Source organism: Xenopus tropicalis, chromosome 2 (assembly GCF_000004195.4).
Source record: "Xenopus tropicalis strain Nigerian chromosome 2, UCB_Xtro_10.0, whole genome shotgun sequence".
Taxonomy (NCBI): domain Eukaryota; kingdom Metazoa; phylum Chordata; class Amphibia; order Anura; family Pipidae; genus Xenopus; species Xenopus tropicalis.
The window spans coordinates 151,531,922-151,820,279 of NC_030678.2; the positions used below are offsets into that span (position 1 = coordinate 151,531,922).

Here is a 288,358-nt window from a genome sequence, read left to right on the forward strand (position 1 = left end):
AAAGTATGCATAGTCAAACTCCAGTATTTAGGCTTACGTATTATTATATATGCATCAGTTCAACTTATTGGATATCTAATGGAACAATAACATCACCCTAAAAACAGTTCCTTGAATGTTGCACATCTGGAGATGGCACAGTCGATGTGAATGTTTCATTCAGTTAATATATTTAGCTATATGTTTACATGCACGCAATGTAGGAGCGTTTGCCAAGCTGAAGAGGATAGTTTGGCTTTTTGGACATCAGACATCCAAAATATTTGTGTGTAGAAAAGTGATTTGGGTTTAGAGTATACTGGTATGTCTTATATAGATACATACACAGTTGAAAGAAGTGACCCAGCTAGAAAGCAGAATGCTTACATGGTCAGAGGATTTAGGAAGGGTGGGTTAAATTATAATACATTGTATAAGGAAAGCTATACCCCCAGAATACCAACAGACAGTTTTATATTAGAGCTGTAATGTAGAATTATCTGTATTCATTTCTAATCAGCCTTATATCATGTCATTTATATTATATTTTATATATACAGTATATTGTGAGTGGGTCAGGGAATCAGAAGAAAAGAAGATGGGGGGCTACTGGGGCATCTTTGGGGGCACAGATCTTCCCTGCTAAAGGGCTGTGGGTGCCTTGGGCTGGTACAGAAGCACAAAACATAATGTACAGCATTTCTGGCCTGCTTCTTTAGTTATGTATATATAGTAGTATTTTTATTTATAAAGTGCCACAAGGTTACGCAGCGCTGTACAATCTTACAACATACAAAATTACACACAGGGAGGACAAGTGTTATAATAAATACAATAAATAAGTATAAATAAACAGGGAGTAAGTGACATGTGGTATGAGACACAGTAGGAGGGAGGTTCCTGCCCTGTAGAGCTTTTTAGTTCACCTTTAAGGTGAAGAGGGATCCTCTTCTCCCATTTAAATTACCTGTTTTTGCAAAAAGACTGCATTATAAGTTTATTTTTCTGAATTACCAAAGAGTGGATCACAAGTTAATTGATCCTCTCCTATTTAAATTCTTCTCCATTGGGGAGCCACTCAGAGCTGGCATATTACAGAGAGTAGTATCCTCAAGCCTAGTTCCATGTTTTGACAGCTGCAATGCCAGAACCCACCTGCAATAATGTTGTTTCCCTGCCATTGATATGACACCTCATTGTGAGTACCGTGTATCTGCCAGCTCCCAAGCAACTGGAAATACAAAAGCAGCATTAGAATTAGCACAGGGCTGGCAGCTTTGGGGTTAATTCCCTAGGTCCATGGCTCTTCTAATCAGATGTCTCCTGCATACTGGGCCCAGACTGAGGCAGGTCCACACTGGGATTTAAAATAAGCCCTGGCATTTCAAGTATACAAAGGCTCAAACAGCCCCCACAGGCCCAATAAATATTGATAGGAGAGAGGACATCCTCCCCAAGAGTCTTGGGATAGGGTGCCAGCATCTTTTATTTATGTATTTATTTGTTTATTTATTTGGTTCATTGTTGTTTATTTATTTAGAAAAACAGCTCTTTTATGTAAACAAAAAATATCATATATACTGAACACATTTAACTGTAAACGTCTTCTTATATAATGACAATAAACATTTGAAATGAATTAGGGAATAGGAGAGGAAGGGTAGGGAGGGTAAGAACATTTCGGGATTCGAACTTGTACTTTGATGAATCAGCCCCTTAGTGTAAAAACTAAGAAAAACACCAATACAAAACTTTGCCAGTTAAAAGCTGTCGGTGGGAGCTGTCTGAGGCAAATTGTAACAATCATTATTTTATTTGTGGTCTTTGTAGGGTTTTTTTCTTTATAAGTGCATGAAAATTCTTATAAAAATAAGGATTTTGAGATTTTGTATTCTTATTATGATTTTTTTTCCACAGGTTTTCTTGTTCATGCTTTTTAAATAAATTACTTGGCATTAGTGGTTTTAGTGAAAATGAGTTTTTTTGTGGTTTCCAAATCCACTAAAACCACTAAAATCAGTATGTTGATAAAGGTGACTATTCTTTTGACGCCCGCGACTAATTTTTTGCCGCCGTGACTATTTATTTTGCCGCCGCAACTATTCTTTGATGCCCGCGACTATTCTTTTGACGAGTGACTATTCTTTTGGCGCGTAACTATTTATTTTGATGCCGCAACTATTCTTTTGACACCCGCAACTATTTATTTTGACGCTGGACAATTCTTTTGCCGCCCGCAACAAATTTTTCTGCAGCACATTTTTTAATCCGTTTTGTGAAACAATCCACCAATGGAGAAACATTTCACCCATCACTAGCTCTAAAATCCCATTTTGATAAATCTGCCCATAGTGGATATCTCCATAGTATTGTGTAGGATGTAACTAAGCATGGAATGAGCAGGAAACATGACTTACACAGTAGTATCATTAAATTATGAATGGGGCACAGCCAACCAATTACAATCACAATCTGGGAAGTGTGTAACCATGGGCATTTATATTATTTGTGGAAATGATACAGGATTCATCCTATGAGGAAAACCACCAATTGTATTTTCTATTTTATTTCAGAGATGCTGATTAACTTTCCAAAAATCTTGATTATATTACAAATACTGTTTTACAATTGTTTTGTGTTGAAACAAACCTTGCAAACCAAATTCTAACAAACATATTAAAAAAAAAACTTATAAAGAAAATTGGCATAAAACATATAAAGCAAAGAGCTGTTTCAATGTCACTAATTTATGTCATCTGTTACCACTTGTCATTCCAGTCCGCTGTAATCATGGAAATTAATAATGGATCACGAGAAAAACAAAACGCCATTAAAGCAATTAATTTAGCCTTACTATAAAGCCTACAAGTAATGTTCTCAAATATAAAAGTACTATCGTAATTAATTCTTACATGGCAGGCAATTAAATAAAAACTGAACGTCAGTTTCTAATGGCAGTAAATCCAAATTATGGGAAATGAGTAAGAGATTGTTTGTTTCAGATTTGTTATTTTCACTAAATTGTAGAGGACAAAAGTAAATGCTACACTGCCGTGCAGAATTAGGTTATTCAGTTGAGTATGACATTGGATATGTCAGCTTTCTTACTGGCAATGGAGAAACTTTCCCCTTTTCTTTTTGCTTACTTCACAGCAATTTAATAGAAATGTATTTTAAACACACACAACTTTAGCTCACAGGGAGATTAATTGAAACCAGGACCAAAAAAGAAAAAACTAAAATAGGAAAAAACCCACATTCACAGAGAATGTTGAAGAAAGAGCAAGAGAGTTAGGGGGAAGGGTTTAGAGTCTTTATTAAATACCCCATGCTCATTAAACCTAATTCTGTGTGCAAATAACGTGCATGCCCATAATGCATTGCTGTTTAGAGTCCCTTTCTTAGTAGTGAAGACATTTGTAATGAATTTGTAGCAGTTGAGATGCCACTTACTTAAATCTATTGACACATTCAGGAAGCTGTACGCTAAGGGGCCTATCTATCAAAGCATGATCTGTAGTGATGAGCGAATCTGTTCCGTTTCGCTTCGCCGAAAAATTCGCGAATCTTTCAAAAGATCCGCGAAACGGCGAAAAATTCGCAAAACGGCGAAAATGTTGTGCGACAAAAAAATTTGTCGCCCGCGGCTATTATTTTGTTGCGCGGCTATTGTTTCGTCGCCGGCAGCTATTGTTTTGTCGCGCGGCTATTGTTTCGTCGCCTGCGGCTCTTATTTTGTCGCGCGGCTATTGTTTCGTCGCCCGCGGCTATTGTTTCGTCGCACGCTATTGTTTTGTCGCCCGCGACTATTCTTTTTTGACACCGGCGACAATTTTTGGACGTGCAGCGAATTTTTCCGCGGCAAAATTTTTCATCCGTTTCGCAAAACAATCCTCCAATGGCGAAACGCGGAAATTCGCCGCGAATCCATGCCTGGCGAAACTTTTCACCCATCACTAATGATCTGTTCTGAATACAAAAAAATCATATTTTTTCTACGTTTTCGCACCTTGCGTATTTTAGGCTGATTTTTTCGCAAATTTGCGCAACTTTTTTGTACTGTGCGTCAAAAATAACGCGACAAAATCATATTGTCGCCGGATTACGAAAGTTTCGGATTCATTCAAGCTTCGGTATATGAATCGGTCTGTATTTAATATATATTATAAAAATATTCTCTTAAAGGAGAACTAAACCACCACTTTTTAACCCTAAGGAACCCTACACAGGTCTCAGGGCCACTTTCCCAATCTTATAAACCTGACTCTCGAAACAGCCCCTCATTACCCTCTGTACCTGTGTGCCAGACGCAGAGCTGGGCAGCGAGGCTGAAACCCATGTGAGGCAGCGAGGCATCTGAGGCTCTAAGGCAGGGTATGATCAGGTCAGATTCCTGTGTGCATCATTCTGTTCAGCTATCATAAGAGATATCATGGAGATGGGATGTGATTCGGTTTGCAGCACAAAGCAGAATCATTTACAAATCATTTATTGATAGTATGCTAATTATATTGAGTTAAACCCCACAGACTGTTCTTCCACTTCAGCTTATTCTTCCGCTTCTTATTCTTAGCGCCCCCCATTTTCTAAACGCTACTTCTCCTACAGTTTTAGGGGTACAGCACCCAAACTCCCCACACTTCTTCGTCCTATAGCGGAGCAGGTTGCTTGTGCTTTTCTAAGCGATCCCGCCCCCCGTCTGTTTGCGGCGCCGCTCCGAACCCCCCAATTTTCCCATTGACTTTGACAGGGAAGATTTTCAAAATGCTTACAGCTTTGAAGCTGCACCCCTCAAACTTGGATAACATAATCATGGGGTCACCCCAAATAAAACAGTGACATTTGCTGAATGACCTCAAAGTGGGAGGGGCCAACAACAGCCAATCAAATTTTACCCATTGACTTTTATGGGGAAACTGCTGCCAATCTTACAGCTTTGAGGCGACACTCCCCAAACTCGAATCACACAGTCATGGGGTCAGCCTGAATGAAAATATGATGATTGTTGGATGCCCAAAAGTGGGCGGAACAGCCAATCAGATTTTACCTATTGACTTGGTGGAAATCCAACCTGCTGCCAATCTAACAGTAATAACACCGGGGTCCCCAAACATTGCAGGGTTAGGCACCAGGTAACTGCAGTTCAAGGTTAGAAAAAGTGGGTGGAGCCATCAACAGCCAATCAGATTTTACGTATTGACTTTACATGGGGAAATTCAGCCTGCTGCCATTCTCACAGTATTAACCCCAGGGACCCCAAACTTTTCACAGTTGGTCACTAGGGGACTGCAATTTTAGTTTTAAAAAAAGTGGGCGGAGCCACCAACAGCCAATCAGATTTCACCTATTCAATTTTATTGGTTTGATGCCAGGGTTCCCTAAAACTTTGCACAGTCAGTGGGTGACTACGTACTCAAGGTTAGAAGAAGTGGGCACACTTCATGCCTGATGAAGGGGTACGCCCCCGAAACGTTGCTTTCTGAATAAACACGCAGGGGCTTTGCCCCGCTTGCACTTTACTTTAGTTGTGCCGGCTGATTCAATTTTTTGTTACACTCACCAACTACCAAACACAATTTACCTATTGACTTTTATTGGTTTAAATTTAAACTGCTGCCGTTCTTTAACTTTGTGGACTTTCAAACAAAGCAACCCCAAAAACCTCTAAAAGCATAAATTAAATTAAGTTTGCTACAATTTGCCTAGACAGCTCCCATTGACTTCTACATGACTTCTACACCTTTTAGAGGCAATGTTTTGTATTATTGTTTTTTTTATGTTTTTTAAGCTTAATAAATCATGAAAAATGTTGTATTTTTATATGAACCACAAATCATAAAAAAAATAATTCAATTGTTAGTAAATGCCCCCCTAAAATTATGGAGATTCAAATTACAGAAAGACTGTGGATAAAAGTACCCATATCTGTACAGAATTTTTAACAGATTATATTAAGAAAGCTTCTAATTTCCATGAAATTAAGGTGATACAGGTATGGGATCCCTTATCCGGAAACCCGATATCCAGAAAGCTCCAAATTACGGAAGGCCTGTTCCCATACACCCCATTTTAATCAAATAATTCAGATTTAAAAAATTGATTTCCTTTTTCTCCATAAAAATAAAACAGTGCTTTATATTTGATCCCAACTAAGATATAATTAATCCTTACTGGATGTAAAATAATCCTATTGGGTTTAATTAATGTTTTATTGATTTCTTAGTAGACTTAAGGTATGAAGATCCAAATTACAGAAAGACTCCTTATACGGAATACCCTTGGTCCCGAGCATTCTGGATAACAGGTCTTATACCTGTATATGATTATACTATTTCAGTACATGAATTATTTTTGACTATAACTTTATGAGAAAGTATTATTTCCAAGCTATATTCATTTAATTCTTAAATTCCACAATATAATAATTCTGGATGTATTGTTTTTCAGTTATCCAAAGTAAGGTTTCACTGACCATTGCCACTGACTCTAGAGCAATTCTGCACCCCACTACTCTAGCACTGACCCCTTAAAAATGCCATATGTGTGCATATATATCCCTAACTCTTTAAGAAATTGTGCTGTGCCTTAATATGAAACAGTCTTCAATTTAAAACAGGAAGGGGGATGTGTAATTGAATCTAGAGTAGACTGGTTTATGACAATCACAATAGTGTACAACAGAACAAGGGAAATTTAGAAATGGCTACAAGAATGTTTTATGAGCTTGACCTTGGCAGAAATAACAGACTTTCCAAATGCATTTAAATGAGTTCAATATATAAAGGAAAGCAGATGAAATGATCATTCACTCGGGGGTCTTTGTAAGAGAGAAAGGACATTTGTAGGAGACAAGTTCCTCTGTCTTTATGTAGCAATAGACATCATCTGTGATAAAACAATGGGACACAGCAGATGAATGAATATTACGTGTCATATAATCCATTTTGTTTGATGCCAAAGTTTAATTAATTCCATAGCAGAACAAAGCGCGGCTCTGTACATAACCGCTCTGCAGATGACTATATGGCTTAATTGCCATTTGCAAATTGTATAGACTTGCTTGACTTTTATACTTTGTAAACTTTTCCATCTGAAAGATTGGGATTTCCGGGTATTTATAAAAACCATAATGCCAATGCAGTAAAATGGAACCAAAATGTCCCTTTAACAACAATGAAATGAAGATATTTTCTTTATAACAATATGCTTAAATGTATTGTCATGATTTCTACGGTATACTTTTTATTTCTAAATGACACTGTTTACATAGCAAATAATTGACTCTGCCATTTACAGTTTTATTCTTAAACCAACAAATGTATTTGTTTTAGCTGTAATATTGGTGTGTAGGTGCATCTCAGTGCATTGTGCCTGAGTCTGAGCTTTCAGAAGGAGCCAGCGCTACACATTAGAACTGCTTTCAGCTAACCTATTGTTTCTCCTACTCCCATGTAACTGGAGGAGTCCCAAGCCGGACTTGGATTTCTTAGTATTGAGTGCTATTCTGATACCTACTGGGATCTGCTATCTTGCTCCCTTCCCATTGTTCTGCTGAGCGGCTGATGGGGGTGGGGGATAATGTGACTTTACTGTTTCCTACTTGAACCAACCTGTGCCTGGAAATTGAAGAGACACTTGTTAACCCCTTTTGATACAGTGTTTTGGACTATTTGTTTGCCTGTACTCAAGATTTCTCCTTGGTCCTGACTACAACCCTAACAGGAGCCAAGTAGGCACTGACGGGAAAGCCATTTCCGTTAAGCTCCATTTCAATTAAATAATTTAAAAAATTTAAATTGAGATTCTGTAGTAATAAAACAGTTCCTTGTACTTTTCTGAACTAAGATAAAATGAATCCTTATTGGAGGTAAAATACTCCTATTGGGTTTATTAAATATTTAAATGATTTTTATTAGCAGACTTGGAGATCCAAATTACAGAAAGACCCCTTGTCCAGTAAAGTCCCGAGCATATTGGATAACAGGTCTTATCCCTGTATAACTAACTGAAGATTTAGGTAGGAGAGTATGGTATAGGAGTGGGTGAAACTATGTTTAAATTCTAATAACCATTGCATGATATGAAGTAATATGAAGAGGGATGTTCTGTGTGTGATATGTATTCATTCAATGAATTGTCTTCCTTAGTTATTTGCACTTTTTACAGAGTGTGCATAGGATGTTAGTAGGACTGAAACCTATTTTGTTTATCAAACCTGCAAATCATATACAACTACAGACCAAGGTCTATACTGAAATATAATGCTTATTTGTTCAAGGACCCTCTGCCAGTTATCAGTTTATTCTGTTAATATCATTAGAACATTTCTGTCCAGTTGGATATTGCATGTTATTCCCAGCTGAACAAACATTTGCATTCTCTTTTTGCTTTATATTTGCTTTATATTTGAAACGAAGCACCCTTCAGGGGTTAATTCAAGTCATGTTTCACTTTTCTTGCACCTGTTTTGCAGATAAACTAAATCTCAATGTTGATAATTAGCTCCTCTTGAATCAAAGCAATGATCTGGCTTATTGAATTTTAGTTGCATAAGCCATGCTGGTCTACTGTAGTTTAATATAGTGCCTTTGTATTGTCAGTTCTAACTGAAGATCTCATATGTTGCTCATTAGATCTGATGTTTACAGCCAATATATTAATTCATTCTGGATCTGATTTTGTTGAGTTGTGTTTGTTGTACAGTATACTACAGCTGATATTCTTAATTGCAACATGGATAATATATTTCCATATATATGGGAACGTATAATATCAGGAGGGCTGGTGGCCTTGCAGCACTAGGGTCTTTAGTTTATCATGAACATGGGACTTCTCTGAATGAAGTCTGGCCCTAGTGTGTGTTACAATATGTGTTCATACAAGTATAGGACCTATTATCTGGAAAGCTTAGAACCTAAACTTTTCTGAATAAGGGATCTTCTCATAATTAGGGTCACCAAGTCTGCTAAAAAATATTTAAAGCTGGAGGAAAGGTACAATCACTGGGGTGATGTTAGCCCCCCCCCCCCAGTGATTGTAATTACTTACCGCAGATACCCCAGGTGTTCCTGTTAGCAAAAAACTGGCCCGGCCAGGGTACTTTAATCACGTGATTCTCTTCCTTCTTTCTTCACAATCCCAAGGCTGACGCATACAAAGTAGAGTGAAAAAGTTTGGCTTTTCACTCTACCGATCTAGGCAAATTAATAAAACGGAAATCTTCCAGTGTGGAGAATGAAAATTACCATAATGTAATTAGTAAAAGTAGTAAAATGTCACTGAAATCCAATTATTCTAATAATGTTTGAACAATGTTGACACAATATCAGTAGGAATGTCATTGATGAGGCTTCTCTAGCAGGAAACAACATTTCCTATTCCTGTTCTTTTTCATTTAAATGTTTATGGAAAATATAGCCTCCTCTTTAATATGAGCTTAATTAGTTGGGACATGTAGAAATGTAGAACTTCCAGAAACATATATACAGTAAATATAAATATATTTTTTCTACTCAAACATATCTGGTTCCACAGATTAAAAGGAAACCATAATAACTCATCCTCAAGCGAAGTTGAGGGCGAGGACTTCCAAGGTAATTTTCTCAGAGATATTACCTGTGCCACGAGCAACATTAAGAAGGCAGCGGGAGCTCAGGGAGATTAATGCGTGGCTGAGAGATTGGTGCAGGGAGGAGGGCTTTGGGTTTCTCCAGAACTGGGCTGATTTCTCAATCGGCTACAGGCTCTTTGCCAGGGATGGGCTGCACCTCAATGATGATGGGGCAGCTGCTTTGGGGGAAAAGATGGCTAGAGGGTTGGAGGAGATTTTAAACTAGGAGTGGGGGGGGAGGGTGCAGCGGGAAATTCTGTGGTAGACAGGATAGATGAGGTAGTGGGCATAGTAAGGAAAATTGGGGGAGGAGACTTGCTTCGGGATACTGATAATGGCAGGGAGGCCCATAAGTTGTTTACACGTCATTCTCACGCCGGAACCAGTATTAAATGTATGTTTACCAATGCAAGGAGTCTGACTGGTAAAATGGGAGAGCTGGAGGTACTGGCGTTGGAGCGAAAATATGATGTGATTGGTGTTGCTGAAACTTGGTTGAATGAGTCTCATGACTGGGCTGTTAATATTGGGGGGTATACATTGTTTCGGAGGGACAGGGGCAATAGGAAAGGAGGAGGAGTGTGTCTGTTCATTAAGCACGACTTAAAAGCAAATATTAAGGAGGAAGTGATGGGGGTAACAGAGGGAGCTGAATCCTTATGGGTTGAGCTTCTCACAGATAGTAAAGAATCTACCAAGCTAATTGTAGGGGTATGCTATAGACCCCCTAATGTAAGCGAAGAGGAGGAGGCCCAGCTCCTGTTGCAAATAGAAAAGGCTGCTAGTTTGGGGCAAGTGATAATAATGGGGGATTTTAATTACCCTGATATTGACTGGGGCAATAGTACTGCCAGGACAGTAAATGGGAACAAGTTTATAAACTTGCTGCACGACAACTTTATGTCACAGGTTGTTGAGGAGCCAACCAGGAACAATGCTATACTAGATCTAGTGATCTCTAATGACCCAGAATGTATAGCAAATGTGCAAGTGGTTGAACCCCTGGGTAATAGTGACCATAATGTTATTTCATTTGATGTTTGGTGCAGGAAACAAATTTACACGGGGGCAACAAAGACACTGAATTTTAGGAAGGCAAATTTTAGCTCCTTAAGGGCAGCGCTTCAGGGCATAGATTGGGGCATTATGTTTTCTGATAAAAATACAGAGCAGAAATGGTTGTCATTTAAAATGATATTAAATCATTACTGTTCTCAATTCATTCCATTAATAAGAAAAAGTAGAAGTGTTAAGAATCACCCTATGTGGCTTAACTCTGAGGTAAAGAAGTTAATAGGGAAAAAAAGGAAAGCTTTTAAGAAATATAAGTCAGAGGGGACAGTAGCTGCGTTTAATGATTATAAACACTATAACAAGTGTTGTAAAACAGCAATCCGGAAGGCAAAGATAGAAAATGAGGAGCGCATCGCGGCCGAGGCCAAGACTAACCCCAAAAAGTTTTTTAAGTATATTAATAGTAAAAAGATGCAGGTTGAGGGTGTGGCCCCATTGAGTTATAATAACAATATGGTTACAGCGGATACAGAAAAGGCAGATGTGCTTAACCAGTTCTTTTCTTCTGTGTATACAGTAGAGGAGCCAGTGGGCCAAGTCTCACCCAATAGCTTCACTGTTGCCTCAGCTCCAACTACACAGTGGTTGGCACAGGATATGGTGCTTAAAGGGTTACACACGATAAATGTAAACAAGGCACCTGGGCCAGATGGAATACACCCTCGGGTACTGAGAGAGCTAGGGGCAGAATTGCAGTGGCCCTTGTTTCTGATATTCTCAGACTCTCTTTCATCAGGTATGGTACCTAGTGATTGGAAGAAGGCGAATGTCACTCCCATATTTAAAAAGGGAATAAGATCTCAGCCTGGCAATTATAGGCCTGTAAGTTTGACATCCGTGGTGGGCAAGTTATTTGAAGGCTTGTTAAGGGATCACATTCAAAATTATGTAGTGGAGAATGGCATTATGAGCAGTAATCAGCATGGCTTTATGAAGGACAGGTCATGTCAGACCAATTTAATTGCTTTTTATGATGAGGTAAGTAAGAAGCTGGACAGTGGGGATGCAGTAGATATAATCTATTTGGATTTTGCCAAAGCATTTGATACCGTTCCCCACAAACGACTGCTTTCTAAGCTAAGGTCTATTGGTCTTAGTGAAGTCGTTTGCACATGGATAGAAAACTGGCTACAGGATCGGGTACAGAGGGTGGTTGTTAATGGCACATTCTCTACTTGGAGTAAGGTTCTCAGTGGGGTCCCTCAGGGTTCTGTACTGGGTCCACTTTTGTTTAATTTGTTCATAAATGACTTAGGGGAGGGTATTATGAGTAATGTATCAGTGTTTGCAGATGACACAAAACTCTGCAGACCAGTCAATTCTATCCAGGATGTGACATCCCTGCAGCAGGATCTTGACCAACTGGCAATCTGGGCAGCTAAGTGGCAGATGAGATTTAATGTGGATAAATGTAAGGTCATGCACCTGGGATGTAAAAATATGCAAGCCCCGTATAACCTTAATGGGACTGCACTAGGCAAATCCATAATGGAGAAGGATCTTGGAGTCCTTGTAGATAATAAACTTGGCTGTAGCAAGCAATGCCAGGCAGCAGCTGCAAGGGCAAACAAGGTTCTGAGCTGTATTAAAAGGGGTATAGATTCACGGGAGGAGGGGGTTATTCTTCCCCTTTACAGAGCACTGGTAAGGCCCCATCTAGAATATGCTGTTCAGTTTTGGTCTCCAGTGCTCAAACGGGACATTATTGAGCTAGAGAGGGTCCAGAGAAGGGCAACTAAGCTGGTAAAGGGTATGGAAAGTCTCGGTTATGAAGAAAGACTGGCCAAGTTGGGTCTGTTTACACTGGAGAAGAGGCGCTTAAGAGGTGACATGATAACTATGTATAAATATATAAGGGGATCATATAATAACCTCTCTAATGTTTTATTTACCAGTAGGTCCTTCCAACGGACACGAGGGCACCCACTCCGTTTAGAAGAAGGGAGGTTCCATTTAAATATTCGGAAAGGATTTTTTACAGTGAGAGCTGTGAAGTTGTGGATTTCCCTCCCCGAATCAGTCGTACTGGCTGATACATTATATAGCTTTAAGAAGGGGCTGGATGGATTCTTAGCAAGTGAGGGAATACACGGTTATGGGAGATAGCTCTTAGTACAAGTTGATACAGGGACTGGTCCGATTGCCATCTTGGAGTCAGGAAGGAATTTTTTCCCCTCTGAGGCAAATTAGAGAGGCTTCAGATGGGGTTTTTTGCCTTCCTCTGGATCAACTTGTAGTTAGGCAGGTTAGGTATAGGCATTATGGTTGAACTTGATGGACGTATGTCTTTTTTCAACCCAACTTACTATGTTACTATGTTACTATGTTACAATGTAATGCAACACCTTGTACCATTGTACCTCACCCTCTATGGAAAACAGAGAGACTTCAAGTCCCAAATAGCATCACTTTATGATAGAACAAAATAACAAGCACCTGTGTTTAGAGAGAGGCTATTGTGGGTTCTATTCAATCTGTAGAATCAGATGGGTTTGTGTAGAAAAAAATGTGTTTATTTCTGTAAGTTTAGACAGAGTATATGCACCTTTTATAGATAACCCAACTGAATGAGTTCATGTCAAATAAAGGCATATTTCCCCTTTCATATTTATAAATACGACTTTTAGATTTATTAAAGGAGAAGGAAAGGTAAAACCTAAGTAGAGCCCTCTTTCAAAAGAAACTCAGGATTCTTGTCTCCTTTTTTGTAAACATGTTCTTGGGTATCTGACTTTCTCTCTCAGAAAAATCCTTCATTCCTGGGGTCAGAGCCTGCAGCAGCTCTCTCCTCTCTCCTGCTCCCCCCTCCCACAAGAATGCTAAGAACTCCCTTCCCTCTCCCTTAGGAATGTGTGATCTGAGCGACAGGCTAGAGCTGTGGCAAGAAGCTACTTAAAATGGCAGCTGTAATCTTAAGCAAACAGAGAAAGCTTCTAGGGCTGTTACTCAGGTATGATAAAGCTTTCTGCAGAATAAATATAGCGTTCTAGGTGGCACTAATGTGGCAAATCTATTGGCAGTAAAATGCCAAAATGACTTTTCTTCTCCTTTAATTATTTAAAAAATATTTTGGCTTTTATTTGTGAATACTGAACATTTATATATGCAATTGTATTCAGTTCAGGAAGCCAAGCTTAAGTTGTGTTAGGAGGACTCTCTTGGCCTCTGAATCTTGCACTGAATCAACACATCCTCTTACATTTAAAAGAATCTTCTTGATTTTTAAGTATCAAAGACCCAGTTTTGATCATCTATTAATTTTGTGATATCAATAGGGTTGCCACCTCTGTCGGCTTTTGTCACTGGGCAGGGGGTGGGCAGTGATATCATGGGGGGTGTGGAAGAGGCGGGCTATAATTTCATGGCTATGGGAAGAGGCGGGTCCATTACATCACTGGGTGGGGCTATTACGTGGCGTTCGGCGATTGACCTAATTTGGAAAAGCAGGCAGGAGGTTTTGACCTGGACAGCTCTTCCGAACTGGGCTGTCTGGGTCAAAACCGACGGTGGTGAAAACTGAAGGTGGCCTAGATATCAGTATGTCATAATGAGCACAAACATAAGATGCATGCGTATACAATATAAAACCTTCCTTTATAAAGTAGCATTTGGTTGTTATACTCCCATAAGTAAGGAGGATGCAAAACAAATTTGTTCAGCAGAGCATGACAGCTGGCCTCCAACTGCAGCCATTCAAAAGATTCATCAGTAGCCAATGAACACTGCACATAATTACCATCTTCTACTTATCCAAACATTTATTAACAAAAATATGCATTTTACGTATGTTTCATTCTCACACAGATGTTATTTCACGCAAACACATATTTTACCACACAAAGAGAGTAATATGTGCTATTTATTATTAAATGTTAAATATTATGTAGCAAACAATTACTGTGAATGATTTCATGTTATGGTGCAGCTTCCTAAACTTTAAAGAAATAATAATTACAAAAAGCGCTGGGAAGCTTAATTATCAAAATTCAAATTTGTGCATTTTAGAGCTTTTTTTTTATTAATTAAAATAAACTGGAAATGTTACCAAACTTGAATGTTCAAATCGCTTATTTGTTAAAAATTGAACTTGATGAAATAAAACTGTGAAAAAAACTTGAATGAATCGAATTTGATTTTACCCATCATTTCTAATCGGACTACAAACTCTTAAAAACATCTATGGGCTGATTTATCAGTTTCTGAGTTCGTGAATTTGAATTTGGTTTCCTAAATTGAACAATCTTGCCTATCAAATGCTCCCTCTTTTTATTAATAAGGAAAGCACATTCGAATAAAAACTCAAATACCAAAAAGTTTTCGAGTTTACAAACTCGAAAAATTTGAGTTTGAAAATATGGCTTGACTTTGCCTAAGGAAACTCCCATTAACTTCTGTAGCAACTCGCAAGCTTTTATATGGCAAAGTTTTACATTCGAGTTTTTTGCACTTCAAATTATGGTTCAACAACTCGAATGTCTGATATTTATGAAGTGTTTTAAGGTTAATAATCCGTGAGTGCATATGATATGAGTTACAAAGCTTTTCTGCTATTGTCAAATGATTTTGCTTGAGTGACTGATATGATCGATGTGTAGTTGCAATATTTGTTTTTGAAATAGATCATCCTTTATTACAGTAACATCTACTTATAACTATAGAGAATGGCATTATTTTCAGGACCATACTGAGCTTCTTTTATCTTTTTATAAGCAAAACTTTTTTCAGTGTCCTTTTTATTTTTTTAAATATTGTGTGGAATGTTTCATTATTAATTATATATACAGATATAGGATCTATTATCTTCAAACTCTTCCCCAAAAGCTCCAATACATCGAGTTAAATAATCAATTCTTCACGTTGAGTTATTTTTTTCTTTTATCCCAACTAAGATATAATTAATCCTTATGGGAGGCAAAACAATCCTATTGGGTTTATTTACTGTTTAAATAATTTTATTAGCAGACTTAAGGAAGGAGATCTGAATTATGGAAAGACCCCTTATCTGGAAAACCCCAGATCCCGAGCATTCTGGATAATGGGCCTAATACTTGTACAGGTATGCAGAATGCTTGGGACCTGGGGCCTTTCAGTATTCATGGAAAAAGTATGGTCACCATACATTAAATAAACTTAGTAGGATTAATTATATCTTAGTTGGGATCAAGTACAAGGCACTGTTTTATTATTACAGAGAAAAAGGGAATCATTTAACCATTAAATAAACCCAATAGGGCTGTTCTGCCCCCAATAAGGGGTAATTATATCTTAGTTGGGATCAAGTACAGGTACTGTTTTATTATTACAGAGAAAAGGGAATCATTTAACCATTAAATAAACCCAATAGGGCTGTTCTGCCCCAATAAGGGGTAATTATATCTTAGTTGGGATCAAGTACAGGTACTGTTTTATTATTACAGAGAAAAGGGAATCATTTAACCATTAAATAAACCCAATAGGGCTGTTCTGCCCCAATAAGGGGTAATTATATCTTAGTTGGGATCAAGTACAGGTACTGTTTTATTATTACAGAGAAAAGGGAATCATTTAACCATTAAATAAACCCAATAGGGCTGTTCTGCCCCCAATAAGGGGTAATTATATCTTAGGTGGGATCAAGTACAGGTACTGTTTTATTATTACAGAGAAAAAGGAAATCAAGTTTAAAAATGTGATTTATTTGATTAAAACGGAGTCTATGGGAGATGGGCTTCCTGTAGTTTAGAGCATTTTGAAAAACAAGTTTCCAAATAACGTATACCTGTATAAGAAACAAAAAGTGGTAATGTAGCTAGCATAGCTATATTCTGATGGCAGAACATTAAACAAATCCTCTAGGTTTGTTTAATGTTTAAATGGTTTTTAGTAACCTTTAGACATGGTTCTCTACATTGGGAAAGACCCTTTATGATGACCCAAAGCATTAAGTGTAATAGATCCCTTACCTTTTATGCATATACAATATTCAGCGCTCTCTACAATCAGTTGGATATGCTAGTGTCATTATGTGCATGTACACAAGTGCTTATTAACAATGAAGCCCTAATTAGAAACTGGGCATTTAACAATTGAATGAATCGGGCTCTCATGTCAGGCATTAAGGTAGATCAGTAATAATACATTTACATATTGATGCCTGCAAAAGTCCAAACGTGAGGTATGAAATAAAGTGAACACTGGGGAAATTAGAAAATATAAAGTTTTATAAGTATCCTAAAATAGTATAGAAAGCATAGCAGATGCTAAATTGCTCATTCATGCCAAGTTTCTATTGCCAGTAATTTCATCATGGATTGATTCAAACACAGAGGTGTATGATAAAAATAACCTCATGCATAGATGAAGTGGGAAAAAATTGCATCAGGTTCAATCACTCCAGAACACTATACAAACTGATCTACTGGAGAGCAAAGAGAAACTCCAAGCAGACCAGCTGCCAGTTCCTTGTTGGATGGAATAGTAACCTTTCTAGTTTTAGGATGCTTGGGATGAATATCATATGGCAATTAAATAAATAAATAAATATATATATATATATATATATATAATAGAAAGAGTGCCGCACACATAGAGACTTGATACAAAAGAAAAAGTGGTTTTATTGAAAAAATTCCAACGTTTCGAGCACAATCTGTGCTCTTCCTCAGGGACAAATCCTTGGGTTTGTCCCTGAGGAAGAGCACAGATTGTGCTCGAAACGTTGGAATTTTTTCAATAAAACCACTTTTTCTTTTGTATCAAGTCCCTATGTGTGTGGCACTCTTTCTATTATATTTTTGTTTTTTGACCTGCACCAAGGGCATTTGGACTTTTATAGGGTGTGCTCCTCCCTGTATACTATATATATATATATATATATATATATATATTTGAGTGGATTCTCATTATTCCCATGTTCCATATAATGTCTAGATACGGGCAGTTTCACATTGCCCTTCCTTATAGTTGAGCAATGCTGGGAGATACATGTCTTGATCTGCAGACAGACCAGGATGTATAACACAAACTTTGTCAAGCAAGTATGGTACCCCCTAATATAGTACTCTCTCCCAGTTTTCAGATGCGTGAAAGATCTACCTTTCACCTTTCATCACAAAACCATACCTTGTTGTGTCTTCATATCTGATGATATCAATTGGGATCCCAAGGTGCAGTCCCTTCTATATGAGACCGTTGGACTGTTGGGAATGACTGAAATTCGTTGATATTCAAATAGACCCTCAGATAGGCAATGTTTCGGCCCTCGTTGGGACCTTTATCAAGGATAAATTACTGGTGGCAATCTAACGTTATACCTTTGCTCTCTCTCCAAAAGGTGCCAAAGGTGACATCCGAAACGTTGGATACGCTGTGTTGGATATGAATAAAGAGTCATTTTTCACAAAAACTGGAGTGCAGGTCCCTTACGTTCTGATACTTGGAACTGTTAAAAAGTGAAACATACAATTTATACCATGTGACAATTATGTAAGAAAAATTCGATGGCGTCAAAAAAAAATGATGCGTCAAAAAAATGTTGCACACAACAATTTTTTTTTTACACACATGATTTTTTTTGACGCGCATTATTTTTATTTTTGACACTAGCGAATTTTCTCCACGGCAAATTGTCAATATACTTTCAGCATCATTTTCCATCCCGGCATGTCTGAAATAACAAAAAAAGCTAAAAACTATTATCATAAATAACAAGTTAAAGAGAATAAGAATTTATGGCCCCGGGGCCACAAAGTCCATCTTGTAGATCCAGTATATTTCTCTGGATTTGTATAACCTGCTCTAGTGGTATACATTCAATTGAAGCTTGAGTGTCTCCTTTCTTTAAATAATGTTGAGCAGTAGGAAATTCTAATGCCTCTTTAATCTCAGATTTATGTGGTGTCATTCTATCTCTAAATGTTAAATTTTTCCAATATAATTTAATCCACATTCACAATGCATAAGGTATATTGCTCTCTCTGTAGCACAGGTTAGATCCTGTTTGAGGTATAGTATCTCCAAGAATCCCCAAGGTTTTTACAATTAATGCAGCCTAAACATCAGGTTTGGGGGTTATCCATGTCTGTTTGGTTTTGTCGTATTTACTTATAAGATGTGTTGGACTTATGATGCCACCCAGGGTTCTGCCCCTACCATATCTGAAGCAAGAAGACTCTTTAACCAGTTGCCCAATTTTTGGCCCTGTTGAACGCATATTCCTATTGGATTTGATGACTTGATGTACTGCTTTAGACTTGTGATTGTAAATGCTGACAAAATAAATATTTAGTTAACATTTTCTCTTGTGTCTTTATCTATCAACCGTTGCCACCCCTTTCTTAGCTTCTTCAATTAACTAAATAACTACATTTTCAGGATAACCTTTAGGCAAATACATTTCTCTAAAGGAAGTTAATTCTCTCTCTAATATCTGTATCCTTAGTTATTCTAAAAATGCACAGGGTTTGCAAATTATGTAAGTAGTTAACTAAATATCCAGGATGGTGGCTGTTATAATTCAATGCAAGGTTTTTATCCGTCACATCCAGAAAGCGTAAAGTAAATTTAATTGGCTCTGGTTGATTATTCAGCCTTTCTAATAATGTATTGTCTCATACCACAAAAAATGTATTATTGATGTACTGATATCAATGTATAATAAGTGCCATATGTTTTAAATTCCTTATCCTTAAAAATGAACTCCTTTTCTAAAAAATACATAATTGCATTGGCATATATGTGGGTGCAATGTTACTGCCCATCGCCAATCTTTTAAGCTGGAGAAAAAAATCTTTCTCAGGTTTAAAATAATTTTTGTGCAGCAAAAAATGTAAGAGCAATAAGAAGTAATCCACTGCTGGACTTTTATATAATGGATTATCTGTATTAAGCTCTTTTAGTGCAGCCTGTCTGTGTCTGTGTGGGGTATACTGGTATAAAGGTTGGTGACATCTAAGAAACAAACAAAAAGTCATGGTCATCAATCTCCTTATTCATCTTCTCCACCATTGCTAGCAATCCCATAGTGTCTTTAAGGTAGTGCACAAAAGGCAAATAAAAAGTGCTGTGCAATAGGTTGCAATAAAGATCCAACAGCTAAGATGCCACCAACAACCACCCTGGGGTAGCATTTGGATCTTTATGGATCTTTGGGAGTGTATAAAACACAGGTTTAATAGAAATTCCACCAGCTTGTTTGTCATTCATCCACATGTAATTCTTACCTATATGAGTTATATCATATAGTTCCTGTTTATAAGTGGAGGTGGAAACCTTGTTAAGTTTTTTATAGCATGCCTTATCCATAAGTTATAAGATCAATAATCTGGTTCTTAACATTTGTCACCTGGTATAAAGCATTATATATATTGAATAAAGTACCCCCTTTTGTAAAGTATAAGAGTGGAACTCATGGAACTCCGAGGTAACTTATATATAATAATATTCTCATATTTTTTAACAGGGAGTACTTTATTTATTATATTTTGTTTTTTGTATTATCATGCAATTAATTTATAGTCTTAATATATATCTAGTTGCAGACTAGTTCCTTACAAACAAGTTACCCACATAAATGAACAGTGATGCTGTATAATATTATATAATAGATGCCAAAACATTATTCAGCAGTGGCACCAACTCCCAGGAACAATGGAGAACTGGAACTCGTAGCCTTTCTGAGAATAAGAACAATTCATAGATTATTGATGGTGGCACTAGGGAACTAGGGAAAATAATAAATGATTCTGTTTTGTATAAATCCATCTCAGAAGTCATGTTTGCTGGAGAAAGGTTTTCTCCTTTGTGATTCTCCAGGCCAGCTGGTTTCCTGCCAACTGACCTTTAAAAACAGAAAGAAACATGAGTGGAGAACATACAGGAACCAAAATAAAATATTTGTGCAAAAGAAGGAAGAACATTTCTCATATTCTATGGAGAAAATCTGAAATGTGGTTATTTGCCAGACTATTTATGAAATGTTTCATATAATTCACTTATTATGCATATAATTAATATAATGTTGCAGCTGGAAAATATTAGAAGGGGATACAGTAAATTTACTTTCCATTCCTGTGTTATGGACTCTTATGTCTCCAGAGGCCTTTGCTTTAGTGTGGCAATGACTTTTCTTCATGTGTTGCTTTTTATATTATTATATAGCTTAATAACTGCCACTTTCTACCTTGGTAACTTTCTGGGAACCCTAGGCAAGCAATGGAGTCAGAATAAAATGTAGGTTTTTACCCTGTGAACCGGTATGTCATTGTAGCCCTATGCAGATTTCAGATACAGTTATTAAAGACAATCTGTCATCCAAAATGTGCATGCCAGTGTGACCTCTTAATTGAAGACAATCCTAGCCAAGATATCCAAAGCTTGTAGGAACAGGCTACTCAGGTAGAGCCTTTATAACTGAGCATCACTTCTGCCAGCTGAACTGAAGCACCTCTTAGCAGTTATTAGAAATAATGGCACAAGTAGTCAAGTTGCCTGAGAAAGTCAATGACCATTCCCTGAGAAATTCACTGAGAAAAAACATTGGGAGCTGACGACTTCTCAAAGTCATTGAGAGAGAGCCAAAACCTTTACTTTATGACAATTCATAATGATATGGGCAGGGATACAATAGTGGCGACAAGTTTGAAAGGCCAAGTGACCATTAAAGGCAGTCCAGTCTCACAATCACTGCATTAGTCTTTGGCTAGTCACAAGAACATGGATCTCTGGAAAGGGAACAAAGAAAGCTGAAGCCCATTGGACTATCATACACTATGTTATAGCTTTAATGGTGATAAAATGCTGTTCATTGCCACACCAAGTGACTGATGGCCACAAGGAGTAGCACTGTACATCAGCAGCAAGCCCAAATAGGAATTAATCAGCCCTATGAAATTCACATGTTAAAGGCCCTATAGTCCTCTAACAAGCCTTGAAGTTTTTTTACAGTAGACAACTCTACTGTATGCTCTGAGCTGGGATCAGCATTGACTCACGGGGTCCATCTGTGTTTGGCTTCCCATATCTAAACTTTTGGTAAGTGACAGATACACTGTCAACTAGTATTATCAACTCTGGCCTCCTCTTTCTGCTATCTTATGTCAACTCCAGACACCTTTCCTATGAAGGTAAAGACTGCCTGGCATTATATGGTTAACTATATTTTCTAAGATGCTGGAAGGAAGAGGCAGTATAAGAACTTAAGCCTATAAGGATGAAGACACACGGAGCTACTAGTAGCAGCAACTTGTCACTGCTAAAAAAATACATGATGCTGATCATTACTGATAATTATCTCTAGACAATCCTTAGTACTGTCTATGGCAGGGTATTTTCTGGGGTTTAGTAGCCATGGCAGGTAGCTTCATGTGTCTTCACCCTTGTGGCTTCATGCTGTACATACTGCCAGCTAATTTAAAGCCAAATGCAGTTTTCTAATCATTCTTCTGAAATTGTCCTAAAAAAAAAAAAAAACTAAAGTCATTTAGACGTTAAAGTGTTGACTATAGGGGACAACAATCTTTTTTTTTTGTAAATTTGAATATAGAAAATACGTTTCAGATTCGGTTCAGTATTCGGTCAAATCCTTGGCAGAGGATTCTATATTCCACTGGATGCAAAAACTCTGCACCCTTTCCTAAAACACTGACCAGCAATTACATTAATATCTATTAAAAACATATGTGTTTTATACAAACTGGAACTATCAGCAGTGTTGCCTGGCCTTGCCTAGGCAGTAGTCTCTAAACAAAGCAGCCTAGTCTCAATCTCTCTGCCAAGGTCTGATTCTGGGCGTAAGAAACCAAGGTAGTAGTAGATGTAGTTTATCTCAAGGGAAGTAAAAAGAATGCTGAGGACTGAGATAATTTCTTGTTATTTTCCAAGAATTTTAGCACATATTTTTCTTTACTGTGAGTTTTTATTCCATGTTTCACCTAGTGCACAATCTGGAATATTTACGCCATGGCTTAGTTTACAATATATAAATCAATAAAACTATAAATATATATTACAGGTATGGGATCCCTTATCCGGAAACCCGTTATCCAGAAAGCCTGTCTCCCATAGACTCCATTTTAATCAAATAATTCAGATTTTTAAAACTGATTTCCTTTTTCTCTGTAATAATAAAACTGTACCTTGTAATTGATCCCAACTAAGATATTGGGTTTAATTAATGTTTTATTGATATTTTAGTAGACTCAAGGTATGGAGATTCAAATTACAGAAAGACCCTTTATCTGGAACACCCTTGGTCCCGAACATTATGGATAACAGGTCCTATACCTGTGTACATATAATTTGTACATAATATTTATCTTATACACCGTGGGCTCCATATGCTACTTACATTCATAGTCTGATTATTGTCAGACCTGCAACAAATCTATCTCAGGTTCAAGATGATTATTTAAAAAATATTTTCATGTTCAGCATGATTCTAATAAAATAACTATTATATAACCTGCAGTTGCTTAGTCTAGCTACAAGCCATTAGCAGATGTTACAAGCACAACTATTTCACTCTTTTTCAATATGTTTTTAACTCTCCCAATAGATTGTTGTCTGTGTGTACATGTATAACTAAAGCACATTCTATACAGTAAAACCTAAGAAACACTACGTTGACATGTTGTCACAGATTACAGTGTGGCTCCCAAGTATATCAAAATATGCTGTCAACAAAAGTGTCCAAGTAAATGTATATATGACAAACAGTTGGTAAATATTGCATAAATATTTATCAGCTTTATAAATATTGAACAGCAACTGCATATTTAATTGTAACAGTTTATTTATAATAGGGGAAATCACTGTTGCACAGACTTGTGTAAACTGTAAGGATATGCATTAACTTCAGAAGGTTGCCAACAAAAAACACTGCGGGATTGCTTGCCATGGTGGCCGCCTTCTTCATAGTGTTGGGCAAACAAGTGAAAGCAGGCAACCTTAGCCGCCACCTTCCTAGGACCCTTGCCCAAGGTGTTCACAACTCACCATTTGCATTTTTAAATGGTGAGTTGCAACCCAAAAATTAACTTACCGTAATATACAAAGAGTAGAAATAGATAGTTGAGGTCACTGACACAATGACTAGGGATGTAGCGAACCTCAAAAAAAAAGTTCGCGAACGCGTTCGCGAACTTACGCCAAAAAGCGCGAATATTCGCGAACTTTGCGAACCCCATAGACTTCAATGGGAAGGCGAACTTTAAAACCTAGAAAAGCCATTTCTGGCCAGAAAAATGATTTTAAAGTTGTTTAAAGGGTGCCATGGCCTGGACAGTGGCATGCAGGAGGGGGATCAAGGGCAAAAATTTCTCTGAAAAATACTTTGTTGACACAGCGTTGCGTAAAAACGGCAGACCTAGCGGAAATACGCAGCGTTTTTTGCTATTTCGCACTATTAGCACCATGGAAACGGGATTTGCTTACACCAGTACTAGGCTGAAAAACGCCATGTGTGGTTGTGCGGCGTTTTTAGGCTGAGAAAAAATGCAGAGAAAAAACGCAGCGGAAAAAAAACCACGGCGAACCCAAATTGCGAACATACGCGGAAAGTTCGCGAACTTCCGAACTTGTGAACACCCGATGTTCGCGCGAATTAGTTCGCCGGCGAACAGTTCGCTGCATCTCTAACAATGACCTTCAAAGAGAGCTGTCAAACTAAAAGCCTATTAGCAGAAACCAATAAAGATAGAAAATGAATGTAAACTGCAAAAGGTCTCAGAGGACCACACATACACCAATTACAGTTGACTGTGGATCCTGTCAAATGCCAGAGGGGCTGCTGTAAGATGCCATAGCATTATTTATTGGGCTCCTGTGGGGCCAGGGCCTATTTTGAATTCCCAGTCCAGATCTGATGACTAGATCCAAAATAGTACTACTTATGACTGGGTCGGTCTTCAACAGCCTGAGACATGGAATTGTCAAGGATGAGTTTATTTTTGCCCAAATACAGTTTTGCATGAAACTGACAGTTTAACCAGCATCTAAATTATTTGTTGCGAGTGTCAAAAAAGTTGCTTTTTGCTAAGAGAAGGAAGTCACAGAAGATCATGTAGACAGAATAGAAGGAAAGAAATGGGGTGTTTCATTTCACTGAGAAGTCAGTGCAGCGTTTCTGTGAGTGCTTATGGCTGTATTTACATAGACCTTTCTGATAAAGATTACTTAGTTTTTACCTTTACTTCTCATTTAAAGATACGGGTTCTTTTCTCATAAAGCAATTGAGTACGACTCTTTTTTTCTCATGTATTCTGCAGTACCCAAACCATTTGTAGCACTTGGGTTTCACTCCGACCCCTCCTGAAAATCCCAATCTCCTCGATCTGATCATGATGCTCTTTGGCTGCTATGGTATGGCCCTGTGACACAAATATGCATATTTAGTCTAATACATATATGTCAATGATATATGCCCAAGCAGGCTTCTGTCTTGTCAGATCCCGCTCAAGTCTTTTGTCCTAATGGGTCCTTGCGCACTGAGGAATTGGTCCCCTGGAAATATAAACAATTGTCAGATCTTCTGCTCATCTATTCCCCAATGGTCTAGAAAGCAAATACACCACCTTAGGCACAGGGCTTTGTGGCCTGAATTTACTGGATTTCTGTTGAATTGCTGAAAATACAGCCAGTAGTATAACTAGATGTTACTGGGCCCCACAGCAAACTTTGGTAAGTTGACCTAGTCTACCAAGAAATTGCTCACTATTAGGGCCTTACTGGGCCCTCTGCACTCCTGGGCCCCCCTGCAACTGAAAGGTCTGCTTCCTCTGAATACAGCTAAAGATTTTCTGCCAAAGATTCAGTTTTATTGTAGAAACTGTATCTCGCTCCATCCCACACAGGAGCAAGTGGTGCCTGAATTTTGATTACCAGGGAAATGACACTGGAGATTGAAATGCTAAAACAGCTTGAAACAATCTGTAATTTCTTGCTAATTTATATGTTGCTGAATTCCTTGCATGTTTACAGCCTCACTACTGCTTCTGACCCTACTGTCTTCTTCTGCTCTCACTACTGACCTTGAAGTAAAAGGTTACACTTTCCCTATCGAGTGACCCTGTGGGATAAGAAGGAAATGTTTTTGATAAAGGTGAAATGCATTTGATAAGGGGATGTGCTTCTAACCCACTGAGCTACTTTTTGACTTGTATATACAATCAAGCAACAAAGCAAGGCAATAACAACAAAACAGACTAACTTCAGCTCATGCCAGATTACATTACATTTTACATTAACATTTATTTATAAAGCGCCAACATATTCCGCAGCGCTGTACAATAAGTGGGTTACATACATTGGACATACAGAGTAACATATAAAGCAATCAGTAACCGATACAAGAGGTGAAGAGGGCCCTGCCCAAAAGAGCTTACAATCTACAAGGAGAAAGGGTTGAGACACAAGGTGTGGGAATGGGCATGACCAGAGTTGTGAGAGGTGTGGCACAGGGTATTGCTAAACTAGATTATGGTAAGCTTCTCTAAATAAATGTGTTTTTAGAGATCTCTTGAAGGCAGAGAGATTGGGAGAAAGTCTGACAGTTTGTGGGAGTGAATTCCAGAGAAGGGGGGCAGCCCTTGCAAAGTCTTGAATGCGAGCGTGTGAGGAGGGAATGAGAGAGGAGTTGAGGAGCAGGTCAGTAGGGAGTGTAACAAGTGGGTTGGATGGTACCTAGAGATGAGTTCAGAGATGTAGGGTGGGGCAGAGTTATGGACTGCTTTAAATGTGAGGGTCAATAGCTTGAATTTTATCCTGGATGGTAGGGGAAGCCAGTGCAGAGATTGGCAGAGTGGCACGGCAGAGGAGGAGCGGTTGGAGAGGTGTATGAGCCTGGCAGCAGTATTCATTATGGACTGGAGAGGGGACAGTCTTTGGAGGGGAAGGCCAATTAATAGTGAGTTACAGTAGTCCAGGCGAGATATTATAAGAGAGTGAATAAGAATTTTGGCAGCATCTTGGGTGATAAATGATCGGATTTTGGAGATATTTCTTAGGTGAAAGTGACATGATTTGATAAGTGATTGGATATGAGGGGTGAAGGACAGGGCAGAATCAAGGATAACCCCAAGGCACCGGGCCTGGGAAGATGGGGTGATGGTAGAATTGTTAACTGTTATAGATACCTCGGGAACAATGTGGGCGTTGGATGGGGGAAAGAGAACCAGTTCAGTTTTAGAGAGGTTTAATTTGAGGTAACGTTGGGACATCCAAGTGGAGATAGCGGACAGGCAGGAAGAGACGCGAGTTAGAAGCTCTGGGTTGAGATCAGGAGAGGAAAGATAGATCAGATCAGATGGTTCAACCCTACCAGAATCACAAATTGATGGAAGGTTAAACTGAGTATAAGAAACCATTACCATTGCTTTCCAATAAAATGTTCTACACAGTTCTGAATTCACACATTTTGACCACACTCCTTAAACCTCTAGGTATATTTACCAGGTTAGGAGCTATTTCTACAGACTATCCTGTCTTCCCTGTTAAGGCCAATCATTTGTATACAGTAAAAGATCAGCCAGTCAATGGTCCCTCCTTTCTTTTCATTTGACATGTAGCCTGTCACAGCCTGACCTGCCTGCCTTTGAAATTAGTGTTTTCTATTTTGGGCAAAATCCACTTGGCATCATTGGATATAGGCAGTTGGCATCAATGTCAATGGCAGGCAGCATGGCAGCAGGTGTTTCTCCTGCAGCATAAATACATTAGAAGGGAAAATGCTATGTGTGCCATTAGCTTTAAAGGGCTTTAAAGTGGAAGTATATATTAAAATGAACTTGCTAGGACAGGAGCACCATCATCTCACTAATACATAGCAATGGGCTATAAATACAGAGATGAAACAATTTAATTGAACTTCTATTTGATTTAGAGCCACAAATATTAGACTTAACAAAGCTATTTCATGTAAGTTAAGCTTCATTAATGTATAGCCAGGCAAGAGTCAGTAGCGCTATTAGAACTTGTATTGCAAGAACAAACTTTGTTTCAACATGTGTAACCATAAACATCAAAGACAATGATAAAAAACAAAGCATTGGATCAAAGAAAAGCATTGAGCTGTTTAGGACATTCAAAGCAGTTTTCAGATTTCACTTGTACACAGCATGATCTATAATAGCATGTTGCCATTATATAGCTTCAGGTGAGCGCTTAGACCAGGTCAACAAACCTGGTCTTATTATGCAACTCAGGGCTCCTCAGCCAACAGCTTCAAAAGAGTAAGACTGATGCCACACGTGGCGTTTTTACGCTGCGTATTTTCTAATTCTCTCAGCAGCTGAAAAACGCACAATATCATCATCCATAGAAATAACTTGAAAAGACTCGAAGGAAACCACACAATGCGTAAATACGCTAGAAAACGCCTTACCACGGATTTTTCAAGCGTTGGCCGAAATACGCCGTTATTTGCACAGCAAGCTATTCCTATGTATACACAAAGGCAGCTGCCAGACCTAGCTGAAATACGCTGCGTTTTTTACTATTTCACACTATTAGCTCCATGGAAACGGGATTTGCTACGTCACCAGTACTAGGCTGAAAAACGCCATAGTCAGGGGCTGTGTGGCTTGTGCAGCGTTTTTAGGCTGAGAAAATAAGCAGCATAAAAACACCACATGTGGCATCAGCCTTAGAGGAAAAGAAATGCGACTCATTCAGTTTTCCATCTATACTCTCTTAAGATGTCTTTCAAAATTAGTTTTCTTACAAAATGCTGAGATGGGGAAGCTATAAAAGGATAAAGGAGCCACCTTTTCTGTTACTACCAATACCTATGTCTATGAAGATTCTCATTCATCCAGGTCATGATATACAGTATCTAGTAGAATTAAATCTAAAACAACTGGACTTTTCTGAGTTTTTCTTGAAGAATCTTTGTACCATTGTGATTGGATCATACCTTCTTACACCTGTCAGTTTCAGCTAACACCTAACTGAACAAGTTCAATGGAACCATTGTGATTGGATGTCTGTGACTGTACTACCATCAAGAGTTTAAATACCGGGGAATTCCCTACCAGTCATTTGAACTGAAGAAGCCACTCGGATGAGTGGTGAAACGTTTTCAAGAAAAACTCAGAAAAGTCCAGTTGTTTTAGATTTAATTCTACTAGATACCAATACGTATTGGAATTCTGTGTTAAAGGCAACCTTTGGAATTATTACTACGCGTTTTCCTTTTAAATTTGTGTCTGTAATTCTATTTCTTTTGCTTTAAGACAAAATAGAGGAAAAAAACATTCCACATCTGCTTCAAATTGCCATCAGTCCGTTACTTACACTGGAATCGAAACAGCTTACAGAGGCAGGCAGTTAGAAACATCAGAATATATTACATGGCTTGTGTAATTCCCTGCTCAGATTCCCCAAAAGAACAAGTAATTTTCCCCCTTTTTTAGGCTACCACTAATCTATTGGAAATCTAATATGACCTAAGAATCAACTTTGTAAGTTGTAATAGCTATGTAAACTTGTACATTCTTATACATTTGCATGGGGTTTGTTTGTAATGGCACAGATCCAGCTAAATCAAAAGGTCCAAATTGTTACATACAAAATGAAGACTGTTAAAGATTTTAGAACATTCCAAGTATTACTAAGGATGGCCACATACAGCCAGGAGAAATGGTGGAGCCGTCTGTCTATAACAGCAGGGGGTATTACTATATCATTTTAGTGTATTTAATTTATACAGCATTAAAATATAAAAACTTAGTCACTACTACAGCTGTAAATAATGCACAATTCTGAAAGCCCTTTAACACCTGTACAAATCAGCCTTTACATATAGATTTGTAGATTGTAAGCTCTTTTGGGCAGGGCACTCTTCACCTCTTGTATCGGTTATTGATTGCTTTATATGTTACTCCAATGTATGTAACCCACTTATTGTACAGCGCTGCGGGATATGTTGGCGCTTTATAAATAAATGTTAATAATAATAATAATCCGATACGTGAATTTATTACGATTTCCAAAAAAATCCTAATTTTTCTTGAAAAATTTAGTTTGATAAATGTAGTAAAGGTATGAAATCGATTATGCGGAAACCCATTATACAGACAGGCCATCTCCTACAGACGCCATTTTAATCAAATAATTAACATTTTAAAAAATGATTTCCTTTTTCTCTGTGATGACAAAACAGCAGATTAATCCTTACTGAAGACAAAACAACCCTATTGGGTCTATTGAGTGTTTAAATGATTTTTTAGTAGACAAAGCATGAGGATCCAAATGACAGAAAGACCATTTATCCTGGATACCCCGGGTCCTGAGCATTCTAGATAACAGGTCTCATACCTGTAGAATGTTTTTTGGGCATTTTTTAAATTTGTTAATCAGTTGTCAGTTGTGTAAAATGGACCAAGATTTGTGGTGATTTAATTCAGGGGTTGGGGTTAAACCTAGACTATTGTCTTCACAATTGTAGAGAATTTTCAAGTATGTGTTCCAGTCAAACAAACAATTATGTGCCCATTAATTTAAATGGATCTCGGCAGGTTGAAGTTCCCAAATTGTTTTGGAATTGTTTTCCATGTCTTTGTCTGTTCATGGTTTTTCAATTTGGATCTTTTGATTAATGACTGACATTCATGGAAATGAGTTTATTCATGGTTCTATGAGCAGGTGAAGAAGCCAGGATGATGCCTGAACACATAGGGGCACATCAAAGTACGAGTTTGAATCCCAAAATGGGAAAAAGTTGGATTAGATATGATAATTTCAGAATAGTCACGATAATATCGTATTGGTGATCAGAAAGTCACAAAATTTTTATATCGAACGATCGTAAACGGCAGGAAAACCTTTCTGACTTTGATCCTTTGATCCTTCTGTGCATGATTTTGGAAGCCTCCCATAGGAATCAATGGCACTCTGCAGCTCCAACCCGTCCCAAGGAAAGTCTCCCATAGGGCTCAATGGCACTCTGCAGCTCCAACCCGGCCCAAGGAAAGTCTCCCATAGGGCTCAATGGCACTCTGCAGCTCCAACCCGGCCCAAGGAAAGTCTCCCATAGGGCTCAATGGCACTCTGCAGCTCCAACCTGGCCCAAGGAAAGTCTCCCATAGGGCTCAATGGCACTCTGCAGCTCCAACCTGGCCCAAGGAAAGTCTCCCATAGGACTCAATGGCACTCTGCAGCTCCAACCTGGCCCAAGGAAAGTCTCCCATAGGACTCAATGGCACTCTGCAGCTCCAACCTGGCCCAAGGAAAGTCTCCCATAGGGCTCAATGGCACTCTGCAGCTCCAACCTGGCCCAAGGATAGTCTCCCATAGGGCTCAATGGCACTCTGCAGCTCCAACCCGGCCCAAGGAAAGTCTCCCATAGGGCTCAATGGCACTCTGCAGCTCCAACCCGGCCCAAGGAAAGCCTCCCAGAGGGCTCAATGGCACTCTGCAGCTCCAACCTGGCCCAAGGAAAGTCTCCCATAGGGCTCAATGGCACTCTGCAGCTCCAACCCGGCCCAAGGAAAGTCTCCCATAGGGCTCAATGGCACTCTGTAGCTCCAACCTGGCCCAAGGAAAGTCTCCCATAGGGCTCAATGGCACTCTGCAGCTCCAACCTGGCCCAAGGAAAGTCTCCCATAGGGCTTAATGGCACTCTGCAGCTCCAACCAGGCCCAAGGAAAGCCTCCCAGAGGGCTCAATGGCACTCTGCATCTCCAACCTGGCCCAAGGAAAGTCACGATACCGAAGCTTGAATGAATCTGAAACTTTTGTACTCGACACGACAATACGATTTTGTCACACAGATTTCGTCGCAAAGTACGAAAAAGTCGCACAAATGTACGAAAAAATCGTGCAAAGCGCGAAAAAGTCCCAGAAAATACACACAGTATGAACCAATATGAATTTTTTGTATTCGGACTCAATCGTACTTTGATAAAAGTGCCCCATAGAGATTTGAGTTTTGTTGCTAAACAAATATACTACTTTTGTATTTTCTATGAATATATATTATCATTTTTCCTACAGACACAGGGATGTTTCTTTAAACCCTGGGCTCTGCAATATACCTACTTATATTTATTCTTTGTCAGGAGCTGTGGGAAATCAAACCCTGGACTTTGTGCTAAACTGCAGGTGCACTTACTTGCTGAGCCACAGGAGGCTCTTTGAGCTACATGGCGTCAGTTGCCCTTTTGTGCATCCAGCGTCTCTGCCTGTTTCCCTTCAGTCTCCACCCATCTTGTTAATCGCATGTGTTGCTGCTTTAGTAATTAGCAGCCTTTATCAACCTGCTCCTGGCAACTCCCGGTGCTTGATCATTGTTGCTACTGGGCCTAATCTTGCCATTCTGATTCTGACATCTGTGATGCTTGACTCCTGATTCCTGCATTCCTTGCCTCATCACAGGCTTGTATATTAACTCTTGTTTTTGTTTTCATTAAATATCTTTGCTTTACCTCACTTGGCTGTCCAGCCCTTAAAGGGAGTTCTGGGGGTTACTTTGTACATAGGCTCCTACCTGCTGGTCCTTCACCAGAGGCCAGTCCTGACAGTATGATTGAGCCATAGGGCAAAGAGCCTGCTAGTAACCCCTCAGTGTCACATGAACAAAATGAACTACAACTCTCTACTTAGTGGCTCTCTTCTGAAGGGGAAGAAGGGCTGCTACTGTTTCCATTGTCAAGCAAGCCCCTGATTATATGAAAAGTTGGGTCATCATTTTGTTTCTCTTGGGGAGGGGATTTATGGGCAGTCTCTCCTGACATTTTTCCTTCCACTGCAGTTAATAAACCAGTTACGAACTTTCAACTTACTCCTCCAGTGAGAAGATATTCTAAACTTGTGCGGCCCCAAAGCACCTTCCAGCTCGCTGTTCCATCAGCTATTCAGAATGATGAAGAGGAATTCTGTTGGGAGGATGAGAGTGACTGTATAGATGAGATTTCTGATGATGAGGGGGAAGATATGGATTCTGAGGATGAAATACCCACAGTATATGCTACCAAGTTCAAGGGTCGGTCAATCACCCAGTTGCCAACTGTATCTCTGCCTGCCATTCTTGGTTCTTTGCCAGCTTTCCCATGGATTGGGCCTCTACCAGCAGTCCAACTCTGAACCTTCATCCGCTCCTGTGCCAGACTCCGCTCCTGTGCTGGCTCCCTGAAAGCTGCTGCTGTCTCTTCCTGTGCTGGCTCCCCGAAAGCTGCCGCTGCCTCCTTTATCCGCCGGTGCTAAAGGGAGTTCTGGGGGTTACTTTGCACATAGGCTCCTACCTGCTGGTCCTTCACCAGAGGCCAGTCCTGACATTCTTGTCCTTCTGTCTAGATGCTCAAAGCCTTTCATTCCTGTTATTTCTAACCTTATTCAGATTCTACTCTTCCTGCCTTCCGTTTTCTTGTGCCCTTCTAAATGTCCGCTTTAAACTAACACATCCAGATTCATTCACAATCTGTTTTGCACTAACCGAAACCTGTCTTTCGCACAATAATACCACCATTAAGGCTAGACTCTCTCTCATGATGGTATCTTTCTCTCACACCCCCCAGACCACTATTCCCCTATTCCTCCAGCACTTTCATTTAACTCTTTTCAGGTGTATGCCCTTTAGAGATACTGACACCTGAAATGAAACCTGTTTTTTAAATCTATAATTACAGCTCCCATATTGATAAACCCTCACAACCCTGGCCGTCTTATTTTCTGCACCTAACCTCCTCCTTTGAACTCCAACAGTGGACAAACACTCATAAGGATGGCCACTTTCTGGTCTTTACTAAAACTGTTCCTTTCAGATTTTAACAGCGTCCCCTTCCCCCTGCCTGACCATCATTTGGTTACATTTTCTGTCTCACACTCACCTTTCCAACCTGCTCCTTTCCCCACTGTACTAATTCAGAATATATGTGACATAGACCTCCTGGCTTAGATTACTCTTTCAGGCCCAGTCTTCCTTTAAGGAGATGTCTGATCCTAATACACTGGTAAGGGAGTACAACCACATACTAGCCTCCACCACTGACTCATTTGCACCCCTTCAGCCAAGCATACTCTGCTCAAAACCCACGCCCCTGGCTGAATACATAAACCAGATTCTTATGCTCCTGGGCAAGGTCTGTGGAACGAATCTGGAGGAAATCCTGTACACCTGTATCCATTACAGTATAAATTCCTACTGTTATGCCTCAACTCTGCCTGTCAAAGACTAAAAAGGAGTACTACAATACCCTTATAAACAATAACAAATACAACCCACTATGCCTGTTTTTTTATATTCAATATCCTTCTACATCCCTCATCAAAAAAATAACACAACCTTATGCACTCTCCCTTGGACTTTGCTGATTTCTTCAAACACAGAGTCCATCTGCAATCAGATTTCCATCTCTTCTAACACTAACCAGCTCCTCCTTTCTGCCATCCTGTAACTGCCTCTGAATTCTCCTGGCTTCTCGTCAGCTCCGCTCACAACTAGCTCTCTTGGCCCTATGCCTCTTCTCTGCTTAAACACTGTGCTGCTGAGCTTACTCCAACTCTTCAATTTTTCTCTGGCCTCTGGAATTTTTCTCTCTCCATTCAAATAGGCCTGTTTTACGCCTATTCCTAAAAAAGCTATGCTGGACCCATCCTGTGTCTCTAATTACGGTCCTGTCTTCTACTGTAAGCTCTACGGTGCCCAGACCTCTATCCTCTTGTCTCTTTGATCCTTAACTTATTGCAACTGTACCTTGTATTTATTATCATACTTTGTATCTATTGTAGTAACCCCGTTTGTTGTATTAAATGTTTCTACAGTACAGCGCTGCATACATATGTAGTGCTTTATAAATAAAGATATGCATACATATATACAGTGGTGTGAAAAACTATTTGCCCCCTTCCTGATTTCTTATTCTTTTGCATGTTTGTCACACTTAAATGTTTCTGCTCATCAAAAACCATTAACTATTAGTCAAAGATAACATAATTGAACACAAAATGCAGTTTTTAAATGAAGGTTTACGTTATTAAGGGAGAAAAAAAACTCCAAATCTACATGGCCCTGTGTGAAAAAGTGATTGCCCCCCTTGTAAAAAATAACTTAACTGTGGTTTATCAATTTCAATTTTCAATTTCAATCAAGAAATCACTTAAATAGGAGCTACCTGACACAGAGAAGTAGACCAAAAGCACCTCAAAAGCTAGACATCATGCCAAGATCCAAAGAAATTCAGGAACAAATGAGAACAAAAGTAATTGAGATCTATCAGTCTGGTAAAGGTTATAAAGCCATTTCTAAAGCTTTGGGACTCCAGCGAACCACAGTGAGAGCCATTATCCACAAATGGCAAAAACATGGAACAGTGGTGAACCTTCCCAGGAGTGGCCGGCCGACCAAAATTACCCCAAGAGCGCAGAGACAACTCATCCGAGAGGCCACAAAAGACCCCAGGACAACATCTAAAGAACTGCAGGCCTCACTTGCCTCAATTAAGGTCAGTGTTCACGACTCCACCATAAGAAAGAGACTGGGCAAAAACGGCCTGCATGGCAGATTTCCAAGGCGCAAACCACTTTTAAGCAAAAAGAACATTATGGCTCGTCTCAATTTTGCTAAAAAAACATCTCAATGATTGCCAAGACTTTTGGGAAAATACCTTGTGGACCGATGAGACAAAAGTTGAACTTTTTGGAAGGTGCGTGTCCCGTTACATCTGGCGTAAAAGTAACACAGCATTTCAGAAAAAGAACATCATACCAACAGTAAAATATGGTGGCGGTAGTGTGATGGTCTGGGGTTGTTTTGCTGCTTCAGGACCTGGAAGGCTTGCTGTGATAGATGGAACCATGAATTCTACTGTCTACCAAAAAATCCTGAAGGAGAATGTCCGGCCATCTGTTCGTCAACTCAAGCTGAAGCGATCTTGGGTGCTGCAGCAGGACAATGACCCAAAACACACCAGCAAATCCACCTCTGAATGGCTGAAGAAAAACAAAATGAAAACTTTGGAGTGGCCTAGTCAAAGTCCTGACCTGAATCCTATTGAGATGTTGTGGCATGACCTTAAAAAGGCGGTTCATGCTAGAAAACCCTCAAATAAAGCTGAATTACAACAATTCTGCAAAGATGAGTGGGCCAAAATTCCTCCAGAGCGCTGTAAAAGACTCGTTGCAAGTTATCGCAAACGCTTGATTGCAGTTATTGCTGCTAAGGGTGGCCCAACCAGTTATTAGGTTCAGGGGGCAATTACTTTTTCACACAGGGCCATGTAGGTTTGGATTTTTTTTCTCCCTAAATAATAAAAACCCTCATTTAAAAACTGCATTTTGTGTTTACTTGTGTTATCTTTGACTAATAGTTAAATGTATTTGATGATCAGAAACATTTTGTGTGACAAACATGCAAAAGAATAAGAAATCAGGAAGGGGGCAAATAGTTTTTCACACCACTGTATACCTAGACCTAAAGTATTGTACTACTGCTTATTACTAAACAGTTATCCTCCAGTTTCCCAGTTATTGTTTAATTCCCATGCCATGGTGTACAAGCTTAGCTTAATCCACAATCCAGCTGCTGTTTATCCTCTATCCAGGAGGTAGGTTAACATTCCACTTTTTACTTACGCTAGTACATATGTTAAACGGCATAGTTCCTGAATGATTTCAAAACAGTTTATGTTATGGCAGAAAGTAAAAAAAACTAAAATTTAAAGTGACAAATGACTGCACAGCTGCAAGAAACCTGTATACAGTATTTTTAGTCAATATAATTTTAATTTTGATATTCTCTTTAACTGAGATGTATGATTTGTATATGCCATTTACCTATTCAACATCTCTGCACTGGAATATGATGCCTGTATACCACTGCTTCATGCTTTTCATTTATGGTGATAGATCTCATTATTTATGCTCATTATCCCACCCCCATATGTCCCCAATAATCAGCTGTTGGTTCAGACTTCTGTAGCTGTTGTTCCCCTTCAAATCTGGAAAAGGATAAAAGCATTTGGAGAAATGTTGAAAATACACCTCCAGATACTTCCCTCCAAGGTTCCCCACATTTTAGCTGCCACATTCATCCAAATTAGGATAATAGTTCCCTTCTAATTGCATATCAACAATTACAATTTTATACTTTTATAAACTAAGTTTATAATCAAACTTTTTTTTTTTACAGTGTTTTAATATGGTTTAATATTTTCTCTAACTTAAGAGAGCAAAGAATATATATTTTTATACTATTTATCTGTTATGGAAATGAACCCAATTATATCATACACTTTTCAGCGTAAAGTTTGCTTCTGAAATGGCATAGTGCTTAATGTAAGGCCAATGTTCGGTGATTACACACTTTTCCCAAGATTATATGATCTAAAATGAGAAGGCAAACAATAGGCAATTTAAACTGCAAAATCTACTAACTACATTATGATCACATAAAATTCTCAGATAAGGAATTACTAATAAAGCAAGGCATCAGAACATGTGCATTGATCAAGCCCCATTTATGGGTGTTTGTATAATAGTAGATATTGATATACTAAAATGACAATCAAAGAACATAATTAGAAGGGGGCTCCATACCTTTAGGGTGACAAGAGCCTTGATGATGCTAGGAAGAGCAGGGGGAGTAGAAGGGGTTAATAGGCGCAGGTTAGGACTGGTAGGAGGGGGGAACGTCATCCAGGAGATGGGATCAGGAAAGGGAGAGTTGGTAACAGAAAAGAAAGATGAATAGGTGTTCCCAGTTACCTGTTGGAAGCCAAGAGCATTGACCCACCCCTCTACCCTTGAGTACAACCAGTGGTGGAATGCGTGGGGGGGTTGTGTATGCTTACGGAGGAATGATTGCTAGTGGGTGGGGGCCAAACCCCACTTTTGGCAAAAGGTTGGTAGTTGGCAAGCATTCCAATGGGCGTAACATATTTGTTTAATGTTATTGGCAAAATGTTGATTCTTTTAACTTACTGTATGTATCTATTTCCATATTTTCTATTAATAAAAGTTGTGGCCTGTTATCCCATTCTGGACATCATCATTGTCTCTGGGGTGGGGTGGTAGGTTATTCTAGTTGTGTTTACGAATTACCTAAGGAACTTTATCCAAATTCTTTTCTGCACCAGTTTGTGCTCTAATGCAAAGTACATTCTCTGGCCCTACAGTTCATCTGAAAGACCTTTACATGCAACAAGCCTGGGAAGTCAGGTAATGGCAGTGTGTCCAAATTTGTTTATTGTCTTTTGTGGGGATTTCAGGGGGGTTGGGTTAAAATCATTTCCATATGTTCGTTTGCACAAAACAATAACAAAATGCAAAACTGTAGAGATTTTTTTTAACGTTTCCCTTTCATCTTCTAGAGTTTAAATAGACAGCCGTGCTGACCTCATTAAACCCTATAGTTCTGTAAATCGTTTTTCACAAGCTTTTTCTTGGACTCGCTTTTCTTTTTTAAATTATATCCAAGAATTTTAAATGATATCCAACAAAAATAGACAGATTAGACCAACCCCGAAAGAGATCAAAAAGTAAAATCATATGTAAAAAGAGAAGATATCAAATACAGACTTTTTGACATCTGATTGTGATCAGATCAGATCCAGTTTTCAGTCAAATAAAATCTAACTCAGCTTTAAAATGCTGGAGTCATTTAATAGGCTACAAAACAGGAGCAAAGAGTCGTGTTTGTGCACTTTGTGCCCAGTTTCATGGGATGCACCCCAAAAAGGAACTCTTTGTGCACAGTCTGTGACTGGTGTAAAGTTAAATGAGCCTATGAGTTAATGAATTATGCCAAAGTAAGATCTTGCTGTTTTCTATCCATTAAAATGAAAAATAAATAAATACACAGCAATGTTAAAATCATAGCAAGTGGACAAAACCCAGTTGAGAAATGCCTTCAACGACCAATGCAGTCCTCGCCAGTTACCATTTCATTCAATGGCAACTACCTGAAAATACGCACTTTGGGGGACAGATTTATGGTTGCTGAAGCCTTCGAGCAATCGTTGTATTGAAGAAAAGCTTTCCCAGCTTTTAGGTGCCAAAGTTTTTCTTCATTACAAAAGCCCATTCAGGGAAATTTACACCATTCTGCTGAAACCCAGTGTGAGTTAGCAAACCCATGCAGGCTTTTCTTTATAATTGCTCAAACCCAAAGGCTCCAGCAATCATAAATCAGGCCCAGTTTGTGAAGTTTCATGCCAAAATTTGGCAAATGCACACAGGGATATTCAGATGCCAGTAAAGTAAATAGCCGGTGACAAGGACAGTATCAGGAAGTCACCAGTGGTTTTTGCATTAGTGGAGGAACCACTTTCTGGGACATTAACCTTAATGTCTTACAAAATATTCTCTTGGGTCATTTACAAAAGCAGTCATAAGTGTAGTTGCACAAAATTGTACGCTAATGTTGTTCTTATTGACACCATTCATTAAAGGAACTTGTATCAAAGTGCCTATGCAATGATGCTGGGGACCCTAAAGCTACAATGACGCCCAGGGTTTCCAAAAGGGTTTGCGAAGCAAAAGACCTTTTGATGCATTGGGCACAACTTCTTCTGTAGCTTCAATTACAATGCAATCCTGAGAAAAAAAAATTGCATATGAAAATTTGCATTTTTAATTATGAGAATAAGGGACCAAACTGGATTAACTGTGAAGCCAACTTTGTCACCTTTGACATAATATTGAGCAAGGTTTTAATTTGGTTAATTAGTAAGCATTTGGCCCAATCTAAATGTTAGTAGAAAGGGTTGGAATCCTGTCTAATCCTGAATCGAATGTTGGGTTCATTGTATCTCTATTTTCTGGGTTGACATTGCCTTTGAACTGTTTGCAGCAGACCCAACATAATAGAATATATATAATACATATCTAATAAGTTGGTATGGGTTAAAAAAATAACAGATTAAAATTTCTCCAGCTTGTGAACTTCACCCTCCTATCTAGAATATGCAATATATAATTTATACTGGGTCACAGCTGATACAGAGGCCATACTGTAAAGGAGAAAAACAAGGGTACATTTTACTCCTACATAGTAACTCATAGCAACCAATGTTGCTTTTATTACTTATAACTACAGCTGATCAATCAGAGCTAATTTCAGATTGGTTTGCTGCACAGATTGAACATAATTCTGCTGATCCCCATAGTATCATTTGTGTATTTTACCACTACAAAGGCTCTGATGGCTAAATTGTATTGGAAAATATTATGTACAAAAGGTTTTTTTTTTGATACCCTATATCATGCTCCTTGGATCCAAATTTTAATCACGAAAAACCAAACCAGCTAATAAACACTATTATTCCCAAAAGTATCTAGACACCTTCCTGTTCAACATGAAGCTGGTTCTCTCTTTGCTGCTTGGGCAGTCTCAGCTCCTCTGGGAAGACTTTCCACTAAATACTGGAACATTTTTGGAGGAATTTGCTTTCAGTTAACCACAAGCATTAATGGCGTTGGGCACTGATGTAAGGAGTAATTGCTCACAGTTGGTGTACCAATTCATCCATAGGCGTTTAGTTGGGTTGAGGTCAGGGCTCTGCGTAGGCCAATTAAATTCTTCGACTCCTATCTTAGCAAACCCATACTTTACCATCCTTGCTTTGTGCGCGGGGGCATTATTGTGCTGAAACAGGAACTGGCCTTCCCTAAACCGTAGCCTAACAGCATGAAGCTCTAAAGTGCAAAAAATGTAATTGTATGTTATAAGCTTAAGATTTGCATTCACTGGGACCATGCCCCTAACCATGAGAAACCACTCCAAACCATTACTCCTCCTCAACCCCCCAACTTTACCGTTGGCATTACGTGTTCAGAAACATAATAATTCTCCTGGCATTTGCCAGAAGGTGAAATACAATTTATAACCCCAGAGGACACATTTTGCCTGTTGCAGCGACCTTGACCCCACTCACTCCAACCATTATTTGCATTGTGCATGGGGATGTTAGAGTTGGCTTTATCCATACTTCCTAGCAATAGCTCTTGTTTTGATATTTTTTTAAGGATATTGTTGAACTTGGATATAAGTGTTCAAGATGAGAACATGATACTTTTGGTTAAAATGATTCTTTTTGGCCATATAGTTGTACCCTTTTTAACTGAATGCACAGTCTGCTTAAAAAACTGAGAATGATGTCATATACATGCATATTATAGAAACATATACATACATATTATAGAAACTTTAACACAATCCAAATTTCTAGTTGTTTTGCATACAATCTAACTGGTTAAATTGTGAATTATAACCAGTGCAGTGATGCAAAATTAAAATTAGTATTGTAACTGCAAAGCAGGCATTTCCTACACATTCTAATATAGATCCAGTCCTTTTTATTTTCCCAGCAAGAGTTAATGAATGAAAATTCTTGTATAAATGAGACCATCGTTTCTTCCTGACCCAACCAATGACTCACATTATACACACATGTTTATTTCTTGTTAAAAAAGTTGCAGATTATTCTAGCACGAAAACAAATAAACTTTCTCCATCTGACTCTGGCCCTAAGGTATTGCAGATTTGAGCTGTTTGTGTGTGCTGTAAACAGTGTCTCAAATTGCAGTTTCATTCTATTATATTTTACTAAAGGTATGGGACCTGTTATCCAGAATGCTTAGGACCTGGGGCTTTCCAGATCTTTACATAACTTGGATTACTTGAAATCATTTTAAAGGAGAAGGAAAGGCATTTTGCCATTTTTTGCCAATAGATTTGTCACAATAGTGAAAGCTAGAATGGTATATTTATTCTGCAGAACACTTTAGCATACCTACGTAAACAGCCTTAGAAGCTCCCTCTGTTTGTTTAAGGCTGCTATCTTGCCATTTTGGCTTGGTCTCAGTAGCTTCCATGCTGCAGTTCTGACTGCTAGTAGCTCAGATAACACAGCACAGTTGGGAGGGGGAGAGAGGTGAGATAGGAGGGGGAGAGAGCAGAAGGGAGGGGGAGAGAGGAGAGAAGAGCAAACTGAGCAGACTTGTGCCATGACCTGAATGATTTTTCTGACATGTGTAATGATTAATTGTATCTTAGTGGGACCTGTTATCCTGAATGCTTATGACCTGGGGTTTTCTGGATAAAGTATCTTTCTGTAATTTGGATCGCCTACCAAAAATCATTTAAATATTAAATAAACCCAACTGGATTGTTTTGCCTCCAACAAAGATTAATTATATCTTAGTTGGGATCAAGTACAAGGTACTTTTTATTATTACAGAGAAAAAGGAAATCCTTTTTTACATTTGAATTATTTGATTAATATGGAGTCTATGGGAGATTGTCTTCCAGGAAATCGGAGCTAAGGGTTTATCTGATTGATTTAAAAATATCAATGTAAAAAGTCTCTTGACAAATATTGTTTGTTTACTCATACCAGTACAAAAGTATTGTAGAAATGATACCTATATTGGCTAACAATAAAAATACAGTACATTGCAAGCTTTCGGAGCGCTAAGGCCCCTTCGACAGGCAAAGCAGTGTCTTAGTTTCTGATTTGCTTGTAGATATCCAACCCCTATACTGGACAAGACAAAAGAAGAGCAGAGAAAGACACAAAGAGAAATGAAAGCAGGAAGGAGAGAAGAAGAAAATAGGAAAAAGGGGACAAAGAAAAAAGTGGTAAAGAGAACAGCAACTGGGTAGAAGAGGAGACAAAAGGTAAAAGAAGAAAAGTTAAGGTAAGATGTAATGATAAGGGAACGGATCTGATACTTCAGACTGACATTGGGTTAATAAAAAAAATGGGAAATGTAATAAAAGTTGTAAAAGGAAAAGTATTGCATAAGCAAGAACAAAATTCCCATTTTGCAATGGAATATTCCTCATCAGACAATTATTACATAACGTTTTATTTGTGCATAGCTCATTTATAAGGCCTGTCTGATGGTTACGAACTCTTAAATTCTTAAGCATTTATTGGCTGATGGGGGTCAATAAATACTTTCCAGGTTCAGAAAAGCTATATTAAATGTATGCAACAGAAAAAATACTTCTCGTGATGGACACATTGCAAATATCAACTTCCCAGAATTTTAGTGCCCAGCAGAATAGCTTTCCAGTTTTATCTTACTGACTAACCCTTGTACAACCTGAAGTTTTAGATTGGACTCATGTGAGAATGAAAGAACTATCATTATTTGCAAGTTGTCGATGACAAACACAATTTGAGCAACATCATTGTGAAATACCAAGTTGAGAAATGGCCCCTTCACATTCCAAGAAAACAATAACATTCTTATGAAACAAAGGCAAGCTGAATGGTAAGAAGCCAAATACAATGCTCCCCACCTACTACATAGGGATATTACTAATGTTTAATAAACAAGCAAGTTTGTGCCAGGATAGAAGCATTGTTGCAATTTACAAAATATTCAGAATTTCATAGAAAATTAAATTCACAAGGGAAATAAAATGAAGCATCACTAATTTAGTAATAAGTATTTAAGAAAGGAAAACATAATTTTTACAAGAAAATAGACTTGTAAACTAAAAGCTGGGCTTGGCAGTGTTCTATTACAATATTCTTTCAGTTTTTAAACAGCCAATAATAAGCAGTGTTGTGTAGAAATGTTTCACATACACACTAGAACATAAGTAGGGGGTACATACATATACTGTATATATATATATATATATATATATATATATATATATATCTTTATATATCCAAAAAAGACCAGCAACACCGAGTTATATCCCAAAAACAATCAATTGTGTATTAAATTATGTTTTCCTTTCTTAAATACTTATTACTAAATTAGTGATGCTTCATTTTATTTCCCTTATATATATATATATCTTTTATTTTCCATCATCACTTTAATGCTCACTGATGCTTAACGGGTGCCCCTGATTAAACAAGCCTCTGAAACACAATACATTCCATTTATAGTCCCATTTCATCTTTAATGGTTAAACACCAGCTTATTTATATAAACCATAATAGTCCTTCTCATTCAAATAAACAATTTTTAACAGTACATGGGTATATGTACAAGCATAAGAAAAAATGTTTGTGTCACAGATCTTGTAATAGTTCAAGAGAATTAACCCAAATAAGATATATTTTCCATATTGATAATAAGATATAAAAGAAAATCTGAAATAAGAAATGTAGCCTCAGCTTAGCGTCCCACTCTCCAAAATACAATTCAGAACAGTAACAGGCAGTATGGCTGATATAATTTTGACAATCTTATCACCCTGTTTTTTTCCCTTTGAATGCTTATTATGTTACCCCTAGAGCTGAATAGATATTGCATTTATTGTACACAGTGACAATATTTTGTTATTGCTTCCTTCCTGTGATTTACCATCACCAGACTGCTAATAATTCAGTTTAGACATCTTCTTGTTCCATTGTTAAAAACAACACAGTGCCTTGGTCTTTTGCAAAGAAACTCGCCATTCTTGAAAGGGAAATGTAGATCAGTGGTGCCTGTTATGGGAGGAGAACATGATTCATTTGTTGTTTTCTCAAAAGCAGGAATAATACCTCAAAGGTAGCTGACGAATAAGAAACATAGATTAGATAGATAGATACATAGATACATAGAGAGAACATAGACACATACTTCCTAATTAGATGAAAATAAGACATCCATCTAGCTCAAACTTTTGCCTACTTTCTAGATGAGCTGGGGGAAGACACAAAAGAACTCCATAAACTGTTTCTAGTTTGCTCATTGGGAAAAAGATTGCTTCCTGATTCCAAAAAAAAGACAGTTGGATCAATGCATTGGAGACAATGGGCATTTCTTGCTTGCACCAAATTTATTGGCCTCAATGGGTGTTTTTTTCTTTTTTTCAGCAAAACAAAAGGGTGAAATTCTAGCATAGACTTGCAAACGTGTGCCATTTGCAAAAACACAAATTCCATAGCAAAACATGCATAAGGCATCAAAATGTGTTCATTCCTATCAGTTCTTACTTGCTTTCTTAAAACAATCTAATGTATCTGTTAGTAAAACTGTTTCAGGGAGGGAACTTCACAGCTCTCCATTTAAAAATAGAAGGAAAGTTATGTGCCATCACTATAGGCATTCCCAATGCTTCTCTCCCTAAATGTCATTTGCTTTGAGAGCAAACAAAGTGGCCAATGCAGAGCTGGACACAGTTTTGTGAATGGCCAATTTCCTGGTAAAATTTATTTTGCATCTTGCTGTTATTTAGTCGCCACTAAGAATACATTTGAGAAAGTTTTGGAAATTTCAACAGAATGAGACATTTAACAAAATGATAGATAATTTCCTAGACTTAAACACTAAAGGAGAACTAAATAGTGACTAAGTAGGCTGGAAATGTTGTCCATCATGTTTTGAGTTTCAGTCGCAGACCAATGGAACCACAGCCCTTTAGCAGGGAAGATCTGTGCCCCCAAAGATGCCCCAGTAGCCCCCCATCTTCTTTTCTGCTGATTCCCTGCACATACTCTGTGCTGCTGTCACTTACCTGAGCTTAGGGACCCACTCACAATATACCGTATATATGGTATTTCTATACATATTCATTTTTAGAGTTTAGTTCTCCTTTAATATATTATGACTTGAAAGAAAAGTGACAATTCATGTTGATACAAGAAGGAGCTGTATTGCTGCAAAAAGAGAAGCCAGGCATCTATGCCTCCAAGTCTTTCACACAGAGAGGAATTAATGCCAAGTCAAAATAAAAGGTGCATGTCATTGTATTGGGATGTGAGTATTCCCATAAGGATATGTACCATTGACAAGAACCACAAGCTTTTGGAAACAAGAGTCTGTCATCTGCCAGAGAAAGGCTGCCAAAGATGATGTGACCTGTGCAAAAAATGCTATTGTCCTGAGAGCCAGGGAACAATTTCCTTTGCAGATACTCATTGAAGCAAAGAGCTGTAACATAATATGGTGCACACTCCGGGGCAGGCATATCAAGGTAAGAAAACACGACCCCACACTACGGGGCAGATTTATTATTAGTCAAAATTCATGTTCAGGCATATCAATGTAAGAAAGCATGAATGTGATTGTAATGTCAGTTCCATTTTTTATTTTTATTTTTGCATCGAAATAAAAAAAAGCAATCCCAAAAAATCCCAATGGAGGAGAAAACTGATGCAAAGAAACATGATTGAGATTATTTTTACAATCAAGTTTTTTTTTTATATTGATATGTCAAAGCCAAATGTCTACATGAAGGGGCATATTTATTATTCTGTGTAAAAAACGGCGAGAAAATTCACCACACTTCGCCAGGCTTTGCTGTGTAAAAACAGCATAAAATGGGCGTAATTTTTTACGCGTGTTTTCTTCCACCGGAACTTTACTCCGTTTTTTCGGCGAATTCGTTTTACGCAACATAATAAATACGCCCGAAGTGTCACTGTAAAGGAATACAGGAAAGAAATTCAAATGCTTGGGAGGGGTTTTCCATTAAAGGGCTCTTTGCATAATTTGGATCAACATACTTTGTCTGCTAAAAAAACATTTAAACATTAAATAAGTACAAGGTACTGTTTTATTACTACAGTTAAAAAAATGTAATTAATTAAAATTTAGTCTATGGGAGGTGCCATTCCCATAATTTGGGACTGACTATATAACAGGTTTTTCGGATAAGGGATCCCATACCTGTAAAACTATGTACATGGTAAATTGAAACTTATTGGTACACGGTGGTTTCTAACTGATGTAACTTGGAAGCAACCTACAGCACATAATTAGTACTCCAAATAGCAGTGAACAAGACACCTCGGGGGATAATGATATTTTGTTTCCTGTATCACATTCAAGTCCCCAATGTTTATATGATTACGTCTTGCATTATACATTTCTATTTAGTGAAAGACTGAAAAGCTTATAATAAATGTATAGTTAGATAAACAGACAGACAGACAGACAGATAGTAGTAAGGCCTAGGTGGTCCTTACCAGGGTTGAAATCAGGACCGAGAAGTAAGCAGAGTTCAGGCAAGCAGACTAGTCCAATACACAGTATTTGAAGAGTAAAGAGTCTTTCAGTTAAGTTCTAGGCACTGGTTGGACAGGCAGCAATCAGAGAAGTCAAAATCAGGCAGGAGGGTCAGGGACCAGAAGATCAACCAATATAATCAATTTAGAATGCACCCAGGTACTTTTAAGAAAAGCCCTATAATTGGGCTTTAAACTCATGTCCTTGGCATCCTTTTATTTTGAATTTTGCACCAAACTGTGGCACGATGATGTCATGTGCAGATGTGATGCTATCATTACAACATCACTGCGTCCCATGTGGCAACCATGGGTGCCACCATCTTGGATGTGGCATAAAAGAGAGAGCCAAGAGGTGCTCCTACCAGATAGATGATAGATAGAGTAGATTGATGATAAAATGATGATAAAGAAGCAATACAAAGTATATTCTGTGTCTTGAAATTCTATCAGGTATGGATGGCAGATGTGGTAGAGGACAGTACAATTCTGATATAAGCAACAACCCTATAATGTGCAGAGTATGCCCTACAGATAACAAATGGGTATTTAAAAAACATTGATCTTTGACATTACCATCCCAACCTAAATACATTTTTATGTAATAATTTGATGTTAATATGCACAACCATGCAAAGCTCCCAAACATCAGATCGGAGTTCAGAAACTATTGCTTGGAGGGATTAAAGTGACCAATGTTATGTAATATGGGTAATGATCTCAGAGCCTAAAGCTTCCACTGGGAGAGAACACAACGGTCATTAGAGCATCCTGAAGCTCTACTGTTCACTGAGAATCTATGGAGAATGCAGCTCCCTTAGAACAAAAGACCAAGCATATTGCAAGTAATGTTATATCAAACCTCCAATGAAAAGGACTGAAGGGATTATTTTCCTAGGAACTACTGGTAAAATTCATCCAAATGAACATATTGCTAAAGCCTTTCTTTGTATGAACTGTGTCCCACACTGATCCTGCCAAACATGTGTGAGCAATGTCAAACATATATTTGAAGTCATAGCAACTTCTCCCATTATTGGAACAGCAATGTTAATGACTCAACCGAGTGTATTCTCCAAAGCAACTGTGATAAAACAAAAGCCTATGGTATTTGAGCTTGAGTCGCAATAACTCAGTCTGCACATTTTTGTTGTTTTCTGTGGTATGTACTCTTTCCAAGTGCTTTGTTGTACATCAAATACTATCTGATGCCACAGGCTTTCCAAATTATCAAACCTACCTCAATAATTCCAAGAGGTCTGGAAACCATCTCTCCAACATGGAGTGTTTTATCAAGACCTCAAACTGGGTGATTTCTTGCAACATTTTCCATGACACAAGAAATAGATTTTAGTAGACCTTCATTCATTCTAACACTAGAAAGATGTGATGGTTCCAAAAGATTATTTGTTCTGAATGCTTTTTTGGAATATTGCAATTCTTTTAGTTCCTTAAGGAGAAACAACCATGACCTAATCCTCTATGATCTTGGTCAAATAATATAGATAGCGATTCATAAAAAACAGATGGCTTCCTTTTTCTGGGGAAGGCTGTCCCTTGAGTTATATGCTGCCAGGCATGTTAAGATTATTCAGATTATTACTTTCACAAGTAGGGCTCATTAAACTTAAAGGGGAACTATTGTGAAATTGAAAATTGATTTATTAATGTTTGAGTCTCAAGCATTCGGTTCCTAAAACCACGCGTGGTTTCTGCATCCAAATACCTCAGCTTGCTACCAAATAAATAAGATTCCCAGTAAGCTTAGGAATTAACGCATGGTTTTACTGAATGCTCCAGCCTGGAGACTCAAGCATTAATAAATCAGCCCCTTAATATAAACTTTACCTTGTGGAAATAATACATGTTCTAAAGATAATAAATTAAAAATTCTGTACTGTTTCTATTAAGCAAGTTACAATTCCCTATCCCCATCTCAGCAGGCTGTCTCTCTACATGCAGCTTTGTGTTGGAGTCAGTTATTATAAAAGGCAGTTTGTTCTGATACATTAACTTTTAAATTTAGCTCCAACTCCTGCATGAAGAAAGAATGCTGAGAGGGGGATACTGAAGAATAGTGTTATTATTTTGAGTATATTTAGAATGTTTCTTATTTCTATATTCATTACTTCATTTATGCATCCACATTTTTATTGGCTCTAGGAATGTTTGTGTGAAAAAGCAGCGTTAATGGCAAAATTTGTGCAAATGTCAATCCCCATTATTTAGCCGTGTGGATCTGTGTAGATACATTTTGATATTGGCTAAATTGTTGCCATTCCCTTACCGTTGTAGTGTTACTCTTAATTTTAATGACAATAATGCTTAATGTGAGTCCCAAACAAACCTTGTTTCAGTTCTAAACCCAGCAGGAAAAATATGCCCAATATTATGTGAAAAATTGCACATCTGATCATTGTAAATAGAATTGCATGAACATGAATATCTTGGTTGGGCCCACTTTGTGAACGTTTAATATTAATTTTACTAAATGATATCTGTATTATACAGCTCTGTGGCAAACATAAAAGATCAAATGGGATGTACAGTGGGGCCCCCTGGGAATTTCCATGGTTTCCTGGCAGGCCAGTCCTACCATGGAGTTAGCATAAGGTCAATAGGACATGGCTGAATATGACAGCTTTTGGTTTATAAGCTACAAGCTGGACATTTTAGGTACTGACTTGGAGACAATACAATATAGGTATTGGACCCCTTATCCGGAAACCCGTTATCCAGAAAGCTCCGAATTACGGAAAGCCCGTCTCCCATAGACTCCATTTTAATCAAATAATTCAGAATTTTAAAACTGATTTCCTTTTTCTAAGTAGAAATAAAACAGTACCTTGTAATTGATCCCAACTAAGATATAAATAATCCTTATTGGATGCAAAACAATCCTATTGGGTTAAATTAATGTTTTATTGATTTTTTAGTAGACTTAAGGTATTGAGATCCAAATTACGGAAAGACCCCTTATCCGGAATACCCTTGGTCCCGAGCATTCTGGATAATGGGTCCTATACCTGTACTAGTATCAGTGTAATTAGTCTTTACATCCACCAGGATAACCATGGATTAGGCATAGGTTTAAGGCATCAAGAGAGGTTATTTACAGTATTTGTGTACCTTGGAGTCAACTTATTGTGCAGAGTTCCAGAATGCAGCCCTGTGTTTTTCATTATCAAAATGGAAATTCTGGTGCTTTTTTTATTACAACATTAGAAATGCAAAATGCAGAGAATATTTATATAAAACAGTATAAATTCCATACATTCTTTGTCCATTCAGGCAGTTGTGCACCAAATGTGTTAACCACTCAAAAACAATTCTTTCGGTCATAACACTTGTACATAGTTTTGATAATAGCCATAAAATTGGGTAAGTGCTACCAGGAAACCATGGGTATGAGAAAAGAAAGAGTTACATATGGTAGTTACACTGGGAATTAAACAAACTGCGGTTACATGCAAACAATGCACAGTAAATACAGCAGAACCTTCATTTTATGATTCTGCAATTAATTTCCCAGATATAATGCTGTTTTACACCCTAAAAACAATCAAGATTTAACTGTACATAAATTACAGTACCCACAGAGAGATACATGCTCCTGATTATTTTATAAAAAAAAAACAGTAACCCAGGGACATAAAAAGCCAAAGCCCAAATTCCTAAACCTAGGAAACTAATTCCGATGTACGTAAATGCTCCTTTGTAGTTATTGTTCAGTTATCTGATCTATACATGCATGTGGTACTAATAAAAACTATCAGCAGTAAGTCTTGCCTTACTGCCTTACTGTAAGATGTTCTGGTTTTTATTGGGGGGCAATCGCATTCCTCATCACGCTAGAGGAAGATATAACAGAGGATACTGGTATTTCAGTACCAACTGGAACCACACATTAGACTTTTGTTGCATCAGATGCAAAACACATTTATGGAGCTAAATCAGCTATGAATTGCCAAACACAAAAACAAAAGGTTCTTCCATAATTTAAGATCTTACCAGGGTCAGAACTAGTAGGGCACAATGGTGGGGGTGCTAGGCACATAACGCTTCTGTTAGAATTTTACTATACGTTATGCTTATACCAGCGTTTTTCAACCACTGTTCCGCGGCACACTAGTGTGCCGCGAGATGCTGACTGGTGTGCCGTAGGCAGGGCCGCAATTTTTACTTTCAAAGGGGGCTACAGTTTTTCTTAGTAGCTCGGGCCCCCTTTAATAAAATCCGGGCCCTGTCATTGGTTGCGCCCCGTGTGTACGGGTGACGTCAGTACGCACGGGGCGCAACGTTATAAAAGGGCCTGTGTGCGGTCGCGTGTAGGCAGAAGTGAAGAGGCGGCGCGCCTGAGGGATACGAAGATGCTGCTGAAGCCACCGGAGAAGCCGCCGAAGAGCAGAAGTAAAATGCTGCTGGGCACCAATGTATTAGGGGGGGCCACGTGGCACACTGACTTATGGGGGCACTGCTGCTGGGCACCAATGTACTAGGGGGGCTGGCTCTTGGCACCAATGTACTGGGGGCCACTGCTGCTGGGCACCAATGTACTAGGGGGGCACTGCTCTTGGCACCAATGTACTAGGGGGGCACTGCTGCTGGGCACCAATGTACTAGGGGGGCACTGCTCTTGGCACCAATGTACTAGGGGGGCACTGCTGCTGGGCACCAATGTACTAGGGGGGCACTGCTCTTGGCACCAATGTACTAGGGGGGCACTGCTGCTGGGCACAGAGTTAAATTTTTTAACATTTTCTAATGGTGGTGTGCCTTGGCCCAAAAAAGGTTGAAAAACACTGGCTTATACCTAGGTTGCTACACTTTCCTTTACTTCTATTTGAAGGATCACAAAAGGCTTAAACTTGGGGGGAATGCTCAGACCTGGACTGGTAATATACGAATTCTGGCAAAGCCAGAGGGGCTGCTGTAAGATGCCAAAGACAGTCACTATTTATTGGGCTGGTGGGGGCTGCCAATCTTTATGCACCCCCCAGTAGTGATAAGCGAATCTGTCCCCCTTCACTATAAAATTTGTGAAAAGGCAAGAGGATTCGCAAAACGTCTGTGTCTTTTTTGTCACCCGTGGTTTTTTTTGACGCGCCCTTGTTCGCCGCGACTATGCCCAATTTTGGTGAAGCATGGGCTCAGATGGAAGACATATGACAAATTGTTTTGCGAAACTGCCGTGAAAATTCACAGTGGAAAAATATTTCATTGCGCGTCAAATTGTGTGTGGTCGTGTCAAATTTGGGTGGTCACGCCCAATTTGACACAACCCCACACAATTAGATGCGAAACAAAATTATTTCCCACTGCGAATTTTCATAGAAGTTCTGCAAAACAATTTGCCAATGGGAAATGCGGAAATTCTACTTATTTAGGGGTTTCTAACAAATGACTGAAAAAGTTGTCTTGTTAAACAACCCTACCTGCAATCAAAATTTTTACATTTCAAAACATTTTTTCTGATTTCTCTCTGTTATAGGGGAGCAGATACCCCTTATAGAGTTGCTACTGTATATAGCTGAATGTTACTACATGTTCTTGACTATATGTTTAATATACTTTTCTTTTAATGTTCTATTGCCTTTACTGTGTGGAATGACACACCACGGGAAGAGCAATGCTTTAGTCATTTATCGTGTCCTTTCAATTACCCTTTTTTTTGTAGCACGAGCCAAGAAGAGATCAACACTTTAAAGGAAACAAATATTTTTTGCTTTCCAAAAAGACATGTTAATGCAATTATGGGAAGATATTCTGTCATATGTCTTCCATCTGAGCCCATGCTTCACTATCCCACATATTAGCCATTTCAGAATCCAGCCTGTTCCTAAGCATTGCTGCCAACGTATTAAATCAAACACTGCAAACAAACAAAAGTGTCACTGACATAAGCATCACAATAAAAGAAAATTCCAAAACAGTTTATATATTTGCCTATAAATCTGCAAGGAAAAAGGACCAAGGCACCCCTGCCCATATGTGTTGATCCACGTGTCCTTTGTCAACCCACAGGAACAGATGCAAAGCAGATACAGGATATGATCCAGTGTCTTATTCAGAAGCGTTGGTCCCTGGCTGGACCTGTATCAGAACAGCCAGATGCCTTTTATTCTGGATACTGCAAGCACTGATTTGAAAATTAATTAACATTAGAATTAATAGTACAATAGAATTAATAAATCAGCAGGCAGCATTTAATAATCACCTGTTTACAAGAAGGCATGTTATTGGTTGCTATAGGTTATTATACCTGATGGAAACTTTGTGACTTTTATTATAGTACCCCAATTCCAGAATAAGGTATTGTGTTGTAACTCATTACAGTGTGTTGCTGTTGAGCATTCAATAATTCTCAATTTTTTCAATTCTGTTTTTTTTACGCCAAAATATGATTTTATCATGGAAAAAACATGATTTATTCTGCAACAAAACTGCAACAAATCCGAATGCTAAAATATGGCATCGAAAATCTGTCAAGATCACGTAGAAGTCAATGGCAGATTTCCCTTTTACAACTGGAAGATCTTTTTTGGCTTCCTTGTTTTAGAAGTGTTCAGGTATTTTTGATGCTGGCTTTTTTATCACAGTTCTGAAAAGTTGCGGCTTTTGTGCGATGCGACCATATTAAAAAGTTGGTTTCCGTGGGTTTTTTTTCTCGTCTTTTTTCATTACTGCTTTTTCAATTTGAATCTTTTGATAAATGACTGATATTCATGGAGTTGGTCGTGGTTTAGAAAACGATAGAACCGTGAAAATGTTAATAAATGTCCCTCTGTGGGTTGTATCTGTCTAAAAGTCGAGCACGGCTCTGGAAACAGTATAGGGTATAACAGTTGTTAGCTCCTGTTAGTATATAAATCAGGATTGTCCAACATGTGGTTTTCTAGTTAATGTTAAACTTTAATTTCCAGCACCCAGCTGGTTTCCAATTCCTAGTGTGAGCTACCACAAAAAGGTTGATTTTATTTGGCTGTTTTTTTAACTGCAGTTTTGAGAATGCAATTTAAAAAAAAAATTTAAACAATGGCACTCTGGTACGACGAAACCAAAAATGCTTATTCAGAACAGAGTCCAGTAGAATATTGGACGGGCACTAAAAGTGGTGTCATTGGGTGGGGTTATGACATCAGAGAGTAGGGCCACAATGCAAAGGGGAAGAGGTGCATCATCAAATATGGAATTGAAAAAGGAGTAGGAAAATTTGTAAGCTAGAAAGGAGCAGGCTGGGGGCAGATTGGAGGTGGGCTTGGGTCCAATTGACAAGTTACTACAAATTTACTGGCAAGTGCCTCGGGCTTGGCTGGTATTTACGAGCTAGGCCAGTAAAGTACACACCAGGTGGCAACCCTAACAGTAATCTACTTGACAGAATTCTACAACAATCAACTGATGAAACCCATAGGGCAATCAACGTACACAACAGTAGGTAACATAAATATACAAACTTACAGGTCAGTCTTCTGTAACCATTGGTTCCCTGGCTCCACAGGAGTTTTTCCCCTCCCTCAGCAACTCCTTCACACTCTAAAAGGAAAGATCAGATTGGTTGCTATGGGCAACATCACTGCTGATGTTGGCTTACACACTAATAAATATCCCCTTTTGAAGTCTCTTTTATTCTTCTCATAGGCTGGGTCTCATAGAGCATTTTGGGAGATATGTAACTTACTGCTAGTGTTTTACCAGACACTGTGCCACAAAGTGTATAAATTCACAAGTTGCAGTGAAAGTAGGTTTCCCCCATAAGGAGGCAACAAAGTATGGGTACAATTTAACTGTGTTTACAGGAGACTCATTCTTTTCATCTGTGAATTAATATACAGGGGTGGAAGCTTGTTCTGCAGGAATTGTGCCTTAGCCCAATGTAGCAAAATTTCAGACTTAAAATCTAATTTATTTTCCTTTTCAGACAATATTTACTTCACACCCTTTGCCACATTTTTGTGAATTAGTTAGCTAGCTAGCTGAATAGTATAACCCATGACATAAAGGATTACGGAACCTTATCTCTTTAGTTTGTACAAATGACATATGGAAATGACAAAGATGGCAGCTACTGAGAGAGCAGAAATTTAACATTAGTGCAATGATTAGCATAAGAATTTTAATGCTGTCTGATGGTCTGGAAAACTTCACATTCTTTGTAATGGATTTTTATTCTAATTAATTTAATTTATTTGAGAAGAACAGATGTTCGACAGCTGCTCAACAATGAGTGGTGGGAGGTGCCACTTGTAAATGCTTTGGCCATAGCCTCTGCACTCTTTGCACGCCCTTGATGAACCTCAGCTTTGCAACATAATATTAGTTAAGCCTACTCAAAGTTTGGGTCCTTGAAATGAAGAGCAAATGCTTGTTATTATGTCTTTATAGAGTGAGCCGTTATCTGGAACCCTGTTATCCAGAAAGCTCTGAATTATAGAAAGGCCATCTCCATAGACTCCATTTTAATCAAATAATGTCCAATTTTCAAATGATTTACTTTTTGTCTGTAATAATAAAACAGTACCTGTACTTGATCCCAACTAAGATATAATTACCCCTTATTGGGGCAGAACAGCCCTATTGGGTTTATTTAATGGTTAAATGATTCCCTTTTCTCTGTAATAATAAAACAGTACCTGTACTTGATCCCAACTAAGATATAATTACCCCTTATTGGGGCAGAACAGCCCTATTGGGTTTATTTAATGGTTAAATGATTCCCTTTTCTCTGTAATAATAAAACAGTACCTGTACTTGATCCCAACTAAGATATAATTACCCCTTATTGGGGGCAGAACAGCCCTATTGGGTTTATTTAATGTTTAAATAATTTTTTAGTAGAATTAAGGTATGGAGATCCAAATTATGGAAAGATCCCAGAAAACCCCAGGTCCCCAGGTCTCATACCTCTATTATCCTTTATTAATAGTGTATAGTGTGAGGAAGACTCTTAAATCTGTAAAAAGCAATAATAGGTGAATTTCCACTAATTGACAGACCATACAAAGATGTTCTCACTATTACTAATTACTAATAGTAGTACAAGTAGGATTTGTTATCCAGAAACCTGTTATCCTAAAGCTTACAATTGGACATTTATTGCACTTACATAGATAAATAGTGAGATGCGCATATACAAAGTCAGTCTATGGCTAGTTCTGTCGATTGAAAGGACAGTTACAACTGGCGTGTTCCTATTAGTCACACCTGATGCATTTCTCTAAAGCAGGGGTGTCAAACTCAGTCACATAAGGGGGCCGAAATCTAAAACACAGGCTAAGTCATGGGCTGAATTTTTTATTAAGATGCTTAGTAGTAGAAGGATAAATCCTTAACCTGAAACACCATATCATACGCCATCCTTGTGCATTAATCAAGTTCTGAAAATAACAACAAGCACAAAGTAAGCTGAACAGTTAAATTACAAACTGTGGGAGCCGTGGGACAGGAAGCCACGGACAGCATTGAAATTTGGAGGAGGGGCGGCATGACCCAGGCCTAGCCCTTGCAGAAGCCCAATAGGTTGGTTTAAGTAAAAGGGAAGGGCAATATACAGGGGGTGGAGTAGATGGCCATTTTAGTGCGAGGAAAGGTTGCCTGGCCACCATTTTATGGAGAAGTAAGCAGCCAGAAGTTCCCCTCCCGCCCTTCCTAGAAGGGGGTGTTCTTCAAGGTTTGGTTTGTTATTTTTTTAGCCATCACACGTGTGGCCAAGGAGGGTTGGGGTACATGAGTTCATAGTTAATGGGATGGACAGGCAAAGCAAGAAGGTCACCTTGTGTTGTGAAGGATTTTTGTCACAGCAGTGGCGGGCCCTTGTCAGTCTGCCGGGAAAATATTTGGCCTGCTAAGAGAGGCTTATCTTGGTGGGATGGTTTAACCCCTAAGGTGGGTGACCATTATTGGGGATGCAGTGCAGGGGGAAGTTACTCAATAGGTGATGGCGGGCGCTCCAGGTAAGGTGGAGGCTCTTTGATAATTATGGTTTGGCAGCGTATCCTCAGGGCCAGGATGCTTTACGGCTGGAGGATATTGCTTCAGGCAAGGAAGGGCAGACTGACAGGGGCTCATGTGATTTGGATGTTATACATGTTTACAAGATTTCAAGATTTACCATGTTTTCATATTACTGTTAAAATGTTTGTAATGAGAATTTGGATTTGTGTACCTTATTGTCATGTTATGGAATGTATTGCTGAAACTAATAAAGCTGTGGCCATTATCATTCCAAGATGATAGTGTCAAGCATTTTATTGGATAGAGAGGTTAGTGTAAGAATGCAGTGGGTCAAGGACACACCCACCGGGTGCAAACATTCGGCAATGAGTTGTGGGAGGGGCCGCTTTAGCCTGTTTTATGTGGCCTGTGGTGAATGTGCCTGACCGTGCAGCGCCAATCACCTGACTCCGCTGCTCCAGTCCCAGTGGCACTGTAACTGACCATGCAATTGGCTAACTGTGCCCCTCCAGTCCCAGTGGTGCTCCAAGCGGGCGCTTTTGTTCTGCCCTGCAGGCTGCGTATTAAGTCATTCCTTGATTGGTGCTGCACGGTCAGGTATTGTCACCACAGACCACATAAAACAGCCAGACGGGCTTTGTGTTTGACTTGTGCTCTAAAGACATCTTCTTCAAAGGTGGGTTCCATGTTCTCCCTGCTTTCTTCCTTTTGCAAGATCTTCAGTTAGAAATCATAATCCATTTAATAATACATAATACATTGCATATATTAATTAAAGTAAATGGATTGACTTTTGTTTTTTGTTTTTTGTGGTGTGTAGAGGAAGGATATTTCACCCATCAAATACTATTCTGACACCCCTTTGAGGTTTTTATACTGCAATGTTTTAACAAAATCAAACTAAATTTTTGTTTTCTGTGTTTCCTTTGCAGCCTCAGGTGCAGATCATTTGTTCTATAATTGGTTTTTCGACCCAGCTGAGATGCTTGGCAGAGATGGGCAGAAAAATTCCGAGGGCATTCTTCCTTTTGTTTGTTATTGTGAAGTTTAATCAAACTACCTACAGATTCCTATAAAGCTATACATTTCCTCTGAGGTTTCTGTTGAGTTCTTATGTGAAAATTACAACATGATTTTTTCTCATACAACACAATATAGCCCTAAATTTGATGGGAAATGTTTATCTTATAGTTTATCATATGAAACACCATTGAAATCTATTGGACATGAATTAGATGTGTCTCATCAAATTAAATCTGACAGAATGTATCGGAAATCAGCACTCCTCTATCCAAGACTCCAATCCCCACAATGCCTTTTAACACATTTCTGTTATTCTACTTCTTTTCAGGTCAGTTCATTTAAGAGGAGGAATGTAAGAGTCAAAGAGAAACTAGAAGAAAGCTGTCATTAAGCAACATCCCTTTTAATTGGGTTTCTGCTTTTTCTATAAAAACAAAACAAAACAGGTAGCCTTACTCTTATTCAAAAGCAGTTAATTTTCTGGGTTATTCCGACCTCATGCTCAATAAATCAGCTTTTTAGCCCTCCAAAATATAATGTCCCATTGCTTTTTTCCCACCTTAATATAACAATGCTCAAATGAATTCATATTAGAAAAGCTGATTCATCTAATTATCCTTTCATGCATCGCAAGCTCATCATTTATTTCTGCCATATTCCCAAATACATATTAACATGTGCATATAATTCCAACGATCAAAAATAAATTCTTTGCTCCCTCTTAGCTTTGTAATTATGCTCCAGTTCATTTACTACCCATCTGTTCAAAATTACTTGTACACAAAATACATCACATAGCAACTATTTCTGCATACTAACAACCGAATTTTACTGACAAAGCTTTCATCAGGGTCACAGATATTTTCACTGGCTTTCATCAGTGTTACAAATAGAAACTGTATCTTCTATGATCATTATACTTCAATGATTTGAGGATTCATGTGACATAGTAATTCAGCCCAACCGTCAACTCAGACTCCGCTGATAAGCAATATCCTCTGAAGTTGAACACACAGGATCAAAAACATAAATATAATAATCATAAGCCCCAGAATATAGGCCTAGAAGGTCTCATAAATAATTGGCAAGCATACTGATTTAAACTCCCATAACCTGGTCACCTATGGTCTGACAAGACTTTAGTAGGGGTTCTACTCTATAAGAGTCATGTGAACTGAAATACTATAACCATGAAATGAATAGGAGACCACCTGTATTGTGTATGTGTACATTAATCCATCTGCTTTGAATGAGAATCGTGTTTAGACTGAAACAGATATTTTTGGTCAAAGTTCAAAGCAATATGCATGGTGTAAATCTACTACTGCCCACAGCTAAGGAGACTCCACATACCTACAGAAAATGGTGGTTGCATAATGTTTTTAGGTGTTTTAGGTGCTATAAAAATATCACTTGAAACAGCTTATATGTTACAAATTGCTTTATCTAAATAAACCATTTTCATTTAGTAGTAAGTGCCACTGGGTAATTCTAAATAAAATTAGTCATTTCAAGTGCTAAGGGCCACCTAGGATCATATAATACACAGTGCACACAAACAAGCCAAGGCACACATACATGTTAGGCCCCATCAGCCAATTAATGCACAGAGTTCTGCCTTTTACTCCTACACTACTTCCTGTTACAGTTAGAGCTGCATTATTTCCTGTCAGCTGATCTCTGAGGGAGCACACAGCCCATCACTAAATGGCGGCTCAAGGGAAAAGATGTAAAGGGCAATATTTACTGATATATATATTCCAGTTTGGTAAGATTCTTTATTAGGCTAATTAATATGATATAAACTGTCTGTTGGTTAAGTAATCATTCTACAGTTTTCCTTTAACAGTAGATATTGGTAACCATTTATAAATATATAAGGGGACCATATAAAATAAACTCTTCTTTTAACACAAGGTCATCCATGGCAATAAGAAGAAATGGGATTCCATCTTAATATTTGAAAATGTTTTCTCACAGCGAGTGCTGTAAAGCTGTGAAATTGTCTCCCAAAAGTGGTTGTACAGGTATGTAATCCTATTATGGGATCCATTATCTGGAAAGCTGGTATCCAGGAAGCTCCGAATTACGGGAAGGCCATCTCCCATAGGCTCCATTTGAGCAAATAATTCTAATTTTAAAAGTGATTTCCTTTTTCTCTGTAGTAATAAAACAGTACTTTGTACTTGATCCCAACTAAATGATGTTTGTACACTTAAGGTAAGGATATCCAAATTACAGAAAGATCCCTTATCTGGAAACCCCCAGATTCCGAGCATTTTGAATAACAGGTCTCAAACCTGTACTGGCTGATACATTAGATAGCTTCAAGAAGGGGTTGGATGGTGTTGGGTTCACAGTGGAGTTGTGCAGGACTCAATGGTAATGCTTAAACAACTTTATATATATATATATATATACAGGCATTTGCAAGTAGGAAGTGTATCTAACCATAGACAACATGCAGAAAGTCTGTATGTGCAAGAATGTATGTACTCACTTTTTTAACACATAACTAAAAATAAGCTTTATCATGTGAAATGTATTATGTCACGGCTGTTGTCATGTAACAGAGTTCATTAGGAATCTCAGATGCGAAGTAACCCATAATTAGCAATTCAAGCTCCAAATACAACCTCAGACAAATCACTGGGTCTGCTTCAGAACAGGTCTTTTTTTTTTAATGCCAGACCCAGTTTAAGGCATTCTGTATTAATCAGTATTTTCCCATATAAAAGTTATGATAATGACTATTTCTTGATTATAGTTTTGTTATTATAATCTTCCCTGCGTGGATGAATTCTTCCAGGAAGATTTGACACATTCTCTGAGTCATTTCTGAGTCATCAGACTGGGCAAGCAAAGTGATTTTCAGAATGAGACTTTGCGATATAAGTGAGGTCATCCCACCAAAAAAAAAGGTTCTGCGTGAAGGAGTAAGGCGCCTGCTTGCTTTATAAGAAGTAATAAATTTTACACACTTAACATTTCGAAGCACAATTCACTTTAGGAAAATATTTTAGAACTTGTGTTGCTTTAAAAGATAAGAGGAGTAATAAATAACTCAAAGTGACAGAACTCAGCACTTAGGGTTTGTTGCTAAGCCATGACCTACTGCTTGTTAGTCCTTCACAGAGGAAGAAGGATGGTTGAGTCTGGCGAAAAAATTCTTGGGCCAATCTCACCTACAACTATGCCAGCAACCTTATATTACATGCTCTGCAGGGCAAGTATCCATTGTGCCATAATAAGTAAGGGCTTGCAAGTAATTCATGCTGGGTTCTTTATTAGCACCAAGGTTAGCTTTCATATTTACAGTGAAGTTGGGTTCTAGTCCTGTAACTGTTCTGCACATCAAATGCCCATATCCAAAGCTAGGGGATATTAGTGCATTGACATGTAAAGGCAGAAGAGTTAATACAAAGTAGATATACACCCATTAACAGTATTTACTGATCAATGGTATCTACTTTAGACAGGCAAGGCTACAGGCAACAGGTTTGGACAATAGATGAAAAACCAGAGAGAGAGAGAAAACTGAAGGCAATGAGCTAAAGGCAGGGATAATGTATGAATGCATGATGGTACTATATTTTATTATAATGGAATAACATAAATAACAGGGCTCTTTTTTCTATCATTTAGCATTTCATTCTAATTCATTCATTTGAGCTACAATAGTAAACATGGTATATAGTTATGTTTCACTCTTGGAAAGAGCACTTTTACCCAACATTATGATTTTTGTGGTGTTGTTTTATTACTATAATACACTGTTTACATTGCAAATAATTTACTCTGCCATTTAAAATGTTATTCTTGGACCAATTTTTAGCTGTAATATTGGTGTGTAGACAGCCATCTCAGGTAAATATGCCACATTCTGAGCTTTCAAAAAGAGCCAGGGCTTCACAATGCAACTGCTTTCAGATAAGCTATTGTTTCTCCTATGTAACTGCAGGAGTCATGGCCAGACTTGGGTGTTTCACTATTGAGTGCTATTCTCATATCTACCACCAGCTGGAGCATGTAAGCAGGATTCTGCTGGATAAGTGCTATTAACTGATGCATTTTGTTAAAAAACATGTTTTCTATGACATTCATGCCTAGTCTAGCTAATCATATAATATATAAGAAGCCATGCCATAGAGCTTTGAATGCAGGAGGCTATCAACCTGTGACTCAAAAAATCCTTTGCTTTATGTATAGACTCTATAAATTAAGCAGTCTTATGAAAACCAATGATACTTGTTACAATGTAATGTTAAACCCAAAGCCACCTACATTATACAGCACAAGTTGCAGTTTTATTGCAATCTCCAAAGGGTCCAGGAAGAAGTTTGCATTCAACTGTTTTGTATAAGAATTTGGAGGTTGAAATGCATATTGTAATAGAAATAACACCACCTGAAAATTGCTTCCTTCCTTACATCATACCCTGTCACACAGCTGCTTGTTTTCCTTGGCCTGGTCTAGAACACAGTAATCCAGAGAGATTTCAATGCAAAGGGCAGTTTTATTCCTGATGTGAACACAATAATGTTTATATAAACAGACCATTATGACTCAGCTGTTTGTCATTTTTGTCAAGGGACGACTTCCTGTAAAGTGCATACCCCTATCATTTTGTTCACATGAATCATATGGAAATGACCCAGAGGAGAGAAGAGTAGACATTTGACCCTTCCTGGAAGCATGATGTTTTTGGGAATGTTTATAGTGAACAAGCAACTGTTGGACCCAGTTGAAGGCATACACTTTGGCATACTAATGCAGAATTTTAGTATTCTCCAATTTCCTAACTGCCAACTGTCAATTGCATTCCAAAGGAAGTAAACCAAAGTATGACTAATTGCTTTTTATAAGAGTAGAGTTTGTACACAAGTAATTTCTAGGCAAATATCTTGCTTGATAGACATATGTCATCTGTAAAGGTGGCCATACATAATAAGGTTATTGTAAGATTAGCTCATTTGGCACCCCCCAATGACTTCAATCAATTACCTTTTACCCCAGGTTGGTGCTCCTGTGAGAAGAAAACCGCACCAGCCTAGGGTAGCTGCAAGCGAGTGTCTCTTCTTCCTCCTTCTGTCTTTGCGCGCTTACGCATGCAGATCCAGATATGTGGCGAGGCCCAGGCCTAGGGCAGCACAGATTTAGGGGTGGCAAGCCGCAATGAAACTTTGCTCACATAGGGAGCACTGGGGACCAGATGAGCAGAAACTTCCTTGCATCCTCTTCCCACTGTTCCATATGTGAGCTAAGTGTGCATAGCCAAATGTTCACATTACACCGAAGGGGATAAGAGAAGTCAGAGCAAGGACAGCATCAATCACCCAATGCGATCCCATACAGAGGCAAATAAGCGGTCAAATTGTTCTGAAGGACCCAAATTGTCATCTTAAATCTGCCTGTAAATGGCCAACTTAAAGGAGAATGCAAGTCAGAATTTAAAAAGCATACTGCCCAATAGTCCTCCTATTGTTTAGTAAAAACGCCACACTTTTGGCTCACCTAATCAAATATTTACTCAGTCACACTTACTTCACATTTTCTAGAACAGGCAGCCATCTCTAAAAAGGTATTCTCCCTTCCTTTCCCTCCTTGCTTCATACTGCACATGTGTTTCATTCCCTCCCCCCCTCCCCTCTGCCAGATCCGCTTCTGATTGGCTGGTGGGCATGTGTAGCTCAGAACAGCAGACAGGATCAAGTTACACACATGCTCAGAGAATAGGAAGGCTGCCGCTGGCACCTACAGGAAGGGGAGAGAGATTTCAGTGATGCCACTGGAGTATTCACACTGCTGTAGCTGCCAGCACCATATCTCAGAGAAGCAAGCAGGGATCTGGGAATGTAGATATGCAGTAAGTACTTAACTAGACATCAGCTGTGGATGCCGGTAGCTGACTCATTTCCGAGTAGCTGAGTCAGCAAAAAATATCAACCTGTGTATAGCCAGCTTTATACTTTATACCCAACAGTTAGTTTGGCTGGTGTATCCCTTTAAAAAAAATGTCACAGTGATTTCTGGTTTAGTTTCTCCTGTTAATTAATGTGTGCTTTTAGGGCAAAATAAGGGATATATAGCTCCAATAAGCACCAGGGTTGGAACTAGGGGTAAGCAGAAGAGACACCTGCCTAGGGCCCAATGATGGGGGGCACTAAGCACATACCTTTTCTGCCTGCCTATAGCCTGTGCTCCATTGCCCCCCCTTTCTAATTGGCAGGTACCCACCCCACCCCCGCAACATCACTGCGCATGTGCCCATGTCCACACATACATGCGGGGAGGGTGCAGGGGCGCAGTGCTTGGCCTGTTTGCCTAGGGTGCCCAGTCAGCTTGACCTGCCTCTGATAAGCATAATTTATTTTAGATGGTGGAGTCTTTCTTGGCTTGACAGGCAATAAATGGTTTGTTTTTCACAGGTCATGGTGCTTAGAATATTGTTACAACCATTTGCCCATTGTTGAAATACTGAACATTTAGATTTACATATGGAGATAATGAGGGTGATATAATAAAAGGCACTAAGTTTGCCCAGGAGCAGTAACCTATAGCAACCAATCAACAGTGAGCATTTACTGGTCACCTGTTTAAAACAAACATCTTATTGGTTGATATGGGTTACTGCTGCTGCCTTTTATTAAATATGGGGGAATGTCTTTGCTTCTCCACACTGACTGGTGCGTCCAGATCACAATAAAAATAATAACAGCAGACATGTATATGTCAAACTTCTTCTGTTTTAAATCTGAACTTTGAAGACTTTGTTCACTTACAGTCATAATCCATTATTTTATGTCACACAGTACATCTAGAAGCTCATTTTATTGTAACAATATGTGACAATTCTTACATCTAAACCCTTTTTATGTTTAGGTTGCATAGCTGTGGTTTGAGCCTTTCATGTTTGTTGCTTATGCGCTGCATACAGTATAAATGACATATCGCTGTTTTCATTTACTTCACATATGATAATGTTGGTATTTCAGATCAAAATGTTTCCCGGCAGTAATATTTACTACTGATCATTAAAGGATGGGCCTCATCTGTCATTCTGTTATCATCAAAACGAGGCCTGCTTTTGAATGCTAACATGATTGGAAGTTGAATTAGAAAACGTTTAACAAATATGATCTGTTTTACTGTTGTGCAATGTGCAAGCCGCCTGCAATGATATAACTTCAGTATAAACTGGAAACAGGTGTACTTTGCCTTAGAAGCCATAGGATTCATTTCTAATCAGCATTCACTTTGCACCTTCAATTATTGCAGAGCAATATAAATGCATCCAGTTCCTCTATGTGCTTGTGGGATGTGACCAGGTATAGCAGTTTTGGCAAAAGAGCATAGCAGGCTGCATTTATCTGCACTTTCAACTCTCTACCTTCCCTTCTTCATTTTAGTGGAAATTTATTATAAGTTAAGTGCAAAAACAGGCAATATCGGCCATGTTGCACCCTGCCCTTGACGCTAAACAAATTGCCACAGATCTCTGCACTCCAAAGCAGAGACCAGCGTCCGCCCTCTAGAATACAGCACTGTCCCAAATCCAGGTTGGAGAAAGCATGTAGGAGTCCCATTTCTTGTTCCCCTAACTGCGTGTCATTTAGATGTGCATGTTAGGGAGTGCTTGCTGCACAGCCTGTAGCTGAACCCTAACCTCCATATGTTATAAAAGTAGTTCTTGATTTACAATGGAATGAATGAGACTGCAAGTCTAGGCAAGTCTAGGCCCATGAATGCTACCTGTTGACTGGTTTCTATGGGTTACTGCACCTTGGCCTTTTATTACATAACTCCCTGCCTATGGAAGGCAATACAGACAGGGCTATCCTCCTCCAGCAGCCATTGTGCTCTATACCTTGTGCTCTTTTTGATCCAGTGTAAAATACACATTCGCTCACCACATTATGGCACTTGCATCTTATCTCACTCCCAATTAATAATAAATGTTAACATGGACTTCTCAAATCTAAGGTCATGCTTTAAATAGTTCTTGATTTACAATGGAGTGAATGAGACTGCAAGTCCAGGCCCATTGGCAAAAAGAGATCCTTCAGATCTTGAGCCTGGAAGATCCAGGTACCTGGAGCACAGACCTGCATCAAATCTATTATGAAACCCACTTATTGTACAGCGCTGCGGAATATGTTGGTGCTTTATAAATAAATGTTAATAATAATAATAATAATAATAAATATTATTGTGTATATAAACATGTAATTTAACCCAAAAATTGATTTTGTGCTAATTTAATGAAATCAATGCTAGGCAAAATGTGTTTATACAAAGTACATAGTCAAAATGTGTTTTATATTTTTTATTATTTAGTCCATTTATATATTCTATAAATAATTTTAATAAATTAATTCCATTTATAATACCATGTTTTATATTATATTTATAATACTGCAGAGAGCACACAGTATTTCTGTGTGTACAGATTGTACAGTCCCTGAGAGATAATAGCGGATAGGTCTAATAGCGGCTTCTATAACCTTCTGTATAGTGCAGCAAATATCTCCTTTGAAACCTGTGTGTGTCTGTCAGTTTATAAATAGATGGGTTTGCTCCGGTGTGAGGTCAGGAGAGTAGCATATACTTAAAATAAAAGAAGTGTTTAATCAATAGAACAGTTAGCCTGGAGTTAGTCTAAGTTCCAAGCCTTTATGGCATCCCTCCAGAGACAGCTACAAAGACGACCTCTCACACATGGGGGACACTGGAACCTGAATTATTAGGAACACTTAATAATCTTCAGTTTAACCTTCTAACCTCTCCTCTGCTTTACCTTGCTGGATTGCTGCATAGTCTATGCACCTAAGGAAAATATTGACATTAATAAGAATATATATTACAATAAGGATATGAAGATTTTAAAAATAATAATCTTGTTGTGCCCTTCTTTCTACTAGTGAGCGGTTTCACATTCCCCCTCTTTTGTTGCTCCTCTATTTTTTATTTTCATTACCCTCCGATCACTGCTTCTTGCATAATAACCACCTTTGCTTTTTTCTAATAACGTAACCAATGATATCAAGACAAATGCCTTACAGTGATACAGAACAAACTAATCTTACAATTTAGAAAACATTAATGCCCAGAGGAAAAAGCACAAGAAGGCCAATGATCATGTGAATTATTATAGAGTAAAAAAAGTATAGTTTTGGTGAATTCTGTCCCTGTGGAATGTGCTATTTTGTAACATTCCTAAATATTTATTTAAAGCATAAGTAAACCTTTTTGTTTTAAATCTCTAAAATTACTCCAAACAGCCCCCAGAAAAACATACCTTTTTCCCTGCATCCAGATTTATTTTGTTTCTGTATTACAAGCAGCTGAACTGCATCTCTTTTACTAACTTCCTTGTCTAAAATGTAGCCCAGTCCCCTTTTGTCCCCGTGGAGCTTTGTGCTACACAAGGAACTATGTATGTATATCTTTATTTATAGAGCGCTGTACAGTAGAAGTCAGTGAAAGAGCAGCAGTTCATCTGCTTGTAATAGAAGAATAAAATAAATCTGAATGTAGGGAGAAAGGTATGTTATTCTGGGGTTCTGGGTGTTGTTTATAGTAATTTTAAGGGATTTTAAAATAAAATGCTTACTTATCCTTTAAGTGCTGAAGGCTTTGCAGCTGTTTTCACCAGTTTTGAGAGAACAGTCTGCTTCTGTACTATTAGCTTTGTCATCTCTGGTAGCAACATGCTTCAATGCAGTAACTCAAATTGAATTAGACTTGCCATGGGCAACTCCCAGCTTGGCTCAGTAGGAAGTGATGAGTTCAAACCAAATTTGCTTCTCTGGTCGCTTTTGGAACTACCAGTGCAACGTCTGTTTTTAGCAAGTGGGCAAATATACTAAATAATAAGTTGGCAGAAAAATAATCATGACTTTCACACAACATATGTATTAAATATGCATCAGGACTGCAGGTTTTTCAATAATCAGTATTCTTATCAGCCCAAGAAAAGGCCTACTATGTTTCTACTATAAACTGGATTTGGGGGTAGAGTACGAACACTTAAATGAGTGTATATCAATGGAACAGTAATCAGCAATGTTGGCTGAAGCAGGAATCAATGCAAACTTTATAATAGAGTGTTGGAAAAAAATCCCATTCACTTAATCATGACCAGTATGTATGTATGTATAACTTTATTTATAAAGCGCTACCTTTGTACGCAGCGCTGTACAGTAGAATACATTAATACAAACAGGGGTATTAAAATAGATAAATACAAAGTATTACAATAAGCACAAATAAATAAAAGATACAATTGTAATAAGATAAGAGTCAAAGACACAAGAGGATGGAGGTCCCTGCCCCGTAGAGCTTACAATCTATATGGGAGGGTAACTTACAGACACAAATAGGAAAATGCAGTATAAGTGCTGTAGGTCACAGTGGGTGACCTTACAGTATAATTGCCAGTTCCCAGATCAGGTGCTGGGTGAGTGCTCCAAAAGGTAGTCTTTAAGTTTAGTTTTAAAAAGACTGAGGGAGGATTTTCTCCGGAGGAAATCAGGGAGGGCATTCCAAATGTAAGGGGCAGCAAGGCAGAAAGGTTTAAGGCGGGAAACAGCAGTTGTAGTGGGGGGTGCAACCAAACGATTGCTCTGCGAGGAACAAAGGAGTCGGCCAGGAACGTACAGAGACACAAGGGAAGAGATGTAGTGAGGAACAGAGGAATGGAGGGCTTTGAAGGTTAAGAGAAGGAGTTTGTAAAATATTCTTTCTTTAATAGGAAGACCAGTATCTCAATTTGAGTCTCCTGTAACCCCACTCCAGATACAAGATCACCAAATAAAAATGAAGCTTACAAGTGGGACCCATGTAGGCCCAGCAGTCTAGACCCAATTCCCACCTGCCTCTTCCTGCTGCCCTCCCCCAGTTGCAGCTAAGTAAAAGGTACACACAGGAGGGGAAGGGGCTGTTGGTGGGTGAGCAGGCAGTCGGGGGCCCCTGGAGTAGCAGCCCTCGTGGGCCTCGCACACCCTAGTCCAGCCCTGAATGTTGCCTAGGAACAAGACCTATGCATGCCCTTATTGCATGCTTCCTGATGTTGGCAGCTTTCAAATAAAGACTCCAGGCTTGGCTATGGGCCAGATATAATATAAAATAAAACAATCTGGGGTGTGTTGAAATGGCAAGAAATACACAGAGAGTAGGCACTCTAATAATAAAGATTTTCTTTTTAAAATGTGGAAGATATAAAAACCACAACCTTATTCAAAGAATTTGCAAAGTCAGGGAAGACCAAATGTATAGGTGTTTAAGTGAAACTGCTATACACATGAAAAAAGATTTATTTATATAGCTAGTGTGTATTCTTTAAGTCCCTGTTTTTATATGGTCATTATCTTTGCTTAAAAGCACAAATATAATTGTCAAATAAATCTAATGTCAGGAGCTTCAAAAGGCACTTAAGTGACTTATATTAGTGCAGGAAAAAAGAGAGACTTTTGTAGCTTTATGAAATTGTTGCTAAAGGCAGGTGAAGTACAATCTCTTGCTAAAGTCACCGCTGTCCTGTATAGACTTGTCTTTCATGTGAAGGGAAAATATTTTAGGTTAAAGATACAGTAATTATACAATACTGCTCAATAGCCTGAGGTACAAATAATTGTTGAGTGTTATTTATGTGGTATTCTTTTTAATATATACAAACCAACCCCAGCGGCAGCATCAATCCATATACAAGCAGATTTACATATCATACATACATATTAAATGGAAAATATACTGCTTTTCCCAGGTAAACTGTTTTACTTTCTTTTTCTTAATATGTTTGGGTACTGGCAGGTAAATGTAGGTACAGGTAAAATTGACTTTTCTGCCTCTCCTCCCACCTTCACCTTGCCCTTTAGAAGTCTTCCCTTATAGCTTTATGATGATGTCCATTATTAGTAGGTTTGAAAGAAAAAACTAAATATTATCTATATAGTTGTGCACTATATACCACACTTTCTCACACACAGATTGTAAGGAGAGATGTCTTGCTTGGTTTACTGTGCATTATTTTGAAGGCACTATAAATCCTTCTCTCTCAATCCTCAATGCCCCCAGCCCATATCTCTGCATCTCTGTATCTCCACTTACCTCCTACACCCCTGCTCAACATGGCCAGCCCTCACTCCCATGCCCTTGGAACATGTGTGCTGATAGTTTTACTTCCCTGGCTTATGGCAACTCCATAAAGCACTGCTGGCTCCTTACTGCCCAAACAATGATGGTTTCTCCTTTGAGCAGTATACATGTCCCTTCAGCCGTGTGTCTGCTTGGTAACATTTCATTCCTGTTATAAGTATGACCCTACAGCAAACTGTTTGTATGTCAGCAGTATATCTACCTCTCCAGTCAGTGGCATAACAATAAAGTAAGCAGACCCTGCAGTTGCAGTAAATCTGTGCTCAGCACTAGCTCTCTTGTAGGAAAGCGGGCAGGAGTGGGGATTTGAATGCAAACTGGTCTGGGGGATGCTTTAGGGTAGGCACAGGTAGGGAGAGAGGTGGGAAGGGGGCCAGATAGGTGTGCTACTCTACGCCGGGCACTTCAGAGTATTTTTTGCATGGGGGACCTGCGCATAGTCAATATGCCACTGTGTCCCTCTGTGTCTGTGCTTTCATGTCTTCCCCCTTAAAATGAACAGAAATGACTAATAGATAAACAAAGAGCTAAATAAGTAAGTGATGACTTGAGCTTAATGGATGTGTAACAGTATATTTTAATGGAAGTGCTTGCGGTTCCAAATATTATCAGCCAAACCAAATAAGTCTTGCATGTGATTCTCAATCTTAGGAGTGGGCCCTTGTGTAATATTGCATAATATCCCAGAGCTAATCTTCTCAGTTAATTCAATTAAATGGGTGTCCCTCTTATTGGCAGGGATATCACATCAATCTTTTGGGGAGAGGCACAGATGATGCAATGCAATTGTTCAGTGTATACATATAAATAGATTCTTAGGAAGTGCTTGCCTATCAGGGTTCAATGACCAATCTGCAAACAGCGGACAAATGTTGGACACCGGCCCTCAAAGTGGAACTTATGCGAGATAGCATCTACCTGTAAGTCCCTATCCTGAGGATGGTACTACCAGAACTTTAATCCTTCTACTTTCCTTGTAGGAGCATCAGGCTGCTAAATACCCTGAAACTTACTCTCACTCCCAGAGCGAGCTATAAATGAGCATATCTTTACAACTAACTTTCCTTACTAGGCCTTCCTCCGCCTAGGTCTCCAATCTTCTCCTGCACTGGTGGAATCCAAAAAGAATCAACTTCTCCCTCTTATTCTATAAAACAATAACTCCTGCTGGTCGGTTATGGGGCTGCCAGGGCCTAGCTTTACACAGGATCAGAAAACTGTTTTCCCTTCTAACTGTGATTTAGGACCCAACTCTATAACCTTTTAGGGGACTGCATGCAAACATGAAGGGTAACTATTTTACCCCTACAGATGTATAGGATTGTTTTTAATTTAGAATACATTAGTCTTCTACATTATTTTTGGAATACCAACAACCGAGACTGGTGTGAGCTAACATAATTGTGTTGGGCAAATGTGGAAGAAAACCCTGATCTGTTGCCTCATTCTTCCTCATTAACAAGCGATTGTCCCAACTACAGAAACGTGTGTACAAACGAATTCTTGCACAATTTTGTTTGACATAGCAGTGTATAGATAGGTCAGTATGAGTTTATGTGTGTGTGTGTTTAGATAGGTCAGTATGGGTCTGTATGTGAGTGGATAGATAGGTCAGTATGGGTCTGTATGTGAGTGTATAGATAGGTCAGTATGGGTCTGTATGTGAGTGTATAGATAGGTCAGTATGGGTCTGTATGTGAGTGGATAGATAGGTCAGTATGGGTCTGTATGTGAGTGTATAGATAGGTCAGTATGGGTCTGTATGTGAGTGGATAGATAGGTCAGTATGGGTCTGTATGTGAGTGTATAGATAGGTCAGTATGGGTCTGTATGTGAGTGTATAGATAGGTCAGTATGGGTCTGTATGTGAGTGTATAGATAGGTCAGTGTGGGTCTGTATGTGAGTGTATAGATAGGTCAGTATGGGTCTGTATGTGAGTGGATAGATAGGTCAGTGTGGGTCTGTATGTGAGTGGAGAGATAGGTCAGTATGGGTCTGTATGTGAGTGGATAGATAGGTCAGTATGGGTCTGTATGTGAGTGGATAGATAGGTCAGTATGGGTCTGTATGTGAGTGGATAGATAGGTCAGTATGGGTCTGTATGTGAGTGGATAGATAGGTCAGTATGGGTCTGTATGTGAGTGGATAGATAGGTCAGTATGGGTCTGTATGTGAGTGTATAGATAGGTCAGTATGGGTCTGTATGTGAGTGTATAGATAGGTCAGTGTGGGTCTGTATGTGAGTGTATAGATAGGTCAGTATGGGTCTGTATGTGAGTGGATAGATAGGTCAGTGTGGGTCTGTATGTGAGTGGAGAGATAGGTCAGTATGGGTCTGTATGTGAGTGGATAGATAGGTCAGTATGGGTCTGTATGTGAGTGGATAGATAGGTCAGTATGGGTCTGTATGTGAGTGGATAGATAGGTCAGTATGGGTCTGTATGTGAGTGGATAGATAGGTCAGTATGGGTCTGTATGTGAGTGGATAGATAGGTCAGTATGGGTCTGTATGTGAGTGTATAGATAGGTCAGTATGGGTCTGTATGTGAGTGGATAGATAGGCCAGTATGGGTCTGTATGTGAGTGTATAGATAGGTCAGTATGGGTCTGTATGTGAGTGGATAGATAGGCCAGTATGGGTCTGTATGTGAGTGTATAGATAGGTCAGTATGGGTCTGTATGTGAGTGTATAGATAGGTCAGTATGGGTCTGTTTGTGAGTGTATAGATAGGTCAGTATGGGTCTGTATGTGAGTGGATAGATAGGTCAGTATGGGTCTGTATGTGAGTGGATAGATAGGTCAGTATGGGTCTGTATGTGAGTGGATAGATAGGTCAGTATGGGTCTGTATGTGAGTGGATAGATAGGTCAGTATGGGTTCATGTATGTGAGTGGATAGATGGGTCAGTATGGGTCTGTATGTGAGTGGATAGATAGGTCAGTATGGGTTTATGTATGTGAGTGGATAAATGGGTCAATATGGGTCTGTATGTGAGTGGATTGATAGGTCAGTGTGGGTCTGTATGTGAGTGGATAGATAGGTCAGTATGGGTCTGTATGTGAGTGGATAGATGGGTCTGTATGTGAGTGGATAGATAGGTCAGTATGGGTTCATGTATGTGAGTGGATAGATGGGTCAGTATGGGTCTGTATGTGAGTGGATAGATAGGTCAGTATGGGTTTATGTATGTGAGTGGATAGATAGGTCAGTATGGGTCTGTATGTGAGTGGATAGATAGGCCAGTATGGGTCTGTATGTGAGTGGATAGATAGGTCAGTATGGGTCTGTATGTGAGTGGATAGATAGGTCAGTGTGGGTCTGTATGTGAGTGGATAGATGGGTCAGTATGGGTCTGTATGTGAGTGGATAGATAGGTCAGTGTGGGTCTGTATGTGAGTGGATAGATAGGTCAGTATGGGTCTGTATGTGAGTGTATAGATAGGTCAGTAAGGTTTTGTGTGTGCTGGTTCATTTGGAAGAGTTGAACTTGGCGGACTTTGGTCTTTTTTTCATCCCAACTTAACTATGTAATTATATTTAGATATAGACATACAAAATTAGAAAGAATATGCCGCACACTCAGGTCTTAGATGCAAAAAACAAAAATTTTTTATTTGGATCAAGGACTGACGTTTCGGCCACACAAGCAGCCTTTCTCAAAGTGCACTTTGAGAAAGGCTGCTTGTGTGGCCGAAACGTCAGTCCTTGATCCAAATAAAAAATTTTTTGTTTTTTGCATCTAAGACCTGAGTGTGCGGCATATTCTTTCTAATTTTGTATGCTCACTTTATACTGCACCCAGGCAAATTATTACTTCATTATACGTGAGTGCCTGTTTTCACCTGTTCCTAGATATAGACATAGATATATCCAGTAGATATTGTATTAACATATGCCTATATCTACCTATATCTATATGTAAGCTTATAGTAAATTAGCTTCTCAGTTTACCACAAACCACAACCTATTTCACCCGGGATGAGAATTGTTCTCTCAGGTGTGAGCCCTCACTTGATATTGAGGCCAGGTAGTTATGTGTTGTAACTCTCAAGAAATGGGCGCCAGTGGTTCTTAACGTTGAGCAATGAACTGTTTATTTAAACAGCCACTTAGGAGTAATTACAAGTACAATAAAGGTAGGTAGTAGCATCTCATTGAACAGGCAGTACTCACAACAAAGGGTCACAATGACTCTCTGCCAACAGGGCACAATGGGTTACCCCAAGTTTTCATGTTATATGCTTCCAGTGGAACCTGGGCGATCAACTCTGTAGCCCTAGGTCTGTACACTGATAACCCTACTCTGGGCCATATTATACCCGGGATAATAATCCCTCTACAATTCCTTGTCGGAGCCACTAGCTATCCCTGCTTGTCTATCACACCTAGTGCGATCTATTACAGGAGCTGCCTAATCTGTCTGGGCCTACCTACACCCAGGTTCCACAATATCTCCCCACCTGCATGTTTAGATGGAGAGCTTCAACAAAATGGCCTCCAGCCTCATGGCTACTCAGCCTTTTATACCATACCACAGTGCCACTTTATGGCCAAGCAGTGGAACTGTAAAGGTTATGCTATGACCCAGGAAAAGGGACTTAATTCCCATTACATTAAAGGAACAGTAACACCAAAAAAATGTATAAAAAGTGTAAAAGTAATTACAATATAATGTACTGTTGCCCTGCATTGCTACAACTGGTGTGTTTGCCTCAGAAAGACTACTATAGTTTATATAAGTAAGCTGCTGTGTAGCCATGGGGGCAGCCATTCAAAGGAGAAAAAGCACAGATTACTTAGCAGATAACAGATAAACCCCCCCATTATATGGGACTTATCTACTAGTTATCTGCTATGTAACCTGTGCCTTTTCTCCTTTTTTCCAGCTTGAATGGCTGCCCCCATGGCCACACAGCAGCTTATTTATATAGTAGCTTTTATGTAGCAAAAACACCAGTTTTTTTTGCAGAGCAACAGCACATTATATTTTAATTACTTTAAAACACTTTAATTTTTTGATGTTACTGTTCCTTTAAGGATGCTTAGCAATTTTGCTAGTAATGCCTTCGGAACTATGACAAAAGGGGCGGGAAAATGGGCAGGCTGGGCAGGGAAAAGGCGAATGGGGCCAGGGAATGGACAGACTGGGTGGGGAAATAGGTGCGACAGAGGTGGGCCTGTGACTATAAAGGCTGATCTGCAGCGAAAAAGGTGGGGAAAGGGAGTGATTTATAGAGTATCCATGAAACAAATGTAGGTCGTTATTTAAATCTAGGGGCATTATTCTAGTAATACTACCCACCTCAATAGTGGGGGTAGCTTCAGGGTTGCCACAGCAGCCTATATCAACAGACGCAGTGTACTTGTGCCTAAGGAATCATCATTTTTAGCTGCAATTATGTCAGGAGCATCTCCCCCTCATGGCAGCAATTACTCTGGGATTGTGGAATCATCAGGCATTTGTATTGAGGGTTCAGTAAATAGAATATATGAATGCCAGTTGAGTAACTTTGGATAGGGATTCTATCTAAAGGATGTTATAGGAGAAAGCAATTCCTATTTATTTGTACAGAAGATCCCATGATTCTGTTGCCAAATGGCATATGGTTTAATCCAGAAGCTAGTGACTAACCAGGCTTCAATTCTGACAGCCCTTTATCATACAGATATAGAAGCAACGGCAGATACACATTGTTTTATTCCCAAGAGCTTACTCCTATCTAACAATAACTAACTATGGATAGATCTAAAAACTGCATTTAACTTACAGCGCACATTAGAAAGCTACTTTGAAAATAATAAATTCTTGTAGTATTTAAACTTCATATACACATTGGCCTAAAACGCAGTTTCTCATTTAAGCGGATCAGGGCCTTTGGTAGAAGTACAAAATGATTAATTGTAGTCAGTACCTCTAGTGTGGAAGCAATTGGAGCACTGCAGAAAGGTCACTTTTAATTTTTTTTTTTCTAAAGTGAGAGTTCTTACCTCCAGCCCTGGGCAGCATAATGTAATAACTCATGGAAGCAGATTACAATGCTTTACTACACTGAGGCAAATTTGATTGCTCAGATCCATCCCGAAACTCTTATGTTCGCAGATTCATATTGATTCCTGCTTAATACATTAAATGTATTAAACATTAAACACTAATATAAACTAAACTTCCCACATCCAAAATTATTCTAAAGCTGTTATGAGTTTTAAGGGAGCTGCACTATAATAAAAACACGTTTTACAAGATAAACAAATTAAACAATGACAATAAGTATAATTATAGAACCTGGGGTTTTTCCTTCTTTGCCTACTAAAAAAAGTAATGTAAATATTAAATAATCCCAATAAGGTTGTTTTACCTCCAATAAGGATTAACTATATCTTTGCTTGGATCAAGTACAAGGCACTGGTTTATTATTATACAGAAAAAGAAAATCATTTTTAAATATATGAATTGATGGGAGATAGCCTTCCCATAATTCAGAACTTTATGGATAATGGGTTTCAGGGTAACAGATCCCATGCCTGTATTTAAATCTCTACAGGCTGGCACTCTACTTCTATAAAGAATTGCCCTGGCACCATGTAGTTGGTGGCAGGGTGGCTGCCATCTTCCTCTTTATTCCCAGCAATCCTCAGGTGCTGGCCAAGTTTACTGCATTTGCCGGCCCAAATTTTTACCCAGGTGTAGATTTGGGGCCTGCATATGTGCCAATTCTGACCCAGGGCAGAGGTTTGCTTGGAACGAAGAGGGCTTCCCATCCTGCCATAAACTACCCAGAGATGGTGTAATTTATAAAGAAGTAGAGGGATAGCCTTTAGTATGGGGTAAATTGCCACCTCCCAGTGACTTTACCCTTTAGGATTGCCACCTTTGCCTGTAGTTAAAATTGGGCAAAGATTGGGCAAAGGGGCGTACATTTTGAGGCGTGTTATGACATCATGGGTTGGGTTATGGTGATGCTCTGGCGTGATTGGCTGGATTTCTGCCCAGTTTTCAGATTGTTAAAGAAACTGTAGAGAATTTTGAACATGGCAGCCCCCTGAATATCTGTACTTGCCAGTTCGAAATAAGACAGATGGCAACCCTATTACCTTTCCTTGTCAGGAATTTCAGTACACAGTTGGAATGAGCTCCTTGTCCCAGGAAGCTTACAGTCTATTAGGAGACAGAAACGAAATTGGCATGGGAACAAGAACAAAATAAGGGGTGCGCTGCTGCAGAAAAAAAACTAGCAAAATGCTTCACATCTGTTCTTTATATATGTTCTTTTTACAATTATATATGCACATTTGCCTGTGATTCAGAATGGATTGCTTGTTTAGAAACAGGGTGCCTTCAGGTTAAAGTAACATCACACAGACATTCAGCATTTCCAGCATTACTTCCATTTCTTGTTCTTGCCACAAGCTTTCTATTTACTGTAGATAGTTTCAGGGTCTCAAGCAACTCATGTGCACCCTGGCTATGCCAGCCATATATTCCTCTATATTTACAAGCATTAAGGCTAAGTTTGCCCTTTCACAAGGCCTCCTTTGTACTCAGCCCTATTTTCAGCATCCAAACTTCAGTGCAGGATCCCCCTGGATCCCCCAACCTTTGCATCCACTCATCCTTCCAGCCAAAACCATATGAAAGCACCGCAGAGGAAACCCTTTGCCACGGACTCATGCAGCCTCTCCCTTAGATAGTTCAGAGTTTTCCAAAATGCAATCAGATCTGACTTGAAATCAGCTTTTTTGCAAGTGCTTACAACAAGGAATCTATGATGAGAAACACCTCCGTCTCAGAGAAACAAAATGACACATTTCATAAATAAGCAATCTCAGAAAAAACAAAAACAAAGATGCCTGTTACCTTTTTGATCAGAACTTTGATGTCAGGAACTACATTTCCTTAGCCAACATCTGCGTAACATCTGAATACTGACATGGAGCTTAGGTCTAGTTTTCCTGAACAGCATGTCTGACACCTACAGGTTGGCGATGGAACTGGGAACTGACAATTCTATTTCTGACTTTGCCCAACACCGATACAGTAAATTATGGGCTTTATCTCTCTAAAACTGGACAATTTCACATACAGCATTGATAATTAGAAGTTCACACTGTGTGGTTGTGCAGAAACTAGCCTTAATCCTGCCTAGGTGTCTAGTAAATTGTCTTATTACATCCTAAGTCTAGGATACCTTATAAAAGTATTAAAACATTTTTTGCCAGAAATGCAGTGTTTTTTCCAGAATTCCAGCAGATATGTCTCAATAAATGCAATTATGCATGTGCGTTTGGCAAAATCTGACACACGTTGTAGAGTGGTGATTATGTCTTTACTGGCTTGCAGAGTTTTTAAAATGCCATTAGCATGTGATTCTTGGTAGCCCCTTGGCTCCCTGTGTCAATATCCTCATTTGCACACAATTCATGGGTGGAGCAGTGTGTTAAACGCTAGAATCGGTTAACATGTGCTTACACAGTGAAAATAGCTTCTTGCAGCCCCAGGTGCGCGCTGTACCCACTGCCCGGGCAGATAAATTCAAGAATGAAGAAAACAGCAGCACTCCGGTTGTTTTGAAAAATGTGAATCTTTACTAAGTGCCAGTAAACGCTAGTTACTGAATTGCAGGGTAGGCAGAAGAGGTACGTGCTAGGGTGTAACAGTGAGGGCGCTAGGCATGTAACTTTTCTATTTGCCTAACCTACCAACCCTTCTGAAATTCCTCATCATCCCAGCCCCAACCCACTCATCCCTTCTCTTTCTTCTCCCCTAACCTGCCCAACTTTTTGTGTAGTGCAGGGTAGCAGGGAGGGGGGAGGAGCAGAGGTGGGGTAGGTGGAAGGAGTGAGTGGGAGGGGTATTGGGCAGTACAACCTGCCTTGGCCGCAGTCAGCCCAAGGCCCGGCATTTTTGAATTGTGTCTATAAGCACAATATTGGCATCTATTGCTCTAATTAGGTGTAAGTTGGCTAATGCTTTAATCAGTCTCAAAAAAATCTGTCAAACATTTATTGGCTGCTGTGGGCCAATGCTCTAATACAAAACTGAACTCAGGTTTGGAATTATGTTTGGAAATACCAACCCTAGCAACCGTTTGGATTATTCCCCCCCCCCCACTACCCGCAGACTATGCCGAGTGGAACCTACAGATCCAAATTCCTCCTCTGCTCAGCACCATCTCAGAGGGTACAGGTTTACCTATAATAGGGAACAATAGAGACTGGAAACCCAATGGTATAGGGTCAAGTAAGGGTCTTATACGCAGTTTAAGCATATTTTTGGAATAGAGATCATGCTCTATAGGGACACAGTGGGGGTCATTCATTTCTAATTATACTAGAGCCTGAAAGTACTTAATCCACTCCGGGAGTAGAGGTGCTACCTATGCACATTTTATTTATCATCCAGTCTCATACATTTAGCCTGACAAAGTTGCATTGTGTTCTTACATTACCATACCACTGCACACATCCCAGAAGCCAAGAGTCTGCCATAAGGTATACATTGCACAATAACAAAAGGGGATATTTACAAGCTAATTCTGTTTTTTAGATTTCTCCGTGCTTTGAGCATTCTGTATTTCCATGCCTGTCATCAACACTATTTATTTTCCCTCTGAATGCAGCAACAGTTGAGTTTGTTATTATAACTTGATTACACTGAAATAAAATACCCTATAGAGAGGAAATAAAAATGTGATTACAGCTTGTTTTCCTTGCTCGGCCCCACTATCTGCTCTGATTAGAAAGAGTCAGGATCCAGCTAATCTCTTTAGAATACCAGAAAACAGGCTGTCACTTGCAATACATGCAATGTCCCTGTAAATGGATTTATACTGAGGAGGACAAGAAAGCATGATTAAATCTAGGTGACTTACATACACAGACAAATGTCCTGGAATTCGAGCTCCCTGCATTATTGCTATAATACACCTCTACTACTGTTATTGCATATTAAATGCCCGCTACCCACTAGGGGTTATATTTCTTTGACATAACTGGGGAGTCTTTCTGCAATTATTCCAGTGAAAACTGAGAATCCAGGTTGCCACCCAACACTTTTCACTAGCAACTGTTCTGCAACATGTAATAAGTAGGGATGCACCGAATCCAGGATTCAGTTCGGGATTTAGTCAAGATTCGACCTTTCTCCACTACTGCCTATATTTCCTAATGATATGTTGCTGTTTGATGTCTATGTCTATACTACACCCTTTTGCAAATGGTAAAGGGCCAGAACAATGTTTCTCAAACTTAATTCAATAAGTAGGCTTTTGGCAGAGAGCTCAGAAAACTTAACAAGCAAGCTAAACAGGTCTCTTGGGGGACAAAACTGTAATAACAAATAAAATAAGTGTAGGGACCCATAGGGTTAAATGGCCCCTATGGCTTTAAATTCCTACAGGTTCAGTTCCCTTAGTTGCTGGGCAGAAGGGAATGTATCTAAGTAAGTTCATTAACATATGTGTGCTATTGTTTAGAAAGTATAGTGACCACATCCTGCCTCACTTTGGTATAGTGCTGGGAGAGGAGTGGCACCTTCCTGTTTGCTTCCACCTGAGGAACAGGGTGTGTGTGTGCTGTGAGCCCAGGGCATGGGCCTAGGCCCAGTGAAGTCGGGGAACAGGGCCCCATGAATGAGGCCTTAAATAGTGGCAGGTGTAGCTCCCTGTATAGTACCACTCTAGGGGTGTAACGCAGTTAGGGTTGAGCTAGAAAGAGCAGTTCTGAGCTCCTACATAGGATTGGTAGTTTTGGAGGTATCTTCCCCAGGCCATATTGCCTGTAGTGTAGGGATCCAAGTGAATAGGGAAACAGGATAGAGAATTCCCTGACGGATCCACTACGGGCTGTCACAGAGGTGAAGTGAGATTCCTGCCAGTCTGTATGTGTTGCCTGTACCACTGGCCTCTGAAGCTGTATTGTGAGTAACCCTGTGGATGTTCAATAAACACTTATTATTTTGTTATTTGCAAGAACCTCTGGTGCCCTCTGTTTTCATTTTTCTGCATAGCAGCAAGAAAGGTGTAGTTGCACAACACCATCACCTTCCTCTTCCACTTAGCGAAGGCCCATTCTGGGTAAGTGAGTACAGTGTAACCCATGTTCTACTGGTACTATTGAGCTGAAATAGAGGTTACACAAGACCAACAAACTTTAATTAACCTGCCAAATTTTGTAAAAATGGGAGTGGTTGCAAAAAAGGGGGCGTGGAAAAATTTCTTTATGTCCCTCTTTACACTTTTCAAATGTTGGGAGGTATGATATCATCATCATGTTATCCAACTGTAATAAAAGGCATAACACCATGAAGTGAATTGCATTGGGAATCTAGTTATCTACCTAGCAAGAACCAAACATGGAGTGGCTTCAATATCCCTGTTTAGCTCAAAAGATAACACAAACCATACATATTCCAATAGGCAAAAAGTATGTTCAGCACAAGCCCTATTCATTACACCAGTGATCCCCAACCAGTGGTTCGTGAGCAGCACGTTGCTCACCAACCCCTTGGATGTTGCTCCCAGGGGCCTCAAAGCCGGTGTTTATTTTTGAATTCCTGGCTTGGAGGCAAGTTTTGGTTGCATAAAACCCAGTGTAAATGCCAAAGAAAGCCTTCTATAGGCTGCCAGTCCACATAGGGCCTACCAAATAGCCTATTATAGCTCTTATTTGCACCCCCAGAACCTTTTTTCATGCTAGTGTTGCTCTCCAAATCCTTTTCCATTTGAATGTGGCTCACGGGTATAAAAGGTTGGGGATCCCTGCATTACACCCATGTTGAATAAGTATGTATACTGCCCCTTTTAAACATAGTCATCCAGAAAAAAAGGCTATTAAAGCTATTAAACCCTGTGGTGATATTGGTCTAATGCCAATAAACAAGCAGGAAAACCACTGAATGCAAAGGATTCCCTTGATGTACTGTATATGCGTATTTAAGACCATTGATTTGTTCTACTTATGTTGCTACATAAACAGACTTCCCACTTATCAATGGACACTTCTGCAGAGCCTGTTATTAGAACATCAAAGCAGTGCTCTGTACTATCTTATGGGCAGGAAAAGAAGCACTGATAGAATTCTATAATTCTGCTCCCCACTGAGTGATAGGCAGCTGTTATCAAGCCAAGCGCCGTACTGTACTCTCACAGATATTTATGATACACAGCAGATCCCCACCTGCAAAGCAGCACTTCAAATTAAATCTCTTACTGAAAATTCTTTAGCAAGGAATGTTTTAGATCTTCATTTCAAATAAATGTGTAACAGGATTTAAGCTCTTTACAGTTAAGTGTGTGAACGATGTACTAAATGCAGTATTATGCTCCATGATATCAACAGTGCTGAGTTGTGCCAACCCCTGCAGTATTACAATTATTGCATACTCTGGCTTTACTTGTTACTTCTTTGTAAATGTACTTCATTATTTCAGATTTTAACATGGGCAGTTGGGGTGCCCCCAGTAGTCTAGAAAAGAAGGGCTGGAATTAAAATATGCATATCTATGATTACTTATACTCTTAAAGTCAGTGCCATTGTGTTTTTACCTCGCTGGCGGTGGGAGTTGTGGAAACAATATTATAATGTACTATGAAACACTATAGCCGTGCTGCAAATATAAGGCTGATGCCAGATGAGGCGTTTTTATGCTGCGTATTTTCTAATTCTCTCGGTGGCTGAAAAACGCACAATATCATCATCCATAGAAATAACTTAAACAGTCTCCATGGAAAACACACTATGCGTAAATATGCTAGAAAACGCGTTACCACGGACTTTTCATGCGTATGCCGAAATACGCCGTTATTTGCACAGCAAGCTATTCCTATGTATACACAAAGGCAGCTGCCAGACCTTGAGGAAATACGTGGCGTTTTTACTATTTCGCACTATTAGCTCCATGGAAACGGGATTTGCTACGTCACCAGTACTAGGCTGAAAAACGCCATAGTCAGGGGCTGTGTGGCTTGTGCAGCGTTTTTAGGCGGAGAAAATACGCAGCGTAAAAACACCACATCTGGCATTAGCCTAAGATAATCTATGAAGTTATTAGGGGTCATTTATGTAAGCACATGCAAGTCACGGTACTGGATGCAATTCATTAAGGTACTTGCACATGTGCATTGTAATAACTGGACAGACTAATTAGGTAAAGGATCCCCAGCTGAGGTACAGGCTACAGCTTTAAATGGGCCTGAGGCAATTCTGTCATAACTTTAAATGTATGTAACGTTATTTAGAAGATGGAATACTCTTTTGTACCTAGGACCTTCCTTGTTCTTACTCAATTTAGACTCAGCCAGTGCAAAACAAACCCTTTACCCTCCTTCACATAATTTCTTGATAGGCTGAATATGGTTACAAATTGCACATTACTCTTTGAGCTATCATTCAGGCTGCTGATGGTTTGGGGTTTTCACCCCTACAGTGCTTTCCAGTTTAAAACTGGGATTGGGGAACAACAACAAAGTCAAATACAGGTATAGGACCCATTATCCAGAATGCTCGGGACCAAGGGTATTCCGGATAAGGGGTCTTTCTGTAATTTGGATCTCCATACCTTAAGTCTACTAAAAAATTAATAAAAAGTTAATTAAACCCAATAGGACTGTTTTGCATCCAATAAGGATTATTTATATCTTAGTTGGGATCAATTACAAGGTATTGTTTTATTTTTACATAGAAAAAGGAAATCAGTTCTAAAATTCTGAATTATTTGATTAAAATGGAGTCTATGGGAGACGGGCTTTCCATAATTCAGAGCTTTCTGGATAACGGGTTTCCAGATAAGGGGTCCGATACCTGTATTGTAATTTTAAAGGAGAATCTCTGATTAAGACACAACTTTAAGAAAAGACATTATTAATCTAATATTAAAGCCATGTCGATAAAATTGTATTTACCATTAATAAAGAATGGTTTAACATGTCTTTTTAAAGTATGTGTCAAATAGGTCCATCATTATTTCTTAGCTCCAGGCCCAAGAATGTATTAATTCACAACTACTCCAATTAATATTCCTGGTATCAGCTCTACGGGCCCTAAACACACCTGGAATTAGAATAACAAATACATGTAACATTCGCTCCAGCTAGTTTAGTCTTTTCCTCTGCATTATTAAGAATGTTCTGACTTTAACTGCATGTAGAAAATATATTTTCTTAAAGTTTAGATACAGCCTTTTGCCAAGATAAAGTCTTTGATGTGCTTTAAAATAGTCTCTTAAATCATCACTCCTTTTGCCTTCAAGTAAAAAATGGTTTATTATTGTAATTTGTAATCTTTCACTATCAGTTCCTGTGTGGGGTTAATTGTATGCCAAGTGTTAGGGCTCTCATACAGCTGACTGCATTCTTAGGAAGTGGCTCTTGATAAATTACATTGCAAAAACTTCTATAAAACTGGCCATATGCATACTAATAATATTGTATGAACTGACATTAATAACAATTACTGGTACATGCATGGTGCCTAAGCTGCTCTTTACTGCATGCTGTTCCAATTGTTTGAGTGCCTTGTGTGAATGATTGGAACGATATAAGGGCAGCCATACAATATGTGGCCACTTAAGGTCCCAATACACGGGCCGATTATAGCTTCCGATATCGGTCACTTGGACCGATTCGGCAGCTTATTGGCCCGTGTAGGGGCAGAACCGAGGGGCCTGGCCGACCAATATCTGGCCTGCAATTGGCCAGATATCGATCGGGCAGGTTAAAAAATCCAGTCGGATCGGGGGGGCTCGTTGATGCGGTCACCAAACCGACTGCCCCATTGCTGCGTGTAGAATTCGATCGTTTGGCCCCAGGGCCAAACGATCGAATTCGCCTACATGCCTCCCTGATATCGAGCACCCGTAGGTGGGGATATTGGTGGCGACATCGCCAGGCGAGCGGATATGCCCGTGTATGGCCAGCTTTATACTTTCTCGGCCTGTGGCCAGTCAAAGGGAGTACTAAAGAAATACCCAAAAATGGACTAATAGACACTGCCTGTCATGGCTATTATAGCAAAGTAGGACCTATAAGGGACATGAAGGCCATTATTTCAGATCTCATTGGTGCTGTTTGCTTTCCTATTTAATTTAGAATAATGGAGGGCACTCTGGGCTAAAATATACTAGTCCTTTGAAAAAACAAACAAAAAATATAGATATAAATTTAGGTGCTACGGTTTAAAAAATCCCCCATCAGAGGTTTATATATACCATAAACCACATACAAACCCTGCACACAAGAAAAAGATATATAAGGGAGGTACTATAGTTAAAAAAAATAAAAAAAATAAAAAAATTATTTACTAGGTCATTATACAGCAACAATATTGCATTTGTAAAAAAATCACAATATCCATCAATAAACAAATCAATACATACCACCCAGTGAAAAACTGAAAAAAGAACTGAAACTGAAAAAAGAAATGAAGGCAGCTGAGAGAATACCCCAACATTTTGGCTCGAAGAGTTTCCTTGACAAAGGCGTTTGAGTCACACATCCAGAATATCTTCCTTTCCATTTCTCTTTTCAGTTTTTCACTGGGTGGTATGTACTGATTTGTTTATTGATGGATATTGTGATTTTTTTTACAAAGAGTGGGGTCCACTGTTCCTAAATGCTTTGTGGCCACTTCATTTTCAGAGGCAATCCAGTTTTTAACAACTGCAATATAATAGTGCATAAAGGCAGCAATACACTGGCATGAGGGACCACATACATTATGGACATCATTGTATAGTTTCAAATATCTTTGCAATGAGAACAAACAATTGAGACAGCAGGAAGTAAATAGGATTTGCAGCTCCTCTTCATTTCCCCATCTGCTGATGCACCATGCTCTGGCCGACAAAGTGCAGATAAATGAATAAAAGGGATTCCCCATCTCTTGTCATGGCCCAATGAAGTTAAAGGACCAAGGAAGTTAGGACCAAGAAGGAAGCAGAAGTTCAGGCAGACAGGAGTAATCCAATACGCAGTATCCGAAGGGTAAAGAGGCACGAGGTCAAGATCAGGTCAAAATAGCAATTAAGGTGAACCCAGGAACTTACTAAGTAAGACCTATACTTGGGCATTGAACTTGGTCTTCAGTGTCTCTTTATTTCAAATTTGGCATCAAACCACAACTTAATGACATCCAGCCGTGGTAGGACACTACTGGGCACATTTACTAATCCACAAATCCGAATCTGAATGGGAAAAATTCAGATTGGAAACAAACATTTTGCGACTTTTTCGTTGCCGTTATGACTTTTTCGTAAATTGTCGCTACTTTTTCGTAGCCGTTACGACTTGCGCGAATTGTTGCAACTTTTTTGTAGCCATTACGATTTGCTCGTATATTGTCGTGACTTTTTCGTATTGAGCGCTCGTAAACGGGGGGCAAACCTTTCAGACTTTGCACGATTTTGGAAGCCTCCCATAGGACTCAATGGCACTCTGCAGCTCCAACCTGCCAAGGAAAGTCACGATACTGAAGCTTGAATGAATCCGAAACTTTCGTACTCGGCGCGACGGCTACGAAAAAGTCGCGACAATTCGCGCAAGTCGTAATGGCTACGAAAAAGTTGCGACAATTTATGAAAAAGTCGTAACGGCTACGAAAAAGTCGTGTCACTTTACGAAAAAATTGCAAACTACCGATCATTACGAAAAAAACTCATTCGGACGCTTTTCGGACGTTCGTAGATTAGTAAATGTGCCCCTACGTGTTTTGCCAATGTGACATAAAGCTATGGGGGCCCCTGTCTTGAATTCACTGCCAGAAAGAGTGCACCAGAGAACTCATCAACATCACTGTAGAACCCCACCACATATCAGCAGGCCGCCATACACACACACTTCATCTTGTGCAATCTTATCTGTGTGTGAATGCCCATCTAACTTATGCTGCAGAATGATGTTTGGACAAAGCATCTTCCAGAAATGTCCCCACAATTTCACTAGATAGAAAACCATTCGTGTCTTATAATAAAGAGCTAAGTATGTATCCTATGAAGCTTGTATGTGCAATTTCCTATTGGCTTTATCTGTAGATCCACAATGATATTTGTCCCAATCGTTTGGTAGATATTTGACTACCATCGGTGTAAAAGTGGCCATTCACGAGCTGACAGCAGCTTATAGGCCGCTGTATGGGGCCCTCAGATGGGTCTGCCAAACTGATATTTGGGCAAAAATTGGTCAGATGTCTACCAGGCAGCTTTAAAAATCTAGTTGGGTGAGGAGTGCATTGGCGTGTTGATGTGGTTCTTGTCCCAGTGATCTGCATCCCCTTGTTGTGATCTGATTGTTCTGCTCAAGGGCCAAACAATTAGATCAATTTGATATTATCCACTTCAATGAATCACTAGCTTTAGTGTATGGCAAGACCATATCAACATCTAACGGGTAGGTGGGGATTATTGGGTGATAGAAAAGGTTGTAGAGCAAGGAAGAACATCTGGTAGCTTATACTCATTGAAAAACTGATATTGTTCTTCTATTTTTCAACAAATTCATCAAATTTTAGGACTCAAATTAAATCCACTGTTAAGTAGGGACTACGGTACAAGAAATGGTTGCTGCATTTTACTGATATATACATTTTGTTTTTTGTATGAATCTACCCTTTTTCACAGATCACTTTGAGACATCCCACAAGAAAACTAAAATGACATCTCTGTGCATATAACTATAGGTACACATTCAAGCATTTTCAGCCTAGGCACTCCATCTACAAAAAAACTGATTGTTTTTCAGTAACTATAATAGGAATTTAGCTATTATTTTAAAACGAAATGATCTGATGTGGAATATATCATAATTAAAAGAGATAGCACCAATGGATTTCTTTATAACATCAGTCACTAGGTAGCATATATCTGTAGAAAAGAACAGGCAGAGACCTTTTTCCTTAGACTGGCTGTTTTTTTATCGTTTTGTTTCCTAGTCACAGGCCATGGAAAAATAAACAGTTAACTGGCATTGCCAAGGGATAAACTGTGTCAAAGAGGCAATGTTCTGCCATGTAGCCAGCAAATGTATTAATGAAGCCCTCCTGGAGATGTTACATTTTTTTTACATGATGTATAATGAATGAACTCTATTAAAGCTGAAGAGAAAATGATTTATTTCAATGTGTGTAATCAAATTTTATTTCATCCCTAAAAAAATTCTATAAAACCATGCTGTTTCATTTTTATGCGGATTACTTTGACAACAAATCACAGTGGGCTGTATGATACTGTACTTTTAATGCTAAGTTAAAGCTGATCCAGAAATTATAACCTTCTGGCTGCCCCATTACTAACCACATCCATGTGAGATTGTTTGGGGAGCAATTGGCATGTTGTACTTCAGCAGAAATATGACCCAGAAAAGTTTTCCAGCTCAGAGACAGACTGGAATTTGATACACTATACAAGGCCAGGATTTTCTAGTTTCAGTTAAAAAAAATACTATGACTAAATTTTGATATTGTTATTGCACAGCCAAAAAACATTGGGCTGGTTCAAAAAACAATTGGCCTGGCTCTTAATCCAAAAATAAAATAGCAGTAGGGGTCATTGAAATAGGGGTAATAGAGTACATCCTTACATGCTCTTTAGTCTAATGCCATACGGGACCCTATGTTGATGCCATTGCGTTGGCTGGATGCAGGCACATAGAGTGGATTTTGCAAGTATTTCATCACTGAAATACACTCCGCGTGCCTGCTCCCAGGGCAGCTAAAGCAAGGTTTGGCCAGCTTGTTATGTTGGAAAATGGGCAAATATATCTTTAATTATAATTTACAGAAGCGCTGTCCAAATTCTGTGGTACCGAGGCCCAGAATTTTTACCACTTGCAATTTTTAAACCATGCCACTTTTAACAACACCCATGTAATCACAAGGAATTTTAAGACCATACCCACATTAATAGTAGTAGCACCCCAAAAAACCAAATGCTCACTGCAGGGATGCTGGAATGGCAGTGGATGTCATCTTCTTAGACTTTTCTAAAGCATTTGACACAGCACCTCACAGAAAGTTAATGATAAAACTGAGGAATATTGGCCTGGAACATAATATGTGTAATTTGATAGAAAACTGGCTGAAGGATAGATTACAAAGAGTGGTGGTAAATGGAACATGTTCTAATTGGGCCAGTGTTGGAGTACCGCAGGGGTCAGTCCTTGGTCCTTTGCTTTTTAACTTGTTTATTAATGACCTGGAGGTGTGCATAGAGAGTACTATTTCTATTTTTGCTGATGATACTAAATTGTACAAAACTATAAGTTCCATGCAGGATGCTGCCGCTTTGCAGAGCGATTTGACAGAATTGGAAAACTGGGCAGCAAAATAAAAAAATAGGTTCAATGTTGACAAGTGCAAAGTTATGCACTTTGGTAGAAATAATATAAATAAAAGTTATACACTAAACGGTAGTGTGTTGGGGGCATCCTTACTTGAAAAGTATCTGGGGATTTTTGTAGATAACAAATTGTCTAATTCCAAGCAGTGTCATTCTGTGGCTACTAAAGCAAATAAAGTGCTGTCTTGTATAAACAATTTCAGAGTACTGTATGGCAGGCAGAGTATGGCACACACAGGCAGCATAGGGCAGGCAGAGTATGGCACACACAGGGGGCATAGGGTAGGCAGAGTATGGCACACACAGGGGGCATAGGGTAGGCAGAGTATGGCACACACAGACAGAAAAGGGCATGCAGAGTATGGCAAACACAAGCAGCATAGGGCAGGCAGAGTATGGCACACATATGCAGAGTAGAGGAGGGCAGGCAGAGTATGGCATACATATGCAGAGTAGAGGAGGGAAGGCAGAGAAAAGCAGGAGACAGGGAAACCTATTATGACCACGCAAGTAACCAAACAGGACCAATCAAAATCAACAGTACTGTCTGAGGTGTGAACAATGCAGGCCCTTACAGGTGTGAATGATGCAGGGGCTTGCCTAAGTTTGTATAGTGGATAATAGGGAATGTTTATATAGTGGAAAATATATTGCCTACTGATATTCGACATTACCAAGGGTTTTGTTACCATATAAAATCACAAGACCACGGACTAGGTGCTTTAAAGCAAAGCCACAAAATCTAAATGAAATCAGATACATTCTGTACATGCTTTTGTAAACTGCAGATACTTCATTAGACCACCTTAGTTATGCACCACGTTTATAAAGAGAACCTCACTTTTATAAGGGCTCCTCATTTCTTCCACCTCTTCAGACTTTTCCATCTTATCTTACTTGGGAAAATACCAAATTATTAAGCTTTGCATTATTTTTTACTGTTATTTTGTATAACTACCAAGACATCAAGATAAATCTGAGCAGTAAAATAAATAGTCTATGTTAGACATAGCCAGCACAAAACAAAAATAACGATTACAGAAAATAAATTGCCAGAGTGTGCGTCAGGTGCAGATTTATAGTTCTCTCCTTAAAAATCCATTATTCACTGCACTATAAACAGTCCGCACAAATATGATATATTGGAAAGGAGATTGTTTTTAGCTGCAGCATTTATTATTTTTATTTTGTGAATCATAAAGGCAGGGGGGGCGATGCTGCCATAAGACGAGTTGAGAAACTCGCCTTAGGTGTAAGTGCCCTGCAAGCTACCAGGGACAGCACAAAGCCATTTCTGGTAACTTTAAGAGTTGAAATTCTGATTTTTCAATCGGAATTTCAGTTTTTCTATTGCAGAGAGCACAATTGTGCACCCCCCCTCCCCCGACCAGCAGCAAAGCTCCTTTTGACAGGTACAGGGAGCTTGGGGGAGCAGCATCGGAAGGCTCACCTCAGGGTGGGCAGGGGTGCAGAATCATCCCAGCATAAAGGAAAGCCTAATGTTCCTAATATTGCTGTTTTAAGTTTGTGTTTATCACAATTAATGCATAATTGACAAATCATGTATGTTTTCAGATACTGTACAAACATCCCAGGAGAACACCTCTTCAGCTCCTTGCTGAAGCAGAACTAACCCTTAAAAATGAATATGGGTAGAAATGCCATATTATATATACTGAACTTATTGCACAAGCCTAAAGGTTCTACATCTCTGTAGAAGTAATGATCCAGGCTTTTAAATTTTTCACCGGGGCTCCCCATCTTGGATTTTGTTTGTTAGTGACAGTAACACTGCACATGCTCAGTGCGCCCTAGGCAGCTGTTGGGAAGCTACAGTACGTTTAGGGGTTGTCACAAATTATAAAACAGAAAATGAGGTTGGTCTGTCATATAAGCACACAGGGCTGGTTATTAGATTATGATGCAAATTGCACTGGTTTCAGAGCTGCCATTTACTAATAAACTGTATTATTTACAAATCAGCTTTATATTGTGCCATTTATATTCTATATATACAGTATAGTGTGAGTGGGTCCCTAAGCTCAGGTAAGTGACAGCAGCACAGAGTATGGGCAGGGAATCAGCAGAAAAGAAGATGGGGAGTTACTGGGGGAATCTTTTGGGGGCACAGACCTTCCCGGCTGTGGTTGCCTTGGGCTGGTACAGATGCACAAAACATAATGTACAACATTTCTGCCCTATGTCTGCCCTGTATCACCAGTTTATATGACAAATATAATTTTAAAAGACCCCTAAGCTTAGGTTCTCAACAGCTGCCCAGAGCACATTGAGCATGTGAGTATTGCAGACACTTCTAATAGATGCTGAACCTTTAGGCTGGAGCAATAAGTTAAGTACTGTATATAAAATATGGCATTTCTAGTCATATTCATTTTTAGAGTTTAGTTCTTTAGTTAGTCTTAGTTCTTAAAAATAACTGTATCCAACTTTGTTTACACATTGTAAAGCACTGCTTGTGGTGCAGTATATAAGTAAATACCTACATAATTAAGGAAGTTTTGCTACCACATTGCTGGTATCAGTTGATGACTACAAAGCGAGTCCAGTTTCTTGTTTCAGCTGATCAACTTTGTTGCAATCACACCAGCGCATGATAAGTCAAACTGGTCATTCTGGGGGCAAACACACTCACAAGTCATTGTACAGTTCAATTTTATTACAAATCTGTGAATGTGGCCAGCTTTATTTGCGTCATAAGCTCACCTGATGGGATCTTGTGGGGTGTCTCTCTTGGTCATATCTCTCTCTGTATGTCAAGAAATTGGAACGTACATGGCAATGTGGTGCAGGGGGGAACACTTTTAGAAAAAGTTGTTGCATTAAGTTTCTGCTTAGGTGCATGTGGCCTATTGCAGGGATACCCAAAAAGGTTGTACCTGCACCAAACCGAGAAATGATGGCTGGGTAAAGTACTGTGCAGCTCATGATGGGGGAAACCACTTCTGAACTATGTACGTCTGAATACAAGACCAAAATTAAGGCTAAAGAAACCAATGTTTCTCAATCACTTCACAAGTCAAGATAAACAAGAAAAACACATTTAACCAAGGGTGAAATACACATAAGTTAAACAAAACTGACATGTAAATGTAAATAGTTCATCTATATATTTTGATAGGAAATAATGAATGTATACATCTAGGAAACTATTATGTATAATTGGATAATGCTTTGTTAGCAAAGCCCTTTATCATACTGAACAAGAAGGGAAAATATACAGTATTTCTAAACTATGCTTTCCTAAGTGAAGACCACACGAGCCATTTATTTAACATTGTTGTATGCACCTTTTAGTAACTTAATCTTGTTAAGAATTTAATACGCACATTTATGGATCCTTTGCCCTCAAAACACCATCATGATTTAACACATTTGGAGTTGAATGGTTCAAAGAGAATGTTGGCTTAATTTCAGAACTAATAAATAAGCTATTTGTGTATTCTAAGATTACTTTATTGGAAAATGTGATTCTATTATCTTCATAACATTTCATGGTTTACTTTCTCACTGAAGAGATACAGTGTATGCAATGAAGAGATACAGTGTATGCAATGAATGCCTTTCTGGATATCATACATTATCACCCTGTTCCTTTAAAAATGTTAAAGACTGTCATAAATGTTACAGCCAAAGCATGATATTGAATACAAGGTAACCTATAAAACAGTTTGCTGAACAGAGTCCAGGAAAGTTTCCTAGCAAGAGCTTTTTTTGCTGATGGCCAAGTTGTTCTGCTGCGTTTTGTAAGTTTGGACTGAAATGGGAGAAAGTTTGCTTAGCAGAATTCTATTTGCTGGATCTGGGCATCGGAATATTTATGTCAGTTGGAAATTTTCATTCACATCAAACTCAAAGCCTCCAGTATTGGTACATTTTCCAGAATGGAACTGGAAATATGGGATATATGCACAATATTAAAACACAAACAGGGCTTGATTTCATATGAATTGCTCCAAACCCTCAATTTACAGATAATATTTTAGGATATGTATATCATTATTGTCTCCAAAGGAATACAGGGTTCAAACTTATGCCGTGATTTGAAAGACGTCAAAGGACTGTTACTGCAAATCACATTGTAGGAAAAATAACATCCAGCAAAGTCTACAGTTTCGACTGTCTATTGTCATGGTGAATACAAAACATGAATGCATTAGACTTGCAGGGACTTAGAGACAGATGAGCATGAACACACAGAAGGTCTACAGTATTTTTTCTGTTAAGGAGAATATTCAGCACCTTAACTTAAATATTTTCTTGCTTGATTTTCCTTAGTACAGGGAATTATATATGCCATTTATAGTTTTATGGGATCTCAATGTACAGACTGTGAGCAAATGTATTGGGCTCTTTCCAGTGGTGTTTTGCTTGGTCTATGCTTTCATTGGCTTTAGGCCATCTAAACCTGCACTATGATTATATGTGTATAGGTATGGGAGCAGTTTTCTAGAATGTTCAAGACCGAGGGTTTTCCAGACAAGGAATATTTCTGTAATTTGGATCTCCATACCTTAAGTATACTAAAACAACTTTAAACATTAAATAAACCCAATAGGATTGTTTTGCTTCCAATGAGCATTAATTATATCTAGTAGGATCAAGTACAAGGTACTGTTTTATTAATACAGAGAAATAGGAAATCAGTTTTAAAAATTAGAATTTTTGACTACAGTGGAGTCTGTGGAAGATGGCCTTCTAAGTGAAGTTGTGTTTGGCATTGAGTCACTCAAATGTAATGATTATAGCCATGAGGTGTGCAACTGGATGAAATTGATGGCAGAGAGGACTGTAGGCTACAGTAGGTTCAACAAAACACAATGACCCCTTTCAAGGATGGTGCCACAGTCTGGAAGATGGACTTTAAGGCTATATTGTTACTGAAATGACACAAGGAGAGGGCACACTGAGAAGCAAATACCAATGCACATCTAAGTTTCCAAACTTAAGTTCTCCTTTAAAGCATTTGCAATCTAGTTCAACATATTGAAAAGGCTCAACATCTACAATATGGTTAATGTTTTAATTTTGTACATATTAGCACACAATGGAATGTTGTTGACAGTTCTGTTTGGCAGACATAAATTTGTTAGGTATTCAAATATGAGAATTGAGATTATTGTTGGTCCATCTGGTGGCAAGATATCCCACAGAAAATATGGTTATAATTTAAAAACGTGTTGAAATGAGTATGTTGCATCAATAAACATTTAGCTTTTGGAAGTGCTAAACATTTCTGTGAATTTTCCAGATACTGTTTTTATTGCAGCTTAATTAACAAGTAGAAACTAGTGTCAATCTAGGGCAGTGGTTTCAGATTCTTCTGTTCAAGGCCTTCTGGAGTCCTAGACATCGGTCAGGGGCTCCCTAGGTTCATAAGAAAGTTACTGATATAGGAAAACAGTTGGGCATCAGTCATTCAGGAATTGTTTCAAGGAAATTCAGGACAGCAATTAACTTGTCTTACCCTAATTGACATTCAAGCTGCATTTTAATGTGTAATGATCAAGTAGGTGTTCTTCTCTAACCACACTCTAACTGGTGAGCTTCTTACCACTTCTCTAAGCCCATCCATATAGCCCTGCAGCTCAGAAACCACTGGTACATGGCACCTAAGGTCAGGCAAGACTCTTCTGTAGGGAAGATGCTTTCTTGCAAAAAAGTTTTCTATACTACTTTACACAAATGTATCTACACAAATATATCTTCTCTACACAAAACATTAAAGGAGAAGGAAAGGCTAAGTCACTTGGGGGTGCCAAAATGTTAGGCACCCCCAAGTGACTTTAATCACTTACATTTTACCCCGGGCTGGTGGCCCTGTTAGGAGAGAACCGCACCTTTGAGTGCTTGCGCATGTGCAGTAGAGTGAAATGCTGAACTTTAACAAAAAAGTCAGCTTTTCACTCTACTGGGCATGCGCCGGCCCAGGGATTCTGAAGACAGAAGAAATATGGAAAAGTAAATACTCGCTGCAGCTACCCCGGACTGGTGCGGTTTTCTCCTAACAGGGGCACCAGCCCAGGATAAAAGGTAATCAATTAACAATCATTAACAATCATGTTAGAAAGAAAGAGTTTAAGCTAGATTATTGGACTGGGACTTCTGATCTGACAGGGGATTTCCAGACCTAGCAGAGGAGATACCAAACCAGTAGGGGATATTACTCTATAGGTCTTTAGATAGCCAACTGTCAGTAAAAAATGCACTATTTTGAGAAACATGAAATATGTAAAATTTCAAGATATGAACATCTGCTGATTTTTTGATAATTTTGTTAAAATAAAATGTAATTTTGTAAAATAGTAATGTTTTAATGAATTTTAACGTATTTTAATGAAATAAGGTCCATGTAATCATACTTAGTAACTATGTCCCAGGATCCATCTTTCAGCTGAAGTAATATCTCTGTTGTAAAACAAAATAAAATGGGGGATACCTTTCAATTAATCAAGTTCAACATATTATACATTATAACCTTTTATAAATGAGTTTCCTACCCTCTAAATCCCTATTTTTGTAAACATTAAATTCTGACCATTTTGCCACAGAAGTGTTTGCAGGGATAAATAGGAAAAATTATATTTACATCTCTTCAACATCTCCTGTCAAGAATATACAGAGGAGATAAAGGAAAGTGGCATTAAAAAAAAATCTTTACAATACTTATATGGGCTAGAACTTAGTGACTAAGAAGTATATAGTAGTTGTAATTACTGGATATATTCTTGTATTTAATGTCATCCTTTCTATTTAGGGCCGTGGCAGACGGGGAGATTAGTCACCGCGTGACAAATCTCCCTTGTCACGGGTGACTAATCTCCCCGAAATGCCATCCCACCGGCTAGAATGTAAATTGCCAGTGGGATGGCATACGCGGTGCCAAAATCACAGAAGTTTCCTCTCAAGGCAAGGTATGCCATCCCACCGGCGATTTACATCCTAGCTGGTGGTAGGACACTAATAAATGTTTTCTGTCTAATATCTAATAACCGCAATATAGCTAAAATCTTCATAGATTCATAGGCATGCCACTGTTGCTGAGCACTTTGCAATTTACATGAATTTACATGCTGTTTCTGTGATATTAGGTGTTTCAGACTACTTTTTAGATTGTAAGTTCAATTAAGCAGGGCTCTCTTGTATCTAGGGCTAATTGGTACATGTGAAAATATCTGGCTGTCCTGTGCACGTGCTGATCACAGCAGTGTCAGGTACCCCCCTCAGCTCTGCTGCCACATTTATCTGCAGGCTGGGGAATGAGTTTTTTTACTGCATTTTTTGTTAACCTTATAGGCAACCAAGGAGTTACCCTTTAAAGCTGCTGCCGTAGGCACAGGAGCTTGGGTGCTTACATGGTAAGTATAGCCTACATCAGGGATCCCCAACCCTTTTATACCCATGAGCCACATTTAAATGGAAGAAGTGTTGGGGAGCAACATAAGCATGAAAAATGTTCCTGGGGGTGCCAATAAGAGCTATAATTGTCTACTTAATAACCCTATGTGGACTGGCAGCCTGCAGAAGGCTCTGTTTGGCATTACACTGGGTTTTTATGCAACCAAAACTTGCCTCCTTACCAGAAATTCAAAAATCAGCACTTTCTCTGAGGCACTGGGAGCAACATCCAAGGGGTTGGGGAGCAATATGTTGCTCACGAGCCACTGGTTGGGGATCACTGGCCTACATTATACAGGTACGGAACCTGTTATCCAGAATGTTTGGGACTTGAGGTTTAGCAGATAAGGGATCTTTGTGGTGTAATTTGGATCACTATACTTTATGTCTGTTAAAAAAATAATTTAAACATTAAATAAACACAACAGGATTGTTTACTTCCAATAAAAATGCATTATAGACCCCAATGAATTAAAAAATGTAAATTCCACTGCCCCCAATGAACTAACTGACTCACATTATTTATTTTAACTATTTATATGAACTGATTATTATAGAGTAACATCAGCTGATTATATTGGGATCTGTTTACTAAATAATATCTGCATCTGCTACATGAATGGGAGGCCCCATATAAATAACTTGTGTGGGGCACCATATAAATTTCTTATGGCAGCCCTGGAGGGATGACCCTGCTTTGTGGTATATTTTTGATATAAAGTTTCTATCATGTAAGTTTATGCCATTAAGTCAATTGCTGTGAACATTTTGCACTAATTACTATTTGAAATGAGTAACACTGCATGTTTTATATTTTATTGTTTGCTATTGGCCATTGGACCCAATGCTAATTGCTGGTATGTATATTTCAAAAACAATGTTTTTTGAAATTTCAGGTTGGTGGCTTTGGACTTCCAGAGAAGCTGACAAACATAAACATAACCATAAGCCATAAACGTAGGAATAACAATACAAAGCATACAAGAAAAGTGTTATTGCAATAAAGAGAAGAAATTCTCGCTGCGGTCGCCTACAAAGTGAGAAAATGTCACTGAGCCGGTGTCAATAAAGCTTCCTTGGATTTGAAGTGGCGCGCAGCCTGCTGGGAAATGTAGTTTCGGCTTTTGTCGCGCCCACGGCCGGTGGAACGGGGCCTCACGGAGCAGGAAATTGGCTTAGCGGGCCTTTGCGCGTCCAGGCTGCCGAGATTCGGGCTGTTCGTGATGGACAGGTACAGTCCCAGCTGCAAATGTAAAGGGGAGGCCGTAATTAAGGTGACAGAGCCCGTACAACAGGCTCTAATGGATCACTGTGTTACATTGTGTATTTTATTTAGTCATGTGACCTTTTGCTGGCTTCTGTAATGGCTCCTGCCCGGCTGCATTGCTGTAGTTATTAGTGTGCCAGAATATAGGCAGGAAATGCACATGATGATGCTTTCTTAGCTGTAATAAACGAGCATGTTCCAAGTGTGGCTTTGTAGCTGTTCTAGAAATACAATTCCCAGCCTCCCCCGAATGTGTCAGTAGGATGGAGGGAGTTTTAGTTGAACATCATAGGATTTAGGGATTCTGTCAGTGCAATGCCAGCTAGAGGTAAGGGAACTGTTCCTGTTGCAGTAGTGAGGGCCTGCCTGGCATTGCATCCTGGGAACATGGGATCCACAGACACTGATGCCTATACAGGTAGCACAGCGCTAGCCAGCAGGGCCACTGGGACTTGGGAGAAAGGCGCAGTCACAACCTCCTGCAGAGAATAGGCCCTGGCAATGTGGGAGACAATTGGAGGATGACGTGTGCATTGGCAAATAAAAGATGAAGTATGCAGGTTTGTGCTGGGGTGTTTGCCCAGACCAGTTGGCATGCTTCTCCTGTTATTTGCCTTATTGATAATTGCCATGCATGGCCAAGGAGTCTCCAGCCCCAGTAAGGGCACATACAACGTTTATTTGGTGTACATCCGGTAGCCAAGCTTGCCAGCTGGTTGTCGTCACAGCCGGCGAAATGAGACATTTTGGCAATGTTATTAATGGTAAAGATCTAAGCACAGATAAGAGTGATAATATTTATTTTAAGCCCCTCACCACCACCACCACTACAACAGCAGCTGTGGTTGATGCTGGAGATAGCCCTAAATATTAAATGCCATGAAAGAAGATGGAAGATGTAACCTTGTGCAGACTTAAACAATCTAAAGGTATTATCAGTGGGTAGTACCGAAATGTTAGGCACCCCTAGTGATTAGAATCACTTACCTGATATGCTGGGCCTTGGCCCCATGCTACAATTTGCACCAGCCCAGGGTATTTCTGTAGAAGATCTTTATCGCCATCTTCTTATGTCTTCTCTTTGATCCAGTCTGGGTAGGCCTATGCACATAGAGTGAAAAGCCAAACTCTACAGTTCATGTGCCTTGGCCAGGCCTGAGTAAAGATGTGGAAGATTATCATGGCAAATAAGCTCCTACTGAAATACCCCAGGCCATTGCAGTTTTTAGTAAGCAGGAGCACTGGCCTATGGTATCAGGTGTGTGATTATAATCACTGGGGAGTGCCTAAAGCTGGCCATATACGCACCGATAATATCGTACGGAACCTTGTTTTGTACGATATTCGGTGCGTGTATGGCGAGTCGACCGATATCACAGGAGGCTGCTGATTGGGCGGGTTAAAAGATTTTGATCGGGCGCCATAGAAGACGCCTGAGCAAAATCTGCCTTCTGGGCTGAATCAGCAGAAGGAGGTAGAAATCCTATTGTTTCTACCTCCTTATCTGCCGTTTCAGCCCTGAACGTTAGTGGCGGATTGGAACGATCTTTCATGCGACCATCGCAAATCGCCACGTGAGTGGCCACCTTTATATTTGGGGGTTGATGACTCCCAGTTGAATGGATTGTCCTCGAAACATGGCAGTCTATAAGTTTCACTGTCAAGTGTTCTTTAGGCAAGGCGTTTAGGAGAGCTATCACCTTGTTTCATGGCAAAAATACCCCAAATGTGTTTTTATTAGATCTTTATTGGAATAGACAGGCAGATTTGGGGATATTTGAACATGGTGTGCTTGTTTTTTCTTAAATGTCTGCCAAGCTATAGTCAGCATAGTAGGCTGAGTTTTACAATCCCTTTAATTTTTTTCTGCAAGACATGTCTTATGTATACCAGTGGCATAATGATGACCCTTTAAGAAGGGTGTTTTCAAATCCTGGCCTGTTTGGATGCTTATGTCCTAGAGTTGGTAAAGCTGGCGATACACATTCATATTTTAGTCTTCCTCCAAACAAACGTTTGGCTATCGGTCATACTTTTTAATGAAACAATCTGAAATATTCAGACTGAAATTGTAGGTTTTAGCCTTTAAAATACAAATCGTAGTATGTTCTGAACATAAATTAGTTGACAGACACCAAGGGGCCTATTTATTAAAGTACGACAGGTACGAATTACAAAAAATTGTGTAATTTGTGCGTATTCTCTGCGACTTTATCTTAGTGCTGGGCGGTATACCGGTATATACCGAACACCGGTTTTTTTAAAAAAGATGATAAAAAATTTTAACTTACCGGCATACCGGTGTGGGCGCCTCCTGGCAATTTTTCTTACTATTTCCGGGTTGTGCGCGCTGACGTCACGTGCGCAACCCGGAAATAGTAAGAAAAATTGCCAGGAGGCTCTGTGAGCTGTCGGGGGTGCCTGCGGCTGCCTGGCCCGTAAGGTTTATTTATGTGAAGGGGATGGGGGGGTGTTTGGGGTTGGATGGGGGGTTGGATGGGGGGGTGTTTGGGGTTGGGGGGGGGTGTTTGGGGTGGTCACCTAATCATGCATGGGGAAAAAAAAATACCGTCAAATACCGTGATACCGATATAATAAAAAAAATACCGTGATATAAATTTTTGGTCATACCGCCCAGCACTACTTTATCTTATTTTGCGTGACTTTCTCGTACTTTGCAACAAAATTTGTGTGGCAAAATTGTATTGTCGCGCCGAGTACAAAAGTTTTGGATTCATTCAAGCTTCAGTATCGTGACTTTCCTTGTGCCAGGTTGGAGCTGCAGAGTGCCATTGTGTCCTATGGGAGACTTTCCTTGGGCCGGGTTGGAGCTGCAGAGTGCCATTGAGCCCTATGGGAGACTTTCCTTGGGCCGGGTTGGAGCTGCAGAGTGCCATTGAGCCCTATGGGAGGCTTTCCTTGGGCCGGGTTGGAGCTGCAGAGTGCCATTGAGCCCTATGGGAGACTTTCCTTGGGCCGGGTTGGAGCTGCAGAGTGCCATTGAGCCCTATGGGAGACTTTCCTTGGGCCGGGTTGGAGCTGCAGAGTGCCATTGAGCCCTATGGGAGACTTTCCTTGGGCCGGGTTGGAGCTGCAGAGTGCCATTGAGCCCTATGGGAGGCTTTCCTTGGGCCAGGTTGGAGCTGCAGAGTGCCATTGAGCCCTATGGGAGGCTTTCCTTGGGCCAGGTTGGAGCTGCAGAGTGCCATTGAGCCCTATGGGAGGCTTTCCTTGGGCCAGGTTGGAGCTGCAGAGTGCCATTGAGCCCTATGGGAGACTTGCCTTGGGCCAGGTTGGAGCTGCAGAGTGCCATTGAGCCCTATGGGAGGCTTTCCTTGGGCCAGGTTGGAGCTGCAGAGTGCCATTGAGCCCTATGGGAGACTTTCCTTGGGCCGGGTTGGAGCTGCAGAGTGCCATTGAGCCCTATGGGAGACTTTCCTTGGGCCGGGTTGGAGCTGCAGAGTGCCATTGAGCCCTATGGGAGGCTTCCAAAATCATGTTCAGATGGATTAAAGTCAGAAAGGTTTTTGCTGCTGTTTACGATCATTTGGATACGAAAATTTTGTGACTTTCGGATCGCCAATACGATATTATCCTGACTAAAACAATTTTTTCATAAGCATTTTCATGATATTTGCAATCATCAGAAATTAATGAATTTAATCCAAATTTTTTCCAATTCGGGATTCAAACTCGTACTTTGATGAATAGACCCCCAGTTGTACGAAATTGACTTCCATTGTAGGAAACACAATACATGTGCTGATTTTATTGTTACCTGTCCAAAATTTTCTTACCACGGAGATCGGTCATTTAGTCGATTTGTATGATTTTCGGATCCTGTGTGGGCTCCGAATTATCAGGACGATGATTCAGAGCCCACACAGGGTCCAAAAATTGTACAATTTAACATTGCTCTCCCATATGTATAATGAATTGAGAAGTTTTAGTCTTCCTCCTGCATTTTCTTACAAATATTTTCTTCCAAATGGCAGATGTAAAAAGGTCAGGAATTTCAAAAAAAGAAAAAAAAAAGGTCTTGTCATCTTCAGCTTAAAAATTGCGGTTCTAAGAGTGTCTGTTCTTCACGATTTTATTGTTTGTTGAAAGGCTGCCGAAGGAGCATTTCTAATTGTTTTCACGATTTGCCATTGCTGTTTTGAAATATAGTACTTGTGTCTGACTAGATGACTGTGGTATCATCACTTTGTCCAGCTTGCTGTCAGTATCAGGCGTGGTTTATATGGCAGTGGGACCTGTTAAAGCTTATCAGAATTTTCATTCCCCAGACCTTTTGGTGATTTGGGCAAGTTTAAAAGAAAAGAAAAAAGGTTCATTTTCTGAATTATTTATAACAGGTCAAGTATTTGCAGTTATTTGAAGTTAAGGGACTCGCATATACATAATATATACAAAGAACTAGGAGGATTTACCATTGACCTGTCTAAATAATGAATTTTTACAGAGCTAAAGGGGAATAAGGCTAGTGCCACAGGGGGCAGATTCTCGGGCCTGTGCATAACCGGAGGCCAATAATTTGCCTGTACCCTGACTGAAGCAAAGCCTCTGGCTGCAGGCCATTTTTAAAGCGCAGGGAAGATTCTCAACCTGCACTTACCCACAGGTGAGAATCTGCCCGTATGGCACTAGCCTTATTGTCTTTTTTCTAAACTTCCAGAGATTTTGCCGATTGTTTCTCTTTTAATGGAAAGTGGAATTTTATATTTGTTGACTAAATACCTACAAATAAAGTACATATTGGTAGCAATCGGATTTCATATGAAAAAGGTTTTCATTCTATATATCCTGCACAGAACCATGAATGCCATTGATCCCTGTTTATCTTTGTAAAAATGAAACCCGTTATATTCTACACAGCTTATCTGTTATCTGCTGTAAACATGTGCCATTTTGCTCTATTTAGCTTGAATGGCTGCTCCTGTGGTTACAAATGGTATTAGTATTTCTAAAGTAAATACCATAATTTTTACCAATGTTGGGTTAAAGTGCCCTATATTTAAAGGGGAACTCCACCCAAACACAATTTAAGCTTCTTGAAAATAAACATAATTTCAAGCAACTTTGCAATAATTATCAGTTAACGGTTACCCAAGCCTGCCCCCCATTCTCCTGCTGATCTGGCTGACTACTTTGAGACTCAAAAAATGTAATAGTAGTCAGCTGTCCTCATCCAGCCTTCAATCTGCATCCTCCAAATCCCACAATTCCCTGCACATGTGATGTCAATAAGGAAAGAAAAATCACAGTGCAATGCATTGTGGGTTATGTAGTTCCTGCATGCTGTCTGTAGCTGGATTTTAGCATATAAAAATGGTGTTTAGCGATACATTTTTAAGGAACAGATTACAGTCATATACATGGATTTCTGTGTGGGGCATTTTAACAAATTTTGGTTTCCCTTTAAAGCAATGTTAAACACTAACAGGGGGATCCCAGAATCCCCTCAGCTCTGCCAGGGTTTGAGCATGGATCATATTAGGCTCTTTAAACGCAATTACAGATATTGTAATGGCTTACCTTTTACCCAGGCTGGTGCTCCTGTTAGGAGAAACCCACACCAGCCCCGGGGTACCTGCGAGATCCTGGGGCCCAGACATGAGCAGTAGAGTGAAAAAGCCAACTTTTTTTTTAATTAAAATTCATTTTTCACTCTACTGCGCAAGTGTCAGGAAGAAAGAATGAAGATGTACCCCTGGCCAGGACAGTTTTCTGCTAACAGTAGCACTGGCCTGGGGCATAAGGTAAACGATAACAATCACTGAGGGGTGCCTAACATTTGGCACCCCCCCAGTGATTGTTTAACTTACATTATATTATTACATTAACATTTATTTATAAAGCGCCAACATATTCCGCAGCGCTGTACAATAAGTGGGTTACATACAGAGTAACATATAAAGCAATCAATAACCGATACAAGAGGTGAAGAGGGCCCTGCCCAAAAGAGCTTACAATCTACTTTCCCTCTCCTTTAATGTATATGGCTGCAATAAAAGGTGTGACTCTTGTGACTCACAAATGCTGGTTGGTTCTCAAGGTATGCAGACTTGAAACATATACAAAGTGGGTATTATCTTAAAAACCTGCAGTGCATGAAGGCTTGATGTTGCAGCTTTCTGAGAACAACAACGGTACTGCTGATCTAGTTCTTATATACGGAAGAAGAAAGGATTAGTGAACAAATCACTGGACTCGGTTAACTGATACTTTTTTTCTTACCGTAAGTCTTTTTGGTTTTAGAGTCTATTGCTATGCCTAAATGACCATCTCTGTAAATAGTGCTAGTTAAGAATAATGTCAATAGTACTATACAATATTCTAGTTGATAGGCTGCAGGCATGAATAGAAGTTTGGAAGATCTGCAGCTTTTCATGTTTTTATATTTACCCTCCAAATCCCTGATTACAAAGACCTAACATTATCTGTGAAAAGCCAAACCACAGACCATAAAACTAGTTGAATGGGTAAGCAGAAAATTAGAGCCTGGAAAGCATCTTGATGCAGTGGTTAAGAAAATGAGCTGGACCTGAAACATCTCATGGGAATGTAATGACAGAGCTATATACGTTTAATGAGAAATGTGCTGGTATTGGTAGAAACCACCAGAAAGGAATCATATCCTTAAGAAGATGAACAGTAAATGTGCTGCTTGCCTGCATAAAGTGATTTCCCAATGATTAGCATTTTGCTGGTTTAGCAAGCCCCTTCAGTGGCATTCTGTCTTTTAATGACCATATGTCAGATAACTAACCTATTAAGTTCACAACCCTGTGGGCATCAAAGCAATTTCTCAAACACTTTGAGCTTACCGATCATCTATTTGGCACACCTTAGTTTCCAAGCCGCCGCTTTGACTATTTATGCCATGATATAAAGTCATTAAACCCTTTGTCCCTCCAAAAAAAAATATTCTTGAGAGAGCAGGTCCAGTATTAAAAATGTGGATTGTATTTGGATTGACTGCTGCCAAGGACTGTGCATGACATCAGTATTTGGCATTTGAGCTGTTTCGGAGTTTGTGAGCAACTAGCAACTTTAATTGAGCTGCACACAAATCTAATTTTTAAAATATAACATATTTCCCAGGATTTTTATATTATAATTCCTATTCTAGTGTGCTAATTTGCTTCCTGTAAAAGGCAACAATAGCTTATATTGGCCGTGGTGAAAGCCAGGATACTTTGTAATTGAATTCATGGCATTCTCTTGTAGCCAGTATAAGTTGGTTGGCGCCAGAGGTCCAGTGTGGCTGGTACTGGTATTGGCCAGGCGTTGTCAGTGCAGGTCTCGTGTTCACCACCACACTGCAGTGATGGAATTCCAGTCCACAATATGGATCAAGCATTTCATAACCATTGGCACAAATTCTTCTTCAGAGAATTTGTGCCAAGGAAAGAAGTGTATTTGAATATAGCTCAAACATGCTCTATTATCTAAAGGAGAATGGTACTTGGACTGTACTATCATTATCTGGGGACAGAGGCACTAAAGGTGGCCATAAACCTGACAATTATGATCTTTCCTGCAACCATAAGTGTTAATATTTACCATGTTGACATTTTTCAATAGGTTGAGCATTTTCCTACTTGGTTTATCCAGTCTGCTATTATTTTTGGAAAATGGCTTTGTTGCAAAGGGTGCAGACATCCGCAAAACCATCTCAGCATTCTTATCACAGATCAATGGTTTTCAGACTTTTTCTCTTTGGGCCACCCTTTGCAGTCCGACCTTTGGACAGGTCTCCCATTAAATCATAAATATATTGCAGCTTGGCTCCAGGGGTGTGTTGGAGAGCAAGTAACAATCTCTACATTTTTATATGTCCAACTAAAGCATATAACTTACAGCACAAAAAGTGTGATGATGTTTTGTTTTAAAGAAAATGCGATTGATCCCTAAGCTGCTGGGAGTGAGAGGGTCTACTCCTTTGAATTACCTTTCTTGTCATCCCTTTAACAGTCAATTCTTAAGGGGGATGGCATAATAAATTGGTGGGGACAACTTGTTTGGCACCCTCCAATGGTTGTTATTTTTCATCTGAGACCCTGGGCTGGTGATCCTGTTGCTATAAACTGCACTGGCCTGGGGCACTATTGTACGAACACCATGTCGCTGTCACCTTAATTTTCGGTGGTCTTCTCCAGGCCCAGAGGGGGTTTCAGAAGAGACCCTGGCTTATTAAGTACACAGAGGCCCCCAAAAGCCCAATAAGTAGTGACTGTCTATGGCATCTTACAGCAGTACCTGTGGCATTTGCCAGAATCTACAGATTGCCTGGGTCATGTACATCTACATGTGCCATAGAGCAAAATGTTGGCTTTTTGCTCTACAGTGCATGCTGCAGCCCTCGTGGGCTGGCTGAATAATTTTTGGGAAATAAGAAATGTGTTCTCACTTGTTCTGTTAAATGTGATTTTTTTTTTTTTTTTTTTTTACAGTGCTTTGAACTTCATTACACCAAGATGATCCCCCATCTACTGTAACATACACCTCTGTCTAAGAGGGACCATCTGTTGGCACAATGGTGAGAAACACAATGTACTGGACATGTACTGTTCTATCCCACAACTTCAGAGCAATCACTTTTATCATTGTGTTGATCGCTACTAAATAGTCTTGACTCTTCCTGTCTGGTTTTTCTTTCAGCAACAGATTTTGGAATTGGCACTGGATCGCGCTGAGGTAAAATACTTTTTTTTATATTATTTATGAAATTCCAGCTTGAAAGTCTTTAGGGTTTTCGTATAGGAGAATGCGAGGAAATCCATTCATGTGAAACTGGAGGGCAGCCAGTTCTATGTTACTGTAACAAGTAATTCAGTTTCCCTAATGCCTTAAATACCCCCCTTTTTGACATGGGCTTATTCAGGTGGCCTTTTACAGTATAAAAAAAAGCTCATAAACATTACCAGTACTGGCAAAAATATTTATATATTTAATTTTTACACATACATGGTTCATCATATTAATAGGAAATCATGATGTACTGCCCGGTATGCATCATTTCCCCACCCCTTTAAGCTGCCAGTCGTTCAGCCCCACCCCCTTTAGGCTGCCAGTCGTTCAGCCCCCTCCCTCACTTTGTTGAAATGGTGGATTCTAGGACTTTCCTCTCTTCTTTACATGGTGGGCAGTGCACAGATTCTCTGGAAAGCACACAGGGAGTTTTAAGCAAATCAGTCAAATAGAAGAATGGTTGTTTGAAATAGGACAGGGTAGGAAATGGCACTGCTGTATTTTAGGTAGTTTCTGGATAACAAGACATTTGTCTTGGTAAAGTGTCCTGATCTGTACAGCTTTTTGATTCTTTCCTCTTATTGTTATACATTTGGGACTCATATGCCATAGTTGTTAGTGGCATTTACCAGTTAATATCCTCCAGCTTCTGTATCTTTTGATACAGCTGAACTTTATACATTCACCCCCCCAACTTTGTTCTTGCTGTAATCCCCTTCCTACTTCCAAATAAGTGCTCTTGAGCATCATTCATGGTTCTGAATACTAAAACCAGTGGTGGTCACAGATAACAGCCAGGAGGTGAAGTCTTTTCAACTAAATTGGATAATTTCAGGAAGAGGGTCACTGGGTGGGAGCTATACTGGCATGCAAAATGTTAAAGAAAGCCACAGATGCTGTATTTTAAAGTGATTGTTTCAACAGGCAGCTTTAAAACAACAGGAATTAAATACACAATTGTTTCCTTCTGTTTCAGTATGTCATTGAGAGCGCCAGACAGAGGCCTCCGAAACGGAAACATTCATCTGGAGGAAGGTTAGTGCTGGGCGGTATGACCAAAAATTTATATCACGGTATTTTTTTTATTATATCGGTATCACGGTATTTGACGGTATTTTTTTTTCCCCATGCATGATTACGTGACCACCCCAAACACCCCCCCCCCAACCCCAAACACCCCCCCAACCCCAAACACCCCCCCATCCAACCCCAAACACCCCCCCATCCCCTTCACATAAATAAACCTTACGGGCCAGGCAGCCGCAGGCACCCCCGACAGCTCACAGAGCCTCCTGGCAATTTTTCTTACTATTTCCGGGTTGCGCGCGTGACGTCAGCGTGCGCGTGACGTCAGCGCGCACGTAACGTCAGCGCGCACAACCCGGAAATAGTAAGAAAAATTGCCAGGAGGCGCCCACACCGGTATGCCGGTAAGTTAAAATTTTTTATCATCTTTTTTAAAAAAACCGGTGTTCGGTATATACCGGTATACCGCCCAGGACTAAGGAAGGTAACATTGTTTTATGGGAATACATTTTTCTTTGTCAGAAATTTTGATTATTCTTGCATATTTGAATTTACTTTGTAGGAAATGTTGCGTTGGATGCATAGCTAGCAGGTCTCTGTAGAAATGCCTTATTCAGGGTCTGCACTGGTACAGTATACTACCTTACAGTAAGGGGTTAATCAAATTCTAGCTAATACTTATTTTAATGCAGGGTGGGATTGGATTGATTTTGTGAGTCGAGCATTTTCACAATCTTTTCAGACTATATGCTTACACGTAGTGCTGGGCCTACAGTGGAAGGCCCTAATGCTAGCCCACGGTGTGATCGCCCCAACCCAATGACATATGGGACTTGCACACTGAATCCCCCACTGCTGTACTGGTGAGCAGGGAGATGCAGTGCGCAGGGCAGAACCTAGAAGAATAGAGGCAGAAGGGCAGTGTAAGACTGGGGTGTCTGGGGCCCACCGGAGCTGACACCTCAGCAGCCCCCTACCCAGACGTGACCTCCACTGTGCTGATTTTATAAGAAAGCCACCCCTCCTCACATCTGTGCATCAACTACCTTTTTCTATTCAGCCACTTTGACAGGGGAGGGGGGGGTGGAGGGAACACCTGCAGTTCCCAGCAGGGATCAGGCCTTGGTTGGCTGGGCCCACTGGATTTTTTACTGGTGTCTGACCCTGCAGAAGAGACGTGCCCAGCACCACCTAGAGTTGTGCCTTAATCATGTGCCTCTTCAACCTACCCCTAGTCCTGGCCCTGCTTACAAGTTTATGTAGTAGGTGAGGTTAAAAAATACACAGACACCAATGTCAACCTTTTTTCCATCGCCTGTTTAACCTATAGTTATGCTGCATTCTGTGTAACTTCCATTCTGATATATGCCCTTTGTGTTCTTAGGAAATCCGTGTTTCATAAGTTATATGACTTGTACATTGAAGAATGTGAAAAAGAGCCAGAAATAAAGGTAAGACAAGCTGTTACACTCAGCTCGTGCACCTATTTTGTGGGGTGGGGGAAAGAGTAAATCATAATCCGTCTGTGGAAAAGTAGACCTCATAATTTCTATTGAAATGAAACCTTTCTGCCTATAGAATCGGAATATAATGTTGTTTCTGGATAAAATCTGCTATAGTGTTCAGGCATAGATTACCTAATTCTTGTCACCCCCCTCCGCCGCACCGATATGGAAAAGTTGCAGTGCTGAGATTGCTATATAACACAAGCCTGCCATCAAATATGATTTCATCTCTCTACAATGTCTTAGCTAACCTCCAAATTGTAGGTCTGCATTATCCATAGCTGGAAATTATTACTGCAGCGCCTTTATTTATTTATTATAGATGTGTGCACTTTGTACTTGCATGTACTGCTGGGGGATTCATATGGAAGTGTTTAGCAATACTTCTAGAAGCTGCATGACCTCATGGCTTCACAAAACCAGAGCCGTCCTTAATATTTCTCCACATTTTCCAACTTTATGTTTTTCTTTATTAGTGCTAGCAGATCACTGGGACGTAGGTCATACGCTAATCCAGTGACTTTTTTTCAGTTAATATCCAACTCCGTTTAATTGTTTGTTTTTCTAAAGGCTTCTGAAATATTTGTGATGGTATTGAAGTTTTTAGAGCACTTGGTGTTTTATAGCTAGTAGCTCTGGTCAAAACCTGTGAATGGCTTCCCATTTGGAGGTTAGGAAGTGGTGAGAGCGGCCGCAGCTTTTGCCTGGAAACACACCAATGTTGTGGTAACCAGTTCTGGATGTAAAGCTGTATTTTCTACAGCTGGACAGCAATTAAGCTTTTTACTTTTGCAACAAAAGTAACTAGTATGTCAAATTAAATACAATAAATATTAAATACAATAAAGGGACAAAGAAAGAAATACCAAGGAAAACTACTATTACCATAGCAAGGTTGGCTTGAGTTTAGTAGCTTGATTAAAAATTATCACTCAGGGCAGGTTTATAAAAATGTGAGATTAGAACTCGCTTACATTCTATTCATTCCTATGGGATTTTTAAAAAATGTATTTATCAGATGGTGTACGCTAACTTTCACCCATTGATAAATACATTTCTACAAATCCCATAGGAATGAATAGAAAGTGGGTGAGATTTGTGTTAAACTCTAATCTTACATTTTGATAAATTTGCCTCTCAGTGTCTTTAAAAGTGGGAAAAAAACAGCAGTTTTCAACAGCCACAATCTCATCCTAGAGGCTATTATTCTTACTACTATAGACACAATTTCTCCCTACTATACTTGCAAACCCACAGCCACAGTCCCTTCCCAGAGGCTATTATCCCCTCCACTGCTATTATAGGCACCATTTCTCCCTATTATACCTGCTATCCCACAGCCCCAGTCCCTTCCCAGAGGCTATTATCCCCTCCACTGCTACTATAGGCACCATCTCTCCCTACTATACCTGCTATGCCACAGTCCCTTCCCAGAGGCTATTATCCCCCCACTGCTACTATAGGCACCATCTCTCCCTACTATACCTGCTATCCCACAGCCACAGTCCCTTCCCAGAGGCTATTATCCCCCCACTGCTACTATAGGCACCATCTCTCCCTACTATACCTGCTATCCCACAGCCACAGTCCCTTCCCAGAGGCTATTATCCCACTGCTACTATAGGCACCATCTCTCCCTACTATACCTGCTATCCCACAGCCACAGTCCCTTCCCAGAGGCTATTATCCCACTGCTACTATAGGCACCATCTCTCCCTACTATACCTGCTATCCCACAGCCCCAGTCCCTTCCCAGAGGCTATTATCCCCCCACTGCTACTATAGGCACCATCTCTCCCTACTATACCTGCTATGCCACAGTCCCTTCCCAGAGGCTATTATCCCACTGCTACTATAGGCACCATCTCTCCTTACTATACCTGCTATCCCACAGCCACAGTCCCTTCCCAGAGGTTATTATCCCCCCCCACTGCTACTATAGGCACCATCTCTCCCTACTATACCAGCTATCCCACAGCCACAGTCCCTTCCCAGAGGCTATTATCCCCCCCACTGCTACTATAGGCACCATCTCTCCCTACTATACCTGCTATCCCACAGCCACAGTCCCTTCCCAGAGGCTATTATCCCACTGCTACTATAGGCACCATCTCTCCCTACTATACCTGCTATCCCACAGCCACAGTCCCTTCCCAGAGGCTATTATCCCACTGCTACTATAGGCACCATCTCTCCCTACTATACCTGCTATCCCACAGCCACAGTCCCTTCCCAGAGGCTATTATCCCACTGCTACTATAGGCACCATCTCTCCCTACTATACCTGCTATCCCACAGCCACAGTCCCTTCCCAGAGGCTATTATCCCACTGCTACTATAGGCACCATCTCTCCCTACTATACCAACTATCCCACAGCCCCAGTCCCTTCCCAGAGGCTATTATCCCACTGCTACTATAGGCACCATCCTTCCCTACTATACCAACTATCCCACAGCCACAGTCCCTTCCCAGAGGCTATTATCCCACTGCTACTATAGGCACCATCCTTCCCTACTATACCTGCTATCCCACAGCCACAGTCCCTTCCCAGAGCCTATTATCTCCCCGCTGCTACTATAGGCACAATCTCTCCCTACTATACCTGCAATCCCACAACAAGAGTCTGTCCATTGCACCCACAGACAGCTTCTACTAAGATGTTTGTGTTTTAGGTACAAGAGACCAAATAGAAAATACTTTTGCCATGTTGTGCTTTAAAGTAAAATTACCTTTTCTTTTTATTAATGTGTTTACATAGGTCACTGTTATTTGACGTCATAGGGTAGGTTTTTTTGTGCAAAGAAAGTGATCTGTGCAAAATAAGGAATGCCTTATATATTCTTCTGTATGTTAATATAGAAAATAAATTGAAGAAATCCTATCTATATTTTACCTTTTTACCACTGTTCTTTTCCATCTTCGTTGCCTTTCATATCTCACTTTTCTTTATACGGTGCCTAGTAGATGTAGTTATCTAAAAATATCACTCTTCTAGTTATATAATTATGCACTGTAGATGTATGTGTATTTTTTGGTCTGTTATTTTGTTTTATTTTTACCGTTGGACAGAAGCTGAGACGAAATGTGAACTTGCTAGAGAAACTGGTAATGCAGGAGACTCTCTCTTGCCTTGTGGTCAATCTGTATCCTGGAAATGAAGGGTACTCGCTTATGCTTCGAGGAAAAAATGGATCAGGTTTGTACAATATGTGCTTGAATATGATACCCATATAAATCCATGTGTACAGAGCAGCTACTAATGAATTCTATAACGCTGCAAAACACTGCCCTTAAGACCTTATAAACCAAGACCACCTGCATTTTATGCTTCTTTTGCCCATTTATTTATTTATTTTTAAATTTGATTTCTCTGGAAAAAGAGTAATATTTGGTTATTGTTGGGCAACAGTGATTCCATTCCATATCTCCTGATTAAAGTCATGATCTATTATTTAGAATATAAAGGGGAGGGAAAAGGCTTTTTTTATTGAAAGAATAGGCAGAATACATTTTGAGCACAAGCTTTAAGGAAACTTTTATACCAAACCAATTGAACTGTGATCAAACTGTTCAAAGCAACAAGAGATGCCATCTGCATCAGCAAGTTGAGCTACTGAAGTTGTACAGTAAGTTATATGGATGGGTATATGTCTCCCTTGTTTGCTTCTTTTGAATATATGTTGTCTTTCTAGTATAAATAAATTTAAAGCAACTGGACTTGTTTGGTAATCATTGAAGACGTTTCACTACTCATCCGAGCAGCTTCTTCAGTTCAACTGAAGAAGCTGCTCGGATGAGTAGTGAAATGTCTTCAATGATTACCAAACAAGTCCAGTTGCTTTAAATTTATTTATACTAGATATACCCTGTTTCCCCGAAAATAGGACATCCTCCGAAAGTAAGGCACCCCCCTGATTTTTCACCCCCCGAAAATAAGACACCCACCTAGGGCTGGGCGATAAATCTGTACTGTATTCTTCTTCATGGAAAAATAAGACCTCCCCTGAAAATAAGACCTAGTGCATATTTTGGAGCTAAAAAAAATATAAGACAGTGTCTTATTTTCGGGGAAACAGGTACCATGACCTGGATGAATGAAAATCTTCATAGACATATACAGTGGTGTGAAAAACTATTTGCCCCCTTCCTGATTTCTTATTCTTTTGCATGTTTGTCACACTTAAATGTTTCTGCTCATCAAAAACCGTTAACTATTAGTCAAAGATAACATAATTGAACACAAAATGCAGTTTTTAAATGAAGGTTTACGTTATTAAGGGAGAAAAAAAACTCCAAATCTACATGGCCCTGTGTGAAAAAGTGATGTTAAAAAATAACTTAACTGTGGTTTATCAATTTCAATTTTCAATTTCAATATCAATTTCTGTAGTCACCCCCAGGCCTGATTACTGCCACACCTGTTTCAATCAAGAAATCACTTAAATAGGAGCTACCTGACACAGAGAAGTAGACCAAAAGCACCTCAAAAGCTAGACACCATGCCAAGATCCAAAGAAATTCAGGAACAAATGAGAACAAAAGTAATTGAGATCTATCAGTCTGGTAAAGGTTATAAAGCCATTTCTAAAGCTTTGGGACTCCAGCGAACCACAGTGAGAGCCATTATCCACAAATGGCAAAAACATGGAACAGTGGTGAACCTTCCCAGGAGTGGCCGGCCGACCAAAATTACCCCAAGAGCGCAGAGACAACTCATCCGAGAGGCCACAAAAGACCCCAGGACAACATCTAAAGAACTGCAGGCCTCACTTGCCTCAATTAAGGTCAGTGTTCACGACTCCACCATAAGAAAGAGACTGGGCAAAAACGGCCTGCATGGCAGATTTCCAAGGCGCAAACCACTTTTAAGCAAAAAGAACATTATGGCTCGTCTCAATTTTGCTAAAAAACATCTCAATGATTGCCAAGACTTTTGAGAAAATACCTTGTGGACCGACGAGACAAAAGTTGAACTTTTTGGAAGGTGCGTGTCCCGTTACATCTGGCGTAAAAGTAACACAGCATTTCAGAAAAAGAACATCATACCAACAGTAAAATATGGTGGTGGTAGTGTGATGGTCTGGGGTTGTTTTGCTGCTTCAGGACCTGGAAGGCTTGCTGTGATAGATGGAACCATGAATTCTACTGTCTACCAAAAAATCCTGAAGGAGAATGTCCGGCCATCTGTTCGTCAACTCAAGCTGAAGCGATCTTGGGTGCTGCAGCAGGACAATGACCCAAAACACACCAGCAAATCCACCTCTGAATGGCTGAAGAAAAACAAAATGAAGACTTTGGAGTGGCCTAGTCAAAGTCCTGACCTGAATCCTATTGAGATGTTGTGGCATGACCTTAAAAAGGCGGTTCATGCTAGAAAACCCTCAAATAAAGCTGAATTACAACAATTCTGCAAAGATGAGTGGGCCAAAATTCCTCCAGAGCGCTGTAAAAGACTCGTTGCAAGTTATCGCAAACGCTTGATTGCAGTTATTGCTGCTAAGGGTGGCCCAACCAGTTATTAGGTTCAGGGGGCAATTACTTTTTCACACAGGGCCATGTAGGTTTGGATATTTTTTCTCCCTAAATAATAAAAACCCTCATTTAAAAACTGCATTTTGTGTTTACTTGTGTTATCTTTGACTAATAGTTAATAGTTAAATGTGTTTGATGATCAGAAACATTTTGTGTGACAAACATGCAAAAGAATAAGAAATCAGGAAGGGGGCAAATAGTTTTTCACACCACTGTATGTTGTCTCGTTAAGGAAGTACCAACAGACACTGTATGGGTTCCTGCCTCTACATTAAATGTTCTATACGCATTGCAGCTCAAAAGTTAGACTGCTGCCAGGCTAGGTGTCATGTTTAGTTGTTATTATTTCATACTGTAGCTGTCAACAGTAATTACCCCCCCCCCCCCGTGACATTGTCATATACAGGAAGAGGTTATAGTGTAAGTAAATTGAGACAGGCATCCAGTCAGTAGGCCATAAGGATGCAGCATATTATATAAAATAAAGTATGCATGTGTCTAATAAAATGAGAACAGTTTGTCAGCATGGTCCTTTTTTCACTTTTACCATGGCTTAACCACAGGAAAACAGTTCCTAGGAGGACTAATTGTAAACAAAGTAACCAAAAGAGAAAGAGAAATCTTTATTTATAATGAAGGAGAATGAGTTGATTCATTCACCAGCTGAACAGAATATGTTGCTTTTTGTTTGTGCAGTAGAAGCCTCAGTGTATTGTGAGCATTGATGAGAGCTTTCAGCTGTGAAAGAAGAAAGCAATAGGTTTCATAGTGATCCATCTGGACACGTAATACTGTTATGGGGCCAAAAAGCAATAAAGTATTGTGTTTGCTACGGGTGTGTGGTGATGGGCGGAAGCAGAGTTAATTCAGAAATGTTGCACAATTTTTAGATAACTGAATAAAGGTTACATGTCCACTGCCCATCAGCGCCTTCCTTAACCCTACAGAGCTCTTCGTTTCACTGATTGTTTTGTTCTTCATAATGAAAGCAATCCTGCAGTTATTTATAAAACTATGTGAAGCCAAACGGGCCAAGTGTGGGTAGAGCTGGAAGCTTGTAGTCCAAACAAAAGCCCCTACAAATGATTGCAGCCAAAGGCTGCTGGAAGTTATATATTAACAGCTGGAGTGCACCAACCCTGATGTTGTTTTATATATATAAAATTTAATAAATAATAATATGCACCTTTACTCTCATCCTTTAAGTGTCCCCTGTTTTGCTTGGGGGCCAGGGGAGGGTGCCCCCTTTACCCTACCCTATGAAAAGTGGATCATGCATTTCTTAATGACTTGGAGATTAAGTTTTTTTTTTTTATTTTTTTTAAGATTCAGAAACAATCCGTCTTCCCTACGAAGAAGGAGAACTCTTGGAATATCTGGATGCTGAAGAATTGCCACCAATATTAGTAGATCTGCTGGAAAAATCTCAGGTATGACATCCATCATTCTTGTCATAATTTTCATTCTTTTGAAGATAAACATGTTCCTGTTATAACCCGTGGTATTAGTGGCGATAGTGGTGACTAAACTCTCTGGGCAATGCCTGATGCACATTGGGCTGAGGTGATGCCTAGATGTAATTGACTGATGGTTTTGTGCAAACATTTTCCCCAGCTTAAATGCTGTTTAGTGCTGGTGTAATATATACAAATAGCCATCACTGCTCTGGCTGTTGCTGAACTACAAATCCACCTATTGAGCTGGGATCTTTGAATTTTTAATGGAGTGAAGGTGTTCAGTATCTAATTATTACACTTTTCTCACACAGGTTAATATTTTTCATTGTGGGTGTGTTGTAACGGAAATTCGTGACTACAGGCAGTCTGGCAACTTCAAATCTCCAACATACCAAAGCAGGCATATTTTGTTACGGCCAACAATGCAGGTAAGCTTTAACTATTATGAGCTCCCATTAAAACTTAGGAAGTTAGGTTGTAACCACTTTTGCCTAGCTCAGCAACCATTTACTAGGTAGCTAGAGCAGTTAGAATAAGGTATGGTTAGTTGTGACAGGTTACTTTGCAGGGTTTGGTTGTTGTTATTTACTATTGCTTAAAGGACAATGAAAGGTTAATATAAATTAAAAGTAAGTCTAAAGGCATTCTTTTTAAGTACTTACTGCATATCTAAATTCCCAGATCCCTGCTTGCTTCTCTGAGATATGGTGCTGGCAGCCTACAGCAGTGTGAATACTCCAGTGACATCACTGAAATCTCTCTCCCCTTCCTGTAGGCTGCCAGCGGCAGTAGCCTTCCTATTCTCTGAGCATGTGTGTAACTTGATCCTGTCTCCTGTTCTGAGCTACACATGCCCACCAGCCAATCAGAAGCGGATCTGGCAGAGGGGAGGGGGGGAGGGAATGAAACACATGTGCAGTATGAAGCAAGGAGGGAAAGGAAGGGAGAATACCTTTTTAGAGATGGCTGCCTGTTCTAGAAAATGTGAAGTAAGTGTGACTGAGTAAATATTTGATTAGGTGAGCCAAAAGTGTGGCGTTTTTACTAAACAATAGGACGACTATTGGGCAGTATGCTTTTTACATTTTGACTTGCATTCTCCTTTAAGGGTTGCTAAGTACAAGGGAGTGTGTAGATTTATTTTTACCTTTTTTGCCCATCTATTGATACATTATTAGGCTTTAAAAAGAATAATGGCACACAAATAATTGTCAGTTTTACATGTACTTTGGCTGTCACATGTACATTGCCTGCATTTGTTTTACTTATTGGGGGGTTACTGATTGCTGCCCATTATCTGCAATGAAATGTTTTTTTCTAACATGTTCTATAACAATTCATGAAGAGAAATAATTGTGGCCTAACTTCTATGCCTGCCAGTTTGCTGCATTATAGTAAGGCATCCCGTATGTGCCTACTTTTGCAGGAAATTCCATTTCAAATGAAACTGTTTTAATTAGCCTTTACATGTTTAAGTGATGTCTGTTTCCCTCCACCACTACAGACCTTGGTTTCAGACATACATGCCATCACCAGTGACAACCATAAATGGACACAGGTAAATATTTTCTTTTCACCATGTTTAATAAGAGCTAGCCAGCATTTTTTTTTTTTATGATTTAACTGTGTGTTAAAGCCATACTCTGGACTGGAGGCATTCCTCTGTTATGTATAACCTGGATATGCACACAGGAGCAGAGCCTTTTTCCTTTAGTCTGTAATGACTGATCGGGTTGATGTAATTATTCCCATTTTTATGTTTATGAAATGAATGAATATTGTTATGTCTTTATCTAGGAGGACAAACTTTTGTTAGAAAGCCAGTTAATCTTGGCAACAGCAGAGCCTTTATGCCTTGATCCTTCTGTATCTGTTACCTGTACTGCAAACCGGCTGCTGTTCAACAAACAGAAGATGAACACTTGTCCAATGAAGAGGTGGGAACATTATTATTATTATGTTTTGTAAACTTTGACAATTGAATATATCAAATCTATTCAAGTCCATTTTCGGTCAGTATGACCCTTAGCAGTTGGTGCTTTACCTACATAAGTGCAGGTTTAGCCTAACTGCATCAAAGAGTTCTCTGCTGGTGGGTGAGCCTTTTAAAAAACACTTTTTATAGAGCATTTCAAATAGCCTAGTGCATAGAGAGGAAGGCTCAGATCTGGCCTGTCACCTTTACAATAAGACAACCAGATTTTTAATGCATTCCTCCAGGGAATGCTTTTAGCATGCCCGCTGGTGCCACCCTAGTGGGTCAAGTGAAAACCATTATGGTAGCTTGTGCTTGCCTGTTGCTTTTTTTCCCTGCAGTCAAAGTTATATGGGTTTCTAGTTCATTGTTATGCCGTCTAATCTGAAGGGTAATACCAAAGGGGAATCATATAGTCATTCATACTGAAGCAGGCCTGTAGTGCATGGCATGTTAAAGGAGAACAAGAAAGAGGGGCCGCAGAGTGGCAATGCTGAGATTGGAAAGTCAAGAGACATGTATATTTAATGGAGCTAAGGCTTTACACTCGTGAGCGCAGCCTTGCATTGCATTATTCATGGCCGCACAACTGAGAAACACTTTTATTTCCTGCTCTTTTGATGTCTGCTCTTTTGAAGCAGCAAGAATTTGTCCCACAAAGGTCAACACCTGAACCCTCTCCCATCTTTCACATTACATTAGATGTTGTGATGTGTTGACAGAAACAACTGGGAGAAAGTTGAAAAAGCAGTTTGGAAAGTTATATTTTTTCCTCCTCGGGTTTGCTTTGTGTTATAAATGAGAGCATATTCTGTATATAATGTTCTTGGTTCCCTCCAGTGGCGAATCCTTGCCCAAAGATATATAGTGTTTTTTAAATGTAGTTTCACTTCTCTGAACTTCTCCTTTAATTATTTAGCTTGACCTGGAGTCAAGTATCTGATCCAAGGAAAAATCTATTCTGAAAAATACAAGTCTCAATGCAAACATCTGTTAGATCTGTAAGTCTAAAATACACTGGGACTTAAAGGGGCAGTTCATCTTTAACATAGCAAATAGTATGATGCAAACAGTAAGGTAGTAGTATTGTATTTCATTTCTAAATAATAAAAATAAACATTTTTTAAAAATATCTCTATATTAAAATATTAGCTTAAAAGCTAAAGGGGCAGTTTGCCTTTAAGCATAGCTTTTTTCCATTTACTCTACAGTATAGGCACTAAACTATAAATAATATAATGAATAATGTGCCCTCTTTTGTAAAATATATAAGGACCTTTTAAGTCACTGAGTTCTATGACCATATAAAGGTACAAGGTTGAAAGCTGAGAGCTTTTATACAGGTTGTGGAACTCCAAGGTGACGTCTAATATTCTCGTATTTTACAGCAGTAATTATAACTGGTGATATCGCTAAGCTTAATAAGCGGATAGTTTTACTATGGACGCTACGGTCCTATCTGAACCGACATGGACTCCACAGTGTTATGTATTTGCATAAGCGGTGTTATGTTTTATAAAGTTATATGCTTTTGAAGGATGTTAGAATGTTGCAGCCTTGGGAAATAGTGGCAGGAGACTGGGAAGCAAGTCTCTGTGTAGGGAATAAAGATGGTCAACTGTTAACAGTCTGCCTGCATTACTGTACTGCATCACTGATATAACACAAAGCAAAACAGCAAATATCCCTGAGCCCACTGCAAGACTAGCTGCTGTCATTCCTATGTTTCTGCTGTTTGGACCTAATGAATGACACAAGTATTTGGCTGCTGACAAAGGAATTGGTGTCTTATATGCCCACATCAAATATCTCTGGTTGGCCAGTTGAAATGTGTATTTTATCCAATGTGCTCTGGCAAATTGACAACTGTTGGCCTGTGTCTAGGGTGTTAGCTTTGGAAGGGTTGCACGTGGGTACATAATATTATGGAAAATACAAAAATGACTCAAATTTTTTTTCCACCATATGCTTGCTGCAAAATCCACCGGCAGAGCCATGGGGGAGGTCTTCCTTTCCTGCAATTGGCACCTTGAGAAGGGGGTGGACTGAGGTCTGGTGCCTAGGGCAGCACCGGAACTAAATACAGCTCTGTGTGCCCCACCACTACCACAAGTGCAAGTCATTTTGATGTGGTCACTTGAGTTAATGTTACAAAAATGCTTATCAGTGCTGAAAAAAGAAAGACCACAGCGTCACAAAATGAAGTTCAGGCACATAAAGAGTGTCACAAACCTCCTAGCTCAGGGATTCTTCAACTATGAGTTGGATGCAAAAATTGGTCATTATGCAGTTTATTGAGGTTGATCCCCTTTTAGTAAAATTATTTAGAAAATAAAAATTAAGGTTCATAAGTGGTTTTGAACTGGTTTTTGGTTCACAAAGCCTGTAGAAGCCTAAATTCCTAGCATGTTGCTGTAGATGGGTGCAGGAGTATACTTTGGTGTGGCAGAAGGGGGTGCCCCTAGGCATGGTTTGGCTATAATTCTATTTCCCACTTAACTACTAAATGGCATAATTAGGGTGTGATAATATTTGGGGCTCATGGTTTTTTTTATTTTACACTGAGTCCTATCTATTGGGGGGGGGGGGATCCAGTTCAGGAGGCCCACAGCCATACCCATACCAAAATATAGAGTTGGGTGCATCCCTAGTATTATTTTGAATAAAATTGAATTCTGAGCTTTCTGAATAACTGTTTTCTTGATAACAAATCACATACCTGTATAATGATAAAGTTAGGACAATGTGTTGATAACATTCTTGGGGGGGCTTTTAAGTAATTTAAGGGGTCATCGCAATGATTAAATGAGATGGGTGATTTCGGAATTTTTCTTTGAATTACTAAATGCTTTTCGGAGACTGAAGTCATTGCTTTATTTACATTTGTCTTTCGAGGACACTGATTTCTCATGTTTCCTTATGGCACTAATGACAAGCTATGAAATGTTCCATACAAACATTGCTCCCTCTACTGTGTTGTAGCCTGTGTGTCGTCTACTGGCCCACTCCCGGTGTTTGCCTCCATTCTGTATAGAAATACGAGCGTAGGATTCCTTATCCAGATAGCTGTTATCCAAAAAGTTCTGAATTATGGGAAGGCCATCTCCTACAGACTGTATTAATTCATAATTTTTAAAAATATTTTCCCTGTTCTCTGTAATCATAGGACAGTACCTTGTACGTGATCATAACTAAGAAACAATCTTTATTGGAGGTAAAACAATCTTATTGGGTTTATTTAATGGTTGAATGTTTTCTGTAGAAGACTCAAAGTATAGAGATCCAAATTACAGAAAGACCCCTTATCAAGAAAATCCCAGGTCCCAAGCGTTCTGAATTACAGGTCCCACACCTGTACTGTGGTATATTTTAGCTTGTTTTAAAAAGATGCAATTCTGTTGCTCAACAATTTGAATTTTGTGGAGGTGTGGAGAATCAAATGTTTGTTATATTCATTTTTATCATTTCTCAACTCCCAAGGTGTTTGAAGAAGTATTCCAGACCATCTTTAAATAGACAGCAAGAAATATCTAACTGTCCCACCCCACCACAGCTGAAACTGCTCGACTATCTACACAGGAGGAAAGAAAGAAAATCTCTGCAGCCTCAGATTGACCTAAAAATATCCAAAACTGGAAACGTGAGTACAGAACAACTTTCTGAGAATTTTCTGTTCAGTGAAGCAGTGTCCTAACATATAACTCTAATTCTGTTTTTCATAGTGTTTAGACATATGGAAACCAAACTACAGCACTTTAACGGTACCATTGGAAGTAGATGTAAGTATGAACATTTTTTTTTCTCCCTCAAACTGTTAAACACTGTTGTTAAACTTCAAAGGGAACTGTCTCACATGCCTGAAAAAGATAAATAAAAGCTGCTGCTATAGTGGGGAAGAAACTTGTGCCAGTAGCATCAAAAAGAAGTGCTGTTTTGAGCCATGAACTTTTAAGTAATATTTTCTTTGACAGAAAGGGATTCTACTGACACCAGGGCTTTTTCTGTGACTTTTCATGTCAACTTCCAATAGGCATGGTTGGTTGCAGTGACTAATTACAGATTGAGAGGTGTTAACTTGAACATCAGGAACCTGCTTACTGTTTGGTGTGTCCAAACTTGTGCCAAATAGTGATTGTTCCTGCCAAGGTGTCAGCAATGCTCCTTCTGTAGAACTGGGCACCATTAGTTTGCATTAAAGAAGTTCTGTTATTACTAGAGCTGGCCATACACCGGCCAACATAAAGTGTGAATTTGCAAGTTAGCATCTTATTGGCTTACGTAGAGGGGCCTGCCCAAGTGATATCTTGCTAAAAAAAAAAACTCCAATATTTATCAGACGGGCTTGAACCCTGTTGTGTGAGGATTACAGCAGTAGGTTGATTTTATATTTGCCGAAGTGCCCACTACAGGCCCTTGCACCATTGATTGTATCAGCCCAAATTTGACACGGCTCGTGGGTGGCCAAATTAGGCAGGGGTGCACTTGCTTGGTGACCTTGCCAAAAGAGTGGATCTCAAGGTGTATGGACAGCTTCTAGTTCTAGTGTGAACTACAATTTTCTCTTGCTTAATATGTACAGAGATTGTGACCAGCATGCAGTGCCAAGGCATTTTCATTACTGCACTGCCCTTTATCTGTAGCGGTCCTCCAGCTCATGGGATTGTAATTTAGTAAAAAAAAAAGTGTAGACACGGTGTTGGTTTCTTTACTATAAAATACTTCCTTTGGATAACCTGTCTGACCCTTTGTAGCTAATATGGGATAGCACTTCCAAATATGCTCTTATCACCTGCAAGATCTCATTTCTTCTGTTGGTTATGGCTGTGTGTAGCCAACTGTGCAGTCCTGTCATGCAGGCTTAGTGCCTTACAGGGCTGTCTGTTAGCAGATTGTAGGAGCATTAACCCAGCAATAAAAGGCTGTTTGGGGGCTGAAGTTCTTTGCTAGAGGGGGCCATGGTATAAATGTTATTAATAAATATACTCAACCTTGTGTTATTATGATATTTTAGATACATAGTTATATTAAAATAAATATATTACAAATTATCCAGGCTTGACTGTGCATTTGAATAATCCATATACTTCTGTCTAATCTCAATTTCTTAGGTTGAAAAATATGCAAAAGTGGAAAAATCGATCAAACTTGATGATTCTCAACCTACTGTCTGGCCTGCAGATGTGAGTAATTAAATTCTTTGCCCAGTGCTTTTTTCCCCCTTTTAAAATGCATGTGTTTAATATGCATCCAGTCTGAAAGCAAAGCGTTTTTTCAGAGAATATTATGAAAATCCTCCCTTTTTCTCCAGATGTGTCACACTTGTGTATCTAGGCTGCTGTTCCTGGCACTAAACAAATAACACTGTGCTGCTGATAGCTGTATACCTGTAAAAGGTTCAGACACAGTACTGTCACTCTGGGGCAGGTGGGTAAGGGAACTGGTAGGGTTAAAGTTGCCACTTATCTGAAGTGGGATTTACCTTCCAAATGGCCACGTTATTTGCTCTTGGTATTGTCTGTGCCTTCCAAACCAGCATATTTGTTGATCCACTTCTGGCTCAAGAACTTTTTAAATTTGCTCCAAGTTATAGTGATAGCTGATGTGTTATTTCCATGCCACCTTAACAGAAAAATGTGTTTCCCTGGGAAACCCAGCGGCCTCTGTCTTGTTTGTGAGAAACAGAGTCCAGTGTTTTAATCAGTGACACATGCTAAGGAAACCCTGCTTAAAATATGAGTAGGTATCCAGAATTGCAACTCCCCGCCACTAAAGGTCTAGATCTGACCATATATGATATTCTGTTTATGCTACATTATCATAACTTCATAAAGCAAGCATACATATGAAACTGATTGAATTACACCCTGAAAAAAGAGGGGTAATGTTCTTTACATCATTGCCATTTTCTTTCCCTTGATTCCCTCTTTTTGCTTCTTCTTTTGGCAGCTTTTTATTGTGCTGTAGCCCGTTTGCCATCACCTTTTGTCCTATTTTCCCATTCTAGTTTTCCCTTTCCAAATCATCCTCACATGTTTTACCATGGACATCTTAAAGGATCTGTAAGTAATTAAAATGTAATGTGGCTCTACACTGATAAAACTGGTGTGTTTGTTTCAGAAATAATTTCTATTTAAAAAGCTGCTGTGTAGCCATGGGGGCAGCCATTCAAAGGAAAAAAAAAAGGCTCAGATTACACAACAGATTAATTCTGTACTATATAATGGTGTTTTGCAGAGCTTACCTGTTATACACTATTTAACCATTAAGCCCTATTTTAATTGCCTACGTTGCTACACAGCAGCTTCTTTATATAAGCTATAGTATTGTTTCTGAACCAAAGACACCCGTTTTACTGATGCATTATATTTTAATTACTAAAACACTTTTACTGTTTACTATTGTTATACTGTTTTAGATATGAGGTGTATCCTGTAGTGCAGCTGGTTTTGGAGTGTTTAGTACACTGTCCAAAGTTGTTAATTCGTTTGAGGAGAGTATCCATTGTTAAACACGTTAAAGTGATATTGCCTTGAAATTATTTATTATTCATTTCTGATACAAAGTCAAACATTTGCACCAGGTTGCATTTGTATTACAAACCGAGCAAGGGGAACACTACCTCTGCTCCTGCAAAGTGGGCAAACCTCTATGTAGCAAACTGCACCACAGCAACTAGGCACTAGGCTGATGCAGCCTTTATCTTTGGAAAATTATAGCGGCAAACATAAAGAACAAATAATGCGTACTGGAAAGTGGCAATGCCGCAATCATAATGGTAAAGTGAGTCTTGTGGTTTGTCTGGTAGACCTGACAGTGTGTTAAGTGCAGAGCCACAATCCGAAATCATGAGGCCCCATACTACTAAATTAGCAGGGCCCTCCTCTCCCAGGGGGTCCTAATAATTAGAACATTGCCGACATGGGTCCCCTGGGTAGTAGGAACTCCTAAGTAAGCTGAATGGGGCCCTAATAAAAAAAGGGGAGGGGGGAGCTAAGTTCTAGCTTATTATCAGCCCCACAGCCCCATTCCCTTTACATCCCATGAATGGTCTTCTCTTTGGCCCCCATACTGTCATGGCCCATGACTACACTCCCTTCCCCCACTAATGGCAGCACTGTTTAAGGACCTTCTCTTAACACCAGGGCTATTGCTGTATGCATACTTGCCATTTACACCTGGCTTGCCATTCTGTGCCAGGCTCTACCTTCCATGCAGCCCGATCACCTTACACCAGATGCAGAATATGTTTTCCAAGATATGGCTGCCCTGATAGCTGGTTAATGGAATTAATAACATTGTAAATTGACGGTGTCCTGAAATTAAATCTAACCATTTACATAAATGTTGGTGCTGTGCCAGCAAATTGATGCATACACACACACTAACAGACATTATTTCCTAATACATTTTCTTATGTTGATATGGATTGATATTGTGTAGAAAATAAGTTATTTTGTCAGATATTACACAACTAATGCCTTGACATTATTTTCCATTATTTTCCATTTCAGGAGATGAAAGAGGATTACATATTTGAATGTGAAAGTGGCAGCCCATTCCAGAAAGCAAAGCTGACCGTTTTCCAGAATGTAGGCAATCCTCTCTACTTCGGCAAATTGCAGACTTCAAAAAGCCATGATGATAATGACTACAGCCTCTCCCCCTCTCAGTGAGTTGTGAACTTCTTGTTAAATTATTTCCCATAACCAAGGTAGACATAATTAATGCCACAGTATAAAGAATTTGAGAAGCTGTTCCTCTCTTTATTGGAAAGAAAATCAGAAGTAGAATTGTAGGGCAATGCCATGAAACTAGTTGAACTGTTTTTTATTTGTGTAATGGTGTATTTATATATGTCTATTTTTCAATTGTAGATTCCTTATTGGATCTAAGATTGAAATTGACAGGTGAGTGCACAATCTGTGGAGCTTCTGGGGCTGTTGTTTAATGTATATTAAGGCTATATGACTGTGACCCATTATTAAGTTAATCACTGTTTGTCCATTAACATGACGATCTAACGAAGATGGCAGTTCTCAACAAAAAAGCCAGGCTATAACAGATATACATTCTCCTATAATTCTTGCAGGGTTGTCAATCAGTATCTTGACTTGTTTGAAATTGAAACCAAGGGTGTTGTGAAGTTGAGTCATAGCACCGGATCCTCGCTCAGCCATAATCAGCTTTCTCCTGGCAAAGAAATTGAGGTACAGGTATTTGAGAAATTATTAGCCCTAATCCTGAAAATCATTAACTAATGGAGCAGTGTTTCCATTGCTGCTTCAATAACTGGGTTAAGTATTGGTGGATTCAAATGGTATGACAACTGAAATCTTGAAAGAATCAAAAAAAGGCCTTTGGAAAAGTTATTCCTATGCCTTGTGTCACTGATATTGCCTTAAAACCTGGGGTTAGAGACCGTAACCCTAACTTAAGGAAATAATGGGAGGATAAAAACCTGGGTTTAGAGACCGTAACCCTAACTTAAGGAAAAAATAATGGGAGGGTAAAAACCTGGGGTTAGAGACCGTAACCCTAACTTAAGGAAATAATAAGAAGGGGACATGAAAATGACTTTATGTCCCTGTGGCCAACTGTGCATCCAGAACTGACAGTTTAAAGGACATGTAAAGCCTGCATTTTCCTACCATGTATATAAGTTGGGCACATCTCCCCCACCCAGACCACATAATTTATATTGTATATATCCCCTCCATTTGCATCACATTTTAAGGGAACTTTAAGGGCACTTTAAGGGAAGTTTTGTCAGGAAAATAGTACTGCATGTGTTTTTCTAGCAATGCTGATTCGTTCCTATGGCTATTTAGGGGAACATGTCAGCATCACTTTAATAGCACAGATATAGCCTAATAATTCAGAGCCATAAATCCAAACTGGCAGACAGCCTGTTTCAATCTCTTTAGATCTCATGACTGCAATTTATTGAAACATGGATTCTTAGGAGTAGGGTTTGAAGACTAAGCAAACAGAAAAATCATCATGGTGCTTAGAGTGAGAAAAGCTACAAATCCTTCCTCACCTCCTGCAGCCATATCTAAAAACAAATTTGGCAGTTTTTCTTTTTCAATAATCCCTGAATACAGATAAACATAGTAAAGGAAAGTTTGGAGAAGTGGAGCCAGTGTTCTTTATAATTTCAAATGAAAACCGCACCCTTTATATCTGCAGGTTGAAGGCATATTGAAGTGTCTGTCTCCTGTAGTTATTCAGGGCTACAAGGTATTGCTGTATTTTTTTTCAAATAACCTTTTTTTTATCATCTTCTACGTTGCTTTCCTGTAGAGATTTTCTTTTCACTCACTTGATGGCCTGTTTGTTGTTCTGTTAGGTGGCTCAAATAAGCATTCAGTAATTCTTCACAGGCCACATTTCCTTGCAGGCAGACAATAAGTGTTTTCAATCACTTATAGTTTAAATTGCTTGGCTTGTTTAGCACATTCTTGACAGGCCCAAAAGATTCATCATCTCATACAAACTAGTTGTACCACCTTGTACATATACAGTACATAATATTGTTATTCATCAGAACACAACATTGATACCTGCAAATAATTATGTAAAATTCTGTATAGTTGCTAATTCATTAATGCTTTGCATTTTTCTTTTTTTTGGCTAGCAGTCTGACAGTATCACAGGCTCTGTTCAGTCCTCCGTTTTGGGAAAAGGTGTCAAGCACAGGCCACCTCCCATAAAACTTCCTCCAGGCTCTGCATCTAGTTCTTCAGGTAATGCTTCACATGAAATGCACATATTATTGTCACAATAATAATAACGCATGGCACCGAGATAATTTTCTTGTTTTCATTTGTGAATGAGCAGAGCATTTAAATGTTCACAGTATGAAGGGAAACATAACCCATAACCAATAACCATTAGAAATAGAGGTATAAGAAAGAATAGATATATGGGAAATGGTTATAGCTACATCTTCATGCTGAAATGGTCAGCCTTCCTTCTAGCCTCACAGTAGCGTTTGTGTAATTCTCTTTACTAACTCTGTATATATTTCACAGGCTGGAACTGCCAAGCTTAATTTATCTTGGTGTTAGTTTGGTCTTTTTATGATTATACGCTTGTAAATAAAACCTGTTTTTACAGTGTTTGCATTTGCAGAGATCACATTCATTTTCAGCATTATGGGAAAGCAATTTTTTTTTTCTATTTTTTTTTCTAATTTTTTTGTCTAAAATTGTCGTTACACATGCATGTCCAATAATTTATGGCAAGTCTTGCCCATTAATTATCAGTCACTAGATATGCAGGATAACTGTACTCTTAATGTGAATTTCATCTATTACTTTTGCACCCAGCTCACCTGCAAGTTTGACACATCCTGGAATAATTCATTTTTTTGTATAAAAACAATGATAAATTGCTGTAAGCAGGCTTACTAGTACAGTGTGGTTTCTGTAAAACTGTAAAAAAAATTAATGTTTCAGCACACTTGCTTCTTCAGAGTCTCTGAAAAATAATATTTCCATTTATTTAAAAAAAAATTGGGGTTGGTCTTTACAGGTGAAGCAGTCAATTCCTCATCTACTATCTTGTTTAAGCCTATTCTATAATGTAGGATCTAGGCCCTAGTCATTTACATGAGAGGTTCTTTAGCATACATTTACATTAACTTGATTCTGTGAAAAGTTCTACCTATAAAGCTTTAGCCTTCTCATTCTTTGCTACTATAATACCATCCTTTTTATAACCTGTTTCCAAAAAAACCTTGTGTAACGTGAATAAAAACCGAATTCAATGATTTGCGAATCATTTCAACCCTGTATGTAATTGAAAATATTACACAGACACATATCAAATGTTAGAAATGTAATTGTTTTCTGAAACGTTGATTGTACTTCTCACAGAGATTTCCATTTGTGTTTTAGTGTGTGTGTTTGGTTTTTATATACACTTTGCTAACCCATATTTTATACTTGTTCCTTTTCAGGTAATATTTTTAGTCCCCTGCAGGCAAGTAGCCATCTCAAGTCCACAACCCCTCCTCCCAACAAGCCCCCAAGTATCTCTCGGAAGCAGTCAGTGGACCATAATCAGGTTGGAATGCTTTCTCCAGGGGCAATGTCCCCCGCCAGCTCTTCACAAAGTGAGTCACGACCTAAATTCTCCACTAAATCTCTATAGGCCATTGGTGTGAAGGTCTTCAAGATTAAACCCTTCATTCTGATGGATTTCTGATGCCAACTTGTCTACTTGTGTGCGCCCCAGTGCTTGTTGAATTTTAGAAAGGTCTTCTGTTATTTGTATGTATTTTATGTTAAATGTAACTGTCCTTGTTTTTCTTCCCTGTACATTTCTGTATGCACCCTTTGTGTATACGTATTAATAATGGCTTGATGCTAGAACTATTTACTTTTATGCTATCAGGTATTCTATGTGATGAAAGGAAGTACATTGTGCTTCCAGTTGTATAATGGGGCATTTAATCCCTTGGATACCCAACTGGTTTCCATTGCAAACTAAAACAGGGTTGTCCAAACTGGGGCCTGCCAGTTGTTGAACTTCAACTTCCAGCATCTCCATACCGGGGTGGCTGTCACTTGCGGTTCAAAAGCAGCTGCAGGCTAAAAACCCCTCTTAAAATGTCAGACCTCTGAAATCCCATTAAAGGATTTGCCTTTTTAAAAGCTGCTGTTTTTAAATAGAAGTACAATGGAGCTGCTACGGCTTTTTGCTTTGTCTGTGCGTAACTTATATATAATATCTAGTCGCGAAGTGCAATGAATGGTATGATGACATTTGAACTGCATTATGTAATGTTTTTAAAATTTATAGCTGCCTGCAAGGTATTAGAAGTAGCGCATGAAATATGCTGGAGACATTAAAAAATAATGCCCAAAAGCCATTGCAGTTCCACTTTGCAGACATTTCTGTTGCATTATGGTCAGCTTTGTGAATGCTGTGCAGGCAACTCTGGCTTAATGCAGCCTCAAGGCTCTGAAATGACTTTTGTGATTACTTTTTATTTTTTTTTTTCTATTTTTTTTATTTGCATGCTTTATGTGAACCAGTTTGATATATGTAATGTATTTAAAATATGGATGCAGATGACTAATTTTTTGGAGTTTGAAAAAAAAAAAAATGACCGTGTGCTTCAACTGCCAGCGTCTGGCACGTTACTAACAGAATATGATATCATTCTCTTTTGTTTTGCAATTAAATGGGTTTGAAGCATTTGCAACCTGTTAATAAGGTGTTTTATTTCCGTCTTTTTCACTGGGGATGGAGGTTATGAAAGTTCATATCTGTGCAGCCTTTATGCGTATATAACAAACAAGAGTGTAAAGCTTTGGCCTGGTGTCAGACATGCATCTTCTATAGATTCTATTTTATGTTAAGTGGGAAATAAGACAAACTTTTTTTGGGGATAAATGCGGTTTTGTACTAGCACTTTTTTATTTTTTTCAATGAGCAGGATCTGGAACTCCCAAACCATCTACTCCTACACCAACCAACACCCCATCATCGACTCCGCATCCTCCTGATGCTTTGAACTCAACTCCTATCACCCCTTCTGTTACCCCTACACCCCAAGATTCAAGCTTTAATTCACAGGCCACTTTGTTAACTCCATTTGCTCAGCAGCAAATGTCTCTGGGTCAGGGCTTGCCTGTAATGACCATCCCACTATCCACCATGGTAACATCTATCACTACAGGAACCTCCTCCACCCAGGTCATGGCAAATCCTACTGGACTAAACTTCATCAATGTAGTTGGCTCTGTATGGTAAGTTTTCTGCACCCTGGCGCCTTTCTATCCTTTTATTCTTAGCTGTCACCTTCTTTTCTATTTGTGGGGTTGGATTAGCATGGGTTTTACAAGCCCAGTATCCCTCTTGTTTGTTGGTGAGCTCTCTCAAACACATTATTTTCATATAGAAAGATAAGTGACTATTTCCTGTTACTTTTGTGCATAATATTCTTACATAATTAGTGTGAAGTGTTGTGTAGACTTTGGAAAATCCTCCAAATTGCATCAGTTCAAGTGAGGAACACATCAAATTGACTTCTCAAGTATCTAAGTAATAAGCAGAACACTGAAATCTATGCTTGTATCATATAACACAATTCATGATCTGAAACAATGTGGATTTTAGGGAATTCACATTTTTTAAGAAGATGTATTTATCAGTACAAGCAACACTATACAGCCCCACTGCCAGCAACCAGCATTGTGCAGTCATTATATGGACAGCGGAAATGAATTCACAGCGTTACATGGCTTACTCCCGGGAAACCACATTTTATGCTTGGTGGTAATGATAGGGCCACAAATTTAATTTTGTAGGTATACTTGCTGAGTACTAGCCATCATAACTATTTTATGTTGAGTGGATCTTCCCCGTGTACTTCAGTAGATCTAAGCCCTGCACCCCCCGGCAAGCCTGCTGTTATTTGATCAAGTAGAATGGGCCAAACATCCTAATAACACAGTGCGTCCATGATGCATGCATGGGAAGTTGTGCTGGCCTGTATGCACAATATGGAGCCCTTCTGTCCCATTCAGTGTCCCACCCCCCCTCATACTGGAACTTTTCACTCTGAGGAATTACATGCCACAGGCAAGTGGCAAGTTCCAAAAACATTTCTTTGCACGTGTGTTTGGGAATGTATTTGCCAGATGTTAATGCAGCTTTTTAATTCTATGTAAAATGGCCCAATAAACACAAGATATAGAACACAGTCATTGGCTTTTTATACATTCCAGCAGCAATTAATGCTTTGTTTTTCCTGTTTCACAGTGGTCCTCAGACACTGATGAGTGGCTCAAATCCAATATTGGGGTGTAACACTGGTGCCATTACCCCTGCAGGGATAAATCTGAGTGGCATTTTACCATCAGGAAGTCTAGTGCCAGGGGCATTGCCGGCTGCCATGCAGTCTGCCTCACAGGCAGGTTGGTATTGTCTAGTCATGGGTGATGGTTAGATCATTATTATTATTATTACAAATGTTGAAAGCATATATATGTTTTGGAGGAAGGACTGTAATAGGATCCCTCTTAAAATATTATCCCTCAGTTCTAGAGAGTCCAGGGCTTATATCAGTGTAAGAGATATCTCATGTTAAATTAATGATATGACATGTGAAACGGTTTACAGTTATTAAAAATTAGGCCTGAAATTCTAGGGTCTAACAGCAGTCTAATAGCCCCCACCAGCCCAATAAATAGTGACTATGGCACCTTACAGCCGCCCCTCTGGCATATGCCAGAACCCACAGATTGCCAGTCTAGGCCAGGTTTCAAGGATTATTCTTGTTCATTGCCTGTAGATGGACTTGGCTTCTTTGAAAAAGAAACAGATATGAAATCTGTTAACCAGAAAGCTCTGCATTATGGGAATTTTTAACAAATAATTCAAATTGTGAAAAATTCCTTTTATTTCTGTAATAATAAAACAGTCCCTTGTACTTAATGGTAACTAAGCTGCATAAGTCCATATTGGTGGCAAAACAATCCTATTGGGACTATTTAATGGTTAAATGATATTTAGTAAACCTACAGTATGGAGAACCAAATTATAGATCTCTATTTCTTAGTGTCGCTATCGCTTATATGTGAATAATATTTGCAAATACCCAGAAAAATGCTTTTATAGAGCAGAAATATAGAGCAGCTAAATATATATAAATATCACTGAAGTTATATCCAGTAGATTTCTATATTTTATACATTAAATGGCTTCTTATACATTTTAATATCATTATTTTCCAGTGCTGCTGTGTCATGTAATCATGATAGGAATTTGTGTTCCTTCCCCTAATTCATAACATTGTCATCTTGCAATGAAACCAGCCTATAAGTAGGAATCTTGTACATAGTCAATAAGTTTATACCTAAAGAGCTAATTTCAGGCTTTTATATTGCTATTAGATATTCAGATACACATTTAAATGTTATTATGTTTATAATTCTGGCAGCAAAGATTCCTTATAATTCCATTAAGCTATGCTGCTTGGCAAAACTTGGTTTGACTTTTAAACAAAGGATTTTTCTTAACAGGTGGCCCGTTTGGCTTAAAAAATACTTCAGGTCTGAGGCCTTTAAATCTGCTGCAGGTAATTATGACAACCAGCGTTTCCAAACAAGGAAAACATTGTGTGTTTGTGAGTGTGTATATGAAGTTGTAAGACTTGCCTATCAGATTGTAGCTGTACAACTTGCCAATACTGGGGACAAATATTAAAAGTCTATTCAGCAACCCCAGACCCAGCTGGCAGTTTCCTGGCCTGTGTATGGTGCCAATACACAATATCTGATGAGGATCGTGCTGGCTGTATGCCATGTTGGGGAAAGGCTGCACTGGGCCGCAGATCCAGATCTTTCCACACAACTTTACACAAGCCCCCAGTATGATGCAATTATTAGCCTAGGGGGCCAAACAGTTGGCTCAGTCAGGTTTAATTCACCACTTGAGTGGCCAAATCAATCATCTCTCCTGACAACCTGTATGGCCAGCCAAGTCTGTCTCTACTGCTGAGCATCTGGTATCCCATGCTTGGCTTTCTGATGATGAGAGGTGCTTCTGGCTATGTTCATGTATTAACAGAGCAATTGTTTGATCTCTCTTGTTGGCTTGTAATTTGAGATCAACCTAAAGTGTCCATTGATTGATGCAAGCACATTTATTACATTCATACCAGATCCGGTTTCTCTTTCTCAATTTATCACTGTTCAGTGGTAGAAATAGATGCATAAGGGCTTGCTTGAAACTATACTTTATTTGTGTTAAGTAACAAATAGCTTCACTTATTAATAATAATAATAATGATATTATTATTACTACAGGTATGGGATCTGTTATCTGGAAACCATTATCCAGAATGTTCTGAATTATGGGAAGGCCATCTCCCGTAAACTCCTTTATAAGCAAATAATTTTAAAAATGATTTCCTTTTTCATTGTAATAATAAAACGGTACCTTGTACTTGACCCTAACTAAGATGTAATTAATAACATAATTAATATTATTGGAGTCCTACTGGGTTTAATCCAAGTTTACATAATCTTTTAGCAGAGTAAAGGTAGGGAGATCCAAATTACAGCAAAATCCTTTATCCAGGAAACCCCCTGGTCCCAAGCATTTGGGATAACAGGTCCCATACCCGTAATATTATTATTTTAGTATAATTCATTATATATAATTATCATATTAATTTTATTATACTTATTTATAATGCCAATTTGATCAGATGGTAATTATGTAGCACTTATTAGCTCTGGCTATCCCTTCTTGCAGTCAAAAGGAGCATAGTTACAGTGATGGAATATAAATCATGTGATACTGGGTTTGGGTAGGATCAGGACTCTATGGGGTGTATCTTCTTATCCCTGTCCTCCACCACCTACTCTCTCTCTTTCACTTTTACCTGCCTAGTGAGGTGCATCACCCTTTTGTTTTCCTCTGTTTGTTACCTGCATGCCATGACTGGGATTCAAATACACATGGGCCCAAATAGCCCTCCACCAATCAGTAGTAATTGTCCATGGCATCTTAGCAGCCCCTTTGGCATTTGCCAGAATCCACAGATTGCCAGTCTGGTCCTGGTTACCTGCTAGCTTCTGTCTCTGATGTGTTATCTATTACCCCTTATCCCAGCTTCTGGAGTGGTATCTTCCTGTCTGTTTTTCCCATTGTGTTACCCCACCTGCCTTTATCCATCTTTTAATGAATGTCTGTATATCTCTGTGTACCTTGTAGTTAGGGAAATAAGTAAAATTAAGTTAACTGGGATCTATAGCAGACGCATGGGTGAAAATCACCCAGGGTTTTCTTATTCTGTTAAGACAAATCTCACCATTGCTGAAAATATATCCCTTTTTTTCCTGATACTGTATGGGGAACACAAAACAAATAACACAGGTTTTCTTGTATTTGAGAACCCAATTATTTTTCATTTAAATATAAAGAGAAAAGGATTCCGGTTTCTCAAATGTTCAGAAGCCTATTTGAGGTATGATAGAGTCCCAAGTGGTAGAGTGGTCTCCCAATGGTAGAGTTTTATCTGCTGTAAACATGGGAGGGTTATATACCAATACCCTAGATGCAAGTGCAAGTGAAGTAAGACGCTGTCCTTCAGAACTCATTTGCACCCTGCACCTGTTGGTGCTCCAAAGCTAGCTTGGGTAGGGAGCCAGTGGGGGGTGCCGGCATGCCTTCCTCAGGCCCCCTCTCATGAATACAGCTGTTTTGCACACAGGCAGCACTGTATTCATCTGGACAGCAAGTACCTGTGCCTGTGGGCCCTTACAGTTTGGCAGGGTGCAAAGTGTGAAAAACTTAAAAGCTTGCACCTGTGCTTTTGTAGTTTGTACCCTTCCCGACCATGGTTAAACCACCACCAAAAGATCTCAGTATTTACTACCTGTGCTGGTAGCAGCAGCAAATGTGCATGTTAATGGTTCATAAGTTCACATATATAAACCCTTTAATAGTAATAATATGTAATATAAGTTTTAAGGTTCCATGCACCAAATGTATACTTGTAGCCTAAGCACTGCATAGGAAGTTTATACAATCACACTGTGTAATTGCACTGATATCTTGGAGAGATATATTGTTTCTGAATTTGGGTGTCATCTTTAAAACAGCTTTCTGGTGCTCCCATCCTATTCAACCCCATGCAGCAGCAGCAGCAGCAGCAAGTCTCCCAGTTTTCACCTCAACAGCCCCAACAGACATCAACTTCCAGCCCACAGCAGCAGGGAGAACAGCTGGGACTGTTACCAGCGGTAAGAATTCCATATTGAAACACATATGAATGTCTACCTGAATGTTTCCATAAAGGACATGTGCGTAACATCTGGGTTTCCTGTTCTTCCTTTTAAGCCACTATAGAGACCATCTTGTATATAACTGCCTTTCAATTCCTACCTAGCATACTATAAATATATCATTTTATATAAACCGAAATCCTTGCTATAGGACTGACATAGAATTATAGCTTGTGTCCCCAACTAGCAAGTGCAGAAATGCTGTCATTTGAAAAACTTTGGGAACCCCTCTCAGCCTGCATAATAATTTACTCCACTTTCAACAAAAAAGATAAAAGTGGTATGTCTTTCCTTTCCCAGTAACATCTGAGTACTGGGGTGTTTTCTGAACAAAGATTTTTAGTGAAGCAGTATTTAGTATGAAATTAAATCAAATGTGAAAAACTGGCAGTGCAAAAATTTGGGTACCCTTGTAATTTTGCTAATTTGAATGTATGTAACTGCTCAATACTGATTACTGGCAACACCAAATTGGTTGGATTAGCTCGTTAAGCTTTGAACTTCATAGGCAGGCGTGTCCAATCATGAGAAACTGTATTTAAGGTGGCCAATTGCAAGTTGTGATTCTGTTTGACTCTCCTCTGAAGTGTGACAGCATGGGATCCTCAAAGCAACTCTCAAAAGATCTGAAAACAAAGATTGTTCAGTATCATGGTTTAGGGGAAGGCTACAAAAAGCAAAAAGCTATCTCAGAGGTTTAAACTCATTTTCAACTGTAAGGAATGTAATCAGGAAATGGAAGGCCACAGGCACAGTTGCTGTAAAACCCAGGTCTGGCAGGCCAAGAACAATACAGGAGCGGCATATGCGGAGGATTGTGAGAATGGTTACAGACAAGACAAAGATCACCTCCAAAGACCTGCAAGAACATCTTGCTGCAGATGGTGTATCTGTACATCATTCTACAATTCAGCGCTATTTGCACAAAGAACATCTGTATGGCAGGGTAATGAGAAGGAAGGCCTTTCTGCACTCACGCCACAAAAAAATTTAGTTATTTGGTCAGTAAAAAAGCACTTTGCATGGCGGAATAACAAGACCGCATTCCAAGGAAAACACTTGCTACCTACTGTCACATTTGGTGGAGGTTCCATCATGCTGTGTGGCTAGTTTGGCGGCTTGGGGCCCTTGTTAAAGTCAAGGATGATTTCAACCCAATATCAACAAATTCTTCAGGATAATGTTCAAACATCAGTCACAAAGTTGAAGTTTTGCAGGGGTTGGATATTCCAACAAGACAATGACCCTAAACACAGTTGGAAATCTACAAAGGCCTTTATGCAGAGGGAGAAGTACAATATTCTGGAATGGCCGTCACAGTCCCCGACTTAAATGGGGGTGACCCTGCCCGGCAGCCATCAAATGTAACTGAACTGGAGAGATTTTGTATGGACAAATGTTCAAAAATACCGCCATTCAGAATCCAGGCTCTCACCAAAGGCTATAGGTGTCTAGAGGCTGTTACATTTGCAAAAGGAGGCTCAACTAAGTATTCATGTAATATCTCTGTTGGGGTGTCCAAATTTATGCACCTGTCTAATTTTGTTATGATGCATATTTTCTGTTAATCCAATAAACTTTGTCACTGCTGAAATGCTACTGTTTCCATAAGGCACGTTGTATATTAAAAGGAAGTTGCTACTTTGAAAGCTCAGCCAACGATAAACAAAATCCCTAAGCATTAAGAGAGGTTCCCAAACTTTTTCATATGACTGTACATGTGCCCGTATAAAGCTTGCCTCTCCAAGGTTGCATTGACATACTGCACTTACTGATGGAGTAAGGAATGGATCAACTTGCGGTATCATCTGGCTACAAGGTTGGTTTGCATATATCCAGCCGGAGGCCCACTTTGTGTTCCTTTCACTTGCCCATGGTCTTCATATGCTTTTCTCGCCATCTCTATTATAATCCAGCCCATGTAGGTGTGGTATATAGGATGATGGGTCCATCATATTTTCAGTCTTTATAATCATATGTTTATTAGGGGTTTAGCATAACAAGGCCAGACCCTGGCATCCCTTAGCTATTGTGAAGCTTTTAGGGACTTGTTGAACAAATGTCAACAAAAAGCTGAACATCCCCTTTAAGCAGGCAGAAAACATGGGAACAGAGCACCCAAGATCAAACCCATTGATTTGAGTGTAATGCCTGAAAGTGCAGTAGTTGTCTGGAAACACAAGTCATAAGTCAGTTGTTGGTGAGTTGAGATGCATTGGTAGCATGTTTTATGGCTGCTTCAAAATGTGACACTCCCTGTGCCCTTAACTTAAATGTCCACAAAGCAGAGCCATCAAGGTAAGTGAGAGACACTCTAATAGCCATAAATGCACTTCTTTTGGTATTTAGTGTATAAGCAAACATGGAGGGCGTGTAGCCTGGAGGGAATAATCCATTCTGCAGGGCATTCCAAGCAAAACCTTTTTTACTGTTTAATTACAAACACATGGCCTATCTACAAATCAGCCTCCCATCATAAATCAGCTTGGAGAACTAATTCCAAACCCAAAGGTATTTCTCTGATAAACAAGCAATATATCAGTTGTAAAAGTGCAGAAAGTCGGCGCTATTAAGGGATCGTTTGTGATTAATGAATAAGGATGTCTGATTTATGTGTTCACACAGACAACTAAAGGTCAGCATTGCTTTTCGCAAAAATCTGATATAAAACTCTAAACATAGAGCTAGCAATTAGCCATACTGGGGATAAACATCCCCCAGGTTTCAGTGAGAATGCCACGTGGATGTTGTAGATTGAAGCTGCAGTTTTATAGATTGGTGAGACTCAGAATTTATCAAGTATGGTTTTTGTTTTAAAGCACAAGGGCTCTTGCACACGGTGCAGTTGTATGAATTAAGTAGCCTAAATGCATGGCGCCAAAGCATACAGAACCGCTCCCACTGACTTCTGTGCAAAACATTTTTTAGGCATCAATCTCCTGGCAAGAGCTTGCACAGTCAGTGGGAGGGGGCGGTGTAGGGAACATTGGCCGCCATGCAGTGGTGTACAATTAATGTAAATAATTAAAATATATTTTTTTAATAAAGCTATCTTATAATTGCAAAGTTATGCATTAACTTTTTGAGTATTATGCTAATTTTTGCCCTGGGCAAAGCCACCCACCATACCTTTAGGTCAGTTGTCAGACTTTTTCAGTTCAAGCCCACCTCATTGCTACTCGCACCCACAAACTCCCCTCCTGTTTGCTTTATAAAAAAGAGAGAGCTGCATGGGGCCTGGGCAGGCAGTGGATCTGACTGCTGTCTCAGTGCAGCTCCCATATTTCTCCTCCTATGTGGCACAGACAGAGTGGGTGCCATCCCTGAAACTTTGCTGCTCTGGGGCACGCCCATTCTGGCTTTCTACAAATCCAGATATACAAAAATCTTTTTGGGAAGCACGACCCTTTTTTTTTTTTTTTTTTACTTCAAATATCTGTGGTACAGACTCAGGCGTATTGCCACACCAGCACTATTCACATGGCTGAAGAAAGAAGTAACGGCACTCACCACTTTCATACTGGTGCAATCCTTTGTTTATTGAGCCAGTTGTGCCATTATACTTGGCATTACCAATGTGAGCATTTCCGAGCAGTTCTTGCTTGCCACTGGCAGTTGGTGCAATAGGCACAGCATTACATTCTCCAGAATGGGAAGTGGTGACAGGTAGGGAAGGACATTTTGGTATTCCTTTTGAGCACCATGTAGGTCATGATGTCTTATCTGCCATAGCCCTCTGTGCCCATTACATTGCTGTATGTAAGTGTGATCCCATGTAACCGTTGCACCATTAAGTAAAGCCTGCAACATCTGCAGGAAAAGCCGCCGTAGTTAGAATCATTGCTTATAATAATATTGCGTTTATTTAAAGTGCTCTGCTCTCTCTGTCAGGGAATGGACCAAGGTTCTAGCAACCAAGATCAGCAGGCAGCTGTAATTAACTTAACCGGAGTAGGCGGCTTCATGCCTCCCCAAGCAGCTGGTACGTATGGCAAGTCTTAAGTCTTTGTCTTCTGTTTATTCCCACGCTGCCCCTTTATGGGCTTTACTAAAGGTAAGCTATAGCAACAGTGTTCATCCTATGTGCTGTGCAGTATTTAGCACTTGTCCGATACTCTACTGACATTCAGACGGATCTCTATAGTAACCAGTAGATGAAAATACCTTATGTGCAATATTAGATCTGCATAGTTTGGGTAAAGCACATTATTTTTCATTAAACCTTCCAGTTCCTTATATAGTAGGTATGCAGCAGCATCTTCCTGCCCTGCAAATGCAAAGCACCATGGTTATTTGCTTACCTACGAACACTGCATTATCCAAAGAAACCGCAAAAATGACATTTGTGTGAGTGTTGCATTCCCCTTAGGGGCAGTTAGCATTTTGGCTATAGCTTCCCTTCACGTTCTTTTGTGTTAAGAGATCATGCAGCAAAACCTCAGCTCTCATAAAGAAGAGATCATCTTTTTCACTAACACCTTCAGTTCAGACCAAAATCAACATCCTATGAGAGACCTGCACCCACTCTTGGACTGAGATTCAAAATAGGCTCTTCCATTTCTGGTGTACAGAGGCCCAAACAGACCCCACCAGCCCAATAAACAGTGACTGTCTATGGCATTTTACAGCAGCCCCTCTGGCCAGAACCCACAGATTGCCAGTCCGGGCCTGCCTGCGCCCCACTTCTCACAAATCCCTGCATCCCTAACACCCATCAGCTCTTGGTAGGCCATTAGGAGCTGTGGTTAAAACAGTCTCTGAAGGACCTCAGATTGAAATTGCCTGCTTTAGAATTTCAGTGTAATAAATAGCTGTCCTGATGTATAGTTTCTCATGCACCTAATCCACCGCTCTACCAGTTTGACCTCCCTGCTTTCCCCCCTTCTCCTCTCTGTAGTGTTGTCTCAGCTTGGCTCTGCTGGGAACAGACCCGGGCAAAACCTGCCATCACAGAGACTGCAGCTCTCTCCTGCCTTACAACAACAGCAGCAGCAGCAACAAATACAAGTAATTCGGCAACTTCTGTGAATAAATGCACATGCTAAGTAAATGCTGCTGCTTTAAATCTACTGTGTAGCTTGCCAACTGAAACAAGCAAGGCCTCATTTTTGTCAGATGACAGCTAGCAAAATAATCTTGCAGTCCCAATTAGAGGTTATTCACTTATAAGAGTGTAGTGTGAATAAAGTGCTATTCCAAGATGTCCTGAGTAGGATCTGCAGTGCATGTGTTATTGCAGAATGCCCCATCTGAAAAGCAATCTACACGGGAATACTTTACTAATCCAAGAAGGTTTGTTTTATGCCACGCACATTTTTTTATACTTCAGCAAATCACAATGCATGGTTCAGGATTTCATAGAGCCCAAAAGCTGCACATGTTTAAGTGTTACAAGATTTTTCTTTATAGTTAGTGCATATGGGCTGGAGCAAGGATAGTCCGTGTTGGCACTATATATATATTATGCAAAAATAATACATACAGTGGTGTTTGAAAGTTTGTGAACCCTTTCAAATTTTCTATATTTTTATATGAATGTGACCTAAAACATCATCTGATATTGAAAGTAGATGAAGAAATCCTAGTTAAACAAATGAAACAAAATGTATTATATTTGGTTGTGTATTTATTGAAAAAATGATCCCATAACAAATCTGTGTGTTGCAAAGGTAAGTGGATCGTTCTCTCTGTATTTGGTGTGACCCCTGTGTTCAGCAACAACTGCACCTAAATGTTTGTGGTAACTGTTGATCAATCCTGCACTTTGACTTGGAGGAATTTGAGTCCATTCCTCTATGAACAGTTTCAGCTCTTGGATGTTGGTGTGTTTCCTTACATGAACTGCTCACTTTAGGTCTTTCCACAACATTTCAATTGGATTATGGTCAGCACTTGGCCATTCTAGAACATTCACTTTATTCCTCTTTAACTATTGTTTGGTAGAACAACTTGTGTGTTTAGGGTCATTGCCTTGCTGCATGATTCACTGTCTCTTCACGGACAGATGTATTGACATTTTCCTTTAGTATTCTCTCATATAGTTAAGAATTCATTGTACCATCCATAATGGCAAGCTGTCCAGGCTCAGAGGCAGCAAGACAGGGCCAAACCAAAACTCTCCCACCACGTTTCGCAGATGGGATAAGTTTCTTATATTTTGTATTTTTGTATTAAGCATTCTTATATATTTTGCTCCTCATTTAATCAAAAAACTTCTATTTTGGCTTCCTTTGTCCACAAAACATTCTTCCAGAATCCTTCTGGTTTGTCCACTTGATCTTTAGCAAACTAGACAGTCAGTAATATTTTGTGGGGAGAGCAGTGGCTTTCTCCTTGCTACGCTGCCATATACACCATTGCTGTTCTGTGTTCTCCAGCTGGTGGACTCATGAACATCAACATTCGCCATTGTAAGACTGGCCTTCAGTTGCTTAGAAGTTACCCTGGGTTCCTTTGTAACCTCTATTAGATGCCTTGCTGTTGGAGTCTTTGATAGTCATCCACTGCTTGGTAGGGTAACAACACACTAGAATTTCTTCCATTTGAACACAGTTTCTTTGACTGCTGATTGTCGAAGTCCAAACGGTTTAGATAGTCTTGTAACCTTTTCCAGCTTTATGGGCATCAACAACTCTCTTTCTAAGGTCCTCAGACACCTTCTTTGTTTGAGCCATGATGCACATCCACAAATGTGTTGTATGTGTGATTTGCTTTGCTGGATCCGCTTTCTTTAAATAAAACAGGGTCTCTCACTCACACCTGATTGTCATCCCATTGACTGCAGAATTTTTTTTTTTTCAATATATGACCAAATATAATAATTTTAGTTTCATTTGTTTACTTTTAGGGCTTGTTTGAAAATTAGATGTTTTAGGTCACATTCATATAAAAATATAGAAAATTTGAAAGGGTTCACAAACTTTAAAAAAAACCACTGTGTGTATATTTGTATATAATATAGTTCAGCCACATCTTTGTCCAGGTCTGGGAATATGGCAACTTTTAGAACCATTGTAGAATAATACCTTCCAAGATCCTTCCCCCCCCCAGTTTTGGGGGACAATGAAGCTGTAAGAGCCTTGCTTTTCCCTGAGAGTGGAAGTTAGCAGTTGAGGTGCTTTGGGGATTCTGGTGCTGCATGATTGCCCAATCAATTCTTGGTCCCCCTTCCTGCATTGGTGTACTGCCTAAATTCCATGCAAACCTGCTTGAGCTACGAGCCTCACTCTCAGTAAGGTGAGCAGTAAAACCCTAGCACGGTGTACAGCTTTAACATATGTTGAAATGGCTTTAACCCTTTGTCTCCACCTTGCATTGACAGTTGCAATTCTTGCATCATCAAATGGCTATGGCAACAGCAGCACAAGCAGCCCAGTTCCCGCCCCTGCCTCATTCCGACAGCCAATCAAGAAGTAAAAGGAGGGGCAGTGCCGGATTTGACGCAAAACCCTGAGCCTTGAACTCCATATCACACCTTTGAGCAGAATTATTAACCGACTATTGCCTTCCAATTACTATTTTTTTAAAACTGTTTTAAATTATTCTTACACGAATACTTGCAAACGAGCTTTGTGAAGAGATGTCTGACTTATATGTGCATTAAAATGGACATACATTATTAGTGGTCTGGGGGCCTTCACAAACCTGGTGGGGGGGGGGGGAAAGATTTTTAACTTGCATCCATGTGAGGAGGAGACTGAGACGCTGCACCCATAGAGACAGAACTGTAGCGAGTAAATGTAGCCATGGTAATGTTTATTTAGTACAAAAGGTGTGCAATCACTGTAACAAATACAACTTTTTACATGGTCATTTTTAAAATGAATATGCCTACTTATTCTGACTTGACACTGGCCAGCGCCTCTTGCAGAAGGTTCGTCACCTCTTTGTGTCTCGTGATGGCTCGACTGATGCACTCCTGGAGCTTCTCTGCTGCAAGGGCACTCCCACCTTTGCGTAAAAAAAAAAAAGTTAATATATTACAGATTAACATGAAAATTCCCCCTTTTTTTAACAAGAATGCATCACTCTTCCCCAAGAGATACACAAACAAAAAAATGGTATTTCTTAAATGTCTGTTTTCACTCAAAAGGTAAGAAACAAAGCTGAAGCACATAGAAATGTAATCTATAGGTCAGGATATGGGTTCCAATGTTTAAGGTGGGCCACGATTACCCCCCCTAATTACAGTCAACTTTCATCTGCAATAGAAAATGGTTAATAAAAAAAAAATGTTACTAAATCAATTTTTGGGACACACAGTTCATCCCTCAAATTTGTGCCCCTTAACAAAACACCCCGGCACCTAGTGAGCAGCCTGATCAAGAAGCTTTACCAAGGGAGAATTGCTGGCTTATGGCCTAACCACTGACCTTCCTATTCACTGCACTGCAGAATATTTCAGTGGGGCAAGCCACAATGATTCCAGGACTTTATTTTTGGTTACAGTGAAACCACAGAACACACAAGGAGCCTTGTTGCACATCCGATAATCTTAGTTCTAAAAGTGTGGGGAAATTAGTCTTATATTTACATTGGAATTGTTTTTATTTCTTGCACTAAACAGGACAAAGACTAAAAGTAAAAAAAGTCACAATTACTTCCTGGTTCTGAAAAGGTAGTTTTAAAAAGCCTTCTTTCTCCTAAGCTGCAGACTAGATTGGCTTTTAAATAGGAGTATCTCATTATACAGAGGCTTCTCAATAGACTAATGATTTGTTTTGACTGTTTGTACAAAACCAGGAAGGAGAATGTGACTTTCAGGTTCAGATTTTGTTCTGTTTAGAGCATAAATAATAACATAGATATTTCTTAATTGAAACAACAGGTAAAAAGTATATTTAGCACTAACATTGCGCTGATGCTGGAAAATGAGCTGTACTGCCCTTTTATAAATTGCATAGGATTAATTCAGATATTGCCTGAAGGCCAAGCTGGGTGAACACTCTTCATTTAGGTTGCATCTGTGGCAAGCTACACTTACAGAGGAAAGGTTAAAGGTTTAATTATCTACCTATCCCTCAAGATTTTTTTTTTCTTGCTGTACTCCAAGGCATCAGGAAAAATATGACTTGCCCAACAAACCATGGGTGTAGTAACAAAAACAAAACAAACAAACAAACACATTCGCTCTTATTAACAAGCATCTCTCTAAGTTCATACAGGGTTTACAATGTATGTCCTGTTTTACATATGGTTGGGAGAGAACTGTCCCAGTGGCATCAGCTGGTTATAAAGCAAAGCAGCCATTGTTCTTCATCGCCTGTAGATGTACCTGGTTTTCGAGTGGCACATAACCTTTCATCTTCATCAGTCACAACAGTGAGTAGTCCGCTGGCCAAGCCCTCCTCTTCCCCTGTGGGATCCACCAGAAGGAATGTGCTAGGAAAGAAAATAACACACTTATATGCGTAATCTGGGACAGTGCAATAGGTTTGGTGATGGAGAGTAAGCATTCCTCACACAAGATCAAACCCTCAGCCTCCGACACCTACCTCTGTGATTAATCGGTCACAAGATGGGACCAGCATACTGTATAGGGAGCCATTATTATATTTTATAGAACTATTTTAAAGTAGAGATCCCCATGAGAATACTAATACACTAGTGATTCTGCTTATCACAAGGCCTGTCCGTAATCAGCTCTGAAGCTGAAGGGACTTGCACCTTTAATGATGTTCCCAGAAGTGAAGGTCCCATTGAAGTGTTATTGTTATTACGTTAAAGTGAATGTAGTGTTCACGTATGCCTATCTTGTCTGTATGGACAAAAACATATAACTGTATACAGAGCTTAAACAAAAAAAAAAAAACAGACCTTTATTGACCTGTTGACATCAAACACAAGGCAATCTGTGGTCACCACAGTTAAAACCCATTTATCCAACCTGTGCCCCAATACTGCTCTGCACGCCCTGTCACTCATGATAACAGGCAGGGTTGGTGGCCCCCATGTCAGGCTGCTTGACTTTCTCCCCCAGGCTTTCTGGCGCCAATGGCTGACCAGGCTTCAACTTCCCCAGTGCCCACCCCCAATCCTCTCACAAGCTTCTGAGCTGGTGTCTCCAGTGAAAACTCATATAAAAAAACGGTAGAGGGTCTCATCACTTACTCAGAACATCACTGCCCTATAGCCCCAAGCCTCACTAGCTTTAGCAAAGGACTTCAAATACTTACTCATCAAATACTGCAAATGATGTTGCAACGGGGTGTTTCAGGATTTTCAGAGCATGTTTTGTTTTCAAATTGACTTCTGCTAAACCAGTCTCCTCGTTTATTTTAACAGATGGCAATCTTACTGCAGAGGGAAACCAATAACATTGGCACAGGCACCATTAGATACTAATAATAGTCAATTTTGTGACATTCAAGAGCAACGTGAGTTCATCAACCGCAAATCCTACTGAAATGTCCATAAATATTTCATAATGCCTATAAACAGGCAAATAATAAAATAACTGCTGACTAAGGACAAACTGTTTTATCCTCCAGAATAAATGGAAAGCTTTCTACAGACCATCTTCTGTGTATAGTGCTTAATAACATTCCATGGGGCCCAGAAGGGACAGGCAGCTCCAATTGTGGGCCTTCGTTGCACAACTGCTGGAATGTATATTCTACCAACAGAACATGTTTGTTCCTAGGTAGGGTGCCTTAAATGAGGCCCAAGCAGAGGCTCCACACAGGGACCTGCAGGGTGGCAGTTGCAAGCAGTGCATAAGAAGAGAAACCCTCGTTTTGCTGTAAATATTTGTATTGACTGCAGCAGTGGGAGAGTATCATAAGGCAAAATACACATTATATTGGCATGGGCTCCAACAACCACTTTTAGCATCCACCAGTAGGCCAAAAGCTGTCATGGGTTGCTTGGGATTATAGTGCAGTGACACCTTGGGAGCTGCAGATTGCATTATAAAGAATGGGATCCTGAACAGCTAGAGCTTGAGACATCCCAGAGACATAAATCGATAGTGGTGGAATTCCACTCTGTGATGCTACAGACTGTGGCGAGTTCAAGCTTCGCTGTTTGATCATTTTGCCTCATGTTTTTTTCCCTATCCACTCCCACCAGAATGGCCTGGTCTAGGAAAGGACACTTTTGATTTCACTTTAGGATGTGCCCTTACATTAATGTGCAATATTTAGCACCACAACATATGTAGCTTGTAGTAAATACACAGTTCACCACATTAAAGGAGAACTAACTTTTATCTAAAGGAGGAAGGGAGAAACATTGTATATTATATTTTGTATGAGCCAAAGACAGCCACAGCCCTTTAGCAGGGAAGATCTGTGCCCCCAGTAGCCCCCATCTTCTTTTCTGCTGATTCCCAGCACATGCTCTGTGCTGCTGTCACTTACCTGAGCTTAGGGACCCACTCACACTATACTGTATATATAGAATATAAACTGCGGCTGAACTATAAAGGAAGCAGACCTCAAGGGGGACATGACCACAGGGTTTGCTTTGTCTGTAGCCTAGAGATCCCACCCCCAGCCACTCATTTAAATATTTATGCAGGACCACAAGAGCATGCCGGGCCCCCGCCCCCCCACATTTTTTTTCTTTTGAGAAGGGGGGCCACTGCTGAATATAAGTATAACAATATAAGACTGATTAGTATACAATAAAAATTATTAGTATGTCATCTCAGAAACTAGTGCAATTACCATCAGCTTATATTACAGACAAACCTCATTTTCTGCTTGATAATTTAGCTGCTCAGAGCACACTGAGCATGTGCAGTGTCACTGACACTTCTAACAAAATCAAAGATGTAGGAGCTTCTGTGCATAACTTTAAAGGGATCATTATAGAGATGCTGAACCTTTAGGCTGGTGCAATAAGTTCAATACATATAATTTGGCATTTCTAGCTATATTCATTTTTATGGTTTAGTTCTACTTTAAAGGTAAACTAAAGCTTAACATAGAAGTAGGGTAAAAATGTTGTACATTATGTTTGGGGGTTTGTACCAGCCCAAGGCAACCCCAGCCCTTTAGCAGGGAAGATCTGTGTCTCATAAAATGCCATTTTTTTTTCTGCTGATACACTGAACATGTAACTTCCTTATAATTTAATAATCAGCCCTGTAGCACCAGGTTATATGACAGACAAACCTTATAATTTGCAACAACCGCTAACTGGAAAAGTTCAATAGGGAGGTTTTGGACAGCCAGACCTAGATAATGGAATGGATTGCATAAGCAATGCAAAAACGTCAAACTGAGCCAGTCTGCTCTGGGGGTATATTTGGTATTAACATGAATCTCAGACATAATAATAAACAAGTGATTCCCACTGAGGTTTAGTGGCAACAGGACTTGCAACAGCTGTACAGCACTTCATTCTTACCCTGTACCCTCAAAGACTGTTTCACTGAACAATGACTTACCATTCTGTAAAGCAGCAACCAAAGCACACATGCAAGTATCAAGAAGGTTTCCATCGTAATCGAGACATATGAGATCACAGTACAGAACCCATGCTAGCTAGAGAGGGGAAAGAACAAAAATAAGTCAAAGGGGAACTATACATTTAATATTAAAGTATAACCAATAGCTCATTTATAGTCCACTAGGTCACCTTTCAAAAAATTAAACTAAATTGGCATATACATATCAGTATATAATGCCCTTTATAAATTTTACCTTACATGTAAACCCTACATTTTCCTACCATGTATATAAGTTGGACACAACTCCCCCACCCACACCGCATCATTTGTATTACATATATCCCTCTGTTTGCCAGCACCATCAATTTTCCTAAAACAAATAGCAGCTTTCACCCAGCTGCAATTTTCCCTCTGGCAAATCATCAGTGACATTTATATCTGTAAACAGCATGTGTGCTGCAAAGTTCATAAAATCAAAAATGCAGGCTTACACAGGCAGAACTTAAAAAACAATTCTGCGTGTTTCTCCAGCAGAATGTACAGCTAGAGCAGAGTTTCTATGGAAACTGGTGAGTGCAGGGCCCCCGCTGGCCACATCTCCTGCCACGCACCCTAACCCCCCCCCCCCCCCCGCCGCAGGGGCCCCTAACGTCCTCCCCTGAGCATGCCTAAGTGAAATGCGTCAGTGGTTTTTTCCCGGTGTCCCGGCTGCCCAGTCCAACCCTGATTAAGATTAGGACTGTACCAAATCCACAATTTCTGGATTTCGACAAATACCGCATTCTCCAAACAAGAATCAGCTGAATACCAAACCAAATCCATCTAATTTGCCTATGCGTATTTAAGAAAAATAACAACAGTGCATTAATTGTGACTTTCTCTAAGTGTTTCGGAACAGCTGAACACCTAGAATTTGGCTGAATCCAAATCCTGCATCCTGATTTGGGGCATCCATTCCCATACAGATATGTAATAATGCAATGGCCGTTTGCCCCTGCAAGCATCACCAAAATACATTCAATAACTATTAAAAACCAAACGCCTGTTTGTATCACTTGATCCATACCTTGCCATGTGCGATGCACAAGTCTTCTTTCAGGAGCATCTGGGAACTGAACACATGTTAAAGATTACATGGACAATTGTTTCATCTCTTGTTTTTCCTGTTTCAGTATTGCTTGTATTAATAATGAAAACCAGCTACAACAGGCAATATACACTCAATACTCTTGTTTGGTGGGTCACCAAATGAACAAATCTTTGGCCAATTGGCCACCCAAGTGGTAAATAAAAAGAGGGGTGATCTAGCCATGTGGCCCTTGCAGAGCCTTTTTCCACAGGTTTTCTCTGGTGCCTGTGATTCATGTCGGAGACTTTCCTTATTGATATATCTACCATAAGTCACGAATAAGTCAGGCTACAACCTGACGTGGGAAAAGTTTATATCTTCAGTAAGACTAATTATGACACATCCTATAATACTGATACTGACAAATTTCAATTATACAATTGAGTTAGTAAAATAAGAACCCCCAACAAAAGCAATTGTGGGCTCTTATACCCCTATACCCTCATTGTTTAGGTTTAGATCCATAGGTCACACTGGGCTGGGGGCAGCCCAATTATCTGACAGAGTACAATTTAAATCTGTACCCCACCCAGTTGGGGCACTGTGCTGCCCTTAGCCCAGTATGACTGAGGATGACAGTCTGCACAGAAGATGCCAAAGTGGTTATTGCAGGGCTGGGGGTTACTAATGGTTTTTTATATTATTATTTAGTGACACAGGAACATGATCATCACTTTGTTCACAAACAACCATCATCTTACTTGTCAATAACATCTGCTATGAACTGACTGGCAACTTGAGCCTCTTCCCCTGGGGGACCAGGCCGAAACTGAGAGGAGCACAAGGGTGTAAGATCCACATTTGGAACTGGAAATGGAAAAAAGAGATATCTCTGTCAGCACAAAAGAAAAATTCCCTTAAAAGATAACTATAAGCTGCAGAATAACTGTGCTTAATACAGGACAATACTTATACTGGTATAGCTCTATGACATCTCTGTAAAGGCTGCCACAAACTTCCCTATCACCCCCAGTCCCTTCCATTATGTTCTAATGCCCATACGAGTGTTAACAGGGGACATGCCGCATGTTCTTACATCCCAGGGGACTGATATCATCTGTGGACATTGCTAGTCAGAGTTATATACAGTATAAGGAATATACCACAGCAACTCTTTGGCCTGGATACCATCTAGCTATAAAGAACACAGATATCCCCCTCTCTAGATAGAAACATTTTCTTACCAACATATCCTTTATTGGGGGCATCCGCGGGAGGAGCTGTAAACTCCTAGAAATATAAATGTAAAATCTTGATTATTTTCCTAAGAAATATGGAAGAATATTGCTAGAGCAAGGACAGGCAGCACAGGCACTCACGCTATGTAGAACTACAAAACCCTGCACCGAGACTTCCTAACCCTTATGGCTCTTCGCACATCATTAGCACATCGTAGGCTTAATGGTGAGGGTCTCCCTCTATACACATATAATTAACATAAGACTCAATTAAATGCAGTTTTCTTGTCAACTTCAATGTGGCCTCTGATGGGAGCAATATGTGTGCAAAAGGATCTCCCCTAATCATATTTATCATCATCATATTTATTACCTACCGCTTTAACCCCACATAGTACAGTGCAATTCCCAAGCTTCACTAAAGCTGAACCATCCGCTGTGGTAATGGAACCTGCAACAATAATTAACACAGTATTAAAAAAAACTCTTGATAAAATTGGCCTATCATTAATTAATGGTGACCCCTACAAATTTGAGAGCAATTTCATAATTATCATGGTGGGTAAACCTGCTTTCAAGTAAGGCCTTCAAATGAGCAAATGTTTTCAGCCAATCAGCTGGTGGGAAAGATTGGTTCATCCAATGGTTTGGCCAAGGTCTGTTTTCAGCAGTTTTACTGGAGGCCATGGTAAGGTGGGTAGATTTAATTAAGAGCACAATGAGACATTGGTGATGACAGATCCATGAACAATGCACGTTATTATAGCCAGCCTGAAAATAAAGATTGTTTTTTTAACATAAATTCTACTTACCAACATTTATGGTCGTTGTCCTAAACTCAGTGAGTTCTCGACCGTCCGGCCGACAAGCCTCCTTCTGTAAAACCAACACAATAAAGCAATGCTCTAAAGATGCCAATATATGTGCCAATGGGACACTCCGGCAGCACCAGGATCCCTGCTGTGAGGCATTTACTGTTCCAAGTCAATGGGAGGTGAAAGTGGATGCTGAATATGCAAGTTAATTATGGAGGAATCATTGCTTGGCTCTGAATGTACATTGGACAGGGATCTATTATTCTAAACCCAGAGCTGATTTCTGAGTCCAGTATAGGCACTGTATGGCTGGTAGTGCCCCAGTAGGCCTGTGTTAGTGTGCATATACCTACCAGGAATTTTCTGTAATACTCTAAAGGTTCCACCGTCCTGTGAGGGAGAAGAAGGGAGAAAAATAAGATATTTTAGGCAATTTTTTTCCACACAAGTCAATTTGTGTTTCTCTAACCCAGGGATCCCCAACCTTTCTTATTTGTGAGCCACAGTCAAATGTAAAAAGACTTGGAGAGCAACACAAGCATCATAAAAGTTCATGGAGGAGCCAAATAAGGGCTGTGATTGGCTATTAGGTGCCTCTATGCACACTATCAGCTTACAGGGGGCTTTATTTGGTAGTAAATCTTGTTTTTATTCAACCAAAACTTGCCCCCAAGTCAGGAATTCAAAAATAACTACCTGGTTTGGGGGCACTGAGAGCAACATCCAAGGGGTTGGTGAGCAACATGTTGCCCCCGAGCCACTGGTTGTGGATCACTGCTCTAACCCTATGTTTGCCTGCTGCCTAAAATACAAGTTAGACCTAACACGTAAGTTGCTCAATAAATACACGGACACCCAGTTCACTGTACCATAAACTGTCTCCTGGAAACCATAGGGTCCAAGCACAGAGACACATGTAAAGTTATGTAATAAAATTATCAAAACATGCACCCAGTTACGTAAACCACAGAAACCCATAAACAGTACGCATTTACACCTGTTTGAAAGTCAACGCCTGATTGGCAGTTGTAGGGTACTAGACCCCTTGCAGCCGCTGCACTGATGCACAGTGTGTATGGACCAGACAGCCCAGAGGTGTTCAGTTAATATAAACTGTTTAATTAGTACAGAGTCCAACAGGAGGCCCACGGGGTTCATGTAGCCCCTCCCATGACCCTGGCAACCAGAGAACATACAACTTTTCAAGACGAAGAGAGAGTCGTAGAAGGACAAATCATTCAGATGCAACCCAATTAATTTACTGGGGAGAAACAGCTCCCCGAGGATAAAAACATCTCATTATACTTAAGTTTAATTTTAAGGAGAACTTTCCCTTTAAAATAAGACAAAACTTTGTTTTGGACACATCAGGCTGCAACATACAACAAAACTGCTGCTTTAGGGCGTAGCACATAGGGCTTCCAGTGACAGAACAAGGCTGCAGTTGATATTCTGGGAGTTGCAGTCCGACAACACCTTTATGGCTAATGGCTGCCCACCGCTGCCTAATGCCACCAACAGCATCTCTGTAAAACGCTGATACTTATGGGATCATCATTAGCCTCTCCCATTACATTCCCACATAATGAGCCCCTGGGAATACATCACCCAACTCAAGGTGGAGAATACTCATAGCCTTAAAGGAACCATAGATCTGCACTACAACTCATGGGACTGATTTACAAAAATAGGTAAAGTACATTAGTGCAATAGGCTCCTAGCAGCCAATCACATTGTTGCTTTCAAGGCTAATTGCTGACTGGTTGCTATTGGTAACTGCACATGTGCTACATTTGCCCTGCATATAACTGGCACCCACTCCCTAAGCCCAGGAGATTCCTTATCTGCCGCTGCCCCGGTCCCTGCCCGTTTATCCTGGTAACTAGCCTGATACGTAGGAGCCACTCACTTGAAACCAGCCGCCATGTTGCAGGCCTCAGCGCGGAGCCCCTGTAACCTCCTTGTACCCAACTTCAACAACCGGCTCCCTGTCTGCCAATGGGCAGCCCCGGCTCAGCCACACGTGTTGCCTATAAACACCGGGCTACTATACTTCCTATGTAGCGCCAGGCAAGCCCCTATGCCTACCTGCCCCCTGCCGGCACAATGCCAGAACTACACTGTTAGGCAGCTCACTAGCGCACATGGAAGTAGCTCAACCTTATTTCATTTAGCGCCTTTTAAATACGCATTGAATTCATAGATATTCCTTAATGTGCGCTGCAATGCAGCTGCTGTCCTCCCATACCGAGCCGAAGGGCGTCAAACTACAATTTCTTAGGAAAAAGCTACTGTTCGCGCAGTACAGTCTATTCACCAGGCGATGGCGCTGTGCGGAGGCGGCTCAGCTGCGGAGCTTCCCTTCGCTTCTCTCGCTCGCAATAAGTTCCTGTCTAGTAACATAGAAACACTTCCGCATAGGTGTAGCAGTGCCATAGGTTCCGGCAGATGCAGTCAGTGGACTTACCGCAGACCGGAAAGGGCTCAGCCGTGGCTTTGGGCTACGACTCTTCTCCCCAGAGCGCTGTGCCAGGGATGCTGCTGCCGCCGCCATGCATTGCTGTCTGTGTGAGATCCTGCTGCTCCTGGCTGGCCTGGCAGCTCTTCTATTAACTCTTGTAAGTGCCTTCTGCTTCCTGCACTTCTATGTGCCTGGGAAATGGGGCTGCTCCTTCATCTGCTTCAGCTCTACTTTCCCCCCTAAAAGTCCCAGCCCCCCCGTCTGTTTTCAGCTTTATGCAAACTGGCCCATAGATCAACATGAACCCTACACTCAGGCCCTTCTGAGGGGTGACATTGTGCAACAGTTGTTAGATATTTCTGTATAAATATGGCTATACAACCTGTGGCCCTTCACTGTTGATGAGCTGGTAGTCAAAGGCTGTTAGGAGGAGACTGGAGGTTGTATTTTAAAGGGGTTCAAGTTACTTTTTAGTATGTTAAAGAATAGCCCATGTTAGCAACTTTTCAGTTGGTCTTCATTATTTATAGTTTTTGGATAATTCACCTTCTTCTTTTGACACTTTTAAGCTTGCAAATGGGGATCACTGACCGTCAGCAGCAAAAAACTATTACTCTGTGAGGCTACAATGTTTTGTTATTGTCATTTTGCTATTCAGGTGTTTGCCTGTTAACACCAGAAAAGAGTTTTAAAGTAATAAAAATATAATGCACTGTTGCCCTGCACTGGTAAAAGTTGTGTGTTTGCTACAGTAACACTACTATAGTTTATATAAATAAGCTGCTGTGTAGCCACGGGGGCAGCCATTCAAGCTGGAAAAAAGGAGAAAAGGCACAGGTTACATAGCAGATAACAGATAAGTTCTGTAGAATACAATAGTGTTTTATCTGTTATCTGCTATGTGCCTGTGCCTTTTCTCCTTTGAATGGCTGCCCCCATGGCTACACAGCTGCATTCTTTATATAAACCATAGTAGTGTTTCTGAGGCACACACCAGTTGTACCAGTGCAGGGCAGCAGTGCATTATATTGGAATTTCTTTTATACACTTGAATTTTTTGGTGTTACTGTCCCTTTAATATTCTAGTCTTTCATTTGAACCACTGCCTGGTTGCTAGGGTAATTTGGACCCTAGCAACCTGCTAGATGCTAAATTTTCAAACTCTCTTAAAAGAGATACTGACACCAGAAATGAAACCTATCATAACTCTGTCTTTGCATGCTATTTATAATGTTGCCATAAAAGTATTTTCCAATGCTTGTACATTCCCTATCTGATCCCCCATGTCCCTCTATGAGGGGGCGGCCATATTTGTGCAGCAGGAGCATTAGAAGCTATAACTGACAGGCTGAGAAGGGACAGTCAGGTTGGCAAAACAGTCAGGTTTAGGGACTTCAAGTAACAGTTACTTACAAAAGCAGCCCTATCAGTGAAAAATGATTAACATGATATATATGGAACTTTTAATGTAGATTCATATTTTAAAAAGTAGTTTTTTCATGTCAGTATCACTTTAAACACATTAGCTCCAGGGTGTCCATGATGGTTGCAGGGCTAAGTTTTAGGGAAGAAACCTTTATTTTCTTTGGGAGAACACACAGCACTAGGTATTCGGTGGCACTGTACTCAAACACCTGCTCTGACTTCTGGGAAGTGTTACTTACCCTTTAATCTCTAATACCTTATTTTGTACTTATTATATTCTCTTTGCAGCTGCTTATTGTAGCACATGTAACAGCTAAGAAAATGCCAAATCTCCACCGTTCGGAGGAAGAAAAGTATTTCACTGACAGCAAAGGCAAGAAGGAGCCTTTCCCCTCCATCCATGATCCACCCACAAAAGACCTGTCAGTGGTTGTCCCTTCATACAACGAAGAAGAACGATGTAAGCCAACTCATAACCTTAACCTTAGCTCAGAAAACTATTTAGTTCTTCTACTCTGGAGAGAGCGTGCACAATATTTAGCAGTCGGCTGTGCTGCAGGAATGCTCCTTATAACCCAACTATTCATGGCCACTAATGGGCATATTCCGGATATTGGCAACCGGGGTAGTAAGCTTGTAACTCTTGCCAATAGCGTGACCCTGCAGGGCATTTAACAAAATAATTATCTCAATCTGACTGCTTGTTTTGCTGCATAGTAACAAATACATAGAAACAAGAGACTTTCCTACTGCAAGAGTGTTCATTAGAGAGCGTCTAATCTCCTTACAATGAAAAGTCACCCTTGCTAAACAGGTTTCTGAGGATCTTACTTGCCTCCATCACCTCAGGTATCACAATAAACAGGATGCATCATTATATAGTGCTTTCCTCCCAGTAACTTACAGTATTAGACTGACAGTATAAGCAGCTTCTTGCACTTAATTTGCTCAATGCCAGAAAGCAAATATATCTCAATGGCATAATTAAAAGTGAACTATACCTTTAATATTGCATCTGATATACAGTATTTTGTTTTCTTTTTGCTGCTGTTGCACCTTTTTAACTTGTGATCTATTGTTGCTTTCAGTGCCCGTCATGATGGATGAAGCAATGGAATTTCTGGAACAAAGACAGGTAGGCAAGTTTTTTTGCAAATTATTTTTGGTAACTGGCAAAAATAAAATGTAGTATCTGTCACCTTGAAACAATTCCAGCTTGATTTATTTCTCCTCTATGGCAGTATCAGCCCCTACTGTTCAGGGTTAGTGTTACCGTCTGGTAGAGCGGCTGCTCATGATTAACAGCAGTAGTGAATTGTAACCATAAAGAGAGCTGGTGCCCAGGATTGCTGAGCTGCTACTGGCAAACATGATGATAATAATAATTTAAGCCAATAATCAGGAAGGCTGGGAGAAGGGGCCTTTATTTTTGGTGCTAAACCAGCAGAAAGTGTTTTATTATGTTCAAACACATGCACTGGCTTCCAGAAGTAGTGACTTCAAGCTCTAGTAAGTCTTTATGAGAACATTCCTCTTGGCAGACATTGTGAGCATTAGGATTATACCTTATTGTAGTGTTTATTTTTCCGGGTTCTCATTTGTCTGGGAGTGGCACTGGCTAAGCAGTAATATAGCTGTCTGTGAACAATGTGGCAAGGAAATGTTGGAGTGGGAAAAATGAAAGAAGTGAACACTAGAGGGCTGCTTTGAATTCCTGCCATATATGTAAGGCCCGGGCCTGGGGCAGCACAAATTTAGGGGTGGCATGCTGCCCAGCTGCACCTGTGTCACAGAGGACATTCAGAAAACGTCAGTGCTTCCTGTCTCCAGTGCTCCATATATGAGATAAATGGATGTGCATGCTCGCAATCCTGAGTGAGGGGCAGCGGATGGGTGTGGCCTCTGGGCACTGTAATTAGAAATCATTATTATCAAGTGAATATGTATGTGTGAGGAACCTTCATCCAATCATTCAGTCTAATGGCATTCAGCTAATCCTGGGTATGTCCATTTGTATTCTAACCATCCATTTATCACATTTATTAACAGTGATTTAAAGTAGACAAAGTCTACCTAAATGTCAAAATTAAAGTCAAATTAAACGTGAAAAAACCCTTTACTAGGTTGTCTTCTACATTTCAATAACCAGAACTAGAAGTGCAGCGAATAAAAAGGGCCAGTTATATTTACAAATAGCTTACTCTTACATTTTCTCTTATTATACAAGGTCACTTTACATCCTTATAAAGATCTGTGCCCTGTCTGATGATAATAGGCAGTAAATGTTATTTTTCTTGACTGGTATGTTGCCTTATTGATTTATTCAGATGTTTATTCCACACAGAAAAAGCAGCCTTCATTCAACTATGAAGTTATAGTCGTAGACGATGGCAGTAGAGATAAAACCACAGAGGTAAAATGAAGTGTGGAATTGCCTTAATTTATCATGCATTTTAAAAAGCTGACTGCAGCTGAGAGCAAAAGTTTGGATGCCCCTTGCCAAATGACATATTTAGTTAATTTTGTAAGTGAAATGTAGCAAATAACAATCTGTGGGGCATCAGGTTTTATTTAGTGTAGATGCCAACAGGTTACATTTCCTAATGGTTATTAAGGCCTAATGAAGTAATTATAATAATAAAAGGTAAGTGAAAGGGTGCCCAAACATTTGCACAAGCAGCAATGGCTATTTTCTTTGTTCCTATGTTTGAAAGATAAGATAAAAATGTAACTGTGCATTAACATTTGCAAATATGTTGTTTTTAAACCACTGATTCCTGCAGTAGTTGTTTTCCTGCTATTCACAAAATTACCTACAAATGTAATTTAGCAAGAGGTGCCCAAGCCTTTTCTTTCTTTTTGGCTTTATGTGCAAAATGTATCTCTCCTGCACACTTCGAAATAAACTGTATGCACAGAGAGGTGGGTGGGTCTGAATTAGCACTAGAGTATGTGTTCTCACATGTTAATCTCTGTGTAAGCTACTATTAGTTGTGTACGCTGGCCTCCATTGCCTACAGCTTTATCAGTTGCCACACCCATTGTGTGGGCCTCCATGCTGCTGTCTTGTAACATGACTGCCATATACCCCAGGACTTTGCGAGGAGAAGGTGGGATATGTACAGAAACCAGTCACGCTTTAGTGCAAGGTAAAAATCTTTAGGCAGAGACAGTAACCCTGTGTATCAGTGCTTTTTCTATAATAGGCCAATTAACGGTCTATGGCTAGTGCTTGCAGTTAAAAGCAGGCTGAGAATCCATCCCTATGCACCAGCCCAGGAGTGGATTTCTGCACCAAACTGCGTACTTGAGCAGTTGAGTGAAGTGTAAAATGCTGTCAGTCTCACAATTATTATGCCCCCAAAATTTGCAAAGTTGGTCACTGGGGGACTGCAGTTCAAAAACAGGAAAAGTGGGTTGGGCCACTAACAGCCAATCAGATTTTATCCATTGAATTTTATAGGTTTAAATTTAAAATGCTGTCATTCTCACACTATTTATGCCAGGGTACTCACTGTTTGTCACTGGGTGACTTCGACCCAAGGTTAGAAAAAGTGGGCGGAACCACCAACCACCAATCACAATTCACCTATTGATTTTTATTGGTTTAAATTTTAACTGCTGCCGTTCTTTAACTATTAATCCTGGGGTCACGAAACTTTGCAGAGTTAGTCACTGGGTAACTGCAGTTCCAGGTTAGAAAAAGGGGGTGGAGCCACCAACCGCCAATCAGATGTCACTTGTTGATTTTCAGTGGGGAAATTTAAGTTGCTGCCATTCAGACACTATTAAAACTAGGGTCCCCAAACTGGCATTTATAAAGCGCCAACATATTCCGCAGCGCTGTGCAATAAGTGGGTTTCATACATTGGACATACAGAGTAACATATAAAGCAATCAATAACCATTACAAGAGGTGAAGAGAGCCCTTCCCAAAAGATCTTACAATCTACAAGACATATTTATGTTATATCTTTGCACAGACAGACATTAGGCCACGCCCATGAATGATGCCCCAGGAGCTTAGTCTCTAATTGCATTTATTGAATAGAGATGTATACTCCTGTACTGTAGCTTGCTGGGTGCCCACTACAATGTGTTTTAAAGTGCATTAGTAACAATCCATGAAAAGTAATGTCTGTTTCTAGATGTCAAACCCAACAGCCAGAAACATTGTCCTCAAAGTACAGTGGAGACAAAGGGTCAGGGTAAGGGGCACAAATACTTTCTAACTAGAGAGACTTGTATCAAATAGCAATGTAGCAGCCATTACAAAGAGAAGAACTAGGCTGCATTGCTTTTTGAATCTGCTTCTAAGTTCTGGCTTCAGAAAAGAAAATATGGATCCTAATATGTCTCTTTCTCTCCCCAGTTTGATGGCCATGCTTTATGAATAACAACTGGCAAAGTCCACAGAAGTGTTTATCTGGTTACACACTAACCCACTGGCCAGTTAAACATGCTTAATATGTGTTTCAAAAAAGCATCAGTTAATAGAGCTTCTCCTGCAGAATCCTGCATTGAAATCTGTGTGTTTTCCCATGCCAGATTCCCTTAAAAACTACCGTTCTACCTACTACAGTGTTGCACTAGAGTCCCTGACTTTCTTATTAAATCCTCTACAATAAATCAACTAAGAACTTGCTATGCCACAAAGATTAGTAGTGTTTGCAAGGTAATGCTTCAGGGCAAATGCACCACGCAGCATGGATTAGAAGCTGAGGATGATTTTGATTTAGAGCATTAATAGACAGAACACTGGGGCTATGTAAAAAAAAGTGACTAAGTTTGCCCAGGAGCAATCACCCATAGCAACCAATCAGCATTTAGAATTTGCTGGTCACCTATTTAAAAGCAAACATCTTAGTGGTTGCTATGGGTTATTGCTACAGGGCAAACAGTGATTTTTTTACATATGTGGCATCCTTCCATTTATTTTATATTGTACACAGATGTCCAGGGTATAATAAGTATTTAACATACATTGACCAGCCAATGACTAGATGGGCCAATGACTTCAAGAAGAAAAGTAATTTGCCAGATCTGTAGGGGGTAGAAAAGTTGTCAAAAAAAGTGCAAGAGTGCAGATAAGAGCAGAATGAAATATTTGCTTGTCGCAGGAAACACATCTGCTGGTTGTGGACAAATCAAAAAAAAAAATGAGGGAAACAGAACAAACTCCTCTTATTTAGTTTAATCGTAACTACAGCCCATCAGTTTGCCCAGATGCAGCCCCTTTACACCTGCTCATGTGAACAGAACATATGTTGCCCATCTTAACTCGGCACAAGGTGACAATTAAAGAGATTTCATTGTTCCCTCCACCTTCATATCACTGGCAAACAGTCTCAGTGTTTTTAGTTATTATAGAGATCTGGAAAAGGCTGAAACCCCTCTAACATCAGTCTGACCACCCAGGGATATTTTATCAAATAACTTTCACATTATAATAGCCTTTGATGAGACCCATCATGTCTGGCACTATCAGGTCTTAGGGGGCATCTTGCAAAGGGCAAGACGCATTGGGACAGGAATCGTCATGTTTTTTCCCCCCCAATGTATAATATAAGGTTGAAGGGAGTTGTTGCTGGCAGGAGGAGGGCCGTACCATAGTATCCAACAGCTAGTGCTTTAATGGAGACTGTTACACAGTAGAAGCTGCGTGGAAATAAAAGTGCTGGGAATGAGACAACTGCTGATATTGGGGCACAGTATAACCTTCCAGTTTGGGGCAGCGCCAATAAACACACACTTGGGCTGCTGCTACTGCACAGTTCTGTTTGTCACTTACAGTTATGACTGTTTCTTGTGGGAGAGGGAAAGGACTTGCCCAGCCCTCATTAAAACAGTAAAACACATTGTAAACCAATTGTATATTTGACATTATACAGTTAAAGGAAGGGGGAATATGATACTAGGAGAAAAGGCTGCATTTTGGGGATACTGTCAGCCCCAGTGTTGCTCCATAGAACAAGTAGCCCTATCTGAAAGCTGCACTGATGACATCATGAGCTGGAAAAGACAAGATTACTATATGGGCAGTCAGTTAACTGGGCAGCACGGTGGCGCAGTGAGTAGCACTGCTGCCTTACAGAAGCACTGGTCATGAGTTCAGTCCTGGCCAGGGCACCGTCTGTAAGGAGTTTAAGTGTATGTTCTCCCCGTGGCTGCGTGGGTTTCCTCCGGGTTCTCCGGTTTCCTCCCACACTCCAAAAACATACAGATAGGATCCCCCTTCCCTTAGTGTGTGAATGTGTGAGTGAGTGATAAGCCAGTATGAATAATCTCCATGGTCGTGGAGGACTATACTGGCTTGAGTGAATGGGAGCCAGTATGAATAATCTCCATGGTCGTGGAGGACTATACTGGCTCGAGCGAATGTTTTGCAAAACTTGTTTTCCCCCAAAAAGATACATTGAAGTGAATGGGCCCTTTTTATCATATGGGTTGTGTCAAGGAAAAACTGTTGGATAGGGCCCTTTTTATCATATGGGTTGTGTCAAGGAAAAACTGTTGGATAGGCCAGTTTGATTGTATCTACATTTTATTCGTACATACGAAGGCAGTATCCAGACATTCTTAAATGAGAATTGTCTATGAGCTGATACTACACTGAATAACCCAAAGCATGTTTGTCTTATAGTCCTGAAACAGTCTTATCAGTAGTTAGCTTTGTTATCTCTAAGAACAGACAAAGAGGCCTAAGTTGACTGTCACACCCAATATGCTTTTCACAAGTTTGCGGACTCATCAAAATGTTTTTACAACAGCAAACAGAAACATTCTTACACAATGTATTTCACAACCCCTCTAATATTAAATGATATGAACAAGATGGAGAAAAAAACAAGATGGTTTCTTTTTTCTCTGACATTCCTCCCTGTTGTTCAAAATCTTGAACATATATATATTCTTCTTACCCAGAACTCTATTCCGCTCACCTATAAAAGGTTAAGTGGCAGTACAGAGTTGCCTATCAGGGTTCCCATCTAAATCAGCAAGTTCTTCATTACCTTGCTCATACAGGAATGGGATCCTGCTATGGATAAGGTCGGCCAAACACAGAAGGTTGCTGATCAGAAGGGGCTGTTGTATATTTGATCCAGGAGCTAAATGGGTGAGCACCCTCCCTTCAGCTGCCCCTCCATGTAACCTCTGGATGAAATACTGTATTTGCAACAACACAACCTTGCTATAATATATAACACAAGGCCCATTGCAATCCCACACATTTAGTACCATAAAAACTTTTAAACATTTGATAACCAAATCCTTATGATTCCCATAAATGAGAAAGGGTTCTGTAGGGCTCAACTGGGTCATGTGAGTCCCCAATCCAGGTACAACTCTCCTTACCTGTGATTGTATAAACCCCACCCTCATCTATTAGTAGGTAATCTAGGACCATTTCTATTCTATAATGCCATCTTCCTGACTTATTTCTCATTTATTATTTTGATGGAACTTATAGTTTCATTTATTATACCATCCCTTATACTAGTATACTTAATTAATCTATTGACTAATTCTATTCCTATCCAGGCAAGGAACCACATCCATCCTTTATCTGAGGTGGAAAATAATTCCTTTTTTTATTTATTACCCTGGAATGGATACCTTGATTGTCTATGTATGAGATGTTCAGGTATTGTCTGATAACAGGTACAACTCTTCCAATTGTGCAATTTCCCTACGCTCCCATAGGGAGCCATGAGTAAGCTCACAAATATAATATAGTTCTTATCTAAGTACCCTAGAAATGATTGTACCGTGATACCCTGGCCAATATCTGAAACCATCTCATATTATCTGTCACCTTAGACTTAAACTCTTATCTTCATCTTCTCCTCGGTCAGGGCAGGAACACCTGGAGACATAAGAAGTATACATTTTTCCCACACCAACATAATCATTACAATTACCCTGCATCTTATCACATTTTTTTCCCATATAATACATGTAGAAATTCAGAATAGCATTTTCACAATCTGTGTTTCCTACATGAATCTTAGGTAAGTACATTAAGTGATTGTATGATTAGCAAACATGGATCCTACACATATGGTGGGTGTATCTAGTAACCCTATTATTTCCAAATATGTACCCCAATCACTAATTGCATTTTGATACTTATAATTTGTGTCTATTGCAACTTCATAGCTATAATCTGTAAGATTAAGATCATTGATAGAGATAGGTATCCCTACTAAAGGTATCCCCTTGTGGGTGACTGGAACATGTGAACATCTCCAGCAGTCAGTAGTATGTAACTGCTTTGCAGCCTGCTGGTGTAAGAACCATATAGAATTTGGCAACCCCCCTTTACTGGTGTAAAGCAATGATAAGGACCTTTACCCAGAATAACAAACACAGAGTCATTATTTTATAAAAGTCCTTTTCTTTTTCTTGATGTTCCTCTTCACCCAGAGTAGGCCCACGCTTAGTGTCAAAACCTCAAACTGGGACCGTTGGTTAACAGACTAGTGGGATTATTATTACCACTCTCGTCTGACTTACTTTAAAGATGATTTTTTATCCTCTTGATTCCGGAAGAACTGAATCAGTCTCCTTAGTTGTCTTTCTGTTGATGTGATCTCGTTGGGGGGGTTGAGTGTAGGGACAGGTTCAGACTCTGTCACTGGAGATAACACTCTGCTCAGGCTCTCAGTCACTGGAGATAACGCTCTGCTCTGACTATCAGCAGGACTTTGTATGGGAAATACCTTCTTACAGTGTCAGATGTGTATTCAGTTTGGCTCATAAATCTCTTTATCACCCCCCAATCTCCTGATTGGAGAGAGTGAGTTCCAAATACAGTCTCTGAATCTGATAAAGAATAGAACACTTTTCCATACAAGTTAGTTAGCTGCTTATACCATTGCTTAACATAGTCAGTAAGAGAAACATATTCTTCCTACCAATATTTGAATAAACAACCCAGTATTTGGTGGTCTACCAAAAAGCAACACAAAGGAAATAACTGTTGGGGACCCTTAGGGGTGTCTCATAGATGACAATGCAAGGGTTAAAGTTTGTACCCAGGTTAGCTTTACCTGTTATTAATTCTGTGGCTTTTGTTACTGCCCATGCCTCAAATCACCCCAAAACATATCTATGCATACAAATACATAAAAACATTTAAATAGGTGAATACAATCTATCTGTAACCTTTGAAACTGATAGAATGGTTTAACCAGGTGTTATAAATATGATTTTTTCACAAATCCAAAAGCAAACCATAATTTGTTTACCATAAATATAATTCCCCCCTTTTGGAAACATGAGATGGGAGGTGCAAAGTGTTTTACTAACAAATTAGATAAACGGGAATTGCACACAAACAACCATAATCATGTTTCCAAATATCATCTTATCTCTTATAACATTTACTGGTCCATTTAATATGGACTTGTGCTCCAGCCTTACTTTTGCATCATTTTAAAAATTACTAAAGTCACTGGTGTATGTGGCTGTCAGTTGGTGTATGTGGCAGTTGGTGTATGTGGCTGTTAGTTGGTGTCCCTGTTAGAACCATACAAGCAGCCTGTTTGTCAGCAGCTTTATCTGCCTTATCATTCCCTGCAGTAATGTTATCTTTCCCTTTGAATATGCCTACAGCCTTTTCTAACAATTACTTAAAGTGACATTGACATCTTTAATTTTGTGAATCAATACTTACTTTGATAGCAATAATGACTGTTATCCACAAAATCACTGACAAACATACCAGTTTAGCAATATATATATATACCCATACATATACATACACTTTCCATGGGTGTCTATATTTCCCTTCACCAACTGAGTGTTAAAGTTTATCCCACTTAGCCCTCAGTCTGGTTCTTAAAGCTACTACTACTGTCAGAACTACTCCCTTTATTTCTCTCATTTGGTCATAACCCTCTACTTCTCCCTCACTCCATGTCTTCCTAATCTTAGTTACATTGATCCCTACTGTGTGTCCCAATTCTAATAGAATTTCAGCATCCATCTGTTCCAATAAATTTTGACTGAATTTGTATAGGGTATCCCATTTGAGTGTACACCATCACATGGGATAGCCATACCGGTCTGTCTTGTTAATTTAGCCCATTTGTCTATTTAGCCACTTACCCACTGGCCATCTTTCATCACTGCCTCCCGGTGACAGTGATGACTCAGGAGCTCCTTTTCTCTCTCTGTTCCCGGAACAGAAAAAAAATCACAAGTCGGGGTCTGGCCACCCCTCGGTTTTGGGTAAAATGTTCCCATATGGAACTGGGCTGGAGACGATCACGCTCCCCCCTTTTACACAAAACAAAAATCCTATATATTCCCAATATACAGATTTTCACAAAAGTGGGTTTCGGTGGCTAAAATTCACATACAGGTTAACCCTTCATTTGTTCCCGCCAAAATTTCCAAAACAGATAGATACAAACAAATCCCATAAGAAGTGTTAGAACTAATTTCATTTGTATAACCATAACCAATGACTACACTCTATATCTGATGGTAGGCAATCCTTACTAGTATCATTCTACAATAAATCCTTATTAATATAGTTACACAGTGAGAGATTAATTAAAGAACAATTATCCCATAAAGGGCAGAGAGAGAGTTCTTATCATTAAACAAAAAATACTTTCACTGACACATTAGTACAGTCACAGTTACCTAAACATGAACACAACATGTAACGGGTTATGCACATCTGTCACACTAACTCACAAGGGTTACACACAGACTAACAAAGAGACAAACAAACAACTTACGGCTGGCCTATCCAAGGTTCGTAGAGCGGGTTACTCTTGTAGATACAGCCAAGCGAGGGAATGAAAGTGATAGCGAGAGCTTATCAGAGACAAATCTTTGGTCTCACCTTTATTGGCGCCTAAGGTCTCGGTATCCAATCATCTCCTCCTGTATGGCTGTCCTCCAATTTCTCCACTCCCGGGTTTACTTCGGCACCAAAGCTGTCAAGGAAAAACTGTTGGATAGGCCAGTTTGATTGTATCTACATTTTATTCGTACATACGAAGGCAGTATCCAGACATTCTTAAATGAGAATTGTCTATGAGCTGATACTACACTGAATAACCCAAAGCATGTTTGTCTTATAGTCCTGAAACAGTCTTATCAGTAGTTAGCTTTGTTATCTCTAAGAACAGACAAAGAGGCCTAAGTTGACTGTCACACCCAATATGCTTTTCACAAGTTTGCGGACTCATCAAAATGTTTTTACAACAGCAAACAGAAACATTCTTACACAATGTATTTCACAACCCCTCTAATATTAAATATGAACAAGATGGAGAAAAAAACAAGATGGTTTCTTTTTTCTCTGACAGTTGTTTTGCAATATGAAATTTCAACATGCAACAAAATTGACCTAATTTATCTATTTTTGGAGTTCATATAATACTTTTTTTTGAAAAATTTACATTCATATATTTTCATAAAGGACATGTCAACCTTTTTTGCCTCATAAAAGAAAACATAATTCAAGGCAACTTTCCAATATCAATTTGTTAAACATTATTAGTGCTTTAATAGTTATTATGTTGGGTTGAAAACCCCACAGACTGTTCTTTCCCTTTGGCTGATTCTTCCGCTTCTTCTTATTCTTAGCGCCCCCCGTTTTCTAAACGCTACTCCTCCTACAGATTTAGGGGTACAACACCCAAACTCCCCACACTTCTTCACCCTATAGCAGAGCAGGTTGCTTGTGCTTTTCTAAGTGATCCCGCCCCCCGTCTTTTTGTGGCGCCGCTCCGAACCCCCCAATTTTCTTATTGACTTTGACAGGGAAGATTTTCAAACTGCTGCCACACTTACAGCTTTGAAGCTACACCCCCAAACTTGAATAACATAACAATGGGGTCACCCCGAATGAAACAGCAACATTTGTTGGATGACCCCAAAGTGGGAAGGGCCAACAACAGCCAATCAAGTTTCACCCATTGACTTTAATGGGGAAATTGAAACTGCTGCCGCACTTACAGCTTTGAGGCGACACTCCCGAAACTTGAATCACAAAGTCATCGGTTCAGCCTGAATGAAAATACGATTGCTGGATGCCCAAAAGTGGGCGGAGCTGTGAACAGCCAATCAGATTTTATCTATTGATTTGAAGGAAATTCAACCTGCTGCCATTCTCACAGTAATAACCCCATGGTCCCCAAACTTTTTACACTTGGTCACTAGGGGACAGCAGTTTTTGTTTTGAAAAGTGGGCGGAGCCACCAACAGCCAATCAAATTTCACCTATTGATTTTTATTGGTTTGATGCCAGGGTTCCCAAACTTTGCACAGTCAGTCACTGGCTGACTACATATTCAGGGTTAGAACAAGTGGGAGGAGCCACCAACAGCCAATCCATTTCCACCCATTAGATTTCATTGGTTTATATTTAAACTGATGCCATTATTTAAATATTAATTCCAGGGTTGTTAAACTTTCCAGAGTTAGTCACTGGGTATTTGCCGTTCAAAGTTAGAAAAAAGTGGGCGGAGCCACCAACAGCCAATCACATTTCACCTATTTAATTTCAATGGTGAAGTGTACAATGCTGTCAGTCTCACAATTTTTATGCCTGAGTCCCCAAAATTTGCAAAGTTGGTCACTGGGGGACTGCAGTTCAAAAATAGGAAAAGTGGGTTGGGCCACTAACAGCCAATCAGATTCCATCCATTGAATTTTATTGGTTTAAATTTAAAATGCTGTCATTCTCACACAATTTATTCCAGAGTGTCCACTGTTTGTCACTGGGTGACTTCGACTCAAGGTTAAAAAAGGGGGGCGGGGTCACAACCACCAATCACAATTCACTTATTGACTTTTATTGGTTTAAATTTTCACTGCTGCCATTCCTTATCTATTAATCCTAGGGTCACGAAACTTTGCAGAGTTAGTAACTGGGTAACTGCAGTTCCAGGTTAGAAAAAGGGGGTGGAGCCACCAACCGCCAATCAGGTGTCACTCCTTGGCTTTCAGTGGGGAAATTTAAATTGCTGCCATTCAGACACTATTAAAACCAGAGTCCCCAAACTTTGCATAGTGGTTTTTACTATATAACTGTGTCCCAAGGTTAGAGAAAGTGGGCGGAGCCCATTCAGTGACTTCATGTTTTTCAACCCAACATGAAGTTTGTTCTCAAACTTACTTTTCTAGTTTGTTTCCTGTTATTTATAAAGCACTGACACATTTACTCAGCACTTTACAGAGATTATACCTCATTCACATAATCCCTGCCCCAGAGGATCTTACAATCTAAGGTTCCTATCACATTCACTATCGACCGTTTTAGTCAGAAGCCAGTTAACCTGTCTGTATGTTTTGGAGTGTGAGAGGAGACGCACGCACACACAGGGAGAGCATATAAACTCCTTGCAGATAGTGTCCTAACTGTGATTGAACCCCAGTGCTGCAAGAAATGCTACTCACGGAGCCACCCTGCTGCCCCTAGGAAAATATGGGCAGATTCTGAGCCTGCATTTATCAGTCCACATACTGTCTTCATTAATCTCTTCACTTTTTTTTCTTCCATTTGTTGTTTTTACATTGCAAAACCAAAATCTTTTCAAAAAGGCTACATAGAATAAGCTGGTTGAATATTTGTACAGTAAATCACTCCTAATCTAACCAGAATTCCTACTAGGTTATGCCACAGTATTATGTTGGTAAATGTGTGTTCCTACCTATAAATAGTGCTGTATCTTTTATTAACTGTTTTATCCTCTTCTTCCTTTTTTAGGTCGCTTTTAAGTACTGTAAAAAATATGGCAGTGACAAAGTACGGGTTTTAACGCTGAAAAAAAATCGTGGAAAAGGCGGAGCTGTAAGAATGGTACAGAAAGCTTTTTTTTTTTTTTTTATTTTATTTTTGGTATTATGTTTAGTAAATTGCATGCTTTGACCAGGAACATACTTGCTAGAAGCCTTGATGTTTCCATTGTTCATGCTTCTGCATATTAATCGCTAACAGGGAGTCTGGGCACACCCCCATCCCAGTTACAGGCACCCTATTTATAGGAAGTCAACCCAGGCCCCCCTGTGTCTGTGGGGTCTGTTTCCTCTGTAGTTACATCACAAGTGTATAGACCATAAGCCCTTTCCTTTGTTGATAGAGATAATCCAGCAGAGGGAGATATAAACACTGGGTGTCTAAGGTTTAAAACTTAATCTCTTTTAGACATAAGGGTAACCTTGTTTTACAAAGGCTTGAATTCACAAAGAACAGGTGTCTGACAAGTAACCAGTAGAAATTAACACAGATTGTCCCTCCACAGGGAGTCCTGGTTTCCCGAGGCAAGCTCATTTTAATGGCTGACGCTGATGGAGCTACTAAGTTTGCAGATATTAAAAATGTAGAAGTTGGACTTGAAAAACTGAAACCATGGCCGGTGAGTAGTATTCTGTGGATTATGGTTTTGTCAACAGGCTGCCCAAGTGCAGTACTTGTCTGTGTGAAATAAATTTATTTTCTGTTTTAAATGGCATTATTTATTACATTAATCCAGTCCTTGGAACTGCTAGGCCTGTTGCTACCCCACCCTCACATTGCTTCTGACACTTAAGGTGGCCATACATGGGCCGATTGTAGCTGCCGATATCGGTCCCTTTGATTTAGTCGGATCGGAGACCGCATCGGCTCGTTGATGTGGTCCCCAAACCGACTGCCCTATTGCTGCCATCATAATTCGATTGTTTGGCTCCAGGGCCAAACGATCGAATTAGCCTACAAGTTCCACGATATCACCCACCCGTAGGTGGGGATATCGGGAGAAGATCCGCTCACTTGGCGTGTATAGGCACCTTTAGACAAGGTTTTGCAAGGCTTATTTCTACACTAAAGCAACACGGTTAAGGGGGGAAAAAAGGCAGCTCTCCTTCTCCAGTAAAAATATTAACGTATTTTGTATTTAGTTATTCTGTTTTTTGGTCTATAGATGGTGCTGTTTACTAGTGCTTCAAAGGAATGCACATATGTCATTCATTAGCCTATGATCAAGGGTTTACACCTAAAATGTGTGAGGCTTTTTGTATCGTAGTAGCCACCCATGGTAACAAAGGACTATTTTTACTGGAGAAGCAGTGCAGCCTTTTTTCCCCTCTACTGTGTTGCTGCAGTGTATGCAGCATTGGAGCACTGTGCTGAATTGGCAGGCTCCCATCTCTTGACTAATACATTATATAGCTTTAAGAAGGGGATGGATGGATTCTTAGCAAGTGAGGAAATACAGAGTTATGGGAGATAGCTCTCAGTACAGGTGAGGGAATACAGGGTTATGGGAGATAGCTCTCAGTACAAGTGAGGGAATACAGGGGTAGGGTGGATAGCTCTCAGTACAAGTGAGGGAATACAGGGGTAGGGTGGATAGCTCTCAGTACAAGTGAGGGAATACAGGGGTAGGGTGGATAGCTCTCAGTACAAGTGAGGGAATACAGGGGTAGGGTGGATAGCTCTCAGTACAAGTGAGGGAATACAGGGGTATGGGAGATAGCTCTCAGTACAAGTGAGGGAATACAGGGGTAGGGGAGATAGCTCTCAGTACAAGTGAGGGAATACAGGGGTAGGGGAGATAGCTCTTAGTACAAGTTGATCCAGGGACTGGTCCGATTGCCATCTTGGAGTCAGGAGGAAATTTTTTCCCCTCTGCGGCAAATTAGAGAGGCTTCAGATGGGGTTTTTTGCCTTCCTCTGGATCAACTAGTAGTTAGGCAGGTTATATATAGGCATTATGGTTGAACGTGATGGACATATGTCTTTTTTCAACCCAACTTACTATGTTACAAGAGGCATCAAGAAAGGGGTGAGTCTGTGCAGGTTTTTTTGTTTTTTTTTTCAATTTTATTTCTACACTAGCCAAATTTATGGTCAAGAATCGAAAACTTTGCTCTTCAAGTAATCAAAGATGTCTTTTTTTCATCTCTGACATAGTGGCACCCCAGGCATCTCTCTCAGTTATCTCTTTGCTGAAACAGCTCTGTCTGGACTAGTATGGTTGCATCTCTATGTGGAATTGTGGGTCCATGCAGTTTGAGTCCCCTTTTTGCCCCCATATACCACCAAATCTTCAAGTGTATATTATAGTTTGGCCACCAATAGGCAAGTGTATCAGTCATTCTGTGATAAATCTGAATTTTCCTATTGGAGTGTCTCCCCAAATTCTGTTGTGATTGCACCAACCAAACACTAAATTTTGGGCATTTCCTAATGATGTAATCGCCTAAACAGCTTTTATAGATAAGGATACATGATAAATGGAGAACCCAACCTAAAGCTCAAACCTAAAGCTTAAACCCACGCTGATATAAAAGGAAATTTTCAGCTACATAATGAAAAAGGAATGAGAAATTCCTTTATATTAGGTCACCTGATCCACCTTAAATATTTTTGGCATTGCTGAGGTTATTTCATGCTACATCTGAAAAAAAAATTGTATAATTTACCCTGTGATATTTCATCCCCACCACGTGAAAGCCAAGTGTCACATATGAACAGGGATCCCTAACATCACCATACCCCACCCACAATGCTTTAACAAAGTTGTGCAAATATCGCAAGGCTGACATTTTATAATTTATTTAAGGATCAGATGGCCATATCCTGTGGTTCAAGAGCTCACCTGGAGAAAGACTCCATAGCACAGGTAAATACATTTAGTTCCACTTTTATCTTTAAGATGATAAAATGACCGATGTAAGTATATAAAGACCACTGCTGTACTTTATCTGTGTGTGTATCTATCTGCGTTTGTATTTATTTTTGGGCAGTTCCTTCTTCAGAAATCTGAACAATTATTTCGGGGTTGTGAGTGTCAGTCTGTCACTCTACCATCAGAAGCCTGTTACTGAATCACAGTTCAGCCTAAAATTCCCCCAAAGGGATTGATACAGAGGTCAGATAGGTGTTTGCTAAATTAATGGGTGGGTGCTGTGATGCCAGGCCATGCCTTGTATGATTCTCTCCCATATATTTTATTAGTGGGGTCTTTACGTTGCAAATATAGAAAAACTATGTTCAGTTCAATCCAGAAAGGAGCCCCCTCCAGTTTAAGGCTAGGCTGTCAAAGACTCTCGGATTACAGTCAATTTTGGATTCTCCATAGACATTAAAGGAGAAGAGAAAACTGGAATTGATTCCTGCCAAAGGCTTCAGCTGCTTGTGGCCTTGGCCGAGTAACTTTATGTACTTGTGCCTTAAGCAACAGAAAGTGATTTATATGCCCATTGTGTTGTATAATACTGCGTTAAATGCTGTGTAAAGTAGGTAGCACTATATAAAAATTATATATGGTAATTCACGGTTCTCCAGTAGTTCATGTGTTTGTACAGCCCTGCCTGCGTGTGTTAGCGAACCTTATATGAAGGTATTAAAACCTGAGAAAAAAGCCAAGTTTCTTTTAAACTGTTGTTTATTGTCTTTTTCACTGATGCTTGTTCCTCAGAGATCTGTGTTCAGGACATTCCTCATGTATGGCTTCCACTTCCTAGTGTGGTTCCTCTGTGTGCGACGTGTAAAAGACACCCAATGTGGATTCAAACTGCTGACGAGGGAAGCAGCAGCACGCACCTTCTCTGCTCTTCATGTCGACCGCTGGTTAGTTCTCACCCATTGACATATTAGTCGTTATATATATATATATATATATATAAATATACTGTTGGTATAGTTTCAGCAGTTGTAGCTGTAATTATTTAAGGACTTGAAAAATATATAAATATATATATATATATATATATATATATATATATATTATATATTTGATAGCTGCCACCCTCTGGTCAGATAAAGTCCCAAATTTGGGGGTGGGTGGGGAGGTCAGTCACTGGGTGAGTTCTTGGCTTTTACCTAATTGCAGATATACTTGTTTAGCTATAGGCAGCAGCTTACTAAAGCTTATGTTGTGAGAAAGAACCCCAGGTGGCTCCTTCCTTTTCTGTAAAGAAAAAGAGCATTGGGACACATACACAGCTGGATCCGCTGGAGCAGATCTGGGCCTGATTTGGCCACCCACATGCCATATTAGGCTGATCTGATTGTTGGCCCTAGGATATCCCCAGGTCCTAAGCATTGTGGATAATAGACCTGTACCTGTACAGGTATGGTACCTGTTATCCAAAATGCTTGGGACCTGGGGTTTCCAGATAAGAGTTTTTTTTGTTATTTGGATAGACATGAAATAAACCCAATGGGATTGTTTTGCCCCCAGAAAAGATATCATTAATCTTAGTTGGGATCAAGTACAAGGTACTGTTTTATTATTACAGAGAAAAGGGAATCATTTAACCATTAAATAAACCCAAAAGGGCTGTTCTGCCCCCAATAAGGGGTAATTATATCTTAGTTGGGATCAAGTACAAGGTACTGTTTTATTATTACAGAGAAAAAGGAAATCATTTTTTTTAACTTTTTTTTAATTATGTGATTAAAATGGGGTTTATGGGAGCCTTCCCATAATTCTGAGCTTTCTGGGTAACTGGTTTCCGGATAACAGATCCCATACCTGTACTTGCAAACACTGCAGTGGTAGGATTCAGCCCACTAACTCCTGGTTGGGTAAATAGCAGCTAATTTAGTACTGGGCCTGGATCATCCTTGGCTCTGTATGATAAAGATTTATTTTTATCTTTACTGCACGTCTGTTAACATTCCAGTTTACCAGGATTAGTTCACTGCGGGCATTTTCTAAATATTAGCCTTGTCTCTGTCTCCTGCAGTTGATTTGGGATTTGTAACTAAGCACTGCCGTCTCTGCTCTGCTTCTTCTTTCCCATGCAAACCTAGGGAGGCCCAAGTGGGCTTCGTGCTGCCCATACATGGCACTGGCGCCTGCTGCCACTTCTGCGTCTTCAGCCGTCGAGCTTCCAGTGTTACTAGGATAGGGCTTAGTATTCCATTTGCACCACTTACTTTTTCTTTGGGGCAATGGGAAAATGTATAGAACAGTAATGTTACAAACACTTATAGCAACAATTGCATATTCAGTAGCAGAACTGCAACAGGGCTCAGTATTACATGCTGACTAGGAAAAGTGTGTCCTGCTTTAAAGGGAGGTTCACCTTTATGTTAACTTTCAGTGTGTCATTGAATGTCCACTTTCTAGCAACTGCTCTCTATGCTTACAGTTTTATTATTGTTATTACTCTGTTTTCCTTTATCTTTCTGTTTTATCATATATTCCAGTCTCTCACTCAAACAAATGTAATTCAAGGAGTTATTTATGAAAGTGATATATTGAGTCCTTCATTATAAATTGAAAGTGGCCTTTTCATTTGCCATATTTGTTGCTACAGTTTATTTACCCTTAACTGTTATGCATTTCATGACGTTCTGGAAAAATATCAGTTCCTACATTAATGGATTCTGTTATTTGGAAATCTTGGAATCTGGAGTCCTACAGAAAAGGGGACTCTGTAACATGCAACAAACTTTGACTGCTTTAAAGCCTTTGAAGGAATCTGTTTTAGGTTAATTTTTAGTCATAGCATGTTTTCAGTTGGTCTTTATTTTTTATATATTTTTTTTAATTGTTTGCTTTCCTCTTCTGACTTTTTTCAGCTTTCAGATGGTGGGTCACTGACCCCCGGCAGCCAAAAAAAACTATTACTCTGTGTAACAATTATTGTTATTGTTACTTTTATTGCTTATCATTCTATTTAGGCCCTCCTCTATTCATATTACTGTCTTTTCATTTAAACCACAGACTGGTTGATAGGTTAAATTGGGCCCTAGCTACCAGATAGCTGCTGAGATTTCAAACTGGAGAGCTGCTAAAGGGAAAGCTAAATAATTCAAAAAAGACCAAGTGTAAAATGACTATGAAGATTTAATTCATCCAGGTCATGGTATATCTAGTATAAATAAATCTAAAGCAACTGGACTTGTTAAGATTACTTGAGTCCAGTTGCTTTAGATTTATTTATACTAGATATACCAAGTGTAAATTGTCTAAAGCTGGCCATACATGCACCGATGATATCGTATGAAACCACATAAAAGGCAAAGGCTGTGGATATCGGTCGTCTCATCGATCGGCCGGGTTAAAAGATTTTGATCTGGTGCCACTGAAGGCACCCAAACAAAATCTGCGTTTAGGGCTGAATCGGCAGGTGGAGATAGAATTCCTATTGTTTCTACCTTCACAGCGACTTACTTTTTACCCCACTTACTTTTTACCCCAGGCTGACACTCCTCCACTGACACTTAACTTTTGCCAAGCTGCCATCTTCAGCCATTTCCCACAGATTCCCTGTGACTGCCCAGGAGTATATGCATTCTCAGTTGCATTTTTCCTGTAATGTGCATGTACATTCCCTGTGTTGCTTCTCTGCACATACTGAGGGTTCCAGATAGCCACAAGTTATGGAAACTGACTGGAGATGGCAGTGCAGGGTGGGAAAGTGCCCAGAGCATACAGAAATGAGCATTGCACACAAACATGAGTATTCATATGTACAAGTGCATTTAATAAGATCATTCTGTACTTTGTGTGTGTGCCTGTAATAAGATCACTGTTTACTTTGTGTGTGTGCAGGGCGTTTGATGTGGAGCTGTTGTACATTGCTCAGTGCCTCAGTATTCCTGTTGCAGAGGTTGCAGTAAACTGGACAGAAATTGAAGGTAAGTTGATTATTATTATTTGGTACTGATGACATTTCTACAAATTAATATTTGCCTTAGGCACCTGGCACTGTTTCGGGCACACCTCCTACTAGCTGAAAGGGATGATGTGCCTGGAACTGTCACTGCTGCCTCCCATTCACTTTAACACTTTAAAACTTGTGATTGCACTGGTACATGTACTTTTTAAAGGACATGTAAAGCCTACATTTGCCTACAATGTATATCAGCTGGGCACGTCTCCCCCACCCAAATGGCATCATTTGTACTGCATATATGCCCTCCGCTTGCCAGCACCATCACATTTTCCTACAGCAAATAACGGCTTTCACCAGGTGGCCATTTTTCCTCTGATACATAATCCAATACATTTAAATCTGCAAACAGCCTACACACACAGACCCTTATTCAGCATACATTTCATCAAGAATACAGGCTCACACAGGCACAACTGTCTCTGATAAAAGTTCTGCTTTGTTTAAGCTGAGCTCAGAAGAGAAAGTCATGAGAAAAAAATTGAAGCAGACAGCTAGAGCTGAGTTTCTATGGGAACCAGCAATGCCATCTCTTTACTGGCAGCTAGACTGGGGGGTGTGTTTAGTAATCTGAGTTTAGAACAACTGAGCATGTCTGGCAAGCCAGGAATCAAAGCAGATTCCTGAGGGGGGGGGGGGAGAGTGGGTTACAGGAGGAGAAGGAAATATAAGTGATTAAGGGGATGCTGCAGCCTTACTATTAACCTCAGGACAGTCAGTGTGGCAGGTATTTTTTAAGATTTCAAACAGGCTGTTCACTGATTACATCTTTGTGTGTGGGGTTTACATGTCCTTTAAGCCTGAAAATGCTGAGCGGTCTTACCACGGTGTTCAGCATTACTAGTGCAACTAAAAAATACACACTGGGATGTACAGAGCAATGGTGATCATAATCTCTGGTTTAGAACAACCAGTTATTATAAAGAAAAACACTAAGCTCTGTTAAAAGCTTTAAATAACTTATAGGGAATAAAGTATACCCTGCTGTAAAATATAAGGATATTACTAAGTCAGTGAGGTGTTCCATAACTATACAGAGTGCAGGTCATGAAACTCCGAGGTGACTTCAAATATCCTCATACTGTATTTTAGAACAGGGGGGTACTTTTATTTATTATAATACACAAGTACCAGTGAGTTATGTGACATAAATTACATCCATAAGCAGCGATTATAACTGATGACATCACTAAACACTGTATAAAGGTATACTGTTATGGGAAAACATGTTTTTGTTCAAAAGGCATCAGTTATTAGAACTTCTCCAGAAACACAAACAGATTTTTTTAATATTTAATTTTGAGATTTTACATGGGGCTAGCCATATTCTGCATTTCCCAGGGTGCCACAGCCTGTGCCCTGTGCTTTGATAAACTTCAGCCACACTTTACTGCTATGCTGCAAGTTGGAGTGATAGCACCCCCCTCCCAGCAGCCAATCAGCAGAACAATGGGAAGGGAGCAAGATAGCAGCTCCCAGTAGGTATCAGAATAGCACCTACACACCAATATTACAGCTAAAAAAAAAAGAATAACATTTTAAATGGCAGAGTGAATCATTTGCTATGTAAACAGTGTAATTTAGAAATAAAAAGTATACCATAAAAATCTTGACAGAATTTATCATTTACAATCGGGGGATTTTCCCTCTGAAGTGACATTGTAAGAAGACAGAAGAAATGAGCACATTAGTCTGAGGTCTATGAGTTCATAACTCCAGCTGTACATTGATTCATAGCAGGCGCCTCCAAACTGAATGACCCTGTTTTATTGAGGTTTTCATGGGAGGACGTGGTCTGTAAGAGATGAGTGTTGGTGCAACACTCGCAGGACTAAAGCAGTAACATAAATACCAATAAACTGTTTATTAATTTGCACCTTCCTAGTTTATGCCTTGCCTGGGTTTTGCTGTGCTAGACTGTTTGTGTGCAGGTAGGCGGAGGCATAATAAATACCATGTCCCAATGTATATTTTGTGTTTCTCTTACATTTAGGCTCTAAGCTGGTGCCTTTCTGGAGCTGGTTGCAGATGGGAAGGGATCTCCTGTTTATACGAATGAGATATCTGACTGGGGCATGGAAGATAGATACAAGTGGGAAATTAAATTGAAGCCATTTCTGGCCGTGGGCATTTTATTGATGTACATTACTGAGCAACTGTAAGGCCATCTGTAAGTGTCACATAGATACCGAGGTGTTGGGATAAACAAATCATCATGAAACGGTTCATTTCCAGTGGCAGTTTGTTTTATGTGCTAAACCCCGTGTAAATAATTCTGTTTATAAGTTTAAAAAAAAAAAGCAAAAAAGTTAAAATAAATCACAAAAAGTGGATTTATATGTGTGCTGTTTTTTGTTTTGTTTGTTTTTTTGGGGTTTTTCTTACGCTGCATTTCTACCACCTGAGGGTCAGTTATGGTGAAACTTGAGAAGAATGGCTAGTTATTTTTAGTTATATGGTGCCATCCTCTCCCATTGCTACAGAATAAGGCATACAAAAAATACAGGACATAATAGTTTCCATATACAAGTATGGGATCCGTTATCCAGAAAGCTCCAAATTATGGAAAGGTAATTTATCATAAACTTCATTTTAAATTAAATCTTTTTTTTTTTTTTAATTTTAAAAAGGATTTCCTTTTCCTGCAATAGTAATAAAACAGTGCCTTGTACTTGATCCCAACTAAGATATAATTAATCCTTACTGGAGGTGAAACAATTCTATTGGGTTTTTTTAATGTTTAAATTATTTTTTAGTAGACTTACGGTAGACCCAAATTATGGAAGGACCCCTTATCCGGAAATCCCCAGGTCCCGAGCATTCCAAATAATAGGTCCAATACCTGTACAGACATTGCAGCAGAATAGCTACACAGTAGCTGTTGTAGTAGTAGTTGTTAGAAGACAATAGGGGGAGGTCCCTGCTCACAAGAGCTTACAATCTAAGAGGCTAGTTGTCCTAATGTGTTTTATCAGCTACTTCTCTGCTTAGCAGAACCAGAAAGTGACATGAAGTTGAAAAGTGAAAGTGGTTTCATTTTCTTGTTTGACATTCCACGCAAACTCTATTCATATGGGGCTCCAACTGGAGAAAGTCTCCCTTGCACTGATCTTATTTTTATTTTCATTTATTTCTTTATTTTCATTCTGGAAACTATATTCCCAGAATGAATACTTAACCAACAGATAGTCCACTTAATATGATATCAAAACTATTAAAGAATCTTACCAAACTGGAATATATATTGGTAAATATTGCTTTTATTAAATCTTTTCCCTTAAGCCACCATTTTGTGCTGGTCGCTGTGCTCCTTTAGAGATCAGCTGACAGGAAATAATGCAGCTCTAACTGTAACAGGAAGTAGTGTGGGAGTAAAAGACAGAACCCTGTCCATTGGCTGATGGGGCCTAACATGTATGTGTGCCCTTGGCTTGTTTGTGTGCCCCGTGAATCATATGATCCCAGGGGGCAGCCCTTAGAAAGAATACGTCTCACGCAATGAATTGTGCTTAGGTCCCACAGAATAGCAAGGGAAAAGCCAATAATGGAATAAACACCCCATTTCTTTGTCTGTTGAAGAGTTCAAAAGGGAATAAAGATACGTCAGTGACTCACCCCTTAACTTGTTGCATGGATGGAACATTCCGTGCATTGTTAAACCGAACATTTAGTGTCCCACGCAAGCCATGTGTAAGTGACATTTTGCATGGGGAAACGACAACTTTGGAGACAAGTGAGTGCACATTTTGTCTTTAAATATTTACATGAGGCTGATCTGTATATTCTCACAGCTAGCCATCCCGTGTGAAGGAGAAAACAAGTTATTCAGAAATACACCTTATTCATGAATTATATTGTCGTCCATTAAATATTGTGTAAAAGGCAAGAATGTGCCAGTGCATTATACTTCTCTAGATATAAGAAAAGAAAAGTTATATTTCTGGCTGATTTATTGAAAACTACTCCAAAAACCCTACTAGTCCCACCCATCTGTTCCACTGTCTGCTGCTCCTTTCCCAGGCTGTGTGGGGGAGCCGGTGGCACTCCGCCCTTGCACTGTAGGATAGGAACCAATCAGCTGCTAGTTGGGCCTGAATGACAAGTGAATTTCTTTACTTGTGCTAATGCAGGGCTGTGATTGGCTATCCCCTTTCTTCGGTGCTTCTGGTAGGGACCATTAGCCCCCCCCATTTAAAACCCAGACAGGGAATATAGCAAATCTATGCAAAGCCCCCAAAAAGGGGCAGTTGATAATGATAATGACCATTTTAGCCCAGACTGAAACCAGCACCAAATATTATTCCTGACAGAATTAGGGGGATTTATGTCTCCTAAAACACAGTAAATCACTACAGCCCCCCAACAATTCCATGATGCCAGATACATCAATTAACCCCATGTCACAAGGGTAATATTGAGTCCTGGATTTCTAATTTGTCTTCACTAAATTGTAACAGGTAATACGGTTTTAAATGTTCCCACAGTGGATGATGGTCACCCTAATGACATGGAGTTAGTTGCCGTTTCTGCGTTCTATGCCTTTTCTTTGCTCATGTAGTCTGTGTATTTTGCCACTTAAATGTCAAAAACAACCGTTTACCCACACCAACCTGGCTAGGGCTGGGGCCCACCGGCATGGCATTTCTCCTGGTGTCCCAGTGGGCCAGTCCGACCTTGCAGAACTACTTTTCTGTTAGTGATCTCGGTGACTCCAGTCTGACTAGTCGGACAAGAAGAATAAGTTATTTAAGCCCCTGGCCTGCCCTTCATCTGCCCCCGATCCGACCCAAACTAAAGCTGCCCATACACGCACCAATATTGTATGAAAAAAGGTTTTGTGCAATATTCAGTGCATGGAAAGTGGTTTGCTGAGGTGACCGATATCGCAAAAGCCTTGGATATTGGCCGTCTTGTCGATCGAGCAGGACAAAAGACTTTGATTGGGTACCATTAAAAAGGCGCCAAAGCTAAGTCATCCGTTTAGGGCTGAATTGTCGGGTAGACGGGTAGAATTCCAAATATCCTTGCTTTGGAATGAGATGTTTGACAAGAAGGTGTCCCCATACTTTTGGCCTCATTGTATATATGTAGGGCTTTTCCAGTTGATATTAAATAAAGGGGTACCAATTTCTTTAAGATGTTATTTTTAAAGCTTGTATTGTCTGCAGCACAAAGTTGCATCGTTCATAGGTTCCCAAGCATCTCTTTCCCATATTTTCTGGAACAGAGCAGTCAATGCTTCATTGAAAGCAAGAAAACTATCAATACTATGTTGCAATCTGCAATTAAGTTGAAATAAAATAAAAGAGCAACCCCCTGTGCTTGGGAAATTATATGGCAAACTTCCAGGCCTTTCTTGGACTACAGGTCCCACCATTCTTGGCCAGGGGACCTGGGGGTGAACATACATTAGTGACTATTTTCCTTAGCACATGATATTGGCACCATATGAAACCAATCAAATGTGATCCAATTCACTTGCTGGAAAAGAAATGAATGAACAGATATATTGCAGGACAATACGAGCATATAATCATATTGCCTTTTAGAGATGTCACAGGTTTAAGCTTCCCCTGGAGCAGGGATCTGTGGGAGTTAGAGTATGTGCTAATCTGTTTATGCTACAGTACATGTGTTTGGGTTGGCTTTGATGGATGCCCTATCCATACAGTTTCTGTATAACTGCAAATCACACACACGCCAGGTGTCAGTATTACAGTTCTTTCAAGCACAGAGCAGCATTAATAAGGTAAATCATACAGCAGCTTTCACAGTTATGATTAATATTTACAATACTTTGACACATGTTTATTGAATGTGCTGTTTCAGCAGACTTAGGAAAGCCATTTTTCTGTGTCCTGCTTATTTCTAGCTCAAAGAATTCCAATGCCGATTCCAAGAACCATCAAACAGGAGGGAGATGAAGAAAAAAATTGTCCTGACTAGCTACAATGTGCATTATTTGAGATATTCAGTTTAACTACAATGTACTGTATGTTATTATTAATATTCCATTTAACTGCGCATTATCAATGATATTCAATTTAAGAACAATGTATATTATCACTGATATTTATGTTGGCTACAATGTGCATTATTAATGATATATGCACTTCACTAAAATGTGAATTATTACTTAAATTGAGTTAGCTACAATGTGTATTATCACTAATATTCAGTTTAACTACAATGTACATTATTATTGATATTCAGTTTAACTACAATGTGCTAGATTATCACTAAAATTTAGTTTACCTACAATATACATCATCAAAGATATTTGTTGTCTGCTTTATGAACTGTTGTATTTCTTTTGCACTAGTAATGAATCTGTCTGATTGCATATAAAAAGGGATGTAAGTGCTCACAGGGGCACCAAGTACTTGCACCCATAGATGTGCCTTAGGGTGAAGACACACAGAGCTACTTAGTAGCAGCTACTTGTCACGGTTACTAAACCCCAGAAAATACCCTGCCATAGACAATAATGAGAATTGCCTCTGCTAAAACACAGGTAGAGACAATTATCAGTAAATGATCAGCATTGTCTCTTTCTGTAGCCGTGACAAGTAGCTGCTACTAGTAGCTCTGTGCGTCTTCACCCATGCCCAGATTATTTTTATTGGGCTAGTGGCTGTACAGTAAGGTTCATGCATAGCGCCATACTGCTTGTCTGAGCTTAGCCAAGGGCTAGACTCCACAGGAGATTTTGAACAGATTTTCTTGGTCAGTTTTTATCTGATCTTGTTATGCAACACCACACAACAGCACAAGATTTTGTTCCTGCATCTACATCCAACAGTCAGTGTATTTCAATGAGAAAACAAAGTCTGTCAGACACCGTCAGATTTTATTTCAGTTCCCTTCCAACAGGTGCACCATGTCAGAGGGCAAATCTTTCGTGCAGTTTACACATCAGATTTTGTATCATCCCATTATAGTTTGACCCATGTGACCATATCCAACTGGTTGGATGCGTTTTGTTGAGCCGACACCATGCAACAAAAAGTCCCGTAGAGTTTAGCCTAAAACTAGCAATACATTATCCCCTGTAGTTGTGTTGAAGGGCATGGAATAGCTAATCCAATTCATCAAGTGTGTGCAGGGACACATAGGCACTGGATTAGCACCTTTTGCTTAAAGGGGTAGTGCACATTTAACTTTTATGATGTTAAAAACTGCCCTATTCTCAGCATCGTTTTAACTGCTCTTAATTTTTTTTTTAATTATTCACCATTTCTGCTTCTTGTGAGCTTTCAAATGGGGGTCGCTGTCCCCAGAAGCCAAAAGACCTCTGTGAGGCTGCAATATTATTGCTGTTGTTATTGTGCCCCTTTAATTCAGCGCTGTCCTGCTTTTTCCATATAGTACACAGCTTATCCAATGCAAACCTTGTTCCCAGCCCAAATTGTTCATCGATATTATGATGCCATACAAAGAAGCTATTGTACCGAGGGGCCATATAAATCATATGGAGGGCGGCACCCAGCCTACAAACCACTAACTGTATAGCCCTTTGCTTAGAATAAGCTGTGTGTTGCTATTTAAAGCACAATAAATGAATAATAAACAAGGTGCAGTCTCCCATCAATCCAGACTTGCCAAGACAATACTCAGAATTTTGTTTTTCTGCCCTTTATGTGTTACGCGACATCTACAAGCTGATGAAAGCCGCAAACAAGTGTGTTATTATGGGGCATTCCTCATCTCTTAGTGTGTTTTGTCCAGACGGAGTAGGTTCTACCGTGAGCGACATTCATGTACAATGATGTCATGAAAGTGGGCGGAGCTGCTTGTATGGCCATATTGACAGATGGAATGCTGAATGAGAGAATGCAATAGACTGGCTAGCACTCCCACAATAAATAAACCTTTACTTCCTGCCGGTTTTGCAAACAATACTCACATATGAAGAATGCACCCAGTTAACCTGGTTTAGCAGAAAAAGGCACAATAAGTGCTAAAGGATGAGTATAGCACTGCATGGATATTGCTTATTTTAACTGTTGCTCTGACCCACAGAGCTGCTGATGGAATGGATATTGAGGAGAAGGCCGCCGTGCCAGCAGGCAGATACTTCTCTTTCATTGCAATGGACATGCTGCAGGGACCAAGGATGCCTAGATGCCATTCTCAGGTTATTGCCACTTGACATCATTGGCTGCTATATTAAATGTTCTTCCTGTGAAAATAAATGTGAAGGGCATTTGGATCACCACAGTGGACCATTCTGATCACAAGCCCCTGTATATAATATAGTGACAAATATGTTGATGTTACTTTGTTTTAATTGCTAATGACACCTCTACCAAATATATGGATCTCACTTTTCAGCATCTATTGACAAAAAAAAAATGACAATTTGGGGGACATGAGCGAAATAAAATGAAAATACCACACATTAAACACTTACCCTATATTTCCAAAAATAAGTGCAGTTGCGCTCCAGCACTTTCCCCTGCAGTCATTTGCACACTAAACCCTTCTCATTAAAGGGCAACGCTGCATGTAGTAGCACTTAGTACCACCTAGGCGATAGCGCCAGGGTTCCCTTTACACCCAGAATCAGTAGGTGCAGCAGAATTGGGCGCAGTTGTCATCCACTTGTTCCTTACTCCTGACCTACCCCATCTCTAAAATCACTGGAGGGGGTAGGGCAGGAACAAATATACAAATGAGCAATGACAGCTGGGCAGAAGGAGATTATGGGTCACATTCATTAAAGTAGGACAGGTCCGATTACAAAAAAATCATATTTTTTCTAAAGTTTACAACTTTTGCATATTTTCGTTAATTTGCAAGAATTTTTTTGTACTTTGCGACAATTTGTGCGACAAAATTTTATTTGTCGCACTGAATACGAAAGTTTCGGATTCAGGGTCGGACTGGGGATTGAAGGGCCCACCGGGGCTCCAGCCCCAGGGGCCCTGCAGGTGCCCGCACTGCACCGTTTCCCCCCCGTAGGGGCCCCCCTAACCCCCCTTGCAGGGCCCCCCACCCGACGTCCTCCCCTGAGCGTGTAAATTTAACGCGCATGGGGAGGAGTGGTTGGGCAGGGGGAGCGCAGGTAAGGGACGGGTCTGGGCCACCGGGACCCACTAGAGCCGGGGGCCCACCGGGTTTTTCCTGGTGTCCCGGCGGCCCAGTCCGACCCTGTTCGGATTCATTCAAGCTTCAATATGGTGACTTTCCTTGGGCCAGGTTGGAGCTGCAGAGTGCCATTGAGCCCTATGGGAGACTTTCCTTGGGCCGGGTTGGAGCTGCAGAGTGCCATTGAGCCCTATGGGAGACTTTCCTTGGGCCGGGTTGGAGCTGCAGGGTGCCATTGAGCCCTATGGGAGACTTTCCTTGGGCCGGGTTGGAGCTGCAGAGTGCCATTGAGCCCTATGGGAGACTTTCCTTGGGCCGGGTTGGAGCTGCAGGGTGCCATTGAGCCCTATGGGAGACTTTCCTTGGGCCAGGTTGAAGCTGCAGAGTGCCATTGAGCCCTATGGGAGACTTTCCTTGGGCTGGGTTGAAGCTGCAGAGTGCCATTGAGCCCTATGGGAGACTTTCCTTGGGCCGGGTTGGAGCTGCAGAGTGCCATTGAGCCCTATGAGAGACTTTCCTTGGGCCGGGTTGGAGCTGCAGAGTGCCATTGAGCCCTATGGGAGACTTTCCTTGGGCCGGGTTGGAGCTGCAGAGTGCCTTTGAGCCCTATGGGAGACTTTCCTTGGGCCGGGTTGGAGCTGCAGAGTGCCATTGAGCCCTATGAGAGACTTTCCTTGGGCCGGGTTGGAGCTGCAGAGTGCCATTGAGCCCTATGGGAGACTTTCCTTGGGCCAGGTTGGAGCTGCAGAGTGCCATTGAGCCCTATGAGAGACTTTCCTTGGGCCGGGTTGGAGCTGCAGGGTGCCATTGAGCCCTATGGGAGACTTTCCTTGGGCCGGGTTGGAGCTGCAGAGTGCCATTGAGCCCTATGGGAGACTTTCCTTGGGCTAGGTTGGAGCTGCAGAGTGCCATTGAGCCCTATGGGTGACTTTCCTTTGGCCGGGTTGGAGCTGCAGAGTGCCATTGAGTCCTATGGGAGGCTTTCCTTGGGCCGGGTTGGAGCTGCAGAGTGCCATTGAGCCCTATGGGAGGCTTTCCTTGGGCCGGGTTGGAGCTGCAGAGTGCCATTGAGCCCTATGGGAGACTTTCCTTGGGCCGGGTTGGAGCTGCAGAGTGCCATTGAGTCCTATGGGAGGCTTTCCTTGGGCCGGGTTGGAGCTGCAGAGTGCCATTGAGCCCTATGGGAGACTTTCCTTGGGCCGGGTTGGAGCTGCAGAGTGCCATTGAGCCCTATGGGAGACTTTCCTTGGGCCGGGTTGGAGCTGCAGAGTGCCATTGAGCCCTATGGGAGACTTTCCTTGGGCCGGGTTGGAGCTGCAGAGTGCCTTTGAGCCCTATGGGAGACTTTCCTTGGCAGGCCCGGATTTGTGGAAAGGCAGAAGTTTAGGGGCGGCATGCCGCCCCGCCGCAAGAAAATTTTTAAATTTGGCTCCCATACGGAGCAGTGGGGACCTCTTCTTAGCAACTTTTGTCGGTCACCCTTTCGGGGGTTGTTTGTTTTTCCTTTTTCACTTTTGCACTTTGGGCGAAACGAAGCACGCTTGGGCTTCAATAGAAAAAGATAAAATGATAATTATGTTTAATGTTACAAATACAAATCGCAGTTTATGTTTGAAGTTACGTGTGATGTTTGATTTCACCAATTTAATTTCATTGGTTTATATTTAAGCTGTTGCCATTCTCACACATTTAATGCCAGTGTCCCCAAACTTTTGACAGTTCATCACTGGGGAAAAAAGGTTAGGAAAAGTGGGTGGAGCCACCAACAGCCAATCTGTTTCCAACCATTAAATTTCACTGGTTTATATTTAAACTGATGCCATTATTTAAGTATTAATTCCAGTCCCCAAACTTTGCGTTTTGGCCAATCAGATTTCATCCATTGAATTTCATTAGTTTAAATTTAAAATGCTTTCATTCTTGCACTATTTATGCCAGGTGCCCAAACTTTGCAGTTTGTCACTGGGTGACTTCCACTCAGGATTAGAAAAAGTGGGCACACCCATCAACCACCAATCACAATTCACCTGTTGACTTTTATTGGTTCAAATTTAAACTGCTGCCGTTCTTTAACTATTAATCCTGGGGTCCCTAAACTTTGCAGAGTTAGTCACTGGGTAACTGCAGTTCCAGGTCAGAAAAAAAAGTGGGCGGAGCCACCAACCACCAATCAGATGTCACTCATTCAGTGGGGAAATTTAAATTGCTGCCATTCAGACACTATTAAAATTAGGGTCCCCAAACTTTTGCAAAACTTCACGTTTTTCAAACCAACATGACGTTTGTTGTCAAACTTCCCTTTCTAGTTCACTCTACCATTTAATTAATTTAATATTGGTGTGTAGGTGCCATCTCAGTGCATTGTGCCTGAGTCTGAGCTTTCAGAAGGAGCCAGCGCTACACATTAGAACTGCTTTCAGGTAACCTATTGTTTCTCCTACTCCCATGTAACTGGAGGAGTCCCAAGCCAGACTTGGATTTCTTACTATTGAGTGTTATTCTGATACCTACTGGGAGCTGCTATCTTGCTCCCTTCCCATTGTTCTGCTGATCGGCTGCTGTGAGGGGGGGGATATCACTCCAACTTGCAGCGCAGCAGTAAAGTGTGACTGAAGTTTATCAGAGCACAGGTCACATGGTTGTAGCACTCTGGGAAATGAAGAACATGTGTAGATCCATTGGAAATTTCAAAATTAAATATAAAAAAATCTGTGAAAACATGTTTTCCCATGTATTCCTTTAAAGAGATAGTGACCCCAAAAATTAAACTTTTTTTTTTTTTTACATCTGTCATAACAGTGCCTCTGCATGCTACCTATAATGTTGTCCTAAAAGTATTTGCCCGATGATCCCCCATGTCCCTCTATGTGGATGGATGCAGTATTTGTGCAGAGGGAGGCGTTACCATTAGAAGCTGTAACTGACAGGCTGAGAAGGGACAGTGTGGTTGGCACAACAGTCAGGTTTAGGGACTTCAAGTAACAAAACTTACATGATTTTTACCCTAAAACCGATTCATTTGACTCAAATGTACACGTTATTTTTACATTCAAATAAAATGCATTCCAATAATGTCCCTTTATTAATCGTTTGGGTCAGTTTTCTGTAACTCCATGGCTACCGAAACAAATAAAGTACTCTCTGGCATTAAAAGGGCATTAACTTGTGCAACTAAACTGGTAGAAAGGATGGAACAATGAAATAACGAGGATCTGGAACCTGCACTGTACACCCGCCATTCATCAGATATTAAGCTCAGTGTTAACTTTGCACTCTGCATTTATTGTGCCAATTAAAACTGCTCAGCACTGACACCCCTCAGAGGACTTCTATACTGACATAAATGCAGCTTGCACCCATTAACAGGTGGTGAAAAGTATTTTAGCACAGACAGTGTAAACTTTTGTGGCCAATGACGGCAGGCACAATGAGGTTTGATTTCAGAAAAAACTTAATTTCGTAAAAAATGCCTACTTGCACCTATTGCTTGCATTTGGCACTTTATATCCATTTGTAGCCATGATGGGGTTCTTAATATTTTTCTCTGAATAACTCGTGAAGTAGAAATGTGAGTAACCTGGGGATGTTAATGTAACCCAAGTTCTGATGTAGGCTTCATGTTGGGGCCCCATACAACTTATTTGTCTGGTGCCCCCTCATGAACACAAGTGTGGATTTTCAATAAGGCTAGGGGAGTTATGTTATAGTGCCAGGGCCTGAATATCTGCCATCAGTACCCACTGCTTCTCATGCCATATAATGTGCTGGTTTTGTAAATATAGACTGCATTTGACTGTATATAATGTGCCTGGGATGTCAGTGCCCACTGCCTTTCTCTCTATAAAACTAAAACACATTTAAGTTAACTGATCCCAAGCACAAATGGATTGAGAACCCCTCACAGAAGTGCATGTATGAATACTTTTACATCCTAAGAATTTTTGGGTGAAAAAGCACTCCCACTATATCCCTGGATGTCAGTGGGAACCACAAGAGGTAGTTGGGGGGTTCATTTTTACGCCAGCAGCAAATCTCACATTAGCTTTTGGTCAGTCTATTTTAGTATGGCTGATCTTTAGCCTCCCCAAACAAAAAAGTCACTCTCCGCCTATGTAGACTAAGATGCTTAAACTTCTTTTACTTGATTACCTTGATTTCCATTGTTCCATTAGGAAAGCTCATAAGGGCTCTTCATATCTGCAGCTTAGGCAACGCACAGGGGGAAATTTCTGTGTAGTGTGGACTCTGGAAGGGTCATAAAAATTAAAGTTTAGTCTAGCAATCCATATAAGCCAGTCATCAGGGAGCATTGGATCACACATGTTTGATATCTGATTGGTCACTTTGGTTTATAAGACCTAGCACAAACATTGCAAAATTTTAAGTCCTATATTGTCATCTGATTAGTCTAGAATGAGAAGCCACATTGTATTGTATTGAATTAACCACATTGTATTAGCCCAAATCAAAATGCCTAAGCTTGCAAATACTAACCTTCTACTGCATATCTGCTCCGTTTTCTCCCCTCTGCTCTGTTATGCATTTGACTATAAATCTTTTTTATCAGTTTTCCTTCACCTTTATATTTGTAAGGAAACAGAAACCACTTGAAAAAATGGGCCACTAAGTGCTGCCCTGTAAGTGCAGATATTCTTCAGTATAAAGCCATTCAGTCATTTAAGCACTTGGTTTTTTGGATTGGAATTGATGGGGTTTCTCCTCCCATGCATGACAACCTGAACTAGGTGACATTTCCACCTAGACATTCTCAGTCGCCTCCGTGAGCTATACACAAGCATTCTCTTCACACAAGGGAAGCACTTGAATAACTGGTGGGAAGCCTTTGCCTTCAACCAAACTATACGCCTGATTTTTTATTCTGTGTCAAGTCACAGAAAATTCAGATACATTCATTTTAAAAATCTAAATTGAGCTTATTCTTTTATAAGAAGTGCAAGGTAGGCCAGTTAAGTTGGATTCAGGGGGGCTGGTTGAGAATTTTGGGAAAAGCAATTTGGGTCAAATGGAAGATCCTACCTTGGACATCCCAAAGCTAAGAAGTGGTATTATTCAGTTTTGGATTTTGCAGCTAGGTTATTTTTTGTATTACTTTTCCAGCTGACTGGAACCAGCAAACATTTCTGCTTTCCCATCAAGGATTCAATTAGCAAAGGCCCATGAAGGGTACAAGTGCTATGTCTTAAACCCTCAAATGCTGAGCACCTAATAGACCAGATCCCTTAGCAAGAATAAATATATCTAATTTGGACTTGATCTTGGTCTAAACCAGTACTTCTAAAACTGTAAGACCCACATTTCTGGTAAGGCCTGATATACTGATATATTTTTAAATTGTAATCAGATTGTGACCAGTGTACCAGTTGTTTTTTGTATGTAATCTATGTATTCTATATATACAACTAAATACATGTTGTTAATAATGGTAATTGGTAATTCCCATAAATGGTTAATATACTTTTTTCAAGAATGTTTTGTATGGGAGAGAACATTAGCTGCACACCATAACAGAATGGAATACACAACATGAATGTGTTTTGTTTTTAGCCTTAGAGTCAATGAAACAAGTTTGTAAATAGTAAAACCATTCACTGGTCCTTACTGTTGTGCCAAGGGCCAGTTTTTGCTGTCTAAGCTTCTCCTGGTCATATATATATATATATATATATATATATATATAGCTTAGGGACATCATCAGTTATAATTGAGCTTAGTGATATAATTTGTGTCATGACTCACTGAAGCGCCTATGAAATAAAAAATAATGTACCCCTCTTGTAAAATATGTTAAGTTTCCTAGAATCATCCCATCAATAAATACCAGGATGTCTTTGTTGATCCCTTCCAAGCTCTTCACTAGATATATGTACCATGCTCCATAATATGATGTTACTAACATCAAGGGCAAAATCAAAATGATTTTATTAGTATATTTGTGGCACAGATTGTATATCATTAATAAACAGCAATCATTGAATGACAAACAATGTACAAATGAATAGCTAGAGATTGTATACCCCTGAGCTCAGTTCTACCTGAGTTTCTCCACAGGCAGAATTATTCCATTGTGGCAAAATTATGACTCAGCTGCATATCACATGTATAAGTGAGTAGCCACCAAAGCTTCAGAGTGCATTGCTAATGGCAAGGCAAGTGGCATTGCTAAGGGCAAGGCAAGTGGCATTGCTAAGGGCAAGACTAATGGTGGCTATGTATATCTGGGGTGCGGAACCTATGCAATGGGATTTTTCCCTTTTATTAAGGCAGAAACATATGCCCTTCTGAAGTGAATTCCGAGAGGTTTTTGTTCATTATCATGCCATGCCTCATCCTTGCTTAATTACTTCATTACAACTGCGCTGCCCAAGCATGATATATAAAAACTGTAGTTTCCCCAAAAATACAGGGATGTTGATGTCTCTTAAGACAGTGTCAGAGTTGGAGATAAGGGAACTCAGAAAAAAATCACAACATAACTAAGGGATATGGAACGTTATAATATGGAACATATTACTGGAAATGGGTCTCACCTCCAGAATTACAACTTGCAGCCCTATGTTGTTGGTGGGATGCTGGAAGTTGGGAGCCTGGCATTTCAAGTACACAGAGGTCCAAACACCAGACCACTACACAGTGACTGTCAATGGCATCTTACAGCAGCCCCTAGATGGCACAAAACGCATAAGGCTTTACTGCACTCTGTAAAGGTGTAGATAGTTTTCAATAAATACATTTAAGCAGTATTTTTTACACTACAGTCCAGTTGAAGATCTGGGTCATGTGCAACTGGACGTACTGAGGTAAAGATTTCCATTGGTCATCTTGTGTTCCAATTGTTTAGGTGTTAGGCCAGTCACATGTATGGCCACCTTAAAGAACAAATGCTTGTACATAACAAGCTAAAAAAAAAGGCAAAAGACCTATTCTCAGCATCTTATTTTACATGGGCGTATATTTCATTATGTCTCTGGGAAAAACACATTTTTTTGAGTTGTTTCAGTTGTTGTTTCCATGGTGTCCAAAGAATCCTATACATCTCACATCGATCAGTCTCAAAAATGGAAATTGCAGAAATTTTGACAAAACGTTGTGCTTCCTTGAAGATTGGGACTGCTCTAATTTCAAAGCCCGCTCTGTAATAATCACACCTTTCATTATGTATTTACTGAGACTCTGCCACTGCAACCATAAATCAGACTTCAGAAATATGTTGCACTATTTACCTCTACATAATAAGTGCAGTGCTGCAGATTTGGTTTTGTAAGATTAACCTCTTAACTGCTGGGCATGGAGCAAACACTATACAATAGCACCAAAGCCCACTTTTGCTCTATTTCAAGTGCTAAATATCTTGTTGATAATTGAATTGGTCATCAGGCAGTAAGTGATTGTGTAGCTCTGCCTAGCATTGCCCAAACATAGGCAGGGCCAGAAGTAGGGATAGGCAGAAGCAGTATGTGCCTAGGGTGCCATGGTGGGGGACGTTACCTATAAACATACCTTTATAAATCCATGGGGCACGGGGCAGCATCAGCGAAACAGTTGCAGAGGAAGGTAGGGAAAATTAACAAGGGGGGGCACTTGCCTTGGGCACCCTTCTGCATTGGCTTGATTCTGAACATGGGACAAGAGGGGGTATTATGCTAAGTTGGTAGCTCACCAAGTGTGAGGTGGGATCCAGCTCCACGTGCACTAGACTTTCACAAAAGGGTGATGACCATGAATAAAACCAAGTTGAACAGGCCCATGTTTGCACCAATGTAGAATTGTTTCTATTATTGCAGATCTTTCTTGTTCTGCCATGTCATTGGATAATTATCTGTTTGGCTAGTGTCACACCAGGCAGGAGAATCTGCCCCTACGCTCCTACCATCTTTCTAATGTGCCTCCACCTGGACCCACTGCCTGGGTGCACATACACGGAGCCGATATTGGGCACGAAAATGCATACTTGAGTGTTTCTGAGCTGAAATCTGCTCCATGTGCCCAGCAAAGGGGTTCCAGGAGCAGGCACATCAGAAAGCAGTTAGGGAAATAGCATTACACCCACGTATTGAAGGGATGGATCCTATTATACAACCGTGGATATTTGTAGATCTCTTGGGCCATCTGTGAGGCTTTAGATTACCCTTAGTGCTCTGGCACACGAGGAGATTTGTCGCCGGCGATTTTTAAAAGAGCGATTTGGCGACAAGACGAGCGACAAGACGCCAATGCTAAATCAATGGAAATCGCCAGCGTCAAAACATACGAGGCTACTTCAAATCGCCTGCTGTTTCAAATCGCACACAGACCCTTTTCTGAGCGACTTGAGTAAACATGAGGGGGGGTAACTGTTGAGTGGTACCATGGGTAGCAGATTGCCTGGAGCTCAGCTAGCATGAATCTCTTCGTGGGTATTGCCGTGGCGACTTGTCGCCAAAGCGCCATGGGGAAAAACGCAGGTGACAAATCTCCTCATGTGCCAGAGCCCTTAAAGGGCCTCATTCAGGCCCCATCCTCAAGTTGTTGGCACCTGACAATGTTTTTACCTTTTCAATTCTTTTATCTGATAAAAGTAAAGATACTGAACCTGTGTTACCAGGTTACCTTTTATGACATCTGTTTAATCAAGCATAGAAAGTCTGCATTGAGCATTAGAACCCTTCCTTGTCCCCAAAGCTCAAAGACTTTCCTTATCTCTGTCAATGATTAAAGATACTATAGTCACACTTCTCTCACACCTCCTGGCACTTTCAGTGGCCCTGTATATTAAAGGGGACCTGTCACCCACACATGAAAAGCTGTATAATAAAAGTCCTTTAAAAGATAAACATGAATCCAAATTTTTTTTTTAATTAAATCATTCATACCTGTTATAAATGTATTTAAAAATCTGAGATGTCAATCATATATTGCCTGCCCTGCCTCTATGCCTGAGGCATAGAGGCGGGGCAGGCAATATATGATTGACATCTCAGATTTTTAATTACAATTACTTTAACTTTCCATTCAGCACTTCCTAGATATCACCTAGATGGTAAATGCATAAGATTTTGGGGTGATACAAAATGGTGCCTGCCTGGTGCACACAACGTCCCCTATCTGGCCCTCCCTCCCCTGGGCCCCTCCAGACCACAGGTTCTGCTTCCTTTATAGTTATGCCATCCATCCTTACGTCTCCCATGGGACTATAAATAACCTATACCATTTGGCGCTACTAGTCCTAGAACACCTTGGCCTGTCTGCCATAACCCTTTGGTCTATGACAGGGCTGTCCAACTGGAGGCCCACCAAAGGACTGGAGCCCCCCCCCAGTCTATAGTATAGTCATAGACTATACTATATTACATCATTATTTGAATCTATTCTGACCCTCCAGATTTATAGACTATGTGTAAAGATGTCAAACAAAAGCCCTGACCAACATATAAAAGCAAAGCCTATAAATATGTATTGGAGTTGCACTTGATTAGGAAATTAGAGAGAATTTGGAAAAGAGACCACAACAGAGTACTAGAAAAAGATATAAGTGATAATGTATTCAGTGAATGTGGTGGCAACTGTAACCCTCTGTGTGATTTGTTTTTCCATTGTCCCTGAATCTCTTGTTATGAGCTCCAGAAGCACAGACAGCTCTATATATTAAGGACTAAAATAAATATGCCATCTTGCTCACATAGACTACTCAATGGCAGCGTGTATATACTTATAGGAAAGAAGTCTGGCGCCCTTATTTCCCTTGGCTGAAAGGTTCCACTGCTCTTCCCACCTTTCAACCCTCCATTCAACTACCTACAGCTGCAAGGGAAAAGCCCCTACGCTTGAAAAATCTTCTAATGGTGCCTGCACCCGGAAACATTGAATCTGCCCAATATCCGCCAACAAACGCAAAGTCTTGTGTAAGTTGGTGTATATAGGCTGCGTGTGCCTGCACTTGGATGGATTCAATTTTTAAGCGTACCTGCGGATTGTTAGCCTGCAGTTATGCCTCCTTGTGGGGCCTTACCCAAAGGGAGCCCATATACAGGCACATACTGGCTGCTCAATCCTGACCAAGTCTACAGCTAATGGGCTCAGACCAGGAATGGAATCAAACTGATTGCCATTCTCAGATAATGGGCCAGATTTAATTTAGTGAGAAAAAGGTTTATCACGTGAATACTCGGCAAAAAGATTTCACTGAATTTGGAAAAATGTTTTTTCTCCTCCAGTTAAATCATGTTGATAAATTTCCATGTGATAAACCATGATATAACTTTTTCTCACTGAATTGAATCTGTCTCAATATTTGAATGGGCTTCTTTAGATACTAGGCCAAGCAAAATATCAGTTTAGCAGAGTAGTTTTCCCTCGAACCCTTTGTGATCTGATTACTGCAGAGCTGGAACTAGGGGTAGGCAGAAGACGGCCCCCCTATCCCCTCGACTCGCATGCAGAGGCGAGGTGGCCGACTGGGTTGCCTAGGGTGACCAGTTGGCTTGGCCCACCCCTGAATCATTGGCCCAAAAGGTTCCACCGGGGCTCCCGTCCGAGGGGCCCTGCAGGTGCCCCTGCTGGCCGCGTCCCCTAACCCCCCTCGCAGGTCCCCCCACCCAACAACCTCCTCTGAGCGTGTCAGGGGAGGAACGGTCGGGCAGGGGGAGCGATGGCAAGGGTTGGGTCTGGGCCGCCGGGGCCCGCCAGGATTTTTCCCGGTGTCCTGGCGGCCCAGTCCGACCCTGGAAATGTATATCCAATACTTGGACTAAAGGTCCCCTTACATGGGCCGATAGTAGCTGCCGATATCAGTCCCTTGGACCAATTCGGCAGCTAATCGGCCCCTATATGGGCACTCCCAACGGGCCTGCCCGACCGATATCTGGCCTGAAATCGGCCAGATTTCGATTGGGCAGGTTAGAAAATCTAGTCAGATCGGGGACCGCATCGGCTCGTTGATGCGGTCCCCGGATCGACTTTTCCTATACCCACTGTTATAATTAGATCGTTTGACCCCAGGGCCAAACGATTGGATTACCCTGGATTCTCCCGATATCGCCCACCCGTAGGTGGGGGATATCGGGAGAAGATCCACTCGGTGGCGACATCGCCAAATGAGTGGATCTTATGTTGTATGGGGACCTTAAGATTCTAAACAAATAGGGATGCAGTGAATCTATCATTGTTGATTTAAAAGCTGACTTTTGGTATATAATAGAATTCCCTATCCCTAACCGGTCTTTCTTTTACTAACTTGCCTTTCTATTTAGCCTCTTTTCAGTGGCATAACTAGATATTACTGTGCCCAGGCCCAGACTGGCAATCTGTGTATTCTGACAAATGCCAGAGGGGCTGCTGTAAGATGCCATAGACATTTATCGACCCCAGCAGATAACAAATGATTACTCTGCGAGACTATAGTTTTATTGTTATTTTTCATCTTCCAGTCTCTCATTCAGTTCAAACCAGTCTGGTAACGTGACCACTATGATGGGAGAGACTATAGGTCAGCGGTTCTCAACCTGTGGGTTGGGACTCCTTTGGGCATACCTCCCAACATTTGAAAAATTAAAAGAGGGACAAAAAGACTTGGCCACGCCTACTTTGTTGCCACGCCCCAATTGCCACACCCCGTTTTTAAAATAGTTAAAATAGTGCCCACGATGGCCCAATAGACAGCACCCCATAGAAAGTACCCTCCATACACAATGCCCCCATACACAGTGCCCCCATACACAGTGCCCCCATACACAGTAGCCCTCCTTACACAGTGCCCCCCCATACAGTGCCCCCAATACACAGTGTCCCCCCATACAGTGCCCCCCCATACACAGTGCCCCCCATACACAGTGCCCCCCCATACACAGTGCCCCCCATACACAGTAGCCCTCCTTACACAGTGCCCCCCCCATACACAGTAGCCCTTCATACACAGTGCCCCCCCATACACAGTGCCCCCCCATACACAGTAGCTCCCCATACACAGTAGCCCTCCTTACACAGAGCCCCCCCATACACAGAGCCCCCCCATACACAGAGCCCCCCCATACACAGTAGCCCTTCATACACAGTGCCCCCCCATACACAGTGCCCCCCCCATACACAGTGCCCCCCCATACACAGTGCCCCCCATACACAGTAGCCCTTCATACACAGTGCCCCCCCATACACAGTGCCCCCCCATACACAGTGCCCCCCCCATACACAGAGCCCCCCCATACACAGTGCCCCCCATACACAGTAGCCCTTCATACACAGTGCCCCCCCATACACAGTGCCCCCCCATACACAGAGCCCCCCCATACACAGTGCCCCCATACAGTGCCCCCCATACACAGTACCCCCCCAATTGCCCCCATAGTGAGTACCTCATACATAGCGGCCCCCATAGACTTCTTGGGCTCCTGCTCCTTACTCGGCTCCTCGTGAGGCGGCGACAGGTCCTTTTATAAGGTTGCGCCCGTGCGTACGTGACGTCACATGTACGCACAGGCGCAACCTTATAAAAGGTCCTGTCGCCGCCTTACGAGGAGCCAAATAAGAAGCAGGAGCCCAAGAAGATGGAGCCGGAGCGCTCCACTGTAGCCAGTGTGTCCCGCTGGCCTGGATTGTTTAATGAATGTTCTGCATTTCCGTAATGCGGGACATTCATTGAACAATCCGGGACAGCGGGATGCGCTGTAAAAACCGGGACTGTCCCGCGAAAAGCGGGACAGTTGGGGGGTATGCTTTGGGGGTCGAACGACCCTTTCACAGGGGTCGCTTAAGACCATCGGAAAACACATATTTTGATGGTTTTAGGAATAATTTAATGGTTGGGGGGTCACTAAAACATGAAGAACTGTATTAAAGGGTTGCGGCATTAGGGAGGCTGAGAAGTTAGCACAGCTATAGAAGGAGCAGGGTGGGGGGGTCAGTAACACTAGCACATGGGTGCTCAGGGGATTGAGGGCGGCTGAATTAGTTGTGGGGTGCAAGGACACCGAGTTACACCCCTTTGCAAGGCTTAGCCTCATGAAAAGGGACAGACATAATACAAACATAATTTTCCCTTTATATGTAAAAGTTGTTGCAGGGCATCTCTAATCTTCTGTAAAGGTGTTTGTTATTAGAAATGTAGCTACTCATTATTACTATATTCCTGAGCCTATAGAGCAAAATTTGCTCCGGGACCCCCTGCTACATAAACCAGCAAGTAAGGGAGTCCGGCCGCAGCAACACTCACTGTGGGAGGGACTACTGTTGTGATTGTAGTTTTAAGCCCCTCCCACCCAGACAGTCGGGCCGGTAAATGGCAGAAGTTGGTGCCAGCAGCCGCTGTCTCTCAATATTAGGACCCTGCGGCTCTGTGTGACGTTTGATTGGGCCAGGCCACGCCCCCAAGGCTGCCCCGATGCACAACGTGTGAGGATCCAGACTGTGGCGCTCCTGCAGGTCTCAGCTTTGCGCAGTGATACGCACTGACAGAGCCGGCAGGGTGGCTCCAGTCTGACTGACGCCTGGCTGTGCCCGTACGCTGCTCCTCCTTCTGCAGCCCGCACTCCGCATGTACTGAGGCCGGAGGGACCCGCACAGCAGAGACACAGGTAAGGCGCCGGCACTTATTCCTCACTCAATACTTGGCCAGAGTGCGCCCAAAGTTGGCTAAGTGACTAATGGCACAGGGTGCCCAGCCCGGGATAGTGGCACTGCCAGCTTTCATCTACTGCTTAATGTGTGCCAGTGAGTGCGCTCAGCTCCTGAGTTATCCGGGGATGTCCCTCTGTGTCTCTCCAGCCTTAGCCCCTTCTACTGTCCCAGGGGCCCATTCACATTGCTCCCTTGGGTGCCACTTGTACAGACACAGCAGCTCAGGGGAATATGGGCACTCTGTTATATCCACTATATATAACATGGCACAATGCCATTCTATAGGTGCCAAACTGATATATAACTGGGCAATGCCACTGGCAATGGCATTCTATAGGTGCCAGCTGTATAACTTGGGGCAGTGCCATTCTATAGGTTTCAGCTATCTAACTGGGCACAATGCCATTCTATAGGTTCCAGCTATATAACTGGGCACAATGCCATTCTATAGGTGCCAGCTATATAACTTGGGGCAGTGCCATTCTATAGGTTCCAGCTATCTAACTGGGCACAATGCCATTCTATAGGTTCCAGCTATATAACTGGGCACAATACCATTCTATAGGTGCCAGCTATATAACTGGGCACAATGCCATTCTATAGGTGCCAAACAGACCCTCTGCCCCAGGCTGTGCTGCTTGTGGGGGTAGCTTTCCCTGGTTTTGTTGGTGCTGGGGGGCCCAGTGGTTACTGTTGTTTACACCACAAACCCTGTAAACAGATATGAGATAAAAGTTATATTCCATTTCTATTCCATTTCTGCCCTTACTGAGGGTATTCCCCTGAGGGTAATCATTACATCAAGTGAGCTGTTTGGGGGGGTGCAAGGAACTTTCTAATCTTTGTTGGGACCCCAAAGAACAGAGGGACAATCAGTTCCACCAAGTTTTTTTTTTGCTGTGGAATAATGTGGCTGAAACTTTTTACTGGGGCGATTTCCAACCTGCACCCTCTAGATGTTGTTAAACTACAACTCTTAGAATCCCCTGTCACTGAAGAACTACAGGATTGATTATAAACGATGGGGGTGTTTTCAATGTATTTTGAGTCTGCGTGGGGGACATCAAGGGATGCTGGCAGTTGCAGTGTAACATTATCTAGAGATGGGCAGGATGTATTCTACATAAAGGTGTGCCATGCTTGGGATTTTGCCCAGGCTCTAAGGAGAGTCATGCCACAAGGTTATATATATTTATCTTTTAATCAGTCACCTCTTTCTCTGTTTCCTCTGCTGTATAACGGCAGCACTTACCCAATGGGGTGATCATCTTCAGTACAGTAATATACTGTATATATATATAAATGAGTTGGTTCTTTTGGTAATGACGAGACTAAAGGCTGCCCGCCTGGCATGGAACATTAGGTAAGGGGACGGAGGGCATTGCCTGGGTCCCAGTGTGCTAGATATTTGCAGTAGGAGAGGAGGGAGGGACGGGGGAGAGGAGACAAACTGACGCCAGTATTGTGATCAGGAGAGAGGGGAAGGAGGAGCCGGCCAGGAGCAGAGCATTTCTCTGGCTAATCTGTGAGCCAGCATCCCTCTGTATTTCTACAACAAACAGCACCGTGACGCAGGAGCAGCCTACTCGCTCCTCGTTTTTCTTCCGCTTCCCTGCCTGCCAAGTTTATGGCTCTGCCAGGGTCCAGCAACCAGCTGCAATTAGCTGCCAGTAAAAGCTCCCAGTACAGTGGCAGGGCAATCATGGCATTCCACCTACCTATCCTTAGTTCTAATCAACAAACCACACACACCAAGTTAGAACACCGTTAGAACACCAAGTCCAATAAAACAAATACAAAGTATAGACAGAATAAGTGGCCCATGTTAAAGCGACAGAGTGTGTATCTGCCCCAGACAGCCTATGATCAAACATGCTCCCCAATGACATAAGGAACAATCTGCATTGGGTAGTGGGCAGCAGTCCTAAACCCAGCTAATTATAGATAATAAGGGTCATTTACGCTTACATAAAAAATGGTCGCAACCTGCCATTTTCTGTACTAATCATCCAGCTCTGCACTCTCCAGTCACTTCCATGAATAGAGTGATGTCTGCAAGGCATGTAGGATTGCCCCCAGGTGCCCCATACCTTTCCTATAACTTGCCTAAAGTGAAGTGAATGTAAGGGAGCACTGGCGGACGCAGGCTGCAATGGAGCCCTGTACTTACCACCTACTACGTTAAGGAAGGAGATAAGGGCTGCCTTGGCCTGCCGAACCGGCACCCAGACCCCAGACGCAAGTGCATTTCAAATGAACTAATGGGCTGTCCAAAGTCCAAGATCTGAGGGCTCTTGTATGTCCTCAAATGCAGTTGGGGTCCCTGAGCTTTCCCCACAGTCAGTTATGCATAACAAACATTCATTAAAGGTACTTGTGTCAAAATACATTCCTTATAGTTCAGCTCAGGGCCAATCACTTCTTCCAACCTTCCGTTCAGAACTGAGCGCTGTTGCTGCTATTAAGGCTGGGGTACTCTGAGGTTTCTGCCACCTCTGGGACAGGCAGTAGCTCCAAGGTTCTCTCAGTGCCCTGCATCAATTTTCCACAGTTCAGTCAGACAGAAAAAAATAAGGCAAACACCTGACCCAGACCCTCTGACCCACTGTTAACCACCCTGTCCCCACTAACGCAATTGCTTCAGATGCAGTGCAGTTGAATCAGACACATAGCCCTCTTGCTCAGGGAGTAAATAGTATTTGGTTCTACTGTTTTCCTATAGGCTATATGCACCACTAAGGGCTGGGTGGCATATTTTAATGTACATATATATACACATACACACAAGAATAAGCTATGGTTAGGTGTGTTCATGAGAGGGCAGCTCAAAGCTGATAACTGATTGGTTGATGTGAGTTCCTGGAAAGCTAGTACTGTATCTCTAACCTGTTATTAGTTAAGGTTCTTGTACACAATTATTGGCCCGGACGGGGCAGCTTGAACCCAAATAGTCCCAAACCACCAATGTAAAGGATTAAACTTTGGGACAAAGTAACTCTCATAAGGTAACTGTGCAAACCCAGTCTGGTGTTACGGAATATTCCCCTAAGAATTTACAGTAGTGTCAAAGCAAGTCTGGAGTTACTGCATGCTGCATTACAGTACTGGAGATTACAGACACTGTTAGAGTTATCCTCTCAGAATAGCATTACTGAAAGAAAAAAATATATATATATATAGCATTACAGCATATTCCCCTAAGAATTTACGGTAGTTTCAAACAGGACTGGTCTTACAACATATTCCTCTAAGAATTTACAGTACTGAAGAATACAGACAGTGTTACAGAATGCACAGTAAATATGTGCCAAGCATATTCTACTGTGAATTTACAGCAGCGTCACTGCAAGTCTTATGTTATAGCATTATCCTCAAGGAATTTACATAAAAAAAAATATATATGTATATGGTGTTATAATATTCTTCTAGGAATTTACAGATTTACTGTATCAAAAAAGCGCTGGACCCCATATTCCTCTAAGAATTGTAAGTACTCATGAATACAGATGGTGTTAGAGAGTATTTAAATAAAAATGTACATTAATGAAGAATGCAGATGGCTTAACATCAATATTGTTCTAAGAATTTACAGTGCTGAAGAATACAGATGGTGTTACACTATAATTCTCTAAGCATTTACAGTACTGAAGCATTTAGCCTATGTTACGATATATAACAAAAAACATAAATATTTCTAATTTAGCAATGAGTATGTTCAGCACATGCCCTAATTATTGAGCTTATGTTGAAAAGGGTTGTATACTGTCCCTTTAAGAATTGACAGTACTAAAAAATATATATGTTATTATTCAGTACTGCATATTCACTGCAGCTTTATAATACAGATAATGTTACTGTATATCCCTCTACAACAGTACAACAGTACTGAAGAATACAGATATTGTTACTGGCTATTCCTGTAAGAATTTACAGTAGTGTCAATGTAAGCCTGGTGTTATAGCATTATCCTCAAAGAATTTACAGTAATAGTAGAACAGAATAGAGTGTTAGCATATTCCACTAAGAACTCAGGAATACAAATGGTGTTAGAGTGTATTTCTCTAATCATTTACAGTACTGAAGAATTCAGCCTTTGTTACAGTATATTCCATTAAAAATTGACAGTATATTGATGAATACAGATATAATATAAATTCCACTACAAATTTACAGTGCTGAAGAATGCAGATGATATTACTGTATATCCCACTAAAATGTACCAGCACATATGGCTTGATTCAGTACTGTACGTTCCACTATTGAGATTGCAGTATTTTCCTCAAAGCTTGTAGGGTGTTGGGTGCATATTTGGGTGCATATTTTCACAAGATGCTGGGAGATCCTTACTGTTCCCAGGGGGAACTAAGCCACATTTACTCTCTGCTGTGCCAATGCTGCAGGGGTACCCCTACTGCTCTGTGGGTACTATGGAAGTCCATAGCCCACGGCAAGTGAACTTGTTTCAAGTCATGATAACATTTGCTCTTTCCATTTAGTCTCTTTGTCATAGTCCCAGGCTCTTGTTCAGGAGGTTGTGGGCAGCTCAGTGGTACAGTAATCAAGCTGGGGGTGGGGGGAATGTAGAAATCACATTAGATAGCCTTTTTCTGCAGCATTGATATAGCATTGATGTAAGAACCTGTGTCTAGTGCTGATTTAACCATAACATCAGTCCGTCAGTCCATATATCATTCCTTGCTGCTGAATCAGAGCTTTCTGGGAACAGTGTGGTGAGCAGTGATTCATAGCCCATCTGTTATTTACAGCAGTGTAGTAAGGTTAACCCTCCACTGGCTTGGCTTGTTGAAGCATTCAATACAGTTCATACACAAATGCAGCGACAGAGGCTACAGCAATGAAAGCTATTGTACTATTGTACTAATGCTTGAAATAATATATTTACAGCTGTCATTAAGACAGCACAATTAATGATTTGGTCACAGCTACATCCCAATGCCTAACTTTAGTAAATAGCTACAAGCTAGAGCAAAGTCATACAAGCACAGTTTGTGGCCTCTTCTTTATATTATATGTATATATGTATAGAATAGAGAGAGTGTGTGTATGGTGGCAGTTCACTTCCAAAATAAAAGCATGTCAATATAAAAATAATGAAAAATGCATGCAAATATCTGTTAGTGTTAAACCGACATTTCAGTTCTGCGCAGAGGACCATTATTTTCACACAAACACACACTTTCTTACTTTTTTTCGGATAAGAGATATTTCCGTACTTTGAATTTTCATACCTTGAGTCTACCAAAAAATCCTTGGAGCACAAATAAGGATTAATTGTAGCTTAGTTGGGATCAAGTACAAGGTACTGTTTTATTATTACAGAGAAAAAGGAAATCATTTTAAAAAAATGTAGTTATTTGATTGAAATGGAGTCATTTCCAGACAACAATTAGAAAGCTATTTGCCTTGCATCAAAGTGTTTTAATTATTGCAAATAATCCTGAGCCCAGCGCATGATTCTTTTCCCCTTTCTTGGAGCGCTGTACCAAGGTCTTGGGCTGAAAGATTATTATATTGAGCATAAAACAGCAGGCAGCAAACATGAGATTAGATTCTCTAAACCCTTTGTTAACATTTCATGAAACGTCCCAGTTTCTATTCTCAGCCAGTCCACTCATATCAAAGCTGTTATGGAGATACCCTATCAGAGCATATTAGTCACACTGCATAATATTACTGGCGATAGCACAAACGGAAGCTTTCAACAAAAGATTCTGATATAGAATATAGCCTAGGGCAGATTTATCAAAGGTCAAGAAAAAAATGTGTTTCACTTGTTATAACGAGTAAAAAGAAATTTAGTAACCATACTTTGTATTCTAAGGGGGCCATACGCAAGCCAATCTGGTACAGATCAAACCACAGGTGGATTGGACGAAGAGTGCATGAAGGGCCACACATGCTCTGCCCGCCTTTCTATTGTTCCAATTGTTCATGCAGAGACACGTGGCTCCACTTGCTCATCTACTCATGCTCCATGCAACGTGGCACATTGGCAGATTACACTTCCAAGCCTACCTGATCCCTGAATGGAATCCCATCTGTGGGTTCTGGCAAATGCCAGAGGGGCTGCTGTAAGATGCCATAGACAGTCACTATTTATTGGGCTGGTGGGGGGCTGTATAGACCTATGTGTAGTTAAAATGCGGGCCTATTATGAATCCCAGTCCAGACTTGCTGATATCCACATGCACGTAGCTGTTACAATTCAGGAGCTACTCACAGTGCTTCCCATTGCTGTCAGTGGGAAGAGACCCTTCGCAGCCTGCCCTGTTTGCATCAGCACTGAGTGTCCTAAAACAGAAAACATTAATAAAATATATATATATTCTTTTTGTACAGATTGAAATAAATACTACTGTTCTTAGACATAAGGCCCTTAAAAAATGTGGCAGGAGCCTTTATCCTGACTTGCCAGAGGGGAAGTTTTGTACAATAAGCCTCCCTTGCCTTTGTGACCTTGCTCTGTGTGCCCAAGGACTTTCCTGTATATATTCTCCTGTGAATGCTTTCTCCTCTGGTCTAATCAGGCAGAGGAAGGCTGGTTAAAAATGTAAAGTCAACCATGTCCGAGGTTGATTGAATGCCAAGACATCACTGAAATATACAGCCCAATGGACAATGCGTATAATATGGTATATAAGGCTTTCCTACTCTAGGCCAATGGGCTGGATATGGCACTTTAATTCAAGTCTGTTTATACAGTGGAGAAACACACAGTTGTTTATTGCAGGGTGTTAGGAAGAGGCAAAGTTAGTGGGGGTTATTCACAAAAGTGGAGTAAAATGCGTTGCTGCAATCCAAACTTTTCTTTCCTTAACAGGAGTACCAGCCCAGCAACAAACCTAGTGATTCGGTTTATTGAGTGTGCCCAATATTTTGCCTGTCCCCTGTGCATACAGTTTTTCTTTTCCTTTATTGCATTTTTGTGTAGATCAGATGATTCGCTTAAGGGCGTCATCTGTATCTGTCGCTCGTGTAAGTGCAGCTGTGCATGGCGCTCACCTTTCTGTGTCCCTGTGGGAAGGTGTTTATATTACCCGAGACATCGAGTTTCAAGTATGTTAACAAAATAAGCCCCAGGCTTTCGTGGGAAAGAATAAAAAGTAGAGGTGGCTTTGTTCTGTATTAGACAGTCCCATGCTGGCAGACAGACGGACGGACAGGGAAGGGGGCGAATATGCATTGTTGTGGTTGAGAAATAGCATTGTGACAGTTTACTTTTTTCTCTTGCAGTTTATTGTCATTGTATTTATTTACTTGTATTCAATGGTATTAATGAGTGACTCTCTAGCACTATAGTGATATCATGCTGGCTATTGTTTGCATTTCTATCCAAGGCTGAAAAAGCATAGAGCTCTGAGTATGGATGAGGTGTGGTCATACTGGTAATCACTGCCTGTGTAACCTCAATATGACTATTCAAGAAATAAAGAAATATGATTCTATACTTACTATTTACTATAGGAATGCTAAGTGCGAAAAAGGTGTGATCGGCCATTTTTGTTTTACCCCCAGTGTAATTTTTCCAGAGGCTTTGATTATGCCTAATTTTAAAGCCTTAATTTTAATTTAAAGACACCTTCTCTCCCTACTATACCTGCTATCCCACAGCCACAGTCCCTTCCCAGAGGCTATTATACCCCACTGCTACTATAGGCACCATCTCTCCCTACTATACCTGCTATCCCACAGCCACAGTCCCTTCCCAGAGACTGTTATCCCACTGCTACTATAGGCACCATCTCTCCCTACTATACCTGCTATCCCACAGCCACAGTCCCTTCCCAGAGACTATTATCCCTCCACTGCTACTATAGGCACCATCTCTCCCTACTATACCTGCTATCCCACAGCCACAGTCCCTTCCCAGAGGCTATTATCCCACTGCTACTATAGGCACCATCTCTCCCTACTATACCTGCTATCCCACAGCCACAGTCCCTTCCCAGAGGCTATTATCCCACTGCTACTATAGGCACCATCTCTCCCTACTATACTTGCTATCCCACAGCCACAGTCCCTTCCCAGAGGCTATTATACCCCACTGCTACTATAGGCACCATCTCTCCCTACTATACCTGCTATCCCACAGCCACAGTCCCTTCCCAGAGGCTATTATCCCCCCACTGCTACTATAGGCACCATCTCTCCCTACTATACCTGCTATCTCACAGCCACAGTCCCTTCCCAGAGGCTATTATCCCACTGCTACTATAGGCACCATCTCTCCCTACTATACCTGCTATCCCACAGCCCCAGTCCCTTCCCAGAGGTTATTATCCCCCCACTGCTACTATAGGCACCATCTCTCCCTACAATACCTTCTATCCCACAGCCACAGTCCCGCCACGATTTTGTAGGCATACGAACAGAAGCGGATGCACTCCTATTCACTCTTGTGTATAGCTGCAAGGGCAGGCACAGCTTCAGTTTGAGTGCAGCTACATAGAGCAGAAATCAGTCTGAAAAAACTCTAATGCGTGCATTTTCAGACCGCCTCTGCCTTTTGTAGCCGCACTCAGGGCAACGTTGTGCCTGTCCATGCAGCTACATACAGGAATGTATAGGAAAGCATCATGCAAACCGAATAGTCCTTATAACTTACTGCTCATAAAAGTTCTGCGTGTTGGAAGTCTGTTATCAGTGATTGAGGCCACCGCTAATGGACGGTATGCCACGCCAGATTGTGTCCTTTAAATATGACAATAAAACACTGTAGCGGGCTTCTGCCTAAACAAAACATCAGTTTTGAGCTTTATGTGTAAAAACAACTGTGTAGTATAGAGCTCTCTTACCAACACACAATGGCTGCTCCTTGGCCTTTTTGCTAATTTACACCATTGGATTTATTTCCATTAGTACCAGTGCTGTTCAGGTTCTTGCTGATGTCATTGGCAGGCTGGTTTTTTGTTCTTTATTAGTGCATAGAGAAGCCAGACTAACTGCTATGTTGCAGGAATGCTTTGGTAATTAATGGGTATATAGCACCTTATTCATGACGATACAAGAGAAAGTTAACCTTAGAACTTGTAGCATGATGTATGCAGTATTATTCTTAAACAGTTTACCATTGGTTTTTTTTTTTCCATTTTTCGTTTTCTTTCTATTCTGCATAATTTTAAAATAGTATTCATTCCGAGGGTAGCTTTTTATTGTCATTATTTGTGTCTGTTAATTTTATTTTATGTTATTATATTTATAGTCCTAACAACAAGTAAACCAGTCACTTTGGTGTATAAAGGAGATACAGCTGTACATTGGCCAACTGTTGCATCTATTGAAAATCTGGGACCAAATTAGTCATTAATGGCATAGAACCTTATGTTCAACCAGTTTATCAGGTTGCAGGGGGACAATTCGGAGGGACTGATTTGTGCTTTGTTTCATTTGGAAGTTTTTTTTCTGGCTGAATAATATTTTAATGCAGATTTTCTTAGGATGTATACATATGTTATGTATAATAATATATAATAATATAATATACAGTGTTATACTTATTATCTAATTGCAGCTATTTTTTCTTTGCTAGGACATATGGCCAAATCCTTGAGAGATGTATAAGTTTTTCCCAGAGGTGTTTTTACATTGAAGAACGAGTGAAAGTTTTCTTGCTGCCTGTACTCACTGCTTCTTTAGACTTCATCCTGGTTTGATCTGAAGGTAAACTCAGCTAATCCTATGCACGCCAGCACTCCCATCAGCTCTTTGTTCTCCTTCACTAGCCCTGCTGTCAAACGGCTGCTTGGCTGGAAGCAAGGAGACGAAGAAGAAAAATGGGCAGAGAAAGCGGTGGACTCGCTTGTGAAGAAACTGAAGAAGAAGAAAGGGGCAATGGAAGAACTGGAAAGGGCTTTAAGTTGTCCGGGGCAGCCTAGTAAATGTGTCACCATCCCGCGTTCACTGGATGGGAGGTTACAGGTGTCCCATCGCAAAGGTCTCCCCCATGTCATCTATTGCCGGGTTTGGAGGTGGCCTGATCTGCAATCCCATCATGAGCTGAAACCCATGGAATGCTGTGAGTTCCCTTTTGGCTCCAAGCAGAAGGATGTGTGCATAAATCCCTACCATTACCGTAGGGTGGAAACACCAGGTGAGCAAATTATGGTGGGATAGAAAACCCTTGCAGAAGGGAGGTATCGCCATACTGGTTGCTGAATACAAATGTCAGTATTTACTTTACATATGGGAATTTAAAGTGACATAATGCCACAAAGTGTCTGTTTTCTGCTTTATTTTTTGTTCCCTTACCCTGTGCTTTCTTCTGCCTTATCAGTATTTCACTTCTTCTTCTATATCTTATATAGGGGGTTATGTCTTGGAACTGACTATATAAAGATTTTTATTTACCATATCAATGTTTTCATCTAATTTACATGTGTTTTTATACATTTAATCTAGGCAGGCTATGTGGGTCGGCGCTCAGTGATAGCAGCCTCCCTTTAGCTTAAGCATTAAATTATGGATCCGTGGCACATACTGTGCTAAATATACTGCTGATACTCACACAGAAATTTCAGAAATTAGTGAATGCTACAATAGTGTGCGGTGGTGCTAACATTAAAGTGTTGTTCACCTTTTAAAATACCTTCTGTATGTTGTAGTCAGTAGCATCTCTCTGGTTTGAAATTCATACTGTTATCAGCGGGGGTTGGAATGGCAGATTGGCGGTAAATAGGATAGGGAATAGTTAGATGAGTAAGAGAAAATATTAAAAACAATAAGGGGCAGATTTATGAACTTTTTAAAAAACTGACAAAAATTTGAGAGTAAAGAATTTTCCTGCATGTTTCATACTTTTCTAGCATTTTCTCATGAGTGAAAAAATATTAAGTTGCCCATTAAATATTTGCATGTTAAAAAAACTGCCATGAATTTTCACCTTGCTTGAGTAATAAAATTTAGATCAGGAGAAATAGGATGGTTTGAACCTGTACAAAGCAGGAGAGCGCCTTTTGATACAACATCAGTTTTGAGGCTGATTTTACATTACAAGCTGTAGAAAGCAGAACTAAAGATTAAATAGTTAAGAATTAAAATAAAATCTGGTCCCCTTCTTTTTATTTTTAATCATTTTTATTTTGCATTTAGTATAACAATGTACAAAAGTGCACCTTTTGGGGTATCCCATGGTGCAAGGTAAGTATGCAGTGCAGTCAAAAACATTTGGGAGGGGGGGAGGTATGAAGGATAAGGGGGAAATTGAGGTGGGTTCCCCTTCTGTTTGTCTTTCTTTCGACTTTTTCTTCATCTAAATGCTGCTCTTTCTACTTGTTCCAGTCTTTCTTCTTTTTTCCATTTTAGTTTCTCTCCCCCTATTTTGTTTGTTTTACTCTTTTGGCTTTCTCTGTCCCAGGCACTTTCTGTCCCTCTTCTCACTCCTCTCCCCTTTCTGCTTTTTCTTTCCCTTTTCCTTCTCTCATTGTTTCCACCTGCAAACTTATTCTCTCCTCCTCACCTTGCTGCTTTGCTCTCCCCTGCATTGTATTTCTTGCCCCATTCTGTTTTCCTATGTTCCTCTGTTATTGTTCCTCCCAGTACACTTTTTTAAAATTGTTTTTATGGTTTTTTTCATTTCTTTTCTCCTCTTTTCTTGTTCGCTCTTTGCTCAATCCCAATAAAATGTTTTCCTTGTGCCCTCCACCTATTTAATTCCTTTTCCTGTATTGTTTGCACTGCACTCTCCTTTGTCTGCTTTTCTGTGCTTCTCCTCTTCCTCTTGGCTGTGCTATCTGGGATACAAGATTGCCATGAGTTTAGTGCGGGTCATATTAGACCTGCAGGCTGGATGCTGCCAGTTCAACAAATGGAGCGCTCCCACAGTCAGTTATGTATTCTTCCATGTGGTTCTTAGCTGCCATCCCCAGTTTTTGTGTACCACACCATCTTTCATTACTAGGGTTCAACCCTACATGTATAGCTGCACCCAATTAAAAAAAACTTTCATTTATCCTTTGAAATCACCTCCACAGTTAAGCGTTTTCACACTGTTTTTGCACCTTCTCCACATTATAATTTAGAATATGCTGTGCTATTTTTATTTATGCTTTTTAGTTTCCAAGCATGAAAGTCAGAAATATCACTAAGGCATGTTTAATTATTCCTATATATGACTACATAAAGAAAGGGCAGACTCATTAAAGAAAGAAGGACAGTACAAAGATAGCAGCATTTTAGCAATATAAATTGGATTAAATTGTATTTCATGTTCTCTCTTTTATTATTTCAGTGTTACCACCAGTGCTTGTTCCAAGACACAGCGAGTTCAACCCACAGCTAAGCCTTCTAGCAAAGTTCCGAAACACCTCGCTTAATAATGAACCACTTATGCCGCACAATGCAACTTTCCCAGAGTCTTTCCAGCAGCAGCCCCCATGCACTCCATTCTCTTCCTCACCGAGCAACATCTTCCCTCAGTCCCCAACCACGGTGGGCTATCCAGATTCCCCTCAGAGTTCCGCTGACCCAGGAAGCCCATACCAGATCACAGGTTGGTCTCACTGCTTAAAGTTTGTCAAATTATGTTTTATTTTCGTTTTTGAGTTTAGTTTATTTGTATTTCTGGGTTTGTATATGAGACAACTGAAGAAAACAAAGTGGTTCATTTATGACGAATGTGGTTTGTAAGCTGCCTATATTGACTTGGCCTAAAAATTCTCTATAGGCAACAACAAAACAATTGGGGTTATTTACTAAGATCCTTGGCAAAAGTGGAAGAGTGCACCCCTATTTTCACGCAGAGGGCACACTTACGGTGAGATGAGCTTTACAAAGAGGCGGCATAACCAGAGAACATATGGGGTCAGGCCATCTTTTAAGTCCCAAGGGATTTAAAGAAAGTAAGAGGGTATCCAGTATCCAGTAAGAGCCTCCAGTTAACATTATCGTGTTTAAATACCAGGTCCTCCTTTCTGCCAGAGGTCTTGAGGTGTGCTTAAGGGAAATCCTTGTCCCTGACACAGTGAAGAACAGAGATTAAGGGGGATTAAAATGGAGCATCTAGAAAGTTTGACACATTTATCAATTTTGGATGTTTAATGTATTGATCTGTGAATGATTCTTTCTGTATTTGCAGAGACACCCCCTCCGCCATATAATGCTCCAGACATTCAAGGAAATCAAAACAGACCCACTGCAGACCCAGCTGCATGCCAGTTAGTTCTGTCGGCACTAAACAGAGGTACACTGTTTTATATGTATATACACTGGTTTTTAACTAACTGTAACTGTACAGAGCAACAAACAATCCCTTGTGCCTGAAATTTAAATACAAAAATGCTAATTTTGTTGAAAATAATGGTTTTCAAGCCACAGTGCTCCCAAACTGGGCTGTAAGGCTACAGTACAGCTTTAATAACAACAAATGGACTTTTTGCCAGTGGTGCCTTTTTATATATGTACGTTTTTGTTTTCCAGACTTTCGCCCAGTTTGCTACGAAGAGCCTCTGCATTGGTGTTCTGTTGCTTATTATGAACTGAATAACCGAGTAGGGGAGACCTTCCAGGCCTCCTCACGCAGCGTCCTCATTGATGGATTCACGGACCCCTCTAATAATAAAAACAGATTCTGCTTAGGGCTTCTGTCAAATGTCAACCGCAACTCCACTATTGAGAATACCCGCAGGCACATTGGGAAAGGTACGTTTGTTTTGGCTTTTCAGGGCAGCTCTACAGGTATATAGATTTTTTCCCCAGACAATAGTCTGATTCGTTATAGGGGAGCAGAAATATCCTCCTGGCCTTCTACTGTAACAGTATTGTCTAAAGACGCCATCGAAAAAAAAGGCTCTAGTTCTATTTACTAATGCTGTTGTTAATGTGCAGTTACTAAGAACATCCTCCCAAAGGGAGAGGGTGGTATTTGTGTTCGGCAGGCTAATTAAAGATATTTTCTACACATATTGCATATATCCCAGGCCCTATTACATGTATAATACCCCAGGACACATGGCAGGATAAATTCAGTGGCAATTACATGTATAGTAGTGCCAGTTTCATGTATAATAGCCCAGAACAAATTGCTAATTTCCTGTAAATAAGCCCAGAATGCACAGCAGGATAAACACAGTGTCATTGTAATCAATTATAACCCTACACTAAAGGATAAACTCAGTGGCAACTCCATCTATAATGCCCCAGTGAACACATGGCAGAGTACAATACTTCCATCCTGTGCACCCCCTTGTCTGATCTCATTCTTATCAGCTCCTTCCCCAATCAAAATCTTGCTGCAGGATTAAACCCCCACCTCCCAGTATTGCAGATTCTCAGTTCACTTTAGCCCCAGCAGTAAAAACTCCCCAGCAGCATAGCTTTACTTCAACCCCTTAAATCTAACAGTTCCCCCTCATTCATGGATCCTACATGATTGAATTTTTCCCAAGTTTCCACTAAGACATTTCCCATCCCCACTACATCCCTCTGTATCCAAGACAGGAGTTGTTAGGCACGCCAGACAGCACATCACTCCAAGCACCCATCCTAAAGGGTTGTGTTTACTAAGTGATGAAATGAGCTCAAGCTGGAAAGTTTCTCTAACTGCCCCATAAAACTCCAGTTTACCTTAACATCTAATTTCCAGCATAGTTTCAATGCACTTCTTTTTTAACCATGTGTCCTCAATTGCTCCTATAAAAGAAACCAAGTTTTACTATTTAAATAAAAATTTCATTCTGACATCAGCAGATTTCCTGTTTGTAAGAAGCACTGTAGCTGGTGAGGACATTGTACCTCTAATATTTTATCATATGTTGTGCCCAGGGGTTCATCTTTACTACGTGGGAGGCGAGGTGTATGCAGAATGTGTGAGTGACAGCAGCATTTTCGTACAGAGCCGCAACTGCAATTACCAGCATGGCTTCCATCCTTCCACCGTCTGCAAGATCCCCAGTGGCTGCAGTCTGAAGATATTTAATAACCAGCTCTTTGCCCAACTTCTTTCCCAGTCAGTTAACCAAGGCTTTGAGGTTGTTTATGAACTGACGAAGATGTGCACCATTCGAATGAGCTTTGTCAAAGTAAGTCCTCAGTTCCATATGTGCCTGTTTTTGTTTTCCAAAAATGTGCTGATGTTGGTCATTAGCTAGCCTTATTTTTGATAATCAAGTGCAGTATTCCCAGTTTTTAGATCCAGATTGCTTTTATTTATGTTCCCCTAAATGTGTATAAAATGATTATATTCTTGTTGTATATTGCCCTTTTCTTTGCATTGGGAGACTGAGACTTACAGCCTGGCACCTTCACTCTCTGGACAGTAGGTGGTGCTGTTGCAGTATTTAGGCAAATAATATTTGCTTCTGTACATGTGCAGTAGTTATATATTTAATTGCCTTTTCATTGGTGCCAAGCTATTAAAGTTATTGGGCTGGGGTGGGAGGAGGGTGTTCTGGATTGAAACAGACCTATGTCTGTTAGTTATGTCAAGGTGTTATTTATTCGTGGTCACGTGGCGTTAAGCAGTACTGTTCTGCTGCACAATTCTTTGAATTATGTGAATAAAGCAGATGTTTTGTATTTTAATTTTAATACCTAAAATGATGGACTGTCCCTTAAGCCTCTACAATACAAAAAGTCATTGAAAATGAAAATCTATGTGCATAGTAAATTCACTTGCAGAATGCCGAATCCCTGTTCCTGTTTGAGTTCCTTTTAGTACCTGTGCTCTACAGAAAGGAACTTAGCTCTGTCGCTCTGTATCAGACGCCATCAACCAATGTTATTCCAATACAGATTTAGGAATAATGGAGATTATTTGGCACAAATACAGAGAATGATAACAGCTGGCTGCCTGCATTGGGATCCGCATGGAGTGCACAATGGTTCATCTCTGGACAGAAGCCGACAGCGAAGAAGCTGCAGTCACTCCCAGTGTGGCTTTTTGTTACACATATACATTATTTATATTACCCATTCTATCGGAAACCTGAGGAATGAATGTTTTTTGATAAACAGGGACATAACGTACCAATCAGATAAAAGGGATGCTTATGTCAGCCAAGTTGGCTTATACGACTGGGCATAGGAGAGTTCTCTCTAACCAGCAGTTCCACTGAGCCCAAGGCTCTGCATGTAACCAGCACATACACTTCACTCTTATATATGATAAACCAGAAATGGTCACAGTTACTTCCTAACCTACATTAAAGGGGTGGTTCACCTTTATGTTAACTTTTAGTATGTTATAGAATGTAACTTTGCATTTGGTCTTTATTTTTTATTGTTTATGAATTATTTGGCTTCGTTTTCTACATCTTTCCAGCTTTAAAATGGGGGTCACTGAACCCGACATCCAAACACTATTGCTCTGTGATCTTACAGTTTTATTATTTTTGTTATTACTTATCTTTCTACTTAGCACCTCTCCTACTGTAGTCTCTTATTTAAATCACTGCCTGGTTGCTAAGGTAAGCAGGACCCTTGAAACCAGATAACTGCTAAAATTCCAAACTGGAAAGCTGGTAGACAAAAAGCGAAATAACTGAAAAACCACAAAAAATAAACAAAAAACAATTGCAGTTGTAATATCAATGTCTGCAGCATACTAAAAATTAAACAACCACTTTAAAGGAATACAGTGATCCATTCAGTATGAACAGAGCTGGGATTAGAATGACAGGGTGGTTGTCTGCTCTTCTCATTGGATGAGGGTACTGTGTCCTGTTCATCTAGGCAATGGCTAGGGCCACTATGATAGTGATGCTTCTTGCAGTTTGTCCTTTTTTCCTTTATCTGCAAAGGATTAAGGATTATTAGGTCCCACATCCCTCCCTGCACCAGGTAGTCTAAAAAATGTCTTTTTTAGTGTCCCTTTTTCAAAACAATGGTGGGAGGGAAAGTTTTGCTGTCCTTTATTAAGCGGTTCCTAATTTTTCATCACCATCAAAGGCATGGCTATTCATGAGCTAATCTGCCCATCTTTCCTACTCAGGTCTGGCTAGGCCTGCTGTGTGACACCTAACATTGGGGTGCCCTGTAGATAGGATTCTCTCACATCCATCTTGTGATAAGCAGAAATATTTGGGAAGGACTAACACGGCAATAAAAGGACTAACACGACAATGAGCACGCCTGAATATTTTTTTTAAAGTATTTGTGTTGGAACAAGCGCAGCTGACTACATCTCCCGGCATCAACAGAAATAGCCAGATGCTGCAAACCAGACATCTCTGCATTTTATCATTGGTTCTTATCAGCTATTCCAAGGGGCTTTCCTTTTGGAAATGTTATACTGGGAATATACTTGGCTCTGGCTCTGACCTTTCTGGGAAATTATTTCACATTAAGTAAATTCTCCTGGTATCATGGCATGCATGGGGAAACTGATATCCCTCCCTAGCAACAAGATCTCACTCACCAACCTAAGTAATCAGCAAATCCCTGAAATGCCTGAACCTTACATTTCCTATATAGAAGCACTTCCTACAATAACATTTCAGTTTGTATACGTACTTTATTAGTGTCAGTTCTTGTTCCTGCCGGTCAGTAACATGTTTAATGAATTGACATTTACTGCTGTGATCATTATCTCAATTTGTCAGATGTGACTATTTGAGTGGTCAAGTCCCATTCTGTGCTACGTGGTGTTTGGCACTAATTGGCAGCACTGAGCTCTAACACCCAATGGCATCATTAAGCCCCAATAATTAACAAGCAATGAATGAAAAGTTGCATTAATAGAGGATTAATGAACTAGTAAAATAAGAAAATGTTGTTTCCCTTTCTGATCTGTGCTGCCCCACTGTGTGGTTACTGGCCCACTATGGGGCAAGGTAATAGATCTGCGGCACAAGGTTTCTGGGGGTCACTGAACTTAGCAATTAGATAGCGGGTTTGGTGACAGGAGGATGATTAGGACGCAACAGAAAGTTCAAATCTAAACAGCGTTGCAAAAACAATGACATTTAATAGTTTGCAGCTGAAAGCAGGGTTTGTCTGTACCTTGGATTCTGACTCTTAAAACAGTGTTGCAAAAAAAAAAAAAAATCAACCAGTTCCTTGCATGCTTCACTCAGTTGCCTTCTGCTACATTGTTTCATTAGTCACAAACTGCAGTGCTGCGAGAATCCCAAGGGACAGGCAGATTCTGCTATTAGTAGCAATTAGATGTACAAATAATCACTGAAGATTAGTAATGAATGTGTATTGCAAAGTCGCTTAGCATCATATTATGGGTTTCTGTTCCCTTTAAGACCTCTCCAGGCTGCAGCTGGGATCTGATATTGTGGTACATGTGATCCCTTTCTCCCAAGCACAGAGAAGAGTAGGAATGAATGTATAGTGCCTAATTATTATGTATAGATGTCAGTGTGTGCTGATCTACATGAAACACTATTTGTCCTATCCCTGTGACCCTCGGTAACCATGTTTTGTTTGATTGTAGGGATGGGGAGCCGAGTACCACCGACAGGATGTAACTAGCACCCCCTGCTGGATTGAGATCCACTTACACGGGCCTCTGCAGTGGCTGGACAAGGTTCTGACACAGATGGGCTCACCGCATAATCCAATCTCTTCTGTATCGTAAACTCTCTGCAGCCACATATGGCAAGCAATGGCATACTGTACTAGCTTGCCCTTATATAAAAGAGCACATAATGCTAGCCACACATATCTGCACAAAAGGCTCCATAACCCATGACTTATCATAATCCTTTTAGCTCTGACTTTCAGGTGTTCTGCGTCCCCCGCCCCATATATATATGGGGCTTCACTTCACACTCTCATTCCAGGAAACAGAGCCACCATCGAAGGGGACAGGTGGGAGGCCAGTCAGAGTCCCCCCATCACAGTGGAGAGCCTGTACATACATGGTGGTCCTGAATTATGGCTCCCAAAAAGAATAGGACTTTATAACATGGAATGAGGTTTGGCCTAGAGACCTGAAGCAGGTTGGGGACCGGCTGAATACCCACAAAATGGTTGGGTTTTGGGTGGCGTTTGGCTTTTAAAGGAATGCATTTCTTTTATCTTTACCTGTCTGATCCACCTCCAGAGTGATGCGGATCCTGGGTTCAGGTAGTGGGCCAGGGTAGGGCCCATAGTGGGGTGGCGGGTCGGGTTGCGGGTTTGGACCAGGAGTGGGTGTTTGGTAAAATAGGGCATGTCCTGGGTAGGTCTGGGCTACCATTCTACTCAGTGGGCATTACACAAGGTGGCCCAGCTGGGCAAAGGGCTAAGAACCCAGTAGTATGGGTGCCCATGATTTCTGATGGTGGCCCTGCCAGGAAAAAGTAGATTCTAAATACACTCCTTCAAGTTCCCTACTCCTTGCTTTAAAAACCTTACAAGTAATAACCTTATATCAGGTTACTTGGGGGATAATGATTGAGACCTGGGCCCCCCATTAGCATTTGCTTTATTTACACCCATGGGTTAGTGCTACAGAGCCGGCTGATATGCAAGCAAAGCCCATGTATAGCTGCATGAACAATGTGCCCTTTTATAAAAGAGCCAATCATCTTCAGGCCTTACTGTTGCCATTTTTGTCAGCAGGTAACTATTTGCCTTGTAAATATATGCATTTCACTAGTACTGTGTTTTTAGTGTCATGGTTAGATGTTCATGTGTTTTTTATATATAAATATAATGTACATACTGTTTCTATGGAGAGAGCACTTCACTAGTACTGACTAGAAGAATAAGGGCGGAACGGAGTGTTACTTTCTTTCTGTCGGCTTCTCAGATGGAGAAGCAAAGTAGTCCGGGTCCATGCACTTAAATACGGTACGTTTTGGACAATTTATGTGTTTTTTGTTTTTTAAAGAATTATTTAATTATTTTTAGATTTCTCTTTTTCCTTCCTGGTTCCCATATTGCTCTGTACTGCATTGTAAGGGGGAAGATTTTTATATTTGTTTTTTTGTATAGTGAGTTAGAGATAAAGACTGTCGTTCTGACATATATAGGGATCTAGCAGCCTCTGCCACTGACCCTGCCAGCTCTTTTATTCAGGAATGCACCCCGCCCCCTTAGTTGTAATGGGCCTCTTACTTAATCCAGAATATTAAAAAGAACTAGATCTCTGGATACCTGGATATAGAACAGAAAGTACCGGCATGTCCTCTGCCACTGATCTGGAATGGACAGTTGGTTCTGATTGGGTCTCACATGCTATTCCATACAGCATTGTGAGCGTATATCACTATATATGTAGTGTTGCTGGCCAGGTAGTCACTGTATCTCATCCTGTGCTTCTGGTGTGCTGGCTCTCGGGGATATACTGTAATATCTGAGATATACTCTGTCCGATGTCAGATGTATCAATCAGTAAATAAAGAAGTAAGATACCAACTGCTCTCTTGTGTTATTCTGTTGAATTGCTGTTTCACAGTAGGGAACAGCAGGGAATGATCTCTAATTACTCACAAAAAAGGGGCGTAATTATTAACACTGGAGGCAAATGTTGCCCATAGCAGCCAATTAGCAATTGGATTTGAACGGTCACCTACAAGTTAGAAAACAAAAGCAAAGATAGCAACATTGGTTGCTATGAGTTTCCAGTGTTAATAAATACACCCCATAATCCTGAGTTGCACAGCTGTTAGGGCAGTTGCACAAAACACACTATAGGGCTCATTTACAGCCACAAGTAAAGGTATGGGACCTGTTATTCAGAATGCTTGGGACCAGGAGCATTCCAGATAAGGAGTCTTTTCGTTATTTGGGTTTTCATGCTTTAAGTCCACTAAAAAATGATTTGAAGAAGAAGGGAAGGTAAAAACTAAGTAAGCGTTATTAGAAAGGTCTATGTAAATACAGCCATAAGCACTTATAGAAACCCTGCAGTCCTCTATCAAAAGAAACACAGGATTTCTTGTCTCCTTTTTTGTAAACATGTTTACACCTAAATATAGTGTTCTAGGTGGCACTAATGTGGCAATTCTATTGGCAGTAAAATGCCAAAAGGACTTTCCTTCTCCTTTAAATAAACCCAATAGGATTGTTCTGCCCCCAATAAGGGGTAATTATATCTTAGTTGGGATTAAGTACAGGTACTGTTTTATTATTACAGAGAAAAGGGAATCATTTAACCATTAAATAAACCCAATAGGGCTGTTCTGCCCCCAATAAGGGGTAATTATATCTTAGTTGGGATTAAGTACAGGTACTGTTTTATTATTACAGAGAAAAGGGAATCATTTAACCATGAAATAAACCCAATAGGGCTGTTCTGCCCCCAATAAGGGGTAATTATATCTTAGTTGGGATCAAGTACATGTACTGTTTTATTATTACAGAGAAAAGGGAATCATTTAACCATGAAATAAACCCAATAGGGCTGTTCTGCCCCCAATAAGGGGTAATTATATCTTAGTTGGGATCAAGTACAGGTACTGTTTTATTATTACAGAGAAAAGGGAATCATTTAACCATTAAATAAACCCAATAGGGCTGTTCTGCCCCCAATAAGGGGTAATTATATCTTAGTTGGGATCAAGTACAGGTACTGTTTTATTATTACAGAGAAAAGGGAATCATTTAACCATTAAATAAACCCAATAGGGCTGTTCTGCCCCCAATAAGGGGTAATTATATCTTAGTTGGGATCAAGTACAGGTACTGTTTTATTATTACAGAGAAAATGGAAATCTGTTTTAAAATTTTGGATAAGGAGATAGAGATGACCTTCCCATACTGAAGCTTTCTGGTTAACGGGTTTTCCCATAATGCAGTGTTTTTTCTCTCAGAATTCCAGCATCATTGCATTTGCAAAGGGGAGCTGTACCTGATACAGGTGCAGCCGATGCATCAACAATTCCACTAAAAGTCTAGTTGGCATCATTTCCAGTGTTTAGCGCAAGAGTGGCGCCTGTTAGTTTAGATGCCCCTGACGCACAGCACTGAGGAGCTACCGCCTGGTCCAGAGGTGGCAGTAGGTGCAACTGCACTTGATTTGGAACGGAAGGCAGGGAGGACTGAGTGCAACTACCGAGATGCAAGTACATTTAATAAACAGGATTTTACGTGAAACTACCTGCGCGGAAATTCACATAAACGCAACTGCAGTATTGGATGGAAATGATGCCATTTTTGTCTGTTTGCACAGTAAATGCACCAGTCTTGCTATGCTTTATAAATATAAACACGGGCTGGGCAAATATGTTCATTGTGTGAATAATTTTGCACTTCACAAATTTTATAAATGACCCCCAGTGTTGGCATAAATGTTTGCAATTTGCGAATATGCCATATTTGAAAATTGACATTCGCACTGTGAATAAAAATTTCGCAATTATGTTTTCCCATTAAATGCACCAGTCTCTGTCATCTTTATAAACATAAACACGGGCAGGGCAAATATGTTTCACTGTGCGAATAATTCTGCACTGCACAAATTTTAAGCAATTATGGCAACCAGTGAGATGTTTGCTTTTAAACAGGTGGCCAGTAAATTCTACCTGCTGATGGTTGCTATGGGTTACTGCTCCTGGGCAAACTTAGTACCTTTTATTACATAACCCCCATTGTTATTAAAGTGCAAGTATATCTTCAGATACTTATAATAAACATGGGAAACTATTCATAACTATACCTCACTAAAACTCCACCCAGCCTCAGCCAATGTGCTAAAATGAAAAGGGGGCTGAGCATCTGCAGGATGGAGGCCCCACATTGTGCCACCCTAAGGGCATCCCTGCTCATATTATTATCCTGTATAGTAATATAGTGCCAGCTCCCAGTAGAGATTACAGTCTATGTATCCCGTTACACATGTTCAGCATTCATAAATAATTGCTACAGACTCCTTGTGCATAGTCTCTGGGACTGCGAGGCAGCAAAGCTGACCACTGAGGAGCTATGTCATTGGGTAGAGACAGCTTCAAAGCTGAAATCTCGGATTAATGTACAGGTAGCAATTGGTACCATTTCAATAAGCAATGGCTGTGACTGGAGGAACAGTGGATACTTAAACAATACAAGTATATTCCTGTGCTGAATAGATACTATTCTTTTGTTCATATTGTTAATGTAAAGTGCTACATAATTTGCTATATAAATGATTTTTGAGTATGTGCCCATACCTAGCTCCCTGCCTCTACATCTATCCTCAAAGTAAAGGGCTAAATTACTAAGACTAGTGCAAAGCACTAGCATCAAAAATGAACACAATGCCACTGCCTTCCCACAGTGCGTTTCCCCAGAATTCCCATGAATTTTCCCCGCCAATACAGATTTTTTTTTCCAACAAATTCATGTCAAACTAGTGTCCGCTTTAGTAAATGGGGATGTACAATTGCTGTTTGGAATGAACACACAGAAGTGACAGCTTTTGCCATAAGTGCCAGTATTGTACTTTGTACCAGTGTCACAGTGCAGGAACGCTAACTTGATAAGAAGCTGTCCTTATATACATACTTTTAGGGGCTTTGTTGATGCAGTGAGATTTCTAAACCCCCAGACTGCCCCAAGGGCTCAACAGACTTTGTCCAACATGATTTTAATTTAATCTGACCCTGGAACTTGGGAAATAGTAAGTAACCAAATGCTTAGTACATACACACATACAGTATCCAGGAATAGGGTCTGCTATCTGGAGAGCATTATACCTGGGTTTTTTTAGATAAGGGATCTTTCTATAACTGGGATCTCCATGCCTTCATACCTCAATCCAAGTCTGCTAAAAATCACTTATACATTAAATAAACCCAAAAGAATGTTTTCTCACCAATATGGATTCATGCCGCTTAGTTACCATTAAGTACAAGGTAGTGTTTTATTATTACAGAGAAAAGGGGAATAATTTTTAAAAATGACAATTATTTGCTTACAAAAGGCTCTATGGGACAATGTTTTCCTGTAATTTTAGGGCTTCATGTATAATGGGTTTCCAGATCAGCCTATGATTAATTGCCTTAAAGCACAAAGCATAAGGGCTTTTTATGGACATGTAAACTGAGATTGTTTTACTTTAAACTGAACCTGTCAACTTGATTGAATTACTGAGTGCCTGCCCATCTTTGTGTATACGGTGTAATGGTGATTGGCACCTAAAGCCAGTTCTTCTACTGGTGCGTCTATTGACCTTATATCTATGGGGTTAATTTCTTCCTCCTGAGTTTCTGGATAAGAGATCCCATACCGGTACTTGCTTCTCTCTAGCCACTGGGCATTAAAAAAATCCCACTAAAGGCACCCAAAAGTGATATGTCCCCTCATTACACAGTGATGGGGGGATGGCAAACTTAACCCCCTATTATACCTGTAAAGAAAGGAAGACACAATATGATGAGCAGGCTTTAGTTTTATACACAACATATCTACACACAGCACAGATGCACAGCTTACAATTCAGTACAAAGTAACAGGATAAACAGGTTGTCATAAAAGTGCAAAATCTGATCATGTGCAACGTTCCCTTTATAGGAACAGTTCAGTGTAAAAATGAAACTGCGTAAAATGGACAGACTGCGCAAAATAAAAAATATTTGTAATATAGTTAGTTAGGCAAAAATGTAAAGTATAAAGGCTGGAGTGGGCAGATGTCTAACAATAGCCAGAATATCACTTCCTGCTTTCAGCTCTCTAACCTGTTAGTCAGTGACTTTAGGGGGGGCACACGGGTCATAACTGTCAGTTAGTTTGTGAGCATGCAGGTCAGATTCAAATGCAAACTAACTGACAGTTATGTCCCATATGGCCATCCCTCAGGTCACTGATTGGATACTGACTGCTAACAGCTTAGAGAGCTGAAAACATGAAGTAGTGCTCTGGCCATTATGTCAGACATCTGCCCACTCAAGCCTTTATAGATAACATTTTGCCTAACTGACTATATTAAAAACATGGTTTATTTTGTGCAGTCTGTCTATTTTACCCAGTTTCATTTTTACACTGAACTGTTCCTTTAAAAGAAACACAATTTATATGAACACTTATAAGAACCCCAGGGGATCTCCTACCTGCTGGTACCCAGCTAGTATGTGTTACAGAACTAAATGCCCACCATGACAGGCAGCATGACCCAGCACTGTAGCACACACCTAGCATACGGGTAATGGAGACCCCAGAAAACATGTGAACGTACTCATCAATAGAAAATCTGTGGCAGGGCCGGATTTATTACTAAATGGGTTGCTCGCCTTTAATATTTTAAAGAATGGCCTATTTGCAATTTAATTTTTATTCCAATTATTTGCCTTGCTATTCTGCTTATTTCCAGCTTTCAAATAAAGGGTCACTGACCCGGGCAGCCAAAAACTGTTTGCTTTGTGAGACTACAATTTTATTCTTATTGCTCATTCATTTTTATTCAGACCTCTTCTATTTATCTTCCGTTCATTCAAGCCGCTGCCTGGTTGCTATGGTAAACTAAAACCTAGCAACCTCACAGCTGCAGCAACAGAAGAGCTGCTAAACAAGAAGTTATGGCATTCAAAAACTACGAAAAGAGGATGACCAACTGGAAATTGTCTTAGAATATCATTTTGTACATCATACTTAAAGTTCATTTAAAGGCAAACTACCCATTTATGGTGAAGCACGCTACCATGATAGTCTGGTATTGTTAAACTGCAGGAATGAGTTTGGTTAACATGGCTGCTTTCATTCATACACAGTTTTTGTTTTTTTTATGAAATTTTAAAAAAACATATTAAGAGTAAGCGAAACAAATCCGTATTAAAACATGTAAAACGTAATACAAAAGAAATCTAAAAGTAACAAAGCTACACAACACAATTTTTAACCTGGATACAAAATGCGGTCATTTAAAAAGATAAAAAGTATGAAATCACTAACTGGCTTTAACCTCGATGCTCCCGGATGCAAACGCTGCTCATTGAAAGACCCCAACACCCAAAAAAAACCCAAAATACTGTAACAATATCATTAGAAACAATAAGCTGCTAAGTAATTCAATGGTGCCCGCGCCTATCACATGCGCATGTAGCCGCCAGAACCAACTCTTTCCATTTTGCTATGTCCAGAAACGTATAAAATTCAGATGCAAACAAATAAATAAAAGTCCCGGCGCAGGAAGCTCCAGGCAATGATGGGTAGGAAGAAGGAACCCTGCACTTCTTTCCCCAGTCTCACTGGGAAGTCCCTTGAGAAGACTGTCTTTGCTCTAACGCTTGGCGGCTTAGAAGCTGCTGCTGAGTCTGCAGGAAGTGGACAACTTCTGGGCTTCGTAGCAGTGACTTGAAAAAAGACAGAAAATGGATTGATTAAGACATAGAAATAAAATGCAAATGACAAAAATGGGGAAAAGCATTACTATGTTATTAGTTTCAGCAGGTTGTGTTTGTCCACATTTTTATGTGGTCTAAAACTGCTGATGCAGTTCACGATCAGAGAATCGATCAACATCTAGATGATTTTCAGGCAGATGTTGATCAAGTAAGCTGTCGGAGGGTCCCATACATGGGCACATACGCTGCCAAAACAGTCCAAAGGGCCCGAATTGGCAGCTTAAATCTATCCACGTATGGCCATCTTAAGGTCCCTATAACATTTACACACAGTAGGGCCAATTTCATCAGGAGACAATAACCTGCCTATATGTTTTTGGAGTGTGGGGGGAAACCAAGGCACCTGCAGGGAACCCATACAGAAACAGAGAGAACATACAAACTCGCAGGTAGTGCCTTGGCTGGAATCAAACCTAGGATTCCAGAACTGAAGGCAGCCACTGCACCACCGAAGTATAAATAAAAAAATACAGAAATCCAGGGCATACCAAAGGGTTCACACGTTTCTTATTGCAACTGAATAAGCTTATGATTATAGCACACACCAACAGCACAAAATTGAGAATTTAATATGAACCTTGGTTTCACAGGAGAACTGACTCCAGTTTTTTCAGAATAAGCCAGAGAGAACCAAAAGGGACAAACGCTGCTTTTAGATGCAAGAGATAATTGTAGATTTTAGGAAGTCCCAGTTCATAACCTAAAGTGCCTGCTCATCTTCTTTGTAATTTGGTTTAATCCACTCCCTTTGGCTATAGGTTTGATGCTTGGCACCTAAACCCTATGTTCCTACTGGTAAGTGTACAGGTATAAGATCTGTTATCCGCAGACCCATTATTTAGAAAGTTCCAAATTACAAGTAGGCAATCTCCTATAGACTCCATTATAAGAAAATAATTCTAAATTTTACAAATGATTTCCTTTTTCTCTGTAATAATAAAACAGTACCTTGTACTTGATCCCAGCTAAGATATAATTACCCCTTATTGGGGGCAGAACAGCCCTATTGGGTTTATTTAATGGTTAAATGATTTCCTTTTTCTCTGTAATAATAAAACAGTACCTTGTACTTGATCCCAACTAAGATATAATTACCCCTTATTGGGGGCAGAACAGCCCTATTGGGTTTATTTAATGGTTAAATGATTCCCTTTTCTCTGTAATAATAAAACAGTACCTGTACTTGATCCCAACTAAGATATAATTACCCCTTATTGGGGGCAGAACAGCCCTATTGGGTTTATTTAATGGTTAAATGATTCCTTTTTCTCTGTAATAATAAAACAGTACCTGTACTTGATCCCAACTAAGATATAATTACCCCTTATTGGGGGCAGAACAGCCCTATTGGGTTTATTTAATGGTTAAATGATTCCTTTTTCTCTGTAATAATAAAACAGTACCTTGTACTTGATCCCATCTGAGATAGAATGGACCTTTACTGGAGGCAAAACAATCTTATTGGGTTTATTTTATGTTTAAATGATTTTTTGGTAGAAGTAAGATATGGAGATCCAAATAAATAGTGAACACTTACAGTGGATATAAAAAGTCTCGTAAAATGTCAGGTTCCTGTGCTGTACAAAAACGAGACACAGATAAATTGTTTCAGAACTTTTTCCACCTTTAATGTGCCCTATAAACTGTAACACTCAATTGAAAAACTGACTGAAATCTTTTAGGTGGAGGGAAGAAACCAAAAAAACTAAAATAATGTGGTTGCATAAGTGTGCACACCCTTAAACTAATACTTTGTTGAAGCCCCTTTTGATTTTATTACAGCACTCAGTCTTTTTGTGTATGAGTCTATCAGCATGGCACATTTTTACTTTGCAAGATTTGGACACTCTTCTTTGCAGAAATGCTCCAAATCTGTCAGATTGCGAGAGCATCTTCTGGGCACAGCCCTCTTCAGATCAACCCATAGATTTTCAATCGGATTCAGGTCTGGGCTCTGGCTGGGCCATTCCTAAACTTTAATCTTCTTCCGGTGAAGCCATTCCTTTGTTGATATGGATGTATGCTTTGGGTCACTGTCATGCTGAAAGATGAAGTTCCTCCTCATGTTCAGCTTTCTAGCAGAAGCCTGAAGGTGTTGTGCCAATATTGACTGGTATTTGGAACTGTTCATAATTCCCTCTATCTTAACTAAGGCCCCAGTTCCAGCTGAAGAAAAACAGCCCCAAATGCTGCCACCACCATGCTTCACTGTGGGTATGGTGTTCTTTTGGTGATGTGCAGTATTGTTTTTGCGCCAAACATATTTTTTGGAATTATGGCCAAAAAGTTCAACCTTGGTTTCATCAGACCATAATACCTTTTCCCACATGCTTTTAGGAGACTTGTGTTTTTGCAAAATGTAGCCTGGCTTGGATGTTTTTCTTGGTAAGAAAAGGCTTTCCCCTTGCCACTCTACCCCATAGCCCAGACATATGAAGAATACGGGAGATTGTTGTCACATGTACCACACAGCCAGTACTTGCCAGATATTCCTGCAGCTCCTTTAATGTTGCTGTAGGCCTCTTGGTAGCCTCCCTGACCAGTTTTCCTCTCCTCTTTTCATCAATTTTGGAGGGACATCCAGTTCTTGGTAATGTCACTGTTGTGCCATATTTTCTCCACTTGATGATGACTGTCTTCACTGTGTTCCATGGTATATCTAATGCCTTGGAAACTCTTTTGTACCCTTCTCCTGACTGATATCTTGTAACAATGAGATCCCTCTGATGCTTTGGAAGCTCTCTGGGGACCATGGCTTTTGCTGTGGGATGCAACTAAAAAAATGTCAGGAAAGACCAACTAGAGCAGCTGAACTTTATTTGGGGTTAATTGGAGGCACTTTAAATGATGGCAGGTGTATGCTGACTCCTATTTAACATGATTTTGAATGTGATTGCTTAATTCTGAACACAGCTACATCCCCAGTTAGAAGAGGGTGTGCACACTTATGCAACCACATTATTTTAGTTTTTTGGTTTCTTCCCTCCACCTAAAAGATTTCAGTCAGTTTTTCAATTGAGTGGTACAGTTTATAGGTCACATTAAAGGTGGAAAAAGTTCTGAAATGATTTATCTTTGTCTCATTTTTGTACAGCACAGGAACCTGACATTTTACCAGGGGTGTGTAGACTTTTTATATCCACTGTACATTGGTGTGCATGGCGCGCACAAAGCATACATGGACACAAAACTACAGAGGGAACATTACTGTCATAGAGCACAAAGCTACCATACCTACTCCCTGCTGAACACAAGTCAGCCTAATTGTAAGTGGGACTTAAACTGCAAGCACAAGTTCTTGAAAGAGGAACAGACATTAAATGACAAGGGACAAACCTGTAATTCACAATTTTACCATAAGATTTGTGCAAAAAGGATGTATGGGTGGAAAAGCTTCAACAAACCTTTAAATGTAAATAGAGGTCTTATTTATAGTTGGCCGCGGAGGGTAGAACTATACAAGTACTGGCAGTAATTGTTGGACACACATTTACGCCAGAGAAACGTGACAGAATACTTACCAGTCGCTTCTGGTTCAATACTTGTTCCAATAGTGTTGGTCGCGCAGGTCGGTCCCCTACAGAACTTGACCTCTGTTTGGTAAGCGAGATTGGGCACTCTGGGTTATCCTGCAGAGGAAGGTTTAGATATGAATGGAGTAATTAATACCATAAGTAGTGAAATCAGTAAAACCAAACATACTGCTATATATTTACAATCACTTAAATGAAAAAACATAGCAGTAACGTATGTGCTGCCACATATCTGCATGGTAAAATTAGTTCATGCTGTTTCCTGACAATGCAGGCCTTATTTACTAAGTGTAATAATAGGGGCACAAAATTGCTCCCCTTAGCACTTGCTTCCAGGACATAGATATAGAGCACCTGTCTTTAACACCTGCTATAGTTCCTTTGTACTGTGTCTGCCAGTACTCAAGTTAGGGGCTTGAGAGGGGACACCTATGTACTGCCCCTCATAAATACAGTAGCAGCACTGTCTTCATTGAGAAAGCACAGGTCCTTTTTGCACTTTTCACATACCGGCCAAGGTAGTAAATAAAGCCTTGCGAGTTTTGGCTTTACTCTGCTGAGCACTTAATGCTCTAGAGTTCGTATGTATCCAGGTCTAGACTGGGCTTCAAAATAGGCCCTGGCATTTCAAGTACACAGAGGCCCACACAGCCCCCACCAGGCCAATAAATAGTGACTATGGCATCTTACAGCAGCCCCTCTGGCATTTGCCAGAATCCACAGATTGCCAGCCCGGGCCTGTTTGTATCAGTAGTTGCAACCATCTACATTTGGACAATAAACCTAAATAAACGTAATGCACGGAAAACACCAATGAGGTCTCTGGTGGAACTGATAATGATATATTACAATAAAAGGGAGGTGGTGACCTGCATGTACCATCTACATTTTGTCACGCAAGGATTTGCAGTTCAGTGTCAGGTTTATTGTCCAAGAGCAGCAGGAAAGAGACAGGGTGTATGACTTAGAAATTGTATTTAAGAAATATCAGGAGACAACAGTCAGCAATAACTCAGTACAAGCAACAGCCCAAGCGAGGGGAGGGCGGCACAAATACTGTATCTGATTGCATTCGATTAATAGACAATCTGTGGTACTCCAGGCTGGAAGCTACAACCTTGTTATACCTGACATGCACTATTACCATATGCGTTCAGCATTCCGGCCTGGCGGCACCTCAGGCAGGGCACTATCTGCAGGGAGTCTGTATGTTTCACCTTTACTTTCATGGATTTTCTGGGTACCCCAAAAGTACAGGCAGGTTAATTACCTCCTGATATAATGGGCCCTAGTGTGTGTGTGTGAGTGTGTGAGTGTGTGTGTGTGTGTGTGTGAGTGTGTGTGTGTGTGTGTGTGTGTGTGTGTGTGTGTGTGTGTGAGTGTGTGTGAGTGTGTGTGAGTGTGTGAGTGTGTGAGTGTGTAAGTGTGTGAGTGTGTAAGTGTGTGAGTGTGTGAGTGTGTGTGTGTGTGAGTGTGTGAGTGTGTAAGTGTGTGAGTGTGTAAGTGTGTGAGTGTGTGAGTAAGTGTGTGAGTGTGTGAGTGTGTAAGTGTGTAAGTGTGTGAGTGTGTAAGTGTGTGAGTGTGTGAGTAAGTGTGTGAGTGTGTGAGTGTGTAAGTGTGTGAGTGTGTAAGTGTGTGAGTGTGTGAGTGTGTGAGTGTGTGAGTGTGTAAGTGTGTGAGTGTGTGAGTGTGTAAGTGTGTAAGTGTGTAAGTGTGTGTGTGTAAGTGTGTGAGTGTGTGAGTGTGTGAGTGTGTAAGTGTGTGAGTGTGTAAGTGTGTAAGTGTGTAAGTGTGTGAGTGTGTAAGTGTGTGAGTGTGTAAGTGTGTGAGTGTGTAAGTGTGTGAGTGTGTAAGTGTGTGAGTGTGTAAGTGTGTGAGTGTGTAAGTGTGTGAGTGTGTAAGTGTGTAAGTGTGTGAGTGTGTAAGTGTGTAAGTGTGTGAGTGTGTAAGTGTGTGAGTGTGTAAGTGTGTAAGTGTGTGAGTGTGTGAGTGTGTGAGTGTGTAAGTGTGTGAGTGTGTGAGTGTGTGAGTGTGTAAGTGTGTGTGAGAGAGAGAGAGATAGGGACCTTAGGCTGTAAGCTTGGCTGAGCAGGGAGTGATGGGAATAACAATATAATGTACAGACAGCCCCAATACCCACACAGATGCACTTGCCCACAGAGCCCCCACAGAGCCCCCACAGAGCCCCCTGACCTCCAGCTTGCTGGCAGTGCTTATGGCCTGATCATTCTTCTTTTTGTTCTTGTACTTGTCCTTGTACATCTTGTTGCGGTGCTTCTTGCACATCCATGGCTTCCTCTGCTTGGCTACCTGGCTAGTGGTCTCCTGGCAGCCCTGGTAAGTGCACGACTTGGTCACCACACTCTCATTATCCCCAGAGTTCTCCTCGTCCTCCAGCTCCTCCGGGCTGGCCGTGCTGTCCAGCAGGTCACTGTTCTCCTCTTCGGGCTCCATGGATTCCACGGGCACCATGCTGAAGTAGAGCACCCTGGAGTCCATCTCGGCCGGGTACTGGCCGTACTGCTGCAGCTCCTGCCCGACTCCATCTGTGTCTGCGGGCTGCAGGGTAGTCAGTTCCACACTGCCTTGATCCGTGTCCTCCTCCTCGTCATCCCGAGAGGCCAAGGGCTGCTGCATCCTCGCCTGGTACCGCCGGTACCCCCGGTACCCCGTACGGACCCAAACAAACCCGCTGTCAGCGCGCCCTGATGACGTCACTGTAGGTGCCACTGGTACACCGTACGGACCCAAACAAACCCGCTGTCAGCGCGCCCTGATGACGTCACTGAAGGTGCCAATGGTACTCCGTACGGACCCAAACAAGCGCGCCCTGATGGCGTCACTGTAGGTGCCAATGGTACTCCGTACGGACCCAAACAAACCCGCAGCCAGCGCGCCCTGATGGCGTCACTTCTAGTGTCAAGGCGGCCGGGAAGCCGTTTTGTCTCTGTGTAGTAATTCGGCTTCTGCCAGAGCTGCGGTCACACATTTATGACTCTGATCCCATAAAAATAAATTGATTTCTATTCATATAAATACTGTTACTAGTCTGTATCTTTACTTATTCCAGCCATACCCTTATAAGCAATGCTTGAATATACTTTATGGTGCATTTGGGCTGTAGTGGGCTGTGAGGCAGAGTTTTGTTCCCTCACAAGAAGGTAAATAGGGGTTAGATGCTATTGATGGCTCTCTGCGGGGTTATAGAATAAAACCTTGATTATATATTTGATAGGACATTTGATGCCTGGCAGGCCTGGGCTGGCAAGTTGTGGATTCTGGCAAAGCCCAAGGGGCTGCTACAAGATGCAATAGATATTTATTATTTATTGGGCTGGGGGGGGGTTGTTTGGGCCTATTTGGGTACTTGAAATGTCAGGGCCTATTTTGAATCCTAGTCCCAGGTTCTAAATGAAAGCTTTTCACTTTAAAGGAGAATTTAGGGTGTGTTAAGACTTGGGGGGTGTTAAAACGTTATGCACCCCACCAGTGATTATCCCTTTCGTTCCTCTAAGGTGTTACCGACCCTTCAAGGGACAATACCATAAGCCCTACTACCCTAAAGCATACCTCCCAACATTTCATTAAGAGAAAGATGGACAAAAATATATGACGCTGGTAGTACGGCAAAAATGTTTTGGCCACGCCTGCTTTGGGACCATGCCCCCACATGCCACACCCACTTTACATGCCCCAGATGTGCCAGTATAATCACTAAATAAAAAGAATAAAGGACATATTAACTTCAAAGTTGCCAGTATGACTACATTAAATTGATAAAGGGCATATTAAGCCCAGACATACCAGTAAAATTAATAAATGAAACTGATAAAGGGCATATCAACTCACAAACCTGTGAGCTTGAGGTAGCAGGGGAGATATTCAAGAGTTAAAGGGGTGGGCTTTTTTTCCAGAGCAGAGCAGGCACAGCAATCAATCAAATGGCAATGCTGAGAAGCGGGACATCTAACAATAAATCCGGGACAGCGGGAAGTGCCATAAATATCGGGACTGTCCCGCTGAAAGCAGGACGGTTGGGAGGTATGCCCTAAAGTCCCTAGGTACCACTACTTCTACTTGGTGGAGAATGGAACTGCTCTTCCTCACTAGCCCTGGCTATCTTACACTTGTAAAGTGTACTAAGGGTCAGTGATGCCACAGTGTGAAAGTGTGACATCACATGGGTAAGAAATGGGCAGATCAAGGCAGGGGCATGGGAGCTGCTAGTGGTTTAGGCAGGAACAGGACTTAAAAGGCTGTTTTGGGTATCAAAGCAGTTCATTTTTTAAATCAACCAACAAGTATATTTGAAAATCTGTAATACAAGCCCTAGCCCTAGCTAGTTATTTACTTGCTAGGCTGCTAAAATACAGGCGGCAACCCTAGCCAGAATTAGAACTCAATGGTCCTAAACATGGCATAAATGATGGGGTCCCTATCTGATGGAGGAAGAAATAGAACTCATCAATGTAATAGCTACAATCCTTCAATTGTTAAAAAAGTAAAGGACCATTGAGTATCTGGTACACTGGGGCAGACACTTGTTGTGAGATTAAGCTTTTAAATGCCTGAAAAAAGTCGTGAATCTGTTTGTTCCAACTATTAAGTGTGCCAAGGGATTACCTTTCTGTTCAATAAACTGTTGTTTCATTGTAAGGAACCACTACCACTTCTTATTTTCACCGTTAGAGCATCTAAATTGCAGCTCAACTACATCATTCTTCCTTCAAGACTTCTACCTAGAGCTCAGCAAACAGTTAGGGTTGCAATATAACAATGCAACAACTGTCCTGCAGCTGTGTAAAGAAAAGATTTCATATGAAACTCTTCTACCTGCTATAGTAATAACTGTAGTTTATTGAGTGACATGCAGAGAAATAATTATTGGGCATGAAATCATTAAATGCTTCTGGCTGTTTGGTCAGTTGTAAATCAGAGAAATTTCCAAAACAAACAAAAAGCTTCCAGGACAAGACAGACATAAAGGGGACAATCCATGCAACTTGCTTTGGAAGGGCTTGTGTTACTGGTTGTATTTTTTCCCATCCAACCATTTTGCCAATTTGTGTCCAAATATTATAATACAGTACTAAGAAAAAATAAATAAAAAATCAGATAAACTTACCAAAGGCAGCCCCTGAGGAAACACAAATTTAGCTTGCATCATTCATGACCTTATCTGCATATTCTCTTATTTTGAATTTGCTGCCACTAGCAAACGTCTCTGTTACTTTCCCACCGGGCACTACTAGCAAGTGCCAAATGAGTCCCTATCAACAAATGTTAAAATTAAAATTATAAACGCAGTGCAAAAAAAAAAATACTGGTAAATAATCCTAATGGTATTTATGCCATTTATGCCAAACGTATTTGGTGTTCATGAGATTCAGATTCCAAATGGTGTATGTTTTTGTACTGTATATGCCCACATAAGAGATAACAATTGTAGATGAAGACTGCACACAAACAGTACTACATGGGAAACTAAATAGTAAGTATAGCTATTGTCATCACTGCTCTTTGGAGAAGTGGTCCTGCAGATGACACGTTTGCAAGTGCCGATTAGCAAATTAAACAAAGAAAGTGCTCATATGGCTCTCTGGTTCATGCCTCTAGGTAAATATCTTACCTGTCTCGTACCTTCATCCAGTATGATATTAGTACAGGTTTAAAAATTACTTATTATCAGTAACACCTTTAAAGTGTTAGATATCTAGGAGATGAAATAAACATCATGCTAAATGATTACTAGAGGAGGAAGTGTCCCTCTGTAAATTCAGATGAAAAAAGGCACCTTCTAGGCCAGTGCTGCCCAACTGTTTCCAGATAGTGGGCCAGCAATATACTATTGCACATGTTTGGGGAGGGGGGTGCAGCTTATAACATAATGATGATGTCACCCATAGTGGTCAGTAGAGCTCTCAAGCAGTGACATAAAAATCTCCTGGAAGGCCACATCTGGCCCATGGGCCTCTCTTTAGACAGCTTTGCCCAACAGGTCTTAGTATAAGAGGTTTTACTCAAACATTAAGACTCTATACGCAAATCCAACACAATCAGGCTTCTCTGTCTAACCAGTTTCTCCATTGGCCTAGCTCCCCTTGGCCTGATGTTTCTAATTCAGCTCCCTACATAGTGCACTTCAGACTTCCTCTCTGATCATCGTCCAGGCTTCTTTGTTGGACCCCAGAAGAAACTGCAGGCAATTGTGGGGAATTATTAGGCATCAATAGAATACACAAGCATTTATAATTAGGGAAGGTCTGCTTTTATCCATCCTTTTATTTTGCCAGATCCTGGATAATATTATGGCCTATTGGTATTTGTAAATATTCATTACTGTTGTGTATATAAATAGGGACATTTATTAACATTCATATTTAATTTTTTTCATGATTCATGTTTTTTTTTGCTCTAAAACGCTTTTTTAGTGTAAAAAAAAAATAACAACATTTTTGCTGTTTATTATATGTCAAAACCGAAAAAAAAAATGCAATTTTAAAAATATGCCATCTAAAAAAGCTGTCAAGGTCAATGGGAAGTTGTCCTATGCAAATTCTAACAATCTTTATTTAATCTGTGGTTTTAGAGGTTTTCAGTTTTTTCTCTATTTGTAAGTCTGTAAAGATTCGTAGGAAAACATAAAAACCATTCATATTTAATTTTTTTCATGATTCATGTTTTTTTTTTTGCTCTGAAACGCTTTTTTAGTGTCAAAACACATAATAAAATTATGAAGGAACACACATAAAATTATGTAGGAAAACATAAAAACCACAAAAATTTGTGGTTTTCTGGTTCTTTTCCTTCCCATTTTTATTTCATTTGTGCTTTTTCAATTCTAATCTTTTCATAAATGACTAGAAATTTGAGGTTTTCATGGAAATTAGTTTATTCTTGGTTTCAAAAAAACTCTAAAACAACTAAAATCAGAATGGTGATAAATCTGCCCCTAAATTTCCTCATTGTCAATATTTATCATTATTTTTCCTTTTAGAAAGATTACTTATAAATCTCAATGTTGATGCAAATCCTGTTAAAACCCTCCCATAAGGATTTTAAGCTCTACAGGGCAGGGACCTCCATCCTCTTGTGTCTTTGACCCTTAACTTATTGCAACTTTTTATTGTATTTTTTTCTGCTTATTGTAATACTTTGTATTTATCTATTTTAATACCCCTGCTTATATTAATGTATTTTACTGTACAGCGCTGCGTACATAAGTAGCGCTTTATAAATAAAGTTATACATGCATACATTATATCTCATTTGAGTATCTGCCAGTCATTATATACCCTGCCAAGGTCATTGAGATACAAACCTTGGTAGAACCCAGACTCAGGAAGCATTGTGGGGGAAGATCCTTCATTTACTTTTATATCAAGTTTTACTTGAAGTGCCAAATTAAACCCTAGTGCTTTGTCATATGGCAGGGCTTATGTCAATGCTTTTGGGCATAACATAATTATCAGATACAGTCTGCTGTTTTAAGCCCAGTAAATCAAAATGCTGCCCATGGGAAAGGATAAACGATAACTCAATTATTTTCACTTTTGGTATAAAACTATTTGCTTTGAAAGATGAAAGACGTTACCTACAGAAATAAATGCAAATGAGTATTTGTTAACATGTAAACCCCCAGAGGTTTTGGTGTAAGAATATATTTCATTGTTCGGCTAAAGGCTTTGATTGATATGCTCTAGTTTTGTAGCTCTAGGGGTACTAAATGCTAAACGTGGAGAGTTGTTTTATCTGTTACAACAGGGATTTTTTTCCTATTGGGTCAGGACCCTAAAATGGCTCCCCATGCTATTTAGGGTGGGTCTACATGATCCTTTTAAATACAGTTAATTTTTTTTCTTAAATGGATTCTGTCATGATGCTGTAGTTTTTATTGACTAAATTACCCTGCGTACATTGCATATACAGGTATAGGACCCATTATCCAGAATGCTCGGGACCAAGGGTATTCCGGATAAGGGGTATTTCCGTAATTTGGATCTCAATACTTTAAGGGCACATTTACTTACTCACGAACGGGCCGAATGCGTCCGATTGCGTTTTTTTCGTAATGATCGGTATTTGGCGATTTTTCGGAAAATTATCTCGACTTTTTCGTTGCCATTCCGAATGTTGCGCAAAATCTGGCGATTTTTTCGTAGCGTTAAAACTTGCGCGAAAAGTCGCGCCTTTTTCGTAGCCATTCCGAAAGTTGCGCAAAATGTTGCGATTTTTTCGTAGCGTTCGGATTCATTCAAGCTTCAGTATGGTGACTTTTCTTGGGCCAGGTTGGAGCTGCAGGGTGCCATTGAGTCCTATGGGAGACTTTCCTTGGGCCAGGTTGGAGCTGCAGGGTGCCATTGAGTCCTATGGGAGGCTTCCAAAATCATGCTAAGTCTGAAAGTTTCGCCCGCCGCTTACGAGCGCTCAATACGAAAAAGTCGCAACAAGATACGAGCGAATCGTAATGGCTACGAAAAAGTCGCGTTTTTCGCGCAAATCGTATTGGTAACAAAAAAGTCGCGACAATTTCCGAAAAGTCGTAAAGGCGCCGAAAAAGTCGCAAAATGTTCGTTTTCCAATCGGAATTTTTCCAATTCGGATTCGAATGCGTGTCTTAGTAAATCAGCCCCTAAGTCTACTAAAAAATCAATAAAACATTAATTAAACCCAATAGGATTGTTTTGCATCCAATAAGGATTATTTATATCTTAGTTGGGATTAATTACAAGGTACTGTTTTATTTCTACATAGAAAAAGGAAATCAGTTTTAAAATTCTGAATTATTTGATTAAAATGGAGTCTATGGGAGACGGGCTTTCCATAATTCGGAGCTTTCTGGATAACGGGTTTCCAGATAAGGGGTCCCATACCTGTAATTCACTTTACCATTTAAAATTTTATTCTTGAATCAATACATTTATTTTTTTTTAGCTGTAATATTGGTGTGTGGATCGCCATCTCAGGTCATTGTGCCTGATCCTGTGCTTTCAAAAAGTGCCAGCACTGCACAATAGAACTGCTTTCAGATAAGCTATTGTTTCTCCTAGTCAATGTAACTAGAGGAGTCATAGCAAGATTTGGGTGCTTTACTATTGTGTGCTATTCTCATATCTACCACTAGGTAAGGTATGGGAGCAGTGCAGGTGTCAGGGTGCTGTCATCTTATCTCCCCATTTTTCTGCTAATCGGCTGCTGGGGGTAAAGGGAAAAGAAGGGACATCATTCCAACTTGCAGCAGTAAAGAGAGACTGATGTTTATCAGAGCATAAGTCTCATGGCTGAGGGCACCTGGGAAACATACAACATGTCTAGCCTCATTTTACATTTCAAAATTAAATATAAAAAAATGTGTTTGCTCTTTTAAAAAAATGGATTTCAGTGCAAGGTTCTGCTGGAGGAGCGCTATTAACTGATATATTTTATAACAAAAACACATTTTGACAGAATCCCTGTAACAGCCAATAGGATTAAAATGCAACACTCATCATTTCTAGGTAAGGAGTCTGTCTCTATTATGTCATTTTAAGCACAGATGGCTCAGGGGATTCTTGGGGGAAATGCCACCTGGGGGGTTTTGATGCCTCTTTTTTCTTGAAAACAGTAGCAGTGATCAAAATAGCCAGTGTGGCTCAGCCCTTAGGCTGGTGACAATGCACAACAAAGACAGAAAAAACCTCTGGCAGATTAAAGAGTTTTTGTCAGTCCCTTTCTCTGAGACTGAAGCTCAGAGAATTAGAATCCACCTAGAAGAGGGAGCAAGCTGTCAGTTTAGGCAATAATATTATATACGTTAGCAGAAGAATACTTACATGGTGTATGTGTGAAAGTCACTGACAACGTTTACTTCACTTACATGTTTAATGGTAAAGACAAAGCAACATTCAATTTAATGGTAAAATAACTGTAAAAGATTTGTTTTAGCGTTTCAGCACCCAGATCTGTCTCTGTCCCTACAGAATCTATTTGCTAAATACACTTTAGTGGGAAATGTGATGGATGTCTCTGCTATGAGAACAAAATTATTAGACTTATAGCAAACAAGCTGGTTTGATTTAGTATTCCTATTTACTTTGAATTACAATAAGAACAATAGAGTGCCTGGTCCCTTACGAGCGGCACTATTACAAAGTAACTATAGTCTAATGTTTTGGTCCTTGGTTATTCCTGCAAATGTATGTATGTATATATGTATAACTTTATTTATAAAGTGCCACAAGGGTACGCAGCGCTGTATAATCTTACAACATACAAAATTACACACAGGGAGGACAAGTGTTATAATAAATACAATATACAGAGATTAAGTGCCATGGGGTATGAGACACAGTAGGAAAGAGGTCCCTGCCCCGTAGAGTTTACAATCTAAGTGCTGTTTTATTTGGATGTATTCAGTAGGTAGCTTTATGGCAGGAAGCATTAGCAGGGGTATTTCTATATTTCTCAGTATTAGTGGTGCCCATGGCCCAATGTGCTGCAGTTATTGAAAATTCACTGTTCTCTACTGTAGAAACCACTAGTCCTCTCTAGTATTAGGCTCAATGACTTCTGCCCCAGCACAAGGCCCACACCAGCTATCCAAGATACAACACCCAGAACTGAGCCCTACATCCCCCTTTTATACTCACCTCTGTGAGTTTCAGATGTCACCTTTCTGAAAAGTTACATAGTGCCATTGTGATTGGATTAGTGGAAGAGTATATATGCTGAGGACTTCCCATACCAGTCAGTTGAACTGAAGAAGCTGCTCGGATGAGTAGTGAAACGTCTTCAATGATTACTTAACAAGTCCAGTTGCTTTAAATTTATTTATACTAGATACCCTTTTATACTCCTTTTCCCAGCAGAATGGCATCATGTTTTCTTGTGTAGACAGTATTTTGCCCATTGCTCCTTTCTGCCTTCTTCCTCACAATGTCCACTTTCTTTCTCTTCGTCCTACTATCTGTCTCCCTATCTCCTCACATCATAATCCCTCTCCTCGCATCATAATCTTCCCCAGATGTTTTGTTTCTTGTCCCAGTGCCTCCTTCTATCACTTTATATGTGCCCTTTCTTTATATAAAAACTCATATAATTTCCTCTAAAGTGACCACCTTTTCAGCCCCTGCGGCTATGTATTGCTATGTATTGCTCACTTTTCTCTGAGATCCTGAGCGACTGCCTTTTTTACCCCTGTGTCTATTTATTGCTCACTTTGAGATCAGGATCATTATTGAGAGTGATATAGACTTACTCTGGATGTTACGCTGACTTGAATTCTGTTATGCTGACTTGGTTTGAAAAATTTGATCATAGTGAAATGTCACAGTCTTTATAAAATGGTAACCTAATATTTATACAGTTTGGTAAAAGGCACACTAACTCCCATTACTAGAGTTTTATTAGTTGTCTCTGCCAAAATCAAATATAAAACCCCTCAGGAAATTTTATTCTCTGGGGGTTTTTTTTCAAGCACAACAATTTACTAATACAGGTCAAGAGTCTTGTTTTCACCTAATTGTGTTCGCTGCTGAGATATTCACTGCAATTCTTATGAAATATTGATTCGTAAACTTGTAAAATATGTTTTTGAGAGTTGAAAAAAAACAGTTTTGGATTACAGGGGCAGATTTATCATAATGTTAAAATAGAGTTCACCTAAGAAAAATTCACCCACTTTCTATTCATTCTTTTAGGAGAGTATTTATAAATGGGTGAAAAATCTAAATCTAAAAATCCCATAAAAATAATAATAGAAAATGGGTGAATTTTTTTGGTGTTGAGCTCTAATCTCACATTTTAATACATCTGTCTCTAATTGGGGTATACGTTTTGGAATACTGAATCAATGTGAAACATCTTTTTATATATTTATTAATTCTTGAAATAATTTCATGTTTTATTCTACAGCACTTCACTTTAGAATTTATACCGTAACCTTGTTGATAGGGTCCGAGTTACCATAGCAACCAGACAGTGATTTACAGAACAGACTCAATAATGAATAGGAGCAGGACTGAACAGAACGCTGTCTAATAAATACTAATAACAATAAGAAATGTAACTTTATAATAAATCAGCTTGCCAGCCATCAGGTGCCTCTAACCCGCAGCAGCCAGACAGCATTTTTACATTTCAGCCTGGAGAGAAACAGAACAGAATGGCAAATAGAAAACGGAGAGCAGAATACCATGAGAATACCAACCGTGATCAATTATTTGTAACTTTCTCCTGTAATACAGGGAATGCACCTGTGCCCTTTCATAGCGGTGTCTCAAAGAAAATGCAGAAAATATAATTTTAATTAAAATTTGAACCTACAGAATGGATCCACCAAATCCGGCCAAACTTTAATGTCTGTATCTCAATTAAAATTAAGAATTTGGAATAAAACGAGTTTGAATGTTAATGCCTCTGGTTACGGCGGTCTGAGAGACAAAACATCATCTAAATGCAAATGACGGTGTCAGTATATTACCTATACGGGAATAAAGGGGCTAAGTGCAGGGAGGCTGCTTGCCATTCAATAATAGTTGCTTCAGGACAAAATGATACATTTTTGCGCATTTTATTAAAATAGGTAGAATATACTTTTTTTTTTTAGAAAATGATTTGTATTGGGGTATCCTGATTTCTAGTTAGTAGGCCCATTAAAGCTTTCTTTGCCAGGGTTTTGACCTGGCACTATGGCCAACATGAGGAATTCAGGGTGTCTTTTTTATTGAATTTTCTCCATACAACATAAAAATGAAGACTTCAATGGTTTTCAAGAAGAAATTACAACAGATAACGGACACTTATGCTATATGTAATTAAATGCTCTAAGTCGGGGTAGTTTGAGGCATAAATGAGTTGCAGGCAGTTTCCTCCATCTACTACTGTGTCTGGGTTCTGCTCTGCTGAACTCATCGCCGCGTCGCCACGTAACATGGAGATGTCACTGCGTTCCATGCGTCGCGGTGTCGCACTGGGCAGAGCAGAATGCTGACACAGGAGTAGACCGGCCCCCCAACAATCTGAGGGACCGTGAACCGGCCCCCTGTTTGAGGACCCCTGCTCTAAGTTTTCCCAGGGACAGTAACCTATAGCAATCAATAAGATGCTTGCTTTTAAACTGGAAATGCTAACTGCTGATTTGTTGCTATGGGTTACTGCACCTGGGCAAGCTTAGTTCCTTTATTACAAAACTCCAAAAGCCTTATTGACGACGATTTAAGTGCAGTTTTTGGACACACGTTTCTTTCCCACAATGAAGCATTTTCTCCCAGAATTCGAGCAGCATCGCAGCCAAAAACCAAGTGACTCCCACAACAGATGTGTTGAAATAAAGGTATTTATGTGCACATTTTAATGGAGTCGGGATGGGGTCACGCCAATCCCTGCCAACTCTCCAATTCACAAGCGGGAAAATATAATGAAGGTGCTGAGCTAATCACCTATAGCAGTGATCCCCAACCAGTGGCTCGTGAGCAACATGCTGCTCCCCAACCCATTGGATGTTGCTCCCAGTGGCCACAAAGCAGATGCTGAATTTTCAATTCCTGGCATGGAGGCAAGTTTTGGTTGCATCAAAACCATCTGTACTGCCAAACAGAGCCTCCTGTAGGCTGCCAGTCCATATAGGGGCCACCAATAGCTAAACACAACCCATATTTGGCACCCCAGGAACATTTTTCATGTTTGTGTTGCTCTCCAACTCTTTTCACATTTGAATGTGGCTCACAGGTGAAAAAGTTTGTGGACCCCTGACCTATAGCAACCAATCAGCAGTAAGCATTTACTGGTCACCTGTTTAAGATCAAATATCTTATTTGTTGCTATTGGTTACTGCACCTGGGCAAACTTAGTGCCTCTTATTGGGGGGATGTGTAAATAACGATATGATGAATGTGGCAATACAATTCCTTAGAGCGTTACGCACCATTGCAGACAAAATGAATGACCTAGTCAGCAGTTTGTTTTCAAAGCATGAAATGTCTGAGACGCTGCTAGAGGTACTGATGGTTGATCCAAATTTTGACAAGAATAAGCTGTTAAAACTAGTTGAAAAAGATATAATTACCAAGTAATCTTGATGTGCTTAAGTACTGGAGTTATACAGCTACAGAAAAAGCTCAGCTGTTACTTTCTGGAGCACTAAAACATTATTTTGCCTAGTCCAGTAAGCCACGGATAGCAGCTCAGCTTGGAGGAGGGGCTGCATGACCCAGGCCCATCCCATGCCGGAGCCCCATAGGTGGGTTAAGTGAGAGGGAAGGGGTAACCAGGGGGGGAGGAGTAGGTGGCCATCTTTAGAGTGAGGCAGGGTGTGCTTGCAACCATTTTGTGGATGCAAGTAGGAAAGTAAGGTTCAGGAGCAGAGACATCCAGTAAACAGGCTACAGGAGCAACCAGAGCACCATGGCAGCAGTGGAGGAGATGCTAGCACGCCTCCGGGCAGAAGCCAGCAGGCGGGGTGAAGACTGGCTACGGCAGCTCCTACCGACAACCCCAGAACAGCCAGAGGCACCGGCCCCACCTAGGCAACGCCGATCCAGGGCCCCCAGCCGCCTGAGCCCATCCCCCCCGACTAGAAGGAGGAGGCCAGCCACCAGGAGCCCTGCCACCCCTCGGGCAAGCACCAGCGGACCCCCACCAGAAGCAGGGACATCAGGAGCCAGGAGATCCCCCAGAGTGGCGGAGAGAGCGGCGCAGACCCCTACTCACCGGGACCCGGATGATCAGGAGGGAAGAGGAGCGCAGACACGGAGCGGCAGGCGGCGAGGAGACACGGCAGGAGCGTCCGGATGGAACGGAGGACGGCGGGGATCTGCGACGGGTCCAGGAGCAGCGCGAGGCAGGTCCGTTCGGCGCAGGATCGATCCCGAAGTGAGGCCTCGCGAGATGGCGCGGGATTCCCCAACGCGGCCGGGCCAGGTAATAACGGCAGCCGCGGGAGGAGAGCACACAGGGGCAGGCACCGGAGGGGGTCGGCAGCCTGGCGGGGGAGCACACGCGGGCGGGCACAGCAGGGGCGGACCGCAAGGCCCAGGGGGCAGCAGCGGGGATAACGGGGCCACGTGGGCGGCCTTCCCGCCAGCGGAAGGGGCCATCTGGAGCGGCACTGGGGTTCACACGGGGGCCAGGCCAGGGATGGGTACCGCGGGCGCCCCGGAGCAGCGGGGTGAGCCCCAAGGGTGGGCAGGAGGAGCACAACGGCACCCCAGCAATACGGGGGAGCACGGGGGGGCTACTAGGGACATACAGCCCGCGGGAGCGGGGCTTACCACCTATACAGAGGCGGGGCAGGGGGGAACAGCCCCCCAGGCCTCAGGAAGCAGGAGCGCTGCGGGGGCAGAAGGGGCACTAACCAGGCAGGATGCAGGTTGTCCCCCCCCCCAGCTTTTCTCTCCACAGGGCATCAGGAACAGCACAGACGACGGGACCGGACAGGGAACACCGGGGCAAAGCAGCCAGGGAGCAGCGCAAACAGGTAATACCACTACCAGCCTCAGCTCACTCATAGGTACACCCACAGGGCAACTACACAACCAACCAGGCGCAATGGGGGCAAGCCAGAGCAGCAACCCACCAGCAGGGGCAGCAGCATGGGAGGCATTCATGGCCGGGATGCGGCAGCTGATAGGGGATTGGGACAAGCAGAGCCCAAGCAGCACTAGCGAAACAAGGGGACAAGGGACGGGAAATGCCACCACCCCAGACATAACGGCAACCCCACAAGCCACAACCAGTCAAGGGGCAGAATCAGGCACAGGGGCAACTGGGAAGGTACCCCAGGCTGAGAAAACTACTGAGAAGAAAACCCCCATCTCAGACGCGGCAAAAGGGCACGCGTACTTATGCTTTGAGGGCCCCTTGGGAGCACACCTCAAGCCAGAGCTTAGGGAAAAGGTGTGGAAAAAGGAATATGTGGATATATTTACCCTACTACCGTTGGAAAGGTTTAGTATAGAAAAATTTGAAAAAGGGAAAGAACACAGGAAGGAGGAGGATGAAGACAGGCGGAGATTTAGATTAATCCCCAGGACATTTGGGAATTGGATGCAGGCATTCTGTATATTAGCCAGCATCTTGGGGGAAAAACAGCCGGAACAATGCTCGGCTCTATTCTGCTACCTGGACAGCATATGGGAGGCTCACAGGGTATACGGAGGCCTAGCATGGCTCCGGTATGACGAACAGTTTCGTCAGCGGATGGCAATGCGGCCAGAACTGCAATGGGACCATAGGGATATAGGCTTATGGATGAGGGTCATGAACAATAAAGGGTTCCAGGGATATACAGGGCCGAGTGCGGGGGGCTCACACCCCTTTCCGGGAGGCTCCAGCGGGCGGAGCACAAGCCCGTCTGGAGCCCATAAAAAAGGTGTCTGCTGGCCATATAATGACAGCCAATGCAAGTGGGGAGGGTCATGTCGCTTCCGCCATGAATGCTCGCTTTGCTCAGGTACCCACCCTTACAGCAAATGCTTCAAGCGGAACCGAACAGGGACCACAAGGGCTAACTTTGGAAAAGGGAGTGACGCCAGTGAAAGTAAGGGAGATGCTTCCCTGGCTAAATGAATACCCCGACAAGGAGAAGGCAGCACTATTACGGGACGGGTTTACATTTGGTTTTAAAATTCCAGCAAAAAAGGGAAAAGGGGGGGGGTCATTAAAGAATTTGCGCTCAGTGAGGGAAAACCCTAACCTGGTGTTAGAAAAGCTACAAAAAGAAGTAAAATTGGGGCGGATGGCAGGCCCCTTCACCGAACCCCCGATATCAGAATTGCGGGTTTCCCCGTTGGGCTTAGTGCCCAAGAAAGAGCCCGGAAAGTACCGCATGATCCACCATTTATCACATCCCAAAGGGGGATCCGTAAATGATGAAATTGACCGAGAACTGGTCAGAGTGTGCTATACATCATTCGATGAAGCTATCCGCCTCGTTAAAGAAGCGGGCCGAGGGGCACTAATGGCTAAAGTAGATGTGGAATCGGCCTTTCGGCTGTTACCAGTACACCCAGAATCAATACACCTGCTGGGTTGCCACTTCAAAGGGGGTTACTACGTGGATCGCTGCCTACCCATGGGCTGTTCCATCTCATGCGCCTACTTTGAGGCATTTAGCACCTTCATCGAATGGGTAGTCAGGAAACGGGCGGGGGTTAGCGCAGTAATACATTACCTAGATGATTTTTTATGCGTAGGCCCTGGCCACACCATGCTCTGCGCGGTCCTGCTACAAACGGTCCAGGAGGTGGCGGACTTGTTTGGCGTTCCCCTGGCGCCAGACAAGACCGAAGGGCCCAGCACATGTTTGCGATTCCTGGGGATAGAAATCGATACAATTAGACAGGAATGCAGGCTCCCTCTAGACAAGGTCCAGCAACTGAAGGAAGAAGTGGGTTACGCCCAGACAGCAAAAAAGGTGACACTTAGGCAATTGCAATCTTTGCTGGGAAAACTAAATTTCGCATGCAGAATTATACCCATGGGCCGGGTTTTTTCAAGGAACCTAGCACTTGCGACAGCAGGCATTCGCCAACCACAACACTTTATTCGGTTGAATAAAGGGCACAAAGAAGACTTGGGGGTTTGGCAAACCTTTCTGCAAGGGTTTAACGGTAAGCTATATTGGCAGAGCCAACCTCGGGCAAACGAGGAATTCCACTTTTTCACAGATGCAGCTGGGTCAGGAGGCTTTGGGGCTTACTTTCAAGGAAAATGGTGCGCAGCGCCCTGGCCTAGCCAATGGTCTGAGGACAAGCTCACAAGCAACTTAACTCTGCTAGAGCTTTTTCCCATTATAGTGGCAATGGAGTTGTGGGGCCCCCAGCTAGCGAACCAGGCAGTGGTGTTTTATACGGACAATATGTCAGTAGTAATGGCCATTAATAACTTGACTTCCGGGTCACGGCCGGTGTTGTGCCTGCTAAAACATCTGGTACTACGGTGTTTACAACAAAATGTTAGATTCGGGGCAAAACACCTTCCAGGGTACACTAATGAAATTGCCGATTCTCTTTCACGTTTTCAGTGGGACAGGTTTCGGCGGCTGGCCCCGGAAGCGGCAGCCCAGGGAGAACCTTGCCCAGACCTGGTGTGGCGGCTCATCTGACAGGTATGCTGGACTGGGTACAACGGTCAGTAGCACCTAACACATGGGCCAGATACAGACGCATATGGGGAGATTGGTTCCAAACGGAGACAGGGGTAGGGGAAATAACAGGCAACAGTGCTAAGCTAGGCTTGCTGGTATGGCAGCTGGCACGAGACTTTGAGGCCAACATATCAACAAGCAGTCTGGAAAAGAAACTGGCAGCATGGGCTTTTCTTTTCAAACTGCGGGGGTGGAGGGATTTCACAAAAGAATTTATAATCAAACAGGCAGTGAAAGGGTTTAAGAAGGGCAAGCGGTCGGCTGACCGACGACGCCCGATAACTTTAGACATATTGGAAGGTTTGTTCGACCAGTTACAGGTAGTAACACATACAACATATGAATTAGCATTGTTCCAGTTGGCATTTTCCTGGGCATTCTATGGGGCTTTTAGGATTTCAGAATTGGTTAGTGAGAACAGGCAAGGAAAAGGAGGTATACAGGCAGAAGATGTGGGAGAAACTGGAGAAGGACTGAGTATAATAATAAGGGGGTCCAAAACAGATAAGGAAGGAGAGGGCCTCACGGTCCCTTTATTTGGGGTGACAGGCTGCCGCACATGTCCGGTAAGGTGTAATGGGGAATACAGGCGAGTGAGACCAGCTGGGCGTGGCACATACTTAGTGCATCAGGACGGATCAAGCTTATCTCGGTTTCAATTCATAGCGGTGCTAAAGAGAGCATTAAACGGCTTAGGCTTAGCAGAAAAAGAGTACGGTAGCCACTCATTCCGCATCGGTGCAGCCACGGAAGCGGCAAGATGGGGTTTAAGTACAAGGGTCGTGCAGAGGATAGGCAGGTGGGAATCCAATAGATCCAAATCATACATCAGACCGACCAGAGTGGAATTCCTAGGGCCTATATAAAAAAAAAAAAAAAAAAAAAAAAAAAAAAATTTCTCTTTTCAGCTAGTAGAGTCAGTAGGTAACGGTAAGTGTCTTTTAGGTTGCAGCCCCTGTAATGTATGGATTGTCGGACACTCGTTTATCCGCAGGGCTGAGAAGCGTGCCATGGTTCGGAAGAATGGTAGACAGCTGGGTTTCCCAAAATCTCAGGTGATCACGTGCTGGTTAGGGATAGGAGGATTACACTGGGATGAATTAGTGCCAAGGTTAATACGGTGGGAAAACCAGTGGGCAACACCTAATATGATAGTAGTACATTGTGGGGGCAACGACCTAGGACACTGCCCCATGAAACAGTTGATATGGAATATCAAAAATGATTTTTCCAGGTTGGAATCAATTTTCCCGGGGGTAAGTTTTATTTGGTCCGACATTATCCCGAGGGCCTACTGGCGGGGGGCCAAGTCACACGCAGCTATTAACAGGGCTAGGATAAAAGTGAACAGGGCAGTGTCAAAATACATTCAGGCTAAGGGAGGTTTGGCAGTTAGACATAAGGAGCTGGAGAATCAGCCCCTTTATTTCTCATCAGATGGAGTACATCTGAATGAGGTGGGAATGGATCTGTTCAACATAACAATACAGGAAGCAATTGAGATGGCATGGAAATCTTGGAGGCGCATGCAAAGTTGAAGGTGTCCAACTGTGCATGCAGTGGCGGGCCCTTGTCAGTCTGCCGGGTAAATATTTGGGCCGGTAAGAGAGGCTTACCTTGGTGGGATGGTGTAACCCCTAAGGTGGGTGGCCATTGTTGTAGATGTATTACAGGGGAAATACTAAAAGGTGATGGCGGGGGGCTCCCGGTAAGGTGGAGTCTCTTTGTAAGTACGGTTTGGCGGCCTATCCTCTGGGCTAGGAGGCTTTACGGCTGGAGGATAGTGCTTCAGGTAAGGAGGGGCAGACTGACAGGGGCTCAAGTTATCATGATGTTGTATGTTACGTAATATTTACAATGTTTAATATGTTTTGTTAAAAATGATGCAAATGATGATTTGTATATTATTAAATTGTGATGCTTGGAATTGTATTGCCAAAATTAATAAAGCTGTGGCCGGTATCATTCCAAGATGCTATTGTGTCACGCATTTTATTGGTTAGAAAGTTTAGCGTGAGGTTGCTGTGGATGATGCCTGGGTCATGCGCTTAAGGGCAAATGCCCATACCTGATGCACTCTTACCTTCCAATTTGTGCCTGTATGTTACCTAACCACTTAGATTGTAAGCTCTACGGGGCAGGGACCTCCTTCCTACTGTGTCTCATACCACATGGCACTTATTCCCTGTGCATTTATATATATATATATATATACAGGTATAGGACCCATTATCCAGAATGCTCGGGACCAAGGGTATTCCGGATAAGGGGTCTTTCCGTAATTTGGATCTCCATACCTTAAGTCTACTAAAAAATTAATAAAACATTAATTAAACCCAATAGGATTGTTTTGCATCCAATAAGGATTATTTATATCTTAGTTGGGATCAATTACAAGGTGCTGTTTTATTTCTACATAAAAAAAGGAAATCAGTTTTAAAATTCTGAATTATTTGCTTATAATGGAGTCTATGGGAGACGGGCTTTCCGTAATTCGGAGCTTTCTGGATAATGGGTTTCCGGATAAGGGGTCCGATACCTGTATATATTTTTTTATTGTATTTATTTATTATATCACTTGTCCTCCCTGTGTGTAATTTTGTTTTCTGTAAGTTTGTACAGCGCTGCGTACCCTTGTGGCGCTTTATAAATAAAGTTACATACATACATACATATGGTCAGTAAGCTTGTCCTGTTAAAAGCAAAAGCAATGGGCCTACAGTTTAACTACAAGGTCTTGAGTACTGACAACATTGATCTGGCAGTGGGAAAGATGGAAGGAGAAGCAGCCTTTATTATATCAGGCTCAGTCATGCCATGAAATGGTCTATCCCAGGGATGCCCAGACTTTGTCACCCTGTGATCCACTTAGTCCTAATGCGACAACAGGAATTGCTGGTGGAAAGTTCTGTGCATTGCTATTAATAAATCCTCATGAACAACAATTTTCATACTGCCCGTTGCCTTCTGTGAGTTTTGATATCCAGTTCCCGTCGCTATTTTGACTGGTTTGGAGCAAACAATCCAGAAAGTAGGATATATATCTGTAGTGATTGATCATTTATAGAATCAGTTGAACTGGACTATTAAATCGATTGGCCAGCTTGGATTCCTAAAAGTTGCTGCAGAGTTTTTCTTCTATTTGCCTACTGAAAAATTAAACTTGGTGTTTTAGCCCTGCCTAAGCTCCCTTCTCCTGTAAACAAAAACGTGATTTTGCGATTTATTTATTTTGTGATTTATTTATTTAAATCTAAAACCTGTCAAGATCATGTAGAAGTCAATGGCAGATGTTTATTTTACAACTGCAAGATCTTTGCTTTGTGGTTTTAGAGGTTTTCGTATTTTTCGGTGTTTTTTTGTGTGTTTTTTCAATTTGGATCTTTTAATTAATGGCTGACATTCGTGGAAATGAGTTTATTAGTGGTTTCAAAAACAATAAAACCACAAATATCCAAATCTTTGCAAATGCACCTTTGGGAGAAAGAAGAGAATTCAGAGCAGACAGGATCAGAGGGCTGTGCCCCCAGCCAGAAGAGATATTCAGACTGCATTATCATTATAAGAGTAAATGATTTGGGTAGATACTGAATGTGTTTGTTATTGGGGAAATTCTCTAGTTTGTTCATGCTTGGCTACTCCAACTATGAGGGGTTACAGTAATCACCCCTTTGATTTCTCTAGAGTTTTGCTTATAATTAACTGTTACTGACTTTCAAAATTACATTCCGTGATCTCTTTTGTTGCAGCAGTTTGTTTCTAGGAAGGTTTTTTACTTCTCGGCATGACTTAATTAATGCCAACAAAGGTTACATTCGAAATAATACAAGATGCTTATTGTGTGTTTAAGCACAGGTGGATTATGGGATATTACAAACGAATGATTACAGGGACACGTGCTCATCAGCTATATTTTTTGTCCTATATGTGTGGGGATAGCTGCCATTCAAATCAGTTGCAGGTGGCACAGGAGATGACAGGTGTTGCCTCTGCAGGCAGGAATTTGTACTCTATTAGAAAGAATTACATCATGTACAGAGGCGTAACTAGTGTGCACCGAACCCCCCACAAAAAAATCTTTGAGTAGCCCGATGTAAAGCGATCCCTATCTGGCCCTTTGCTTATCCAAAAAGGTTCTAACGAAAACTTAAAAGGAAGACAGATCTGGATAAATATGTACATTTCAGTATTAGATGCTTAAGGCTAATATCCCATGGGGAGACTTAGGGGCAGATTTATCAAAATGTGAGTTAAGAGCTTAATACATAGAAACTCACCCACGTTCTATTCATTCCTATGGGGTTTTTAGAAGTGTATTTATCAAATGCTGAGTTCTAACATTCACCCATTGATAAATACAATTCTAAAAATCCCATAGGAATAAATAGAACGTGGGTGAGTTTTTATGTATTAAGATCTAAACTCACTTTTTAATAAATCTGCCCCTTAGTTGCTGCGACTTTAAAAAAGCAAGTTCCAGCGACAAGTTGCCTGTCTTTTCCTAACAAGCAATTACAGGTATAGGACCCATTATCCAGAATGCTCGGGACCAAGGGTATTCCGGATAAGAGGTCTTTCTGTAACTTGGATCTCCATACCTTAAGTCTACAAAAAAAAAATAAAACAGTAGTTAAACCCAATAGGATTGTTTTGCATCCAATAAGGATTATTTATATCTTAGTTGGGATCAAGTACAGGTACTGTTTTATTATTACAGAGAAAAAGGGAATCATTTAACCATGAAATAAACCCAATAGGGCTGTTCTGCCCCCAATAAGGGGTAATTATATCTTAGTTGGGATCAAGTACAGGTACTGTTTTATTATTACAGAGAAAAGGGAATCATTTAACCATGAAATAAACCCAATAGGGCTGTTCTGCCCCCAATAAGGGGTAATTATATCTTAGTTGGGATCAAGTACAGGTTCTGTTTTATTATTACAGAGAAAAGGGAATCAGTTTTAAAATTCTGAATTATTTGATTAAAATGGAGTCTATGGGAGATGGGCTTTCCATAATTCGGAGTGATTCTATTTCCCACAAATCCAGGTGTCATATTCCCCGCCCACAATTAGAAATTACATTCAGTGCAATAGGGAAATCTCAGCGACTTCCCACTCAGTGGGTTTTACTTTCAGTGATTCCAATAGTTGTGAATGGCAATGCTTTCTTTGTAAAAATCGCTCGAAAAAGGGTCTCGAAGCAATTCGGAGCGATAAGTGATTTGAAGTAGTATTGTCGGTTTTAGTACTGGCGATTTATATTCTTCTCTATGTAGAGACAAAACGAGCGACTTGTCGTTGGAACTTGTTTTTTAAGGGCTGTGATAGACAGGGAGATTAGTCGGCGCGTGACAAATCTTCCTTGTTGCGGGCGATTAATTTCCCCGGAATGCCATCCCACCGGCTAGAATGTAAATGGCGTGGGATGGCATACACGGCACAGCGAATTGCCAAAATCGTCGAAGTTGCCTTGAGAGGAGACTTCGACAATTTCGGTGCCACATATGCCATCCCACCGGCGATTTACATTCTAGCCGGTGGGATGACATTCCGGGGAGATTAGTCGCCCGCGACAATGAAGATTTGTTGTGCGCCGACTAATCTCCCCATCTGTCACAGGCCTAAAAATTGCATCAACTAATCTCTCCGTGGGACATTAGCCTAAAGCTCATATTACTAACCCAAAAGGTAAATAACCAAGTTGCACTAAAGGAAAGCTCACAGAACCTGAATCCTACAGTATATGATGGAATAAACAAGATGAAGCGTGCCTTGGGTTCAGGAGGGAGGACAGCAGATGGCAGTTTCATACAACTTTTCATTTAGAGCATATTACTTGCTAAAGTGTTCGTTCCGTATCATTCCGCCGGCAGAGGATTATTAAAAGAGCTGAAACATTAGCACACAACCTCCTTTGATTGCTACATGGGAACATCAAGGTCATCTCTTATGATAACCTATCACGAACCAAACCCATCCGAGCCCATTAACATTCACCACACAGATTACTTTAAATCAAATGTAAGATAAAGGTCATGCAATGCGGACACGCAAAACCTGGACACAAATGGGGGAATATAATAAAAGTCAGCAAAAGAAAAAAGAATTTGCATGAACAAGAACAAATATTAGCATTCTGCAATGTAACAGTCTTCATTAACCACTTAACCGCAGAATATTTTAATTGCACATAGCGCATTTCTAAAACCTGTTTAAATGAGCTGTATTTTCCGCTGCAAAGAGTTTTATGCAGAAAGTTTTATGCAGGAATATTCCAAATTTAGGGGAAGATTTATTTTTTATTTTTATCTAAATATAAGTTTAGAGCTTCATACATAAAAACTCACTCATGTTCTATTCATTCCTATGGGATTTTTGGAAGGGTATTTATCAATGGGTGAGAGTTAGAACTCGTTACTGTACCACAGAGACCTTATCCGCACACCCTAGCACTCCAAAGTTATATGCCCGGTGCACACTGCTGGGGGGATCGGCACCCTCCAAAAACACTTTAGCAACAAAAAGCAAATGGCACTCAGGGCTGCAAACAAGGGCAAAAACCCTTTCAAAAGTTTATTGCGGAGGTGCAACGTTTCGGGGCAAAGTGACCTCTTTATCAAGCTTGATAAAGGGGTCACTTTGCCCCGAAACATTGCACCTCCGCAATAAACTTTTGAAAGGGTTTTTGCCCTTGTTTGCAGCCCTGAGTGCCATTTGCTTTTTGTTGCTTGAGAGTTAGAACTCACCATTTAATGAATACACTTCTAAAAATCCCATAGGAATGAATAGAACGTGGGTGAGTTTTTATGTATGAAGCTCTAAACTTACATTTTGATAAATCTGCCCCTTAGTCTCATCTATACTTTTCACACAATAAATCTTTTTTCTCACTGAATTGATCGTGGCCTAATGTGTTTGCACCCGCTCTGCACATGAAATAATGGGTCAAATTCATGAAATCACATGAAATCTTATGGGCAAACTGGATTGAATTGGGAGAAAAGTTTGTTCTCCCTGAATTAAATGTCGTTCACAAGCTTTCACCTGATAAACCTTAAAAAAACGATGAACTGAATCTGGGCCAATATATTGAATTGGCGGCTGCTGCTGCTGCTGCACTGTGTATTGAGGGAAGAAAGGAAATGCAGTATTTGTTTTACAGAGGTCTCAGAGCAGCAGTCCTGAAAGTGTTTATTGGTGTATTTAGACCTTTCTGATGAAGCTTACTTAGTTTTAACCTTTCCTTCTCCTTTAAAATAATGTATTCATACAAATCCTTGATGCCACTGGGCTAAGTAAACATTACCTTTTAAGGAGAAGGAAAGTCATTTTGGCATTTTACTGCCAATAGATTCGCCATATTAGTGCCACCTAGAACAATATATTTATTCTGCAGAAAGCTTTATCATACCTGAGTAAAGAGCCCTAGAAGCTCTCTCTGTTTAAGATAGCAGCTACAATTTTAGCTTGGTCTTCATAGCTTCCTGCTGCAGCTCTAGCCATTATAGCTCAGATTACACATTCCTAAGGGAGGGGGAGTGAGTTTTATGAGTTCTTATGGGAGGGGGAGCAGGAGAGGGGAGAACTGTGCAGACTCTGGCCCTGGCAATGAAGGATTTTTCTGAGAGAGGAAGTCAGATACCCTAAGAACATGTTTATAAAAAAGGAGACAATAAATCCTCTGTTTCTTTTGATAGAGGACTCAGTGCAGTGTTTCTGTGAGCGCTTATGGCTGTATTTACCTTTCTGATAAAGCTTACTTAGTTTTTACCTTTCCTTCTTCTTTAAATATACACAGAGTATTTCCTGGGCCTTTTACTTTAGAAAATGGCATATTATCAGTTTATACAATATTCATGGTTGTTAACTCTTTAGAGTTTGCATAGGATTCCCCAAGTGCCACAGTTTATTCTATATAATTCAAAACCAGTTAATATGTCGCTTTACATCTAAGCCTGTATTACAAATGTACGCTGCTTGTGCAATGTGAATTATTAAATACCTTTAAATAACTAAATCTGTGATGCTCTGTTGCCTTGTCATTAAGATTTATTTCCCTGACGGCAGAAAATCTAGTGAAAGAGCATTACTAACAGTGAACACTGAGCATCCCCTCTCTGCATATTATTAGTTAAGAACATAGTAGTAAGGAGTAGGAGCTGCCCTGTTTCGTGCTTAGGGCACAGTTATAAGACAACAATAGCAAATCCATGTTCTTAAGGCTACAGGCTCACATATTTGTATCATGGGGCTGAGGTCCGGTGCATCTTTTTGACTTTGAGAGTACAGTTAGCATACAGTCTACAGTAAAAATGGGGAGTAGATTAAAGGCAAGGGGTAGATGATTCAAGATGGGTACAGTGCCTGATAGTGATGGGCGGAATGTTTCGGCAGACATGGATTCGCGGCGAATTTCCGCGTTTTGGCACTGGCGTATTTTTTCGCAAAACGGATGGAAAAATTTGCTGCGGAAAAATTCAGCGTGCGTCCAAAAATTGTCGGCAACGTCAAAAAAATTGTCGCGGGCAACAATTTTTTTGACGCGCAACATCTTTTGAAAGATGTGCAAATTTTTGGGCGAAGCGAAATGGGACAAATTCGCTCATCACTAGTGCCTGAATCTAATGCACTTACATTTATTTTTTTTTGTATTAACCAGAGATATGTTAGTGTTCCTTTCACTTGTTCTGAAGAAGGGAAGAATGTTGTACTACACCAGTGCTGTCCAACTGGCGGCCCGCGACCCCCCTCTGTGTGGCCCCCCACCTGTCTGGCTGCTTTGATGGCTTACTCTTGTGTAAGCTTTAAATGGTATTAGAACTGTGATTAACTGCCCCCCTGCATGGTTCTCACCTCAGATTCAGGCTGTAATCCCTCTGTATTGTTTAAATATGTAATCCCCTGTGTTGTTCACACCTTTTAATCTCTGCATTGTTCACCCCCTGCAGTGTTCACACCTCAGGCTCAGGCTGTAATCACCCACATTGTTCCCCTGTTCACACCTCAGGAGCAGTAGAAACCCACAAATAATCCCTGCACACTACAAAAAGAACATATACTGAGGTGGTACTGCAATTAAAAAAATTTTTAATATATAGTTATTGTGCAGACTGTAGGAGCAATGCCAGCATTGTGTCACTGTAGGCTGCCTGTGTGTGCCATACACACAGGCATCATAGGGCAAGCAGAGTATGGCACACACAGGCAGGGTAGGGAAGGCAGAGTATGGCACACACAGGCAGGGTAGGGAAGGCAGAGTATGGCACACACAGGCCAAGTATGGCACAAACCAGCCAAGAATGGCAAACACAGTGAAAGTAAGGCACATGCAGGCAGGGTAGGGAAGGCAGAGTATGGCACACACAGGCAGGGTAAGGCAGGCAGAGTATGGCACACACAGGCCAAGTATGGCACAAACCAGCCAAGTATAGCACACAGGCAGGGTAGGGAAGGCAGAGTATGGCACACACAGGCAGGGTAGGGAAGGCAGAGTATGGGACACACAGGCAGGGTAGGGCAGGCAGAGTATGGCAAGTTTTTGCTGTACTACAACCATTAATATGGGTATGGTCATGTGATAACATGGGTGTGGTTTCAAGTGGGTGCGGTTTCAAAAAGGGGAGTAGTCAAAACTGGCTTCCATTATTGGCCCTCCACCATGTAGGTCGGAAAAATTCCGGCCCTCGGTACCACAGAAGTTGGACAGCACTGTACTACACTATGGGCTGGGGTGAAAGTGCTGGAGCTGCAACAGAGCGTTAAACCCTTGCTCTCAGGTTCAAGAGGCCTTAATACATAACACCCTCCCTGAAAACTCTGAGACAGGAAGGGTGTGTCAGGTGACATCCATATCCGGCCTATGTTATGTCCTTCTTATATTCTTATATGGGTGCTAAACTTTGAGGTCCATTGCTGATAGTGGTAGCCTGCCTCAGGGACAAAAAAGCATGGCACTTTGCCCTTTGCTACCCTGTTCTAAATGAGCCCCCTTAAGGGGTAATAAAGTTCAGGCATGTGCTTTTTAGTGACACCCCCAATGCAGCCACACAAAGCAACTACCTGTTATAGACATAGGCTGAATCAATTTCCCCCAAACTACATTACTTTAGATAATATTACAGATTATTTTCAGTTTAGGTTTTAGTAACAGAAATACCAATGTATTTGTCTTATCAGTTTCTAGATTGGGCTAAGAGGTATCCGTGCATATGGCTTTTTTTGTTATGACTTTTTTAAATATTATTCTATTCAGTTATGCGGGAAAGTCAGTACCGGGGAAGCTTTTTGGCTTTGCCATAGGAACTGGAAACTAATTTATTTCCAACAATGCTCCTTGCCGTACAAATTATCTCAACAATTCGCACAATTTTGAGATGTAAAGTTATTGTGTATGGATAAGCCTTACATCACATTGATTTGCTGTCTGCTCTCACAAGCAGAGGCAAAGTGAAAGAGTTGGAACTAATGCTGGTAAGAAAATAATTTTGTGGTTGATAGATCCACCATAGCTTTGTGGGTCACCAAACCATCACCTGATTAACGTCTCAGAGACTGATGACTAACTTAAAGTCCTGCTATCTAGTTGTGGTGAAGGGTGAAGTGGTTGGATACAGTTTTCAGTCAGTTCTGCCCCAACACTTATAATACACACTTACCTGCATATCTAGATGTCTGGATCCATGAATGATCTGTGGTGCTGATAGGTCCAGGTAACCTCCAACAAACGACACCTCAAGATCTCTTGCCATGCTCATTTAGAAAAGGAAGATTATTGATTTGGTGCACCAAGCATAGAATAGCAGTACAGCATTCAGCAGCTTCTGACAAATTTGTTTTTTTCCCCCTCTCTGTGACATATTCTTTTATACCCTTGAATAAACATCATTAACATAAGTAATTACATATTATTAACTTTGTTATTTCATTGGTTAACACATTAATATACAGAATAAAACCATTATTTTATTGGACTGGGTAATTAAGCGTCACCTGTGGTAAGGCAAGATGCCCAGGGAAACAGGACTTCATCTTTACAATTTTCATTTCCTTATCCTCTGTGCCCTAAATCGTTGGACCACATCCTGACCATCAGACATGATATCCTGTTGAGGAGAACATTTGCAGAGACTTTTCAGATATGGAAAGCTGACAGGCTTATTATGTGGGTAAAAGGTTATCTGAGCCAATCTTCTGAGTAATACAAACTAAGCTCCCCCCCAATTAAACTCCTCTAGTGGTGGGAACTAATCTCCTTTGAATGCCTTTCTACCAGGGACAATGTAAATTGCCAATAGGAAAACATATGCATCACTTGCGAGGAAACTTCGGGAGACTTCAGAAAGCCAAAGCAACACTTATGTTTTCCTACTGGCAAGAATGTAAAAAGCATTTGAGGAAATTAGTTGCCACCACTAGAGGAGATTAATTGTGGGGTGTCATCGCCCCCAAAAGCCAAATGAGCTTCCTCTTCTTCAGCTCTCTCATCAATGTGTGGCTTGCCCACTAGAGTCAAGAAAAAAGGTAAGAATGCACATGGAATTGTATGTGGGTTATCACCCTACATCATTTACTATGAAGCAGTAAAGGCACAAGGGACAACCTGGAAAGATGACCTTTCACCTGAGGAAGGGGGTTGTCCCTAAAAGCTTGTGCCTTTGTTTTCTATTTAAAAGTAAATAATGTAGCTACAAAAATTCCACATCTTCTTCTCTTTTCTCATGGGCTTTATTGGACTTGAAGCAGCTGGGCTTTAAAGAGTACTGGTTTCTACAAGTAAGTGGTGTGCTGAAGTTTGATTGTATTAGCCACTAGTGTAACATTCTCCATTTCAGCACTTTTAGTACCTAGCTGACTTGGGCAGATTTAAGCTACCTATTCGGGTCCTACAGACCCATGTATGGGTGCCCTCTGATAGGCCTCCCTGACCAATATCTGGCTAAAAATTGAGCAAATGACAATCAGCAGGCTTTATTTGCCTGTCAGATCGAAGGCTGCATCAGCTTATTTATGTGGCCCTTTCTCTGACACCTCCTATCCCCTTCATTATAATATGATTGCTTGGCTCTAGTTCCAAACAATCAGATTATAACAATATTGGTCACCTTAGTTGAGCATATCGGGGAAAAGATCTGCTGCTTTGGCTACCTTGCCAAGTGAGCGGATCTTATAGTGCATGCCTAACTTAACCATAAGATTTCTGTGTTCCTCAGTTCATGTCCAGCCCTTTGAGGTCAAACACATAACAAGGACCCCTATCAGTAATTCAGCTATACTTTCAAAACATGCCTGTTGGAAAATAGCCTTGGCTTCATCTTTTTGGGGAATTCAGTATATGGCTAAATTACATTTTTATGGAATAAATATTAGATCCTGCAGTCTGTCTCCTCTTAAATTTCTTTAGGACTACTGTTTCCCTAATGTAAAAACAAGTTAATCTGCTTCTGTCTGAGGCAAACGCATGAGTTTTGTAATTATGTGCGACAGTGATCAAATAAGGTATATTCTCTTTTTACATTTTGATGCAAGATAAGTAAAAGACGAGCGGCGATGCCCTGAGTGTATCTGGTTTCTAAAGCAAAGGGAGGAACAAGATAAGGCCATTGAGAGTACAATGTGGCAAGTTGGGAACATCTCTTTGAGAACATTCGATAAAAGCCGCAGAGGCCTTTGTACAATCTGAACTAATTACAAGATAAAAAACATTCTTGCAAACAAAAATCTGACCTTCAGAAATGGATGATGAAGCTTGTTTTCTGCTGAAAGGAACAGTGCAGCACAAATAGAAACCACTCTGTGCGGGTATGAGACTGCTGAACAAAAGAATGCACAGTTTCCTTGACTTATTTCATGTCTATTCTTTAGCTACGGTTGGTGACTCCCTCCATGGAAAATTGAAATAAAAAACATGAAATAAGAATGTGCTGTAGGCGTCTGCTATAATAATGCGGTGGTCAACTACGCACAGCTGGTACAATAGGGACTCACTATGCTACTAGGACCACTCACTCTTTATTTAATCATTTCAGTTGTGCATTATGTTCTCCACATCTTTAACCAGGCCTCCCTTACTTTTCATTGGTATTGCCCACACACATTATACATTCCCCTACCCATATTACAGTTAAAATGAACTGGTAATTTGTGACACTTTAGGTAGACTCTCATTTATGGTGGGGAACGAGTTGGGTCAAGTTTTACTTGATTTCCAGTTAAGCCTCCCAAGTAACACTGACGTCACAATTTAAAAAACAATGAAAAAAACAGGGATTTCTAAGTGATGGCCCGTGGGCCAAATGTGGCCCTCCAAGGTATTTTTTGGCCCCATGCTTTTCTATTGGCTCCATTAACTGCTGTGTATGACATCATCAGTTAGATATCATATGGCCCACAAACATCCAGTTTGCCAACTAATTGGACCACCACATGGACAGCAATGATAAAGAATGATAAAACTCCACACCCATTAGCATGTTTTCTGCCATACTTTATACTGCATAGCCATTTAGCTCTCTGTCTCTTAACCCCTTCCTAATTAATTTCACAATAAATATAAACATTAAAACATAATCAGATCATCTTCCAAATTCCATAAATGTTATGCCACTAACTAACTACTCATCTTTAAAAAGTAAAAATCATTTACATAAATGTAGGCTCTGTATGCACTGAGCTTTATTTATTTGGTTGTTTGGCTATTCTAGAGTGTGGGATTGGCCATATTGCAGATTAACAGTTAAATATTATCCATAGACTGTTGAACTGTGGCCTCCATTGGACTGTAGGTGAAGGTAATAGGCTTCTTGTTTAGATTTATGGAGCATTTACACAGTGACAGTCTTTTGTGAATGGAGAATAGAGGTTTCTTTAAAAACTTCTGGTTCAAGAACTGTTTCTTTCCTGACCTGCCAGGGCACAGCAGCCCCCCTGTACCAGTCACTACTGATACCTTTAAAATAGGAATTTTATCCAGTAGATACCACTTAGGGCATATAGGTGATTCCCATTGGGTCAGCCTTTCCATATACAGGTATGGGACCTGTTATCCAGAATGCTCGGGACCTGGGATTTTCCGGATAAGGGATCTTTCTGTAATTTGGATCTCCATAACTTAAGTCTGCTAAAAATCATTTAAATATTAAATAAACCCAATAGGGCTGTTCTGCCCCAATAAGGGGTAATTATATCTTAGTTGGGATCAAGTACAGGTACTGTTTTATTATTACAGAGAAAAGGGAATCATTTAACCATTAAATAAACCCAATAGGGCTGTTCTGCCCCCAATAAGGGGTAATTATATCTTAGTTGGGATCAAGTACAGGTACTGTTTTATTATTACAGAGAAAAGGGAATCATTTAACCATTAAATAAACCCAATAGGGCTGTTCTGCCCCCAATAAGGGGTAATTATATCTTAGTTGGGATCAAGTACAGGTACTGTTTTATTATTACAGAGAAAAAGTAAATCATTTTTAAAATTCTAAATTAAATGCTTATAATGAAGTCTATGGCAGATTGCCTTTCCGTAATTCGTAACTTTCTGGATAATGGGTTTCCGGATAAGGGATCCCATACCTGTATGACATAGAAGTTGCCAGTCACACTAGTATGTATCTGTATAAAGTGCCAAACCCATTTGTATGTTCCAGGTAAGGTAAATAATCATCCACTACCCTCCTATATAAGATGCCAAACCCACTGGTATGTGCCTATAAGGTGCAAACTGCTCTGGCATTAGTCTTTATAAGATGAAGGACAGCCAGCAGGGTTGCCCACAGTGCACAGTGCTGTACAGGCAATTTACGAAATGGTGCCCAATCAGAAGCAGTCTTTAATAAGAAGCCCTCAAATACTAAGAGAAAGAGCTACATGTTCTTTTAGAATGCTGCATCCTCTTAAGGGAGAAGGAAAGGTAAAAACAAAGCTTTATCAGAAATGTAAATACAGCCATAAGCACTCACAGAAACGCTGCACTGAGTCTTCGGTGAAAAGAAACACAGCAGTTGCTGTCTCCTTTTTTGTAAACATGTTCTTAGGGTATCTGACTTCCTCTATCAGAAAAATCCTTCATTCCCAGGGCTGGAGTTCTCTCCTCTCTCCCCTCTCCTGCTCCCCCTCCCATAAGAATTCATAAAACTCACTCCCCCCTCCCTTAGGAATGTGTGATCTGAGCTACCAATGGCTAGAGCTGCAAACAGGAAGCTATGAAGATCAAGCTAAAATGGCAGTTGCTATCTTAAACAAACAGAGAAAGCTTCTAGGGCTCTTTACTCAGATATGATAAAGCTTTCTGCAGAATAAATATAGCGTTCTAGGTGGCACTAATGTGGTGAATCTATTGGCAGTAAAATGCCAAAATTACTTTCCTTCCCCTTTATAATGAGCATCAGAACTTCTAAAATATGGTTGTTCCTTATATAAATAATCAAAAGTGTATAAAGTAATGTATAGTGTTTTGAAACTCTTTACTAATAATTTCTTTAAAATATAAAATAAAATATGAGTCTACTGTGTTAATTATTATTTATAAAAAAAACTTCACCTTATTCTTTGCAGAGTCATTAAAATCCAAAGTCGGAAGACTGTATAGAGCTTACAGCTGGAGTGGGTGAAAGTCATGCATTACCATGGCAATCCTGTTCATTCCAAGTGCCTATTATGGAGAAGAAATTGGCACAGGAGCACCACTGGGCTGCGTTTAGCAATGCCACTCACTCTCTATGAGCTCTTCTTATAACTATGTAAAAAAGTAATTACTTTTTGCAGATACTGTAGTTTCATTGTCCTTTGAGTCACTGACAACGGCAAATGTTTTTTTACCCTTATACCTGACACAACTGTGCAGCCATATGAAGCCATGCACATAGCACTTTTGCTTACCTGTGCTTATATATGGGTGCACTGCATAGCAGGCTAAGGGGGCTAGGGAGTCCTGTTCTTAAAGGGATTCTGTGAGTTTTATGGGATACTTTTTATTTCTAAATTACACTGTTTAATAGCAAATATTTCACTCTGACATTTAAAATGTTATTCTCGAACCAACAAATGTATTTTTATTAGTTGTAATATTGGTGTGTAGGCGCCATCTCAGTGCATTGTGCCTGAGTCTGAGCTTTCAGAAGGAGCCAGCGCTACACATTAGAACTACTTTCAGCTAACCTATTGTTTCTTCTACTCCCATGTAACTGGAGGAGTCCCAAGCCGGACTTGGATTTCTTACTATTGAGTGCTATTCTGATACCTACTGGGAGCTGCTATCTTGCTCTCTTCCCATTGTTTTGACCCAAACAATTCGCTTTTTATCGAAAACATTTAAATATTATGATACTCACAGTGACAGTTATTTTTTATTATTACAGAAAGAGAAAGCAATTCAGTGAAAAATGAGGACTTGGCATTACCCCATTTCAGAGCTATTTTTCACCTGGTTTCTGTATAATAGATCCCATACCTTTAGAAAGGATTGATCTTACTCATCAGACAGAACTAGGGTTGCCCACTTTTTGGAAAGGCTGTCCAGTTCAAAATTTTCTATAAATATTGAGAAAACTGGACAGAAATCCAGCCAATTGTGTTTAAGTGATGCAATAAGCACATCTCCAAGGCATAACCCACTCCCAACATTATCGTGCCTGTCCCTGGCATCATCATGACCACTCCCAGCATCACTGCCCCTCCCCTGATGCCATCAGCCCCACCCCCTTTGTTTGGGTTTAGCCACTGGCAAAGGTGGCAACCCTATGTACACAATTGTATTGCTTTGCAGCGAATACACTATTATCAGGCATTGTGGATAGAAAGATAGCGATTTGTGCCTTTTTTGCACATTGTTCTTTGCATTCCACCAGTAAAATAAACCCCATTGAGGTGGTTATCAACACCAAATGCCAATCTGGATTCAGATTATTGCTCTGAGGACTGAAACCCACAATTAAATCATCCTTATTATTACATTATGGATGCAGTGAATCCAGGATTCAGTTCAGGATTTGGCCTATTTAGCAGGATTCGTATTCGGCCAAATCCATTCCTCTGGCTGAACTGAATCCGAATCCTTAAAATCATGTGACTTTTTGTCACGTAAACACGGAAGATGAAAAATTTTCAATTTTCTCTTTAACTCTTTTATTGCATATGCAAATTAGGATTCGGTTCAGTAATTGGCAGAATCTTTTGCAAAGGATTCGGGGATCCCAAAATAGTGGATTTGGTGCATCCCTAATATACCTAGTCCCAATGAACGTGTACTATTTTGCTCTAAATTTCAGAGTAAAGAAAATGATGCCTGTACATGATTCTTTCAGCGCAAGTCTGCTGAGTGTATTGGCACAGCTCAGAAATGATATTGCTAAATATGCACACTTGTGCGTGATTCATACCAATACACCAGGTGGGCACAATGGAGCTTGGGGCAATTATGTGTGTGGGGAGCATGTTTAGGTGCAAGTACCTTCAATGAGTCAGTGTGTGCAAGGACAGCTTTTAAATTTTGGTTGGCCACATCTGTGACTGAGGTTGTAAAAGTCAGTGCCTGATTTGTAATGCCCCCAAGGCCACCCCTGTCCATCACCCACCCCCCTGCACGCGATAGGCGCGCCCCCCTTGCATGTGCGAACTCGTGCTTGGGGCTTTACACTCGCATTGGGAGCAGTGGGGAGAGGTCCCCATTGCTCCATATGGGAGAAAAAGTTTACCATTTTGGTGCGGCATGCCGCCCCCAAATTTGTGCCGCCCTATCCCCGGGCCTTTGTGGCCTTTCCACAAATCTGGGCCTGGTAAAAGTGCCCTCATGTCTCCTCCCACCAAACCTTATTGTAGGGCTTTTGGGGAGATATAGGTATCTAGAAGACAAAACAGACATTATCCCCAAATCTCATCCTATATGTCCTTCAGATTGAGCACCACTGCCATTGCTCCAGATGGGTAATGTCAGATGGGACGTTTTGCCCCCCACACTGCGACACCGATGCTGGAGGAGATTAAGGGACAGAATTATCAAAGGTTTTCATGATTCGTATTTTTTTGTACTTAAATCATAAGATCCCAAACTATGGGGCTGATTTACTAACCCACGAATCCGACCCGAATTGGAAAAGTTCTGACTTGAAAACGAACATTTTGCGACTTTTTCGTATGTTTTGCGATTTTTTTGGCGTCTTTACGAATTTTTCGTTACCAATACGATTTTTGAGTAAAAACGCGAGTTTTTCGTAGCCTTTACGAAAGTTGCGTAAAATCTTGCGCTTTTTCCGTAGCGTTACAACTTACGCGAAAAGTTGCTTCTTTTTCGTAGCGTTAAAACTTAAAAGGTGCAAAGTTTCGCGTAAGTTTTAACGCTACGAAAAAAGCGCAACTTTTTGCGCAAGTTTTAACGGTACGAAAAATCGCAAGATTTTACGCAACTTTCGTAATGGCTACGAAAAACTCGCGTTTTTACGCAAAAATCGTATTGGTAACGAAAAATTCGTAAAGATGCCGAAAAAATCGCAAAAAATACGAAAAAATCGCAAAATACCGATCTTTACGAAAAAAACGCAATCGGACTCATTTCGACCCGTTCGTGGGTTAGTAAATGTGCCCCTATGAGATGGCCCAGGTTGGGAGGACCAAAGCAGTGGGAGAGGGTCTAGCCTAAGGCTTTTTTGGGTTAAATGTGAGGGGGAATATTATTAAGGCCATTTACTAACATTCTTATTTTGTTTCTGAAATTCCTGTTTGTTTGCACTAAAACACAATTTTTTTATTGAAAAAAAATGCAAATTGTTCCCCATTTATGTGTCAAAACTGCAAAAACCTGAATGTAAAAATATGCCATCAAAAAGCTGTCGAGGTCAGTAGAAGTCAATGGGAGTTGCCTTAGGCAAATTGTAACAATCTCTATTTAATTCATGGCTTTAGAGGTTTTTTGGGGGTACCAAAACATCCTGTCTGCCATTACCCTTAGAAATGTAATATTATCACTGCTCACACAAACTATTATTTTACGTGGTGAAAACTTAGGCTAAGTCTATCCCTGACAAAATAACATTGATCATTGTCATTGTGTTAAATGCAAAATCCTGCATTCAGCATATACATTGTGCAGTGTCCAGAAAAGGGTTAAGTTTGCCTTTGTTTCTGAGCCATAAATATATAAATGAAAGTCACGTTTTCCCTTGCTTGTGGTACTTTTCTTATTGCTTTCTGATGAACAGCAATATTGATTCCGCATGCAAAAAAAATAATACGGAAGAAATGAATAATTTAGCATGAAACGACGCGGCGCTTTATTCCACTGAAGCAGCTTATTCAGGAATAGAAACAATAAAAGGAAAGTACAGGAAGGTTAATAGAATGATGTACTGGAGAACTGTAATTTAATCATAGAACTTAGAATTGCATTCTATTTGTTTTAATTGCTTTTCATCTGGCTGCTCTCATTGTACTGATTTTTCCTGCTCCCGAAGGCGTCACTGCTGCCACTTCCCCACGCCTGCAAAGTTAGCACTTACGTAAATAAAGCAAAAAAAATCTATTTCTGGGACTGGGTTGCCACGTATTTATTCATAGAACTGGCTGAGGACGTTATGAGACCCGGCGAGTTTGGGATTTATTGGAAATAGGTGGGAGAACAGGCTACTCAGCCAGGGGATAGCAAAGCTGGGATGACTGAGAGAGAACATTTCCATTCGTGAACTTGTTTGCCTATATAATGAATATATTCCGCTCTAATTCTTTGTTTCTGTGTGATAATAACATAGGCAGATTCAGACTGGGGTGCCAGTCCTGACTAAGTGGACTAAGCACTGAGCCTAACTATACCAAAGTGCATTATGACACAAGTACCTTTAATGAAAGGGGTTTTTAGGTGCAAATTGTGTAAATTGCCCTTTTTTCCCCCCAATATATATATAAAGACAATTCATTACTAAAGGCAGCCATATACGGGCAGATTTAAAGAGATACTGACACCAGAAATTAAACCTTTTTTGCATCTATCATAATATTGTCTTTACATGCTACTTATAATTTTGCAATAAAATATTTGCCCGGCACTTTTACATTTCCTCTCTGACTCCCCATGTTCCCCTATGAGGGGCTGCCATATTTGTGCAGCAGGAGGCTGTTAGCATTAGAAGCTATGACAGGTTGAAAAGGGACACTCAGGTTGGCAAAACAGTCAGGTTTAGGAATAATTAGTTACAAAAGCAGCCCTAATGGCGAAAAATAATTAACATGACCTATAGGGAACTTTTAATGTCCATAATATTTTGAAGAGTAGTTTTTCAGTGCCTTAGGCAACCTGGTCAGCTTGGCCCGGCTACGCGCACACAGGGCGGCGGGGTTGCGGGCTGCTGGTGGGGGGACTGCAGTGAGGGGAGAAAGTGCCTGGAACTAGAGGTAGGTGAAAGATGAGGTACCTGCCTGGTGCCCCCCACCGTTGTGCCCTAGGCAGGTGCCTCTTCTGCCTACCCCTAGTTCCAGCCCTGCCCGACGGGCCTCCTCGACCGATATCAGGCCGAAGATTGGCCAGGTGTCAGTTGGGGACCGCATTGGCTCACTGATGCAGTTCTCACTCTGACAGGCCTTATCCCCATCATTGTTATTCAATTGAATCGCCCACCTTAGGTATGGAAATCCAAAATATGGAAAGACCCCTTATCCAGAAACCCCAGGTCCCAAGCATTCCGGATAACAGACCCTATGCCTGTAGCTTATAATATTCTGCTCACTTTCTCTGTGGCCAAACTGCTACTCGTTGTTGTCTATAGGCAACTCCCCACATTCCCACCATCAGCCGAGAGATGAAGGACAATTAACCCAGGACTGGCAGTAAATAAATCACTGTAGGTTTTGCATTAGATTACACTGTACAAAAACAGCAACAAATGTAATTTATTATAGAGCTTTTTCAGAGCAACGCCATTTACAATGCTTCCAGTTAAATACATACTTTGATTCATTTCTGCTTCATAGTCAGTAAATGTAGCAAATACATATATATATATATTGTATATATATATATATAAAGAACCATGCATTGCCTATTTACATTTATTTAACGTGTGCTTTTGCGTTTGAACCTACCCAACACCCACAGAGGAAATATCCGTTCAGTGAAAAGCGTTCAACCAATTGGAAAAGGCACCAAATAAAAAGCTTATTATATGGCTGTAATAACAGGGATCAGTGGAAAGGGCTGCTACTTCCTGTACCAATAATATAAACTAATTGTTTCCTTCAATCTCTTTCCTCCATATGTAATAAAAGGCACTACATTTTCCCATCAGCAGTAACCCATAGCAACCAATAAAAGGTTTGCTTTTAAACAGGTACCAATAAATTCTACCTGCTGATTGTTGCTATGGGTTACTGCACCTGGGCAAACTTAGGGGGAGATTTACTAATCCATGAATCCGAATCCCGAAAGGGAAAAAGTCTTTTCGTTGTCTTTAGCCGCCGCCGTGACGTTATCATATTTAGTGCGACTATTTCGTCGGCGTCTCGATTTTTACGTATTGAGTGATTGTAGACGGCTTAAAAGCCAATCCGATTTTTTCGTGATGGCGTCGAAAAAGTTGTGGAAAATATACGAAAAAGTCGCAGAACATACGAAAAAGTCGCAATGGCGACGAAAAAGACGCAAAAATACCGATCATTAAGAAAAAAACGCATTGAGACGCCTTCGGACCGTTTGTGGATTAGTAACTCTCCCCCTTAGTGTCTATTTATTCCATAACCCCCTTTATGTTTCTACAAACTGTTCCTGACGATTTCATGTTACATAAATAACACAACTAAAAATATTAGTTTAGACAGGAAGTAAAGCTTCAATTACAGAGTTATACATGAAGCAAATGAAATGTAAGTATATTCTGTGATAATGTGACGACTAGATGAAGAAAATCTAAGCTTCATAGAGGAGGTTCCCATGGCAGTCCTTGTAGTAACAGTTTGTTGTCCTTCACTTTAATATAGAAACCTTTTCTTTTTGTATTCGTGTCTCACCTTGATTTTTTTTCTGGGCAGAATACATTACTTTCTGGTAATTAACACATTCCTGTGCAGGCACTTTAACCTCCTGGGATAGTTCTGGACAAAGGAGAAAGCCACCCTGGAAATGGAAGCTGGTATCTTACAGGAAGCGGGGGAGTTTTGATTGTTTTCTATCAGCCAATAAATGCAGGTGTGAAATATGAGTTTCAGTAATATACAAAAAGCTGAATTTGTTTCCCCTTTAAAACACCAATTTCAAAATATGCACACTATCGTTTTAGAAAATTCAGTATGTATGAATTTATATGATAACAATTACACCTATATTAGTTGTACCATGGGTGGGGAATTCCTGCATAGGCTCATAAAGTGCCATCATGAAAGCAAGCAGATGAAAAAGAAAAAAAAGCCAAAATGATGCTATTAGACCCACTAATAAAAATAGAGCTAGCCAGGTATATTCTTGTTCTGTGGTTTTTAGTTTCAAAATCTCATGCAATCATGTTTTTAGGCTTTTGTTTGTTTCCCATTCCTAAGACGAAAGGTTGGAAAACGAAGACTGCTGTGAGGAAATGCTACAGACTTCCAAATTGGTGAAGGAGCTGCCCGCGTCACTGGTGTATTCTGGGTAGGAGGATGTTGACGAGATGATGTTTTTCAGTCTCTGAAGTGCGATAATTAATAACAAGAGGAGAAAGGCTAACAAGCTGAGGAAAATGGACACGTACACGTAAACGTTCGACAGCCGGTTTGATGGAGATGAATCTACCGAGGTGGAGAGGGATGTTGGGAACAGTTCCAAAAATGTGCCATTTCCCATTTCTACTGGCAGCGAAGCTGAAGGGTTGAGTCCAGACATGTTGCGATGAGGGGTCGCCTCTACCAACGGCAGATACAGAGATCAGCTTATGCCATTTTGCTGGGCAAGCAGCTACGTTCTGCACTGGATGGAATTACCGATGACCTCAGAGCTGAAATATAATTAAAAGTGACATTAGTTCCGTCCAGATGATACTTATTTAACACATTTCTGGAAACTGCTATAATTTACTAACAATTTTACAGTTAAAAGCTACGCAAGGTTAAAAAAAAAGGGTATATTACAGCCAAGTTCAACATTTTTAAAAAGCTTTAAGCAGAAGAAGGAAAACAAATTCCCTAGCAGCCAATGAAACCTCATGCGTGGAAAAGAAACCTCATTCCTGACACAGAAAAGGATATCTGTGAGCCGGCAAACTGGTGGCAGTGGCGCTTACTTTTGCTTTCTACACAACACAGGCTTGAAAATTTTTAGGGGTGAAAAGCCCCCCTTAAAATTTGGCTACCCCCCATCCTGAAAGCTACTAGAAAGCAATGGAGATTGGGTGGGAGATTCAAACAGCTGTCTAGCCACTTCCCCAGTGTGTGCTGATACTTGCGGTAATAGCCATTGGCAGGAATTGAATGCTGGGGTGCAGGGGGTGGCCCTGTTTCTGTACTTATGATACCAAGAACTATACCATTGGATGTTTATGGATACCCAATTCAGTCATACTCCAGCCCCTTTGTTCTGGCCAGAGCCTTAGGCTAATGTCAACCTGCTGTGATTGGCCCAATGTGTACATATATTGGTGTTTTCTCTGCAGGCAGGAACAATGCCATGCTTATCATGTTGTATAGCTCTCTTGTAGCATGACAATCTCCTTACAAAAAACCATCAGGGGCTATAGTTTCGACAGGGGCATGGTATGATGTCCTTGATGGAATCTTTGTAATGTGGCCAAAGCCCAAGCACCCAGAATGGACTGGTATTTGCTATGATCAACTCTATGAAACCCATTATCCAGAAAGCTCTGAATTACGGCAAGCTATCTCCCATGGACATAGTACCTTCTGCTCGATCCCAACTAAGATATAATTAATCCTTATTGGAGGCAAATCAACCCTATTGGGTTTAATTAATGTTTAAAAGGTTTTTTTAGTGAAGATTCAAATCATGAAAGTCCTCCTTTTCCAGAAAACCCCATATATAAATACTGTACATATAAACATACATACAGAGCCTAAAATAGGTTTCTTTCTGAGAACCACAACTCTATATTTTCAGTAATATGACATCAATAAAACACCAACATACTGTCTATTTAAATATACCTATATATCCAGTTTCTTCTTCTCTGTCTGCCAGTAAATGTAATTGCTGGGCTATTTGCCTTCCATTCCATTTGTCCATCTACTAAGTTCTGAATGTACTCATTACCTGGCTCCCTATCACGCTGCTTGTTGCATGTTCTGCCAGTATAAAGGTCAAACTCATCTTCTGGTTTAGATGCCACTCAAACAAATAAAGCATTCAGTGTGACACGGCTTGATTTATTCTTCGCGCGTCTGCTCAGAACATTATAAATATTTACCAGAAGCAATATATTGGTAATTGCCCCTGCAAAATGAAGGTCGGAGGTTTCTGAACGCCTACTCTGCTTGGAGAAGACGCCGATTGCAGATAAATGCAGATGCAATACAGCTAGGAGCAAAACAGCTCTCTGCATTCTTCTATCATTTTGCTTTATTTATGACCGCTGCTTTATTTGCACTTTATTTGACTGTAATCGCCTTGTATTTTGCACCCCAGGCTCTGCATGATCCCGCTAAGTCATCCAATGAGCAACTCATTAGACTGATGGCTTGACGGCTAAATTAGCTCTGGTTTAGTTATTTGATAGATACCAGGTATATTTCATGTACGGGCAAAAAATCACAAACATAATTTTCAAAAGAGTTTTGCTTTAAAGTTCTGACCAAGAAGGTGGCCATGTAACAAAAACGGGTGACTGCTGACAACTGGAGCACACATCTTGGGGTGTCATCAATTACAATCTCTCATTTTGGAAGCCTTTGTATTTTTTTGCTATAAGGGCTCTATTATGATAGCACTATCATGTGGGTGACTTTTCTGCAATGATTCACTGTCCAAGGATAGTGCCATGAGCAAGCAGCTGAACAGGCGCCAGGTGACACATTTGCTTGTTAATATGATAGAAAGTTACTTCCAAGCAACACAGATAATTCTTGCTCATTTCTACCTGCCTTGTGTCCCACAGACCCACAAACAATTTGCTGGTTGGGCTCAAAAACAAATATTAACATTGCCCTTAAGCTCAGAAGGTTTTCAGTAGAGCCCACATCCCTAAAATTCTTCCTGAACTGGGAAAAATGTTAAACGTGTTCATCTAACCTTATCTATATCTGTAACATTCCTCCTGGACACTACTCTCATATTCTGAGATACAATAGTTTCTATACAGATTTTCTTTATCAAGTATTGACAAAGAAGGAGCTTTGCCCCTTCATCCCTGCCTTCCCACTTGCTGGGCTCCAATCATACAGTAGATGGAATTTACACATTCTCCTCTCCACTACAAATGACTAAGGTGATATCTGCAATGTCTTGTTATGTTTATGTGAGTCATGTGAGAAGAGTCTGAAAAGAAATCCCAGAGAAGAGGTTTGTAAAATGAACTAAGTGTATTGGAGAACAGTAAGAAATGAATGAAGTTGAGATAATGTTGTGACTTAATACACTTTCTTGATTATACAAGGCCAATCTCTGTGGGATTTTTCTGGAATGTCTGGCATTTCTGTGATTTCAGTCTGTGCAGAGTGAATTCCCTAAATCAGAAGCAGGGTGAGAACTTACTATAGTGCCATTAGATTAAAAGTCCCTTTCTAGGATTGCATAGTATCCTCAAGGACAGGCAATGTCATGTGACACCCTTGTGAGTATAAGACCAGATAGTGATCTAGAACAGGCACTTGTATCCTACTCTGGACACAGTATATGTATGTCCAGCACCTGGCCTAGGCAGGCCCTCAGAAAGTTCAACTTGGTTGGGGAACTGATAAATCAGGGGTAGCCACGAAGGGCTAGATCAGGGGTCCCCAACCCACAGTCAAATATAAAAAGGAGAGCAACACAAGCATCATAAAAGTTCATGGAGGAGCCAAATAAGGGCTAAGATTGGCTATTAGGTGCCTCTATGCACACTATCAGCTTACAGGGGGCTTTATTTGGTAGTAAATCTTGTTTTTATTCAACCAAAACTTGCCCCCAAGTCAGGAATTTAAAAATAACTCCCTGGTTTGGGGGCACTGAGAGCAACATCCAAGGGGTTGGGGAGCAACATGTTGCCCCCGAGTCACTGGTTGGGGATCACTGGGCTAGATTAACAGCTCAGTTGTTCTGTGAGCATTGCAGTAAGAGAGGCCATTGAGCAACCCTGGAGGCAAAATTACCAATATAGAGACCCCAAGGATATAAACACAGAAAATATGGCTTATGTATGGGCTTATTATGTGATTTGGACCATTTTTTCTACTTCAAATAAACGCACATTTTAGAAAAAACTCAAATGTTTGCTTATTTATTAAAAAATCTGAATAAAAAAAAACACCCAAATGCGTGATTTACAAACGCAAAAAAACTCATAAAAATCAAAAATCTTGAATTGCTTAATTTTGCCTAGGACAGCTCCCATTGGCTAGATAAACTCAAAAGCTTTTTACATTCAAGTTTTCAGATTTTTTGCACTTAATAAATATCATCATTCGAGTTTTTGAACCATTTGCGGTTGTTACAACGCATTCACACAAGCAATGCGTTCCCCAAAATCCAAGGCACTCAGATTTGTGCCCAGAATTGCATGTAGTTATATTTAGCAGAGAGATGCCCATTTGTGCTACTTCATAACTAGTATAATTTAAAAGAATACAGCTTTGGTTAGCCAGGAATTTACCTAAGGAATTACAGCAGAGAAACATATTGAATCAAAGGTTGCTTCAGCGTAGATCTAATATAATATCTACACCCAGTTAAAATGTTACTGATTTAATGAATGCCAAACGGCGTTCTAAAGGACAAGCACATTAATTAAAAGTAATTCCTTCCACCTTATAAAGTAATAATCTTGTACTTATGAAAATGAAGAAGGCAGCATTTTAACCCCTCACAATCACCACGAAATTGATGACATATCCACTGTATACTTGTTTATCCTGTTACTGAAAAACATGATACCCACAGTGGAATTGTCCATACTACATGGCATATTTTTATGAAAACATCTAGCGGTTTTAATTTCAATGGAAAATTGATATCACAGCTCTGTTTATTTGCCCATTACCCCAAGGAGCACACTCCTCGGCTGCTAGGCAGTTTGGCTTCCTGTTATGGGGTTACAGAACAATAGGAGGGCTATGGAAATGATAAGAAAGGCTGTAAACAGCCCAGAATCAACTCAGCAGCAGTTTATATACTGCTAATAATGCAGAGCCACCTAAAAACAGAGGGAGGACTAAAGTCACTAGGTCCAGGAGCAGAATTTCTATTTCCAGCGGGTGCTCTGGGGGTAGATTAGGGGTCCATTGCTTTCTCATTATAATAGTGTTAATTGATTTTTTGAATTGACAGACATAGGGTGCCTGAGTGGAAGAGAAACAGTGTTGAGGACAAGGGAAGGAGGGAGGAGGATAGGCTATTATACGTCTTACTGACATTTTTTTGATAGAAATTGTAATTATAGGTCCAGTGCTCTACCATTCTTTAATCCTTAGTCATAATACAAGTGACAAATAGGTGGTTCTCAGCAGCCAGCATAATGAGGGCATCAACTCCTGTCACTGTATGTCTATGTTTTATTTCTGCTCTGCCTTCCTTAATTCTAATCCTCTGGCTCTTTCTCATTTTAGGAATAATGCCCTTAGAATGAGACAGACCTTTTGTACTAGTGATGTTCCTTGGACTGCCTCATAAGATGTATCGAGCAGGGCCCTCTTTGCCTCTTTTACTAGTTATTGGTATACATCAGTGATCCCCAACCAGTGGCTTGTGAGCAACATGTTGATCACTAACCCTTTGGATGTTGCTCCCAGTGGCTTTAAAGGACGTGCTTGTTTTTTAATTCTGGTCTTGGTGTCAAGTTTTCGATAAGGGCTACCAAATAGCCAATCACAGCCCTTATTTGGCATCCCCAGGAATGTCTTAAATGCTTGTGTTGCTCCCCAACTTTTTACATTTAAATGTGGCTCACAGGTCAAAAAGGTTGGGGATCGCTGGTATACATGTATGCTCCCATCTATTGTACAATGTTGTGGAATATGTTGGCGCTTTATAAATATGTGTTAATAGTAATAATAATTATTTCCTGCACCCCCCCCACCCCACGTTTCTTATATATTGCAGTTTGCACTTTTAAGCCCTTCAGCACCATAACCATAGTAAATATGTCCTAGCATGCACAGTCTCCATTAATGACACTGGACTGACATTCAGAGGAATATGGCAACGTTACAATCTTCACCTGAACACAGACACAAAACCCCAATCTCCTTGGTAAGTATAAACTGATGGCGCATTATGATATATAGGATATACAAATATTGTGGCAAATTTAATTCCATGAGAAACGTATCTCATGGTTGATCTCATGAAAACTCAGTGGAAGTGTATTGGGAAATGTGGAATTGAACTGGAATTGAATTAGTGGATATGTTTTTCTCATCAAATGGAATCTGGCCCACAAATTTCTGTTGAGCAATAAATAAATAACTGTGGCTAGATGATAGAAGCTAATGGTTGGGGATTCCATTTTGGTAAGATACAATGCTGTTATACTGTTGTGTGTGGTCCCCTCCAATGCTGGAGTGCTTTTGCTATGAGCAGCACCCCTCAAAAAAGCCCCTCCTGGTAACGTTTGGCTATTAAACTAAAAATGTTGCTGTTCTAGTGCAGAGAGCGCCATTTCACTTTCTACACTAGCGTTGCACCCTCCCCCGGACCCCTCTCCAGCTGCTACAAACTGAATTTTGGATGAAAGTCCATGTTGCAATGGGAGAGTGATTCCCAAACACAAAACCAATGGCAATTCAAAAGCAAAAAGGTAAATGTCCTGCAATGGCCCAGTCACCACCCTGATCTCATTTGTTGCCACTTTTTGTTGAAAAGGCATTAGCAAGTAGCTGAACACCAGTGGTGTAACTGAAGGTGCCCGGGACACAATGAAAAAACATTTTTTTCCAAGAAATCAAGGGTCTACTGTGACATGTGCAAAATTCTGACTGATCTGCTACCCCTCCCGCCCATGGGGTCTGACACGTCCATAGTTATACCACTGTGGAACAATTAAAGGGAACCCCAGAAGTAACATATCCTCAAAGCAAGGCACAAGTATAGAGGAGTGTAAATACATCACTGAATAATATTTGAATGAATGTTATGCTCTTGCATTTGGGTTCATAAATTGGTCCTTTTGTCTCCATAGGTTATAATGTTCATTTTCAGTAGTATCACAATTTTGTTTCTGTTAGTTGCTGATCACTGAGAAAGAAAAGCCTCTCCCATGTCTACCTTATTGTGCATAACTACATAACAGTAACTTCATCTGATCATGCACCCAACAAACACATCTAATGAACAGTTGAGATTTTAAAATGCTCATGGAATAATGTCCTCAGCCTTTTTTACCCCTGAAATACATTCAAATCTAAAAAGTGTTGGGAAACCACACAATCAGGAACCAATTTCCTGAAGGGGCCAAGTACCAAGGGCCAAGGGCTGTGATTGGATATTTAGTAGCCCCATGTAGACTCCCAGGAGGTTCTACTCAGCAGTAAACTTGAGTCTTAGAAAACCCTAAAAGAAACAAAGGGGGCAATGAGCAACATATGGCTTGTAAACCCCTGGCTGTGGATCAGTGCTCTACAGGCTTTCTCCATGATGCATCATCTTCCTTTTCTCAGGTATACTTACACTAAACATGGCAAATGTTTACCTCTTTTGATTGCTGATCTGAAGCAATCCACTCTAGCATTCCCCAGGGGATGCACCAAGAAACAAGATACTACAGTGGCTAAAACAGCTTTTTGCCTTCCAGCTGACTGCCTGTCAACCCCATCAGTGGAAGATCAGACGTCTGCTGGCTGCGATCTCCTGCTTGGGAGCATTAGCAATCTGCACAGTACAATAAATAATCCAGTTTTCTGACCTCAATCAAATATCAGCAGTGGGTACAATCTCTTCCAAATTACAATAGAGGAATCCCATTCAAATGAATTAACAAAAACCTGAGGCACAGCAAAAAGAACCCTGTGATTTTACTTTGCCATCAAAAAACTTGCTATATTTATTGAAAGAAATAGAAAATTGTCATGCACAGTATGTCCTCTGAGAGAGAGACACCCCATGAAGCTTGTACAGGTACAGGTATAGAATATACCCCTATATAGGATATTGTATAGATACCCTGTATAGGACTATTCTGGGCTTTTCTGAATAAGGGATCTTTCTGTAATTTTGATCTCGGTACCTAAAGTCTGTTAAGAATAATTTAAACATGAAATAAACTCAATGGGATTGTTTGCTACCATTATGGAATTATGCAGCTTAGTTACCATCAAGTACAAGCTACTGTTTCATTATAGCAGAGAAAAAGGAAATCATTAATAGAGGGGACGGACTTCCCATAATTTGGAGCTTCTGGATAAAGGGTTTCTAGATAAGGTATTCCATACTTGTGATATCTAAATGGTTCACTAGACAAAAATGTGAACCATTTGGCATAGAAAGATTGGTTATGGGCATAAAGATACATAAGCTTTTAACTGTCTAGGAACATAGGAATGCTGCCCATGATTGCCAGATGTCCCTTTAGCATATGCATATGCATTCTATTATCCAATTAAACTTTCCTAATCATGTGCAACATTCTGTATATTGATAAGAGAACAATTATTAAGCCGTTCCGATTCTCCTTAAAGACCTGGAACATGGTGCAGATTTTGTTCAGTGCAAAATAAAAAACCCTGGGCTATTTACACTGACCAACTGGGATGTGCCTACGTTCTTTAAAGGGTCTCCTTTGGCGCTGTAGGTTTCTACTTATCTACATTGATCTGAAGGACTCCTTGGGAATCTATTAGGGTTTTGGTTTGAGTATATAAACACTTGTTTTGATTTATATATAACCACCATGAATGGAATGGATTAGGAACTGATAAAGCCACTCACTGATGAAAGGTAAGTTCTAAATGGACACCTGAGTCCAGGACTGGAATTTAAATTAGGCCTTTGTATTATAAGTATACAATGCTCTACACCAGTATAATAAGTGGTAACTGTTTATGGCATATTAGAGTAGCCCTCAGCTATCAGCCCATAAGTGGCTTAAGACCCTCATTGGTGTCACCTAAGACCCCCATTGGTGTCACCTGGTGAGATATATTGGGATACTTAATATACAAATATATTAAATAATACAGCGGTATATATTGGGATACTTAATATACACATATATTAAATAATACAGCGGTATATATTGGGATACTTAATATACACATATATTAAATAATACAGCGGTATATATTGGGATACTTAATATACAAATATATTAAATAATACAGAGGTGTTACATAAATAATACCAATACCAATACATAAACCATTCCTTGAATAGGCAGACCAAAAAGATGACTTAGCTTAATACACCCTTATTGCAGAACGTCTTTGGTTGGACTAGATTTGGCCAATGGGATTCTTTGGATGGGATAGCATTAAGCTATAGGATTATTACTGTGCATCTCGTGTCATTTGCAATTGTTATAAAAGCTGTTACTTGTAAAGCCACATTTGAAGCCTTCTGTGATACATGTCATTCTGTGTGGCTGAATGCTTCCCAATTACATGAATTACAATAAAGCAGCCATTTTCTGCTAAATGACTTGTTATATAAGATAAGGTTCCGGTAGGTAAAACTACCAACAGAACTTTAACTATGTCTTGTCATTTGGAACATTTGGACTTTGACTGAAGTTGGTGATTTGAAGACTCGCTCCCTTGCCATGGCACATATGCAGGGTTTATTGTAGTGTTTTCAACGAATCCCTCAGATACAGAGACATAGTTTTAGGGAAACCATTGGTCGCACCAAAGATCGTTCCCACCCTCAACTGACGTTCAGGAGTGAATGTAGTTTTTGCTCAGGTGATATCAAAATCTTTTAACCTGGCCGATTGATGAGATTACCGATATCCGCAGCCTTTTGCGATATCAGTTGCCTTTTCGAGCTGCAATACATGCAACAAATATCATACGAAACAAGGTTTTGTATGATAATATCGGTGTGTGTATGGCTGGCTTTAGAACTTGTGTTTTTAGTTACTAAAGGCATGGTAAATTTGTGCATCAAATAGACAATATATGTAATTCAGGACAATAAAAAAATCCCCATCAGGCCACTCTCCACAAACCCTATATGGTTAAATAACAAACCAATACATTTTATATGGCAACTAGGCCCGAAATGCCGTACTTTTCACTTGATTCTGCTGCTGCTGCTAATAGGTACAGAGCTATTAAAAAATCCCCTTGTTTTCTTTTCAATTTCATTTCACATTTTGTGCTTTTTCAATTCAGATATTTTAATAAATGACTAGACATTTGTGGTTTTAGTGGAAATTAATTTAATCAGGTTTTCTAAAACCACAGAAATCAGAATGTTACTACTAAAAAAAAATTATTTAAGCATTAAATCAAACCAATAGCAATGTTTTTCCACCAATATAGATGATATAGTCACCATCAAGCACAAGGTACTGCTTTATTATTATACAGGAAAAAGAAAATTATTATTGAAAATTAGAATTATTTGCTTATAATGGGCTCCACAGAAGATGGCTTTTCCACAATTCACAGGTTCCTGGAAAACAGGTTTCTGAATAAGGGAACCCATACCTATATAACTAAGAAGTGAGGGCACCACAAACAAAAAAATCACCCATAATAATAATGAAAATTCAAAAATTTTAATGCTGGAAAACATACATGCTTTTCCCTAGTAAACAATAAATTAAAAAAAAGAGAAAGATAACCCATTTTTGGTTATATAACCTATATATACCAACCTTCCTTTATGCTCTATAATTATCTCAGTAATCAAAACCACAAGATCATGCAACTACTTCTCTCAGTGTTTACAACCAACTATTATTTCCAGTATTAAAAATTCATTACCTATTTATATCTCAGTGGTCATATGTAAGAGCCAAAAAATCAGTGGAATAAAAATTTCATTGCCATAAAGTGTCCAATATATACTTCATCACTGCAACTTCATCAATTAGTTAATAATCTGCTATTGATCAATTGACAATAAATTGACTAGTGCTTAATTTAAAGTGACAATTCCACAATTCATCAGTATATTATCACACTACTATCTCTCCTTGGCCCTGGAAAAACTACTATCTCATATAAAGTCGGGCAACGTTGTTTCGTATGGTATTTGGTGCGTGTATGGCGGCTCGAAGAGGCGACAATATCGCAAAAGGCTGCGGATATCGGCCATCTCGTTGATAGGCCAGGTTAAAAGATTTTGATCGGGCCCCATTGAAGGTGCCCGAGCAAAATCTACATTCAGGGCTGAATCGTCAGGTGGAGGTAGACTTTCTATTGTTTTTACCTCTATATCTGACGATTCAGCCCTGAACGTCAGTGGAGGGAGGGACCAATGGTCGCAGGAAAGATCAAAATTGCTACATGCATGGCCACCTTAACCCCTAGGAATACCATAAGGGCTGTGACAGATGGGGAGAGTAGTCGCCGGACGAACCCACGGGCTAGAATGTAAATCGCCAGTGGGATGGCATACTTTGGCGATTTCGGCAAATTGCTGCGCCGTGTATGCCATCCCATTGGCGATTTACATTCTAGCCCGTGGGATGGCATTTTGGGGAGATTAGTCGCCCGCGACAAGGGAGATTTGTCACAGCGACTAATCTCCCGGTCTGTCACAGCCCTGAGGAAAGAGAAGATAGGAGCCCAGGAACTGCGGTTCAATTATTACCTTACCTAGACTGATTGAGAAGAACTAGATAACCTAACAAACCCGCAAACCCCTAGGACCTTGGAGGGAAAACCAATATAAGATAAAGAGATCAAGGGGAGCAAAAAATAAAAACAAAAACTGGCTACACCGTATTGCCAATTTCCCAAAAGAACTAAAAAAAAGTTTTTAAAAAAACACAATGTGAACTCAAACCAAAGAATTCTTAGTTACATGGTCTTGTGGTTTTGATTACTGAGATAATTATAGAGCATAAGGGAAGGTTGATATATATAGGTTATATAACCAAAAAATGGGTTATCTTTCACTTTTCTTTTTATTTATAGTTTATGCGGTATACCCTTATTGGTTGTAAGGTCATAGTGGGGGGCCTTTATTAGCAATAAGTGTGAGAGTTGTAGTGCCATATTTTTCCTCTTCCTTTTCCCCAGTGAGCAGACACCACCCAAATCCTATAACATATGCAACAGTCGCTCTTAGTGAAATACTCAGGGGCTGAAAGAAAGTGTGTAATTTCTGGAGAGGACCAACAAAAGCCATAGTCAGTGGGTCATCTATTTCCTTACTTATATATACATATATATATAATATTGCAGATTTCATTGTACAAGTGTCCAGCTGGGTTTATGTTTTTGACTTCAGCAGTCAAAACAAATTAGTTCTACTGCCAGACGATCCTACTGTGCAGTTTACAGTTCAGCAGTTACCATTAAAGTAGGAACTGTCTTTTTATAAGGAAAAGCTTCAAGAACGTTCCTCTGTAGTTAAAGGCAGAATGAAATAGCCTGTGTTGGAATGGAGGGGTTGCCAAAATTATAGGATAGGCTAGTTTTCCAGTTTGCTAATAAAATGTTCTTCATCTGGTGCCAAATATTTATATCCCCTTATCTGAGCTAAAGAAAAAATACCATTGGTATTTTCATAGCAAAAGATGTCAAAGAACTTTATAAATAGTGAATAAGAAGAAACATTCGGTAAATTTTACATTTTTGGGTGAAATAGAAAATGTAACTTTTACCACAATATATCTACACGTTTGTACTCAAGGGTACAATTTCAACTCTGTTGACTTCCCAGCAAAGTTATATCTGGGCCCACAACCAATCCACGTGTTTGTTCCCCTCAACTTTCCCCTTCTCCGGCAATGGCAGGGAAGAGCTGTGTCTCCTGAGTCAATACTAGGTACCAGGTCTGAACTGGGATGCAAAATAAACCCTGTGTTTTGAAGAACACAGAGGCCCAAGCAGCTCCCACAGTCCCAATAAACAGTGACTATCTAGTGCATCTTACTTCAGCCCCCCTGGCATTTGCCAGAACCCACAGTTTGCCAGTCTAGGCCTGCTGGGTACTCATCTTAACCAGGTTCCCCTGCAGTCATGGGTTTTGCTCCCCTGTAGAAGATGGCCAGTTTAGCCACACAAGTCCAGACTATCCAGCTATAATTGAGACTGTCACTCAGTGTGCCTGGTTACGGTTCACCCTAGAAACAAAATCAGCGGAGAGTGCAGCAAATGCCAAGTGAAGGGCAAGTTGTAAGTATTGAAGTACAGAAGAGAGCGAAGTGAGAGTGACACCACTGAAGAGGATGAAGTGATGCACCAAGAGGAGAATTTTGTGGCACCCCAGATAACTACAAGAACATGCAGGGTTCCAGGTATGTCTAGCAGTAGGGTCTCAGACAGCAGTGTTTATAAATGTCAGAGAGGATGGCAACTCAAAAGAATCATACAGTGACCTCTTGGGTAATTGAGGTAATTCATAGAGGGTCTTCTTGTTTACCCCTTATGTCTACACAGGTTGATTTTCACAGGGGGGGTATTGACCCTTTTATTTCTCTTTCTCTTTCTCTAGGCCTGCTAGGCTACACAAGTGTTAACCATCTAGTGCTGCTACAAGCTTTTTAACATAAAGTCTAGTTATCACATTGACTAATCCTCACTCACTGTGTCCCTCTGGCTTTGTCTTTAGGGGATGCTCACTACCTCCTTGCTCTGGGTTCAATGTATCCCTTCTCAAAGAGATGAATCCACCTGTGTGGCAGGGGCACCTAGCGCTGCCGCTGGTGACATAAGATACTTAGACAGTCCCATACAATCTCATGTTACTTATCTCATCGGCTAAAGATGGTTGTTTGAGCAACATTTGTTCACGTATTGCTTTCACCATGGACTGCACACATTGATGGGCTATTAGATTTACCAGGAGAATTGTGAGGAAGACTCATGTCATCAGAACCTCCTCGCTAGACAGTGATGGAGAGCTCAGCCCTCTGAAACACAATCACCTCTAAATGTATCATGCGCTGTTATCTGTTTGCTGCTTGAGGATCTGTATAGCATAGTAGAAGGCTGGTGCAAAAAATGATGTTTCGGGCCCCTCTGGACCCTTTATCAAAGCTTTATGAAGGATCCCACGGGGAATAAAATGTTGCCCTAATCTTGTATGTCTGTGGGCTTAATACATCACTTTTTTGCTCCAGTCGATTTTTCAACGTGCTGCTGGGTTTTCTGCATCTATAAGAGAAATGCCACAGTCCCAGCTGAATATAATACTGGAGTCAAGTGTCATTTTAATTCTTTCATGTTTTGATATATTACATTGACTTAGTGCAACTCAATGCCTGATTCTGTAGAGCAGCGACGCGCAGTTATAGACCTGCCATTAGCCAAGCACTGCTTTATAGCTTGTTTCTAAGATATATTTATTAGCGTATCTGTACATAATGTAATGTTACACATTGTGCATCATCTTTAACATACAGAATTTATTCCCAAAATGTAGTTCAAAAATACTTTTGAGAACCCATGAAAAAAACTAGGTATGGGACCCATTATCCAGAATGCTCGGGACCAAGGGTATTCCAGATAAGGGATCTTCCCGTAATTTGGATCTCCATACCTTAAGTCTACTAAAAAATCAATAAAACTTTAATTAAACCTAATTGTTTTGCACCCAATAAGGATTATTTATATCTTAGTTGGGATCAAGTACAAGGTACTGTTTTATTATTACAGAGAAAAGGGAATCATTTAACCATGAAATAAACCCAATAGGGCTGTTCTGCCCCCAATAAGGGGTAATTATATCTTAGTTGGGATCAAGTACAGGTACTGTTTTATTATTACAGAGAAAAGGGAATCATTTAACCATTAAATAAACCCAATAGGGCTGTTCTGCCCCAATAAGGGGTAATTATATCTTAGTTGGGATCAAGTACAGGTACTGTTTTATTATAACAGAGAAAGGGGAATCATTTAACCATTAAATAAACCCAATAGGGCTGTTCTGCCCCCAATAAGGGGTAATTATATCTTAGTTGGGATCAAGTACAGGTACTGTTTTATTATTACAGAGAAAAAGGAAATCAGTTTCAAAATTCTTTTTAATTATTTGATTAAAATGGAGTCTATGAGAGACAAGCCTTCCGGCATTCTGGATAATGGGTTTCCGGATAAGGGATCCCATACCTGTACATATAATATACCATTTCTGGAATAACTGTATTTATGCACCATCATATTTACTAACAGCAGTATCTATTACACACATTTTGTGCAGTAAATATCTACATATTATTCAATCACTGATGGTTTAGTTGCATTTTGTGCCTCCCAACTACACCAGGGTACCTCAAGGTCACATTGGGAGACATCCTCTATGGGTACAGATGGAGCAAAATTTAGTGACATTTGGCTTAGATTATCCACAGCAGAAGGGTCATATACAGTAATCAGAGGACAATTTCACAGCTCTCTAATTACTTGTATAAAATATTTAAAAGCATATATAGTATATCAAAGGGTGAAATTAAGTAAGCTCTATTATAACCCTTTGATAAATACAGACCCTTAAACTCCTATAGTGAACAGGGAGCTAGAAAGTTCTTCTCTAGTGAACTTTAGTGAACCCTTTGTTATATACCCTTCTTCCCGTGGATAATTTGAAACAAATGTCAATATAAGGTTTGCTCCACCTGTACATACAGAGGGAGAGTGGACTGCATCTTAATCCAACGGCAAGTGTAGTAAAATACATTTAAAGGCAAAAGAGAACACGGCCAGGCTACAATTCTGACCTTTCAGATCTCACTGAAACATTATAGCCTACAAGTCTGTCGACTGTATTTCACCAGAAGCTAATATCTGAGATGCGCTGAAATGTGCATGGGGGTCGTTGGCCATAAATCTAATATATTATAATCCATGGTTGATGATAATTTGATATGATATTCGCTGCCAACAGCATTTAGCAGGATATACAGTGATATGACAAGAGGCGCGCTCTATCTTACTGAGCTTTCCCCCTCACGGGGAATCTATTTCTTTTTTATCAGTGGTAAATTGTCCATCAGCCAATGGAGGGGGTGAAAATAAAAATCCCACAAGCAGAAAACATGACACAAATCCATTTTCATTGCAAAATGTGACTATTCTCCTCTTTATCATCAAAGTAGGGTTCCGTCCCATTGTAGCAATTTCTCTCCCAGAATGAACCTGTCACAAGGATACAAGATCTCACGCACGGAACACACGGGGTTATAGTGCCGGACTGTTTATTTATTCACAGAGCCAATTTGCTTTTCTAAAGAATAAGCAATTGGTCTCTGGTGAGGATGGAGATAGTGATGGGGGTGAAATGAGTCTGACAATAACTTATCCTGGGGGAACAAAGGCAGATTGGAATATGTGGTGGTGGAAAGTGATTTCCTTGCAGGCTTCCTACACCAGGTTGGCTGAGAGCTGATTTGGATATGGAGGCAAAGCAAAAGTTGAAGGTTATCAGCAGGGGTCTTCAGCCTTCAGCCTGGGTACTCCCAGTAGAGTACTTTCTTGCAGTTCTTGGGAGTTGTAGACAATAGCAGCTTGAAAGCATCCCTGTTATCACTAAGAGCAACCCTGGATGCTGGGAGTTGTAGGTCAACATCAATTTCAATGGCTGGAGTTGAAGACTGCTGATCTACCTGGGTGAGCTGCAAGCAGCATCAATAGCAATATGCTGAGCATTTAAACACAGGGGAAATCATCCACTGCGGGGGTACAGTGAGTCCTTCTTGTAATCTGATTGCCTTAAGGGAATACACACTTCCAGCTAAAAGCTTCCTTAATTGATTTTACAGTGTAACATTAACACCATTAGGAGCAGAGCAGAGCGCAGACAATGCAGTGGCATCGGGAAACATAGTGGAGGAATGAGCAGCCTATTGCACTTGGCAAATGGTTACAAATAATATACAAATCTCATAGAAAAGTGCCGTGCAGGGTAAAGCCAGGAACCTCACCTCCAGGCTGTGCCATCTGTACACAAACAGAAGCCATTTGGCACTGACCACTGCAGAGGAGTTTCAGCAAAAGCCCTGCAAGTCTCCCCTCAACAGACTCCATGTGGGTGCAGTACCACATACACTGTAAGCCTGATAAACTGTGCCGACACCAATGGGATCCCACCCAGCACTTAGGTACCCCCTGTGGATAAACAGGATGGAATTGATCTCCAGTTTGGCACCAAGAGCATTAACTATAAAACCACAATACCCTGTTTCTGCAAGCAAATATCAGCTAGTGCCACCAAAAATATCTTCTATATTAGAACCATCAGTTTTACAATACTACACATATACACATATATACACAAACACCTGACAACACATTCACCAAAAAGCTCCAAAATATTCTCTATATAACTAGCATAGAACAGAGTTGCTTCCATTGAATGAGATGTATAGGTACAAATATATCTAGATATATACTGACATGTGTGTAGGGTTTTAAGACAGAAGACATACTGACTCTATTCTGCATGTGTGTTTAATATGTTTCCAATGATGTAAAGACCCTACCTGCAGTACGTGCTACTGTACCTGGGCAAGGTGCTGCCTCCCTGCAGTCGGTGCCGTGGAGTTCAGCATGAAACAATGGAAAAGCATTGATCTCCCTCCACTACAGGAGCTGGCAGTACTCTGCAAGTAGCAGTCCGGGATGAGCTGTGCCTGACAGACAGTGGAAGGGTGGGCTGCACTGAGAAAGCACGTGGAGAAGGAAGGGGAGGAGGAGATGTTGGTGCAGGGATCAGAAAAAGGGGGAACTGCTGCAGTATTTGTATCAAATCTGTAGATCCCAGTGACCTTGCCCTAAACCACTCTGTTTGTTGTGCCTTGTATCCAGCAGGCTGGCAGAAGTCTTATTCATCAGTCAAATGGCACAGATTATAATAAAGGATTTCTACTTTGGGTTTGAAAGGGTAGCTGCAAAAAGCACAGCATAGGAGTGTTAATACCTCTGTGTGTGTTTGACTGTATTTTGTACTGTAACTATTGCTAGAGAAATCCATAAAACTCTATGTATATTTGTTATACGTATAAAGTATAGGGTTGTTTTCATCAATGCTTAGAAACAGCAGACACTGGTACACACACAAGCATTAAGCCCTCGCGGATGTGCAACATATTATTTCATGTTTTTCCCCATAGTGTCCCTAGCCCAATTCCCAGTTCTTGGATGTTTTGCCAGTAACTGCTGCCAAACCTCCTACTCGCTCCCTGGTAGCACTGGGGAGATGGGTTACATAGAGACTGAGATCATGTCTGTTCTTTCGGAAACAGTAGCGCCACTGATGCTGATGATGTGGAGTTTTTGCAACTCTCAATGAAGAGAGAACTTGACATTCTGTTGGTTAATTCTTTACTCTGCCCCTCACTGCATCTCCTCTATTGTGTCTCCCCACATTCCTGGCCAACTCCTCCCTTCTTTTGCTTCTCAGAGCAACGCCTGGTCACACCATCCACTTTCACTGTTGTTTCCCATCTTGCTACTCCTTAAACTCTAGAATTCCATCCTTGAGTTCCTCCTGAGAGATTCCACCTTCTAGCATGTGCCATCTCATGTAACTTAAAGGAAAACTACACCACTGAATAATGCTGGGTTCTATAAAAATATACTGCATAAAACAGCCCATATGTAAAACCCTGCTTTTCCTAAATAAACAATTCATAAAAATATTCTTTTTAGTAGTATGTGCCATTGGGTAATCCTAAATAGAAAATTGCCATTTAAAGTATTATGACCTGCCACCTGGAATAATATGATTCACAGTGCACACAAACAAGCCAAGGACACACATACATGTTAGGCCCCATCAGCCAATTCATGGACAGAGTTCTGTCTTTTACTCCCACACTTGGGGATCACTGCCCTAGATAGTAACTGTAGATGTCACCACTGTCACCTTTTGGCAACATACATTCTCAGTTGCTTTTAATACAGAGATTGCCCAATAACACATGAATTTCAGTTCCAGTGTATTTGCCCCAAGAAACATAGGTACTATCAGTCCCTCCGCTCTTGTAGATCTCTATGTTCTGGAAATAAATCAAGTTCTGTTCATTCTGAGTTTGCTCCTTTCCCAATGAATATATAAGGGTCAGTTAAGACCTACCTAGGCTTGTAATGGAACCCACTCATTAGACATTAGAACTAGTGATGAGCAAAATGTTTCACCAGGTGATAATTTTTTTGATGTGCGTCATTTTTTGGCCTTTTGCTAATTTTTCACCGTTTTGCAAATTTTTCAGCGAAGCAAAACAGGACAGATTCACTTATCACTAATCAGAACTAAACATCAAAGGGTGCGCAGGGCAGAGAAAATGATCTTATCCTTGATATTCTGCAGCTTCTAATAAGGTGAATTTCTGATAGCATCACAAATGTTTTCTCTACAAGAGTGAAAAACCAGTGTGTGTTTTTTGTATCAATGGCATACACTTGAAGTGGATGGTATAGTAAAGCCTAGCCAAAACAATTGCTCTTCTAGATCTAGTGACATGATGTGCAAACAATCATTTGGCTGTTGTACAAATAATGTTGGAATGTGTGTTCATGATATCAGGGAATCACAGCAGTAACTGCCGGAACCTGCAATTATTCCTTACTGAGGGTATGTTTTTTCAAAGGAGGGTATACTCCCTATGCCTAATATTCTACACAACCTACTAGATACATGCCATTGCTGTGCTTTGTTAGTTTATAACTTACAGCTCAAATATACAAGTAACAACAGGGGGACATATTGTGCCAAATAAAAGCACATAAGTGTCTAAGATTTATTCCATGGTATTTTGTTTTTGACTCATTTAATATTCTGGCATTTGAACATTCAGACAGATGGTGGC

At 40.4% G+C, this 288,358-nt stretch overlaps 6 protein-coding genes and 1 long non-coding RNA gene across 12 annotated transcripts; 4 read left to right on the forward strand and 3 right to left on the reverse strand.

Moving 5' to 3' along the window:
• Positions 1 to 97,307: 97,307 nt before the first annotated feature.
• supt20h (SPT20 homolog, SAGA complex component) lies at positions 97,308 to 143,562 on the forward strand. 5 transcript variants are annotated; one of them, XM_004912027.4, is made up of 26 exons: positions 97,308 to 97,642; positions 106,138 to 106,223; positions 106,346 to 106,381; positions 107,412 to 107,470; positions 108,846 to 108,912; positions 112,037 to 112,163; positions 115,826 to 115,929; positions 116,268 to 116,384; positions 117,461 to 117,514; positions 117,754 to 117,893; positions 121,412 to 121,571; positions 121,654 to 121,710; positions 123,040 to 123,111; positions 125,443 to 125,600; positions 125,806 to 125,838; positions 126,021 to 126,138; positions 127,121 to 127,171; positions 127,569 to 127,677; positions 128,895 to 129,050; positions 130,380 to 130,692; positions 131,708 to 131,862; positions 132,970 to 133,025; positions 135,559 to 135,699; positions 139,633 to 139,723; positions 140,639 to 140,748; positions 143,063 to 143,562. In XM_004912027.4, the coding sequence occupies exons 2-26, from the start codon at positions 106,221 to 106,223 to the stop codon at positions 143,192 to 143,194; spliced, it is 2,619 nt and encodes an 872-aa protein (XP_004912084.2). In that variant the 5' UTR covers positions 97,308 to 97,642; positions 106,138 to 106,220; the 3' UTR covers positions 143,195 to 143,562. The 5 variants fall into 5 exon arrangements, with proteins under 5 accessions (XP_004912084.2, XP_004912087.2, XP_004912085.2 ...); XM_004912030.4 differs by lacking the exon at positions 140,639 to 140,748; XM_004912028.4 differs by lacking the exon at positions 127,121 to 127,171.
• exosc8 (exosome component 8) lies at positions 143,480 to 153,242 on the reverse strand. Its single transcript, NM_001007918.1, has 11 exons — positions 153,170 to 153,242; positions 151,614 to 151,650; positions 151,258 to 151,321; positions 150,823 to 150,896; positions 150,452 to 150,497; positions 149,969 to 150,074; positions 149,205 to 149,250; positions 148,136 to 148,232; positions 145,917 to 146,037; positions 145,016 to 145,122; positions 143,480 to 143,691 (listed from the first exon to the last, which is right to left on the reverse strand). The coding sequence occupies exons 1-11, from the start codon at positions 153,184 to 153,186 to the stop codon at positions 143,576 to 143,578; spliced, it is 831 nt and encodes a 276-aa protein (NP_001007919.1). The 5' UTR covers positions 153,187 to 153,242; the 3' UTR covers positions 143,480 to 143,575.
• A 445-nt stretch (positions 153,243 to 153,687) lies between these two features.
• Positions 153,688 to 178,122, forward strand: alg5 (ALG5, dolichyl-phosphate beta-glucosyltransferase). Its single transcript, NM_001006779.1, has 10 exons — positions 153,688 to 153,878; positions 155,435 to 155,606; positions 156,235 to 156,281; positions 157,491 to 157,559; positions 168,882 to 168,974; positions 169,417 to 169,530; positions 171,721 to 171,780; positions 172,579 to 172,730; positions 175,669 to 175,754; positions 177,783 to 178,122. Exons 1-10 carry the CDS (start codon positions 153,813 to 153,815, stop codon positions 177,896 to 177,898), a joined length of 975 nt encoding a protein of 324 aa, NP_001006780.1. The 5' UTR covers positions 153,688 to 153,812; the 3' UTR covers positions 177,899 to 178,122.
• Positions 178,123 to 179,249: 1,127 nt separating this feature from the next.
• Positions 179,250 to 184,007, forward strand: LOC116408713. The gene is made up of 3 exons (XR_004221173.1): positions 179,250 to 179,522; positions 181,662 to 181,776; positions 183,812 to 184,007. It is a non-coding gene; the product is annotated as an uncharacterized LOC116408713 (long non-coding RNA).
• Positions 184,008 to 198,396: 14,389 nt separating this feature from the next.
• smad9 (SMAD family member 9) lies at positions 198,397 to 218,791 on the forward strand. Its single transcript, NM_001007478.1, is given in 7 exon segments — positions 198,397 to 198,441; positions 208,035 to 208,595; positions 210,732 to 210,992; positions 211,578 to 211,682; positions 211,919 to 212,140; positions 213,263 to 213,519; positions 216,882 to 218,791. Coding segments are annotated over 6 exon segments (1,401 nt in total). The 5' UTR covers positions 198,397 to 198,441; positions 208,035 to 208,183; the 3' UTR covers positions 217,026 to 218,791.
• A 3,934-nt stretch (positions 218,792 to 222,725) lies between these two features.
• rfxap (regulatory factor X associated protein) lies at positions 222,726 to 231,039 on the reverse strand. Its single transcript, XM_002939581.5, has 3 exons — positions 230,418 to 231,039; positions 228,213 to 228,320; positions 222,726 to 224,640 (listed from the first exon to the last, which is right to left on the reverse strand). Exons 1-3 carry the CDS (start codon positions 230,859 to 230,861, stop codon positions 224,533 to 224,535), a joined length of 660 nt encoding a protein of 219 aa, XP_002939627.1. The 5' UTR covers positions 230,862 to 231,039; the 3' UTR covers positions 222,726 to 224,532.
• Positions 231,040 to 268,348: 37,309 nt separating this feature from the next.
• On the reverse strand, positions 268,349 to 286,237 carry sertm1 (serine-rich and transmembrane domain-containing 1). 2 transcript variants are annotated; one of them, XM_018091728.2, is made up of 2 exons: positions 286,031 to 286,210; positions 268,349 to 269,293 (listed from the first exon to the last, which is right to left on the reverse strand). In XM_018091728.2, the coding sequence occupies exon 2, from the start codon at positions 269,179 to 269,181 to the stop codon at positions 268,855 to 268,857; it is 327 nt and encodes a 108-aa protein (XP_017947217.1). In that variant the 5' UTR covers positions 269,182 to 269,293; positions 286,031 to 286,210; the 3' UTR covers positions 268,349 to 268,854. The 2 variants fall into 2 exon arrangements, 1 of the variants encoding a protein (XP_017947217.1); XR_004221381.1 differs by having other exon boundaries at positions 268,765 to 269,293; positions 286,052 to 286,237.
• Positions 286,238 to 288,358: the final 2,121 nt, after the last annotated feature.

Coding starts and splice junctions, on each gene's coding strand:
- alg5 (NM_001006779.1), top strand. CDS start 153,813: ATGCATTGCTGTCTGTGTGAGATCCTGCTGCTCCTGGCTGGCCTGGCA. Junction 153,879..155,434: donor CAGCTCTTCTATTAACTCTT/GTAAGTGCCTTC, acceptor TTCTCTTTGCAG/CTGCTTATTGTAGCACATGT. Junction 171,781..172,578: donor AGAAAGACTCCATAGCACAG/GTAAATACATTT, acceptor CTTGTTCCTCAG/AGATCTGTGTTCAGGACATT.
- supt20h (XM_004912027.4), top strand. Junction 127,172..127,568: donor TAGTTATTCAGGGCTACAAG/GTATTGCTGTAT, acceptor TTTTTTGGCTAG/CAGTCTGACAGTATCACAGG. Junction 140,749..143,062: donor AGCAGCAGCAACAAATACAA/GTAATTCGGCAA, acceptor TTGCATTGACAG/TTGCAATTCTTGCATCATCA.
- rfxap (XM_002939581.5), bottom strand. CDS start 230,861: ATGCAGCAGCCCTTGGCCTCTCGGGATGACGAGGAGGAGGACACGGAT. Junction 228,321..230,417: donor GCACTGCCAGCAAGCTGGAG/GTCAGGGGGCTC, acceptor CTTCCTCTGCAG/GATAACCCAGAGTGCCCAAT. Junction 224,641..228,212: donor TATTGAACCAGAAGCGACTG/GTAAGTATTCTG, acceptor TCTTTTTTCAAG/TCACTGCTACGAAGCCCAGA.
- sertm1 (XM_018091728.2), bottom strand. CDS start 269,181: ATGTCTGGACTCAACCCTTCAGCTTCGCTGCCAGTAGAAATGGGAAAT.
- exosc8 (NM_001007918.1), bottom strand. Junction 150,498..150,822: donor TACTATGTGGGGTTAAAGCG/GTAGGTAATAAA, acceptor TTATATTTCTAG/GAGTTTACAGCTCCTCCCGC. Junction 148,233..149,204: donor TGTGCATCGCACATGGCAAG/GTATGGATCAAG, acceptor TCCCCTCTCTAG/CTAGCATGGGTTCTGTACTG.